The sequence below is a fragment of the Leucoraja erinacea genome, chromosome 6, assembly GCF_028641065.1.
Source record: "Leucoraja erinacea ecotype New England chromosome 6, Leri_hhj_1, whole genome shotgun sequence".
In the NCBI taxonomy this organism is placed as follows: Eukaryota; Metazoa; Chordata; class Chondrichthyes; order Rajiformes; family Rajidae; genus Leucoraja; species Leucoraja erinaceus.
Genome location: NC_073382.1, coordinates 24,200,281 through 24,466,815, shown reverse-complemented (window position 1 = coordinate 24,466,815; position 266,535 = coordinate 24,200,281). Strand labels below are relative to the sequence as shown.

Below are 266,535 nucleotides of genomic sequence, written 5' to 3'. Positions count from 1 at the left end.
TCTCTCAAACACGTGCATCTTTCAGATCGATTGCTGGGATCTATTCTAGAGCTTTGTTCATGATTTAAACTTTATTTCTCATTTAGCCTGCAGTATTTACTTCAGAACACAAGATGGCGATCACGGAGCAAGTTCCAGTGCAGTTTGCAGTTTATCGCCCTTGTTGAGACTATTAAAACTCTCCCATAATGTAAAGTAAATTAATTCATGCTAGTTTATCAGTGGGGAATAAATATAGGTTTTCTTTATTATCAACATCTAAATTGAAAAGATAAAAATAAATGAAATTATTGTAAGATTAACATTGTAACATGAGCCATTTCTAAGCAAATTTGATAACTCAGACTCTCAATACTGCCACAACATTGATTTACAACCAACACCAGGACTCAGAATTGCTTTTATTGTTTGATTGTTTTACTTGAGTCTGGTGACAATAAGTGGAATGTGTTACTCAACATATGGTATCACTAGCACAAGCAGATAGAGAAGAATAAGTAGGCCCCTTGGACCATGCATCACCAAACAATTTGGTCTTAACTCCTCTGCTGTTCCGGTTGCAAAGAGCCCTTAATTCCTTGATCTTTCAAAAAAATCACCTCTTTTAATTATCCCCGATGATCTAGCATGGGATAAAGAATTCATGGAATTCACCACCCTCTCTGATAAGCAATTCCTACACACCTTTGTTTTAACCATATAACAATTACAGCACGGAAACAGGCCATCTCGGCCCTACAAGTCCGTGCCGAACAACTTTTTTCCCTTAGTCCCACCTGCTTGCACTCATACCATAACCCTCCATTCCCTTCTCATCCATATGCCTATCCAATTTATTTTAAATGATACCAATGAACCTGCCGACACCACTTCCACTGGAAGCTCATTCCACACTGCTACCACTCTCTGAGTAAAGAAGTTCCCCCTCATGTTACCCCTAAACTTCTGTCCCTTAATTCTGAAGTCATGTCCTCTTGTTTGAATCTTCCCTATTCTCCAAGGGAAAAGCTTGTCCACATCAACTCTGTCTATCCCTCTCATCATTTTAAAGACCTCTATCAAGTCCCCCTTTAACCTTCTGCGCTCCAGAGAATAAAGACCTAACTTATTCAACCTATCTCTAACTTAGTTGTTGAAACCCAGGCAACATTCTAGTAAATCTCCTCTGTACTCTCTATTTTCTTGACATCCTTCCTATAATTGGGCGACCAAAATTGTACACCATACTCCAGATTTGATCTCACCAATGCCTTGTACAATTTTAACATTACATCCCAGCTTCTATACTCGATGCTCTGATTTATAAAGGCTAGCATACCAAAAGCTTTCTTTACCACCCTATCTATATGAGATTCCACCTTCAAGGAACTATGCACGGTTATTCCCAGATCCCTCTGTTCAACTGTATTCTTCAATTCCCTACCATTTACCATGTACGTCCTATTTTGATTTGTCCTGCCAAGGTGTAGCACCTCACATTTATCAGCATTAAACTCCATCTGCCATCTTTCAGCCCATTTTTCCAAATGGCCTAAATCACTCAGTAGACTTTGGAAATCCTCTTCATTATCCACAACACCCCCTATCTTGGTATCATCTGCATACTTACTAATCCAATTTACCACCCCTTCATCCAGATCATTGATGTACATGACAAACAACAAAGGACCCAACACAGATCCCTGCGGCACCCCACTAGTCACCTGCCTCCAACCCAACAAATAGCCATCCACCATTACCCTCTGGCTTCTCCCATTCAGCCACTGTTGAATCCATCTTGCTATTCCGGCATTTATACCCAACAGTTTAACCTTCTTAACCAACCTTCCATGAGGAACCTTGTCAAAGGCCTTACTAAAGTGCATATAGACAACATGCACTGCTTTACCCTCGTCAATTTCCCTAGTAACCTCTTCAAAAAATTCAAGAAGATTAGTCAAACATGACTTTCCAGGCACAAATCCATGTTGACTGTTCCTAATCAGACCCTGTTTATCCAGATGCTTATATATATTATCTCTAAGTATCTTTTCCATTAATTTGCCCACCACTGAAGTCAAACTAACAGGTCTATAATTGCTAGGTTTACTCTTAGAACCCTTTTTAAACAATGGAACAAAATGCGCAGTACGCCAATCCTCGGGGACTATTCCCGTTTCTAATGACATTTGAAATATTTCTGTCATAGCCCCGGCTATTTCTACACTAACTTCCCTCAATGTCCTAGGGAATATCCTGTCAGGACCTGGAGACTTATCCACCTTTATATTTTAAATGATTTGTCCTTTAGCTTGTAGTTACACTTGCTTGTTCAATGAGTGGTAATCTCTCAACATGTACCTTATCATGTCCCCTTTGGATCTGGCATGGTTCAATAAGATCACCCGTCAGTGTTCTAAAATCCAATGAGTACAGGTTGGATTTTTTTAAGCTGTATGTGATATGACTCTCTTCTCACCCAGAAAGTAAGCTGGGGAATTTCTACTGGACTGCTTCCAATGCTAATGTATATTTTCTTAAATAGAGGAACCAAAACTGTACACAATATCAGTGGGCCTCAGCACAGCCCTTCGCAACGTAATTATGGTTCCCTCCTTTTAATCACACCCCAGTAATAAAGGTCAATATGCACTTTGTTTCCTTATCTACTTATAACACCTGCTTATTTATCTTTAATGATTCATGCACAAGAACAGCTTAATCATGTGTCGGAAAGAACTGCAGATGCTGGTTTAAATCGAAGGTGGACACAAAATGCTGGAGTAACTCAGCGGGTCAGGCAACATCTCTGGAGACAAGGAATGAAGATAGACTGAAGGATATCGACCCGAAATGTCACCCATTCTCTTTCTCTCCAGAGATGCTGCCTGACCCGCTGAGTTACTCCATGTATTTTGTGTCTATCAACACATTAATCACTTTGTATTCTATCCATTTGCATTCTCTTCATTTAGGTAATAATGGCATTAATATTGTCCTATAACCATATAACCATCTAACCATATAACAATTACAGCACGGAAACAGGCCATCTCGGCCCTACAAGTCCGTGCAGAACAAAAATCTACTGAGAAACACATGACAATAATAAACCAATATCAAAACGTTGTTTTGCGTGTTATCCAGTCAAATCAAACTATACATTGAGTACAATCAAACCATAGACAAGAATTGCAGGTGGAGCAAAGAGAAAGAAAATAACTAGTATATAATGTTACAAATGCAGTGAAAATGCCATCTTTTCCTTGTAACTTGCAAGGTGAGCAGCTATGCTTCTACAAACAATGATGGGAAAACAAGCCAACTTCATACAAACCATGTAGGACGGAACTGCAGATGCTGGTTTACACTGAAGATTGACACAAAAAAGCTGGAGTAGCAGCGGGCCAGGCTGTGTCTGGAGAAAAGGAATAGGTGACATTTTGGGTCGACATCCTTCAATCTATTCAACTTTATATGAACACAGGTTACTGTTAAGGAGTAAATGGTTAACAACAACTATCCCAGTATATATAGTTTTCAGTTAGAACATGCCACAGGCAAGGATAGTTAATAGTCTGTGAAGTTCTCTAAGAATACTGAGAGAATTGATAACTGTTTCAATGAAGGAGTGCTCTCCAATACCGATTGATCACAGCATTGTAAATTGGGCGTTGTTGCAAGAAGCTGGCTGTGGTAAGTAAACAGGTATTCACTAAAATCCGACCTTCCTGACATAAGCAAACAGAGTTGCCGAGCAACAATGGCTCGCTCTCCTTGTTCTCAATGGGAGTGTGTAGGAAGGAACTGCATCTGCTGGTTTACACCAAAGATAGACTCAAAATGCTGGAGTAACTCAGTGGGCAGGCAACATCTGTGGAGAGAAGGAATGGGTGTCTGCCTCAAAGTTTCAGTCACTTAAAACATTGAAAACAACACTATGTTGACAATTTGGTTGTGGTATGATAAGAAAGTCCTAAGCATCTCCCACGCTATCAATGGTCACAATAACGGTGGAAGGGTTTGTTGTCGCTACGGTGATAAGAGATAAACAGAAGCCTAGTTTAAAAAGTGAAATATCTAGGTGGGAATTCTTGGACACATGCCAAATGAGAAAACTCAGGAGCAATCTCACCCTGTGTTGAGGTTTAGGAAATATGAAAGATTGGTGTACGCCTCGTTCAGCTATAATACAATAGTGATGTTTCAAGGAAACCCCATGTTAAAAAAAATTGCATTATATGAATAATTGGGTTAGTGAGGAAAAAGAGATTAGGGGCTAGAAAGTTTTAGATCCGCAATACAACGTTTTTTTTCCGTGCAAGATAATTAAAAATAAAGGTTTTAATAGAGATAAGTTTATTCTCAGTCTTCCATAAAATGACCCATCAGTTGCTCCATACCCATCACAAGATGCACATGAAAGCAGAAGCATTAGAAGCAGGAATTCACCATCTGGTCCCTCAAGTCTTTCTCCTATTCAAAACATCATAGCTGAACCCGATGCCTGAAGACAATCTTAGCACCCAATGTTCACATCACATCTTTTGCATTCAAAGCAAAAGGATTTGAGTGTAGGAGCAGGGAGGTTCTACTGCAATTGTACAGGGTCTTGGTGAGACCACACCTGGAGTATTGCGTACAGTTTTGGTCTCCTAATCTGAGGAAAGACATTCTTGCCATAGAGGGAGTACAGAGAAGGTTCACCAGACTGATTCCTGGGATGTCAGGACTTTCATATGAAGGAAGACTGGATAGACTCGGCTTGTACTCGCTAGAATTTAGAAGATTGAGGAGGAATCTTATAGAAACTTACAAAATTCTTAAGGGGTTGGACAGGCTAGATGCAGGAAGATTGTTCCTGATGTTGGGGAAGTCCAGAACAAGGGGTCGCAGTTTAAGGATAAGAGGGAAATCTTTTAGGACCGAGATGAGAAAAACATTTTTCACACAGAGAGTGGTGAATCTGGAATTCTCTGCCACAGAAGGTAGTTGAGGCCAGTTCATTGGCTATATTTAAGAGGGAATTAGATGTGGCCCTTGTGGCTAAAGGGATCAGGGGTTATGGAAAGAAGGCAGGTACAGGATACTGAGTTGTATGATCAGCCATGATCATATTGAATGGCGGTGCAGGCTTGAAGGACCGAATGGCCTACTCCTGCACCTATTTTCTATGTTTCTATGTTTCATTCCTTGCACTCCCTGTAGGGGAAGGAGATGAGAAGAATAAACCTTCGGTGACTCATCTGCAAGTTTAGTCAGGAAGCACATTTAGAGACATGAGCAGCTTTATCCCTTGCTGAATAACACCTGGCTTGGAAGATGCAGAGCAAGCAGAAAAATACAATTGATTCACGTGTGAGGAAAAAAAAGAACATATTCAAGGGTTTCTGCACGGTTCGCTTAAAGATTCACTCTAATTTAATTCTATTCAACTTTTTTCTAATCAGCCTCAACAGATCGCATCAACAAATCTTTTACTTTGGGTCTTGAAAATATGAATGCACTCTAAATGCCCTCAATTTTCATTTGCTGTTCGACTGTTATAATTACCCAATTACCAGCAAACTTGGTTAGTCTCCCTCCGAACTCAGTGCCAGAACTCCCCAAAGTTCTCGAAACAGAAGGAGATTCAGACCTGATTTTCTCACGTTTTTGCCAGCTGAAGTTATAAAATTTGCTTGTTGCAAAAAAAAAACAGTCCTATCTTAAAATAACAAGATGCAACACATTTTTCATCTTTACAATGGTGGACCGAATTAATCTCGATGAGCAATCTTTCTATAGATATGCAGTCATGTTTTGACATTTAAAAGATTTATGGCCTTGTGTTTGGACATGTCTGTTCTTCCTACTTTATTGCATTTTGATTACTGCTAATTTCTTATTTCAACAAGAAACATCATGGAAATTCTGAGTTATATGTTTGATCACGAAAGATGTCCAAATCACGGGACATTCACTGTAAGTGAGGTTGGGTTAGTTGGAAATCTCTAAAGCTACTTTGATTTTTCTTAGGCAAGGGTCTATGATGGCAGGGAGGAGAAATTCCATAGCCAAGATGTGTAGACAATAGAGTTAAGATGCAACAGCTAAGGTCTCTGTGCATCCCTCTGCAACTGGATCCTCAACTTCCTCATCAACAGAACACAATCATTTAAACCTCAGTACCAAGAGCACTATCTGCATATTCCACAATCCCTTTAATGCCTAGAAAGCTATCACTCCGTCCTAAAATTGAACTGAGTGATTGAGCCTCCACAGCCTTTGGGGTACAGAATCCAAAAGGTTCAGCAACCTAAGAGTGAAGACATGTCTCCTCATCTCAGTCCTAAACAACCTGCCTCTTTTTCTGAATGTGCTACCTGAATCCAGATTCTACCACAAGGGGAAACATTCTCCCTACATCTCACATGTCAAGTCCTTTAAGACATCTATAAGTTTCAATTAAATATTTTCTCATTCTTCTAAACACTAGAAAATGCAGTGGTATTCAGTCTCTGCTTATATGGCAACCCCGTCGACTCTGGAACCAGTTGGGTCAATCAATGCAACACTGCCCCGAAGGCAAGTCCATCCTATTTTAGGTAAAGCAACCAAACCTCCAGATGATATCTTACCAAGGCCTTATACAATTATGGTAAGATTCCCTTACTCCTGTATTCAAATCCTTTCATAATACACGCTAACACCAATTGGCTTCCCAATCACTTACTGCTCATTGGTCTTCAATCTCTGAATGGGCTCGCCCCGCCTTACCTCTCTGAGCTGCTCCACCCATACGCTCCTGCCCGGTCCCTCAGGTCAGCTGGTCAGCTGCTCCTGGAGGTACCGAGGTCTAGTCGGAGGCTCAGAGGGGATAGAGCCTTCTCTGTTGCTGCTCCGGCACTCTGGAACACCCTGCCGTTGCACATCAGACAGGCCCCCTCACTGTCCATCTTCAAATCCAGTGTTAAAACACATTTGTACTCCCTGGCTTTTGACCATGCCTGAGGCTTTGCTTCTGTTTTTGGTGTTTTTGATGTTTCTTTATTTTACATGTCTTTTCCTACTATTTCTTTTGATTGTTATTTTTGGTGTGTATTAACTTTTTTGCCAATGATTAGTGATGTACAGCACTTTGTTGCAGCTATGTTTGTTTTTAAAGTGCTCTATAAATAAAATTATTATTATTATTATTATTCAATGACTTGTGTGTAAGCACATCATAGCCACATTTCATTATCAACTCCACTCAAACTATCAGAGTCACAGTCGAACAGCGCGGAAACAGCTATTCGGCCCAATTCATCAATGCCATCATCCATGTAAATCCGAATGGTCTGAATTTAACCCAATTTGCTCAAATAATCTCTCACCATTTAAAGAAACACCCTGCTTTTCTACCATGTGCTTTGGGGTGGATGACCTCAGACCTTCCTGCATTATGCCAAACTTACCATATGTAATATTTTTGTCCACTCACTCAGCTTGTCTATATCCTGTTTGCACCTGTCCCTAAACTCACAATGCCACTTAATTCACAATTGTCAGCTTACTTAGAAATGTGACTTTTGGGTTCCCATGCCAAATCGATGTTGTGAAATGTTGAGTCCAAACCCCAATCCCTGCACCACCCCAGCTTTTGCACCTGGCAACCTGTCACGCTGTCTCTTTTACCCTTCCTGTCAGAAGGAACTGTAGATACTGGTTTACACCAAAGATAGACACAAAATGCTGAGGTAACTCAGCAGGACAGACAGCATCTCTGGACAGGAATGGGTGATGTTTCGGGTCAAGACCCTGCTTCAGACTTCGTCAGGTCTGAAGAAGGATCTCGACCCAAAGCGTCACCCATTCCTTCACTCCAGAGATGCTGCCTGACCCGCTGAGTTAGTCTGGCATTTTGTATCTATCTTTTACCCTTTGTATTGGTCTGATCTCTGAACAATCTCTTCATGTGAAACTCTTCATGTCTCTCTATTTGCCTCGACTAAAGCTATTATTAGTTTAAAGACATCCAGAATTAAAATAAGATGACCTGAATCATGCACAGTTAGGATCGGTGAGGATAGCTTCACACTTCAGCATAGATGAAAACCAAAGTGGCCACAGTGGCACAGCGATAGTTGCTGCCTTGCAGCGCTTGGAACAACAGAGACCCGGGTTCGATCCCGACTACGGGTGCTGTCTGTACGGAGTTTGTACATTCTCCATGTGACTGCGTGGGTTTTCTCCGAGAACATCAGTTTCTTCCCACACTCCAAAGACGTACAGGTATGTAGGTTAATTGGCTTGGTGAATGTGTAAGTTGTCCCTAGTGTGTGTAGAGAGGTGTTAATGTGCGAGGATCACTGGTCGGTGCGGACTTGGGCCGAAGGGCCTGTTTCCATGCTGTATCTCTAAACTAAACTAATCTCTCCCTGCACGGGAGACCCAACCTTTTCTTTGTCGGGTCTCCATTGTCGTTGGGGCTGCAACGAGGAGTGGCCTCCAACAGGAAGACCGGGGGCTCTGGTGCCGACGACTCACCTCACCGTCGCGGAGCTGGCCGAGTCCGGAGCGGTGGTGGAGCGCTGCTGTGGCCCGACCTCCGGAGATTCGGAGGCTGCAACTGCGGGTCTGGCGGACGGCAGCACTGGGAGCCCGCGGGTCCCTGGAGGGAGACCACTTTTCAGGGCTCCTGCAACGGCGACTTTTCCCGCCCGAGTTGTGGGGTCGAAGAGCTCCTGGAGCGGGGCCTCACAGCACCGCCCCGCGCGGCTTGGAATGGCCGCGGGACTCTGCGAGTGCTTGCCGGGGGCTCCAACATCAAGAACCCAGTGTGCGACCTTGCGCCACCTGGCGTGGCTTTAATGGCCGCGGGACAATCGCCATCGCCATCCGGGGGCTTTGACTTTGTCTCTGACATCGGGGGGGGGGGGGGGGGGGGGGAGAGGAGAGTGCAGTGGAGAGATACGTTTTTTTTGGCCTTCCATCACAGCGATGTGATGGATGTTTATGTAAATTATGTTGTGTCTTGGGTCTATTTGTTTGTAATGTATGGCTGCAGAAACGTCATTTCGTTTGGACTTCAAGGGGTCCAAATGACAAATAAATTGAATCTTGAATCTTGAATCCTTGAAACTAGGCTAAACTAAAGGTGAAAGGACAGTAGGTTCACTCACTGTTCCATCTATTCCCCATATCACCAGCAGTCATCAAAATATTGGTCTCCACAAGCTATGAATGTGTAATGGAAAAAATACATTTGCCAATAAAAAAAATATCTCTTAGCTTCCACATTGACACGTGGAAAGCAGTCATTGCTACAAGCTTTTGGCAGTGCTACTCCACGTTGTTACTCTTTGGTCTCTTTCCTGGCAAATGCCAATAACTAGAACAGCTGCCTGCTACGTTGAATAATACACCAGAACTGGAAGTTTAGTTTAGTTTAGTTTAATTTATTGTCATGTGATATAGAAGCTGAGTATAGAAGCTGGGATGTAATGTTAAAATTGTACAAGGCATTGGTGAGACCAAATCTGGACTATGGTGTACAATTTTGGTTGCCCAATTATAGGAAGGATGTCAACAAAATAGAGAGAGTACAGAGGAGATTTACTAGAATGTTGCCTGGGTTTCAACAACTAAGTTACAGAGATAGGTTGAATAAGTTAGGTCTTTATTCTCTGGAGCGCAGAAGGTTAAGGGGGGACCTGATAGAGGTCTTTAAAATGATGAGAGGGATAGACAGAGTTGATGTGGACAAGCTTTTCCCTTTGAGAATAGGGAAGATTCAAACAAGAGGACATGACTTCAGAATTAAGGGACAGATGTTTAGGGGTAATATGAGGGGGAACTTCTTTACGCAGAGAGTGGTGGCGGTGTGGAATGAGCTCCCAGTGGAAGTGGTGGAGGCAGGTTCATTGGTATCATTTAAAAATAAATTGGATAGGCATATGGATGAGAAGGGAATGGAGGGTTATGGTACGAGTGCAGGCAGGTAGGACTAAGGGGAAAAAAATTTGTTTGGCATGGACTTGTAGGGCCGAGATGGCCTGTTTCCGTGCTGTAATTGTTATATATATATATATATATATATTATATATATATGTGCATTGAGGTATAGTGAAATGCTTTTGTTGCGTGCTCACCAGTCAGCGGAAAGACAATACATGATCACATTCGAGCCATCCGCAGTGTACAGATACATGATAAAGGGAATCATGTGAATAACGTTTAGTGCAAGATAAAACCAGTAAAGTCCGATCAAAGGTAGTCCGAGGGTCTCTAATGAGGTGGATAGTAGACACAGTCATCATGAATGAATGAAGGACTGCAAGAAATTGAATTGTAATAATTGAGTGCTAGCTCTAGACTATGGAGAAGCTCTTTGTAAAATAGCAACGGTTTCCCAAGCCTGGAGATTCATATCCCCACTAAACACAAAGCAGGCTAGGTATGTTGCACTGCAGAACTTGTAACATGCCAGTTGGGATTTTAAGGTATCCAGACAGATCCTCATTTTTTTACTGAATATGCAACATTGCACCAGCTTTATTAGCACTTATGAAATTTCCTTGTGGCAGTTTGAGGCTGTCATAAAGGAAATGGTGCAAGACCGAGGGCTTGTCAGAAAAAGATTCTTCTTACTCCATCCCAAACTGTGACAACTGTGATTCTTGCAATCTCACCAATCCAACTGCTGTGAAGTTTTGCTGCTGCAAAAAAGTCTCGATGCAAATTAATGTGGAAAATCAGTTGTTGAGTTGAAACCCGCTTGAAAATAAGATAATCGTTGACAAATATGTCATTTTTTATTAATTATAAATGACACAATGACTGTGCACAAATCTTTCATAAACAAGCACCAGCTCAATAGATTATTTCTGTCAGCAATTTCATTGGGTGCTAAGAGAAATTAAAGTTGGTCTGAACAAAATTTGTATCTTCAGCCAGATGCAGTAGAGCAAAAATTGGACTTTATCTGGTCAAAGACAGAATGAAGGTTAATTCATATAGTAGCGTAGTTTAGTTTAGTTTATTATTGTCACATGTACCGAGATACAGTGAAAAGCTTTTGTTTAACATAGAAACATAGAAAATAGGTGCAGCAGGAGGCCATTCGGCCCTTCGAGCCAGCACCGCCATTCATTGTGATCATGGCTGATCGTCCCCAATCAATAACCCGTGCCTGCCTTCTCCCCATATCCCTTGATTCCATCTAACTCTCTCTTAAAGCCATCCAATGATTTGGCAGCCGTCAGTACTCATCGCCATTCCAAGTTTCCATTGCAAGTCTACAAGCTTAAAGGAAAAGTAAAAAACAATATGTTTATGACTGGAAGCAGTAATGTTGTACAAATGTAATGGATTTTTTGTTGGAACTGCTATATAATGAATGGCTTGATATAATGAAACTTTAAACTTTGAGTCTTTGGCCCAAATTCAAAGGCATTTTGTTCTCATCATCAGCATAACAAATAGTTTTACTTGGACAGGGAGTTCACCATCGGTCAATCAAAACGACAACAGGTTAAGAGTCGCTCAAAGATCAAGCTATCTGGGTTTTTGATTTAGGTTTATTATTGTCACACATACCAAGCTATAGTGAAAAGCTTTGTTTTGCATGCAATCAGCTAAGATAATACAATCAAGTACAATAGGAAGAGCAAAAGGGGAAGATGCAGAGTGCCAAATATATAGTAGTTAGCATTAGCGCCAGTACCGGAGACAAAGTCCAATGTCCGCAAGAGGAAAGATGGATTGGACAGTACTTTTGTATTATATTGGCACGACTGGCCTTTCACAGGATGAAAGATTTAACATCTGTATTGGAAAACTGATGCTTCAGTAAACAACTCCAAACTCATCACTGAGATCAAAATGCGAGTGTACAAATTTTGTGCACATAGTAGTCTAGCTTATTGTCGGTGGAGCATGGACAGCTTACGCATTAAAGTTAAGTAGCTTCTAGCTGTGCTGCTTACCCTCTGCAATACTAAATGGCATGATTGAAAAACCTGTGCAATTGTGGTTCCAAAGGGCAAACTTTACCAAACACGACTGCCTTGCTCACATGGAGACAATTATGTGGAGCAGATGTGGTCAGTGGAACCATCAGATGATACAAGAACAAAAAATGCAACAAGCAGTACTGTAAAGATACAGGGGGGAAGTGCCTGGAATTAATTGGAACAAATGGTGGCATTGTCTTAGAAACATATAAACATAGAAAATAGGTGCAGGAGGAGGCCATTCGGTCCTTCAAGCGAGCACCGCCATTCATTGTGATCATGGCTGTTCGTCCCCTATCAATAACACATGCCTGCCTTCTCCCCATATCCCTTGACTCCACTAGCCCCTAGAGCTCTATCTAATTCTCTCTTAAATCCATCCAGTGATTTTGCCTCCACTGCCCTCTGTGGCAGGGAATTCCATAAATTCACAACTCTCTAGGTGAAAAAGTTTTTTCTCACCTCAGTCTTAAATGACCTCCCCTTTATTCTAAGACTGTGGCCCCTGGTTCTGGACTCGCCCAACATTGGGAACTAATTCCTACATTTTTCCTGCATCTAGCTTGTCCAGTCCTTTTATAATTTTATAATGTTTCTATAAGATGCCCCCTCATCCTTCTAAACTCGTGAATACAAGCCTAGTCTTTTCAATCTTTCCTCATCCCGCCTGACAGTCCCGCCATCCCAGGGATAAATCTCATGAACCTATGCTGCACTGCCTCAATCACAAGGATGTCAAATTAGGAGACCAAAACTGTACACAACACTCCAGATGTGGTCTTACCAGAGCCCTATACAACTGCAGAAGAACCTCTTTACTCCTATACTGAAATCCTCTAGTTATGAAGGCCAACATCCCATTAGCTTTCTTCACTGCCTGCTGTACCTGCACGCCAACTTTCAGTGACTGGGTGTACAAGGACACCCAGGTCTCGCTGTACCTCCCCCTTACCTAACCTAACCCCATTGAGATAATAATCTGCCCCCTTGTTTTTGCCGTCAAAGTGGATAACCTCATATTTTTCTATATTATACTGCATCTGCCACACATCTGCCCACTCATTCAACCTGTCCAGGTGTTTGTGTGCTCTCCAGTCAAAGGAAAGACAATACATGAATACAATTAAGCCATCGACAGTGCATTGATAAAATATAAAGTGTACAGTATTTGGTGCACGATATAACATTGAAGTCCGATAAAGCGATTAAAGATAGTTCAATATTCCAATATCCCAAAGATTTTCCAAATCAATGGAATAGTTTTTAAGTATGGTCAATGCAGTAATGTGGAGAATTTGTCTGATAATTTGTAAGTTGGACAAGGTCAGACAATAGACGATAGACAATAGGTGCAGGTCAGGAGTAGGCCATTCGGCACCCAGCCAGCACCGCCATTCAATATGATCATGGCTGATCATCCATAATCAGTTCCTACCTTTTCGCCATATCCCCTGACTCCGCTATCTTTAAGAGCTCTATCTAACTTGAAAGCATCCAGAGAATTGGCCTCCACTGCCCTCTGAGGCAGAGAATTCCACAGATTCACAACGTTTTTTCTCATCTCCGTTCTAAATGGCTTACCCTTTATTCTTAAACTGTGGCACCTGGTTCTGGACTCCCCCAACATCGGGAACATGTTTCCTGCCTCTAATGTGTCCAAACCCTTAATAATCTTATATGTTTCAATAAGATACCCTCTCATCCTTCTAAGTTCCAGAGTATACAAGCCCAGATGCTTCATTGTGGTGCAGCTCCAGAGGTGCAGCGAGTACAGCCGCTGTCTCACACTGCCAGTGACCCAAGATTAATTTGCCAGTGTAAATTACCAAGTGTGTAGGTGAGGAGAGGAATCTGAGCGAAGTAGATAAGAATGTGAGGAGAATTTTTTTAATTTGGACTATTGTAGTTTTACTATAAATGGGTGGTTGATAGTTGACATGGATTTGGAGGGCTAAAGGGTCTGTTTGCATCTTGTATCTCTCTATGACTCGATGATGCTCACAAGCAGTTACGTACTAATGTCAATGATCCGTGTTGGTGGTTCATGATAAAGATTAGCAGGCATCCTGGGGAGAATTCCCCTTTTTATTAGATGCAAAGTGAGGATAGATAAGACTTCAGTTTTTTTAATATATCTGAAGAGGCAACAACTAAAGCGGCAGTATTTTTTTTTTTTAAACAATATTTTTATTAGAAGTACAATAAAGTACAGTAATACACAGCACATATATCTTATTACATTTGTTGTACCATTACATTTTTTGAGCTTTAAGGAATAAAAGAAGTAAGGAAAGTGAAAAAGAGTCGTGAAGGTGCAGGAAAGTGTTGGGAAAAGAAAGCCCCTTAGAAAAGAAGTTAGAGAAGGAAGTAAAGAAAGGAAATAGACCCTAGAAAAGAAAGAAAACAAAAAAAGAGAAACAATCGCTCTATTATAATACAAAACTCCGCAAAAAAGGATATACCAACCGTATTTTTTACCCCCCGTTACCAGATCCTGGCACCATTTATTTTTTAAATTACTATTGCACCTTATGCTGGCAGTAACATTTTAACTTACAGTAATACTGCAAGGGAGTATTTCACTGGATTATGTGGTTAAAAGTCTAGAGAGAGTTCTGACACCACAACTCCCTATTTCATGAAATGGTTGTAGTCCACACACCCAAAGTTGACTTCAATGGAACATTCTATTGCTTGAAAAATGGCACCATTTATCGGACCATGACACCTTGACTTGAAAGATCAATCATACTATTTGTTTCCAAAGTCATATATTGCAATTTTCTGCCAAAGACACGTAATTAAGTGTAGGATGGACCTGCAGATACTGGTTTATACCGAAGATAGACATAAAATGCTGGAGTGACTCAGCGGGTCAGGCAGCATCTCTGGCGAAAAAGAATAGGTGATGTTTTGGGTTGAGACCCTTCTTCAGGTAATGTCTCTACCGGAAACGTCACCTATTCCTTTTTAACAAAAATGCTGCCTCACCCGCTGAGTCACTCCAGCATTTTGTGTCCCTCTTCGAACTTAATTACGTCATTGTTGTATCTTCACGGATGTATCAGCTTGTGCCATGGCAGACCTCTTCAAACAGTTACCATTCAGAATCATGGTCTTGAATGAACCACCCTTCAAAAGTGTCTACAGTCAGTGCAGCAGAAACATGAAGTAGCAGCATCACCCTTCTCTGACTAATTCTCGATCAGTTATCACACTAGTTTGTAGGGAGCAACTTATTGCCCATTGCTAAATATGTTTCTAAATCTTTCTCCCAGAGAATAATGAGACACAGAAAGTGACTGGTTGACCCATTTTAAGTGTCTTTGGAACTGCCTTCTCATTTGTCCCTTGCCACCACTGCTTGTAAGCCACAGTCATAGTGATGAAGCACTGAAACAGGCCCGACAGCCCATTGAATCTGCACCCACCATCACTGATAATCCAGCAAAATCTCTTTTTTTTAAATTCTCCACGTTGGCAACATGTCTGGCCAGGTTCTATCACTCACTTGCGTACAAGTGCTCAATCAACCTAACAACCCACAACATGTTTGGGTTGTGCAAGGAAACCTGAATACTGGGAGGTCCCATGGTCACATAGTCTCAGTGAGAACATGCAAATGCCACATGGATAGGACACAAAGTTGGCCTTGAACCCAGGTACCTGGCGCTGTGAAGCAGCAGCTCTAGTGGCTACACTACTGTGCTGTCCTGTAAATGTTGCCTTCATGAACAAAAAAAGTAATGCCCTTTAAATGGTTATGATTCATCCTGTCTCCATCAGCCCTTCAGGCAATGCACTTCAGATCATGTTTGTTTAGTTTAAAAAATTGATTAAATTTCTGTGTTCTACCACCTAGCATTCTATTTTTTCTCCCCCCTATCAAACCATGTTGTGATTTTAAAGTCTCCCTTTAACCTGCTTTGTATTATAGAAAATATCCTGTAATAAATGAGGGTAGACAAAAATACTGGAGAAATTCAGCGGGTGATGCAGTATCAGCCACTGTTTCTCCAGCAATATTGTCTACCTTTGATTTTTCCAGCATCTGCAGTTCTTTCTTAAACAACTGTAATAAATGAGTTAGTACTCGGCACACAAGGAATACACATCCATAAGAAGGATTAAGCAATAGCGAAAGACTTTTCCACTGGAAAAGGGAAAATGACGGGGGGAGGGGGTCACTCTGGCCAACTGAGTGACTGAGTTACATCAAACACAACATGTAAGCCCAAGGGAGAGGAAGCAGAAAGGAAAAAGAGAACTGAAAAATCTATACATAAAGATCCCTTTCCAAAATATGGTGTGCTCATGTCAGGACAGATGGGACATTATTAATGTCAACGTTAAATCTTGATTTCTATATTAATAAGTGTGCTTTAATAATTTAGCAGTGTTTGTGTACTTTAGTGGATATACTGATAAATGGCAGTGTTGTTGCACACCTAGTGGTGGCTTGGGGATATGCGAACCCTCGGTATTGGCTGGCGCCATCACGTGATCGATGGTGTTTTTCACGGGCCTTTGCTCCTCAGTCGACAGCGCTCCTCCCATGTAGCAGGAGCTGTTATATATTTGGCTGACCCAGAACGCGGTTTTCGAGTACTGCCTTTTGTTTGTTTATTCCAAATAAGTGCTTTACTCAACCTGCCTGTCTCGCCAAAGTGGTGACCCTGCCAGTCCGACTGTGATTTCGGATCCCGACCATAAACGCCGCCAAAAACCTCGACGCTCAGCCAGCCCAGCAAAACACAGTGGCCCTGAAACTGGGCACTACAGCCTAAAGTGTGGTTCACCCACATTGAGGCCCAATTTGAGCTCCGCAATATAATTGCGGCGCCACTCGCTACTTTTACGTGGTTGGGGCGCTCAGTCAGGAGACTGCCACTCGATTGTTGTCGTACCTGCAGAATCCGCCCGCGTTCGGTAAATACGAGGGGCTCAAGGCGTTGCTGCTCCGCACTTTCAGGCTCAGTCGACGCGATTGCACTGCCCACCTTCTGCATATGGATGGCCTTGGCGATCGCGAGCCGTCTGCCCTGATGAGTAAGATGCTCACACTGAAGGATGGCCATCAGCGCTGCCTGCTGTTTGAACAGGCTTTCCTCGAGCAGATGCCCGACGACATCTGCCTGCTCCTCGCTGGATCGGATTTCGCCGACCCCCTGCAGCTCGCTGAATGGGCTGACGAGCTGTGGCTCGCCAAGCAGCAGGACGGTGGATCCATCAGTTGGATGTCCGCGCCCTTGCACAAGCAGCCTCGCAGGGACACCCAGCCCTCCGCTGCCATCGCCGCACCGCAGCCGCCCGCCGGAGACCGCGGTAAGTGCCAGTGGTGCAACTATCACCAACGCAGGGGTGCAGGGGCCCGTCGATGCCGCTTCCCCTGCTCGTTTCCGGGAAATGCCTCGTCCGATCGCCAGTGGAGGCTATTGCCTTGGGACTCGCACCGGACTTCGCTGCAGCGGACTTATGAAGGTCCTTTCCCGGTGTTGCGCCCCGACGTCGTGACTTTTCTCTAGGATGTTGGTGGTAAGCAGGAGATCGTTTCGGTGGCTCGCCTCAAGTCCGCCCACCTGGATATCAATAGCCCAGTGTTGGTGGCTCAACCCCGTCGTAGGGGTCGTCTGCTGGTCGTTCCAGTTGCACCTGTTGTGCCTGTTTCCTCTGTGACTTTGCCGATTGCTGGCTGTTTCGTCTGAACCGCCGGTTGCGCCTGTTCCTCTCGTTTCCACTCGGTCCGGTCGCCTCATTCGGCCTCCCGCTCGGTTCCTTACCTCGGGTTCTGGGGAGGGGGGTCTTGTAGCGGCACCTAGTGGTGGCTTTGGGAAATGCGAACCCTCGCTATTGTCTGGCACCATCACGTGATCGCGGGTGTGTTTTACGTGGGCTTTTGCTCCTCAGTCAACAGCAATTATATATTTGGCTGTCCCAGCACGCGGTTTTCGAGTACTGCCTTTTGTTTGTTTACTCCAAATAACAATTTGTTTTACTCAACCTGGCTGTCTCGTCAAAGTGTAATGTTAAACTTTTGTACACCATCATTGTAGAACTGTGTTGGTTGATGGGAATTAACCAGCATATGCTTTACTGTAACACTGATTAACTGGCAGGAAACAAATTTGGGATAAATAGGTCAATGGTGATTAAGGAGAAGGGTAATGGGACTGATAATTTGACTGGTTAAAACATAGAACATAGAACACTAATGGGAGATCTAGGACCAGAGGTCATAGAATTCAGGACCAGGACCAGAGGTCAGAATTAAAGTACGTTCCTTTAAGAAAGAGATGAGGAGGAATTTCTTTACTCAGAGGGTGGTGAATCTCTGGAATTCATTGCCACAGAAGGCTGTGGAGGCCAAGTCAATGGATATTTTTAAGGCAGAGATAGATAGATTCTTGATTAGTATGTGTGTCAGGGATTATGGGGAGAAGTCAGGCGAATGGAGTTTGGAGGGAGAGATACATCAGCCTTGATTGAACGGCAGAATAGACTTCATGGGCCAAATGGTCTAATTCTGCTCCTATCACATGAACTTATGGACATAGAACGTAGAACAATAGCCCATAGGAACAGGCACTTTGGTTCACGATGTCCATGTCAAATTAAACTAATCTCCTCTACCTTTGCATGATCCATAAACCACCATTGCCTATAAATTTGTGTCTGAAAGCCTCTTAAATGCCACTATCAAAGCTGCCTCCACCATCACCCTAGACAATGCATTCCTAGCACCCACCATTGTGTATAAACTAGCCTTGCACATCTTCTTTCAACTTTGCCACTCTCGCCTGAAAGCTATGCCTCTTGTATTTGACATTTCCACCGTGAGAAAAAGGATTTGACTGTCTACCCTATCAATGCCTCACATAATTTTATATATTTCTATCAAGACTCCTCTCAACCTCTGATGTTCCAGAGAAATCATATTGGACCAACTCTCCTTATAGCTAATACCCTCTAATCCAGCCATCGTTCTGGACCCTCTTTAATGCCTCCATGTTGCTTTCCTGCAATGGGACAATCAGAACTGCACACAATATTCCAAATGTGGCCCAACTAAAGTCCCATAAAGTTGCCACTTGACTTGGATAGAGTGGGTGTGGAGTGTGGACTTTCCATTAGTGGGAGAATCTAGCACTAGAGGCCACAGCCTCAGAATTAGACATTCTTTTAGGAAAGAGATGAGGAGAAATTTCTTTGGTCAGAGGATGGTTATTACACTGATGAGGCAAGCATACCAAACACTTTCATTATTATTTTAGCATTGGACCCAATGGGCTAAATATCATCCTTCTGTATTGCAATGATTAAGGCTCCAAAGGTAAGCCCAATGGTCAATTCTCTTTGATAAAGGAAAATTGTTACAATGGCAGATTTTTAATATTTTTTTTTGTTTGTAATTAATATTTTTAATAAGTTACTAGACCAAGTGGGATCGGGATCACCAGCGAGGAAAATGAGTCACGATTCCCCGAGTCCCTGCGATCGACGGAGGAATCTCAGGTCTCCGTAGATGGCCTCTCCCAGAGCAAGTAATGGCCACCTTCCCATCGCGCTGCCCCACGCCCGCGCGGCGATAACGACTGCCACTGCCACGTTCTGGAACTTCAAGGAGCCCAGCAGAGCACGCAGCACGACCTGAGTAGCAGTTTAAAAAAGCTAAGTGATGGATTGAAAGAAGTAAAAGTTAAGAAGCCAAGAAGTACAGAAGACAGAACAGGGGTGACATCACTCGCAGAGCGAGCAGCGGCAGGCAGTCAGATCATCAGCGAAACCATCTCGTTTATTTTCTAAGTTATTTGAATTTTTTGAACATTTTCATAAATAACTCGAGAAATAATGCATGAAGTTTTCAGATAAGGCAATATTTGACATCATGGCGTAAATCTCTATCGGAATATGTAAACATTTCACCGTTAGCGCGTCGTGTTTTCGAAGAGATGTGAAATGCACATGAATGTCACACAAATAAATACACATCCAAGATCAGAGTTTTATAAGTATAGAGATAATTCAACAATTAGTTCTAATGTAATTTGCAGTATAACCTGTAATGGCATATTTTAAGGTAAATAAGTTTAAAACACAGAATTATCAGGAATATCTGATTTTGTTTCTTCACAGTTTTTTTCCATTACTGTCTGTGGGCCCTTTAATGTTGCTGACAAAAGAGCACAATACAGGCACAGCTGGCAATGTACGTCATTTATTAAAGCAGTCTGTTTAACAATAGTGACTGATGCAAACACGTATCAAATGTCATACCACAATTTACCCTCATGCTAAACCAACAGCTCTTCCCACGTGGTTTTTGCCTCGCTTTGTGAAGCACTTGCTTCAGTCCGCAGGGGCAACGCTGAGTTTCTGGTTATTTGTACTTTAATTCCCCATCCCATTCCCACTCTGACCAATCTGTCTGTGACCTCTTGTGGCATTATAACAAAACCCAATGAAAGTTTGCGAAACAACAACTCAACTTCCATCGGGTCAAGTTGAACCATCCCTTCTCAATATGGAATCCTCCAACTATAGATAGGTCGCTGGTTTCATTTACTGTTGATAACCATTTACATCTTGATTAGAATTTTTAAACCAATTCAAAGGATTGAAACGCTCTGTACTCAAATATACACACTGGGCGTGTACTCGCTGAAGTTTAGAAGAATGAGGGGGGACCTCATTGAAACACACAGAATAGTGAACGGCTTGGATAGAATGGATGTGGAGAGGATATTTCCACTAGTGGGAGAGTCGAAGAATAGAGGTCATAGCCTCAGAATTAAAGGATGTTCTTTTAGGAAGGAGATGAGGAGAAATTTATTTAGTCAGAGGGTGGTGAATCTGTGGAATTATTTGCCACAGAAGGTTGTGGAGGCCAAGTCAGTGGATATTTTTAAGGCAGAGATAGATAGGTTCCCGATTAGTACCGGTTATGGGGAGAAGGCAGGAGAATGCGTTCAGAGGGAGAGATAGATCAGCCGTGATTGAATGGTGGAGTAGACTTGATGGGCTGAGTGGCCTAATTCTACATCTATCACATGACCTTATGAACTAATTGGGCAGACAATGGTACCTTATTACAAATACCCAAATTGGCCAAAGACGTGATTAGGAAGAGATATCCACTAGTTACCTTGCTGCAAATATCCCATAAAAATGTAACCATTCGTTTAATTTCCCAATGAACTTAAATTGAAAAAGTTGGGAGAAAGGGAGATTTTAAGGATTGGGAGGGGGGTGAACAATTGGAAAGCTAGGCAGGGAAGATGATGGGAGATCACAAGGAAAGATAGAGGGAGTTCGGAAGCCGTCTAGGAGAGGAAGTGGAGGAAGACTGAAATTGGTTTGGGGGATCATTGGGGGAGAGAACGGGTCTGAGTTGGAAAGAGTAAACGTTTAAAAACTTAAATTGAAAACGTTAAAGGGATGGGGTGGGAGGGGGGTGAAAAATTGGGCTAGGGATTAGAATGGGAGTCAAAAGGGATAGAGGGAGTTCAGAAGCCGTATAGGAGAGGAAGTGGAGGAAGACTGAAAGGATCGGAGAGATGAGTTGGAAAGAGAACAAAACAGTTAAAGAGATGGGGTGGAGGGAGATTAGAAGGGTCAGGGAAAGGAGATCGAAAGGGCTGGAGAATGGAGGTGGAGAAAGATTGAAAGGGTTGGGGAGAGGAGCAGGGGGTAAATTAGAAAGGTCAGGGAAAAGAGATGGGGACAGGAAGTCAGAGAGAGGAGGGGAAATATAGACATGAGGGAATGAGATAAATATTGCATCCACCATGTGCATTAGAACTTTGTGAAACCTTATCTGTATTGTTTGTGTTGACCCGGGGTCAAATCACCCGGCGCAGGGGAGCTAAGATTCCCCCTCCCGAGGCAGGTGCTTGATCGCCTTGATGCGAGGGCCCAAACGCCACCGACTACAGGAGCCAAGATCGCCCCGTCATTGGAAGGCTCGTGGCCCCCAACCGAGAACAAAGAAGGGAAGAGATTTAACTTTTTTTCGCCTTCCATCACATTGAGGAATGTGGAGGAGTGACTGTGGTGGATGTTTATGTTAAAATATATTTTGTGTGTTCTGTTGCTTTTTATTGGTATGACTGTATGGCAAATGAAATTTCTCCTATGTTGCAAAACATACTTGGCTAATAAAGTATGTTTATGATTATGATTATTGTCTTCTAATGATTCACCAAGGGCAATAAAAGATCAATATGAATGAAATAGTAGAACGTTGATTGGTTTTCCCTGTTAACATATATAATGGTGAAAATATTTGTTGAAATGTGAAAATAGTAATGAATTAGTGGCTCGACCAGCTCCCTTTTATTTATTTAAAAATGCTTATCTTATTATTCCAGTGAGTTGTGTATGTGTTTCCAATTCTTTATCCCTACTACAATAGAGAGCCTGTGATCACATTAAATGTAGCTAAAACCTGACAATCCCATGTATATTGTGTAGTAATTATTTTGCCATCAGGTAATGTTGGCTTAGATGTTGCACACTCACAATTCAGATTTTTCTTTTGCAAATTGTTATGTAACAACTACCTACTCAACTTTCCAATTTGAGATTTAACAAATTTACTGCACCTGTAATTTATGTTCATTATCTAGGCTAGCCTTGGCTGCCACTCACGCCTAGGGTTGCCAACTTTCCCACTCCCACATAAGGGACAAAAGATTAAAATAAGGGACAAATTCCCAACAGCAATCCGTTGACCGACTCGGCCATGGCTGGGTGAATGATGAGTTGGCCCGGGTGCTGGACTGCACACAAAGCCCAGCCAACTGGCCAGCTGAGGAGTTTGGCCCAGGCGCCGGACTTTGAGCGCAATGTCGCGCGAAGTCCTGCACCCCATCCAACTCATGAACCGATGATCGGTCATGAGAAAGAGGGGTGGTGGTATCGGCGGTAAGCGAAGATCCTAAGGCCGGACAGTTGGCTGGGCTACCGACCGATGGGGCCACGGTCGAGGCACTGCTGCTGCACTCTATGGGCTGCACTACGTCGGGATGGGCGAGGCTGGGCTGGATGCAGAGCTCAGACCCGACAGTCCCCTCGACCAGAGTAGTAGCAGTCAAATATGGGACAAGGGCGGTCCTGTATGGGACAAACCAATTTAGCCCAATATACGGGATGTCCCGGCTAACACGGGATAGTTGGCAACCCTGCTCACGCCCGAGTCAGAAGTTTGCAGACCTAAGTCCAATTCAAGATATTAGAGACTTGACCCACAAAAAGGTGGGCTAGATTGCACTTCATTGAGGGATTGATGGAGTCAGGACATGAACCTGAGGTCCTGTCTGCCCTCTTAAAGAACTAATAGATCCTATGATTCTTTTCGCATTGGAGCAAGGAATTCAACCTCAGGTAGTAGACAATTTCTATCCCTTGTCGAAGAACATTAAAGCAGACTGGGGTTGAAATGTGGCCTTTGGGGCATGCTTAAAATGTACTGGATGCAATCTCTCAATTGACAAACATTTTAGCTCCCCTTCCATTCACATACTTCATCCCTCAGTCTGAAGAAAGGCCTCAACCCAAAACATCCCCTATTCCTTTTATCCAGAAATGCTGAGTTACTCCAGCATTTTGAATCTATTTTCCCACATTGACCTTTCTGTCCTGGACATCCTCCACTGTCAGGGTGAGCCCACACGTAAATTGGAGGAACACCACCTCACATTTCGCTTTGGCAGCTTAAGCCACTGTCCCACTTTCCCGAGTTACTCACAAATTCTCCCGAGTTTTCCCTTTGATTCAAGCTCGGAGAATGTCCGTAGCGAGTCCGTAGGGAGTCCGTAGGAGGCCGTAGATATTTCGTAGCAGCTTGTAATGCCAGCCGTAAGTACTCGGGGCATCAGGTAAGTCGGGACGTATTTTCAGCATGTTGAAAAATGTCCACGAGTAAATAAAATAGCCCCGAGTACCTACAGCTGGCATCTCTGAGTTGTGTGCTGAAGCAAAGCAAGAATTTCATTGTCCTATCAGGGACACATGACAATAAACTCACTTGAACTTGAACTTGAATCAAGGGGAAAACTCGGGAGAATTCGTAACTCGGGAAAGTGGGACAGAGCTTTACTACCCAGCGGTATGAATATTGATTTCTTTCATTTCAAATAATGCCTCCATCTCCTCTCCCCACCCTAATCATCCTACCAATTCCACTCTTCCTATCATTGTAGTCCTCTCATTATCACCTTTTCCCCAGCCAACAATGGGCCATTATTGGCTCCACCATTCCTTGGTCATCAGTTGATTTGTTTCCCTGATTTGTTCTGGCCTTTCCTACTTCCAGTTCCCCCTCTCTACTTTCAGACTGAAGCAGGGTACCAACCCGAAATGTTACCCCTTTTTCTCCAGAGATGCTGCCTGGCCCCCTGAGTTGCTCCAGCACTTTGTGTCTATCTTCGAAGAACACAATTGACTCCAATTGACTCCATTTATGAAATTCAGTCCCATCAAGGCAGTCAAAGTTTGCAAAGCAGAAAGCATTTGCTGCAACATCAAGAACAAATTCTAGTCTATGATACAGTCATTACCACATGGCTGTGCAAGTGCTCTGTGCAAATCAGCTGCCATATTTCTTACAGTGCCAAACCAACTATTCTTCACTGGCTGTAAACTTCTTTGCAACAGTATATGTCGACAAAAAATGTGATTTAAACTTCTTCATACTGATCAGTCTGAAGAAGGTTCTCGACCCAAAACGTCACCTATTCCTTCACTCCATAGATGCTGCCTTACCCGCTGAGTTTCTCCAGCATTTTTGTCTACCACTGATTTTTCCAGCATCTGCAGTTTTTTTCTTAAACAGGGTAATAATGATACGTTGCATCTTTAGTGTAGGAGGAAGGACATCATTTGTATTTCAGTGAAGTATAATGGCATAAAGAGTGATGGAGAGGCAGGGAAGGGGGTGTTGGGACAGATGAAGGGGCAGGTGTTCAGTCAAATTACCACAGGGGAAAAAGTTGTGGAGATGGAGGTGGCACAGTTGGTTGAGCTGCTGCCGCAACAGCTCCGGTGACCTGAGTTCAATCCTGGCCTTTGGCGCTCACTGTGTGAACATTGCATGTTCTCCCTGTGACCACGTGGTGCCCTGATTTCCTTCTACACCCCACATCCCAAAGAGATGCAGCCAAGTTGATTAATTAACCAATGTAGAATTATGTATTGTGTGGTAAAATAGATGGTAAAATTGATGGGCATGTGGGGAAAATAAATTAAGGAGAGAATGTGGAGCCCATAAAAACAGCAAAGACAATAACAAGAATATAATTACATAAATGAACCATGGGAAAATGTAATGGTTATGTCAAAGATAACGTACATATTGTGCAGAGTTACCTAATCTGTTTGGATCCATTTACTTCCATCCAGGATGTACTGAGATGGACGTAAATATATTGATTAGCCTCATTAATAAGTAATATCCAACCTACAACCAGGCAGCCCGGGGTGAATGAGGAGAGAGACTCCAGATACAGACTTTGGTTTGTATTAAGTATCAGCCTCTTGTTTAAAATGACTGCAGGGTGTTTAAAGAAGAAGAAGATAAATGTTGGAAAGATCCTGAGATTGTGGGCTATGGGAAGGAGACGAGGGCAAGACATCAGCCATGATCACACTGAATTGCGAGGCAGGCTTAAGAGGCTGGTCCAATTTTTCTTATGTTAAGGGCAGATCATTCTTCAATGAACTCTCGCTGCTTACTCACCTGCCTTTGCTCTGCCCTCACGTCATGCCACAGACTGAATGTGAGGGCAAATTACATCCATGTTGGCACAACCATACCACTGTGCCACTGTGTGCACCAGACTGGAACAGTTGGTCATCTCATGTTCATAGGTTCATAACTGACAGGAGCAGAAAAATGCCATTTGGCCCATCAAGTCTATTCCATAGAAACATAGAAACATAGAAATTAGGTGCAGGAGTAGGCCATTCGGCCCTTCGAGCCTGCACCGCCATTCAATATGATCATGGCTGATCATTCAACTCAGTATCCCGTACCTACCTTCTCTCCATACCCCCCGATCCCCTTAGCCACAAGGGCCACATCTAACTCCCTCTTAAATATAGCCAATGAACTGGCCTCAACTACCCTCTGTGGCAGAGAGTTCCAGAGATTCACCACTCTCTGTGTGAAAAAGCAATAATGTTCAATATTTCAGTTTTTAGATTCAGAGATACAGAGTGGGAACAAACCCGAGTCCACGCCGACCAACGATCCCCGCACATTAACACTGTCCAAAGCAAGCGCTGTCTGCGGAGGGCGCTCAGCATCGCCAAGGACTGCTCTCACCCCAACCATGGACTGTTTACCCTCCTACCATCCGGGAGGCGCTACAGGTCTCTCCGTTGCCGAACCAGCAGGTCGAGGAACAGCTTCTTTCCGGCCGCTGTCACTCTACTAAACAACGTACCTCGGTGACTGCCAATCACCCCCCCCCCCCCCCCGGACACTTATTATTATTTTTTTTAATTCAAATCGTTTGCTATGTCGCTCTTCAAGGGAGATGCTAAATGCATTTCGTTGTCTCTGTACTGTACACGTCTTTGGAGTGTGGGAGGAAACCGAAGGTCTCGGAGAAAGCCCACACAGGTCACGGGGAGAACGTACAAACTCCGTAAAGACAGCACCCGTAGTCAGGATCGAACCCAGGTCTCCAGCGCTGCAAACGCTGTAAGGCAGCAACTCTACCACTGCGCCACCGTGCCGCACATTCCACCATTCATTCATGCCCGGTCAATCCTTCCTTCTCAACTCCATTCTCCTGCCTTCTCCCCATAACCCCTGACCCCCGTACTAATCAAGAATCGATCAATCTCTGCCTTAAAAATATCCACAACCTTCTGGGGCAATGAATTCCACACATTCATCACTCTCTGACTAACGAAATTCCTCCTCATCTCCTTCCTATTATTCCGAGGCTTTGGCCTCTGGTCCGAGACTCTCCCACTATGGGAAACCTTTAAGAGACAAACAAACAATGTGCGCGAGAGGAGTTTTTTTCCCATCAGATAATGATCAAAATAAAGTAAATCATAACTAGACGACTCATAACAGTAGTCGCTGGATAGGATATTTATCCAACAAATATAATGAACTGTAAAAACATTTAGCCAACTAAGTCACAAGATCACGACAATGCAGGAGATTGCCATGGTACACAAACATGCTGGAGAAACTCAGCGGTGCAGCAGCAAGAGATTGCCATATTTGTTCCCCAATCTGCCGTGTTAACAGTTCCCGACCACAGGGTGGTAATGCTAGCCACAGAACTGCAAGATTAAGGAACAGGCTTCCCTTTCTGTGTATCTAACAATCCTCAGGGGATGACACTTCGTTATGTGCTGGAATAGTAGTGCAGGCATTTGATGGAGATTCGAGTGGGATTTGACAGTGGGGCAGTGGTACAGTTGCTGTTTTACGGTGAAATGAATGGGTAAGCAAATGGGAGATAAACTATAAAGTGGAAACATATGATGTAATTGATCCTGACTATGGGTGATGTCTGTACAGAGCTTGTACATTGTCCCTATGACCGCATGGGTTTTCTTCTTGGTGGTCCGGTTTCCTCCCACGTCCCAAAGCTATACAGGTATGTAGGTTAATTGGCTTCTGTATATTGTCCCTAGTCTGTGGGATAGAACTAGGGTATGGGTGATTGCTGACCTGCGCAGACTCGGTGAGCCGAAGAGCCTGTTTCCATGCTGTATCTCTAATCAAAACTAAACTAATATTTCCCATTACTGGTGACAGATGGCCTACCAATATAATATACAGTTTTAATTTCTTCCATTTTGCGCACACTGCTCTCACAGCAAGGAACAAGAAACAACGATAGGGGCCTCCTTGTCATCTTCTTCCATTCGATGTTCAATGGATCATCCTGTCTGCTTTCTGCTACTTTTGCCATAATGCCACCTTCAGAAACATTATCCTCACCCATTTCCTTTCATCATTCAGAAGCACAAAGGTTATTTTCTACTTATCACCACTCGCCTAAATGTTGTTTAGGTCTTTCTGCAGATGGGCATGTGAGGAATTGTGGACAGAATCATGCATTCATGAACAAAGATCCCCATTTCTGAATGTATGCTGTAAAGTAGATCCTTAATGAAAGTACTGAAGGTGGTGAGGCTCAGGCAAATGCCCTCAGCAGCTCCAACAGTAATGTTCTGTGACTGAGATAACTGACATCCATCATTCGCACCCACTGTCTCGCATTATCAGTTGCAACCAGTCACATTACATTTTGTTAACAATGTTGGCAATTCAAACCGAAACTGAACATTGGCCAGTTTGTTTACATTATATTGCATATGCTCATCATTGAAATTGTTAACTTTGACACATCTTGGAAAATAATTTTGCAAAGACCTTTATCAGATGTTTGATGAGTTTTTTGGAGAATAACTAAATTATATTATTTATTTCCATAAAATGTGTAGTACTTTACGGATGCCATTTATCACTATCAGGACTGCAGCTTACAGGAGGGATAACACAGCATGGAACCATTTAACCTGTTCAGTGCCACCCCCGAGTATACTCGGGTCATGGCCAATAGTGAAATGAAAATTTGGCAGTGAACAGGTTAAATACAGCACTTGGCAGTTCACTTGCAAATGTAAACAGAAACATGCGGCTCAACTGGACCATAGTATTTTGTGATTTACTTTTTTTAATCCTGTGGTTTATCTTTTTCATGTCCCTCCATACATTTCCACATTTCCACACTAAATAATTCATGTTTTATATCTTTATCAATTAAGGTGCTACAGGGAGCAGTGCTAGGTCTTGGGGTAAAGTACAATCGGTACCAAAGATTTTGATAAGGGATCAAGTGTAATGTGATCAAGTTTCCTGATGATACCAAGCTGGATGGTAATGAGTGGAGAGGAGGATACTAAATTTAAGGGATATTGATTGGTTAAATGAATGGGTAAGCAAATGGGAGATAAACTATAAAGTGGAAACATATGATGTAATTGATATTAGTACTGGTTGACCAGCGATCCCCACACATTAACACTATCCTACATACACTAAGGATCATTTACATTTATACCAAGCCAATTTAACCTACAAACCTGCACGTCTTTGGAGTGTGGGAGGAAAACGAAGATCTCGGAGAAAACCTACGCAGGTCACGGGGAGAACGTGCAGCCAGCACCCGTAGTCTGGATCGAACCCGGGTCTCTGGCACTGTAAGGCAGCAACTCTACCACTGTGCCACCATGCCGTCCAAGAGTCGGAACCTTTTTGAATCGGGACCTATCTTCAGTCTGGTGAAGAAGCTATTCTTGAATCTTAGGTCGTGTGGTTTCAAGTTTTTGTATCGTCATCCATTCTGAGTGAAAAAAATGTGCAAATCTGAGTGTTTTCTCATAGGTGTGAGATCAAAGAGTGTTGATGTCCAGACGGACATGTGTCCTTACGTACAGTAACTGATAATTATCATGCAGGTCCATCAAGTAATTCAGAATGCCAGCAATATATTGGCTTTAGTTGTAAGAAAATGTGAGTATCATGGCAGAGAAGTCGTTCTCCAGTGCCTTTCTCTGAGGTTGGAGAATGTTGGGGCCAGTGAATGAATATTCTGTGCTCAAGTGAGTGCAAAAAGCTGGATATGTGTGGAAACTAAATGTGTGTCTAGCAGTTACAACAAAGTCCATTAAAGAACAAGGTTATTGGAAAAGTTTGCGAAATCCATCAACATTCTTGCATTGTACAAACGTTGATGCAGATTATTTTCTAAACTATGAACTGAATGATCTTGTGAAGGGTGTGTAGAACAATAGAATTACCTTTACTGTGCTTGGTCAGGTGAGTAACTTGGTGATAAAAACACAAGCAAAGTCAAGGGCGAGGAAAGGTCCTTCTTTGCAGAGGCTTTCCCTTCATTTTGACAGCTTTGGGATAGAAAGGGTTAAATTTGCTATCTTGTTGGTCCTGATTTGATTTCACGTGACCGGGAATGAAGTTAGTATGGACAGATAAGATAGTGAAAAACAGCACCAGGCCTCCCCTTTGTGGTGGAATAGACATCCTATGCAAAATATCTGGATTCACCCAGGTTTATCTAGATTGGACCAGAAACTGTTACCTGGGCAGCAATATCCCTCGGGGCTATTTCACAAGAAGATGCACAATAGGGAGAACATTTTTAAAAATCCAAAGAATAATAACCATGTTTATTTTTTTAAATTGCCAATTGAACCCGCCCTGTGATAAGCCATTTCTCCTTTGATTATCTGTTGCCTTCATTTAATAATGACATTGATTGTTTGAGTTGCAATGTTTTATGTGGAACATATTAAAAAACACAACAGTTGTCAAAAATCCATCTTTATCACTTGGGCAGGTGGGCTGAGGAATGGTTGATGGAATTTAATACAGAGAAATGTGAAGTGCTGCATTTTGGGAAGTATAACATAGGCAGTACCTACATAGTGAGCGGTAGGGCTCTGGGGAGTTTTGTAGAGCAGAGAGATCTAGGAGTGTAGGTACATAGTTCCTTGAAAATGGCATCATAGGGTGGTCAAAACGGCTTTCGGCACATTGGTCTGTACTAGTCAGTGTATTGAGAATAGAAGTTGGGAGCTGATGTTGCAGTTATATAAGACATTAGCGAGGCCACATTTAGAGTTTTGCGTTTAGCTTTGGCCACCATGTTATAGGAAAGATGTTGTCAGGCTGGAAAGGGTGCAGAGAAGATTTACGAAGATGTTGCCAGGACCCGAGGGCCTGAGCTACGGGGAGAGATTGAGGAGGCTCGGACTATATTCCTTGGAGTGCAGGAGGATGAGGGGTGATCTTATAGAGGTGTACAAAATCATGAAAGGAATAGATTGGGTAAATACACAGTCTCTTGCCCAGAGTAGGGTAAAATGAAAATCAGAGGACATAGCTTTATGGTGAGAGGGGAAAGATTTAATAAGAACCTAAGTGGTAACTTTTCTACACAAAGGGCTGTAGGTATATGGAATAAGCTGTCAGAGGAGGTAATTGAGGCAGGTTCAATTGCAACGTTTAAGAAACATTTAGACAGGCACATGGATAGGATAGGTTTAGAGGGACATTTTGGTTGGTATGGGCAAGTTGGGCCAAATGGCCTGTTTCCACGTTGTGTGACTATGACAAGCTAATTTTCACTTTTAGAGGCCTCTAGTTGGCTGTTTTATGTGATCCTCCAAATATTAGGTTAACAAATTAATGAATTCAGCTGTGACGCATCAAGAATCAGACTTGCAAATGGGTCTGAATCGTGTAGATTTAAATTCCACTGGTGGGATGAACCAAAATCTCAGTTCTCATAAAAAAATGTTAACCCTGTTTCGCTCTCCACAGATATGGCCTGATCATCAGTTCCTATTTTTTACCCCCAAAATCTAATTTACTGCTCATGGGTTCATAGGTTAATAAGTCACTGCAAATTGTTCCTTGTGTGTAGTGAGTTGATGAAAAAGTGGAATAATATAGAACTAGTGAGAATGGACATGGAAGTTGGCATGGACTCGGTGGGTCAAAGAACCTATTTCCATGTTATACCTTAAAGACTAAAAATAATGGTCAGATGAGATCACAAGTAAAGGTCTTCCTTGTCTCTCAGATAAAAAATCCCATGTAATTGAAATTGTAGAATGGCCACAGCAGAGAAAAAGACTATACCTGACCCTCCAATCTGTCATCACAACTGTAGTGCTTTATCCTTCTCATCAATCTTTTCTGGCCCATTTTAATCATTTCATACCCTCATTTCCCCAATATACTAACTAACCTGTCCAATATCAAGCAAGAATATGTCTGATGAAGCTGCTGTTGAGGTCCATATCCATTTAGAAACATAGAAACATAGAAAATAGGTACAGGAGTAGGCCATTTGGCCCTTCGAGCCTGCACCACCATTCGAATATGATCATGGCTGATCATCCAACTCAGTATCCTGTACCTGCCTTCTCTCCATATCCCCTGATCCCTTTAGCCACATCTAACTCCCTCTTAAATATGGCCAATGAATTGGCCTCAACTACCTTCTGTGGCAGAGAGTTCCACAGATTTACCACTCTCTGTGTGAAAAATGTTTTTCTCATCTCGGTCCTTATCCTTAAACTGTGACCAACATCGGGAACAATCTTCCTGCATCTAGCCTGTCCAACCCCTTAAGAATTTTGTAAGTTTCTATAAGACTCAATCTTCTAAATTCTAGCGAATTGTCTGTCAGTCATTATTTGTCTGTCATCCAGTGTTTAGTCGACCTTTGACTTTGGTGCCTGTGTGCTGCCAAGCAGAAATCAGAAACACTTTAAAGACAAGGGCCTGTCCTCCCACTCTCCTGCTGGACCCACTGCCAAACCTAATGGCTAATCTGAAGGGCACTGAGCTAGAGGGGTGGAGTTCTCCATTGGTCCCTTAACTTTATATCAGTCATGGTTAGTGTTAGATTGATGGCCCTCTCACTTAAATGAGATTGCCAACCTTCTTTAAAAAGATAAAAGCAAGATAGGTTTTTCATTTGATTTTCTTTATTTCACTTTGCATTTAGGTTTTAATTAATCCACAGTAATTTAATGTATTTTCTAGAGCAATATCAATACATAATATGATACAATAGCATTTTATTTATCCCAGGAGGGAAATTGGTCTGCCAACAGTCATAAAACACAAAATACATGAAACATTGTATTGTATTGTATTTTAATGACCACACAGCCAGGCTGGTGGAATTTGTTATCAGTACAGCTCGGTACAGGTTCCAACATTTCATCAACATTAAACATATAACATAGATATACATACAGACAGACACATTACATAATACATAAGGGCCATGCTTATTCTTATTCCTCACCGTACAGAGTTTAAAATGTTAATTGCAGTGGGAATGAAACTGTTTTTGAAGCGGTTTGTTTTAGAGGCAATTGTCCTGTAACACCTCCCAGAGGGCAGTAGCTGAAAGGCATAGTGTGCAGGGTGAGTAGGATCAGAGATGATCTTGCGGGCTCTGTGTAATGTCCGTTTGTGGTAAAGTGATTCAAGGGATGGTAGGGGTAAGCCAATAATTTTTGATGCTCTGTTGATGATGCGCTGTAATTTCTTCCGGGAGAGTGAGTCGAGACTGCCGAACCAGACTGTGATGGATGAAGTGAGGATGCTTTCGATGATGGCTGTATAGAAGCGGAGCATGAGATGAGACCTTACTCTGAACTTCCTGAGCTGTCGGAGATGGAAAAGTCTTTGCTGGGCTTTTCCATAGATGTGGTCTGCGTTTGTCCTCCATTTGAGGTTGTTGCTGATGTGGGTTCCAAGGAGTTTGAATGTGTCAGTGATGGAGATGGATTCACCTTTAATGAGCACAGGAGTTTAAAGTGATGAGTGGAAAGTCCAGGATTGGGGTTGTGCAAAGATTAGGGAAGGGGGAGGGGAAGGGGAAAGGAAGTCAGTCTACCCAATGACAGAAAGGGGAGGAGTTGTACAGTTTAATAGCCACAGGGTAAAATGATCGCCTGTGATGTTCTGTGCTGCAATCAAACAAATAAACAAATGAAGAGGGGGATGAAGAGATGATCTGATCATTGTTGCATGGCTATCGATGGGAGTTTGCTCTCTGCAAATTGCAACAGTGAATGCACTTCAAAAGCCAATAGGGCCTTATTGGTTGAAAAGCATAATCAAAATCCTAAGAGCACCCAAGGCACTACACACATAGTAAGAACTACAGATGGTGGAACTCTGATATTAAAAGTAATCTGAATGTTAGAATTATTTAGCAGGTTAAACGTTATATGTGAAGGAGAGCTGATATTTCCTGCTGCTGATTCTCATCTGAACTGCCCATGCAGTAACTGTATCGTTCTCCTTCAATGCTCTCTGACCTGCTGTGCTTTTTAAGCAATTTCTATTTTTATTGACACATGACAAGCCCCCTTGAACTATTCTGATGAAGTCAATTGCTTATTTAGTATTTCACTGAGAGCAAGTCATCAAATGGGTCAACATTCCAAAGGATATTTATGGGTCATTTGAGATCCTCACATCCGAAAGATGGGTTGGGAGGTTAATGGATTCCAATAAATTATACTTTAATCTTAATAGGTATTCAAGAGACTGCAATTTGCTGGAGTGCAAGAAAATAAGGAGGGTAGGAACCTCTAATGTGGTGAGAGTCGGTATAGATTCAATGGGATATAAGCCCTCTTTCGATGTTGTAACTTGCTTGTAAGTTGTTGTGGACACAAAAATGCAGCATTTTCAGACTGCTGTTGGAAATTGCGTTAGGGAAGCCCCAGCCATCTTGACGTTTGTCTTAGGTAGACACAAAATGCTGGAGTAACTCAGCGGGTCAGGCAGCATGTCATGAGAAAAGGAAATGGTGACGTTTTCACCCAAAACGTGGGCCCCCAATGGTCCATGGTTGGTTGTGGAGAAGGTGATCATGGTTGGTTGTGGAGAAGGTGATAGTGAATAGATACAAACAATGAAACTAAGCAGGACGACAGTTAAACTAGTAGGCCGACTAGGGTGGGGGACAGAGAGAGAGAGAATGCCAGGGTTGAAATTGGAGAGATCAATATATTAATACATTATTTCCGACACTTCCCTACCATTCCTTGACCTCACCATCTCCATCGCAGGGGATAGACTTCTGACCGAGATACACTACAAACCCACTGACTCACATGGCTATCTGGACTACACGTCTTCCCACCCTGCCCCCTGTAAGGACCCCATCCCCTACTCCCAATTCCTCCGCCTACGCTGCATCTGCTCTCAGGATGAGACGTTCCACACCAGGGCATCGGAAATGTCCTCGCTCTTCAGGGAACGGGGATTCCCCTCCTCCACCATAGATGAGGCTCGCACCAGGGTCTCTACCATACCCCACAACACTGCTCTCTCTCCCCATCCCCGCACTCGCAACAAGGGCAGAGTCCCCCTAGTCCTCACCTTTCACCCCACCAGCCGGCAAATACAACAAATCATCCTCCGCCATTTTCGCCACCTCCAACGTGACCCCACCACTCGCCACATCTTCCCATCTCCCCCCATGTCTGCCTTCCGCAAAGACCGCTCCCTCCGCAACTCCCTTGTCAATTCTTTCCTTCCCTCCCATACCACCCCCTCCCCGGGCACTTTCCGTTGAGACCGCAAGAAATGCAACACCTGTCCCTTTACCTCCCCCCTCGACTCCATTCAAGGACCCAAGCAGTCGTTCCAGGTGCGACAAAGGTTCACCTGTATTTCCTCCAACCTCATCTACTGCATCTGCTGCTCTAGATGCCAGCTGATTTACATTGGTGCGACTAAGCGGAGGTTGGGCGATCGTTACGCCGAACACCTCCGCTCAGTCCGCAAGAACCTACCTGAACTCCCGGTGGCTCAGCACTTCAACTCCCCCTCCCATTCCCAATCCGACCTCTCTGTCCTGGGTCTCCTCCATTGCCAGAGTGAGCAACACCGGAAATTGGAGGAACAGCACCTCATATTCCGCCTGGGTAGCCTGCGTCCGGCGGGCATGAACATTGAATTCTCCCAATTTTGCTAGCCCTTGCTGTCTCCTCCCGTTCCTTAACCCTCGAGCTGTCTCCTCCCATCCCCCTGCCTTGGGGCTCCTCCCCCCCCCTTATTCCTCCCTTCTTCCCCCCCCCACCCCCTATCAGCCTGAAGAAGGGTTTCGGCCCAAAACGTCACCGATTTCCTTCGCTCCATAGATGCTGCTGCACCCGCTGAGTTTCTTCAGCATTTTTATGTACCTTCGATTTTCCAGCATCTGCAGTTCCTTCTTGAACAATATATTAATACCGCTGGGTTGTAAGCTTCCCAAGCGAAATATGAGGTGTTGTTCCTCCAATTTGCGTTTGGCCTCACTTGGACAGTGGAGGAGGCCAGAGGAAGGGAAAGGTCAGTTTGAGAATGGGCCTTAGTGTTTGGCAACCGGGAGATGGCGTTGGCCAATGTGGACTGAGCAAAGCTTGTCAACTGAAGTTCTACTTTCCATCCGAAGGAGAAGGAGAAGGAGAAAGTGGGGAGCCTGTGGCAGGAATGCAAGGATGTCATGTTTCAAGCAACTCCCGGCTGCCAGTCAAACGCCATCTGCTCCATCCCTTCCACAGTGCTATGTTTAAAGAGGATAACACTATTGAAATATGGCATTCTAAGAATGATCTTGTTGGATTTTGTGTGTGTTTTGTTATTACAAATTAAGTTTATTTTTGGAAAATAGAAGAAATGCACCAGGACCTGTCAGTCGTTGCAGAGTGAGACTGAAAACTGCAGGCGGCCTGAAACGTTTGGAATTTATAACCGAGGATTCAGAGCAACCTCTTCCTTCCCTGTTCGGCCTCAATATCCCCCCCGCCCCCCGTTTGGGCTCAGTGAACGCTGGTGGGAAAAGGTTCTGGTTTTCTCACCACTTGAGTTACGTTAAATATTATGTGTGCGGATCCAGGCTCTGGTACTTAAAAGCAGAAAGGGCTCGGAACACTCACAAGGTCACTCAGCATTTGAGACTTCGGGTCTCTAATCTGAAACGTGAATTCTTTTTCTACTGCCTGTCTGATTGAAAGCTTCAAATATTGCCTGCGTTTATTTCAGGTATCCAATATCTACAGTTTATTTAATTTTAAATTTTCACTCGCATTTGTATTATCTTGCAGCCGAATACAGTGACGGCGGTTCGGGTTTGGCTTTGGGAAGTTACCTTGCCTTCTGCACGGTAACACGGTTGCTTGTCACATTCCTCCTCGCTCCTCCCCTCGCCTCACACAGCCAGTCCGGCGGCTTTCCCAGCCAACGCTGAGGCAAACCAGCCCTCCTTATCCCCTCCTCCTTCCCACTTGTGGCCGAGCCCAAGCGCTCAAGCAGAGGCAGCTCCCAGGGACACGGCAGCGAGGCAGCAGCCTGCAACCAGCTCTCAAACGGCAGCGTTGGAAATCGACAAGGAAAGACGCAGGGGAAACCCTGCAATTGACAGGGAATTCCCCTCTCCTCCCGTTCCTCTCCGGGGCTGGATTTACCACCTCCCCGGGATAGGGGGACGGGCTGACTCTCCTCGTTCACCAGGAGAGAGAATCTATTTGTGTTTTGAACTCTACAAAGACGGCCACGTTTTCAGTGCATGCTCTTTCAATTTGCAAACAAAAAGTTGACATCTTTTTTTCTTGCCTTTTTTTTTGATGCGGAAGAGGATTAAGCCCACCATCTGGCTTTAGATGTTAAAATGAGCGAGCTGGAAGCAAGATTTACCACCTCCTGTTCAAAACACTCCTCTCATTAATCTAATCCGCATTTTCACCCTGGATGGACAAGGGTGGTTGGTTCGAGATCCATGCATTTGACTTTATTTTGAATATATGAAATAGTGATTGGGTCAAAATTCGCAAGGATATTGGCGTTTGTGGATCGTTATGTAAACGGAAGCGATAAATGCACGAAGTGGCTGTCTGAAGAGATAGCAAACATTGACAATAAAACGCCCCGTGTTCATTCTGAGAAGGAAGGGGGCGTTTCAGGATATTGACTAGCGAACAGAAATCACGGGAAAAAGTTGGCTTCCAATGTTGTGACAGTGATCCTGCTTTCCTGAATTTGGAAATTGGTCCGGTGCACTGGGAGGATTTTTAGTGACGCGATCCTCCCACGTATCAATCCTCAATCGCCGCAACTAGGGTTCAATCTACTGCAAGGATAAGAAATAAATAAGCTGCCCCTTTTCCAGATCTGATTCTGTCAGGATGGAGCAAGAAAATAGCAACCAGCCAGGTCAGGAAGACAAAAGCAGGCCCGAGAAGAGGTTTTCCCTGTGGTACATGGGCTGGTCCACACTGGACAGAAGGACCACCATGCCAATGTTACCCTGGCTGATGGCTGAGATCCGCAGGCGCTGTGAGAAGCAGGAGCCAGGATCGTCCTTGGCTGCAAGGGAGGTCCACCTCATTCTCAGCCCACCTCTCATCAGGTGTGTGCCCCAGACCACCAGCAGTATCTCATCCGTCTTCATCTTCGAGCACAAGGCGCAGCATATCATCAGGTTCATCCACAACAGTCATGACCTCACCTACTTTGCCTATCTCATCAGGACCCAGCCTGACAATCCTGAGGCCGAGATGGCCTGCCATGTTTTCAGAGGCACCGACCCAAATCAGGTAGGTGACTGGTTAACAGAGCAAGCGTGTTAATGACTATTATACAGATACCATAGAGATGTCATAAAGTTAGGCTCGTCCTTGCTAACCAAGATGCCCCATCTCATCCATTAGCCGCCTTTAGCCAATGTCCCTCTAAATCTTTCCTATCCACGTATCTGCCAAAATGTGTTTTAAATGTTGTTATTGTACTTGCCTTAACTACTTCCTTTGGCAGCTCATTTCTATTACCCACCATCCTCTGTGTGAATACGTTGCCCCTCCAGTTCCTATGAAGTCTTTTCCCTCTGACCTAAAAATTATTTCCTGCAGTTCTTGATTCCCCTACTCTGGGGAAAAAAGACTGTGCATTCACACTTTCTATTCCCCTCTTGATTGCATACACCTTGATAAGAGGACCCCTTAGAGCCCAGCACTTCAAGGAATAATGTCTTAGCCTGCACAAGCACCTCCTGTAGCTCAAGATGTTGAGTCCAGGCAACATCCTTGTAAATCTTCTGTGCATTCTTTTCATAGGATCTTTCTCCTTGCATGGTGACCAAAACTGATTCCAATACTCCGTGCTGCCTCACCAACATGTTGTACAGCTGTAACATAAAGTCTCAAATTCTATACTCAATTCCCTGACAGATGTTGTTGCAAAAGTCGTGTTCACCACCATATCACTGTGCACTTGATGTTTGCTTGCTGTTAGAATGAATATTCTACTGAAAAACTACACTGTTCAAGGTTTTGAACTTGCAGTTGATATGACATGTTTCTGAGTGGAAATGTTTCAATGTAACTTATTTTAACTCAGCCGTAAGTGGAAATCAAATACTTAATTGCCATGGGAGGATAATAAAGGACAAGTGAACTTTAAAGTTTCAGTGATATAGTATATCTGAAGTGGAGCACTTTCAGTGTGAAAAGTCTTGTCTATAAAAGTGTAACAAAATCAATACATTGTAACTGTTTCCCTGGTTATTTCACCAAAGGCAAACAAAAATAGCCAAATTCTCAATGGTATAGAAATGAAGCTTCGTTCCTTAGTACGTTGGATCAAAACATGTTTGATAATTTTTTTTGGATAACATTTAATTTTGCCAAGTATTTGCCAAACAAATATATTCCAAAACAATATCTAAAACTCTTCTGTATAACACAATATTTTTTGTCAGATTTACAATGTTTATATGTATGTTTATCTCTTGTGTCAAGATATGAATATGTATGTATATTTAAAATGCACGTACAGTGCCCTCCATAATGTTTGGGACAAAGACACATCATTTATTTATTTACCTCTGTACTCCATAATTTGAGATTTGTAATAGAAAAAAAAATCACATGTGGTTAAAGTGCACATTGTCAGATTTTAATAAAGGCCATTTTTTTAAATACATTTTGGTTTCACCATGTAGAAATTACAGCTGTGTTTATACATAGCCCCCCCCCCCCACTCCCCATTTCAGGGCACCATAATGTTTGGGACACATGGCTTCACAGGTGTTTGTAATTGCTCAGATGCGTAATAATTGCCTCCTTAATGCAGGTATAAGAGAGCTCTCAGCCGAGTCTTTCCTCCAGTCTCTCCATCACCTTTGGAAACCTTTATTACTGTTTATCAACATGAGGACCAAAGTTGTGCCTATGAAAGTCAAAGAAGCCATTATGAAACTGAGAAACAAGAATAAAACTGTTAGAGACATCAGCCAAACCTTAGGCTTATGAAAATTAACTGTTTGGAAAATCAATAAGAAGAAAGAGAGCACTGGTGAGCTCACTAATCGCAAAGGGGCTGGCAGGCCAAGGAAGACCTCCACAGCTGATGACAGAAGAATTCTCTCTATAATGAAGAAAAATCCCCAAACACCTGTCCAACAGATCAGAAACATTCTTCAGGAGTCAGGTGTGGATTTGTCAATGACCACTTTCCGCAGAAGATGTCATGAACAGAAATACAGAGACTACACTGCAAGATGCAAACCACTGGTTAGCTGCAAAAATAGGATGGTCAGGTTACAGTTTGCCAAGAAGTACTTAAAAGAGCAACCACAGTTCTGGAAAAAGGTCTTGTGGACAAATGAGACAAGGATTAACTTATATCAGAGCAAAGTATTGAGGAGAGAAGGTACTGCCCAAGATCCCAAGCGTACCACCACATCTGTGAAACACGGTGATGGGTGTGTTTTGGCCTGGGCATGTATGGCTGCTGAAGGTACTGGCCCACTTATCTTCATTGATGTCCCAAACACTAGGGTGCCCTGAAATGGGGGGGGGGGGGGAGGGGAAACACAAGACATAAACACTGCTGTAACTTCTACATGGTGAAGCCAAAATGTATAAAAATGGCCTTCATTAAAATCTGACAATGTGCACTTTAACCACATGTGATTTTTTTCTATTACAAATCTCAAATTGTGGAGTACAGAGGCAAATAATTCAATAGAGGGTTTTTGTCCCAAACATTATGGAGGGCACGGTATATATACTCTTTAGGGATAATGAACAAAATAACTCTCCAGCTGGTATTTTATCACTTTATGACAAATGACTGGTGACATATAGTGCTTTTTCAGTGAAAAACTAAAACATACAGATTCAGCTTTTTTGTGAACGTTGGAGAAATTAGAAACGGCTAGAGTTCTATGAAATGTCAAGCAAAAGCCAGATATAAAGATAAATTGCTTTGAATAATGTAGTTTTATGTTTGCTGAGGTTCAGTTTTGATAATCACAATTTTTTCACACCAGAAATATTTAACAAAGATCAAATGTACCATGCCTGATTGCAAAACTTCTGTAAAGTTCTGGTATTTTGCACTGAGTTCTCAATTGGGTTTTTTTGCATTGAAATTATTTCCAGCAAATGTCTCAGCTTAGAATGATTATATTGTTCAGGAGTTTGCCGTACACTTGGGTTTTAAGCCCATAGCTCAAAATGTGTTTACAGGTGAAAGGTACAGTATATAGTTGGCTTTCTGTATGTAAGGGCATGATAATGGAGTACAGAGGAATAAGTCTCCATTGCAAGCAGCCAGTGTGAATGGCTGTACTGTGGCTGGATGTGTGAAACTAAATTGAGACAGAGTGTGCTTGTGTGGAAGGTATACCAAGGTTGTATCCCAGTTCAATTTGATACTGCTGAATGTAAAATTAAGATGCTAAGAGGTTAGCATAGTTTTCTTTGTCAATTGGCAGCATTTATTGCAATAGCCAAAGTCCCCACTATGTAACCCATTAGAATTATCCAAAGTGAAGGGGATCAAGGATCATAGAATAGCAGGGGTAGCACAGTGAAGCATTTTGAGTCCAGCTCTGCAACTGATTCTCACATTGTATCTAAAATTAGGATCCATCAGTGGCAGCAATATCAGAATGGAATTCTATGATATTAGACTAAATTTGGAATTGGGATTGCACTAACACTGCCTATGAAACAATCGAAAGACAGTGGATATTTTTAAGGCAGAGATAGATAGATTCTTGATTAGTACAGGTGTCAGAGGTTATGGGGAGAAGGCAGAAGAATAGGGTTAGGAGGAAGAAATAGATAGCCATGATTGAATGGTGTAGGCTTGATGGGCCGAATGGCCTAATTCTACTCCTATTCCTTATGACAAGAATAAGGAATAGGCCATTTGGACTGAAATGAGGAAAAAAATGTCACCCAGAGAGTTGTGAATCTGTGGAATTCTCTGCACAGAAGGCAGTGGAGGCCAATTCACTGGATGGTTCCAAGAGAGTTAGATTTAGCTCTTAGGACTAAAGGAATCAAGGGATTTGGGGAAAAAGCAGGAAATCATTGATTTTAGATGATCAGCTATGATCATATTGAACTCGAAGGGCCGAATGGCCTACTCCTGAACCTATTTTTCTATGTTTCTATGAAACATTATTTGTACTTTTTCATTAAAATATGTATACATTTTAGCTCTGCACGCGTTCTGTTGGTGGCTAGACTTCAAACTCTGCAATGATAAAATGTGGCCTTCTATGTCTTGTACATTTTACATGCAATATTACAAACATTTCTCTTTTTATATGTCAAGCACTTTATATGTCACCAGTTTTGGTGGGATTCAGCAGTGCCATCCAGGTGAAGAGTGCTTGGTCAATAACCACACCTGGATTTCAGTACTATTTGAATGAAGTTATCAAAGATTTGAAATGATCTCTGATCCACAGACCAGGTCAGCATCATCCAGTGGCTTTGTTAGTTGGCCAATCCATTGTAAGTGTGAAGATGGTTCCTGACCCGAAGCACTATCTGCCCATTACCCTCCACAGATACAACAATACAATACAATACCGTTTATTTGTAATTTGAACCTCACATGAAGTTGAAACGAAATTTGGTTTCTGCAGCCATACAAGAAAAGAACCAAGACACACACCAACACAATTTACACAAACATCCATCACAGTGAATCTCCTCCTCACTGTGATGGAAGGCAAAGTCTTGTCTCTCCCCTGCTCTCCATTCCTCTCCCGAAGTCAAAGTCAAAGCCCCCAACGGGCGCTAGCAAGTCCACAGCATTTAAAGCCGCGCCGGGCGATGTATGGCCCCGCTCCAGGTCACTCTCAACCCCGCAATTCGAGTGGGAGAAGTCGCCGTTGCCGGTGCCCTGCAAAGCGGTCTCCCACCGGGGACCCGCGAGCTCCCCGTGTCACCATCCACCGGAGTCGGGTCGCAGCAGCGCACCACCGCAGCTCCCCATGCTCCGAAGCCGGCTAGCTCCACGATGGTAGGTCCGCAGCTCCGCAGGCTCCGTGACCTGAGCTGTCATTCCGGTTGGAGGCCGCTCCATGGTGCTAGGCCCCAACAGCAAAGGAGACCCGACAGGGAAAAGGTCGGGTCCCTGTGCAGGGAAGAGATCTAAAAGTTTCCCCCACCCACCCCCCGGCCCCACACATACACAGTCAAAAACCCACCACAAACTTTACACTCAACAGGACAATAAAATAAAAAAAGACAGACGGACTGCAGAGGCCGCTGCGACGTCAGTCGCGCCACCAACTTGCTGAGTTGAGCAAGCCACTGCTCAACTTGCTGAGTTTCTCCAGCAGTTTGTGCTCAAGATTCCAGTATTTGCTCATAATTTTCACAACATATATTTAAATTGGAATGCATTGTGATCGTATTGAATCCACTGATACACAGGATGGAGACGCAAGACATTGCAGATCTCTTGTGAATCCATCCTGTGTTTCAATGGGTTCAATATGATCACAATGCATTCCTGTTTAAATGTATCTGTTGGGAACGTTTTGCAAAGTATATTGAAGATTGGGCAGCTTTATAAGATGCTATATAAGTTGCCAGGACTCGAGGGCCTGAGCTACAGGGAGAGGTTGAGTAGGCTAGGACGTTATTCCTTGGAGCACAGGAGGATGAGGGGTGATCGTATAAGATCATGAAAGGAATAGATAGGGTAAATACACTGGGTCTTTTACCCAAAGTATAGGAGTCAAGAACCAGAGGAAAGATTTAATAGGATCCTCAGGGTCAACTTTTTTACACAAAGTGTGGTGGGTGTATGGAATGAGCTGCCAGAGGTAGATGAGGCAGGTACTGTCACAATATTTAAAAACCATTTAGATAGGTACATGGATAGGATAGGTTTTTAGAGGTATATAAGCAAAATGCAGGCAGATGGGGCGTGTTGGTCGGCATAGGCAAGTTGGGCCAAAGGGCCTGTTAACACGCTGAATGACTCTACAATTTAATCAGAAAAAGTAATATTTATAAATACTACATTTCAGCTATTACAATTTCAGTAGCACTTTCTATAACAAATGAATGAGTCACACATTTGACTCGACTGAATGTAAGGCGATTTATAGCTTTCGACATATATGCTGTTTAGAGGACAGATTAATAGTTTACAGTCAAACCAAGTATGGAGTGGAGCATCTGTCCTGACTTTTGTGTTTAAAATCTCTGGAATGAGACTTGTATCTACAGCCTTCTCCATGAGGGGACAAGAGAATGACACTGACAGCCACGACTGACACTGGGTGAGAACTAATATGAACTAATACACAAGGGTAGAAACTCTGAATAGTTAATACACATTATGAAAAGCATAGAATGCTGGAAAAACTCAGCATATCAGGCAGCATCTATGGAGACAGAATAAATGCTTGAGATTGCAATGACTGATCATCAGTAACAGAATTATAAGACTTATCCCTCCTGGAAACAAGAACCTCAAAGCAATCTAGGTTTATTGGAATTTTCCCAGCACAATACAGGGATTGGTCCTGTTTAATATATATCACCATCGGCATTTATTTTGCTTCTCAGTTGCTGTACAGAGTCAGGATTTTCCAAAATAGATTATGTTTACCTCTTGCCTTAGCTCCATTGAATCTGTGAACAAGCACACAGTTGTTTTTGGATAAGATCACTTGAAAGATAAATCTTTGTCACTGAAGCACATCCCTGAGGTGTCAATAAGTGATATTGAAGGATCTCGATCCAAAATGTCACATATTCCTTTTCTCCAGAGATGCTGCCTGACCCTCTGACTTACTCCACCATGTTGTGGATTGATAAAAATGCTGGAGAAACTCAGCAGGTGTGGCAGCATCTATGAAGGAAAAGGTGACAATTTGGGTTGTGACCCTTCTGCAGACCGATGTGGGGGTGGTGGGGGCGGGAAGAAGAAAGGAAAAGACGGAGACACTGGGCTGTGGGAGAGCTGGGAATGGGAGGGGAAAGAGGGAGAAAGCAAGGACTACCTGAAATTGGATAAGTCAATGTTCATACTGCTGGGATGTAAACTACCCAAGCGAAATATGAGATGCTGCTCCTCCAATTTACAGTGGGACTCACTCTGGCCATGGAAGAGGCCCGGGACAGAAAGGTCGGATTTGGGAGGGGAAGTTGAAGTGCTGAGCCACTGGGAGATCAGGTTGGTTATTGCGATCTGAGCGAACTAAACAATTCGTATAGCCTCCGAAAATCTCGGATGAATTTTTTGCACAGTTCATATATTGTATATATTTATTACCTGAATAAAGTCTATTTTGAAATTAAAAAAGAGAACTGAGCGAAGGTGTTGGGCGAAGCGATCACCAAGCCTGCGCTTGGTCTCACCGATGTAGAGCAGCTGACACCTAGAGCAGCGGATGCAATAGATGAGTTTGGAGGAGGTGCAGGTGAACCTCTGCCGCACCTAGAAAGACTGCTTAGGTCCTTGGATGGAGTCAAGGGGGGAGGTAAAGCGACAAGTGTAGCATTTCCTGCGGTTGCAAGGGAAAGTACCAGGGGAGGGGGTGGTTTGGGTGGGAAGGGACAAATTGACCAGGGGGTTACGGAGGGAGTGGCCTCTGCGGAAAGCCGAAAGGGGAGGAGATGGGAAGATGTAGCCAGTGGTGGGATCCTGATAGAGGTGGCGAAAATGTTGGAGGATTATCTGTTGTATGTGGTGGCTAGTAGGGTGGAAGGTGAGGACAAGGGGGAATCTGCCCTTGCTATGAGTGGGGGGGTCGGGAGAGAGAGCAGTGTTACGGGGTATAGAAGAGACCCTGGTGAGAGCCTCATCTATAGTCAAAGAGGGGAACCCCCGTGCCCTAAAGAATGAGAACACTAGGACCCATCACAGTCAGACCTCGTGGTGTGAGTGTCTGCAGCGTGGAGACTTCAGGCCCGGTGCTGAGCCTAGGACTCGGGTAAAGCGACAGCTGCGGCCTGCTGGTGGGCGGTGGAGTGGCGAGGGTCGGCTGAGTCAATGGTGGAGGCCCGCTTTGTTCCTGATTTAACAAGGTTTGGGCTGTGCTGGAATTGACCCAATCGGGGTTTGATTGCTACAATGCACTTTGAGATCTTTTTTGTTCATTATAGAAACATAGAAAATAGGTGCAGGAGTAGGCCATTCGGCCCTTCGAGCCTGCACCGCCATTCAATATGATCATGGCTGATCATCCAACTCAGTATCCTGTACCTGCCTTCTCGCCATACCCCCTGATCCCTTTAGCCACAAGGGCCACATCTAACTCCCTCTTAAATATAGCCAACGAACTGGCCTCATTATGCCAGTTCGTTGGCTATATTTAATAGGGTTAGATTATGGACCATGATCAGAATTCCATTACTTGTCCAACATGTATATGAACACTTGTTAAACAAAATACATGCCTGTTGCTCTTGTATAATGACAGGACTGAACATGACTGGGATGCTTTTAACAAGAACCTGCTCTGTTGACACGCTTGGCCTCCAAGAGCCCTGTTCCAACGAGGCTTTGTGAGCAATGCAAGGCTGTCTACTCAAAAAGCATAACGATGCGTGGCATTTGCAATTAAGATTCTGACATTTAGAAAACACGGCTAGATTTCTCGGTGGAGTAATGTTTACTGACCATGACATTTATTGTCCAATGCTTTTCTGTATTCAACCAAACAATAGGTGCTAATGCTATTGCCAGCGATAGTTTTTTCCTTACTTCTTCGCCCACTTCTGTAGACTGGCTATTTCCCCTGGAACAGAGCAGTACAGCTGAGGAACACGCCCTTTCAGCCGAACAGGAGGCCAGGTTAATCTAATCTCCTCTGCCTACACGTGATCCAAACCCCTCCATCCCCTACATATTCACGTGCCTATCTAAAACCCTGTTGAATGCCACTTTAGTATCTGTTTCCACCACAACTCGTGTTAAAAATCCTCTATTGCTGAAATGTTGACAATCCATTTCCTTCTACTTACAGTATGATGCCCGACCTGTTCAGTTTCTCCAGCAGCTCTCCTTTATTTGCTCTAGATTCTCGCATCCGCAGTCTCTTGTGCCTCCTTGCATAAGTACTCAGCATGGGCTTGATGGGCTGGGTGGCCTCCTTTCAAGCTGTAACAATTCCACAATTCTAATTACAGTAGGCATGACCATCAGTGAGGCAGATACTATAACATCATTCAAAATATACTTGGGTAGGTACATGGAACGGTTTAGAGGGAAATGGACCAAACGTGGGCAAGTGGGACTGGCCTAGATCGGGCATGTTTGTCGAGTTGGGCTGAAGGGTACTGTTTCCGTTCCGTATGATTCTACTTAGAATGCATGTCCAGGAAAAATATTTGATTTGATTAAGAATAGGTTTAATGAATTGACTGGAATGAGATGGGAGTTAGATGGGTGGGTTGGTGAATAAATTGATGTGATCGGCTGCATGACCATCTTTGTTTATTTATCTTGTATTTTAGATTGTGTATATTAAGAAATAAATGTGAGCATCTCTGCAATTTTCTGCATCAACTTATAAACAAGTACCTTTGTGCAATCTTGTGCTGCGGCCAATTGTTACAAATGCTGTGTCAGGTTGAGGACAAAATCTACTATCTCACCATGTCTTCATGTTCCCTGCATCACCACTTCCGACTGCCTTGCTGCGCAAGTTTTTTTGGATATTTTCCCTTTCCTTTGACATTGTCTCAGAAATAAATCTCTGTTAGCTTCTCTCAGGGTTATTTCATTGGCTTAGCAATCCACTGCGTGAGAGTTGGCAGCGTTGTGTTTCCACACTGTATAACTATGACTATAACTCTAAACCCAGCAAGGATGATCAAGGAAAGGTGGAGCCCACAATGGTCCTTTGATGGCTGTGGAGAAGATGTTAATGAGTGGATACGAATAGTGAAACTAAGCAGGGCGACAGTGAAACTAGTCGGATGACTAGGGTGGGTGGAGGGGCAGAGAGAGAGAGGGGATGTAAAGACTAGTTAGACCATTCAGCCCATTGATTCTGCTCTGCCATACAATCATGGGTTTAATGGATATGCAGGAAATGGAGCGATATGGATCACGTGCAGGGAGAGGAGATTAGTTTAACGGCATCATAATCAGCATGAACATTGATTCACACCAATTCACCCTGGTCACTCCCTCTTCTTCCCACTTCCATCAGGGCAAAAGGTATAGAAGTGTGAAAACGCACATATCTAGATTCTGGGACAGTTTCTTCCCAGCAGTTATCAGGCAACTGAACCATCCTACCACAACCAGAGAGGAGTGCTGAACTACTATCTACCTCATTGGTGACCTTCGGATTATGTTTGATCAAACTTTGCTGGCTTTGCCTTGCACTAAACGTTATTCCCTTAACGTATCAATACACTGTAAATGGCCAGATTGCAATCGTGTATTGTCTTTCCGCTGGCTGGTTAGCACGCAACAAAAGCTTTTCACTGTACATCAGTACACATGACAATAAACTATACCGAACTGAACTGAACTTGCACTTTATGGGGTTTCTTTTCAGCTGACGGATTGACTACATCTTCGGCGTAAGGTGCGTTCGGCCAGTTTTATTCGGTGCAACTTGTCATATATATAATTCCCAAATTTGGTCAGTTAGGATTTATGGGTCGTCTGAACTAACTTCAGGCAGCCCCGACATTCCCTCTCTTTCTATCTCTCGGTTTAAACCAGCCTCTGCAGTTACTTCCTATATATATATATATATATATATATATATAGGAAGTAATATATATATATATATATATACACACACACTGAACATTTTTTTCTTGTTTATTATATTATGGACAGTGCTGTGTTTACTCAGTACTACTGCAAGTAGGAATTTCAGGATAGTGTTAGTGTGCAGGTATTGCTCACTTCAGGTAACCCCGGCATTCCCTCTCTTGCACCAGCTCGTTCTCACACAACAATGGCCTTTGTAATCATTGTTACTTTTTTGCATATCTTTTATTCCTTGTTCTTTACATCATCATCCGTATCTCTCCCGTGACAGTCTGAAGAAGTGTCTCGACCCGAATCTGTACTAATCAGAGATTATTATTATCAGAACTAAAATAATATTATCTAATTTATATTTTGGGTGATCATCTTCTAAATGGTGAAATAGGGAAGGGCACCTGTAAGTGGGATTTAGAGGAGGGCACCTGCAAATGGTGAATTAGAGGAGGGCACCTATAAATGGGATTTAGAGGAGGGCACCTATAAATGTGGGGGTTTAGGGGAGGGCACCTATAAATGTGGGGGTTTAGGGGAGGGCACCTATAAATGGGATTTAGAGGAGGGCACCTGTAAATGTGGGGATTTAGGGGAGGGCACCTGTAAATGTGGGGGTTTAGGGGAGGGGAACTATAAAAGGGGGGGTTTAGGGGAGGGCACCTATAAATGGGATTTAGAGGAGGGCACCTGTAAATGTGGGGGTTTCGGGGAGGGCACCTATAAATGTGGGGATTTAGGGGAGGGCACCTATAAATGGGATTTAGGGGAGGGCACCTATAAATGGGATTTAGAGGAGGGCACCTGTAAATGTGGGGGTTTAGGGGAGGGCACCTATAAATGTGGGGGTTTAGGGGAGGGCACCTATAAATGTGGGGGTTTAGGGGAGGGCACCTGTAAATGTGGGGGTTTAGGGGAGGGCACCTATAAATGTGGGGGTTTAGGGGAGGGCACCTGTAAATGGGGATCCAACCACAGGCCTCCTCGTGCATCATTTGTATGCTATATTTTGCCCATTTCGTCCAGTCCCCCCGTCCCCCTTTAATGTCCCTTCACCCCCAATCCCCTCTTCAATGTTCCCTCCCCAGTCCCCTCCCCTTCACCCTTCCCCCCAATGTCACCCCTCTCCCTCAATGTCTCGTCCCCCTCAATGTTCCCTCCCCTCCCCTTCAATGTCCCCTCCCCATCCATCTGTAACCCTCTCCCTGTCCCGTCCAGTCCCCCTCCCCACCCCTCCCCCTCAATGTCCTCTCCCCTTGGGAGGGGTGGAAGGGGTGCTGAACGGCGTTGCCCCATCTTGCTGCACCCAGGGGGAGTTTGTGGAGGCACTGGCGGGGAGCCTGGTGCATGGAGCCTAGCTGCGGGTGCCGGCTGCATTGGTGCAGGCTGCACTGTGGCCAGAGCGGGCATTGTCGCTGCTGCAGGGCCAGTGGGTGGAACCTCGCCGTACACTGGACAGCAGCTACCGGTACCGATTCACCCGGCTGAACACCCCTGGTCCCAGCTTTGACTTCACATCTAGTGCTATTCCAGACCTTGACTCGGGATGCACACTTTGTCTTGCTCCTAGCCCCTCTGCACTGACAGTATATCTGGCCCACACATAAAGCCCCATATCTGACCCCCTAGACTTAACCTATTACGTTCAAGTCCACAGGTGCTTATCTAATTCGGTAATCTTTTATGGGGCACTTACGGACCAAGTTTTTTGTCACAAAATTTGCTGCATCCATTGGCTTCCGTGTTATCTAACATGCTAGTTATTTTGTCAAAGAAGTCATCAATTGGTTGAACACAATTTCTCATCCATAAAATTATACTCAATTCAAATTAGCTGTATAAGTATTCTGTTACCATATCCTTTATTTTCCTAACTAACTGTCCTGGTCATTTTCACCCCTAATATTTTCAGTATTTTGCTGTCTTAAAGATATTATTATTATTATTATTATTATTATTATTATTATGCTATAGACTGGTAATATTTCCTCTACCCTTTCAACCGGTATTTGACCAGTTCCAGCAACGCAGCAGACTTTTGCTACCGTCTGAATTGTTCTGAGAAGTTATTTAGTTCTGGGGCCAATTAGGGATGGAGAATAAATGTTAGCCTGATCTGTGATATCTGGATTCCATTAATAAGTTACCATATAAATCAGACTGTATCTCTTGAGATTGAAACAAGAGTTAAACATAGCATCCTTCAGCATTAAAGGTTAACCCAGTTTATTTCTTGGAGGCACAAGAACCTGCAGATGCTGGAACTGTGAGCAAAAACACAAAAGGCTGGAAGAACTCAGCGGGCCAGGCATCATTTGTGGAGGGAAAGGGCAGACAATGTTTTGGGTTTGGAAACATCATCCATCCATTCCCTCCACGGATGATCAGTGAAAAGCTTTTTGTTGCATGCAGTCAGCAGAAAGACAATACATGATTAGAATTGATCCATTTACAGCGTATGATAATGGAAGAGCCACAAAGACTGTGTTCCTTCAGAGTTTTGTATCTAGCTCCAGTTTCCTTCTTCGTGGCTGCTGTCAAATTAATAGTTTCTTGGAATATTTTAATACTGTGACCAAAACATCCTCTACTTATCCTGTGGGAATGTAATAGGAAGGCGAAGAATCCAGAAAAAAATGTCACGTGTTTTCTTTATTTTTAATACTTTTGTCATCTTGAAAAGGAGGCGCAGTCCTCTTTCTTACAGTTTGGCTTTATTCCCAACCAATTGTTCAAGTGCTTTTGATTGCAACATGCGCCTTAATTTAGTTCAACAAAGAAACTGACAAGTTACTAAAGAACTTTGTCTGAAGAATGAACTGTAATTATCAATTGTGTTTGTAGGTCGAGTCATTTATTCAAGCAAGTTACTTGGACCAAGTTCTTAACAATCTAACTGATTTCCAGCTAGCTCTGCCTGTGTAATTATTTGATTGATCCACCCATTTAATTTAATAACACATTGATATTGATTAATGTTTGGCAATGCCAGAATTCATCTGTGATAAGATAGAAAAAATGATTTAGAAACATAGAAAAATAGGTGCAGGTGTAGGCCATTCGGCGCTTCAAGCCAGCACCGCCATTCAATATGATCATGGCTGATCATCTAAAATATGTACCCTGTTGCTACTTTTCCCCCATAGCCCTAGGAACTAAATCTAAAGGGCCTGTCCCACTTAGGAGACCTAAACAGCAACCTCGGGTGACCTTGCCCGCCACCCAAAAAAAAACAAGGTCGATGTGACCTGTAAACTCCCACCTCCCACGCATATGTTGGAAACCTTCCTCGACTATGAAGAAAACCGGCTTCGACTAGACCTGCGACAAAAAAATTATCGATTTTTAATACGCCAACCTATTTTTAGTCGAGGCCGGTTTTAATCATGAAAAAATAGCAGCAACCTAGATGAAGCCTCGACCACGCGGAAACCACTTTCGACCATTAGGGAGAGCGACCAAAACCTCCTGTGACCTCATGGAAACCGTGGGTGGCAGGCAAGGTCACCAGAGGTTGCTGTTTAGGTCTCCTAAGTGGGACAGTCCTTAACTCTCTCTTGAAAACATCCAGTAAATTGGCCTCCACTGCCTTCTGTGGCAGAGAATTCCACAGATTCACAACTCTCTGGGTGAAAAAGTTTTTCCTCATTTCAGTCCTAAATGGCCTATCCCCTATTCTTAAACTGTTCTGGACTACCCCAACATCGGGAACCTACGCTGCACTCCCTCAATAGCAATAATGTCCTTCCTCAAATTAGGAGATCAAAATTGCACACAATACTCCAGGTGCAGTCTCACCAGGGCCCTGTACAACTCCAGTAGGACCTCCTTGCTCCTAAACTCAAATCCTCCAACAATGAAGGCCGACATGCCATTAGCTTTCTTCACTGTCTGCTGCACCTGCATGCTTACTCTCAATGACTGATGTACAAGCACACACAGGTCTCATTGCACCTCCTCTTTTCCTAATCTGACACCATTCAGATAATAATCTGCCTTCCTGTTCTTGCCACCAAAGTGGATAACCTCACATTTATCCACATTATACTGCATCTGCCATGTATCTGCCCACCTACCCAACCTATCCGTCACCCTGCAGCCTCATAGCCTCCTCCTCGCAGCTCACACTGCCACCCAGCTTTGTGTCATCCACAAACTTGGAGATGTCACATTTAATTCCCTCGTCTAATTCGTTAATATATTGCAAATAATTGGGGTCCCAGCATCGAGCCTAGCGGCACCCCACTAGTCATTTCCTGCCATTCTAAAAAAGACCCGTTAATTCCTACTCTTTGCTTCCTGTCTACCAACCAGTACTCTATCCATTTCAATACCCCACCCCCAATATCATGTGTTCTAATTTTGCACGCTAATCTCTTGTGTGGGACTGTCGGTCTTTTTGAAATGCTTTTTGAAAGGCTTTTTGAAAGGCTTTTAGAGATTCCACTGGCTCTCCCTTATCCATTCTACTTGTTACATCCTCAAAAAATGCCAAAAGATTAGTCGAGCATGATTTCCTCTTCATAAATCCATACTGACTTTGACTGATTCTGTCACTGCTTTCCAAATGTGCTGCTATAACACCCTTATAATCGACTCAAGCACCTTCCCTACTACCGATGTAAGTCAAACTGGTCTATAATTCAACCATTTTCTCTCTCCCTCCCTCCTTTCTTAAAAATTGTCTACCCTCCAGTCCACAGGAACTGATCCAGAGTCGAGAGAACATTATGAGGATTATGAGAATGATCCCAGGGATGATTGGGTTAATGCATGAGGAGCATTTGATAGCTCTGTGTCTATGCTCACTGGAGTTTAGACGAATGAGGGGAGGTCTCATTGAAACCTACTGGATAATGAAAGGCCTAGATAGAGTGGATGTGGAAAGGATGTTTCCAGTAGTGGCAGAGTCTAGAACCAGAGGGCATAGCCTCAGAATAAACGGATCTGCCTTTAGAATTGAAATGAGGAGAAATTTATTTAGCCAGTGGTGAAGTCATTGGGTATTTTAAAAGCAGAAATTGATATGTTCTTGATTAGTAAAAATGTCAAAGGTTACAGGGGATGGAAGAATAATGGGGTTGAGATGGAAACATAGATAAGCCATCACATTTTAGAGGAGACTTGATGGGCCAAATGGCTTAATTCTGCTCCTATGTCATATGGTCCTATGTGGTCTTATATATAATGATTATATGTAAGGAACATAAGTAGCTAGCTTCTCTGGAGGAGCATACAGGTCCATAGAGGCTAGTGTTAAATGGCTCTGAGCAAATCTAGTGGTGAAGTTAATGGATTTGGTCATTTCAGCCAACTTTACACGTCAGAATGGTATTGCTGGAATAAACTTGGCAGCATGTTTGTAGTTCACAGCTAGGCTTCACAAGCAGAGAGCTGGATTAATCAATTCATGGTGGGATCTTAGTGCTGCAGTTGACACAGATGACCTGAACAAAAGTGTGCATTTTCTTGAAAGAAACGGACCTTTTGCTCTCTAAGGAGAGTTTGTGGTTGTTAGCACTTTTTACACCCTAGGATTCTCCAAAGTGCTTAATAGTCAATGCTGTAATTTGCAGCTCGTTGTTGTAATTTGGGGATTAACGGTGGCTTGTTTCCACTGCGGTTTTGTGGGATCTGAGTTACTTCATAGGTGACTGTGAGCATCGATGTGGGATCTGCTGATTCTGTGACACGTGAGGCAGATGGTACATGATGGTGCAGGTGAGTGGGTGAGTAATATGGAAGGTTTATATATGTAGGTAGATGAGTGGCAGGCTTTGGGGGGAATTGATGTGATGTGGATTGGTGGTATAACATGGGATAGGTGTAGGCTTACTGTAAATTGGGAATTGATGATCATTATAGAGTCAGTAGGCCAAAGGGCCATCCACCATTTCCACTAAGCTTTTGCTTGCTCCTATCGCAGTAGCTTCATGGATGCTCTATTTTGAGCTGTCATAGGCCAGGGATTTTCATGTGTTGTTGATGATGTTATAGTTTTTCCGAGGAAGCTTTGACAACTTATTTGAATCAACTTCTCTATTCTCCTGCTCCTTTCTTGCCATGATAGAGCTCAAAGTCAGGTACTTGGTGTCAGGCCTGATGCTAAATTAATATCATGCTCCACCTCTCATGCTTTCTTCAATGATTTGCATACTCAGGGATACATCCAACAGAACTGTGGCCTCAAGGCTCCAAAGACCTTGGTTCATTCCCGACTTCAGGTGCTCTCTGGGTTTGCATGTCCCTCCTGTGGCTATGGTAATTTCCTCATGGTTCTCCTTTTCCCTTCCACATATCAAGGATATGCAGGTTGGTAGGTTAATTGGCCACTGTAAATATCCCTGATCATCTAGCTGGGTGGCGGAATTTAGGGGGGGATTAATGTAAATTTTGGTCGAATAAAATGGGATTAGTATAGGATTAATGTAAATGGGTGATGGATGGTCATTACAGACTCAGTGGGCCAACACCGTGCTTTAAGCCGCTTGTCTGACTTCCCAAATTTAGCCGTACAATTATTCTACGTGTTTTAGTACGGTATCGCTGACTTTATAAATAGAGCGTCAGAATATAGAAAGTATGCTAAACACTTGTAGATGAATGGTGAAAATGCAACTCTATGCTAGAGGCAAGTGTCCACACTTTACCTGAGCAGTGATGTTCTCCTTTATGTGGGGAGGACTTTAGAAATGCAGATTCTCGCAATTATGTAAATTAATGTGAACTCACGGCAGCCAAATTAATTTTTTTCTTGCAACATTGCCAAACAAGTTTTAGATGAGATGCATAGATAAGGAAGTGTAAGGTGTAAGAGCAGCACAAAGGGAATGAAGATCAAGGAAAATGTTGAATAGATCTTTGTTAGCGAGGAGATGGTAAAAACAAAGCAAACAGAGATTTTAAAAACTAGATGATACATCAAAACTAAGAATAATCCTTGGCGAAGGAAATACGGCACATCTTGGTGCACAATACGTAACAGCATGCCATAACCTGAGAGACGGTGAATGACCAACATGCACATATGTACGCACACACTAATCGACATTAACTAACACTAAGAAATTAATATTGAATTGCTGAACTTGCTATTGTGTTGTACTGCTTACAGCTACAAGAACGTGTAGCAATCAATAAAGGGCTATCGGCCTATTGCAAGTTTATGTACAGGGACATATGTATCCATGCACTATATACTTGTATTTATACTTATGCATTTCAAATATGTATGTCATGTTTTATACTTTGGCAATATAACAATGTTTTTTTTATCATGCCAATAAAGTTTTTTTTAAATTGAAAATTAAAAATTGATAAAATGTAGTTAGAGGCAGTAAAACTGGTTGGAGAACTGGGAAGGGGGGGGTGATGTAGAGAGAGGGAAAGCAAGGGTTACTTGAAGTTAGAGAAGTCGATGTTCATACCTCTGGGGCGTAAGCTGCCCAAGAGAAATGTGAGGTGCACTTCCTAATCTCTGTATCTCCCTCTCCCCTGACATCAGTCTGAAGATGGGTCTTGACCCGAAACATCGCCCATTTCTTCGCCCCAGAAATGCTGCCTGTCCCGCTGAGTTACTACAGCATTCTGTGCCTATCTTCGGTTTAAACCAGCATCTGTAGTTATTTTCCTACACATCCCTCAGCACAATGGTGATTACACTGCAACAGTGGTTCATTGGCTGTAAAGTGCTTTAGAGCGTCCTGATATGGTGAATTGCGCTATAGAGGTGCTAATTTCTCTTTTCTTTCACACTCGGCTTTCCTGGGTTGTTTTGTAAATCTGTCGTGGCAATAACTTGATTTCTGTTCATTGCACCAATTATACAAGGAAGGGGAAATTGGATTCTTGTTGTCAGAGCTCTCCGTTCTCAGCAGGGTCCCTTGTTCCCTGAGTTGGTTTTGTGATCATTGAGGTTTAGATTTAGGTTTATTATTGTCATGTACTGAGATCATAATCCTAATCATAATAAACATAATTGTAATTTATTAGCCAAGTATGCTTTGCAACATACGAGGAATTTGATTTTGCCATACAGTCATAGCAAAAAAAAACCCAACCTATCCAATCAAATACTATATATAATACTATATATAAATTCAAACAAGCCCAACTCAAGTGCAATAGGCACTGCAATGGAAAAGGTATAGAGTGAAGAATATATCAGCATGGCAGGACAACAGTTTGAGACACAAAGTCCAATGTTCCTAAAGAGGTGGAGGGGAATAGAACTGTATCCTAGTTTATGGAAGGACCATTCAGAAGCCTGATAACAGAGGAAGAAGCTGTTCCTGAGTCTGGTGGTGCGTGCTTTCAAGCTTCTGTATCTTCGCCCCAACTGGAGCAGGGAGAAGAAGGAATGACCGGGTGGAATTGGACTATGATTGTGTTAATTACTTATCTGAAGCGGCAGGAAGTGTAAATGATGTCAGTGGTGGGGAGTCTAGTCTGTCTATGTGATGGACTATGTCCTACAATGGCACAATGATGCAACTGATAGAACCGCTGCCGCACAGCGCCAGAGACCCGGGTTTGCTCCTAACCTCGGGTGGTGTAGCCGTGGTTTGTACGTTTTCCCTTCAAATGCGAGTGTTTCCTCCTGGTGCTCCGGTTTCCTCCTACATCGCAAAGATGTGCAGGTTTGTAAATTAATTGGCCTCTGTAAATTGCCCCAAGTGTAGGGTGTGGAGGCGAAAGTGGAATAACAGAGAGGTAGTGTGAACGGCTGATCAATAGTTAGCGTGGACTCAATGGGCTGAAGGGGCTGTTTCCATGCTGTATCTCTAAATTAAACTAAACTCTGCAATTTCTTGCAGTTGCAGGCAGAGCTGCTCCCAAACCAAACTGATGCAACCCAGCATGCTGTCTATAGCGCATTCGTAGAAGTTTGTAAGAATCATTCAAGTCCAGATCCTTTTTGTCATCAAGCATATCTCCACTATCAAATGTTCCCTGTGACAATGTCAGTAGGAAAGCAAATTTTATTTTTTAACACCGTCTGTTTTATAATAAAGTAGTTTCACACAAGAATCGTCCTTCTTTGCAGTAACAATAAATATATTTTATGCTGTCTGGTAATCAAGCATATTGAAGCTCGGAACTAGTTGTAGACCAATACAATACAATACAATACAATTTATTTGTCATTTGAACCTCATTGAGGTTCAAACGAAATGTTGTTTCTGCAGTCATACACACAAGAAAAAGAAACAAGACACAACACAATTTACACAAACAACCATCACAGCGCATCTCCTCCTCGCTGTGATGGAAGGCAAAGACTTATCTCTCCCCTGCACTCCCCATTCCCCTCCCGATATCAGAGTTAAAGCCCCCGGCGGGCGATGGCAAGTGTCCCGCGGTCATTAAAGCTGCGCCGGGCGATGATGTAAGGCCCTGCTCCAGGCACTCTTCAACCCCGCAACTCGGGCAGGAGAAGTCGCCGTTGCGGAAGCCCCAAAAAGCGGTCTCCCAGCAGGGACCCGCGGGCTCCCGGTGTTACTGTCCACCAGAACTGCGGTAAGCCTCCGAATTTCCAGGGTCGGATCGCAGCAGCGCGCCACCACAGCTCCTCCTGCTCCGAACTCGGCCAGCTCCACGATGGTGAGTAGGTCCGCAGCTACCTGACTGGAGCCCCAGGTTGTTCTGGTTGGAGGCCGCTCCACGTTGCCCGGCCCCAATGACAACAGAGACCCGACAGAGAAAAGGTCGGGTTCTCCTTACAGGGAAAAGATTTTAAAAGTTTCCCCCACCCCCCGTCCTCCCACACACATACACAGAAAAATAATAATAAAAACTACATTCAAACGAGACAAAAAAATAATAAAAAGACAGACGGACTGCAGAAGCCGCTGCGACATGAGTCGCGCTGCCCACCGGGACCAGGACACAAATTTGTTTACATGTGACAAATAAAGTAGCATTATAAACCATTGTAATGAAGAAGAAAGGAAGAATAATAGCTATTGACTAACATGAGGCTGGGAAGTGACCTTTAATTTTGCTTTCACCTAGTCCCTTTAAATGGCCTATATTTTATGTATCAAGATCCTCAACCCATGCATGATGTTCACTAGTGATATGTGTTGTTCGTTCTGGTAACCATAGGAGCACTGCTGATGTATCTGTATCATAGAGACTCACAGGAGTCCTTTTCCCAAATAAACCAGGTTCGAAGTTTATTCCTGCCTGCATGCGCTAAATAGTGTGATCGTATCCCCCAGTTCTGATGGTAAGGCTGTTGGCCTGAAACGCTAAGTCTGTTCCTTTCACCATGGATGTTGACTGTATTTCCAGTCTGCTCAGTTATTATTAGCAATATTCATTTCACTCTTTCACTATTTTTCTTGTTCTTAAAATTGCCCTTGCTCCAGTGCATTTATATTTTATCTTCTCATCAAATTTATTTACGAGATGCAAGATTTAGTTGGCTAACTTTTATGATGACGTCAGAGTTTCCTCAAGCAAATAAATGCATATTATCAAGCATATAAATGCTGGGCACAAGTGGGAAAATAAATCAAATAGTATTGAGTGCTTGTGGAACTGCAGATGCTGGCTTAAACCAAAGATAAATGCAAAATGCTGGAGTAACTCAGCGGGACAGGAAGCATCTCTGGGGAGCATCATTGGGCAGCTTACACCCCAGCGTTCCTTCTCTATCCATCCCTCCCCCTTCCCAGTTCTCCGACCAGTCTGACTGTCCCTGATTACATTTTATCTCTGTTTGCTTTGTTGTTACCTTCTCCCAGCTAACGATGATCTATTCTCCATTTTCCTTGATCTCTGCCCCCTTTGATCTCATTCTCACACCTTACACTTCCTTATCTCTGTATCTCCCCCTCCCCCCTCCCCTGACTCTCAATCTGAAGAAGGGACTCAACCCGAAACATCACCCATTCCTTCTCTCCAGATATGCTGCATGTCCTGCTGAGTTACTCCAGCATTTTGTGTCTATCTTCAGTATTGAGTACTTGGCAGGTTGGGCATTGAACACATTATGAAGGCAGTTTGTTCACTGAGATAGCTGACATGTTTATTTTAATTCTGCACTCTTATCTCTCCCTTTGCTCTTCTTCTTGTACTTGAGTTTGACCTGATTGTATTCAGGATAGTATTATCTGCCTTGATAGGTAGGATAGCATACAAAACAAAGTCTTCCACTGTCCCCCGGTACAAATGGCAATAATAAAACCTAAAACTAAATCTAATTCCTGTTGGAGTGGTTGGTTGCTGCCTTAAACAAATGCAGCTTCATAAACCTAAGCTCATGAGCAGGATCTTTGATGGAATTGTCAGCTGGGATATCATGTGGCTCATGTTCTCAGTTCAATCAGACAGCCTCTTGATTTTAGAGTTTTGTTAGTGAAAGCTCTCCTTGTTACATTTTGTCTTCAGGATGTCTTCCTCCAGTCAGATTATATTTCTCATAATGAGCCATGAATACCTTCGAAGGCCATCAAGCAGAAATAGCATCTTAATCTATAGAGGCAATTTGAAGTTTCATAAAATCCAATCTTTCTCAATTATCACCTGTGTGTTTACCTGTACATGGTTTTGGAATATAACTCTTCCTTTTTATTGAAGGTCTCTAAATACTGTGCACAACACATCCTCTTACACCTTGCATGGACTTTGCCCTGATTGTATCTATCCCACGTTCTTGAACTGGGATTTGGGGTGTGTGAGTTGTTTTTTATTTTAACGCGAGTGCTTGTGCATTTATTTGTACGCTGCTTTCTCTTGGGTTAGTTTATTTAGAGTTGTGTATAGTCAGAGTTGCGATGAGTGAAGCAGCAGGTTCAACTTTGAATGGCATAATCGATGCTATCCAAGGCCACAGCTGTTGGCTTTCTCCCTGTGTTGCTGTTGTACTGCATTTGCCGATATCAGGTTAAGTGCCTTTCTTTGCGGACTAGGAATAAAGAAGTTAAAGGAGTAAAAGAAAGCATAAAACATATTCCAACAATTTGTAAAACCATGTAAAACAATCGCTGATACAGAAGTAAGATGGGTGTAGGTCAAGAAGAAAATTACAATTTTTTTTGTCCCACTGTATGACTTTGGTTTGGAGGCATTTTTTTCCAAGCTGTATGACTCTGACTCTATGATGGAACAAGTGCAAGGCGTCATACGACTGACTAGCTCTACATCATGCATAAATATCTTCTACAACTTTGGGCTATACAATACAATTTATTTGTCATTTGAACCCCTTGAGGTTCAAACGAAATGTTGTTTCTGCAGTCATACACACAAAAAAGACCCAAGACACAACACAATTTACACAAACATCCATCACAGCGCATCTCCTCCTCGCTGTGATGGAAGGCAAAGACTTATCCCTCCCCTGCACTCCCCATTCCCCTCCCGATGTCAAAGTCAAAGTCAAAGCCCCCGGCGGGCGATGGTAATTGTCCCGCGGCCATTAAAGCTGCGCCGGGTGATGCAAGGCCACGCTCCGGGTCTTGGTGTTGGAGCCCCCGGCGGGCGCTAGCAAAGTCCCGCAGCCATTCCAAGCCGCGCGGGGCGGTTATGTAAGGCCCCGCTCCAGGTACTCTTCAACCCCGCAACTCGGGCGGGTGAAGTCGCCGTTGCGGAAGCCCCGAAAAGCGGTCTCCCAGCAGGGACCCGCGGGCTCCCGGTGTTCCTGTCTGCCAGACCTGCGGTAAGCCTCTGAATCCCCGGGGTCGGGTCGCAGCCGAGCGCCACCACCGCTCCTCCCGCTCCGGACTCGGCCAGCTCCGCGATGGTGAGTAGGTCCGCAGTTCCGTGGGTGTGGGTATGTGTGTGCCCCCCCACACACATACCCACACCCATATACAAAAAATAAAATAAAAACTACATTCAAACGAGACAAAAAATAATAAAAAGACAGATGGACTGCAGAGGCCGCTGCGACGTGAGTCGTGCCGCCCACCGGATTCCCACCGGACATTAGGTGGATTTATATTTTTAAGTGATTTTCTTTATCAGAGCATCTCAAGGGTGCTTTAGTGGGACAGTAATATAAAATCCTTTTGATTTCAGCTTTACTAAACCTTTCTACAGTACATGGGTACATATTTGTAGTTTTTGGCTTATTCTTAAAGATTGGCTTTACAGAGGACACGGACCAACTGAAATACATTAAAGAACTGGAACCGGATAAGATGCTGATTATTATTTGACTAGTAATCCATTGGTGTGAACAGGTGATCTAAATTAATATCTCACCAGGACAATAACATTTATTTAGTTTAATAAACCTGGAATAAAAAATATGTCAGTAATCTGTGTCAGTGACTGGATAGTAATCTGTTTCATTACCAGCCATCTAACCATATAACCATATAACAATTACAGCACGGAAACAGGCCATCTCGGCCCTACAAGTCCATGCCATGTCTAGAATGGAATAGTTCTATATTTGACTCCTCTCCCACCGCAATGATTTCTTCTTGATGCTTTCAAGAGATAATTGGATATAGCTTAAGGCATATGGGGAGAAAGCAGGTACAGGGTGCTGCTTCTGGATGATCAGCCATGATCATATTGAATGGCGGTGCTGGATCAAAAGGCCGAATGGTCTACTCCTGTACCTATTTTCTATGTTTCTATGTCTACTGATTTCAGCCACGCCCTTTATGCAAGCAATGACTCCAACTATTGAAATGTTTTCCCTCAAAATGTACGGAAAGAAAAAGACATTGCCTGTGCGCAAGAGGAAATGTACAGTGACCAATTATCCTACCAATTAGCCCCCTGAGTTCTCTGGTTTCTTTCCACATCGTTGGAACATGGGAGGAAACCAAAGCCCTCAAGGGGTAACTCAAGGAGTCACAGAGAGAACATGCAAAATCTGCACCCGAGGTCAGGATTGAACCCGGATTTTTGGTGTCAAGGAGCAGCAGTTCTCCGAATTGCGCCACTGCACCACCAATCCTTTGCAGAGTTTGCATCTAGCACTCTTTGGCAGTACTTTGTGTCAACAATGATCCATATTAAAGTGTAATTGCAATGCTAGATTTTCCACATGGGTCCTGTGGTGCAGAGCAACTGACAAAAACTGAGAGAGACCCACACAAGAGGGCTTGAAGTCAGGTAACCAATATCTATCTGCTCACCCTCCATTGACCCATACAAGTTTCTAACAAATGAATTTTAAACCTCTCATCTGTGTTTCAAATCCTTACCCGGTGACACTTATTCTCCACTTTGGTAATCTCCAACAGTCCTGCAAACCTTTGAGATATTTGATCATCATTGGTCCTGGATGTTCTGCCACCTTCAACCTGCATTCTGAAATTCTATCCCTAAATCTTTTTTGCCTCTGGAACTCTTAGAACAGTTGTTAAAATCGATCTCTTTGACCACTTTGTCTCAATATATCAGTCCTAGATAAAGTGGGACCCGTTGGGTCCCATGTTCACACGGGAGGGCTGGTCCTCCAAAGCAATATTCCACCTCTCCACCAATTCCAATATTGGTGCTTTCTGGAGCGCTAGTATGGGTGTTGTGGGACTGGTTTCCAGAGGGCTAGTATGGACATTGTGGGCAAAATGGATTCTTGGGATGGCAGCTCAGTCACTGAAGCCTGATGTGCTGGCAGCTCACTCATGGCTGGTGGGCTGGCAGTTGACTCACAGCTATTCCTTGAAATTCCGTTTCAAGCAGGGTGCAAGGCCATCAAATTCAGGTGCAGTTTCCTACCACGTCAAGCAAGGTGCAAGGCCACCAAATTCAAGTGCAGTTTCCTACCACTTCAAGTAGGGTGCAAGGCCACCGAATTCAAGTGCAGTTTCATACCACTTCAAGCAGAGTGCAAGGCCACCAAATTAAAGTGCAGTTTCATACCATTTCAAGCAGCGCAGGGTGCAAGGCTACCATATTCAAGTGCAGTTTCATACCACTTCAAGCAGGGTGCAAAGACACCAAATTCAAGTGCAGTTTCATTCCACTTCAAGCAGGGTCCAAGGCCACCAAACTCAAGTGCAGTTTCATACCACTTCAAGCAGAGTGCAAGGCCACCGAATTCAAGTGCAGTTTCCCACCACTTCAAGCTGGGTGCAAGGCCACCGAATTCGTGCAGTTTCATACTACTTCAAGCAGGGTGCAAGGCTACCATATTCAAGTGCAGTTTCATACCACTTCAAGCAGGGTGCAGGGCCACCAAACTCAAGTGCAGTTCCCTACCACTTTAAGCAGGGTGCAAGGTCACCAAACTCAAGTGCAGTTTCATACCACCAAGCAGGATGCAAAGCCACCAAATTCAAGTGCAGTTTCATACCATTTAATGTAGGGTGGAAGGCCACCACATTCAAATGCAGTCTCATACTATTTCATTAATGGGAACAATCCTCTTGTCCTGAGCAGTGGAGGGGGACTCTGAATAAGATGGCCAAAAATCACAGCCATAAGTGGCAGTGTTTTTTCTAAAATCAATATACAGAACAACAGGAAGTGGTCAAGATCAGACTTTTAGTAATATAAATAGATGTGACTCCATGTGAAATTCTGTCTGCTGCTCTGCTAGGAGATGCCTTGGTACAGATATTTCAGTTTTGAGGGTGCTTTATCAATGCAATTTTTTAAAATCAATGTTTCCTGCTATTTTTTATCTAATCTTTTATCTAGGGATGGTGGTTCAATGGAAAAGGTAACTAAAAACATATTGAAATGTACAGGTAGCAAGTGCAGAATCTATGGAAAGGGACAATATAAAAGCAAAAATTGCCTGGCTACATCACTTTAACTTTAAGTAAATATTTACGAAGCAAAAAAAATGTTATTGTCGGCTATTTAAACAGTTGCCATGGTATCATACAGTGATTTGTGAAAGGATCAAGTGAAGGAGATGGGTTTACCACAAACACACAAGCTTAGCGCTTGTCTGAATGATCAGTTAGGAAGCAAGTAGTTTCAGCCTGTTATTTAGGCCTCAAAGTCAGGAGTTAAAGGCCATTTGACTACATAATCAGCAAGTTGTAAAACATCCGCTGACACATGCTTTCACCTCTGGTCAAAACACATCACTGCATAAAAGAACTGCTTTTTCTTAATTAGTTTCTAAAAGCTATGGGACAAATTACAACACAGATATCTACCCCAAAAAAATCGCCCAAGTTTGTCCTGTGCACAAATACAAGGCAAATCCAATCCTGCTAATTGTCGCCCAATCATTATACTCCCCAGAACAACTTGGCTCCAGACCCCATGACAAGTTGCCAAACATGGACTAAAGAGTTGAAGCACACTTGCCTTGCTACTTGAGTTGTAGCACAGCTTATTCTTCAAAAGTACATCTCTTTATTTAATTTTTGTTGGATATCAAAGAGTTGCAAGAGTCTTAATTTAGAGGGAATGCTGAAGAAGAAGGAGAAGAATTGCTAATGTTGTTAGCTAAACACATTGAAAGTTTGACTGAAATAAATTTTGAATCTAATACAACTGATTTGTTGGCATTTGCAAGCTAAATCGAAGCCATGGAGCTGTATTAGCTGTTCAAGAAGGAACGGCAGATGCTGTAAGATCGAAGGTACACAAAATTGCTGGAGAAACTCAGCGGGTGCAGCAGCATCTATGGAGCGAAGGAAATGGGCGACGTTTCGGGCCGAAACCCTTCTTCAGACTGATGAGGGGTGGGGGGGGAGAAGGAAGGAAAAGGGGAGGAGGAGGAGCCCGAGGGCGGGCGGATAGGAGGGTGGGAGGAGACAGCTAGAGGGTTAAGGAAGGGGAGGAGACAGCAAGGGCTAGCAAAATTGGGAGAATTCAATGTTAATGCCATCCGGACGCAAGGTCCCCAGGCGGAATATGAGGTGCTGTTCCTCCAATTTCCGCTGTTGCTCACTCTGGCAATGGAGGAGACCCAGGACAGAGAGGTCGGATTGGGAATGGGAGGGGGAGTTGAAATGCTGAGCCACCGGGAGGTCAGGTTGGTTATTGCGGACTGAGCGGAGGTGTTCGGTGAAACGATCGCCCAACCTACGCTTAGTCTCCCCGATGTAAATCAGCTGACACCTAGAGCAGAGGATGCAGTAGATGAGTTTAGAGGAGATGCAGGTGAACCTTTGTCGCACCTGGAACGATTGCTTGGGTCCTTGAATGGAGTCGAGGGGGGAGGTGAAGGGACAGGTGTTGCATTTCTTACGGTTGCAATGGAAAGTACCCGGGGAGGGGGTGGTGCGGGAGGGAAGGGAAGAATTGACAAGGGAGTTGCGGAGGGAGCGGTCTTTGCGGAAGGCAGACATGGGGGGAGATGGGAAGATGTGGCGAGTGGTGGGGTCACGTTGGAGGTGGCGGAAATGGCGGAGGATTATGTGTTGTATTTGCCGGCTGGTGGGGTGAAAGGTGAGGACCAGGGGGACTCTGCCCTTGTTGCGAGTGCGGGGATGGGGAGAGAGAGCAATGTTACGGGGTATGGATGAGACCCTGTTGTGAGCTTCATCTATGGTGGCAGAGGGGAATCCCCGTTCCCTGAAGAACGAGGACATTTCTGATGCCCTGGTATGGAATCCCATCCTGGGAACAGATGCGGCGTAGGCGGAGGAATTGGGAGTAGGGGATGGAGTCTTTACAGGGGGCAGGGTGGGAAGACGTGTAGTCCAGATAGCCATGTGAGTCAGTGGGTTTGTAATGTATGTCGGTCAGGAGTCTGTCCCCTGCGATGGAGATGGTGAGGTCAAGGAATGGTAGGGAAGTGTCGGAAATGGTCCAGGTGTATTGGAGTGCCAGGTGGAAGTTGGTGGTGCAGTGGATGAAGCCAGTCAGTTGTGTGTAGGTGCTGTATTAGCTAATGTGGTTTGAGATGATGCGCTTATTGATTAAGTTAAGATCCATGATTTCATTTCTGTTGGTTTTCCACTTTGCACCAGGCGATCCATGGCTCACGGTACAGTGGATGACATTGCTCAGCATCATTTAACATGGAAAGAATTAAGTGAAATATTCTTTTAAGATGAATTTACAGAGAAGCAGACGCAAATTTTTCTTTGCATTGGGGTGTTTCTGTAAATAAGGGTACCAACCTGTGACATGTGGCCAAATTTGAGTTATTAAATTATAACTAGAGCCAGGATTTTGCCATAAATGCCATGTGCCTTTTAATGCCTTTTTTGATGATTTCACCGGGATATTGCCTTTTTCATGATTGCCTAAATCAACATTTTTTTGCCAATTTGCTAAAAGGTTGTGCTATTTTCTCTAATTGTACCATGATTACAATGACGTTTTCTATGTTAACACGTTAATATTAATGTTATTATTAACGTGTTAACATAGTATAACTTACAAGAAAATTTCCACCACCGGGGCAAAACCGGGGGCGCTACTCTCGGTCGTCTATTCATTCCTGCCACTGCCCACTGGTTCAGCCTTCTCCAAGATCTATTTAAGAAGGATGAGAGGGATTCTTATACAAACATATAAAAATACTAGACTAAGTTATATTGGTGGCCAGTTTTGGGGGGGAGGGGGGGCTTTCTGGCGCACTAGTATGGGTGTTGTGGGCTGAAGGGACTGGTTTCCAGAGGGCTAGTATGTAAATTGTGCGCCAAATGGATTCTTGGGCTGGCTCTCAGTCAATCAAGCCTGTTGTGCTGGCAACTCACTCGCTTACGGCTGATGGACTGGTAGTTGACTCACGGCTAATCCTTGAAATTCTATTTCAAGCAGGGTATAATGTCCTACTCCTGCACCTAATTTCTATGTTTCTATGTTTCCATAAGGTCACCAAAATCGTGCAGTTTCATACCATTTGAAGTTGGGTGCAAAGCCACTAAAGACAGCGAGTCGTGACCTCTCCCTTCTCCATCTTGCAGAGACTGAGCCACATTTCCGGGTTTTATAACCACTTCCCCCCCATCGGAATATGTGTGGTTTTCATGGCGTGATTGACAGGAGAGAGATTCTCAACATTTTTTTAAAACTAATAACACTTTTATTTTTCATTGATGGGAAGTATTCTCTGCATCTGCTCAGCGGAGGGAGGACTGAGTAAAATGGCCAAAAATAACAGCCGTAAGTGGTAGCATTTTATCTAAAATCAATATACAGTGCAAACAGGAAGTAAGTGCATTTACAGTAGTGCCTTTCAACTTCAAGCCAATGCACCCAAGCCACCATTTGCAGTAAGTAGTGCCTTTTAACTTCAAGCCATTATCCAAGCCGCCATTTGCAGTAAGTAGTGGCTTTTAACTTCAAACCACAACCAAGTCACACCCAAACCACCATTAGCAGTAAGAGGTGCCTTTCAACTTCAAGCCAAAGCAACCAAGCCACCATTTGCAGTAATAGTGCCTTTCAACTTCAAGCCAATGCTCCCAAGCCACCATTTGCAGTAAGTAGTGCCTTTCAACTTCATGCCACCATTTGCAGTAAGTGATGTCTTTCAACTTCAAGCCACACCCAAGCCATTATTTGCAATGTGGTGACTTTCAACTTCAAAGCTCCCAAGCCATCATTTGCAGTAAGTAGTGCCTTTCAACTTCATGCCACCATTTGCAGTAAGTGGTGTTTTTCAACTTCAAGCCACACCCAAGCCACCATTTGCAGTAAGTAATGCCTTTCAACTTCAAGCCAAAGCAACCAAGCCACAATTTGCAGTAAGTAGTGCCTTTCAACTTCATGCCACCATTTGCAGTAAGAGGTGCCTTTCAACTTCAAGCCAAAGCACCCAAGCCACCATCTGCAGGAAGTAGTGCCTTTCAACTTCAAGCCAATGCACCCACGCCCCCATTTGCAGTAAGTAATGCATTTTAACTTCAAGCCAAAGCTCCCAAGCTACCATTTGCAGTAAGTAGTGCCTTTCAACTTCATGCCACCATTTGCAGTAAGTGGTGTCTTTCAACTTCAAGCCACACCCAAGCCACCATTTGCAGTAAGTAGTGCCTTTCAACTTCAAGCCAAAGCAACCAAGCCACCATTTGCAGTAAGTAGTGCCTTTCAACTTCAAGCCAAAGCAACCTAGCCACCATTTGCAGTAATAGTGCTTTTCAACTTCAAGCCAAAACTCCCAAGCCACCATTTGCAGTAAGTAGTGCCTTTCAACTTCGAGCCACACCCAAGCTTCAGAACCAATAGTCATTTTTTGCAAGCTTTAGAACCAATAGAAGACACTTTTTTTGCAAGCTTTAGAACCAATAGACATTTTTTTTGGCAAGCTTTAGAACCAATATACTTTTTTTTGCAAGCTTTAGTACTAATAGACATTTTTTGCAAGCTTTAAAACCAATAGACATTTTTTTTGCAAGCTTTAGAACCAATAGACATTTTTTTGCAAGCTTTAGAACCAATAGACATATTTTTGCAAGCTTTAGAACCAATAGACATATTCTGCAAGCATTGTAGAACCAAAAGAGACACTTTTTGGAAACATTTTAGAACCAATAGACCCATTCTGCAAGCATTTTAGAACCACTAAGGACACTTACATTTGAGTAGACATGTGTTCAGTGTTATTCACAACTCAGAGAAACATGACCCTCTGCCTTCCTCCATCTTGAAGAGTGAATGAGGCACACCACTTCCTGGTTTTATAGTCCCTCCCCCCTGCCGCCAGCAGGGGCAGCACAGAGAATGGGGAATTTTGTAAAAACATTAATATCTCTGTCATTTTTAATCGACGGGAAAAATCCTCGGCACACATGTGGCTGAGAGGGGCTCAGAGCAAGGTGGCCAAAAATGACGGCCGTAGGTGGCAGCTTTCTTGGAAATCGCAGCACAGTTGGCCAAAACCGGTCTAGAACAGACTTTTAGTAATATAGATAAAAGGGGTGGACAAGCTAGATGCAGGAAAAATGTTCCCAATGTTGGGGGAGTCCAGAACCAGGGGCCACAGTCTAAGAATAAAGTGGAGGCCATTTAAAACTGAGACGAGAAAAAACTTTTTACCCAGAGAGTTATGAATTTGTGGAATTCTCTGCCACAGAAAGCAGTGGAGGCCAATTCACCGGATGAATTTAAAAGAGAGTTAGATAGTGCTCTAGGGCTTACTAATTGTGGATGATCAGCCATGATCACAATGAATGGCGGTGCTGGCTCGAAGGGTTCCTCCAATACTTCAAAGATATACAGGTTTTTTAGGTTAATTTCTTTGCGAGAAAAGAATGAAAAAATGCAAAATGATTTTTACTAACCAATGATTTAGAGCAAAAAAAAAGTGAACACAGTTTTATTCAGAGCACAGCGGGCCCCCAACATGACCATTGGGACACTGTCTCTTATACTGATTTCTAAGCTCCAATACAAAATGTCGGCATGTACGATAACGCACCAAGCGGCCCGTAGTTCACGTCAGGGTCATTACTACCACATTGTATGAATTAAAATAATATTGTGACAAGTGCAAAAATAAACCGTTGGTACATTGACAATGTCAAAAAATGGGAGGGACTACAGAATGAGACAAAATAGGTGAGCAAACTAGACTTTTATTTCATGATTTTAAGTTCTATTCATTATTATTTCAATGGAAAGAAACACAAAATATAAATAATAAAAAAAGAGTCAATAAATATAAAAACGGTTACTCTGCTTTTAATTCACACTTTTCACACGACCAAATGGGCACTGCTACTCACGTTGTGTTGCAAAAACTTGGGGCATCAGAAAACCAAATCTAATCAGGTGACATATGTTAAAAATCAAAAACAGTGTCAGAATTTGGTTTATATAGTTATTTAATTGCGAAATTAATGTAATATTTCTGGTATAAATTAGCCTAATTTGATGAAATCTTGCTTGAAGAATGTCACAGAAAAAAGCAAGAAAACACAGGGACATATCTGATATTTTTCTTTGTAAAAGATTTATTTGTTTTTGCGTCATATTAATTTGGCTATACACCATGATCCATACTACTTAAAATACAGGATACGAAACAATGGGAATATTACGTAAAAAACAGGAAAATAACCCGGAAGTTTGGAGATCTTCAGTTCCCTACTAAGTGCTGTATTTACGGAAACACCCATTGCTCTATGTTTATTTTGGGGTGGCACTGTGGCGCAGCAGTGGAGTTGCTGCCTTACAGCGCCAGAGACCCGGATTCGATGCTAACTACAGCGTTAGGAGGAGCCATCCTGGGGAACGGCTGCTAACCAGTAGCTGTCCGTTCAATTCACTTTTTTATTAGTTTTTAGTGAATTTTGTCCTATGTTTGTTGGGGAATTTAACTTTTTTATGTGGGGGGGAAGGGGGAAACTATTTTCTAGGTCCCTACCTGGTCGGTGAGGCAGCTTTTTCCCCAGGCTGCACTGTCGACCCGTCCTTGTGGTCTACCAGCGGGAGTGGAGCGACGTTTTCCTGGCGGGGACTACCCAGCACCTTCAGCTTCGGTGGCGGCACAAGGCTGGAGCGCTATCGCGGTGCGGAGTGGGCGATGCCTTGCCTGGGTCGCCGTGCTGGAGCTCCGGTATGCTGAGAGCACCGTGATCAACAACGTCGAGCTGCGGGATTATGGAGCGGTCAGCCGCGGGCGGCAGCGCCGACTTTAACATCGGGAGCCTCGGAGCACCAACCGACGCAGCCCTGTCGGCTTCGGAAACCACGGACTCCGGTAGGGAATCGGCCGTTCCAGCTGTCCCAGCCGCTGTGAGGACTCTCCCGACGCCAGAGCAACACCACCCGGCGAGAACGGCCAGGAACATTGGGCCTCCATAGAGGCAACCGTGGAGGCCTCAATAGGCCTGACTATGGGAGAACTGGGAATGGGGACTGGACATTGTGCCTTCCCCCACAGTGGTAACCATTGTGGGGGATGTTTTTTTGTGTGTAAATGATTGGCTGCCGGAAGGGAGAGTGTACGCTGGCGCGCTTTAGCTGCCGCTGCTCTCTCTTCATATTGTGTTTTTGATTTTTGTCTTTGGATTGAATTCTGTCTTTAATTTGTGTACTGGTGATGTCTTTACTATTTATTTCATTCCGCTTACATGTTTTTACTCTATTTGCTAAATTTTGTAAGGTGTCCTTGAGACTCTTGAAAGGCACCCATAAATAAAATTTATTATTATTATTATTACAGCTGCTTGCCTGTACGAATGTTGTATGTTCTCCCTGTGACATGTATGTGTTTTTTCTGGGATCTCCAATTTCCTCCAATACTTCAAAGACGTATAAGTTTGTAGGTTAATTGGCTTGGTATAGTTGTAAATTGTCCCTAGTGTGTGCAGGAAAGTGTAAGTATGCGGGGCTCGCTGGTTTGTGCGTACTCAGTGGGCTGAAGGGTCTGTTTCCGCATTATATCTCTAAACTAGACTGAACTAAATGCAGTTTGAAGGAAATTTACATGTCACTGGTCCCAATCAAAATAATGTTACATCTATTGCTTCCATGTCATCTCCAAAGAAAAATCATTTTGACAGCATAATGATGTCATTGTCATTTATATTTAATTCAATTCAAAGTCCATCTGAAAGTCCCCATTTTTTCTTCCCTTTTCATTATTGATTTGGATTGCTGACAGCTTCTCCAGTTTGTGTTCAGCTGACATGTGCCCAGTTTTACTGACTGACCCAGTTAAATGTAAGTGCATGTTACACAGAGCCGAGTCACACTCACCAAACATTAACAGGATTTGATTACGGTTAATAGGGAAAGTGACCTTCTGCGGTATAAGGTCTCTCTCCTTTGCTGAGAAATAAAATATCTAAACATGAGGCTTCCATTTGCACCCCCAGTAGCTCCATTGTAACTGCTTTGCCCAATTTGGAATCTCGCAGAGGGTGCCACAATGTCTTAATCCAGATAGAAAGATAGAGATATGGAAAAAATGGGAGGGGGAGAGAGAGAAGGAACCAGCTCAGATAAAGGCCATTCTGCATGAGGTGCAATTGCTGACCATCAAGCACTCATTTTTGCACCAATCCTATCCTAACCTATTTTATTCTCCATGTATCACCAGTAATTCCTCCATAATTTCTATCACTCACGAAGGGAAGTTTACAGTGAGCGATCAACCTACAAATCACGCATCTTTTGGATGTGGGAGTAAACCGTTGCACCTGAAGGAAATCTACACAGTCACTGGACTCGCATTTTGCTGCTACCATGGGGGATAAAAGCACAGGGGTCTGAAAACCATAATCTCCAGGTTCAAGAAAAGTTTATTTCACGTCTTGATCCTTGCACAACAATAATCATTACCTCAGCAGTGGTAGAGTACGAGTATTCACTATACTTTGCTCTTCCCTATTTTTTTTTTAAATTTTACTGTTTAAGATAGTGAAATTCCAAATGTTCTTGTGGTAGCCATAATGAATCAAAACCCCTAGCGGTTCCCAGTTTTAAGTATTCGTTTTGAATCTTATAAATTAATAATGAAACCGTTTTTTGGCTTTTCTCAAGAAATGTTATGGGATGAATCAATATAAATGATAAAAAACATGAATGGTTGGTGGAGACAGGGAAAGTTCCTTTTTGTGAAAGGAGTCAAAGGATGCAGGGTGAAGATCTTTAGTGACGTGGGCCACAAGGTCAAAAGACTTTGAGTTAATGCAGTGAGTTGTTATGATGTTGCCAAGCAAGCGGTGAACGATGATTTAATATAAATTTTCCCATAATAAGTACTTAAAGGGGCCAAGATAGCAGGACCAGAGGGAAAGAGTAGGGGAATGAGATGAAGTGTATTCAGGATAGCCTGAATCCATATTGGTCAACCAAAAGAAAGCCTATCAATAAATTGACTTTCTTCATCCTTCTCAAATGCGTTTGCATTGGTAAACTAGCCTTATTATTACCATGTTCAAGGACTAGATTTGGTAAGAGGCATTTGAGACATCATGGCCGAGGCCATGTTTAAAGGCATTAAAAAAAAGACACCATATTTCCACGCCCACCCGATAATCCATGATGCCTTTTGTATTGAGAAATGAATACATACTACCTCCTTAAATATGTTCAGCAACTTGGCCTCCCCTCTTCATAGTGAGGAATTACACAGATTTACCATACTCTGAGAATTAAGAAATACTAAGAAAATTCTTCTCAATTCAGTCTCAGCCTCTTTACCCCATAACCTGAGACTGTGACCCCCCTCATTCCAGACACCAGTCAAGGGAAACACCCTCCTCCTCTCCAATCTCCCAAACCCTGTGAACATGTTGTAGGCTTGGATCTTTGTTTTTCTTCTAAAAAAAACTATTGAAGATGAAAGGGGCAAGATTAAGATGAGAGGGGCAAGATTAAGGTAAGAGGGGCAAGATTAAGGTTAAAGGGAGAGAATTTCCTCTCAGAAGTCTGTGGAGGCCAAGTCAGTGGATATTTTTAAGGCAGAGATAGATAGATTCTTGAATAGTCAGGTTATGGGGAGAAGGCAGGAGAATGTGATGAGGAGGGAGAGATAGCCAAACTTAATGGGCCGAATGGCCTAATTCTACTCCTATCCCTTATGACATGACTTTATGACCTCATGATTTAATAGGAAGCTGAATACAACTATTTCACACAGAGAGTGGCTTTATAGAACTGTCAGAAGTGTGTTAGAAAATTGCAGATGCTGGTTTAAATCAAAGTTAGATACAAAATGCTGGAGTAACTCAGCGGGTGAGGCAACATCTCTGGAGAGAAGGAATGGGCGACGTTTCGGTCTGACCGAGCTGTCAGAAGTGGCAGTTGAGGCAGATACTATAATTGCATTTTAAAGACGCTTGGACAGGCCCGATGTGATTGCGGAAAGATATCATAACAGTGTTCTGTGCCAAAACAATTTATCTCGGTCTGCCTTGTCAGAATTTGAATCTCTGTTTCTGAGCAGTGTGCTAATGGAAACAGCTTATCTAAACCTGTCGGGAACTTGTACATGTACGTCAAATTATGTTTCAGTTTTCCTTGATCATAGGAGAACAATCACAGCTTCTCAAGTCTTCATTTTATTTCAAAAATAAATTTTAATTATATGAACAAATATACAAAAAATCCAGTGCATGGCTCTGCTTTCATTCACAGTGCCATTTGTAATGTATATTTACATTGTATTGTTACCAAGCCTTGGTAGTGCTTCTACATTTTGTGTGTAGAGCACCATTGTCACTCGTGTGGTTTCTGGGATGATACAAACTTTAGGTGTTTGAGAGACTTTGACCACAGACTCCCCCCCCCCCCCCCCCATATATATCTGGTGGCAGAAGGAGGTTAGATTGCCATCTTTCCTTTCAAAGAGCCTTTGTATTGGCTGCACCAAGCTTCACTCCATCCCTCAGCCTGGAACGTGAAGTCTTGTCTCCACCTCGCTTCCAACTTCTCCCCCTCCCCACAACCACAATCAGTCTGAAGAAGGTACCTGACTCGAAAAATCACTATCCATATTCTCCAAAGATGCTGCCTGACCCGCTTAGTTACTCCAGAATTCTGCTTTTTTTTGCTGCTTTAAAACTTTTCTTTTACCAAGAGTTTTGATCACCAGAGAGACAACCACAGGTTTTTCCCACTACAGTAGAGAGTGCACTTCCAAAGTGTCACAATGTTTTAAGAAGCCTTGGGACATCCAGAGATGGTGAAGAGTATTGTTCACTTTTGGTCTTTGTACGTCGCATATGGATTGCTTGGAGAAACAACGTGGAAACAGGCTACTTCGGCCCACCGTGTCCGGACTGACCAACTATCACCCATACACTAGTTCTATCCTATATACTAGGGACAATTTACTGAATCCAATTAACCTATATACTTTGTGGTGTGGGAAGAAACTGGAGCTCCTGGAGAAAACCCATGCGGTCACAGGGAGAACATACAAACTCCGCACAGACAGCACCCATAGTCAAGATCGAACCCGGGTCTCTGGAGCTGTAAGGCAGCAACTCTACCGCTGTACCACTGTACTGTCCGATTGTGTATTATTGGAATAATTAACAGATGAATCTAAGCAAATATTTAATATGAATAACAATCGGTGATATAAGAAGATAGTTCTTATTGGAAAATATTTCAAATTATTTGTTGAAAGAATGTGACCAATTAGAAAGGACCTTCAGCGAGTTGAAAAATTTGATGTAAGGTTTGATGATTTTATGAATTACAATATCTCATACCCACAAGAGGCACTTGGAAGAGCAAATTCTGGTGTGCAATTCTGCTGGTTCTTGCAGTCAAATTATTATTTTACAGGAACATAATTTGATAAAGATTTGGGAACCAGTAATTTAGCATGGCCAGCTGTCGAAGAGAAAGGTTAAACAATCTGATAACGCCTTTCAAACAAATAAATCTTTGTATTGATTATTTATATAGTGTGAGGCCATTCAATTTACTTGTTGATTAAATGGTTATGGAGGGAGATTAAGCAAATATACAATGAATCATTGATAGCTGGACTAGGGTTATTGCAGCTGTGGCATATCCTGTAACTCAAAGCATCCCAGTAATTTTTCCAAGTGCTTCTGCTTTTCTAAGAACTGCTCAGGTCAAATACTGTGGACCCTGCAGATTTTCTATGCAGTTATCCGAAGACAAGTTAATGTCCAGCTACATTTTTAGGGAGAGCAACTACAATATAAATCTAATAATCCACTCCCCATTGTTCAGAAATCTGGGTGGTTTGACATCTGGCTCATTGCATGCAGTTTCCTACGCTCCCTATAAATGCACTGAGGCCCAATTTCCTGTGTCTCCTTTAAATACAGCAAGGGTTCTGCTTCCTGTGCTCCTTTTAAACCCTTTGGGTTCATAGGAAGAATGCAATATCAAACTACAGCCATGCAATATCAAAAAATACTAAGCAAATTAAAACGCATTTAAGTAAAATCCAATAATATAGAAAATCTTCAGTCCGGCACCATCAAGTTTATGTGGGTGTCGGATTGCAGTAAACCCTTGTTATAAAGGACCATGGGGGGGGGGGGGGGGGGGGGTAATGTTGTCTATTATTACTGATTGTCCATTATAACCGAGTCAGGTATTATCATTGCATGTAGTTGAAACAAAGAACTGCAGGTGATGGTTAATACACAAAAGAGGAGCTGCAGGAACTGAAGGGATTAGGCAAGAACATGGATAAGTGACGTCGGGACCCTTCTTCAGTTTGCTGAGTTAATCCAGCACTATGTGGTGTTTCCCATTAAAACGAGGCCCCGATGCCGCTGGTCTGCACCAGTGTTCCCTTCTCCACCGGTTCACGTGCCTGTTGTTGCGGCTGTTTTTTTACATTGACAGCAACAAACAGCAGCAGGTGAGAGGGGATGAAGCCCCAGGGTGACCGAGTACGTCCTGTTGGCGGTGGCAGCCTAAGGAAGGCGCTGTCTCCAGGGACTACAATGTGAGTTGCAACAGCCAATTTACAGGACCATGTGGTGGGTGAAGAAAGGCTCACTGGTGTACCTAGCAAGTTGGGGTTGGGTCGGAAGCTGGGGCTCTAAACAGCCGGGGAGATGGTGGGACAGGGGGGTGGCTTCAGCAGGTCCGTCCGCTCTATCCAAAATCCGTTATTAAAGGAGTCCTTTAATACGAGGGTTTACTGTATTACTCTTTCACTGCACCGAAACTCTGTGGTCAATGCAAAACACGTGCGATGTGGGACTGAAATACCTTGCATCTAACGGTTTGTCAGTGTTTTAGGAACGTCATCTGTTTTGTTTTAATTGTCACACTTGACACTGGCAAGTTTTATAGATGCGCACTTTTGCAAGATTTGCAAAGAAAACAAGATCTTGATTTGGAACTTCAGTGATTGCACGGTGAAAGGAAAAAATGTGTTGCTGCAACACTTTACTTTTGGACAGTTCTGGTTCTCTCATATTGAATGGCCATGATCATATTGAATGGCGGCACTGGCTTGAAGGGACAAATGCCTACTCCTGCACCTATTTTTCTATGTTTCTATGTATCTAGCACTTTTAGTTTTTATGACTCACTTAGACTTACTGTATCATTAAATCAAAATGAAACAAGTCTCCCATGCAACATTTTCATATTGTTTAGCTCTTTGTACATATGACTTTAATGTAGTTTAGAGATACAGCGCAGAAACAGGCCCGTCTGTCCATCAAGTCAACCAAGTCTGCGCCGACCAGCAAGCCTGCACTATCCAACACACTAGGACAAATTTACAATTTTTTTAATTGCAGTTAATTAAACTACAAACCAGTACTGCTTTGGAGTGTGGCAGTAAACCTGGGAACCCAGAGAAAACCCACGGGGTCACGGGAAGAATGTACAAATTTCGTACAGACAGCACCCGTGGTTAGGATCGAACCGGGGTCTCTGGCGCTGCAAGGCAGCAACTCTGTCCCTGAGCCACCATGTTGCCGACTTGCAAGGATGTAGCCACTATTTTTGTTTTGCATTGAAACAATCAATGGGCAAAGATGCCACACCAACAGCATTGCAGCATGACTGGCAATCAATTGGCAATGGGACCGTGAGTGAAAAATTGTATACGAGTGCTGACCCAATGGAGAGATTGTGTGTCATTATGCTTGTAGTGTCCAGCTGTGTTCTTTCACATATAAACAAATTCAATTCTGTTGATTTAGCTGGTAAACATTGGTTTTCCATCTTCAGAATTGTTTGGAGAATGTAGTTTGGCATCTTTATATTCCCCAAAAGTAATTAACTGTGATGGAGGGGAACAGGGGTTCTAACATTACTGTAAATTGGCCAGATTGTGCTTGCTCTGATCTGCCACTTTCCCCAGCTTTTCCTTGCTTTTCCTGGAGTAAGCCCTGGCTGTTGTGACGTTGCCACAAGGTGGAATGGGCTGCGAGCTGCAGCGAGGCCTTGGGCCGTGCATCCAGAAGCCTTGCCACAAGCGGTCTTTTGACAGCTTGCTGTTGTCAAGTCGTCAAATTAATTGCCATAGGTACAGGTACAATGGAAATCACATGCATATGGAATCAGTCAACACTCAAAAATACCTCCATAAATGATACATCAATTACACGTTCTTAATGCAAGACATGAAAAATAGAAATAAAAGGTCAATGGGGAAAAAAAAAGACAAAGGGTAAAGCTCAATTAGAAAAACAAACAAGTGCACAGTGGTGCAAGAGAAGGACCATAGTATTCCACTGCTGAATTGTGCACATTGGGTCAAGAAACTGATAGTTGTAGGAAAGTTGCTGTTCGTGAACCTGGTGGAGGCATCTCCTGCCTGCTGGTAGCAGTGAGAAGCAGACATGGCTCAGATGGTGGAGCCTTGATGATTCATGTTGCTTTCTTAAGGCAATGTCTCATGCAGATGCTTAGGATGGAAGCGAGCGCTGTGTTGTGAAAGACTGGGCCGAGTCCTCGACTTGGTGCTGCAGTCTCTTACTTTCCTGTGCATTGGAATTGGTGTACCAGGCCTGTCAGGATACTTTCCACTGTACATCTATAGAGGTATTTGGTGCCAAATCATCTAAGACTGTTTGAACTGTTACCAAAAGTCTTTTAACAAAATGTTAAATTGTGTATGTTGTCCTTCCAATTGATGGCTTCCAAGGAGAGTGGCAGTGGAGCTCAGAAAATATTTTTATCTCTCAGGAAGACAGCCTTCATTCGGCCAAAACCTCTCATCCACCAGAGACCTTTCCCTAGCCCTGTCCCGGTTGGTACCACTCATCATGTTCAGCTTGTGTGGTCCACAGAGCAGTTTGAGTTTTATCCACTAAAGCCATCCGTTGCTTCCATCGAGGATCATCAGCTTTGCCCCTGCCCTATTTCAGCCACTGGGGAAGCACTGGTTGAGGCACCTCTCATAGCTACAAAAGGTATGCACTCGGGTGAAAAAAAATGACCTGCTAGAAATCTCAAGATTCAAGATTCAATTTAATTTAAGCCGTCTAGTCGGGATGATCGAAACTCTGGCGTCGGGACGGATCGGAAAACTCCGCGGCATGGAGCTCCCGAGTCGGCCGCTTCTTACCGGAGGCGGCTGCTTCACGGTGTTAAAGTCCACAGGCCCCGCAGTCGGAGCTCCAACACTGGCGAGCCTCTGCAAAAGATCCTAGGCTCCGCAATGTTAAGTTCGCGCCACACCCGTGGCTTGAAGGTCCGGGACGGTTACCACTCCACGTTATAGTCCGCGTAGGGGAGACGGAGATGTGACACAGAGAGAAATCGCATCTCCGTCAAGGTAAGTGACTGTAAAATATTTCCCCAGATTTCCCCCGCACTACATCAAACATCCCAAGAAACATTAAAACAAACATACAAGACACACTTAAAATAATAAAAACAGAGAAGGGACAAGACAGACTGCTGGAAAGGCGGGCCATTACGGGCACCACCCGGTGGTGATGTCTGAGATAAACAGAAAATGCTGGGGATTTCATATTAGAACAGGCTGCATCTGTGGAGAGAAAGAGAGAGAATAAAGGGGCTGTCCCACTGCAGCGACCTAATTGGCGAGTTTAGAAGAGTTTGCCCTCGACACATACTCGCAGCATGGTTGACACAAAGTCTTTGTAACTCTCCTTCATGCTCGAGAGTAGTCCCCGCGTACTCGAGGCCTCAGCTAGGTCGCGGCGTATTTTTCAACATGCTGAAAAATGCCCGCGAGTAAAAAAAGGTCGCCATGGAAAAATCAATATTTTTTTTTACTTGTAGGTTTAGTCTAAGTTAGTCGTAGTAGGTCGGCATGTTATTCGTAGGTAATCGAGGGTAGTCGAAGGTAGTCGAAGGTAGTCGTAGATAGTCTTCAACATAGTTGAAGGGAGGTCGAAGGAGATCATCTTCACTCTCCACTATTCGGTGTCCAATTTTCCCGAAGCTAGTCAAAGCTAGTTGAAGCTAGTCTTCAACACAGTCGAAGGATGTTAAAGGAGGTCTGCTACATAGTTGAAGGAGGGCTTCAACATTACATTTTTTCAAACTCTCCTAAACTCGCCAATTAGGTCGCTGCAGTTGCTCAGCCCCTTTAACCTTTCTTCAGGAAAAAGACCCTTTATCAGAAATGGGATGGGGGGAAAATGTTTGTTTTCAGTTGAAGAGAGAGTGGGGTTTGGATGTAAAGAAAAAATATTTCTAATAGGTGTTGTTCAGGGTTGCCATAGCAATAAGATGTTGATAAAGCATTTTAGTTGATAGGCTAATGGAGGCAGTTAGAGAAAACCAACATATATATAAAAACTGAAATGCAGATCGTGGCTGAAGGAGCTGTTCGGTAGATGAGACTGTGTTAGTACAGAAAGTAAAGCTGACTTAGTAATTCCAGACAAATATATGAGGTTGGCTAGTTCACTCCTGCGTACAATATGGTATTATTTCATTTGTAACTTTGGTTCAGTGTGTTCACTTAATTTATATGTTGATTTCTGCATTGTGACCATGGTGCTAATCAATGATGTATGGGAGGGCAGGGCTTGGTGATCATGGAAATAGAGGTGGCTATGAAACAATGCATTTGGATGAGACCTAAACTGACAGACATGCAAAAAACTCTCTTGCTCTTCCAATTCTTCTTCACCTTCACTACACATGGGCTGGGTTTGCTTTTATTTATTAGTTCACAATATGTGTATACCTTTGTGTATACTATACCATGTGTATACTATAATGCCTCAGCATTATTTACACATCTCTAAATGTCGCTCAATTGAGTGATTTTTCTGGGCAATTTTAGAGGGAAATTAAGGATCATATTCTATGTGTCCCAATAGAGCAGACCAAGTGTGGATGGCAGCTTTCCTTCCCAAAAGAGGCACAAGTGAACCCATTGTTTTGTTGAAAACTAACAACCCAGGAATTCTGCATCTCCATTACCGAACCCAGGTTTTTAATCCAGACGGATTTAATTTAACTATTTTCAATTACGTTCCTCAACTCTCAGTCGTCCAGGTTCTCCAGATACCAGTCCAATGACTTCATTACTGCACCACCATATTAAACACTAATAACTACATCTGCTATAGATGCCATTTTGAAGAGCTGGAGCATTGTTGGCACCGAAATATTGCTGATACAATCCTAATATATTTCCAGGAATAGGACTGTGGAACTGATTGTGGAATTTGGTAGGGGAAGGATAAGGACTCACAATCCTGTTCATATCAATGGGACGAGGGTCAATAACTTCAAATTCCTGGGCGTGCATATTTCCGAAGATCTTTCCTGGACCCAGCACACCGATGCAATTATAAAGACTCTATCAGCGACTCTACTACCTGAGAAGATTACGGAGTTGCAGCATGTCAAAGAGGGTTATCTTAAACTTTTACAGGTGCACGGTAGGGAGCATTCTGAATGGTTGCACCGTGGCCTGGTTCGGCAACTTGAACATCCAGGAGCGAAAAAAAGTTGTGACCATTGCCCAGTCCATCACCGGCTTTGACCACCCAACCGTCGAAGGGATTTATCATATTCGCTGCCTTAAAAAGGCAGCCAAAATCATCAAGGACCATACCATCCTGGCCACACACTCATCTCACCATTGCCATCAGGAACAAAGTACAGGAGCCTGAAAACTGTAACGTCTAGGTTCAGGAACAGCTTCTTCCCTACAGCCATCAGGCTATTAAACACAACAACGAATAAGCTCTGATCTCTAGACTGCAAAAGACTGTATTATTATTGCATTATCTATGTTATTTATTGAACGTTTTCTTTTTTTTCCCCTTCCCCTGTTATGTACTATGTTTACATATTCACATATTCTGTTGTGCTGCAGCAAATAAGAATTTCATTGTCCCATCTGGGATATATGACAATAAAACACTCTTGACTCTTGACTGCCCATTGCCATGTAATTTGTTGCTGATCCCTCTATCTGAGAATTTGAAGGTAGAGCACTGGTGGAACCTATAGGGGCGGCATGGTGGCGCAGCGGTAGAGTTGCTGCCATACAGCGCCAAAGACCCGTGTTTGATCCTGACTATGGGTGCAGTCTGTACGGATTTGTACATTCTCCCCCTGACCTGGGTGGGTTTTGCCCAGGTGCTCTGATTTCCTCCCACACTCCAAAGACGTATAGATTTGTAGGTTAATTGGCTTTGGGAAAATTGTATATTGCCCATAGTGATTCAAGAACGTTTATTGTCATGTACCAGATAGGACAATGAAATTCTTGCTTTGCTTCAGCACAACAGGATATAGAAGGCATAATATATAATATAATATAGAATAATATAGTGTGTCTAGGATAATGCAGGTGTGGGGGGGGGGGGGGGGGGGGGGGGGGGGGGGGGGGGGGGGGGGGGGGTCGCTGGTTGGTACAAACTCAGGAAGCTGAAAGGCCTGCTTCTGCACTGTATCTCTAACTAAACTAAACTAAACTACAGCAATTTGCCATTCATATCGATTCCTGACAGGATTGAGTACAGTTCACAAATTTGTGTACGCTATTCCCATTTTGCTGATAAGCAGGTCACTGATTTCACTGCAAACCTGGAAGATTTGTAGAGCTGTATTGAGGGAATTAATAATGGTCTAAAAGCTGTTGGATAGAAAACAGGCCAAGTGTTGTGCTGCTACCAACATTTTATAGACGAGTTTGTAATCTGCATGTGATCAGAATCTGTCAGCAGTCCTTGATTTGTTGCTAATGTACTCTGTGGTAGGTAACTAACGTAGAGGTGACCTTCCTAAATCTCTTCCAAGATTCAAAATCTTCACAATAATTATGACATTGCTGCCTTTAAAGGGAAATCTCAAAATATTTCTGGCAGCGAGCAGATGCCCAGATTTCTGGTTGAATTCTTCTTGGAGATGAATTTGATTTGTATTAATATTATCACGGGTCTCTGTTGGAATATGGCTTTCAACACTCTGATTGGAGGTGATTCTAGACAAATATATTCTGCTTGCCTTTATAAAGTCAGGCTGTCATTAACTAAGTCAATTGTTGAGAGCAGTGAGTTTGCATTTGCGATAAATGGCTATCGTCATTTGGACATTTCAATGTGATTATGTAATGTATTATTGGCTCAATAGCCTCAGCACAGTGAATAATATACATGGCTCATATAAAACTAGATATCTACCCTTTTAGGAATTGTACTTGTTCTCTTAATACTGCTACAAATATTTCTGTGTAGAACTGAGCAGAACCAATTTGCCTGTGTGGGTGTAAACACACAGTAGAAAGGTTGTTTGCGTCTGTCTGCTCTTTTGTCCACTAAAGCACTTTGTTGGTTTTCCATCGCCTCTCACTAAGTGAATGGGTATAAAAGATACTGAGGTCCAGTTGTACACTGAGGCACAGTTGTACACTGAGGCACAGTGTCATGGGTAAGTGAGGGGATAGAGTCAGGATAAAGGCATTTGTTGTGTAGGAAGGAACTGCAGATGCTGGTTTAAACTGAAGATAGAGACAAAAGATAGAGACAAAAGCTGGAGTAACTCAGCGGGTCAGACAGCATCTCTGGATGAAGGGAATAGGTGACCTTTTGGGTTGAGACCCTTTTTCAGACAGAGTCAGGGCAAAGACTTCATTCTCTCAGTCTGAAGAAGGGTCTAACGTTCTCACTCCCAAATAAGGGACAAAAGGTCAAAATACGGGACAAATTCCCAACGGAAATTCGTTGACCGACTCGGCCGTGGCTGGGTGAATGATGAGTTGGCCCGGGTGCTGGACTGCACACAAAGCCCAGCCGGCAGGCCAGCTGACGAGTTTTGGCCCGCGCGACATTGCGCGCAAAGTCCGACAGCCCATCCAACTCATGAACCGATGATCGGCCATGAGAAGGAGGGGTGGCGGTGTCGGCGGTAAGTGAAGGTCTGAAGGTTGGATAGCTGGCCGGGCTGCTGACCGACGGGGCCACGGGCGAAGTGCTGCTGCTGCACTCCATTGCTGCACTCGGTCAGGACGGGTGAGGCGCTCTGACCCAACAATCCCCTCGACCCGAGTAGTAGCAGTCAAATACAGGACAAGGGCGATCCCATATGGGACAAACCAATTTAGCCCAAAATATGGGATGTCCCGGCTAATACGGGACAGTTGGTAACACTATCCATAACGTCACCTATCGTTTTCTCCATGGATACTGCCTGACCAGCTGAGTTACTCCAGCTTTTTGTGTCTACCTAAAGGCACTTGGTGTGCTATTGGTAAAGCCCAAAACGGCCATCAGTTACACCATATTTATGGAGGGCACCTATAAATAAAGAGAATGGCTTCAAAAGTTAAGGGAACAAATATAGGTAAAAATAAATAAATTATGTAAAGGACAACATTTCTACATTTTCAATGGATTTAGATATAAATGCTTTTGCCTTAATCAGGGCAGAGACATTTAATTGCTTTAGAGATATGCTTCAGGCTGACTGGAAGTGTTGCTCTGTTGGAAGATGTCTTTATCAAGTCCTCACTTGGATCATTGTATACCTGTAGGCTAAACAGTCTATCAAACTTGTTTCATCATGGGGAGTAAAAGATTCCATTATTTCTCTGAAGTAATTCATCGGGAGCTTTTCCATCGTCCTGCTCAATAGTTTTCCTTCAACCAACACCAATAAAATGAATGGATCTAGAAGTTGTGTGAGAACTGTCAATTCTATCTCAACAGCGTAAAACTACGGTCTGCTTCTTGCACTACCATGGACTTGCTTTTTGTTCTGATTGTCTGCTTGCGCTAATATCTTGTCTTCTTCAAGACATTTTATGTGTAATTCATATATAATATATATATAATTTGTTTTTGTGTATTTGTCCGAGTCTATGCGCTTGTGATGTTGCTGTTAGCATTAATTTTCATTGTACCTGTACCTCAACAATAGACATTAAACTCGCTTGACATATTGTTAAATGCCTGATCAATAAGGTGTGTGATCAGATATTTAATGCACGTGTTACATTGGGTACACTTTACAAGTGACATGGAGATGTCCAGGCACACGTATGGGGTGATAAACATGTTCAATACAATTCCCACTCCACTTTGTCAGAATAACTGCACATATGTGTGGCGTCCACGTGCTTGGGGCACCTAGGCAATTTCATTGTATCTGTACTCACTTCTAAATTTGTCAAAAGCCTGGTCATTAAATGCAATTAGATACTTAATGTGCATATTACATTGCACAATGCTTTGATTCTTGATACACTGTACGAGTGACTTGCTTATACATGGGGATGTGTAGGAAAATTTGAAGTCTGCTAATTGTAATTTAAAGGGACCGGTCAGACCATGGTGGACTGGATATAATAATAGAAAATACAAGAAACATTCAGCAGATCAGGCAGCACCTGAGGAAAGCAAAAAGCACACGGTTACCTTGTAAGGTTGGAGACCCTTGGTCAGAATTCCACTGCATTTAGTGTTAAGACATGTATCAGTGGTTCAGGTCTGAGAACTTGGCAAGAAGTGGGGGGGGGGGGGGGAACAAGTGGTGATAAAGAGCCTCAGACTCTGATGCTGCAAGACTTGCTAAATGTTAACAGCATTTTCTGTTTATGATTCTCTTATTAGATGTTCTAGGTGAAAGCATCCTAGGTTAAGATCTGTTTATTGCAGTGCAGTGTGATTCATACATTACCTGGCTAAAATGCAGTGAAAACTGCTGGAAATGTTTGGAAGATTTTCTAAGCAAAGATAGTAAATGTTTGGTGAACACCTGCAGTACTATGAACCCAATATAAGATCTTCCTTTGGAGGGACCTGAACAGGCACTCACAGTGGGGAAAGCTATTTACGTGTGCTGGCATCTTATTGAACAAGAATGCAGCAGACCTTTCTTTTTGGAATGGGAGGAATGGAGGATTAATACCTAGACAAAGGGAAACAAGAGAATCCCATCTGCTGAATTCCCCACTCCCTGCCCCCACTGCCCTATATTCCATCCTCTCGTTTCAGACTGTGCCGACGCTTCGTGTAAAAGTACACATGACCAGAGCAGATTGAGTGCAAGAAGGCATTTGCAGACTGGGGAATGAGTCAGAGCTAAATAAATTATTAATTGATTGAAAAGGGTATACATTTTATGTACTGCCTTATCTTGGCCCCGGGACAGAGTGAGATTTTCAGTCCACCTGCCATTCAAGAAAAGACTTGCTTCAGCCAAGTTTAATAATGCGTCCTTGTGCTGATGATTTAATTCCTATTTATAGCGTTTTCTAGCCTCGCATGGGAGTTAATCACTGCTCTGGTTTCCCCGGCTTTAGAGAGTGCAATGACTTTTTGCAAAATCGCAGTGTCCTGGGAGCCAGAGGGACCAATTGACAATGTGCTCAAACAGCACAAATCGACCTGGTGTATGTGCATTAAAACCATCGCAGGATGGGGGTTGATGAAGCTGATTTGATCTGTATCATTCAGCACATACACTTTCACATCTATGTGTTTATTAACTGTGGGCAAATGCAATAATTAGTTCCACCTCCGATTCTGGGGTCTTGATAGGGTCTGTAGTGGCTTACTTTTATAAAAAAAGAACACAAAGTGCTGGAGTAACTCAGCAGCTCAGGCACCATCTCTGGAGATCATTGATAGGTGAAGTTTTGGGTCAGGACCCTTCTTCAGACTGATTGGAGGCAGAGGGAAAGAAAGTTGGTAGAGAGGAGAGGAGAGGAGAGGCAAAGTGTGGCAGGTAATTGGTGGACACAGGCAAGGGGGTGGGGTGGGGGGGTGGGGGTGGTAGGATTTGATAGGCATCCAGGTGGGGCACTAGGGACAAAAGGGGGAGAGAAAAGAGATGAGAGGTGTGGGAGAGAACTTGCATCTAAAATTGGAGAATTCTATCTTCATACCATTGGGATGCAAGCTACCCAGGCGGATATGCTTGGGAAGCTTGCTATCCAATTATCTGTCCAAATGTTTTTTAAATGTTGTTATAGAACCTGCCTCAATTAACTTATCTGGCAGTTAATTCCATAAACCCACCACCTTTTGTGTGAAAACGTTGTCTCTCAGGTTCCTATTAATTCTGTCCCCTTAAACCAATGTCCTCTAGTTCTTGATTCCTCCACTATTGGTAAAAGTCTCAGGGCAGTCACCCTCTCTACTCCCCTCATGATTTTATGTACCTCAATAAGATCACACCTCAGCCTCTTGCACTCCAAGAAATGAAGTCCTAGCATACCTAACTGCTGTCTTTAGCTGAGGCCCTTGAGTCCTGGCAATATCCTCGTAAATCTTCTCTGCACTCTTTCCAGCTTGCAGCCTGTGTGTTGTATAACTGTAACATAATGTCTCAACTTCTTTTGTGAGAACCCTGGCTGATGAAGACCAATGCAATACAAACCTTCTTGAATATCCTATCTCCTGTGATGCCACTTTCAGGTGTACTTGTCCTTGATCCCTCGGCTCTACAACACTCCCCAGGGCCCTGCCATTCACTGTGAAGGTATGTGGCACATTAGCCACCCTCCAGTCTTCTGGCATCTCGGCTGTGTTTAATGATGAGTCATAAAACTCTGCCAGGGCTCCTGCAATTTCTTCCCACATTGAACCAGAGCAAATTTCGAAGACATGGACACCATTCATTGATACATTACAAGCATAGTATGGTGCAACACAATTTTGGAATTCAATCGAATTACGAGTTGGGTGATGGGTGGGGAGAGATACGAAGCAGGTATATCATCACCGTTTGTTTTTCTTTCGGTTTTTGTCTTTTTATTTTTCTACGCCTTTCTTATTTCTTTTACTTACTCACTCATAGGCTACACTAATTTGTTAATCTACGGTTTCTGTTCTTGCACATTCACTTTCTCTCTCTTGCTTTTTCTCTATTCTTCTTTCTCATCTTTAGCTAAAATTTAAAATTGAAGCTGTACAATAACTGTATTATGTCATATGCCGCTGTTTATGTTTTCGCACACAGCTTCTCACAAACAAATAAATAAATAAATAAATAAATAAATAAATAAATACATTTCTTCTCTGAGAAGCTGCTTGGAGGAGAAGCTGCTGGTGTCCTTCTACCGCTGCTCCATCGAGAGTGTGCTGGCGTACTGTATAACCACATGGTATGCCAGCTGCTCTGCAGCGGACAGGAGAGCCCTTCAAAGGGTCATCTACACCGCACAAAAAATCACTGGCTGCCCACTGCCCTCCCTGAAGGACATCTTCAGCTCTCGCTGCCTTGGTAGGGCAGCCAACATCCTGAAGGACCCTTCCCACCCTGGACACAACCTGTTCCACCTGCTGCCCTCTGGCAGACAGTATAGGTCTTTCAAAACTCGCACAAACAGACTCAGAGACAGCTTCTACCCCATAGCCATACGTGAACTTAACAATGCAAAATAAGAAATAACACTCACATTCAACTGAATGGTTCTACCTCAGCTGGTATTGTTATTTATCTGTAATTTTTTTTGATATGTATATATTTTTACCTTTCCTTATATATTTAAAATTGCTCTTGTGAATCGCACCGTGGGATTGACTTTTAAATTTCGTTGTACCATGTGCAATGACAATAAAGAGATTCATTCACATTGTCTTTGGATATATCTGAGCAGGCCCGGGATCTTTATCAACCTTCATACAATAGACAATAGGTGCAGGAGTAGGCCATTCGGCCCTTTGAGCCAGCACTGCCATTCACTGTGATCATGGCTGATCATCCACAATCAGTACCCCGTTCCTGCCTTCTCCCCATGTCCGTTGACTCCAATATCTTTAAGAGCTCTATCTAACTATCTCTTGAAAGCATCCAGAGAATTGCCCTCCACTGCCCTCTGAGGCAGGGAATTCCCCAGATTCACAACTTTCTGGGTGAAAATGTTTTTTCTCATCTCCATTCTAAATGGCCTACCCCTTATTCTTAAACTGTGGCCCCTGGTTCTGGACTCCCCCAACATCAGGAACATGTTTTCTGCCTCTAGCATGTCTAATCCCTTAATAATCATATTTGTTTCAATAAGATTCCCTCTCATCCTACTAAATTCCAGTGTACACAAGCCCAGTTGCTCCATTCTTTCAACATATGACAGACCATGTGAACCTTGTGAACCTACGCTACACTCCCTCAATTGCAAGAATGTCCTTCCTCAAACTACGCCTTAGGACATCAAGCACCTCTTCGACTATAATACCTACTGTCCTCAAGATATCTCCATTAACGGTCCCAAGTTTCCCATTCTTCATGTTGGCATCCATCTCACTACTATCCCTCTCTGTCATGTAATGGCGAATCTAGCTCTCTGGGTCGACGTTATTTGTGAGCCAAATTATGTGAAATGATTTTGATGCAAATACATGATTTGTGGAGTCTAAATATATCTAATATTGTCATTACAATGTCTATCTGGCAACATTGGCATGGTCAGGACTTGCATATAGATGGTTCCCACAACATGGAAAATCACGGTGAGCCACCTAATTGCAGCAAAGTAAAGTTCATCTGGTTCTTTTCCAAGTCTTTCTCCTTCACTGGATTCATGACTTTTCCAGGTTTAAGAGAATGACCTTTAATCTATAGAGATCTAAAAGCACCAATAATAATTTGACTATTTTCAACGCCTTTAAAGGGATGACAGTATAATCATTACTTTATCCTGAGACTTAATCTATTGATTTACAGTTCACATCCACATTGGATGAGTTCAAAATCCACCGAGTGAATTTAAATTGAATATATCCGGCATTTAACTAAAGCTGGTGCTATTAACACTGGGTGTGAAACTGCTAGGTTGTCCTAAAAATAACCTGGTTACCTAAAGCACTTTATGAACAAAAACCTGCCAAGTTGAATGGAGCTCCAATGATACTCAACAATCATCTGAAATTTCCTCCTGGTTTATCATATTTTGTCTCTAAGTTTCCATTTAATTAGTATTTTCTGTATTTATGTGTGGATGACATACATCCCAACAGCAGTGCACTTTAGAAATCCTAAAAATGTAAATGACACTAGAGCAATGCAAATTGATTCCTTTCTCTTGTTTCTGCCGCTTGGAGCTCCTTGATAGTGTCATAGAGTTATCTAGCACAGAAATGGGCCAACACATCCATGCCAACTGTGAAACCTAATTAACACTAATCCCATCCCTGCATTAGGCATGTGTCCCTCTACATCTTACCTAGCTAAGTACTTGTCCAAATTTATTTTAAACAAAATAATTGTGTCTACCTTTACTTTCTTTGACAGCTCTTTTCATATAAACCCCCTTAATCTATCTGGTAAAACTTGCCCCTCTGGTAAATCTTCTTACCTCTAACTTTAAACCTATGCCATCTATTTTTAGACTTCCACTAGACCAAGTGCAGACCGTTGGGTCTGTTCCCCCAACCTGCGGTTGGGGGGGGGGGAGGCGGCATGCAGCATCACACACTAACTACCCCCCCCCCCACCCCCGCACTCACGCTAATAGAAGGGGAGGAGGGGGGGGGAGAGAGAGGGGGGGGGAGGGGGGGGAGAGAGAGGGGGGGGGGGAGAGAGAGAGGGGGCGAGAGAGAGAGAGGGGAGGAGAGAGGGGGGAGGGAGAGGGGGGGGGGGAGAGAGAGAGGGGGAGAGAGAGAGGGGGAGAGAGAGAGGGAGAGAGAGGGGGGGAGGGAGAGAGAGAGAGGAGGGGGGGAGAGAGGGGGGGAGGAGAGGAGGGGGGGGAGAGAGGGGGTAGGGGGGGGGGGAGGAGGAGAGAGAGGGGGGGGGAGAGAGAGAGGGGGGTGAGATGAGAGGGGGGGTGAGATGAGGGGAGCAGGGGGAGGGGGGTAGGGGTGTGTGGAGGGGAGGGGGGTTTAGGGGAGGGACGGTGGGGGAGAGGAGATGGGGGAGGGGGGGGGGGAGGAGAGGGGGGGCAGGAGAGGGGGGGAGGAGAGGGGGGGAGGAGAGAGAGGGGGGGGGGAGGAGAGGTGGGGAGAGGAGAGGGGGGTGGAGGGAGGGGGGGGGGGGGACGGTGGGGGGGGGGGGAGGGGGGGGGGGGGGGGGGGAGGGGGAGGGGGAGAGGGGGGGGGGGGGGGGAGGGGGGGAGGAGGGGGGGGAGAGGGAGGGGGGGAGGGGGGGGGAGGGGGGGAGAGAGGAGAGGGGGAGAGGGGGGGAGAGGAGAGGTGGAGTTATGAGAGGGGAGAGTAGGGGGGCGGAGCGAGAGGGAGAGTAGGAGAGGGGGTTGGGAGGAGAGGGGGGGAGAGGAGAGGGGGGGGGGAGTGAGGGGGGGAGAGGGAGAGAGGGGAGAGGGGAGGGGGGGGGGGGGGGGGGAGGCGGAGGGTAGAGAGGGAAGAGAGAGTGCCTTTTTACTTCAACCCAAACCCACACAACCATTTGCAGGCAGTGCTTTTTTACCTCTAACCGTATTTTCATTTTCAAACCAAATTAAGGGTACTCACAGTGCTGTAGACATTTGTCAGTGTCATTCAAAGCTCTGATTGAGGCACACCACTTGCAGAGACTGATTGAGGCACACCACTTGCAGAGACTGATTGAGGCACACCACTTCCTGGTTTTATAGTCCCTCCACCTCCCTCCAGCAGGGGCAGCGGAGAGAATGGGGATTGTTGTAAAAACATTAATATCTCTGTCAATCTTCATCGATGGGAAAAATCCTCGGCACACGTGCGGTGGAGGGAGGCTCTGAGCGAGGTGGCCAAAAATGACGGCCGTAGGTGGTGGCGTTCTCTCGGAAACCGCAGCACAGAGAGCCAAAACCGGTTAAGAACAGAGTTTTAGTAATATAGATATCCCAGGAAAAATACACTATCTATGCCTCTTATTATGTTGTAAACCTCTGTAGGGTCACTCCTCAGCCTCCTCCATTCCCGTGAGAATAAACCATCCAATCTCTATAAGCAAAGCCATTCATTCCAGACAACACCCTGGTCAATCTCTTCTGCACTCTTTCACTGTAATGTGGTGACTAGGACTGGTCATTCCTGTAGTGTGGTGACCAGATCTGTACACAGCTCTCCAAGTGCAACCTGACCAAATGTTTTGTACAGTTGTAACATGATATCAAACTCTTATACTCAGTGCCTCAATCAATGACGGCAAGCTGCCAAACGCATTCTTCACTAGGTACACAAAAATGCTGGAGAAACTCAGAGGGTGCAGCAGCATCTATGGAGCGAAGGAGATAGGCAACGTTTCGAGCTGAAACCCTTCTTCAGACTTCACTACCCTAGCTACATTCGGCATCATTTTTGGGGAGCTATGAATTGGACCCCGAGGTCCCACTGTATATCAAGACTCCCAAATCCCCTGCCATTTACTGCTTATGTCCTGATGGTATTTGATCTCACAAAATGCACTATCTCACACTTGTCTAGAATAAATTCCATCTGCCAACACTCCCCCAACATTCCAACTGATCTCTGTTCCTCCACATCACTTCGTAATCTTCTTCACTGTTTACTAAACCATATATTTCTGTGTCGTCAACAAACTTACTGATCTGACAAGCAACAATGTTCCCAGAATCAATCCCTGTAGTACACCGCTGTTTACTGACTTCTCGACAGAAAAGTGGCTCTTGATCAATATACCCTCTGCCTCCTATCAGCAGAGCAATTTGGGATCTAGTTTGCCAACACATCTTGAATCCCATTGCTCTAAACTTCTGGGTATAGATCTTTATGAAAAACCATGCTGAACTCCATGTTAGACACCTGTATTAGTCAAAAATCCATGTGTATGGGCGATTCTCTTGATGTGCTCTGGCTGAGGTGAGAGTGAAAACTCACCCTGCCCATTAACATTCACTATGACACCAACCCAATGGATGCCACTTACCTAAAGCACTGCAGTTACTGAGTATATCTAACAAACTCACTACCTGTACCTGCTTTGAGGATAAGAGCACAGTGGTAGCCACCATCTGCAACTTCCTCTCCAAGCCTCGCTTTCCTGAATTAGAAATGTACCCATCTCTTCTTCAACGTTGGGTTCAAGCTCTGGAACATCCTTCCCAACAACATTGGGAGAGCACCTTCACCAGAATGTCAGCAGCCATTCACAGAGACCTGTGACCTTCCCAAGGGCCTATGAGGAGATCTTTACCTGTGATGCCAACATCTTGAAAAATGAGTAAATATGATGGAAAATGTTATGATGTTTTATTGTTAAGCCTCTGGGCTCTGCACTGTGACTTACTCTCTTATTGAAGCAATTTGTTGAAACAGATTCAATTGTTCTGAGCAAAGTGCTCTCATTCATTTGATTGTTTTGGACCCAGATGGACTCTGCAGTTATTGAATAAGAAGTCACAGGACTCTACTTATAATGATTACCACATTTATATCAATCATTATGCAACACAACCCCTCAATTCACTGATCCCTGCATATTATACATTTTGCTTTAGCTTGTGGAAAAATACTTAAGTGCTCAGAAGTGTTTAGAGTGCAGACAGCACTGTGAGCTTCTTGAAACTGTGGTTCAGAAATGTCTCCCCATCTCTGCACCGGAAACACTGCATTAATTGCATCTCTGCTGCCCTTCTTTCTCCTCAGACTGTCCGCTTTCCTCTTGCAGTTTCTGTACAATGCAGACACTCTATGTTTGGCATGCAATACTCATGCTCAGGACCTGCAGCAGCACAGCATAAATTCAGCCTCCACGTAGCTGGTTATTTTCACTTGCCTCTGCAGCTGGCTTTAAAAGTGCTGAAGAGGCGTGCCAGTCAGCCTTGCCTGTTGTCTTCAGGCAAAGTGTCCAACTCCTGCGTCACTTGGCAGCAGTTGGAAAAGATTGCGATCTCCAAAATAACATTTCACAACAAGTACAACTCAAAATATTGCTGCCAGCGAGAATGCACCAAGCCCTCATGGTGCTCACTGTCTCTGAAGGTCTGAAGCATATCACCAGGCTCCCTCTAGACACAGCAGGGGGAGAACATTTGTCTTGACTAACAGATGTAGTGGGGGAACTGTCGGTGAGCAGAACAACTGCATCAAAGAAATTGCACAGAATTGTGGACGCAGCCCCAGACCATCACACAAACCAACCTCCCTTCCTTTGACTCCATTTATACCTCACGCTGCCTAGGCAAGGCCAGCAGCATAATCAAGGAAGAGTCGCACCCTGGCCACTCCATCTTCTCCCCTCTCTCATCAGGCAAAATAAGGTCATAAGGTCACACGTGATAGGAGCAGAATTGGGGGCCATTCGGCCCATCATGGCTAATCCATCTCTCCTTCCTAACCCCATTCTCCTGCCTTCTCCCCATAACCCCTGACACCTGCATTAATTAGGAATCTATGTATCTCTGATTTAGAAATATCCATTGACTTGGCCTCCACAGCCTTCTGTGGCAAATAATTCCACAGATTCATCACACTCTGACTGGGTGGTGAAGAGATTCCTTTTCATCTCCTTCCTAAAGGAACGTCCTTTAATTCTGAGGCGGTGACTGTTCTCTGATTGGACTTTACTGACTTTACCTTGCACTAAACGTTATCTCCTTATCATGTATCTGTACACTGTAAATGGCTCGATTGGCATCATGTATTGTCTTTCTGCTGACTGGTTAGCACGCAACAAATGCTTTTCACTGTACCTCGGTACATGTGACAATAAACTAAATTAAACTGAGCTGAGCCTTTCCGTGGCTGAGATGGAGACACCCCAGAATGATGTGATGCTTCCCAGGGTGAGGGATATCTCAGATCAGGTACAGAACATTCTGAAGTGTCAGGGAGAAGAGCCAAAGCTTGTGGTACACATTGATATTAACAACATAGGTAGAATGGGGTGTAGTCCTGCAAAGTGAGTTTTGGGAAATAGAAGGTTTAGGGGCAGCATAATAGCACAGCAGTAGAATTGCTGCATTACTGTGCCAGAGATCCGGATTCAATCCTGACAACAGGGGTTGTCTGTACAGAGTCTGTACTTTCTCCTTGTGCCCATGTTGGTTTTCTCCAGATGCTCCGGTTTCCTTCCACATTTCAAAGATGTGCAAGTTTGTAGGTTAATTGGTTTTGGTTAAATTGTCCTCAGTGTGTTGGATTATGCGGGGTGATTGCTGGTCGGCATGGACTCGGTGGGCCGAAGGGGCCTGTTTCCATGCTGTATCTCTAAAGTAAAAAGTCCTAAAGTTTAAAAGCTTAAGATTATTCCCTGTGTCATATGCAAGTGCGAGTAGAAATGGAACAATACGACAATGAACGCTTGGCTAAAGAATTGACGCAGGAAGGTTAGCTTTAAGTGCTTGATCATTGGGAACGCTTCTAGGGTAGATGAAATCTATACAAGGAAAATGTGTTGCACTGAAACTGGTGGGGATCAAATGTGTAGGAAGAAATTGCAGATGCTGGTTTAAGCCGAAGTTAGACACAAAATGCTGGAGTAACTCAGCGGGTTTGAAGAAGGGTCTCAACCCAAAATGTCACCCGTTCCTTCTCTTCAGAGATGCCGCCTGTCCCGCATAGGTTGCCGTTTTAAAAATCGGTAAGACCTTCCACTACCTGCAACCTCCAGCAATCACCTTCAACTAGCATCGCAACCGGCTTCGACTAAAATATTACCGATTTTTAAAACGGCAACCTATTTTTAGTCGCAGCCGTTTTGAATTTTTTGAAATAATCGCCGGAACATAGAAGAAGCGGAAACCACTTTCGACCATTAGGGAGACTGACAAAAACCTCCGGGAACCGCACGGAAACCTTGGGTGGGGCGCAAAGTCTCCAGACGTTTCCGTTCAGGTTTCCTAAGTGGGCCAGGGGCATTAAGCTCTTGTCCTTTACGTTGGACTTGTCAAAGGGTTCTATACAGCGCCGAGATAAGGCAGGGGAGACTGGGCAAACCTGCTTGACTCCAGACTTGATGGGGAAGCTATCTGGTTCGCACTCATTGATTTGCACTGCACTACGGATATCTGTGTAGAGCAGTTGAATTCAATTTGTGATTCCCTCCCCAAAGCCCATTTTCCTTCACGTACATGTGCAATATCTTGTTCTCCTGGTCCATGCTGATCTCCTGGTCCATGCTGATCTCCTGGTCCACTATATGTCTTGCACATAGGCGATGTTGGCCCTGAGCAGTGCGATGCTGCCGAACAGTTTCCTGCTTGGTACAGCACAAATTTACACTTTACTTTAGATTTTAGAGATACTGTGCGGAGATAAGTCCTTTGGCCCATCGAGTCCGCGCCGACCAGCCATCACCGCGCACACTAGCATTAACCTACATTCGGTGAACCACTTACAATTTTACTGAAGCAAATTAACCTACAAACCTGTTCTTCTTTGGAGTGTGGGAGGAAACCGGAGTGCCCAAAGAAAAGCCATGCAGTCACAGGGAGAACGTACAAAACTCCATACAGACAACACCGTGCAGTAAGGATCGAACTCTGGTCTCTGGCGCTGTAAAGCAGCAATTCTACCACTGCAACCTGTGCTGCCCAAAGGCCCAAGTGGTGCAACCTTCCTATAGATATAGAGATATGGATGATGAATTCCTTCCGGCTGTAGAAATTGCAGGTAACGAAAGAGTCTGTGAGCTTTCAGTGCTGGGTGCTGTGAATCTGTAATATTGACATTTTTTCATGACAAAGGATGTTGAAGAGAGTTACTTCAAGCAAAGTATATACAGTTTTTTTTAAAATCATTTAAATAAAGATATGAAGACTGAGCAAATAGAGGTCACTCCCCACCCTGTCTCTGGCAGGGAGATAAACATTATGTTAGTATTCCTCACTCATCCTAAACCCATTGTATTTGAAAGCCATTGATCCCCTGATGACCTTTAAGATGAAGTGATCTTTTGTGCCTACTGTTTTGAGATTATTAAATGGCAACTACCCTAGGTTCCATCCATTTTTGAACTTGCTTACCTTGTCGATAGACACAAAATGCTGGAATTTCTCAGAATTTTGAAGAAGGGCCTCAACCTGAAATGTCACCCATTCCTTCTATCAGATATGCTGCCTGTCCCTCGGTGAATTCATTTCACTTGCACTTTACGTGCAATGTGACAAATAAAACTGATTGTATTGCTGTTGATTGGAGTTACTCCTGCATTTTGTGCCTACTGTCGGTGTAATCCAACATCTGCAGTCCCTTCCTACACTTTGCATTCCTGGTCAATGAAACTACAAACATTGGAATTTTGGCTGAAAGTTTAGTAAAGGTGAGGGAGAGTTGTGATACTGAACTATACTGGTTCAGGCTTGCTGTAGTCAGGTTGCTTAGACTGGAGCAAGCATTCATGTTTACTTCTGAAAAAAGTCTTGGTTTGCACAGGCATACCTGTGGGCTGCTTTGTTTAAAAGATAATGCAGTCACTGTCCAGCTCCGGAACATCTATGGAGACACAAGAAACTGCAGATGCTGGAATTTTGAGAAAATACACAATGTGCTGGAGAAACCTGTAGTTCTGCTCTCGCTCCTCCTCCCCCCAGACAGAAAAAGGATAAGAGTTCCCCTGGTCCTTGCCTTTCACCCCACCAGCCTCCGCATCCAACACATCATTTCCTGGCATTTCTACCACCTTCAACATGATCCCACCACCAGTCATATTGTCCCATCCCCACCCTTTTCCGTATTCCGCAGAGACCGCTTCCTCAGCATACCCTCGATTTACTAAACATCAGGAACTTTCCCCTGCAACCTCAGGTGAGTAACACCTGCCCCTAGACCTTCTCCCTCATATCCATTCAGGGACCACAGTGGCCCTTCCAAGTGAGACCGAGGTCCAAATGTATTTCCTCTGATCTCATCTACTGCATTTGTTCGATGCTCCCGATGCGGCCTCCATTTACATCAGCATGACCAACGTAGCCGAGGTGATCGTTTCAACAGACACTTGTGCTCAGACTGCCAAGGCATGCTGGATCACACAGTTGCTAACCATTAACCATTAACTCCCCTTCCCATCTCATACTGACCTTACTGTCCTGGGCCTCCACCATTGCCAGAGTGATGTCACACACAAATGGGGTGGGGGGGGTGAAACAGCACCATATATTCCGAGTAACTTACAACCCAACGTATGAACATTAAATTCTTCAGCTATATGGAACTAACCAACAACCCCTTACATCTTTTTTTTTCTCCCCCTCTCTTCCCATGTGATGCACTCCCATTTTTCCCACTATCCCAACCCCCTTTCTCCTCCTCCCACCTACATCACTTTTTCTGGCTTCTGAATTCACGCCTCTTATCTCAGTCTTGTGTCTCCTTTTCATCTCTGACCTTTGTCCACCCATCTGCCCTTCGCCTGCGTCCACCTATCACTTGCCTGGAGTTGTTCCTCTTACACCTCTTTTCCAGCTTTATTCCCCCAACTACAATCAGTCTGAAGAAAGGTCCTGACTCTAAACCTCACCTATCCATGTTCTCCAGGAATGCTGCCTGATCACTGAGTTATTGCAGCACTTTGTAATTTTTGCTGGAGAAACTCAGTGCCTCAGGCAGCAGAGTGGTGAATCTCTGGAACTCTCTGCCGCAGAGGGTAGTTGAGGCCAGTTCATTGGCTATATTTAAGAGGGAGTTAGATGTAGCCCTTGTGGCTAAGGGGATCAGAGGGTATGGAGAGAAGGCAGGTACGGGATACTGAGTTGGATGATCAGCCATGATCATATTGAATGGCGGTGCAGGCTCGAAGGGCCGAATGGCCTACTCCTGCACCTAATTTCTATGTTTCTATCCATGGAGATCCCAACCTATAATGGCATCTGTCCATTCCCTCTGCAGGTGCTGCCTGATCCGTTGAGTTCCTCTAACACTTTCTGTTTGCTCTGGGAATTCTCTTGTTGGAAAGGGTTAACAGCATTCTATTCCAAGTTTGATATAAATAGTTAGAAATGTTTGGTACAGAAGCCAGAACTGCCAAAGTGATTTGTATTTTATTTCATACAGAGTAGAAGCCACTTAAAACCATAGAAAAATAGGTGCGGGAGTAGGCTATTCGGCCTTTCAAGCCCAGCACCGCCATTCAATATGATCATGGCTGATCATTTAAAATCAGTAACCCGTTCCTGCTTTTTTCCCCATATCCCTTTATTCCTTTAATCCTAAGAGTTTAATCAAACTCTCTTGAAAACATATTTGATACATGCACATTGTACCTTGCTGCAGCAGATATTAAACAGTACACCATGGAGCAGGCACAGATTGCCACAGTCATGAACCAGAGTTTCATTTGTACTGAAGGACCCTTGGGGAAAAAAAGGGGGACAATGTACTTATTATTGTCCTTATGAGGGTCACCATCTCTGTTTCTTTTTATGCATCAACTTGGTCTTTAATGTCTTCTGTCTTTGTAAAATACTACAACTACATTTATCAAATGTCGGTTGAAATTTTTGAGTATTAGGTGTAATAGAGGTGGGGCAGCAGTTGGAAGGAGGTGAGGGGAGGAGGGGAGAGAGTGAAAATGTTATGAAATTTCCTGGAATGTGACAGAACCTGTCCAGAAAATGGTTTAATTCCTTAAAAGGCTTGCTGACTTTACACCCGCTGACCCATAGTGATGATCATCCCTCACTTACGTCAGACGCACACAATAAAGATATTTACAAAATCACAAAACTATTGCAGTGCAGTTGGCGGGAGGCTTTCCGACCCATTGACTACATACTGCCTCCACGTAAGAAGAATCCCACCAGGTGCCCCGATTCTCCTTCTCTCCGCAGCCCAGGAGACCCTTTCCTTTCACATAGTTCCAGTCAAAATCTACTGCGAAGTGGAATGTGAATCTTTAGCGTATTACATCATGGAGTTGCATAGAAACATAGAAGCATAGAAAATAGGTGCAGGAGGAGGCCATTCGGCCCTTTGAGCCAGCACCGCCATTCATTGTGATCATGGCTGATAGTCCCCTATCAATAACCCGTGCCTGCCTTCTCCCCATATCCCTTGACTCCACTAGCCCCTAGAGCTCTATCTAACTCTCTCTTAAATCCATCCAGTGATTTAGCCTCCACTACCCTTTATGGCGGGGAATTCCATAAATTCACAACTCTCTGGGAGAAAAAGTTTTTCTCACCTCAGTCTTAAATGACCTCCCCTTTATTCTAAAACTGTGGCCTCTGATTCTGGACTCGCCCAACATAGGGAACATTTTTCCTGCACCTAGCTTGTCCAGTCCATTTATAATTTTATATGTTTCTATAAGATCCCCCTCATCCTTCTAAACTCCAGTGAATACAAGCCTAGTCTTTTCAATCTTTGCTCATATGACAGTCCCGCCATCCCAGGGATCAATCTCGTGAACCTACGCTGCACTGCCTCAATCACAAGGTTGTCCTTCCTCAAATTTGGAGACCAAAACTGTACATAATACTCCAGATGTGGTCTCATCAGAGCCCTATACAACTGCAGAAGAACCTCTCTACTCCTATGTACAGAAATCCTCTTGTTATGAAGGCCAACATTCCGTTAGCTTTCTTCACTGCCTGATGTACCTGCACGCCAACTTTCAGTGACTGGGTGTACAAGGACACCCAGGTCTCGCTGTACCTCCCCCTTACCCAACCTAACCCCGTTGAGATAATAATCTGTCCCCTTGTTTTTGCCGCCAAAGTGGATAACCTCACATTTATCTATATTATACTGCATCTGCCAGGCATCTGCCCACTCACTCAACCTGTCCAGGTCACTCTGCAACCTCTTAACATCCTCTTCACAGTTCACACTTCCACCCAGCTTTGTGTCATCCGCAAACTTGCTAGTGTTGCTCCTAATTCCCTTTTCCAAATCATTAATATATATGGTAAACAGTTGCGCCCCAACACCGAGCCTTGCGGCACTCCACTCGTCACTGCCTGCCTTTCTGAAAAGGACCCGTTCACTCCTACTCTTTGCTTCCAGTCTGCCAACCAATTTTCTATCCATGCCAACACCCTACCCCCAATACCATGTGCTCTAATTTTAGTCACCAGTCCCCAGTGCGGGACCTTATCAAATACTTTCTGAAAGATACACTACATCCACTGGCACCCCTTCATCCATTTTATTGTCACATCCTCAAAAAATTCAAGAAGATTTTGTGGGGCCATGGGGACATACAATGTTCAAATAAGGATCCTCTGCCAACAACCTCCATGGCACCATTGCAATCGCCTATATGCATTCTATTCACCCATAACCATCTACGCTTTGGTGCTAGAGATTTTGGAATCATGTTCTTAAGGTTAAATCTAACTTAAACCCAGTCTTTGTTGGGTGTGGAGAGTAAGCTAGGATGCAGCGATTTGCTGGAATTAAGTACAACATTAGTGGAGGCCTTGAGGAGAAGAATAATGGCATCTCTTGTCTAAGAAGGAGCAGCAGATGCTGGAAGACAAACACAAAGTGCTGGAGTAACTCAGCGGGTCAAGCAGCATCTTTGGAGAAAAGGAATAGATGACATTTCGGGTGTGCACTATCTAAGAAGGTGGAAGTATGTTCAATCCCAATCTTCACAAGATCAAACAGAGTAAATACCTGGCTTGATGGGATCTACCCCAGGTTATTGAGAGGGGCAAGAGAAGAGATTGCCGGGGTCTTTATAGAGATCTTTGTATCCATTTAAGCCCCACCTGAAGTCTCACAGAATTGGAGAAAAGCCAATGGTGTATCTCTGTTCAAGAAAGGAAGTTGAGACAACTCACAAGCCTTAGATCTATGATAGGGAGATGATTCTTACAGATAGGATCTACTCAAGGAGGCTTGGAGAGATGGAAGGATGTTATTCTGACTGGAGGTCTATGTATACAGAGATTTTCAATTGTTTAAAGTGCTTTCCTTGGTTGATCTTGCATTGTACATCATAATATGCCACTCAGCCATGGGTTGATAGTTTGCACAGAGCTTCTCTTTGGACCCAAGTTATTCTTGGAGTGGATTGCACTGCTGCTGAACAGGCATGTGCCATCGTTTACTGCATATTTGAAAGGCAGACCCTCACACTGATGGTTTGTGAAGAAGCCTTCTATTTCCCCTTTGGCTCGAACGTAGTCTTTTAAAAAGGCACAAAGAGCTGCAGATGCTGGTTTCGGAAGAAATGAACATCTGTTTCCCAATTGAAATAAAGAAGGACAAAACTGCAAATGATTTGCAGCCCAAGTAATGTTTGACTTCTAAACAGCCCGAACCACTTACTGCATATAACAGTATAATTGCAAATCAAAAATAAAACTGCAAATGCTTGAAATCGTGACTATTTATATTTTCACGCATTTTCTGCTTTTACCTCTTTATAAGCATAAAATGGTCTATTTTCATCGGTGTTTTGATAAATGGGTGATCTAATTAAAGCTGCCAGGTTTAATTAGATCACTGGAAAGATAGCTCCTCTTTAGATAAGGAGAGAAGATGTCATTGAAGCTTGCAAGAGTCAGGATTTTGGGGGGAATGGGATGGGATTGATAGTAATTATAAGAATGATTGTAAGAATGCCTTTCCTGGAGGGGCAATCTAGAATTCTGGACATTTTCTCAGGTTATGGGGTCGACTAATTGAGATTATTTTTTTTTTCCTTTCCTTGTGTTGCTTTGGACTTTTCTATCCAGGGAGTGATGGATTCCGAGTCATTAAATATATTGATGACCGAGAATAACAGATTTTTGGATTAAAGGAATGATTGGGTGGGGAAATGGATTTGAGGCCAAAGTTTGATTAGACATGATCTCATTCAATGGTGAAGCAGGGGTGATGTGGTGTATGATCTATCCTGCCAGTATTTCTTATAGTTCTGTGAATTTTACTCCCGTTGTATTAGGCAGAAAGAAAACAAAAGCTTATACTACTTAAGAAAAAAAAACTGATTAAGATGAATGACCATCTCATGTGTCTCAAGGGCTCCATCTTCACTGGTGTTATAAATTTCAGTTCTATTGGATGAAGGTGCCAAAGCCTTCCTTTCCAAGCCTACTTGAAGGTCCATCGGGTAAGGCGTGTGCCTAATGCAGTTCAGCTGGTGACGGTTCCAATCACAGGAGCACGCACAAAAACATCGGTCACGGCAGAGCAGCACAGTTAAATGATAAGAAAGAAAATTATTCCAGTTCTCGTTAAAATAAATCACGTAATAGTGGTGCTTCGGGTATGAATAACTGTGTTATTAGCCCATGATTTTGGCTACTCTTCCGACTATTTTCAGAAGTTTGGTGCCTTATTTCTGTCTGAAAATGCACCAGCTTAGCATTCCAGGGTATTGCTGTACGTTACAAATGCTGCACAAATAAAACTTGTTATTAACCCATCTTAAGGTCTGTCCTTTTTTGCTTCACAGAGTCTACCTGTCCTGTTGAGTTTCTCGATTCGACTGTTTTGTTCTTAACATCTCGCTCATTTTTGATGTTTTTGGTTATCAAATTATCAAATTTTAAATACATTTCTGGAAGAAAATCTGTAGTGATCGAAAGGAGGATTGCGAATGGTTGGCTATTGTTTTTATTTATTTACTCACTGCCAGGTCCAGAGACCCTAGAAAGCATTTTATTAGGATGCATCACAGCTTGGTTTGGGAACAGCTCCATCCAAGACCGCAAGAAATTGCAGCAAATTGTGGATGCAGCCCAGACCATCACACAAACCAACCTCCCTTCTATTGTGTTCAAGAAGGAACTGCAGTTGTGTACCTCCCTTCTATTCACTCCATCAGGACGAGTCATACCCTGGCCACTACCTCTTCTCCCCTCTCCCGTCAGGTAAAAAGATATAGAAGTGTGAAAACACACGTCTCCAGATTCAGGAACAATTTCTTCCCACCTGTTATCAGGCAACTCAATTATCCCACCATAACCAGAGGGCAGTGCTGAACTACCTAGATCAGTCTGAAGAAGGGTTTCGGCCCGAAATGTTGCCTATTTCCTTCGCTCCATAGATGCGGACGCACCCCCTGAATTTCTCCAGCATTTTTGTCTGCCTAAATCCTTGGTGACCCTCGGACTATCATTGATCGGACTTTGCTGGCTTTACCTTGCACTAAATGTTATTCCCATAACAAGCATCTGTACACTGTAAATAGCTCGATTGTAACCATGTATTCTCATTCTGCTGACTGGATAGCAACAACACAAGCTTTTCACTGTACCTCGGTACAGGTGACATTAAACTAAACTGTAACTAAGAATCATTACAGTGCCCTCCATAATGTTTGGAGCAAAGACCCATCATTTATTCATTTGCCTCTGTACGCCACAATTTGTGATTTATAATAGAAAAATAAATCACATGGTTAAAGTGCACATTGTCAGATTTTATTAAAGGGTATTTTTATACATTTTGGTTTCACCGTGTAAAAATTACAGCTGTGTTTATACATAGTCAATCCTATTTCAGGACATCATAATGTTTGAGACACATGCTTCACAGGTGTTTGTAATTGCTCAGGTGTGTTTAAATGTCCTGAATGCAGGTATAAGAGAGCTCTCAGCACCTAGTCTTTTCTCCAGTCTTCCCATCACCTTTGGAAACTTGTATTGCGCAGGTAGAACAGACCACTTCCAAAATACGTAGTCTACGTTTTTGGAACTATTACAAGCATGAGGTGCAATAGTAACTTAAAAAATAAATAAATAAATAAATAAATAAATGGTATTAGGATCTGGCAACAGGGGGTAAAACAACAAAAACAGACTTGGTTGGTAGTCCTCTTTCTGCGGAGTTTAATGTTATAATAGAGCGATTGTTTCTACTTTCTTTTTCCTTCTTTTCTAGGGTCTACTTTCTTTCTTTACTTCCTTCTCTAACTTCTTTTCTAAGGGGCTTTCTTTTCCCAACACTCTCCTGCACCGTCACGACTCTTGCGCAATTTCCTTACTTCCTTTACTTCTATCTTTTTCTTAAAACTCAAAAAATGAAGCGGTACAAAAAATTTATTAAGACATATGTGTTGTGTAGTATTGTAATTTACCGTACTTCTAATAAAAATAAATTAAAAAAAAAAAGAAAAAAGGAACGTATTGCTGTTTATCAACATGAGGACCAAAGTTGTGCCAATGAAAGTCAAGGAAGCCATTATGAGACTGAGAAACAAGAATAAAACGGTTAGAGACATCAGCTAAACCTAAGGCTTACCAAAATTAACTGTTTGGAACATCATTAAGAAGAAAGAGAGCACTGGTGAGCTTACTAATCGCAAAGGGACTGGCAGGCCAAGGAAGACCTCCACAGCTGACGACAGAAGAATTCTCTCTATAATAAAGAAACATCCCCAAACACCTGTCCAACAGATCAGAATCACTCTTCAGGAGTCAGGTGTGGATTTGTCAATGACCACTGTCCGCAGAAGATGTCATGAACAGAATGAATTAATGAATTAATGAAAAAGTTTATGAATCAATAAGTTTATTGGCCAAATATTCACATACAAGGAATTTGTAAGACTTCATGAACAGAAATACAGAGGCTACACTGCAAGAAGTAAACCACTGGTTAGCTGCAAAAATAGGATGGCCAGGTTACAGTTTGCCAAGTACTTACAGTGCCCTCCATAATGTTTGGGACCAGTTGCTGGGTGTTTTCTCTGGTGATGCTCTGCCAGGCCTGTATTGCAGCCATCTTTAGCTTATGCTTGTTTTGGGGGCTAGTCCACTTCAGTTTTCTCTTCAGCGTATAAAAGGCATGCTCAATTGGGTTTAGATCAGGTGATTGACTTGGCCACTCAAGAATTGTCCAGTTTTTAGCTTTGAAAAACTCCTTTATTGCTTTAGCAGTATGTTTGGGATCATTGGTACACATAAATGCTTGAGAAACTCAGCGGGTGAAGCAGCAGCATCTATGGAGCGAAGGAAATAGGCGACGTTTTGGGCCGAAACCCTTCTTCAGACTGATGGGGGGTGGGGGTGGGGGTGAGAAGGAAGGAAAAAGGGAGGAGGAGGAGCCCGAGGGCGGGGGGATGGGAGGAGACAGCTCGAGTGTTAAGGAAGGGGAGGAGACAGCAAGGGCTAGCAAAACTGGGAGAATTCAACGTTCATGCCATCTGGACGCAAGCTACCCAGGCGGAATATGAGGTGCTGTTCCTCCAATTCCAATGTTTGGGATCATTGTCTTGCTGTGGAATGAACCGCTAACCAATGAGTTTTAAGGCATTTGTTTGAACTTGAGCAGATAGGATGAGCAGATACACTTCAGAATTCATTATGTTACTATCATCAGCAGTTGTATCATCAATGAAGATAAGTGAGCCAGTACCTTCAGCAGGCATACATGTCAAGGCCATAAGACCCCCACCACCGTGTTTCTCAGATGAGGTGGTATGCTTTAGATCTTGGGCAGTTCCTTCTCTCCTCCATACTTTGCTCGTTGGGCCAAAGGACCTGCTTCCGCGCTGTATCTCTAAACTAAACTAAACTAGTGCGAAGGGTGATCATTGGGTGTTAACTCGGTGAAGGGTCTGATTCCATACTTTGTCTCCAAACTGAAATGACGTGGTTAATGTGTGCTTTCACTTTGAAAATCTCATGTTTTTAATTTAGTTCACAGTCCCACAACATTGCTCTCTCAGTCATCTGCCTTAATTACTTGTTATGTAACTCTTTGCCAATTTCAACGATAATATCTCTTTGAAGCCTCTTGAAAACATTATTCATGGTACAAAAATTAGGTTGTTTTCTAGATTAACATTTGTAGGGGGTTTATTCTGACTGGAGGTCTGTGACCAGTGATGTTCTGCAATGATCGGTGCTGGGAACTCTGTTGTTTGTGATATACATAAATAATTTGGACAAAACTGTGGGTGGGCTGATTAGTAAAGCTGCGGATCCCATGAAAATTGGCAGAGTTGTGGATCGTAAGGAAGGTTGTTAAAGGATAGAGTAGGATATAGATTAATTGGAACCTCCTGCTGACCCACCTACGGTTCGAAAATTCTCGCTACTCTGCACGGCGGCTTCATTCTAGTGGCCGCTAATTTTCAACAAGTTGAAAAATTCACAGCGACCATAATGAGGCCGCGACTAGTTCCCAGAATGCGGGAGCTCCTCACGACCATGAAGGCGACTCCCCGGCAATCACCGGTGAACATGTGGCGACTGCATATTCTCCTGCAGTCGCCTAAGTGGGACAGGCCCATAACTCTCCATTAAAAACATCCAGTGAATTGGCCTCCACTGCCTTCTGTGGCAGAGAATTCCACAGATTTACAACTCTCTGGGTGAAAAAGGTTTTCCTCATCTCAGTCCTAAATGGCCTACCCCTTATTCATAAAGAAAGTGTATGGCATACTTGCCTTCTTTGGTTGGGGTATTGATTATAAAAGTCGGGAAGTCATGTTGTAGCTGTGTAAAACTTTGGTTAGGCCACCTTTGGAGTATTGTGTGCATTTCTGGCCACCGTATCACAGAGGAATATGGAGGCTTTGGAGAGGGCGGAGAAGAACTTTACTAGGATGTTACCTGGATTGGAGAGTATTAGCTATAATGAGAGGTTGGACAATCGTGGATTGTTTTCTTTGGAACATTTGAGACTGAGGGGCGACCAGATAGAAGTATATACAATTGTGAGAAGCATTGAAAGGGAAGATAGTCAGAATCTTTTCCAAGATGGACGTCGAATACAAGCGTGCTTAGCTTCATGGGATGATGGGAAAACTTTAAAGGAGATCTGGTGGGAATTTGTTTTACACTGAGAATGCTGGGGGCCTGGAATGCACTGCCAGGGAAGGTAGGGGAAGCAAATATGACAGCAACATTTAAGAGGTGTTTAGACAGGTACATGAACAGGCAGGGGATGGAAGGATTGAGATCACGTGCAGGCAGAACATTGGCGTCGGTCACACATCATGGGGTGAAGAGCCTGTTCCTGTGTTGTACAGTTGTATGGTCTATGTAACAATTGAAAATATCAAAACCCACCCATTATTAATTATCAGGGCATTTTCTGATATAGTATTGCTTTTGTTATTGGACTGGTGTGAGACATATTCCACAGTTTTCAAGTCTATCCACCATGTTTCACAACTATCAAGAGAGAGTGAAATTAATAGCAAACGTTCTAGTTCATTTCCAGTTCACATGTGTACATGAGTGTTTTTAAATCACATAGTGATGTTAAGCTGCTTTTGTAAAACTTTCATTCCCTCCAGTCAAATTTCATGCATTAAGAGTCTACTAAGAGTCGACAAATATCCCAGATTGTGAGGCGGGAGTTAGTTTTGGAGACAGGGATAGGCACAGGAGTGGTGGGGGGGATCGATGGAGATTGGGGAATGGATGTTGGGAAGGGAACTGATAATGTGGAAGTGGGGCCCTGCAGGAAAAGATGGAGAATAGGTGCGGAGAGAGAGGTGGAGAAGTGCATTGCGTATCAGAGGAACAACAGAAGATTGGGAAATTATGATTAGAGGGAAAGAGGGGGAATTAAGGCTTAGAGGGAGAATTGAAGTTTGGAAGATTGAGTTGGGAAAATGGATCTTCAGAGGGAGAGGTGGAGACTGCTGATGGAGTATTGGAAAGACATGGGAGCTAGGGAATTAGTGGGAAAAGCTGCTGAAAAAGATTTCCCCTGCCCATGAAGAATTTTTCTTGGTTCTTGAATTTTACTGCACACCAGTTGCAATCAAATAAAGATTCTGAAGTGCACGAGACCCAGCTATGAACAGGTAAAGCCAATATCAAGTTTAGAAGTTAATTTGCCCAACGTGAAGCAGTTTGATCATGTGATCAGCCCTCCTGGAATGCTCACCTTCAGAGTTGGTAATCTGAAGCCCAAACTTTAACGTTACAACATTCACTGTCTCTGTTTAACTTTTTACTGAATGAGTGGCCTTGCGTTTGGTGACATTGATGAGCAGCTATTTCAGCACTGTGGGCTGTGGGGCCTTTTCATTCTGAGGAGTAAAGGGCAAGGTTAGCCGGGACAATAACGCATACAACATCCATTGATGATCAGTCTTGTGAAAGTGAAGCTTGCAGCACATTCACAACAGCTGTTACACTCATTCTTCGAGCATATTCCCCCCTGAATACAATTTGAAGAAAATGAAGCTGTCCCTGAATGCTGGACAAGCAAACAGCAGCCATTGTCAGAAGCAGCATAATAACTGAAGGTTGAACTGATCCATGTGTGCTGAGGCTGGGCAATTTTAATTAATCTGTAAAAAAAATCTGTTGGAGGTGAGGATGAGGAAGGAATAAAAAGTCTGTGTTGAATTCAAGTTATTTGTTTCTAAAAGCGTACCAGGCATTTCATTCTGAAGGTCACATAATTAATGTTTAAATGTGCTTGGCATTTTGTGGATCGTCCCTGCCCTGTTTCATGCAAGCAAAGACAAATACTGTAATAGACTTGCTCAAGCACTTGCATAATGTTTCCTGTCCTTTTCAGCTGGTACCAGATATCTTTACAGGCAATTAAGTATTTTTGAAATGCAGTCAGTGTTGTCGACCTGGCTGCAACTTGCCCACCGCAAGCTCCCACAAAGAGCAATGTGTTGAGAACTGTATTTTATTCAGTATTGAAAAGCGAGGGATAAATAGTGAGCAGGAGATACAGTCTTCACTATAGTGTCCGCGTGAGACAATAGACTGAACACTGAATTAATGTTTTATGATTGCGGTTTTCCCCAGCCAGTACCGTCTAAGTGTTTCACTGTAGTGTGAGCTTAAATTATTTCACTCAAGTCTCCAGAGTGGGACAAAAGCAGAATCGAATGAAGTAACAAAATAAATAACAAAGCAGCGAGTGCTGTTGTTAGCACAGAGAAACACCGATCCACCTGCAGTTGGGGCAAAATGAATTTCAATAGACACGAATCTACCTTTTTTATTGCTTTGAATTAATGCACATCACTACTTAGGGTTAAAAACACGCTCCTCCAGTGCACGTATGCTGGGGCATATACCTGCACACAGAGTTACTGAGCAGCCCTTATTGTTTGTACACTCGTGACAACTGAAATGTTGCCCAGTCTTCAATTATTTAGCCCTCCAGCATAATGTGTAATTCCCTCAAAACATTTGACAACAAGCCAAGAATACAAAATGAGATGCATTTGCACAGTGCAGTTATGACTACATTTTATTACTATATCCTTGAACGAAAGTAATAACAACAGCATTACAACCCACAGAGGGCCTTTAATACAGCATAAACATCCCAAGAGTTTCATTGCACTGTTATCAAAGGAAAGTTGGCAATAGGCACTTCAAAGAGGTGATCAAACAAAGAGGTAGGTTTGAAGGAATATCTTAAAGGAGAAGGTGAGACTGGAGATTGAGATTGGAAGGTGCAGTTGGAGCAATTTCATAGTCAGAGGTAAGCCCAAAGGAGGTGGCAGAAACATAGGGAAAGAGGATGATATTTGTAAAATAGAGTTGTTTCCTCATAAGATTGAATGGCAGTGAACTGATGTGATGTAGAAGAGAGGTGCAAGTTGGATGATTGGAACGTTAAAAAAATAGTTTTCAAAAGTTTTAAAAAGCCGTAGAAAGAAGGTGGATGAGTGGTTCTTGCAAAGAGCAAGTATGAGCTTGATGGGATAACTAGCCTTCTTTGTTGCTGTAATCATTCTGTGATTCTGCATTGAGATGAGGAGCCAGAAACGCTGGAACGCGCTGAAATGGGTGAATGGGTGAGATGGAGGGTGAGAAAAGAATATAGGAACAAGAAGCGGTTAGCGTTGAAGAATCAGAGAAACCTATGGAACTGAAGGAGACTTCGGTCCACAGTGTCAGCAGCAGCTTTTTGTACAAATGAGTGTAAATAGTTTGCTTTTTGTTTATAACGCTGTACGTTCTTCATCCATTTCTGAACCATTAGAATAGGGAAGATTCAAACAAGAGGACATGACTTCAGAATTAAGGGACAGAAGTTTAGGGGTAATATGAAGGGGAACTTCTTTACGCAGAGAGTGGTAGCGGTGTGGAATGAGCTCCCAGTGGAAGTGGTGGAGGCAGGTTCATTGGTATCATTTAAAAATAAATTGGATAGGCATATGGATGAGAAGGGAATGGAGGGTTATGGTATGAGTGCAGGCAGGTGGGACTAAGGGGAAAAAAAAATTGTTCGGCATGGACTTGTAGGGCCGAGATGGCCTGTTTCCGTGCTGTAATTGTTATATGGTTATATGGTTATTACTTACAGAATAAGCTTGTGCCACATGTCTAGTTCCAGATCCAGATCCCAACAACTCCAGCAGTGATGAGTTGTAGAGAATAACTCATTTGAAGTATTTAAAGTAGATACTTCGCGGCACAGTGACGCAGCAGAAGAGTTGCTGCCTTACAGTGCCAGACACCCAGGTTTGATCCTGACTGCAGGTGTTGTCTGTACGGAGGTTGTACATTCTCCCTGTGACCGCGTAGGGGATCCTGTGGATAGGCATATGGGGATCCTGTGGATAGGGTGAACGGTTTTAAATATCTGGGAGTCCACATCTCTGAGGATATGACATGGTCCTCACACGCCTCAGCACTGGTGAGTAAGGCAAGGCAGCGCCTTTACCACCTCAGGCAATTGAGGAAATTCAGAGTGTCTCCGAGGATCCTCCAGTGCTTCTACGCAGCGGCGGTGGAAAGCATCTTGTCCGGGAACATTACCATCTGGTTCAGGAATTGCTCTGCCAAGGACAAGAAGGCTCTGCAGAGAGTAGTGCGTTCGGCTGAACGCACTATGGGAACTTCACTCACACCCCTGCAGGAACTATACAACAGGAGGTGCAACTCCAGAGCAAACAAAATCATGAGAGACCTCTTCCACCCCTGCAACGGACTGTTCCAGCCGCTACGGTCAGGCAAACGCCTCCGTTGCCATGCAGTGAGAACGGAGAGGTTGAGAAGGAGTTTCTTCCCAGAGGCAATTCGGACTGTAAACGCCTTTCTCACCAGGGACTAACTGTACAGAACGTTTTTTTTCCTTCTATTATTTATTATGTAAAATAATATGTGTGTTATGATTGTGTTTATAATTTGTTTGGTTGTTTTGTTGTTCCGCCAGCATTGCCACTTTCATTTCACTGCACATCTCGTATGTGTATGTGACAAATAAACTTGACTTAACTTGAGGATTTCTCCGTGTGCTCTGGTTTCCTTCCACACTCCAAAGTTGTGCGGGTTTGTAGGTTTAATTGGCTTAGAAAAATTGTTCCTAGTATTTAAGATAGTGTTAATGTATGGGGTGGTTGCTGGTCAGTGTGCACTCTGTACCTCTAAAGCCTGAATATAGATACACTTTTGAAAGTCTGAGGATTGAGGGCTACAGGGATCTAATACAGAACATGCGTTGAGACCTGGTGTAAATCAGCCATGATCGTATTGAATAGTGGGCCAGGTTTGAGGGATTAAGTGGCCTAATCACACTCCAATGTTCTTGTACATAGATGAGACTACAGATGAAGTAGTCTTGAGTAAAAATAAACTGCTGGAGGAACTAAGTTGGCCAGACTGCATCTCTGGAGGGAGTAGAGGACATTTCATGTTGGGACCTATGTCTGGAGAAGGGGTCTGACTTGAAATGTTGTCTGTCCATTTGAAATACTGCCTGGCCTGCTGAGTTCCTTCAGTGGTATGTTTTTTATTTCTATTTTCTCGTATTCTCATGAATGAGAAACCCGCTAATATCTCACCTGAGTATTTTTTCTGCTCCAAGAAGAACAGTAGAGATATTTCCAATGTCTCCTTGTAACACAAACACCCACTCCAAGTAATACCTTGATAAACCTTGTGTGAACTCTCTCAAAGGCCTTCCTGACAAATGGTGCCCCGAAATGTCCACAGCACTTGAGCTGAGGTCCAGCCAATGATTAGAAACAGGTCCGAAACACAGAGTGCCGGAGGAACTCAGTGAGTCAGGAAGCACCAGGGGAGGGAATGGACAGGTGACGTTTCAGATCAGGATGTAAATATGCTCCTCTAAGCTTCCCCCTGGTCTAGTTCAGTCAATAAAACACTGATTCAAGCACTGGAACAACTAATCTTTATTTTTGGATAGAACAACAAATTACCCTATACGATACCTAACCACCACAGGTTCGATTCTTGTATTTGCCTGGCCAAGCCCTTCAGCCTCGTTCAAGCAGAGACAGTCCAGGTCACGCAGTCCCAAGCGCTTTTCCAGAATATCGACAAAGGACCTCATGGGGGCTGCCTTTTATAGGTCCCGGACCTTCAGGGGCCGAACTACAGAGGGGTGGTATCTTTATAATCCAATCAAGCATATTAATTACAACAATACATTATTGACAGTTACCCAAACCAATAACAGAATCTCCCTTACATTGTTGCAGGAGAAGCTTCTAGAGGAAGCTAACTTAACTTGAATAATGCAACATTTACCTTGGAATTCAAAACAACCCTGCGGGGCTTAACACTTTGGCCCATCAACAAACAGCAGGGTAACTGTCTGGCAAAAATGTGATCTTTGATAGACAAAGGTAGCTTCATTTATTCTCCTCATTTGTGAAAAGTATCATACAGCATGGAAACAAGCCCTTCAGCCCAGCTTGTCCATGCTGACCTAGATGCCCCATCTACATTAGTCCCACCTGCTTGCGTTTGGCTTGTATCCCTCTGAACCTTTCCTGTTGTGTACTTTTTTTTAGAAAGAGATACAGCATGGAAACAGGCCCCTTCGGCCCACCGAGTCCGCACCGACCAGCAAACCCCATACACTAGTTCTATCCTACAGATTAGGGACAATTTACAGAAGTCAACTAACCTACAAACCTGCACGTCTTTGGAGTGTGGGAGGAAACTGGAGCACCCAGAGAAAACCCACGCAGTCACAGGGAAATGTACAAACTTCGTCCAGACAAGCACCCTTAGTCAGGATCGAACCTGGGTCTCTGGCGCTGTAAGGCAGCAACTCTGCTGCTGTGCGACTGTGCCACCCCAGATGTCATGTAAATGTTGTTATAGAACTTAGAATGGGAACTGCTTAATGCTGTTTCACTGCCTTCGTGCCTTTGCAGCTGCTGCTGTTTATGATTCCTGTGCCAAGGTTGCCTCTTGTAGCTATTGAGAAACTTCCTCTTCACCTTTCTTCTATCTGGATGGTGCGTGCGTTAGCAGATTCTCATTAACCTTCAGGTGACATTGTGTCAACAGACGCAGCCTCCACGTCCTCTGGTTGAACATTTTACACTTTGAACATGTTCTCATTCAAGATGTCAGTGAGAATATGTTGCTCTTCTATTCCAAAGTCCGTTTTTCTCACGAACCTTAACAGAGAAGTGGTAGCTGCAAACTTTGCTTTTTATCCTCCTTCACCCATTAACACTCGAGCCTGTCATTCTGTCCAACTTTAGACGAAACTCTCCATGTTTCCTTGGCTGTGGAAGTCGACTCCAAGGAATGTGGATTGTACTTCAGTGCCAGACCTGCTTGTCCCAACTCACCGTGGCTCGCACCCGTCCAAGGTTCTTTACTTTCTTGCAAGTTAATGGAACTAGTTCCAACACTCTTGAAACCTGGTTAGGATACAAAAGAATCTTTGTTTGTGCAGGCTGAATCTTTTCTTATCCCTTCCTGTTTGCAAACACTTCTCATTCAGCCACACTTTATCAAATTTGCGGTGAATACTGCTTTCGTTTCTACAATGGTAAAATTAAATGAAAAAGTAGAGATTCATGATATCTGAATCAGTGAAACAATTAATTTCATGTTTCATTGGGTATCCATTATTATAATTTCATTTTTCAGGGACACCAATGGCTAGGAAGATTTTTTAAGTATATTATGGGAAAGAGGGTAACTTCAGAGGGACTAAGAACCCTCAGAAACCAAAGTGGTCATCAATGTTTGGAGCCACGGAAGATTGTTGAGATCCTCAATGAATATTTCTCTTTTTCCCTGTGGAGGTTGGGATGAAGGCAAGGGAATTGGGAAAGTTAATTGGGAAGTCTTGGTTGGCATGGATGAGTTGACCTGAATGGCCTATTTCTATGCTATATAACTCTACATCCCTATAGATTTAGGATAAGTGGTAGTTGTTTAAAGGGGGTACTAAACGTAATATTATAGGGTCAGGAGTGGGCCATTTACATTTTGAGCAAAAACTATCTCTTTCAGTACAAGGTGAAGATTTGGAATTCATGGGCTAAAAAGGTGATGGGGTGGAAAAATGACATTTAGAAGGTATTTGGATGAGTGTTTGATGTGGCCAGACCCACTTACAGAGATGTGAAGATGGGATATTCTTCTTTAGCTGGCATAGAGACATCGAGCAAAGTGGCTTGTGCTGCACCGTTTGATGATTCTATTAAAGCTGAACATCTGAAGACATAGTTTCATCCTAATTTGCTAATAAGATCCTAATTGCCACAGGATTCAGCAAGTGTTGGTGAGTGAAAGGGTTTGGCCTGGTACTTGCTAATTAAATGAAAGCGATAAACTAATAACTGGGTAAGAGAATCATCAGAGTTACTATTAAAGCATTAAACTCACCATATTAACATGTTAAAACATAGAACCATTCAGCTCAGTCATAAGAATAATGTAAGAGAGAGAGAGAGGGAGATATGCTTGGCTCTACATGAATGAGTTGCCACAATTTTTACAACAACCTAACGTAAATCATCTGGAAAGGTGGCCTTACAGCCCGTCGAGTCTTCACCTGCTCCCAAAAGCAATCTCATCCTTCTCGTTCCCGTTCTTATTTCCCATATTCCTGAAATCCAAGCAAATCAGAGGTTAATACTTTAGAATATAATATGCATTACAACATCAAATTAAGATCAGTTATTTTTTTTATTATGTTGTAACTTGTTTGTGTGCTTAAAAATGTGTGCAATGCTATATCAGGATGTAGAACATTTCTTATTTTGTGATCTTAGTGTGTGCATGAAGCAAGCCTAAAGGATTTAGAAATCAAGTAAAGCAACTTTTGCTGTACCCCAGCCTTATGTTTCTGGATTAGCTCAAGAGGACACCTTTCACTACATCCGTGTTGCTTTTTATAAATGTTGACATGTTATTTAGTTACAACAGTGGCGCAGGCGATAAAGCTATTGTCTCACTGTTTGGGTCCTGAGTTTTTGGGCAATATGATAATCCACTGTTTAGTGTAGCTTAGTTTAGTTTAGGCATACAGTGCGGAAACAAATCCTTCGGCCCACTGAGTCCGCACCGACCAGTGATCTCCGCACACCAACACTACCCTCCACACACTAGGGACAATTTTACATTTATACCAAGCCAATCAACCTACAAACCTGTATGTCTTTGGAGTGTGGGAAGAACCAAAGATCTCGAAGAAAACTCACGTGGTCATGGGGAGAACGTACAAACTCCGTATAGACTGCACTTGTAGTCGGGATCGAACTTCGGTCTTTGGTGCTGTAAATGCTGATAGGCAGCAACTCTACCGCTGGGCCATCGCGATGCCCCGAAACATTCAATACTCAGGAACGTCTGCCATTGTGGCACCAACAATGTCCCTCGCATGCCGAATTATTGGAATTTTACAATTTAAGCCAGAGCTGCCATTAAACTGGGATAGAGGTGTGATGTCTGTAATTCCACTGAACAAAACACAATACTCCGTGCCACCTCACCAATGTCTTGTATAACAATAGCATAACGACCCAACTTCTGTACTCAATTCCCTGACTGATGATGGCCAGCGTACGGACAGCCTTCTTAACCACCCTATCTACCTGCCACGCCACTTTTAGTCAACTATGTACTCTACAAGACTTTCAGGGTCCTGCCCTGGTTTAACTTGCCAAAGTACAACAGGTCCCACTTATCTGAATCTAATGAATTAATCATTCCTCAGCTCACTTGCACAGATGATCAAGATCTTGATAACCATCTTCTCCATCCCCACCCTCTGGGCCATGGCTTCGAACACTGCAATCATTGAGCAGGAGTTATAGAAACCTGAAATACCACAGTTCAGGACCAGCGTCTTTCCTATGTCTATCAGGTTTTTGAGCTAACCTACACAACCCTATTCCTACCTTCGAGGAAACGTTGTTGCTAGTTTGCACTGATTGAGGTTGCCAATTAGGAAGTCAAGGAACCAGTTGACCAGGGACTAGCAGAGACACAGTTCCTAAAGTTTGATGTTAGGTTATGAATATAGACTATGGGTGCTATCTGTACGGAGTTTGTACGTTCTCCTTGTGACTGCATGGGTTTTCTCTGGGTGCTTCGGTTTTCTCCCACACTCCAAAGACGTACAGGTTTGTAGGTTAATAGGCGTCTGTAAATTGTACATTGTACCTAGCATGTAGGATAGTGCCAGTGTACGGAATGATCGCTGTTTGGCGTGAACTCGGTGGGCTGAAGGGCCTGTTCCCACGCTGTAAGTCTAAAGTCTAAAGGTCTAATGCTATGAATATGTTAAACGCTGAGCTGTAATCGATGAGCACGGCTTGACATAAGTGTTTGTATAGTCCAAGTGGTTCACCGCATAGCAGAGACCTAGTGATATCTCATCTGCTGTCATTCTGTTGTGGAAATAGGTGAATTGATGTGGGTCCAGCTCATTACTAAGGCAGGAGTTGATATGCATCATAACTAACCTCTAAAAGCACTTCTGGCAAATGGATCTGAATGCAACTAGTCACTAATTGTTGAGGCATGCCAACTTGGGCACCAGTATTATGGATTTCTTTTAAAGCAGATGAGGACCTTGGACCATAGTAGTGAGAGGCTGAGGATGTTGGAAAACGCTCCAATCAATTGGCCAGGTACACCATCAGGGCCCCAGTCAGCAAAGGAATATTAAAACGAAGGTAGTAACTCAAAATGCTGGAGTAACTCAGCGGGACAGGCAGCATCTCTGGAGAGAAGGAATGGGTGACTTTTTAGGTCAAGACCCTTCTTCAGACTGATGTCAGGGCAGTGGGCGGGACAGAGATAGAATGTAGTCAGAGACAGTGACATTGGTGGGAGAACTGGGAAGGGGGAGGGGATGGACAGAGAAGGAAAGCAAGGGGTATTTGAAGTTAGAGGTCAATGTTCATACCACTGGGGTGTAAGCAACCCAAGCAAAATATGAGGTGCTGTTCCTCCAATTCGCGCTGGGCCTCACTCTGACAATAGAGGAGACCCAGGACAGAAAGGTCAGATTGGGAATGGGAGGGGTAGTTAAAGTGCTGAACAAACGATGGCTGTGCCTGCACTTGGTCTCGCCGATGTACATAAGTTGACACCTGGAACAACGGATACTGTAGATGAGGTTGGAGGGGGTGCAACTGAACCTCTGCCTCACCTGCAAAGACTGTCAGGGTCCTTGGATATAGTCAAGGGGGGAGGTAAAGAGACAGGTGTTGCAAATCCTGCTGTTGCAGGGGACAGTACCTGGGGAGGGGGTGGTTTGGGTGGGAAGGGATGAGTTGACCAGGGAGTTGCGGAGGGAACGGTCTCTGCGGAAAGCAGAAAGTGGTGGATATTAAAATATTAAAATGTTTATATTAAGATTTAAAATATTAAAATTTGACAGTTTGTCTACAGTTCATGAATAAAGAATGTCAGTTGCTCCCATTTTGTGTGCATGTGGAGTGTGTTCATATATGGAATAGGATTAGGAATAGGACATGACACAAGCTTGCTCCCACGTTCAGTAAGATCATGAGCTTGGCCTCAGTTGCACTTTCCTCTGTTATGCTTGGAACCCTTGGATCCCTCCCACCCTGTAGACCAAAAATATAGCCTAATCTAGAATATATTTTAATGGCTCGCCATTCACAGGTATTTGCGGTCGAGCATCCATGACCTCTGAGAGAAGAAAGTCCTAATAATCTTCATCCTCAGACAGTGTATGCTCATTCCATACTTCCTTTCCAGGGGGATTACATCCTTACTGCATCACCCCTTGCAACTCACCCACGGAACGTTTCCCTTGCAAGGAAAATATAATTTCAAGTTAGAAACCAAACAGTATTGAAAACAATATGTTAAAAAGCAATAATTTTGAAAACTGAATATTTACTTCTCATCAAATAAATGAATTGTTATGTGGAGCACCCTCCTACAATTGTCCAATACTTGAATGTATTCCTGTTTGGCTTCAGAAACATGCAAATTCAAATGTCCCTGTGACATAATCATCGTTTTTTGTAGAATATCAGAGCTTTAGCCTCTTGCCTTATCTCAGCTAAGATATATACGCTGAGATCAACAAATAATTGGGAGCTGATGGAATTTCCTCAGAATTTAAATTTGATATGTTCTACACAAAGGGATTGCAATCCAGAATGATGACAACACCTGTCTTTCAGCAGCTAACCCATTAAAATTCATTAGAAAACATTTCTGTTGGAGAATTAATTTTCTCTAAAAGCATCTATAGTGCACTCAACATCTGTTTGGGCTTTACTGCAAGTAGTTAAAGCCAGCATTAATATTTCAATAATCTCTAGGCAGGAAATGTGTAGAGCCTGATCCAACTTACCTGGTAAATACCGCGTGCCCTTCAGGAGTAACATTCCAGATTTGTGTCTGACCTGTTTCTAGCAAGTGGTTAAAATGATGGTGTGTCTTTTGAAATAATTACTGCAGTTCCACGAGATGGTGGAATTAAATCAGTTTAGTTTAGTGATGCAGTGTGGAAACTGGTCCTTTGGCCCATTGAGTCCGCACCGACCAGCGATCTCCACGCACATTAACACTATCCTACACACACTAGGGACAATTTTACATTTATGCCAAGCCAATTAACCGACAAACCTGTACGTCTTAGGAGTGTGGAAGGAAACCAAAGATCTTGGGGGAAACGAACGCCAGTCACGGGGACAACGTGCAAACTCCGTAAAGACAGCATCCATAGTCGGGATCGAACCTGGGTCACTGCCGCTGTCAGGCAGCAACTCTACCGCTGCGCCACCGTGCCGCCCACAACTGTTCTTTATTTCCTGATTTCAGTAAAATAACCTGCTGCCAAGTGGGGTGCTAACTTAAAACCACTGCCCAGTAGTTACCAAGTTTGGGGCAAGGCCAGAATGCATGAGCTAGATTGGCTGGAGAGAAGGAGCACCTGTCACAGCCAGTGTCTGACCCCGGGTATATGTCAGGAAGCCTACCTTGCTTAAATGAACCCTGTGTAAAACTTTGAATTGTATGAGCCCCAATCTAGCACATGATGATGAGGAATGAACTATTTTCAGTGCTTCTGTCCAGCATTCCTCAGACAGATCATCCTCCCACCTAGTTTTAACTTTGTTCAGGTTTTGATCTCCTAAAGACACCAGTTGAGAATATACTACAGAGAACAGTCCTTTATTTGCAAAGATAAGAGTGATTTTATCCAACACTGCGACAGGCGGGAGATCAGGAAAAGAGGGAATTTTTTTTCATGGCAAAGTGGCGGACCTGAAGATATTTAAAGAAATGATTATGTGGGAGGCCATATATTCTGTGTAGGTTATCAAAACGATCAAATATGTTGTTAGTGTATAAATCCTTAATGCACATAAGACCATTCAAACCCCAATGTCTAAAGGTTGAGTCAAATGTGGAGGGGGGGAATAAATGGTTACTGTGAATGGGACCCAGAATTGAAGCTGATGTGAACTTATAATGGCAAAGAAATCGATTACAATTTTTGAAAGTGGATAGTACAACAGGGTTGGATGTAAATCGAGAGGTTTTGTATTGTATTGTATTGTATTGTATTCAATTTATTGTCATTGTCTCAATTAGAGACAACAAAATGAATTTCCCTTTACAGTCAGTATCATAAAAATAAATAAATAATAAATAATAAAACATATTAAAAATGAAATAGAATTTAAAAAAAAGCACAAACACAGAAAGTCCACGACACAACATAACACAATGGCACCAAGGTGAGGAAGGCACCATAGTCCAGCCAGCCTCCCCTCCGATCTTCCCAGATGTTCACCCGTGGTCGGGACCTTCCGAGCACCCGCAGTCGCCACCCCGAGCGGCCCGATGCTCAGGCCCTCTCGCCGGGCTGATGGAACGCCGACGCCGAACCCCGACGGTGAAAATCCTCCTCAGCGGCCTGGACCTCCCGATCAGCCGCCTCCCACCGGAGTCCGCAGCTCCCGAGTCCGCAGGCCGAGCCGGGCAGAGTCGCAGGACCCCACGATGTTTGTCAGCGCCGCCCGCGTTGGGAGCTCCGCGAACCACAGCTCCAGGATGTCGGTGCAGCAGGTCCAGCACTCCGGGCTCCAGACGGCGATCCCCGATAAGGCATCGCCAGCCCCGCGATGTATCAGCGCTGTCCCGCCGCTGCTGGAGCTCCGGTCGATCCCGGCAGGAAAGGCCGCGCCAATCCAGTAGATAGGCCGCTGGGGGGGAGGGGGGGGCGAGGACGCAACTCAAATAATAGTCGCATCCTCTCCAGGAAGCTACTGAAGGACGGTATCCCCCTTACCGTTCCCTTTCCCCACATTAAAACATTAAAAAAACCATAAAAAACACACACTTCAACATAACAAAAAAGCGAAAAAACAAAAAGATACCGGGCTGAAGGTGGAGGCAGCTGGCACCAGCGCCACTGGAAGTACAATACAAGGCAATATTTCAATGGCAGAGAGGAATATACTAAAGCTGGGAGAGACGAGGAATAACAAGACTGTGACTCAAGCAAACATCAGTCTGTATCTGGTCGGTGGAGCCAGAATAATATCTTTTGGATATTGGATGCCCAGTAATAATGAATACAGCTAGGAAGGCCCAGTCCACCTCCTTCACGACCTCTTTGGAGAGTGCACTTATTGATCCTTGGAAACTTGTTACCACATATAAAGGAGGTTATAGATTGGTTAACTGAGTTAAAAAATGACTTGGATATGAAGACCGGCAAACATTGGAACAAGTAAAGAAATCCAGGAAGTACAGTCCTCTTCACCGACTGCATTGTCCCAGCCATCGTGAGAGGTAGACTACGCCATCTCTCAAAGTCAGCGTTCATTTGGCTAACTTGAGGCGTATAGTTAGCTTCAAACAGGGAAGTGAAAGAGCAAGTAATGCATATTCCTAGATATACAAAACCTTCTTGGTGAGAGGCAGGACATTCAAGCAACTGCTCTTGAAACGATGACGCCAGCTCTCTTTTCTCAAAGGCAGAACTCCAGGCAGAGCTAATATTCCCAACCTCAGGGGCCAAGTATGGATGTCCGTGTGAGGTTAATGGTCTGATGACCAAACATGTCAGTTGATATATTGCCTTGTCCCACACAACAAGACAAACAATTCACCCGACCTGCAACCATTAATATGCAGGAGACGATCCCTGCCATAGAGATATGTCCAAGCTGAAATAGACACTTCATTAATTCCAGTCTAGGAATCTGAGCTCCTTTTAGGAGGCTCAGTCAATAAGATTATGAGTGTAACATGAGCTGAAACCTTGATGTGACATCTTGAGGGGGGAGACCTGGTGAGGATATCCTATTCCGAGTTCCATCGCGTTGGCAATCCAGGCTACAGGTTGAGGTCGGGATTTTTGGGTGGATGAAGTGATCTAATCAATCTCTATAACAATGCAGCTGAGCTGGAGCATGGTAGAACAAGGGATATCTGTAAAGAAACATCCCTACCAAACCAACTGAAAGATTTAGAAACAAGGAACTGCAGTCACTGGTTTATATGAAAGGATATAAAGTGCTGGGTGCTGGAGTAACAAAGCGGGTCAAGCAACATCTCTGGAGAATGTGGATAGGTGACATTTCAGGTTGAGACCCATCTTGAGATTGATTGACTCATCTGCAGGATTTGATTATTTTTCTGTATTAAAGCCACTCTTACAAGTACTGTGTCTGTGTCTGGTTATGAAGACCATATGCTAGTTATCAGCCAGTTGATTTTAGTGGTATTAGAAAATTGATTTCTTGGATTCATGTGGTGCAACAGTATCGTAAAAACTGCTTCAGGTCTGGGTGAAAGATGATCAACAATATAAAAACTCATCTCCTATCACAATATAAAAATTCATCTCCTATCGTCTATTTGCTAATCTCTCTCTCTCTTCTTTCTTATTTCTCTTCCTCACTATCTCTGTCTTTTTTTATACACACTACACGTTTTTCTACTCTCTACTATCTCTTTCTTTCTTATTTCTCTCTTTAAAAAAAAAAATGAAGTTGTACAGAGAATGTATCATGTTAACATATATTTGGCACCTGAAAAAAGGTACCACTATATCGTATTTACTTCTAATAAATAAATAAATAAAATAAAATAAAAAATTAAAAAAATAAAATTGGTAATGTTGCCCAGTGGAGCTTCAGGTAGACACAACCGAAGATACTAGTATCTTTGGACACAACTCCCTATTGAGTATAACCAGCAAGCTCATTGGCTTCTGGTTATCAGACCACACAGGGGACTCTGCCGCGGAACTAAAGCATAAACAAAAAGATGATAGACACAAAAAACTGGAAACTCAGTGGGACAGGCAGCATCAAAGATCCTATAGCAAAGCTATAGGATCTTTGGGCAGCATCTCTAGAGAGAAGGAATGGGTGACGTTTTTGTGTTGAGACCCTTCTTCAGACTGATTAGGGATAAGGGAAACGAGAGATTATAGACGACGATGATGTAGAGAGATAAAGAACAATGAATAAAATATATGCAAAAAAGTAACGATGATAAAGGAAACAGGCCATTGTTAGCTGTTTGTTGGGTAAAGACGAGAAGCTGGTGGGACTTGGGTGAGGAAGGGATAGAGAGAGAGAGGGAATGCTGGGGTTACTTGAAGGGAAAAATTAATATTCATACCACTGGGCTGTCAGCTGCCCAAGCGAATTATGAGATGCTGTTCCTCCAATTTGCATTTAGCTTCACTCTGACAATGGAGGAGACCTAGGGCAGAAACGTCTGTGTGGTGCATAAACAAGGTCCCCACTCCAAAAGAATCACACGTGGCACTCGTCCGCTCTTCAATACCGCTCAACCAACAGTTGAAGCTCCCCTTTATCTCTTGATCCCATTAAGAAAACAATTGCTATTTCACAGGCAGAACTTCAAGCAGAGCTAATATTCTGAGCAGCTTTACTGCCCTGTGCAGCTTTCTGTGCATAACTGAAAGGGTCAAAAGCAAGTCAAATGCAAAACATTAACTTATTGTGAAACTTATGTTTTGTATCTGATTTGTTGCCAAGGTTACAGTTATGGTGGGAGGAGCCTTTCTGAGATCTAGGACTGTGACCTTGGATAGAGCATTGATGTTTACTGAACAGGTGCCGTGAGAAAGAAGACTATTGTTTAAGACAGATGAGCTGAAGGGGAGCTTTGAATGAGTTGACTGAGTGGCATTGATGAGTGGATTGTAACAGTTTTGTTTCCATTGTTAGGATGGTTGGCAGATAGAGCTCACAGATTTGGGAAAATGTCAAAATGTAAAATTATGAGAGGAATAAATAGGACAGATGCACGAATCTCTTGCCCAGAGTGGGGGAATCGAGGTCCAGAGGACCTGGGTTCAAGGTGAAGGGGAAAAGATTTAATAGCAATCTGAGGGGTAATCTTTTCACACAAAGGGTGGTGGGTGTATGGAACAAGCTGCCAGAGGAGGTAGTTGAGGCTGAGACTATCCCAACGTTTAAGAAAAGTTAGACAGGTACATGGATAGGACAAGTTTGGATGGATATGGACTAAATGTAGGCAGGCGGGACTAGTGTACCTGGGACATGTTGGCCGGTGTGGGAAAGTTGGGCCGAAGGACCTGTTCCCTCACTGTATCATTCTATGACTCCAAATCAGTGAGAGGATTGGAATTTACTCCAAATTGTATTGTCTTTCAAATTTTGCTGTAACTATCCAAAGACATTTAGATATCTGATTGACATGGAAAAACGTGGGGATATGGATGTATCAGGTATGTTGGACTAATTGGAGAATTCTAGCAGAGAATTGGCCCAACATGAACAGCCATTCCCGATGCATTGTTCTGTGGCTCCTGACTGAGGAACAGTACAGAAAATGTGACTGTAACAGTTATGAGAAGTCTGTATTTTAATGTTGATTATGTCAGCATCCTGCATGGCAGATGATTTCACTGAAATAGGAAAAATAAAACATTGGTACAATTTAATTCTAACTACCTTCTAGTTCCCAGTTGGTTGTGCTGTCCCGGACTCTGTAGCCATTTACAATTACATTAACCTTGCAAGGGGCGAGTAAATGGATGGTGGTGATTTACTTGCAAGGAACGAGGAGGGACATGGAAGAGAGGGAACCAATTTCTGCTCCTCAACTGAATAACTATATTTCAGATTAATCTCCCGAACACCCAGTGAAAAAGTATTCCATTCTCAGTTTCCCTCAATGTAATGGACACACAATTAAAAGCAGCTGTGAAAGTTTGCATCTTAGCTTTGGCAGAACTTTGCAAACTAAGAACTTCCACAATATTTTCCCGTTATCCAGGTGCTGTTTGACATTCTCAATAGTAATACAGTATCCCATCAGCTGATACACGCACCAAAGTTACTAGAATTGTACCCGGACACAGCGCCGACAGACAAGAGGCAAAAGCATAGAAGCCGAAGCCAAAGAACCGAATAGAAACGAGGCCGAAACGCCAATGAACTGAAAGAATCCGAAGACGAAATGCCTACTAGCCGAAAGGATGGGACACCTAAATGCAAACTATCTGAAAGGGCGGGACGCCTAAATGCCTACGAACCGAAAGGCTGCGTTGCCTAAAAGCAAACTTACTGAATGGCTTCTTTGCTTTGGCTTATTGTCGGTCGGTGCCACGTCCGCACACATCTAGAATAGCAAGGACGTTAATTGCATTGTTGTTATCAATGAACAACGCCCTGGCCAATATTTATCCCTCACCTAAAAGTTTGTTCAGTAACACAGCCAATGTGACCTCCACAACATCGTCAATATATTTTGTTTCCCTTATCCCTAACCAGTCTGAAGAAGGGTCTCGACCCAAAACGTCACCCATTCCTTCTCTCCAGAGGTACTGCCTGTCCAGCTGAGTTACTCCAGCTTTTTGTGTCTATCTTCTTATTGCCTTGCCCTTTGTTGGAGCTTACTATGCATAATGTTCCCTACTTTGTAGCAGTGATATTACTTAAGTAGGATTTTGTTGGCTGCAAAGTGTTGATGATGCAAGACTTCATGTTTCAGCAACATATCGCCAACTCCCCTTGCTGATAACTTGCTATTGGAAGCATGCCAACGAAACAAGACCAGAAAAACATACAACGGGAATACTAGGTGGAACATACCTCGGAAAAATAACTTACCATTTTTTTAAATTGCTTTTGCTGTTGTTTTGCAGCCAAACAGGAAAGTGTTGCTTACGGCATGATTTCCCCTTTTTGCACTTTAAATTAGCTCCTTGAATCCAATGGGTAGAAATTTGTGCTTGAGATCTTTGTGCAAATATTATTTTGTATCTCTGGCTGCCATCGGATTGAATGGAACTGAATGTGAAGCCAAAACTTGTCTGTTCCGCTGAACAGCAATTACTGGAGTAACTTTTAGTTTTTAGTTGGGGGACTATTGATCATCAATCTATCCACCATCAGATCCGTTGCTCACCAGTAAGGCTTACCATCACCAGGCCACTCTGACATTGGATCACCCGGCCTCTATGTTGGCTGGCAGCCCATACCAATCAATGGTTTGACTCTAGCAACATTTACAGGACAATAGTGAGAAGTCTACTCCAGGGCTACTGGCCATGTTAGGACTTCTGGACTATGGGGACCAAGATGGAGTGGAGGTAAGTGTTGGGAGAAGTGAATTCAGTAAATACTGCCCATACAATTGTTGCCCAAGATGTCAGTCTATGGGAATTTTGGGTAATCCAGTAAATGAAGACACAGCTGAGTCCATCACCTGCAAAACACGGGTAGTGACATCATCAGAGAATGCTGGGAAAATCACGTGACCTTCCACACACACCGTGATCATTGAGTGGTGGGGAGAGCGCTCCAGGATGGGTCTGCTAAACACAGTTAGCAGAATCTGCTGGACACAAAAAATGGCACAGCAGTGTGAGTGTTTACACAAAAAGAGTGCTTACAATTCATTGCACAAAAAGCTGGAATAACTCGGCGGGTCAGACAGCATCTCTGGAGAAAAGAAATAGGTGACGTTTCGGGTCGAGACCATTCTTCAGACTGAGATTCTCATTCTGGGGATAAGGAAACGAGTGAAATGAAAAGGTACAAATAAACAAATTAATGAAAGGTATGCAAAAGGCCAAATCAAAGCCAGCAACGATGATCAAGGAAAGGTGGAGCCCACAATGGCCCATTGTTGGCTGTGGAGAAGGTGATAACGTGTGGATACAAACAGTGAAACTCAGCAGGACCACAGTGAAATTATGTCTAGGACGGGGGAAGGATGGAGAGGGAGAGAATGCAACCTGATGTTAGTTGTGATTGCTGAATAACATAAGGTGCACAACTAATGTTACGGACATGTACTGATTGCACAATGCTGCTTTGGTTGTTTGAGAGGTGGAGTGCCCATCCCCACAATCATTCTCAAATCTGTCGCAATATAGTCTCCATGCTTACAAGAACTGTATCTTTAGAAGCTACTGTTATGTCACGAGATGTCGAGAAAATATCTCACCTGATTAACGGTCAGTTTCTGCAAGGGCCAGGAAGCGAGCGGGCAAGATCATCTCTGACCCCTCTCACCTTGGCCACAAACTCTTTGAATCACTTCCCTCTGGAAGGCGACTCCGGACTGTCAATGCTGCCACAGCCAGACATAAAAATAGTTTTTATCCACAAGTCGTTGCTCTACTCAACAGCCAAAAATCTGTAGCCTCCCTTTGATCTGGTATTGTGTTGGTTCACATGCTTGATCAATGGTGTTTTAGCATTAATGTTTTATTATTATTAATGATTAGTGTTTTCTGAGTCATTCGTAACTGTCACTGTATGTCATGTTGTTACTTGTGGGTAGAGCACCAAGACAAATTCCTTGTATGTGAATACTTGGCCAATAAACTTACTTACTTACTTACTTACTTACTTCAGTGGCATTTTAGAGGGACGGGAAATAGCCCTGGAACTTGTATAACGAGAAATCAGGCTCATTGTATTTTCATAGTAGTACACTTTATTTATAAGAATTGTGGAAGGAAGGCTTTAGATTTTAGCCTTTTAAGGGCCTGTCCCACTTGGAAGTCATTTGCGCTTCATTTACGCGTCATGACGCATGCATGGCGCGTTGTGAGGCGTGGTGGTGTAGGAAGTGACGGGCGGTAGCGCGTGGTGCCCCAGGATTTTGGGATTCTCAAAATCCTGCGTGACGCGCAAATGGCGCCCAAGTGGGCCGGCCCATAAGATATTAGACTTTAGAGATACAGTGTGGAAACAGGTCCTTCAGCGCAGTGAGTGGTAGAATCTTGGGGGGAGTTGATGGGAATATTGTTGTGTAAGATCAGTGTAATGAGTGTTTGAAGATTGCTATATACATAGGCTGTCGATCCTGTGATGCAGGCTTTATGGTACCTGGAAATACGCTGAGCAATGAATACATTAACAGAAGTGCACTGATGGGGATTCTTTATGTTGAGTTGGAATTTGCATTACTTGGTTTCTTAAAAGTGGCAGTAATTAGCTTACCAGTCCCTGCCTTCTGTTAATGGCACAGCAGTGTGAGTGTTTACAAAGCTCTTTGCTGCATTGCACCATGTGCCTGGAGACCTGCAGTGACCGCACCATAGGATTGCTGCTTGCCTGTTTGTCACAGCTGAATAAACACCATGATTACACACCCCAGTGTGCGCAATTGATAGAAAGAGAGAAAAAAAAAGGCAAACAGGGTCTGGGAATAAAGTGATTGAGGAGAAGGAATTAAAAACATCACTGAAAGTGGCGATTCAGATTGTTAAGGGCATGAATGCAACAAAGCGGTGCAGTTCTGATTTATATTTCTTATTCATGACTGGATGTGGGCATCACTTGCAAGACCGTCCGTTCGAATTGCAGCAGTCTGTTTGTTGGTGGATCAGGATGATATTTCCAAGTCTGGAAATTTATGTGAGTTAGAGGAGAAGATAATGTTGTAGAAGATGACGGGTTTGAGATGTACGCTGAAGTTGTGACAAATTGCCACAATGGATTTTATAGAACATTTGAGAAGGGAGTAAATGTTTGAATGCCAAGCAAGTGGTCTGCTTAAACTAGGAAAGCATTAAAAAGCTTCTTGAGTGAGAGAAACACTTATCCAGGAGAGTGGAGTGTGTTCTGTTGTAATCCTGACATGTGCCTTGACGATCTGCAAAATCTTTGGGGAGTCGCATAACATATGTTACACATAATAGAAAACCCAGCCCGATTGGGCTGGTTTATATACTAAAAGTCACAGAATCAAAGGGTCAAAGCACGGAAACAGCTCCTTCGGCACAATTCATCCATGCCGACCGTGATGCCCCTTCTAATTTAGCCCTATTTTCCTGCTTTTGTTCCAGATCCCTAAAAAAACTTTCCTATCCTGTCCTGTCCAAATATCTTTTAAATGTTGTTAAGGACCTGTTCCACTTGGCATTTTTTTCGGCGACTGCCGGCGTCATATCAGTGTCGCCAAAACGATTTTGAACATTTCAAAATCCAGCTGCGACAAAAGAAATGTTGCGACACTTGAAAAAACACCGCTCGTCAAACGTCATCACGCCGTATCACGCCACGGATTCTTCGGTGACTCGATACGTCAGTCAATGATGCCAGCAGTCGCCAAGTGGGCCAGGCCCTTTATTCAACCTGCATTTGTACTTGTATCCATCAACTACTTCCTCTACAGCTTGTTCGAATACCTACCACCTTCTCTGTAAAGAAGTTGCCTTTCGGGTTTCTATTAAATCTTTCATCTTTCGCCTTAACCATATGTCCCCTGGTTCTTGATTCCCCAACACTGGGAAAAAGACTGATCATTCACCCAATCTATTCCCTTCAAGCCTTCGTATACCTTGATAAGATCACCCCTCAGCCTCCTGTGCGGCAAGGAATTAAGTCCTAACCACTTAACTTCTCCCTGTAGCTCAGGCCTTCGAGTCTTTGTAACATCCTCATAAATCTTCTCTGCACTCTTTCCAGCTTAATGTCTCTTTCCTATACCAGGGGGGGGGGGGTCTAAAACTAAACACAATACTCTTAAAATGTGGCCTTACCAAATTCTTGTACAACTGTAACATAATGTGCTAACATCAGTCTGAAGAACGGTTTCAGACTGAAACGTTGCCTATTTCCTTCGCTCCATTGATGATGCTGCACCCGCTGAGTTTCTCTAGCACTTTTGTCTACCATGTGCTGACATTACATATCTTCAACTAAAAAAGACCAGCAGGCAGAAAGCCTACTTTGCCACCCTATCTATCTGCCTCGTCAACCTGAGGTATCTGTGAAGTTATATTCCTCGATTCCTCTTATCCAGGATTCTTGAACCTGGGGGTAACAGTTCTAGGGGCTCCATTTGCCATCTCTTAATCCATTAGTTTTTTTTCTCACAATTATTTGAGAAGATGGTAAACCTTCATCTAAAATCTTTATTCCTTCCTGATTTCAAAGGGGAATGGTTCAGCTTGTTACCAGCGTTCACCAATTCAATGATTCCGTGACTGTTAAAGGAAGGAAAAGATATTTAGCGAGCGAATTCCGCAGCTTGGGGACCTGGCAGCAAAAGCTATGGTCACCATTTGCAGAGTGATTTAACACTGGAGGACAGATTTAGGGACCACAGGGAATTGCGAGCAGATGTGATTATAGAGATTTGCTTCAAGGAGGCATGTTTATAGTCCGGGGAATCTTTCGAAAACTTGAGAGAAACTTGTTATTTCTCGCTTTGGTCTTTTGTAGAAAAAAAATGATCCTCCATTAATAAAACTATTTATCTGCACAAGAAATAAAAGGATTGGTAGTTCTATAAGATCCACATAATGATGTGTTCCCAATTAACTTCCACTGTCACATAGGAGAGTTACAGCGATATAGTCGCTGAACCTTGGTGGCTTGTTTAGGAATTGTGAAATACAGTATACAGGATACAAATAGTTCACCAGCTTTTTTGTGTAGCTATTTGCTCCGCATTGTAGTGATACAGACCACTGTGACTTGACCCACATATTTCACAGGTCAGCTGAAGGGATACGTGAGGGACATGGGGAGCTCTAATGGTCATTTGGTCTGACGTTGGTTAAAGGCTGGGAAAAATCACTCGGGATCCATCTTTACATAAACGATCTTCATTTTCACAAGAGCTATTTTAAGATCATTGCAAATTGCATGCATGATAGTTGCACAGTAATTGAAAACTTGGCACAAATTCTATGAGATCAATTTGCACTAACCTAAATTGATCCGCTGCATTTTATTCTGTCTAAAATCAACCTTTCCCTTCCCTCCATTTCCTCTCGCCTCTGGCTATGTGCCCCGACTATTCACCTCTGCTCGCAATAATGAAATAAAGTGATCTGAATTTATGTGTGGTCCTATTGGAGAAAGCCCTCTAAGCTATAGTTTCACTGACTTGTTGCTATCACAAGGTTACGTCTGCTAGTAGTTCAGATCGATTTCAACACTGAATGAGTTTGTGTCATTGTCACCCTACATTGTAAATTGTTGGTCTCAATCAGGTTTAGAGTCATAGTCGTGGAGTTATACAGCATGGAATGCAGCCTTTCAACCTACATTGTCCACTAATCAATGGGCACCCATCCACATAAATCCCATCTCCGAGCATTTGGCCCATTTCTTCCTATGCCGAAGCGATTCAAGTACTTATTTAGTTATTTCCTACATGGTGCAACATATTTAGCAAAGTTTTAAGCTTGAGTCAAGGTACATCCTAACAGGTAATGAAAATCCGAAAAATACTGCAGGGGGCTGAAATCTGAAAAGCCCCCACTAAATACAGGAAATAGCAAGTCAGGCACATCAATGTTTACTAATGATAGACACAAAATGCTGGAGTAACTCAACAGGTCAGGCAGCATCTCTGGAGATAAGGAATAGATGTTTCGGGTCGGTACCCTTCTTCAGACTGAAGAAGTTTCTCAACCAGAAATGTTACCAATCCTTGATTGGTCACGTCACTCCAGAGATGCCACCTGAGCCGCTGAGTTACTCCAGCATTTTGTGTCAAACGTCGCTGTAAACTAGCATCTGCATTTCCTTCCTAAACATTTATTGAAGTCTCGCCAAGAAACAAATAATTGGGACAAATCTTCTGCTGAACGGAGATATCAGTTGTTTATTTTTCCCCTCCACAATGCTCCAGAGTATAGTCTTCCCAACGAGGAAGTCTCCCATGTCATTGCCAAGGCTTCGGGCTACGTGAGATTTCTCCCTCTGACCGGCGTCCACTGTGCTGACAGAACAGCTTTGACAGCGACTGCTGCTGAGTCCTTCCTTCTCCCAGTACTGCATGTCCATAGTTCACCAACGGTCCAATCTGACTCTCAATCTGAAAACATTCAAAATCACTCTGGAACAGCCAAAAATTAGAAAAAAGAATGCTAAAAAAAATAATTCAGTAAAGTTTTAAGAGTTAAGAGTAAAGACAATCTGCACACACATGAAAGCAATTAAGTACGAAGGAACTGCAGATGTTTAAGAAGGAACTACAGATGCTGGAAAATCAAAGATAGACAGAAATGCTGGAGAAACTCAGGGGGTGAGGCAGCATCTATGGAGCTAAGGAAATAGGCAACGTTTCTGGCTGAAACCCTTCAGGACTGCAGATCAAAGATAGGCACAATATGCTGGAGTAACACAGCAAGACATGCAGCATCTCTGGAGAGAAGGAATGGGTGATGTTTCGGGTCAAGACCCTTCTTCAGACTGTTTGAGAACCTTCTTCAGTCCGAAGAAGGATGCCGACCCGAAACGTCACCCATTCCTTCTATTCAGAGATGCTGCCTGTCCCGTTTAGTAATACTCTCGCATTTTGTGTCTATCTTTTTAAAGCAATGAAGACATTTCAAGTAGCTTAATTAAATCACATTAAAACTTTAACTGTTTATGACCTTTAATTTCAATGGATCAGCTGTACACATGCTGCAGATTAATCTGATATGGGCTACTGGGACAGATTGCCTAATTTGCAAGATGTTGCAAGATTTTTAATTGCATTTTCTCTGAAGCTGTAACACTAAGACTGCAATAAAATATTCTGCACTACCTATTCTACTCATGTAAGGCTTAATTGTACTCAAGTAAAATATGGTTTGACGGGATAACACACAATGTTTTTCACTATCTTGGTCATGTGATAATAATAAAGCAATACTAATACCACTGGCTTGGGGATAGAAATTCAACCTTTGATATCACATTGTATTCTGCTTCAGAAGTTTGATTTCATTCACTTGAATGGATCTTATTTTCACTTTATACCTGTTCTTATATTGCTGGTGTTTTGCAACTGGAGGGGACCTTTCCTACCAGATAGCCATGTGACACTAAAACAAATGGCTTCTCGGATCCACGGACATTAAATCCACAGGTCACTGTTCAGCTACTCTGCTGTACACATCCAGGGAAAAGCCTATAACTTTGAAATTGGGTAACTTTGTGATAAGAGCAGAAAATGATGGAATTACTCGGCAGGTCAGGCAGCATCTATGACTTAAAACACAAGCTATCTCAAGATGAAAGGTTATCAATCTGAAATGTTAACTCGCTTAACTCGCAGAAAGCGAGTTAAGATTACTGCCTGACCTGTTTAGCATTTCTCGCATTTTCAATGTGTATTTCGGGTTGCTATCATCTGCAGCATTTTAGTTTCAGCTACTTTATTTATAGTTCCAAAGTTGTAGTTTGGATCCTCCATACATAAGCTGCATGTTAAGCGCAGAATCTGCTGGGTGTGCGCCGAGAATGTTGATGTCCCTTGTGCAAAATTTGTCTGTGCAAAGGAGGCTCACAAAATGATTTGGGTCTTGAAGGCGGAAACAGGTCTTAAGAAGAAGGTCGACTTATGCTCTGGCATTAGTTGAAAAGTCCAACATCATCTACGAGGGAAGATGAATCAGGTTCTTAAGTAACTTCTCCTTGTCTCGCCCTGCCACACTGTGTCCTCAATTATGATGATCCAATTGCCCCTCACATCTCTCCATGACTATCAACACCCCTCAATGTCTCCTCAACCTCCTTAGTCAACTTCATTACCACCTCAACTATTTCCTCATATTGCTCCACCCCTCCCACCTCCACCCCACCCAGATCTCTGACGATCAACCCAATTCACAAAATCCACTTGAAATCCTCTCCCCACATTTCAACCCAGTCATTTACCCACCAACCTCTCTCAGTACCGATACGGTTAGCCCCCTACCTCACTCCTTTGGGTCTTCCCCACCCATCAAATTGCTACCCCCAGTCTGCTATCCAATAGATTTCCTTTGCAATCTCTATCCTCTGAGTTCATTAAGAAAACATATTTTAGGTGATTGTATGCATGCTATCAATTTGACTTTAGAAGAGACTCAGCAGAAATCAAACAAATCTGACTGACTTCTTTCTCAGTTCTGTATTTTTGGTTTGCTGTCCTTTTGCATAATCACATTATAACTGCAGCCTTCCAATCCAGTGGAATAATTCTGGAGAATTACAAAAGAACACTACCAAGACACCCTTTACTCTTGATACATGGATGATTAGGTACCAGAGTCATGGAGTCAAACAACATGGAGTCAACCCCTTTGGCCCAATTTGTACATATTGACCAATTGTCCGTCTAAGCTGCTGCCATTTTTTGACCCATATCTTTCTGAACCTTTCCTTTCCATGCACCAGTCCAAATGTTATTTTAGGTGCCGTTACTGTATCTGCCTGGCAGTACATTCTGTGTGGGGTACCGCAAGGCTCAGTGCTGGGACCCCAGCTATTTACAATCAATATTAATGATCTGGATGAGGGAATTGAAGGCAATATCTCCAAGTTTGCAGATGACACTAAGCTGGGGGGCAGTGTTAGCTGTGAGGAGGATGCTAGGAGACTGTAAGGTGACTTGGATAGGCTGGGTGAGTGGGCAAATGTTTGGCAGATGCAGTATAATGTGGATAAATGTGAGGTTATCCATTTTGGTGGCAAAAACGGGAAAGCAGACTATTATCTAAATGGTGGCCGATTGGGAAATGGGGAGATGCAGCGAGACCTGGGTGTCATGGTACACCAGTCATTGAAGGTAGGCATGCAGGTGCAGCAGGCAGTAAAGAAAGCAAATGGTATGTTAGCTTTCATTGCAAAACGATTTGAGTATAGGAGCAGGGAAGTTCTACTGCAGTTGCACAGGGTCTTGGTGAGACCACACCTGGAGTATTGCGTACAGTTTTTGTCTCCAAATCTGAGGAAGGACATTATTGCCATAGAGGGAGTGCAGAGACGGTTCACCAGACTGATTCATGGGATGTCAGGACTTACTTATGAAGAAAGACTGGATAGACTTGGTTTATACTCTCTAGAATTTAGGAGATTGAGAGGGGATCTTATAGAGTCACTTTAAGAGGGAGTTAGATGTGGCCCTTTTGTACTAAGGGGATCAGGGGGTATGGAGAGAAGGCAGGTGCGGGATGAAAATTGAATTGGATGATCACCATGATCATATTTCTGGCGGTGCAGACATCGAAGGTCCAAATGTTATTTTAGGTGCCCTACTCCTATCACCTAATTTCAGTACATTCTATGTTCTAAAAGGCTTCCTCTGAGGTTAAATCTTCTCCTTTTGAGGATTAGAGGATTTCTCCTTTTGAGGTACTGAGATGACTTTCAGAACAGTTTAGATTCCTCGTACCCTTTCTTCATTGAATAACCATTCCTCCTTAAGGGAAGTAGATTAGGTTAAACTGTTTTTCTTGGACATTCAGAGAGGAAGGAATGCCAGCTCAGACACAGTTAAGACTCACTATTGCACTTGCAATAGAATATCTAGACTATTATGGATCCAACAGAAATTTGGGAACTGGCTGCCTGCCTTTCTTTCAGGAATGTAGCACAATTTGAGCAGGAAGGATGGGCTTTGATTTCAAGAGGAATAATAAAAAAAATAATTTAACATTTGTGACTACCATTTTTTAATTCAGTTACATGATGTGGAAAGGACACAACATATTTGGCCCTTCCCTATTTGTTCTTGAAAAGGTTGTGTTGAGTGACTTTATCGAAGAGTTCTGTTGAATGTACTCCCACAAAGATGTTGGGACAGGGAGTTCCAGAATTTGGACCCAGTGCCAATAACAGAGTGAAGATTTATTTTGGAGTCTAAATAGTGCATGGCTTAACCTGTTCAGTGCTATCTTCGAGGATACTCAGGTCATAGCCAATAGTGGAAAAAAAAAGACTTGGCAGTGAACAGGTTAATAGAGGGGCTTTCAGGCAGTGGCAGTCTCAATGTCTGGGGGTTCTTGACTTTCTGGATAGCAAAAGCCACAGGTCTCAGAGATGCTGCTAAAAAAAGCTGGGTAAGATGTTACATGGGGGAGAATGTGAATGCTGGAGTGGGTGGTTGCCAGCCTATTTTTTGGCATGATATACAATCAATATGCAATGATATATAAAATCTCTCTCAGTATTCCTCTTCCATAGCTCAGTTAGCCTGTTGAGGAATGCTATTATAACCATATAACAATTACAGCACGGAAACAGGCCACCTCGGCCCTACAAGTCCGGGACAGGAAGCATCTCTATTGTTTTTTTAGTTCTTGGAATCTGCCTGTCTTTTTAATTTAATGAATCACAATGAAGATACTGCTTTTGAAAGCTGTTACAAGCTTGGAGGTGTAGGAAGGAACTGCAGATGCTGTTTGAAACCGAAGATAGACACAAACTGCTGGAGTAACTCAGCGGGACAGTAAGCATCTCTTTAGAGAAGGAATGGGTGATGTTTCAGTCTGAAGAAGGGTCTCTCTCTCCAGAAATGCTGCCTGTCCCGCTGAGTTACTCCAGCATTTTGTGTCTACCAGCTTGTCGGTGCACAGTTTCTGACAATATGAAGAAGGCTGGTACCAGGCTAGCTGTCTCACTGTGTACGTGTCAGAATGCGCAATATGCTTCTTAATAGCTCAGTGTTCATACATCTTCCTACTGAATTAAAAGGAATTAAAATAGCTTCTCCCACAACTGAAATGTAATATTTGTAAGTGATACTAAGCATTCATGAGTCAATTCCTGCCAAAAGACTTGTTCCAAGAGCACATGTAGATTTATTTACTCACGCTATAATCTTGTGCAACTAAAGGTGTACATCTTTGTGGCTTGGGTGGAGATTCTTGGGAACTAAGAAATTAATGTGGACGGTAGATAGCACAGAAAGTGAAGGTTTGGAAGGATGCCCTTTATTATAAAGCTGTTTGCATAGCAAAGCACCACTTCAGATTTTTTCCCTGTTACAAAGAATGCAGCAGAGCAGCAAAGATTGGCACAAAACTTAATTCAATAATGACCCTAATAATGTGCCCATAGAGTACCATTCGACTCTAGTGGATAGATAAACTAAAACATAAATCATTTGAGTAGTGTGAATGTTGAAATAAATGATCAAACTGACTATTGTTAATCTTAGGTAGACACAGAATGCTGGCATAACTCTGCGGGTCAGGCAGCATTTCTGGAGAAATTGGATAGGTGATGTTTCGGTTCAGGACCCTCTTCACACCATTTTCTCCAGGAATGTTGCCTGACCTGCTGAGTTACTCCAACATTTTGTGTCTATCTTTGGTAGAAACTAGCATCTGCAGTTCATTTATATTACATTTTGTTAATCTTAACTTTTTTTCCCCATTTGACAATTTGTGAATATTTTGGGTTAACATTTACATAAAAACATGGAAAAATCCATTTTGTTGCCAATATTTTGCTTGAAAATCACTATCTTGTTGAATTTCCCTCATCTTCAAAGGAGAAAAGCTTTTAACTGAATAAATATGCAATCCAAATTGTGTAAAGATGTCATTGAAATCATTCATCAGTGAAATTACTTGGTTTATTTCTACAGATTTTGCTGTTCCTTGTTGATAAAGATGAAAACAGATATTTCCCTTCCTAAGATATAATTGCATCATGCATTTTTACAATGTCTTTTTACATAAATGTTCCAAGGTACTTTACAGGAATAATTACTTTTAAAAAATGACAATGAGACACATTGGGATATGTGCCAACCATTGTTCTTTATTCCAGCATGATTGCATCTAGAAATACTTTCTTTTTTTTAAGTTGGAACATGTTAGTGAGCATTTTAGGTTGAATTGTGTCAATACAGAAATTTAATCATGGGTCTTCGAGTCATGATACGCCCTTGAGGATCTGAGCCAACTTCTGCATCAGGTATATATCAAAGAGTTCCACTCGTTAGGCATCGGTAATTGGGAGGGTTGCTGGGCAGGTTACTCCATGTTAGAGTGTTAGAGTGATACAGTGTGGAAACTGGCGGTCGGCCCAACGTGTCCACACACGCCAACATGTCCCAGCTACACTGGTCCCATCTGCCAGCATTTGGTCCATATCATTCCAAACTTATCCTATCCATGTGCCAACTGTCTGACTGCTTCTTAAATGTTAGAATAGTCCCTGCCTCAACTACCTCCTGTGGCAGCTTGTTCCATACATCCGCCACCCTTTGGGTGAAAAAGTTACCCCTCAGATTCCTATTAAATCTTTTCTCCTTAAACCCATACCTCTAATCCCTAACCCCACACTTGATATCCTAATTGGCTCAATAACCCCCTCTATCACTACTATTCTACACCCTGATTACCTCTGTTCCCAACCTAATTGAATTCCATGATCGGCTTACTCATTAAACCCCCAGCTTTGCATTATTCTGAGCGATGCAGATACTAACATCCTGAATCCCACAACTCTCTGTTTAAGGCCCTGATCTTACCCATCCTATCAATTGATCTTGGAGGGTAAGTCGACAATTACAGTTCAGTCGGCCTGAAGTTTGCAGTGATAGGTACATGAAGGACATGTTTTTTTAGTTTTAGTTTTCGGGATACAGCATGGAAACAGGCCCCTCGGCCTACCAAGTCCATGCTGACCATTGATCAACCATTAACTAAATCTATGTGATGCCACTTTCTCACCCACTCCCTGCACCCTAGGGGCAATTTATAGAGACCAATTAACCTACCAACCCACACATCTTTAGGATGTAGGAGGAATCCAAAGCACCCAGAAGAAACCCACGCGATCACAAGGAATGCGTGCAAACTCCACACAGACAGCACCCAAGGGCAGGATCGAACCTGTGTCTCTGGTACTGTGAGGCCGTATCTTTACCAGCTGTGCTATTGTGCCACCTGAGATCAATCTCCATTTATTGGCACAGTGCTGCTTAGAGGGCACAATCTCTCCTGGCCAATCCTTGACCAAAGAGGTGGGTTTTAAGAAGTATTTCAAATTTGTGGAAGAGGCTTAAGTATTCTATAACTTAAGGCCACATCTGATGAAGAACCAACTACCAAATCGAAGCATGTAGCTGACTATAGATAAAGCTTTCAAGGCATTTGGCTTATGTTTTCAGTGGAAGCCGGTTCAGCAGTAACGTTTAATTGGGAATTGGATCAATCCTTCAAGAGATGAAGTGCAGAGATATCAGGAAGGGAGATTAATGAGATTAATTGACAGCTCCTTTCAAGGTCATATGTATAGGAGCAGAATTAGGCCATTCGGCCCATCATGTCTACTCCGCCATTGGACCCATCATGTCCCCTCCACCATTCAATCAAGACTGATCTATCTTCCCCTCTCAACCTCATTCTCCTGACTTCTCCCCATAACTCCTGACACCTGTACTAATCTGGCACAGCCATGATGGACTGAATATTTTGCTGTGCTGTGCTTTAAAAATGTGTAAGCACAATTACAAATAAAAAGCAGGGTACAGCTGATGAGGGAAATCTGAATTTCAAGCAATGTCATTGCTCATGTGTCTGTTCTTTGTGTGGATGTTGACTGGCCAGCTGTGTGATCCAAGCATCTGCTGATTTTATTTCAACAGGGTTTTAAGACTGACTTCAAAGTTTATAATATTTAGTTAACAAAGCACTGGAGTAGCTCAGCAGCATCACTGGAGAAAAGGTATGGGTGACGTTTTCTCCAGAAATGCTGCCTCAACCGCTGAGTTACTCCAGCACTTTGTGCCTATCTTTGGTATGAACCAGCATCTGCAGCCCCTTGTTTCTACGTATCATATTGAGTGATGGACTTGGCTTTTTTGCCAGTTGTGCAGAGGGCAGTATTTGGCACAAAGTAATTTTTATGCCTTTGGAAAGATTCCTGATCCTCGTTCAGGGTCCTTCTTGGAATATGCACGGCCTCGTTGCAGCCCACTGGCAAGCTACAGCATTATATAACCTTCTCCATCCCTCCCCATAAAAAAGCACCATTTATCAATCTCACTAGAGCAGATGGCGCAATTGCCTGGCACAACATCTTTTGCACTGTGCCTAAGCTGAGCTTTGCTGACCTTACAGATAACTGAAGCAATCAATTGGTGCCAAGAAATAGGGAACATTCCATTCCAACCACTGATGTTTCTTGTTTGCAGCCCAAAATGTTAGTAATTCCACTTAAAAATTAAAATGACGTGCTTCCCCTGGGCAAGCAATGGGCCAGGTGGGCATTAATAACCTTAAATGGATCAGAGTGCAATGAACATGTGTAAGGTCAAGAATTAAAGGGGCATATATCCTTGTATTTTATATCTGAGTGACACAAATTGTGCAACATGAGCCTTTCAGAAACTTGGAACAGGAGTAGTAGCAATCTATTCAGGCTTTTGTGCATGGCCCTCCATTCATAATGATCATATCCGATCACTTATCTATGTTCCCATACCCTGGGATGTGTCCCATAAATTGACACTTTTTCTCCCACCTACCCCTTCATACCTTTTGTGCTTAGCAATCTATCTACCTTCTTCTTAAATATATTCTGTAATTTGACCTTCTGAAATAGAGAATTTCCCAGGTTCACTGCCCTCCATGTGAAATTATGTTGTATCATTTCAATTCTAATTGTTTCCTCCATTATCTGAGATGGTGACCACTTGTACTCAACTCCCCAGGCTAGGGAAGCATCCCAAACACATCCAGTCATAGTCGGCTAGTATGGAAACAGGCCTTCTGACTCAACATCCATAGCAACCAAGATCCCAATCGAAGCTAGTCCCATTTGCCAGCATTTATTACATATCCTTCTAAACCTTTCCAATCCATGCAATTGTCCAAAAGTCTTTTAAATCATGTTATTGTACCTGACTCAATGATTTCTTCTTGCAGCTCGTTCCATATACTCCCTACGCTATGTGTGAAAAAGTTCCCCTCTCACTTTCAATCTATTTTCTTCTTCTCTTCTTCTTTAGCCCTTTGCTCCTCTAGGGAGCATTGGCCATTGACAAATGTCCTCCACCTCACTCGGTTGTTGGCAGTTCATTCGAGATCACTTCAGTTGAGCCCACTCTCAGAATTTCTGTCAGGACAGTTATTCTCCAGCTGTTCCTGGGGCGACCTCTTTTCAATCTATGTCCTGGGAAAAAGACTGTGCACTCACCCTATCTATGCCCCTCATAATTTTATACACCTCCATAAAATCACCCCTCAGAATCTCATGCTCCAAGGAATAAAATTCTAGCCTCCCAACCTCTCTATAAGTCCCTTGAGTCTTGGCAATATCCTCATGTCTTTTAGTTTAGTTTAGTTTAGTTTAGCTTCGAGATACAGCGCAGAAACAGGCCCTTTGGCACACCGGGTCCATGCCGACCAGCAATCCCCGCATATTAACACTCGCCTACATACACCAAGGACAATTTTTATATTTACCAAGCCAATTTACCTACATACCTGTATGTCTTTGGAGTGTGGGAGGAAACCGAAATACTTGGAGAAAACCCACGCGGTCATAGAAACATAGAAAATAGGTGCAGGAGTAGGCCATGCGGTCCTTCGAGCCAACACCACCATTCAATACGATCACGGCTGATCATCCAAAATCAGTACCCCGTTCCTGCTTTTTCCCCATATCCCTTGATTCTGCTAGCGCTAAGAGTTAAATCTAACACTCTCTCATGGGGAGAATGTACAAACTCTGTGCAGCCAGCACCCGCAGTCAAGATCAAACCCGGGTCCCTGGCGCTGCAAGCGCAGTAAGGCAGCAACTCTACTGCTGCCCCACCGTGCAACCCTCTCTTTCCAGTTTTATTGCATCTTTCCTAGAGCAGGAAGACCAGCATTGAACATGATACCAAGTGTGGCCTCACCAACACCTTATGCAACTGTAACATATGAACTGCATACTCAATGCCCTTACACTCTATCAAGCACTTTCGTTTTTTGTATGTTTCAATTAGATCTCCTCATGTTCTACTACACTTTGGCAAATACAGGCCATTCAATCATTGATGTGTATTATGAGTATCTGGGCTCAAGCATGGATCCCTACTGTGACCCTGTGTCATGGAGTCACTGTTGACGCCTCTGAGAATACCCCATCTATTCTTATTAATATTTCCTGTTTGTCATCCAATCCATATCTATCAATATTTGGCTTTTCATTCTCTATCAAATGTTCTTACTATATAAATAAATATTATTATATTAAATAAATTTGGGATTAATGTAAAGGGTGCTTGACGGCCAGCAGGGACCTAGTGGTCCGAAGGGCCTGTTTATGAGCTGTGTGACCTATGACCGCAAACGCTGGTTTACATCGAAGATAGACACAAAATGCTGGAGTAACTCAGCAGGTCAGGCAGCATCTCTGGGGAAAAGGAATAAGTGACGTTTCGGGTCGATACCTCTCATCAGATAGCTGTTTGCACAGTTGTAAATAGGCAATCATATGGTAGGATGCGTGCTCAAAATAATTCCAGCATTGTTCATTGAGAAAGAGCAAACTAGTGTTAAGTCGTGTTAAGCAGCATTCTGGAGGAATAGCAGGTCAAATTCTGCTTAGACAACTTACAACCCAATGGTATGAAATTTTAAAGCTCCAATTTTAGGTAATTAACCAACAAACACACCCGCCCCTTTCTTCCCCCACCCCTTCCCCTCTCTTTCCTGTTGCCACCTGGATGTACACCCATTTCTCCCAAAATTCTGCCCCTCATTTTCCCCTTCCCCCACCCCCATCAATTTCCATCCCATCCCCTTCCACCTATATCCCTATTTGTATTTTGTAACTAACTTTCTGTATACTATTATACTATTTAAAATAAAGTTAATTATAGATAGTTAGATAATTAGAGAAAGTTGGGCATAAGCCTTTAAAGTTGTTGCGTATTATGTGGTATACATTTGCGGTATACAATGTTGTATCTGCCACTGATGCCGGTGAATTGCTGTTTGTTCCCTGGAATGAATGCTTGGATAGAAGTTCTTCCCTGGTCACATGTCCTACCGATAATAGTATGGAAGAAGCTTACGTGCAGCACACTGCAGACTTCTGCTTTCTTGAAAAATTTCCAGGATAATTTATCCTGCTGTCAGATGTTCTCAGCTGCTGATCTCACAGATACATAAAACATTCTTATGGGGGCTGACAGGGCAGATGAAGTTTCCTCTAGCTGGGTGTCCAGGACCAGGGTCACGGTCTGAAAATATGGGACCAGGCATTTCAGTTAGAGACCCAGAGGATAGGGAATTCTTCATGCTGGAATGCTGTGGGGGCACATGGTAATCAAGGGAATCAAGGGATATGGGATTAATGCAGGAGAGTTGTTGTCAGGTAAAAAAAAAACATCAGCCCCAATCTTGTTGAATACTAGCGCAATAACAAGGTGCTGAACCTATTAGCATTGCTGTTATGAATGGAGAAGGAGGAATATTAAGTCATAAAGCATCTGAGTATAAATATGTCCCTTCTCTTGCAGGAAACTAGAACCCTGGCAGAGGAAGTGATGCAATGAAAATGGCTGCACTTCCTCAACACTAACCAATCTTGTTAGAAATATAATTCAAGAGACTATTTTAATTTCTCAGAAACCTGAACTTCCACACCTAACTTTGCAATGACATTAACAGCATAGGTTTGTACTGAGACAGTTTTCTGTGAAACTCAACTGGTGGCACAAGTATTTGCTGTAGCTTAGTGCTGAGTCAAGTTGCCTGAGAAGGTTGTGGGTTTAAGTCTTATTTAAGACTATGAACATCTGTGGTATTGGTACGTAGAGGTACTGAAGGAGAACAACATTGTTGGAGGTGATGTCAGCTGGATGAGAGTCATGTACTGGGCAATGATTAACCTTCAGTCAGTATGACCAAAGCAGATTATCTATTATTAGCACACTGCTATTTGTGGGAGCTTGCTATGTTCAGGTTGCCTGCTGCATTATCTATATTAGTACAGTGATTATATTTCAATGGCATTTTATTGGTTTCAGGACACCCTGAAAGGAATGAGGGGTGATTATATAAATGTTTTTTTTATCTAAAAAAATGGCTTTTTGTTAGCCTTTACCACAAAGTTTTAAAGAGTATATTCAAATCCTATCATAAGAATTGTCCTAGTGGTGATGAGAATGCAAGTCCTTGTATCATTTTTTGCTGTAAATTATTTTGAGATTACTTGAAATGTTTTATGATAGGCAGGAGGTGTAGCGTGGCCTTTGTAAATTATCGAAATAAATCCCTAACCTCTGGGTCTCTAACTGGAATGGCTTGCCCCATATTTTCAGACTGTGACCCTGATCAGAAGATTTCATCTGTTCAGTCAGCCCCCATTTTACAGGCCAGCCATGCCAGACCCCCAGCATTTTATTGCAATACCATCAGAAGATCATGCTAACTGTGGGATAGGTTTGGACCAGGGGGTTGCGGGATCCTTACATTACTGATAAATTAAATAATATGTATTCAAGAGAGAGTTAGATATAGCTCTTAGGGCTAATAGAATCAAGGGATATGGGGAAAAGCAGGAACAGGGTGTTGACTCTGGATGAAAAACCATGATCATATTGAATGGCAGTGCTGGCTTGAAGGGCCGAATGGCCTACTCCTGCACCTACTTTCCATGTTTCTAATGGGCTGGATTGAACTGACTCCATACAGATGACTGGCCAAGCCAAACCTCCAGTACTTGAGAGGTTGCCCGATAAAATGGAATGGGCCAAGGGTGGAGACTAGACCTCAGTTTGTGGGTGCTGTAGTCTTGCCTTGCAAGGATACACCAACTCCCCTTTGATTGCTTGCACTGTGTTGGGATTGACAGAAAGAAGTATTGTTGTGTGAAAAAAGGGGACATTAGCTTGCAAGCTGGGATGTGATTTTACTTCACATCTAGAGGGCTCAATAATGCCAGCAAAAAGATGTATTTAATTTGTGTAGGAAGGAACTGCAGATGCTGGTTTACACCGAAGATAGACACAGAATGCTAGAGTAACTCAGCAGGACAGGCAGCATCTCTAGAGAGAAGGAATGGGTGAAATTTCAGGTTGAGACCCTTCTTCAGACAGTATTTAATTGCTGTCCTAAAATAAAATCAGAAAAGGTTGGAAACAATCAGCATGTCGATTAACTATTTCCCATTTTAAATAAAGGAACGTTGCAAAATAGCTTGGATTGTGGTGAATTATCATATATTCTCAAAGTCTTCTTGGCCTCAATCGGATGGCAAATGTTTAGTCTCACAGACTATGCTCTTAACTTGCCAAGCTCACAGGCGAAGCTTGATTGAACTCTTGGCCCAGAACAGTTTGTTCGGTAACAGATTAAAAACCTGGCTTCACCAGCCACAAAGAAACTGCTGACCAGGTGTGTGCCCTTGTCTGCATCTTACAGGTTGGAATGTTTAGTAAGATTTTGTTTATTGAGTTGCATTTACAGGTTTTGTGTTGCAGGTTAATCTGTTCAACTCTGGGCATGTCCAGCAAGGATTGACGTTAGTCACTCAGTCACACTTTATTTAAAGCAGGGTGTTTGATACAGATCATTTTTTTCTCTGCACAAATCTGAAAGAGGGAAGAGGGCTAATTAAAATATTTCTGACCATTAGTTATCTGCATTATAAAAACTACCACTGTGTGAATACAGTTATTTTCCTTTCATCTAAAGCTGTTAATTAGGCTGCTGTGTATTGTGTGATAATTAAGCTGTAAAATATCATTGCAAAATCGCTGGCCACCAGCCTATTAGAACAGAGTACAGAACAGTACAGCAAAGGAACAGGGCCGTTGTCCACGGTGTCTGTGCTATGCATCATGCCAATCAAAAATAACTCCATCTGCCTGCACATGATCCATGTATCTCCATTCACAGCCTGTACATGCGTCTGCCTAAATTCCTCTTAAACATTGCTATTGTATCTGCTCCTGCCACTTCCCCTGGCAGGGTGTTCTACGCATGTATCACTCTCTGTGCAAAAGAAAACTTGCCCTATAAATTTCCTTTACATTTTCCCATTTCGGCCTTAAAGCTAAGGGATCCAATATGGGGCTCAAGGTAGGTGACTCTTTGGGTGCTAGTCATAGAAGTGGATCTGCAATCATGCATTACAATCGCTTCATTGTTTTAAATCTCTAGTCTGACAACAGATTCACATTGTTTAAGAAGGAACTGCAGATGCTGGAGAATCGAAGGTACACAAAAAATCTGGAGAAACTCAGCGGGTGCAGCAGCATCTATTGAGCGAAGGAAATAGGCAATGTTTCGGGCCGAAACGTCTGAAGAAGGGTTTCGGCCCGAAACGTTGCCTATTTCCTTCGCTCCATAGATGCTGCTGCACCCGCTGAGTTTCTCCAGCTTTTTTGTGTACCAACAGATTCACATTATTCCCTTTATCATGTATCCGTACACTGTGGACGGCTCGATTGCAATCAGTCTTTCTGCTGACTGGTTAGCACGCAACAAAAGTTTTTGAGGCAGTGCAGCGTAGCTTCACGAGATTGATCCCTGGGATGGGGGGACTGTCATATGAGGAAAGATTGAAAAGACTAGGCTTGTATTCACTGGAGTTTAGAAGGATGGTGGGGAATCTTATAAAAACATATAAAATTATAAAAGGACTGGACAAGCTAGATGCAGGAAAAATGTTCCCAATGTTGGGCGAGTCCAGAACCAGGGGCCACAGTCTTAGAATAAAGGGGAGGTCATTTAAGACTGAGGTGAGAACAAACTTTTTCATCCAGAGAGTTGTGAATTTATGGAATTCCCTGCCACAGAGGGCAGGAGGCCAAATCACTGGATGGATTTAAGAGAGAGTTAGATAGAGCTCTAGGGGCTAGTGGAGTCAAGGGATATGGGGAGAAGGCAGGCACGGTTTATTGATAGGGGATGATCAGCCATGATCACAATGAATGGCAGTGCAGGCTCAAAGGGCCAAATGGCCTCCTCCTGCACCTATTTTCTATGTTTCTATTTTTTCACTGAACCTCGGTGCACTTGACAATAAACTCTCAAACTCAAAGCTATGTCCGTTTGTATTAGACATTTCCACCCCTAAAGAAAGTTCTAGATACCCTATTTGTGCCTCACATAATTTTGTATACGTCTACGGATCACCTGCAGCCTCCGACGCTCCAGAGAAAACAACCGGTTTGTCCAACCTCTTCTTATGATTAATATTCTCTCGGCAAAATCATGGCAAACTGTTTCTCCAAAACCTCCACATCCTTCCCATAATTGGGCGATCAAAACACAATACTCCAAAGTGGCTTCACTGAGGTTGAATGCAACTGTAAGTTTATGACTTCCCAAATTCTGTGCTCAATCCCCTAATCAACGAAGGCAAGTATACCATGTTCCTTCTTCATACGTTTATAATATGTTCATGTCATAGGAGCAGAATTAGGCAATTTAGCCCATCAAGCCTATTCAATCATGGCTGATATATTTTTCCATCTCAACCCCATTTTCCTGCCTTCTCCCCATTATCTTTGACACCCTTACAAATCAAGAATCTCTCAATCTTCGCTTTAAAAATACCAAAAAACTTGGCCTCCACAGTCGTCAGTGGCAATGAATTCCACAACCACCTTCTGCTTTCAAATCATCAAATTAAGACCCTCTTCACCACCATCCCATCAATGAAGAACATCCCATCAAATAAACATCTTTATTTGTATTGCTTTTCTTAAAGGTGCTTAATATTTTATTCAGGTCTAATGGATGTCTGGCACAAACTCGACATTATCTGTTCATCCGGTATAGAATGTCCCCTGTTTGTATTCCATTCCAGAGAACTGCTCGTAACAGCTCAGTGTTCCCAGCTCTGCTTGGTTTAAACCAACCACCATTTGTTGTGGCTCGGGGTGGGGGATGGGGAGAGGAGGAAAGCGTAAATGGCTCATTCTCAGCCGGCAGAAGATGCCTGCAGCCCCGCAACTGCCAAGAGTCAAAAGTGTTTCATTGTCATTTGTCCTGAAAAGAACAATGAAATTCTTGCTTGCAGCACCACCACAGATATGTAAACATTGTACTTTGTAAACACCATAATAAACAACAAAAAAGTTCAGTACCTATATAAAAAAACCCCCAATAATAGTGCAAAGACAAAAAATATGCTCCCCAGATCTATATCATTTGGAGCTAATTTGGAGTTTGTAGTGTTTAATAACCTGATGGTTGTCAGACAGAAGCTGCTCCTAATCCTGGACGTTACTGTTTTCAGGCTCCTATGCCTCTTCCCGATGGCAGGAATGAAATGCGAGTGTGGCCAGGGTTGTGTGGGTCTCTTATGATGCTGGATGCCTTTTTGAGGCAGCGACTCTTGTAGGTAATTTGGTTGGTGGGGTGGTCAGTACCCATGATGGACTGGGCAATATTGGATCACTTTTTGCAATCTTCTTTGCTCCTGGAACCAGGCCGTGATGCAATCAGTCAGAATGCTCTCTACTGTCCATCTGTAGAAGTTCAAGAGAGTATTTGATATGTTGGGTTCAGGACAGAACTTCTGAGATATGCACGCCCAGAAATTTGAATCTTTAAGATTGTCTTCACCACCGTTCCATCAATGAAGAACAGCTGACAAATCCATCCAAGTTCAAGAAGTTGCTACTGGATAAACTGTGAGTGCATTAGAAGGGATTTTAAAACGTATAGAGTGAATGAGCTCAATGCAGTGAATCCCCCTTAAGTCTATCCTGCCTTGCACTATAGTCAGCAAAGGTAACAAGTGCCAGTAACTGTTTAGGGTGGCACAGTGGAGCATCGGTAGAGTTGCTGCCTCACAGTGTCAGAGATCCGGGTTTATTCCTGATAACAGGTGCTGTTTGGACAGAGTTTGAACATTCTCCCTGTGACTGTGTGGGTTTTCTCCAGTGCTCCAGTTTCCTCCCACATTTCAAAGACATGCGAGTTTGTAGGTTAATTGGCTTATGTAAATTGTCCCGAGTGTGTAGAACAGATCTAGTGTGAACGAGTGATCGATGGTCAGTGCAGACTCTGTGGGCCGAAGGGCCTGTTTCCGCACTGCATTTCTAAAAAAAACAAAAAAACAGCTGTTGGTTCAACATTTGGTATCCTTTATTATTCTGGAAAAATTCAGTAAATTTTTTTAAAGGCTATGTTGGCTGGTATACCTTGTCCTGCACAGCTAAACCTGGTGTTATCTGAACGTCTGCTGCCCATGTCCTAACTTGAAACAGATCCCATCTGCCCATCCTGTGCTTGCACCACTTTGGTATCTTATTGAGCAATGTCTTGACTCTAAAATTACCCTCCTTGTTATCAGATCCCAAATGACCTTCCTCTCCTATGTCTCTGCAGTCTCCTCGAGTCCTGTTACCTATTAAATGGCTGAACACCTGCAGTTCTGGCAACCTGAGAATCTCAGAATTTAGTTCCTCCACCTGTAGAGATAATGCTTTCAGCTGGCAGGGCTCCAATTGCATGAGGGGGAGCTTTCCTCTCTAATGTCTCTGTACAACATTACATAGAAACATAGAAACATAGAAATTAGGTGCAGGAGTAGGCCATTCGGCCCTTCGAGCCTGCACCGCCATTCAATATGATCATGGCTGATCATCCAACTCAGTATCCCGTACCTGCCTTCTCTCCATACCCCCTGATCCCCTTAGCCACAAGGGCCACATCTAACTCCCTCTTAAATATAGCCAATGAACTGGCCTCAACTACCCTCTGTGGCAGAGAATTCCAGAGATTCACCACTCTCTGTGTGAAAAAAGTTCTTCTCATCTCGGTTTTAAAGGATTTCCCCTTTATCCTTAAGCTGTGACCCCTTGTCCTGGACTTCCCCAACATCGGGAACAATCTTCCTGCATCTAGCCTGTCCAACCCCTTAAGAATTTTGTAAGTTTCTATAAGATCCCCTCTCAATCTTCTAAATTCTAGAGAGTATAAACCAAGTCTATCCAGTCTTTCTTCATAAGACAGTCCTGACATCCCAGGAATCAGTCTGGTGAACCGTTTCTGCACTCCCTCTATGGCAATAATGTCCTTCCTCAGATTTGGAGACCAAAACTGTACGCAATACTCCAGGTGTGGTCTCACCAAGACCCTGTACAACTGCAGTAGAACCTCTCTGCTCCTATACTCAAATCCTTTTGCAATGAAAGCTAACATACCATTCGCTTTCTTTACTGCCTGCTGCACCTGCATGCCTACCTTCAATGACTGGTGTACCATGACACCCAGGTCTCGCTGCATCTCCCCCTTTCCCAATCGGCCACCATTTAGATAATAGTCTGCTTTCCTGTTTTTGCCATTACGTGGGTACTGATGGTTGGTATGAACAAAATTACATGAAGTGCCTGTTTCTGTGCTGGTGAGTCTATGACCTACACTTATGGTACAAACATGCCACTTTAATCCGGCTTTTGGCCACAAAGATATTGGAGATATTTAATAATATATCCTCCTGCAGCTTAGTATCAGTATTATTTTGTCCAAGTGGGGTGTGAAGGAATGCAAATTGTTATGTTAATGCATTATATGCGAGTTCCGAGTGGTGGCGCCATTGAGTGTGGCAGCCTCGCCTGCAGCTGTTCGTCCTTTCATCCTTTAAAAAAAAATTTAGTCTGTTAAAATGTTTTGTTTTGGAGGTCTTTCAGTCTTTTTATGTGGGGTATGGGGGGGAGGGAAGGGGGAAACTGTTTTTCACAGTCGCTATCTGGTCGAGGATACGTCTTTCCTCCGAGCCGCATCTTCGCCCCCTCCTTGCGGCCTACCATCTGGATTGGCGTGGCCTTTCCTGCTGGGACCGGCCAGAGCCTCAGCTTCAGCAGCAGCGCAGCTCTGAAGTATCATCGCGGAACGGGCGATGCCTTACTTGGGTAGCCATGTTGGAAGCTCCGGAGTGCTGGGACTGCCAACTTAAACACTGTGGAACTGTGGTCTGTGAAGCTTCCAGCCACGGGTGAACAAGAGGAAAAGGACTGAACTTCATTGCCTTCTCTCACAGTGGGAAACTTTGATTCCACTGTGGGGGGATGTTTTTATGTTTAATGTTAAATTCTATAGTGTTGTGTTTATCTTATTTGTGTGCTGCATGGTAACTCAAATTTCACTGCACCAATTGGTGTATGTGACAATAAATGCCCTTTGCCCTTATATGAATGGAAATGTAGATTAGCAACTGCATTCTGTTCGATTTCCCCCCCAACCACTACCAGTTATCTCCAGGACAGGACTGGTTCTTTGCAGCATTCACAAAGAAGTCTGGTTTACCAAGAAAAATCTCTTTGTAAATGCTGCAAAGAACCAGGCTTGGGTCTGGGCAATATTTGAATAAAGGCGTCAACATTTCTGATGTTGACAGAAAAGAGGGCTAAACCTGCAAGTATGGGCATAAAGAGAATGGAAATAGGCAGAAAGCATCTTAGAGGATCCGAGAGTTCATTGGCCTGGCCCAACGTCAAATCGTATCAAAAGACATGAAACACATTTTTGTGTTTTCTCCAAAGATAGATACAAAAAGCTGGAGTAGAATCAGCGGGTCAGACAGCATCTATGGAGTAAAGGAATAGGTGATATTTCAGTTTTCTCAATAATCTTTTTTAATTAATTCAAGGAATTTGTAGGCTGAGCCCGCATGTGATTGCTAATTCCTAATTGCCCATGAGAAGGTGATGGTGAGATGTCTTCTGGAAGTACTGCAGTCCAGGATGTTTGAGGAAAAACCATAATGCCCTGATGGAGGGTGTTCAAGGATTTTGACCCAGCAACAGATTTTGACCTGCAGGTGTATTTCCCCGTCAGGATGGTGTGTGGCATGGAGGGCAATTTCCAGGTGGTGGTTTTTGATGCTTTTGATGTCCTTGTTCTCTATCTGATAGAGGTCATTAGTTTGCAAGGTTCTGTCAAAGGAGTCTTAGCAAGTTGCTGCTGGTCAACTTGTTTATGCTGCAGTTCAACCTGTTTATGGTACAAACTGCTGCTATTAGTTTTTCTAGTTTTATTGGTACAACGGGTTTAAGAGGCCCACCAAGTCCGCACCGATCAGTGATCCCTGCACACAAACACTATCCTACGCACACTAGGGACAATTTACACATACACCTAGCCAATTAAACTACAAACCTGTCCGTCTTTGGAGTGTGGGAGGAAACCGAAGATCTCCGAGAAAATCTATGCGGTCACGGGGGGAACGTACAAACTGCGTACAGAATGCACGTGGTCGGGATCGAACCCGGGTCGTCGGAGCTGCAAATGCTACAAGGCAGCAACTCTACCGCTGCATCACCCTGCCACCCATTGGGTGCCAGTGGTGGAATGTATAAATGACTTTTAATAGTTTAATGATAAAAGTGCTGAGGATGTTATGAAAACTGACAGGGAAAATCAGTAATTACCTTTCCATGTTATCAAGTTTGCTGATTTAGTATGATACAGCAATTGTCAGCAACACAAAGAAAGAATATATTTGGGACTTTGACAATGGACCCAGGATTGGATGTGAAAAGTCTGTAGTCAACCGTGACATTTCAGGTCAGGGTCCTTTTTCAGACATATTGGTTCTAGAAGATAGACACAAAATGCTGGAATAACTCAGCGGGCCAGGCAGCATCTCTGGAAAAAAGGAATAGGCGAAGTTTCGGGTCGGAACTCTTCTTCAGACTGACCAACCCGAAACCTCACCTATTAATTCTCCCCAGAGATGCTGCCCGACCCGCTGTGTTACTCCAGCATTTAGTGCATATCTTCCAGCATCTGCAGTTCTTCCTACTCATATTGGTTCCAGGCCGGTTTGTGATCAGTTAGCGAAGCAACACTGCCCCTAGGTGGTCAGGGACATAAATGCAGGAGCCTCAGGTCACAATATAAAACCATTTATTTGTAATTTGAACCTCACATGAGGTTCAAACGAAATTTGGTTTCTGCAGTCATACAAGAAAAGAACCAAGACACACACCAACACAATTTACACAAACATCCATCACAGTGAATCTCCTCCTCACTGTCTTGTCTCTCCCATGCTCTCCATTCTTCTCCCGATGTCAAAGTCAAAGCCCCCGGCTGGCGCTAGCAAGTTTGCGGCCATTTAAAGCCGCGCCGGGCGATGTAAGGCCCTGCCCTGGGTCTTGAAGTTGGAGCCCCCGGCGGGCGCTAGCAAAGTCCGCGGCCATTTAAAGCCGCGCCGGGTGATGTAAGGCCTCGCTCAAGGTCACTTTCAACCCCGCAATTCAAGCGGGAGAAGTCGCCGTTACCGGTGCCCCGCAAAGCAGTCTCCCACCGGGGACCCGCGAGCTCCCGGTGTCACCATCCACCGGAGTCGGGTCGCAGCCGCGCGCCACCGCAGCTCTCCACGCTCCGAACTCTCCACGCTCTAAAGCTGGCCAGCTCCACGATGGTAGGTCCGCAGCTTCGCAGGCTCCATGACTTGAGCCCCTAGGTCGTTCCAGTTGGAGGCCACTCCACGGTGCTAGGCCCCAACGACAACGGAGACCCGACAGGGAAAAGGTCGGGTCCCCGTGCAGGGAAGAGATGTAAAGGTTTCCCCCACCCACCCCCTGCCCCCCACACATACACATTTAAAAACCCACTACAAACTATACCCTCAACGGGACAAAAAAAAAAAAAAAGACAGACAGACTGCAGAGGCCGCTGATTGACAATGTTGATCAGAAATTGGGTTTATGGAAGCAGTGCTCCCTCTCGCGAACCCAGAATAATTTGGTCATCATTTGTGAGGTGCTCTACAGTGGTGGGACTCATCTCCGGGGGGGACGAGTACGCCTACCGGGATGAGGTGGAGCAGCTGACAGTGTGGTGTGAAGAAAATAACCTGTTCCGCAACAACTTAAAGACAAAGGAAGTAATAATAGACTTCAGGAAGAACAAAACGGACATGGTACCATTGACTATCAGAGGGGACTGTGTAGAGAGGGTGGCGGATTTCCGCTTCCTGGGAATCCATATTGAGGAGGACCTGACGTGGAGCGTGAACACCACTGCGCTGCTGAAAAAGGTCCAGCAGAGACTGCACTTCCTGAGGGTGCTCAGGAAGAATAACATCACTCAGAGACTGCTGCTGTCCTTTTATCGGTGCTCCATTGAGAGCATACTAACATACTGTGTATGCGTGTGGTACACCAGCTGCACAGCGGCTCAGAGGAAAGCGCTCCAGAGGGCCATTGACAACGCCCAGAGGATTGTCGGCTGCCCTCTCCTTATCTTGGAGGACTTACACAGTTCCTGCTGCACCAAAAAATCCCAGAATATCATAAAGGACATTTCCCACCCCGGACACTCCCTGTTTGAACTGTTGCCGTCAGGCAGACGGTACAGATCTACAAGGACAAGGACAAATAGACTAAAAAACAGTTTTTACCCCACTGCTATAAAAGCACTAAATGTAGCCGCCAAGGAACGCAGGGGCGATACAGACTAAGGGACTGTGGTAACTGTGGAATCGACAGAAGGATGGAGGGTTGGGTGTGTATGCGTGCTTTGTCCATGATATTTATTTAGTTGTTTATCTTTAATATTTTACCTTGTATGTATCGTTAGCTTTTAGAAATGTTTGAATGCTGCACTGACTGGCTGACATTTTAAATTTCGTTGTACATGGTTCATGTTACAATGACAATAAAGAAACTATTCTATTCTATTCTATTCTCTCACTGGGCTACTCTACTTGATGCATGTATGTCCCCGCCCCACCACCACCCCCCCCCCCCCCCTCCCTTCCCCCCTCCTCTCCCTCGGTGATCAACCGGGCCATCTTCCAGTTCATCTGGGAACAAAGATGGAACAGATCCGATGGGTCGTGGTGTTCAACTCCACAGCCAAAGGGGGAAAAAGCATACTCATTCTCATTCTGTTGGCCACCTTCGTGTGTGGCTGAATTGAACTGTGCGTGGAGCACCAACGGCACCAGTTGGCATTACGTGCTCACGTTCTACCTTGGTGTTGCAAACGATGGGTCTGGCACCGATGTTGCACGATGTGCCATCAGCTGGTCATTTTCACCCTGTCTGTCCTTTGTGGGAAAAGTTCCTCCAGATCAACATCTTTGTTCGCAAGTCCATTGGACAGGCTTCAGCACAGAACATCCTGCAAGCACTGCAAGACAAGGTCTTGATGGATCATGTGACACGGTTCCCTGACTGAACTGCTCAGTTTGTCTGGCGAAATGCCTCATCGCCAGAACTGACTATCAAGCACCAAGACCTCGCTTGGCTGGCAATGATAGGGGCTCTCCAAATCAGATCCTTCCTGCACCATTGGAATCTCACTACCGATGCATGTTTCCCTCGGGATGGTTGCTGCAGCGAGTCGACGGTTGCCTACTTCATCGCAGAGTGTGGATTTGTGAACATTGTCTTGAGAATGATACAAGGGTCCCTGTCATGGTTCATCCGGGACAGCTCCATAATAGAGGGCACTCTGATTTACGGGCGGTACCCTGGGACACATTCGGAGAGGAAGATCATCAACTTGGTGAAAGGCGCTCTTTGGTTTGCCTGAAACGTGTTGATCAAACAAAATGTCTGTCAGGGAATGTTGCCTACTGGCTCATTCCAACCTGCAGGAGCACGTGCTGAGGGACTAGCTGATGTTTGGTGCAGCCAACGCCAAGGCACTGTGGGGGGGAGGACCACAGTGTAGGGTCCTTCTGCTGCTGGACATTGAGGGGCAGGGTACACTACTCAAACAAGGGAAGGGAAATCACCACAGGGGGGTCACATGAGTGGCAAGGTTGTTTGGCTTAAAGAAAGTCGTGAACACTACGAAGTATGATATGATACGCTAGGTACTTTGAACAGGTACTTTGGATCTGTCTTCACTAAGGAGGACACAAACAATCTTCCTGATATAGTAGTGGCCAGAGGATCTGGGGTGACGGAGGAACTGAAGAAAATCCACATTAGGCAGGAAATGTGTTGGGTAGACTGATGGGACTGAAGGCTGATAAATCCCCAGGGCCTGATGGTCTGCATCCCAGGGTACTTAAGGAAGTGGCTCTAGAAATTGTGGATACATTGGTGATTAATTTCCAATGTTCTATAGACTCAGGATCAGTTCCTGTGGGTTGGAGGGTAGCTAATGTTATCCCACTTTTTTTAGAGAGGCAGGAGAGAGAAAACCGGGAATTATAGACCAGTTAGCCCGACATCGGTGGTGGGGAAGGTGCTGGAGTCAATTATAAAAGATGAAATAGCCGCACATTTCGATAGCAGTAACAGGATCGGTCCGAGTTAGCATAGATGTATGAAGTGGAAATCATGCTTGACTAATCTTTTGGAATTTTTTGAGGATGTAACTAGGAAAATGGACAAGGGAGAGCCAGTGGGTGTAGTGTACCTGGACTTTCAGAAAGCATTTGACAAGGTCCCACATAGGAGATTAGTGGGCAAAATTAGTGCACATGGTATTGGGGGTAGAGTGCTGACATGGATAGAGAAGTGGTTGGCAGACAGGAAACAAAGAGTAGGGATTAACGGGTCCCTTTCAGAATGGCAGGCAGTGACTAGTGGGGTACCGCAAAGCTCGGTGCTGGGACCGCAGCTATTTACAATTTACATCAATGATTTGGATGAAGGGATTCAAAGTAAGATTAGCAAATTTGCAGATGACACAAAGCTGGGTGGTAGTGAGAACCCAGCTGAGGATGCTATGAGAATGCAGGGTGACTTGGGACAGGTTAGGGGAGTGGGGAGATGCATTGCAGATGAAGTTTCATGTGGATAAATGTGAGGTTATCCACTTTGGTATCAAAAACAGGAAGGCAGATTACTATCTAAATGGCGTCAAGTTGGGAAAAGGGGAGTACAACGGGATCTGGGGGTCCTTGATCATCAGTCAATGAAAGTAAGCATGCAGGTACAGCAGGCAGTGAAGAAAGTGAATGGCATGTTGGGCTTTATAACAAGAGGAGTATAGGAGCAAAGAGGTCCTTCTGCAGTTGTACAAGGCCCTAGTGAGACCACACCTGGAGTATTGTGTGCAGTTTTGGTTCCCTAATTTGAGGAAGGACTTTCTTGCTATTGAGGGAGTTCACCGTAGGTTTACAAGGTTAATTCTCGGGATGGAGGGACTGTCATATGCTGAGAGAATGGAGCTGCTGAGCTTGTACACTCTGGAGTTTAAAAGGATGAGAGGGAATCTTAATGAAACATATAAGATTGTTAAGGGTTTGGACACGCTAAAGACAGGAAACATGTTCCCTGATGTTGGGGGAGTCCAGAACCAGGAGCCACAGTTTAAGAATAAGGAGTACGCCATTTAGAACGGAGACGAGGAAACACTTTTTCTCACAGAGAGTTGTGAATCTGTGGAATTCTCTGCCTCAGAGGGCAGTGGATGCCGGTTCCCTGGATACTTTCAAGAGAGAGCTAGACAGGGCTCTTAAAAATAGCGGAGTCAGGGGATATGGGGAGAAGGCAGGAACGGGGTACTGATTGGGCATGATCAGCCATGATCACATTGAATGGCGGTGTTGGTTCGAAGGGCCGAATGGCCTACTCCTGCACCTATTGTCTATTGTCTAATGTCTAATGATAGAATGTTATTCATCCCAGGAGGGAAATTGATCTGCCAACACATAAAACGCGAGATGCATGAAATTAAAGTGACAAGTGGAATGGATTGGGGATGTGCAAAGTTTGGGGAGGGGAGGGGAGGGGAGGAGTGGGGGTGGTTCAGTCTATCCCATGACAGAAGGGGGAGAAGTTGTACAATTTGATAGCTACAGGGAAAAAGGATCTACTGTGGTGTTCTGTCCTGCATCTTGGTGGAACCAGTCTGTTGCTGCAGGTACTTCTCAGGTTGACCAGTGTGACATGGAGGGGGTGAACTGTATTGTCCAAGATGCTCTGCAGTTTGAGGAGCAACCTCCCCTCCAAGACCACCTCCCATGAATATTAATGATACTAATTAATGTATAAAATGCTATGAATGTCTGATGAGTTTATGCACAGCTTTAGTTTGGTACATATTTTTTATTCTGAATAAAATTTATTTTTGAATATTAACAAGTAAATGGTAGTAGCATTGAAGCAAATATGAGCAGGTGTTTTATTTGTCAAGTGAGTGGGTGCAATGTGGATTTACTGCTTGAATGGATGATGGTGACCATCTGCCAGTATATTAGTTTAGCCTCCCTTGAATCCGTTATGTTGTATTCTTTCTGTACCCGGATAATCGGACCATCACCTTCTAACATTCACCTGAATGGATGCCTGTTTTAAAGAGAGATCTGTTTTACTTTTCAAATTAAAACAAAAACCCAGAGGATTCAGTTAAACCCTGGCCTGTCTAGACTGAAATATAGTTGGTGGAAATTGAGACTGAGGAAGCTATTATAGCAAGGTATCCTGGTAACACAGGAAGAATAGACACTGCCATCTGAGGCAGTGTGGCTTAAATTGAGCTGAGATAATGTGGTTTCAGTCGAGCTTTGGGCTTTCAGAGGAGTCAGATAGTGCTATCTATAATAGCATTACTTTGGATAAATGGAAATACAATTGTAGTGCGATAGAATGTATTTTATTTGCAGACGCTGGAGCTTCTGGATATGTCTGTACCATTGGAATAAGTGCACTGGCTGACTAACAGAACTGTTAAGCTTGGCTGTAGATAATAGCCTGGAGCAAAAGCCGATGTGATAATTGAATGCTCCAATGTGACTGCTTTCCTTTTGAAATGAATTAGCATCAAAATAATTAGCAATTAATGTTTCCTGTTGTTGATTCTCTCCCATTTTCTGCCTAAACTGCTGAGTGAAATTAGCATTTTTGTCTGATTGTAAATTTCTGTCATTTTTTTAATTGTATTTATATTTTAGAGCATGGTTGAACTGGGAAAGCCATGATTTGTTGTGTATCTTTAATTGCCGTTGGGAAAGTGGTGATGAATCACCCTCTTGAATTGTTGCACTCCTTCTGGTGAAGGTGCTCCTGCTGAAAAGCTCTCAGAAGGGATGTTTTGGGATATATGTTGGGTGATGATGATATTGGCAGGTTGGTGCACCCTGTCCCACTTAGGAAACCCGAACGGAAACCTCTGGAAACTTTGCGTCCCACCCAAGGTTTCCGTGCGGTTCCCGGAGGTCTTTGTCAGTTTCCCTAATGGTCGAAAGTGGTTTTCGCTTATTCTATGTTCCAGCGATTATTTCAAAAAATTAGAAACCGGCCGCGACTAAAATAGGTTGCCGTTTTAATAGTCGAAACCGGTTGCGATGCTAGTTGAAGGTGGTTGCCGGAGGTTGCAGGTAGTGGAAGGTAAGACCATCCACTACCTGCAAAGAGTACACCTGCAAATCACTACATCCACTGGCACTCCCTTGTCCATTTTCCTAGTTACATCTTCAAAAAATTCCAGAAGATTAGTCAAGCATGATTTCCCTTCGTAAATCCATGCTGACTCGGACCGATCCTGTTACTGCTATCTAAATGCTCGGCTATCTCATCTTTTATAATTGACTCCCGATGTTGGGGAAGTCGGGACAAGGGGTCACAGCTTAAGGATAAGGGGGAAATCCTTTAAAACCGAGATGAGAAGAACTTTTTTCACACAGAGAGTGGTGAATCTCTGGAACTCTCTGCCACAGAGGGTAGTTGAGGCCAGTTCATTGGCTATATTTAAGAGGGAGTTAGATGTGGCCCTTGTGGCTAAGGGGATCAGGGGGTATGGAGAGAAGGCAGGTACGGGATACTGAGTTGGATGATCAGCCATGATCATATTGAATGGCGGTGCAGGCTCGAAGGGCCGAATGGCCTACTCCTGCACCTAATTTCTATGTTTCTATGACTCCAGCAACTGCCCCACCACCGATGTCAGGCTAACTGGTCTATAATTCCCTGTTTTCTCAAAAAGTGTGATAACATTAGCTACCCTCCAATCCACAGGAACTGATCCTGACTCTATAGAACATTGGAAAATTATCACCAATGCATCCACAATTTCTAGTGCCACTTCCTTAAGTACCCTGGGATGGAGACCATCAGGCCCTGGGGATTTATCAGCCTTCAGTCCCATCAATCTATCCAACATCATTTCCTGCCTAATGTGGATTTCCTTCAGTTCGTCTGTCACCCCAGATCCTCTGGCCATTACTATATCAGGAATATTGTTTGTGTCCTCCTTAGTGAAGACGGATCCAAAGTACCTGTTCAACTCATCTGCCATTTTCTTGTTCCCCATAATAAATTCACCTTTTTCGGTCTTCAAGGGTCCAACGTTGGTCTTAATTTATTTTTTCCTCTTCACATACCTAAATAAGCTTTTACTATCCTGCTTTATATTCTTGGCTAGCTTACCTTTGTACCTCATCTTTTCTCCCCGTATTGTCTTTTTGGTTATCTTCTGTTGTTCCTTAAACATTACCCGCTCATTTCCCGCTCATCTTTGCTACATTGTACTTCTTCACTTTAATTTTTATATTGTAGGCGAAGCTGCCATCGCTGATGGTGCCACCCGCTGATCAGTCATATATTTGCCCTCTGGTGATTGTGCAGTGGTAGAATGATTAAAGCAGAGGCTAAACAAGTTGGGTGGAAGCACATGTGTCCATGCCATATACAGTAGCTATATAGTAACGGGAAATTAATTTTCTGAGGAGATTTTGCATTTTTGTAAAAGGCATGGGACAATTGCGGATAGCTTAGGGCAGAGATCTGCTGTGATTTTAATGGATAACAAAAAAATCTCATGGGGCTAAATAATCAAATCTTATCCCTTAGTTTCTTATTTTCAGAGCATGTTCCAGAAAAGAACAACATAATAACAACCAAATCCCCTTCCTTTAATGGTATTTGTCAAAAGTTAAATGTAGGCTGACAAACTAGAATGATTTTCCTTCCCCCTTTTCCATATAATGCCATGGAATTTTACGTCCATGTCAGAAAGGAAGCAAAACGAGGCACCTACATGGTGCAGAACTCCATCAGTAGTGCATTGGATAATGCGGAAATCAATGCCATCACCAATCAATGCTATCACCAATGCTAACTGAATCAATGCTATCACCAAAAAAATGCCAACTCAAGAGACTGCAGTTGCTGGAATCTGGAGGCAATAAACAACCTGTTGGAGGTAGTCAGTGGTTCAAACAGCATCCATAGATAGAGAGAAATGGTTTGACCTTTCGGATCAAAACCCTATATCAGTCATGATGCTGTGTTTCGGCCAAATGTTGACCATTCCTTTCCATGTAGATTCTGTGCAATTTGTTGAGCACCTCCAATAGATTTAATATTTTTTGCATCAGAAAGATGCTACCTTAACCAGTCAATATCCTGAGAGGAACATTAGTGTGCTGGTTGCATCTCTGGCCCTGTGTTTTGACAGGGACCATAAGGCTGAAGCCTGAAAATCAAACCTTTCTGTCCAGGAATGCATGGCACGCTGTCATCTAATGAATTTGTATATTGCAGCCAATAATTCAGGCACATTTCAGTCAATCATTTAATATATTTATTCTATAATATATTTAAGTATTTTTTTTATTTTGGTAGATTTTTTAGTATATTTACATATGCTAACTCATTTGGCTTAAATGTGCAAATTTACTCTCTTCTTACCTGTAAATGAGCTGCATGCAGTGTGCAGAGATAAGAACACTTGCACGTGAAATGTTTAAGATCCAAAAATGTATTGGTCAAAAGCTTATAAATACCTACAGCAGACTAAGTCAGGCTGGGAACTTTTTGGATGAAAGGGTTAGCTGAAGTGTGTGGGGATGTGAAACAACCAATAAATAAAACCTAAGCAATATATTTTCTCTGTTGCTCAGTGCATGAAGGAACAACACACTACGCTTGTGACTTCTCAATCAGCTCTTAACCCATGATGCCAATGATCACGAGCACATTAATGTATTTTACTCTCTCAGCCAGAACAATGCATAGCCTGTCAAGGCTCACTAGTCCATGCTCTGCCAAGTTTGGTTATAAACTTAGAATGTATAAACAAAGAACTGCTGGTTTATACAGTGCTGGGGTAATTCAGTGGGTCAGGCAGCATCTGGAGAAAAGGGATGGGTGAGGTTTCGGGTTGGGAAGTGGGGGGGGGGGGGGGGTTGATTGATACAAATACATCGATAGATGCTCCTGAACACATCATCAGTGATGTAACCTGGGGTCATTGGGTGTTTTGGGTCTTTCACCATCACACACCCTCACCCAGGCGACCCAGCCGTGGCTGATCAGACCACGACTTGTGTTCAGGTGGCATTCGCTCCTCCCCATGGACCTCCTCTCCTGATCCAGAGCCATCTCAAGGCCTTCTATGCTGTCTCTGTGGTGTACTTGATGGCAAGCCAGAACAAATGGCCGAGCAAAGATGGAGCCCATAATGGCCCATTGTTGGCTGGGGTAGTGGTGATGATAAAGAGATACAAGGATGCAAACAGTGGAACTAGTAGGACAACTAGGGTAGGGGTGGGGTGAGTGGAGGGAGGAAATGGAGGGGTTGCTTGATCATCATCCAATAACTCCTGAATTGTGGCTTACTAGAAATTAGAGAAATCATTGTTCATACCGCTGGGTTGTAAGCTGCCCAAATGATATATATTAGGTGCTGTTCCTCCAATTTGCATGTGGCTTCAATCTGACAGTGGAGGAGGCCCAGGACAGATAGGTCAGTATCGGAATGGGAAGAGGAGTTAAAATGTTTCACTCCACTTGTGGGCTTATTAGACCCCCAGTGTCCCATGGTTTTATAATTCTCTGAGGCTCCCTGTGTCCTCTCATGTGGATGTAACAAACGGCGAACTCTTAACTATCCTGACCGAAAATTAGCCGTGAATCAACACCACTAAGCCATATTGTGGGACGTTGCTGTGCAGAAGACGACCAAGGCACTTTGGTTTATAGGTAGTGTCCACACTTTGGAAGTAAGTTAATGGATGATGAAGTGCCTAGTATTTCGCGGAGGCTGTGAAACGTGGCTGGTGAAAATGCTTTCTTTTGAGACACTGGCTGCAACATTTAGTCACCGATGTGAATGTAGCCTTTACACAGTGAGTGGCAATCTCTCTATAAATACAGGCAGACAGAAATGTGGATTGACTTTGTTGAACGGCAAACAGCGCAGGGACCAGGCTTCATTCCTGAGGCTGTGCAGATTTATGTTATTCATTGTAATCGCTTGGAAGTGGAAGCTGAATGACATCATAATTAAGCAGATAACATCTGGAATGTTGCTTTCTTTCCCTTTTCAAATTTGCAACTGCCAAAATACCCTTCCCTGCATTCCCAGCCAGCGAGCCCGCAGAACTGAATCAATCCTGTTCACAGAGAAGTATTTGAACGCAAGATTACCCGTGCATAGTGCTTCATATAACTTCTCCTCTCTGGGTGTTCTCAATGGCTCCACTCTCATATTGGATTAAAAAGGTATCAACTATTTTGTCAATTAGAGCAAACGTGTTTAGCATGTGTTAATGATGTGGTTATTGTTAAGTAATTTGTTTCATTTTTCAGATGATGTGCGGAGGTTAGTGTAATATAGGCCCTTCTTCCCCTCCCCACAAACCCCCACCCCCAGGTCCCTGTTGTCCCAGAGCTGTGAGTTCACAAGAGGGACAAAGGGATATATATTTTCAGAGTCCTTGCATGGTGACAGTATGTCCCAAAGCAATTCATTGGCCATTAATTGAATCTGAAGTGTCTTTTAATTCAGCAATAAAGCCGTTTTCACAGTGCGGTCCTCCCTCAGTGCAGAGTCACAGTGTAGATGGGAGCAAAGGCTGTAAGTCTCTGGTGCACATGGCCTTGAGGGTGAGTGTTTCCATGCTGGGAACTATTGCGTATTACTAAAGTGCTGCAGAGGTGGACCAGTTTGCTTTCTGAATGCTTTAATTTAACTTAATTCACCTTGTCCAGTTTCCAGAATGTTCTATTTTGCGCCTGATTCTAAATGCTTGCAAAAGAGGGAAATATCAATAAAAAGTTCTGTAAACACTCAGCGGGTCCGGCAGCATCCACGGAGAGGAAAACAATGTTTCAGATCAGACTTGAAACAGCTGAACAGAATTTTTAAGGTGCAGGGAAAAGGGGAGAGGGGGAGGATCAGGAGATGGAGGAAACGAGAAATGAGAGAGTGTGGTAGTGGAACAAAGAAATAAGCTAAATATAGGTTGCAAGGACATGCAATCAAGTGTCTGTTGAATTTGAGTTTGAATTTGGAAGTTTGTAATATGCCTGATGGAAAGATGAAGTGTAATTATTGACCTTGGCATCAATAGCACATGAAGCCGAAGTCAGACTGGGAATGGGATGGAGAAGGAAAGTGGCAAGTACTCAGGACGTGACTTGGTATTCTGCAAGGCAGTTTGGCTAATTTACATTTGGACTCCATTTAACATTGGGGATTTCTAACGGCTTTTTTTATTTCTGTTTCTCCAGGTTCCTGATGTCATCAGCAGCATCCGGCAGGTGTCCAAGGCCTCCCTAAAAGGGGACACAAAGTCACGGCAAGTCGGCGACGATGCCTTTTACAACTCGCAGAAGTACGAGGTGCTGTACTGCGGTAAAGTGTTGGTGACGCACAAGAAGGCCCCTTCCACCCTCATCGACGACTGCATCGAGAAGTTTGCCCTGCACCAGCGGGAGAGGGAGCAGCTGAAGCTGCTGAACGAGGACCCCCCCATCGACGACCCTTCCGCTGGGCAGGAAGAGGGAGACGGTGGAGGGGAGGGCGAGCTCCTTTGCGACGTCGCCGATGAGGAGGAGACGGTCAACACCAACCTGGGTTTCACAAATCTGCCGTCGGGCGGCGGCAGCCTGGGCGAGCTGTCGAGCCCGTGCTCGGTGCTGACTGAGCCGGGCCTGGCAGACATGCCATTCGAGGACGAGCAGGCCGAGTTCCGCTCTCGGTGCAACAGCGTCGCCAGTATCCGGCCCAGGAAGGTGCCCGACCTCGCTGCTAAAGCACCATCCAGGCGCCGTCACGCCAGTGCCCCGAGTCCCGTTCAACCCTCTGACACAGAGAAAAATAGGACAATGTTATTTCAGGTACGTTGGTGTGTTCATTAGTTCTACATGCCCTACGCATTAAATACTGAAAGAGTTTGCATGTTCTCCCTGTGACCGCATGGGTTTCCTCCAGTTTCCTCCCACATCCCAAAAAACGTGCAATTTGTATGTTTATTGGACTGTAAAAGTTGCCCATGAGTGTGTAGGGAGTGGATGAGAAAGTGGGACAACACAGGATTGGTGTCAGCGGCTGGTCGATGGTCAGCGTGGATTTGGTCTGCTGAAGGGTCCGTTTCCATGCTGTATCTCTAAACTAAACTAAAGATAACAAAATAGTTAACTTTGGCAATGTGGAAGTAAGGTTTGTTAACTCTACTGCTAGAGAGGCTGGGGTTCAGCAGGAGATGGTAGCTGCATTGATAGTTATTGTGTTCATTGGCATTCCTCTTTGCTGAAGCTGGAGGAAGGACTGTAAAAATCTACTTCTGGTGAGGTTGAGACTCAATGAGAGATGGCAGCTGTGTTGACAATGTTCATTGGCATTTAACTTCATTCACAATGAACCCACACGCTGACTCGCTGATTGTTTTTTGTTTGTCCTGTCTCTGACTTTTGGAGCATTTGCGTTGTCACTCAGATTAGCCTGGGAGCAAATTGCACGTTTGGGTCGCTGCTAGAGGGAGGAGAGATGATTTTGGTCAGCCAGTTGTTACCGTTAGAATGCACTTCCTGAAATGGACTTAAGAACGGAAATTTGTTATTTATTTAGAAAGGAAATATTTTCTGAGATTTGGGGAAATTGAAGTTTTCTTCTTCAAAGAAGTACACTGATCTGTCTTGGGTTGTATGACTAATATTACTGGATGTGTTTAGATTTAACACGTTGTTTAACTATCAAATGCTAACATCCTCTATAATCATAGAGGCTTGATATGCAGTGTCTGTGGGTTATCTTTGTGATATATGTGCATCAATGGTAAGAGGAGGCTATTTTGTTTGAACAACCATGTTTTTATGGTCCAGAATGCTTTATCTGAAAGGGTGAAGGGAATAGTTTAATCAGTTGGTTTCAAATAGATTTTGAAGAATGCATCTGCTATGCCAGCACAGAACAGAGAAGTTGGTGATAAATACAAGGATTGTGTCTTTGTGATGAAGCCCTTACATTGGCAATCAAGGTAATTGAAAGCTGCTCATTGAACGGTTGTTAGGTAGTTCATCCAAATCCCACTCTTTTACCAGCATAATCAATAACTCATAATGACAATTACTAGTAACAAATAATTAGTCTTGAAAATCTCCATTACCAAAAGGCTGCACTTCCCTTAAAGAAGGAATGACCTCTGGTGCAAAGATTATACTGTATAGTGCTGAAATAATTTGAACTGCCTATTTGCTTGAACCCACTAGTTTGAACTCACTATTGTTTAAACTCTTCATTCCCTTTTTCTCTCCTTCAACGGTCTTGTTTTTTTTCATGTCTCAACCTCTCTCTTTGGAAGTGAGCCCCGCATTCTGAGTTAATAAGTTTCCTGTGAATTTCCAATTGGATTTCCTGGTATATGGCAAATTGTTTTGTTTTTTAAAAGATCCTGTTATACTGTGAACTTTTATTTCTTTTGCGTCACTTTCTTAAATTTTGCCTAGAGGGTTTCAATACAATACTTTTCTTCATTGCTTTCGGTTAGTAGGGTGAAGCTTGTTGCCTCCCGTGTCTTGTCACCTTTTAGATTTCCCGGGTCAGATTCGTGGAGAAGGGCTGCCAATAACAGGTAAACCTCAGAGCCTCTCCCCCTCAATGGTTGGAGCTGTGCTTAAAGCACTGTGAAATATCTCAAACTGGTCTGGTCCAGTCAGCAATGCTCGTCCCTTGAAAAAGCCTCCAGCTATTGAACACATTGCTGGCTTTACTCAGCTCTTAATATAGGCAGCACCAAGTTAGTGAGCTGCCTGCATTAATGAATGGACATGACTTAATCAGACCTCACAGTCCGGGAGATCATCCATTGCCGGTCCCGTTTTGTTCTGGCCATTTCTTACCTCCCCTCCCCTCCCCTCCCCTCCACTTTCAGTCTGAAGAAGGGTCCCGTCCCGAAGCATTACCTATCCTTTTTTTCCCAGAGATGCTGCTGATCCACTGAGTTACTTCTGCACTTTGTGTCTATCTCACAGTCCTGATACTGTTTTGGGGAAACATTTAACAGCTAATTTAGACATCCATAAAGCAATAATTAATACAAATAAAAATAACAACATTTATATATTATGTTATTGTAGCTAGAATGTAGGAATCTGTGGAGTTTGCATGTTCTCACCGTGGGCATGTCTGTTACCTCCAGATATCCCAGGGTTCTTTCTCCTACATCCTAATGATATACAGGTTGGTAATTCAATTAGCCACTTTTAATTTGAATCTGAGGGAAGTTGATTAAAATGTGGCTAGAGAAAATGGGATATGTGTCAATCTGAATGGGTGTTTGATAGCTCAGACTCAGTGTGCCGGAGCGCCTCTCCCCACTATCTCCCATTGAAGGGGAACTGAGGGCGGAAACTTTCACATGAAGAGTGGAGGAGGGGGGTTACTGGAAGCAAGAAAAGACCAGGACAGATTATTGTTTTGTTTACAGTTCAGTGATAATTGGGAATACCTGTGTGCTCTCGTTAATCCTCTATTGCAAGAACATATTTCCCTCATCACATATATTTTAGTCACAGAGCATATTTACTTGCACCTTACTGCAGGATACTGCATTCATCGTGTTAGGATTCTTAACAGTGTATGAAAAACAGACTGTTTGTCTTGCTTTCAATGAAATAATCCCCATCTTCTCTCTTGAAGGTTGGTAGGTTTGAAGTTAACCTCATCAGTCCTGACACCAAATCAGTTGTACTTGAAAAGAATTTCAAGACAATTTCATCCTGTTCTCAGGTTTGTGGTTACTTAGCTTTTCCAATGTTTTACATTGCTTTTGATTTAGATACTGCTTAAGTAGAGTTTTGATGCTGTTGTTACTACCTTTTAAGGAACTGTGATATTAAAGACAGAGAATGCTGTAAATCCACAATAGATCATACAGTGACCATGGAGAGAGAAGCTGAGTTGACGTCGAAAATGGGAAAAACTAGTTAATCAAAGAATTGGGGTACACAAAATGTGCGGGACGAGGAGAGAACAAAACGATAGGTCTGTGATGACTGCAGGTTGGAAACCAGAAGAAAGAAAGCCATGAGTTCATAATTCAGAGAAACAGAATTAGTTCACTCAGTCCATCAAGTCTACTCCACAATTCAATTTTGGCAGGTCTATATTTTCCTTTCAATCCAATAGTCTTTGCTAATCAAGAATCTATCAAACTCCACTTTAAAAATACCCAAAGATTTAACCTCCACAGTCGTTTGTGGCAATGAATGTCACAGATTCACCACTATCTGCCTAAAGAAATTCCTCCTAATTTCTATTCTAAACATAGAAACATAGAAACATAGAAATTAGGTGCAGGAATAGGCCATTCGGCCCTTCGAGCCTGCACCGCCATTCAATATGATCGTGGCTGATCATCCAACTCAGTATCCCGTACCTGCCTTCTCTCCATACCCCCTGATCCCCTTAGCCACAAGGGCCACATCTAACTCCCTCTTAAATATAGCCAATGAACTGGCCTCAACTACCCTCTGTGGCAGAGAGTTCCAGAGATTCACCACTCTCTGTGTGAAAAAAGTTCTTCTCATCTCGGTTTTAAAGGATTTCCCCCTTATCCTTAAGCTGTGACCCCTTGTCCTGGACTTCCCCAACATCGGGAACAATCTTCCTGCATCTAGCCTGTCCAACCCCTTAAGAATTTTGTAAGTTTCTATAAGATCCCCTCTCAATCTTCTAAATTCTAGAGAGTATAAACCAAGTCTATCCAGTCTTTCTTCATAAGACAGTCCTGACATCCCAGGAATCAGTCTGGTGAACCGTCTCTGCACTCCCTCTATGGCAATAATGTCCTTCCTCAGATTTGGAGACCAAAACTGTACGCAATACTCCAGGTGTGGTCTCACCAAGACCCTGTACAACTGCAGTAGAACCTCCCTGCTCCTATACTCAAATCCTTTTGCAATGAAAGCTAACATACCATTCGCTTTCTTTACTGCCTGCTGCACCTGCATGCCTACCTTCAATGACTGGTGTACCATGACACCCAGGTCTCGCTGCACCTCCCCCTTTAACAATCGGCCACCATTTAGATAATAAAGTATCTAACACTGTTAAGTATGTCCTTTAGATAAATTAACATTGTAAGATCTTGTGTAAGGGTTCAGTCAGACATTATGGTTAAAAGCACAGTTTCCAAGTACTCTAGTTACTTCTTAAAAGTTGTGAGAGTTCCTGTTTCCATTACCCCCTCAGCCTCCTCGTGCCTAAACCAAATTGTATTGTATTGTATTCAATTTATTCTGGTCAAGGCTGCAGTGTGAGTGGAAGGCATTCTCTATTTTTCATAGAGAAATGTATGGAGCAGAGATAGACCAAATGGTTTATCTCCCTCTTGTCCCATCTACACTAGTCCCACCTGCCTGTGTTTGGCTCATATCCTGCTAAACCTATGTACCTGTCCAAATGTTTATTAAAACGTTATGATGATCCCTGCCTCAACTACCTTATCTGGCAGTTCATTCCATATCCACCTCTCTTTGTGTAAAAAAGTTGCCTCTCAAGTTCCTATTAAATCTTTCCCTCTCACCTTAAACCGATGTTGTTGTGTTCTCGGCTTCCCCACTCTGGGTAAATGTTCTATACATTTATCCTATCTATTCCCTTTATTATCTTATGCACTATAAGATCACCCCTCATCTTCCGGTGCTCCAACGAAGAAAGTCCTAGCCTGCTCAACCTCTCCCGATAGCTCAGGCCCTCAAGTCCTGACAACATCCTTGTAAATCTTCTTTGCACCCTTTCCAGCTCTGAACATCTTTCCTATAACAGAGTGACCAAAATTGAACACAACACTCGAAATGTGCCCTCGTCAATGCCTTGTACAACTGTAACATAGCCTGCTAACTCAATACTCTGACTGATGAAGGCCAATATGTTGAAAGTCTTCTTGACCACCCTATCAACCTGTGATGCCACTGTTTGCTATTTGCTTGAAAAATGCTGGTTAAGTATTGGAATCATCCCTCAGCACAGTGGCTGTATGGTAAATTGAGTAGCCTCTTTATTTTTTCCGCATAAGGCCTTCTGATAAATCTTACTCGTATTGTGCAGTTGCAAACCTTCCAGTATGATCTGGAGACCCTGAAGATTAAAGAATTTCATTTAGTTTATTGTCATGTGTACCGAGGTACAGTGAAAAGCTTGTAGATAGACACAAAATGCTGGTATAAATCAGCGGGAAAGGCAGCATCTCTGGAGAGAAGGAATGGGTGACATTTTTGGTCGAGACCCTTCTTCAGAGATGCAGAGAGAAAGCTTGTGTTGTGTGCTAACCAGTCAGCAGTAAGACAATACATAACTAAACAAATAAATGAGCCATCCACAGTGTACAGACACATGATAAAGGGAATAACATTTAGTGTAAGATAAAGTTCAATAGTCTTATTAAAAATAGTCAGAGGGTCTCCAATGATGTCGCAAAAACATAATTTCATTGTTTCTTTTTTAAAACATTTTTAATTTAATTATGAATTTCAGTCACAAAAATGGAGTAAAGGATGTTAGACTCATTCCACGAGATAAAGAAATCTGAGACAATTTGCCAGTCATTAGGAAATAAAAGTATGCCTTGTGATGATGGAGATGTACGATGCACAATGGTAGGAGTATGGAAGTCTGTCACCAGTGGTGTGCCAAAGGGACCTTATGACTTATGACCTTATGTCCAGTGTTGGGTTTGAAAGTTTGCAGATTACCCCAAAATTGGCTGTACAGTGCACAATGAGGAGGGCAATCTAAGTTTATAAAAGGATCTGGATCAACTAGGGAAGTGGGCCAAGGAACAGCAGACTGATGTTAACTCTGACAAGTGTGAGGTGGTGCTTTTTGATGTCAAAGCAGAACAGGTTTTCCAAAGTGAATAACAACTATTGTAGAGCAGGGAGAACCTCGGATTACAGGTACAAAGATATCTGAAAGATACGACACAGATGGACAGGTGGTGAAGCAGGCATTTGCTATGTGGACCTTCATCGTTAAGGGTTTTGAGCACACGAGTTGGAACGTCTTGGCACAGCTAAACAGGGTGTTGGTGAGGCCACATTTGGTCATCCTGCTATAGAAATTATGCTGGAAAGGGTGCAGAAAAATTCACCGGGAAGTATTGGGAGTCATGGGTTTGAGCTATAAAGGGGATTTAGTTCCCTGGGGTATAGGAAACTGAGGGGTGACTTTATAGAGGTATACAAAATCATGAGCCGCATTATCTATCACAGTGATCACAGTCTTTCTCCATGGGTAGGGGAGTTCAGAACAAGACGGCATGGGTGAAAGCAAATAGGGGAAAGATTTAAAAAAGACCCGCGGGCAGTTTCCTCGTGGACAGGATGATGCATTTATGGAACAAGCTGCCAGAAAAAACTTGTTGAAATGGCTGCAATGTTGATGTTTAATAAAAATTAGGAGAGGTAGATAGGAAAGCTTTCAAGGGATATGGATCAAATGTAAGCAAATGGGACTAGCTCAGCTCTCAAACTTGGATGGCATGAATAATTTAGGCCAAAATTCCAGTTTCTGTGCTGTACGGCTTGATAAAATTATTTGAACGCTTGAAAGAATTGACAGTTTGAAATGTTATAAATGAAGGTGTCAGCAATTTAACATGCATTAACTGGGTTATTCGTAACCTAATTTGAATTAACAGTTAAATAAGAGAATAGTTTTTAGCTTAGAATGGAGCTAGTTCCAAGCCCAGGTACCTTATCAATAACATTGACCAATAGTCTGTAAGTGATTAAGAAGGAACTGCAGATGCTGGAGAATCGAAGGTACACAAAAAAGCTGGAGAAACTCAGCGGGTGCAGCAGCATCTATGGAGCTCCATAGATGCTGCTGCACCCGCTGAGTCTGTAAGTGATGTTCAGTTGTACAGTGTCCGAGTTTATCCAGAGATGGGTGACAAACGAAGGTGCTACCAACCAGAAATTTTCATTCTCCACATTTGCTGCTTGGCCAGCTGTGTATTTCCAAAACGTTCTGTTTTATTGTTATAGATTTCCATCATTACAATGTTTTGCTTTTGGGGAGGATCTAATTTCCTAGTTTTGCCTGACAAATCAATGATTACACAGTTGTATGTAATCACTCTCTTTTAACTGTCTCCTTACAGGGTATAAAGCACGTCGACCATTTTGGGTTCATCTGTCGGGAGAGTGTTGAACCTGGTCTGAGTCAATACGTATGTTACGTGTTTCAGTGTGCCAATGAGTCACTGGTAAGTTCCTGCTGTACAGAGTAATTGTAGGTCCTCTTCACTGCAGATTGGACCAACAACCACTTGCTGTTTTAGTCCATCTGTGGCCATTAGCACAGCGTACCAGGATTAATTTGACGAGGTTACTGTGCTCTTCATGACTACTTAAAGAATGTAAGGCACTGTTATGTTCAATGTTACGAGGGCGTTTCAGTTATGCTAAATGGATAGAATGTATTTATTTATTTTAAAGGATAGGGCAGACTTGAAAATGGTTTTCGATGGAATTTCACCCTAGTCTTTGTCTAAACTAACATTGAAATAATGAATACGTTGTACTCCACGTCTGCCATTCAGTTCGATTGAAAGTTGTAAGTGACTACTTGTGGCTGCAACCTCAATTGCTTCTCCAGATTCCCGAGCACAACAGATGCACCAATGCAACATTTAAGTTGTGTTGCTTTGCCGAAGGTGCCAGAGACCTGTGCCCAATTCTAACCTCAGTTGCTGTGTTTTGAAAGCAATAATAAAATAAGGATGGGTGTAGTACTTCAGTGGGAAGCGGGGTCATTCCTGCTAGGCTGGCCAACCTTTATCTCTCAGTCAACATCACTAAAAGGGATTCATCTGAACAGTAAAGGGCCTGTCCCACTTGGCCGTCATTTGCGCGGCATTTACGCAACCTACAAAAATGTGGTTGTTGCGTTGTGACGCACGGGTAGCATGTGGGGAGGGCGGGACGGGCGCATGGAGAGGCGTGGAGGAGTGTGGAGATGGGCGCGGTATCGCACGGCACTCCAGGATTTTGTGCTGCATGAAATTCTCGCGCGCCACCTGCATGATGTATCGCGTACGCACGCTGTCGCACCTGCGTGATGTATCACGTACGCACGCTGTCGCATTGGGTACGCCCGCTGACGCATTGTTATTCTAATGAAGTCACACGCACCACACGGCATGATGACGTGTGATTTGAGCACGACGTCGCGCGTAATGACGCATCGACCTATTTTACATATGACGCGTAAGTGTGGCAAAAATGACGGCCAAGTGGGACAGGCCCTTAACACATCGTGCTTTGTATAAATTGGCTGCCACAAATCCCAGTGTTGTAATGCAATTGCACTTCAAGAAGGTAATTGGCTTTCATGTGTTTTATGACATCCTGAAAGGAATATGAACACGTCTACACAAATGCAAGGCTTACTCTCTGAATTACTACCTCCAAGTTGTTATTATGTAATTGATTTTGCTCATTCCTTTTGGAAATGTATTTTCATACGTCTTCTCACCATTAACACCTGACCCATTTCCTCTGATGTTGCTAGCAGTAATATGAAAATCTTCATGATGGAGTCCCTGTATGGGTTTTGAAATTATGCATCAATTAACTGGCCACAGTTTTCATGGATATCTTTAACCTGTCACTTTAATTTTCCCATCCCCATCTGTTTTAAGAAAACTTCCATTATTCCACTCCCAAAGAAAAGTAAAGAGACCTATCTCAATGACTACTGCCCAATAGTTTTATCATCGACCATACTAAAGTGGAGTAAAATAATGATAATAATGATAATAGTCCAGATATGCAATCAGCCTTATGGGGAATCTAGACCTCTTGCAATTTACATAAAGGAAAGATATAATGCACCATATGAGCCCTGGTTCACCTTGACAACAAGAACATCTATGTCAGAATGCTATTCATTCACTACACCTAAGCCTTCAATACCATAATACCAAATAAGCTCAACTCAGAACTTCTGGACTTTGGCCTTGGCGTCTCCATCTGCAACTGTTTCCAAATTTCTAACCGGCAGACATCAATTGGATAGAATTGGTCAATGACATTTCCTCCACCCTGACCCTCAGCTCTGGTGCCCCTCAAGATTGTGTGCTCAGTCCCTTGCAATATTCCCTGTACAACCATGACAGTCTGGCCAACCTAATCTTTCAGTTTGCCAATGATACCACTGTTGGTGGCTGAATCAATAACAACAATGAAACAGGGTATAGGAAAGAGATTGGGAACCTGTGTCATGATGTCAGAACCATAACCTAGCCCTTAATATCAGCAAGATGAAAGTGTTAATTGTAAATCTAAGCGAGTGGATCGGAGGGGGTGGTGCAGGTTAGAGTGGAAGATGGAGGAGAGGTGATCTCACATCTGTCCCCCATCAATAATGCCGCTGTAAGATTGCTGACAGCTTCACGTTCCTGGGCATCCACGTGACCAGCAACCTAACACACTAATGCAGCGATCACGAAAGCACAGCAGCATGTGTACTTGCTTTCGTAGGCAACTGAGATGTCCCAGCATGTCATCAAGGATCCACTCTAACCTTTAGTTTAGATGCTCTATAGAAAGGGTTCTGATGGATTGCATCTGAGCCTGGTATGGCAAGTACAATAAACCATAGTTTTAACAGAACCCTTTAAAACAGATTTTGGTTATAGCGGACTGACCTGCCAATGCCAATCCGGCTCGTACTGCCTCCCCAGCCCCGGCTTCCAATGCCACCCCTGGTTTGCAAGGTGGGCCAGTGAGTCCTTCTTCACCCACCGCATGGTCCAGTTAAGGATTCTAAAGGGGCTATTACTGTAGCCACTGGGCACAGCGCTTTCTTTAGGCCATTGCCACCATCGGGACGTGCTCGGTCACCTTGGGGTTCCCTCCCCTCTCACCAGCTACTGCTTCTTTCTGTTGCCCATCGCTTCGTCCATTTGGCCTATCCTTTTGTATATTAACCATCATCTGCAGTTCTGTGTTTCAACTACATACTATGACAATATTTACTCAGCAGACAATCGGCAATAATGGTCAGCATCTATGAGGGTTTAATGTACTTTGCTCTCCAACACCTGAACCTGCGGAGAATAAACACAGCCCATTCCATCATAGGCATGTCACTTTCCTTTCATCCACTCCATTTTCACAGACGTGGCTTCAAAAATGACTATCCTGGCCATTCCCTTTTCTCTCTTCTTGTAGAAGATACAGGAACTTGAAAGCCCAGCCATCCAGACTTAAGCACAACTTCTTCCCCACTGCTATCAGACTCCTGAACCCCCTTCACAGAGGTGCAGCAATGTCCCACTTGGCCATCATTCGCGCGCCATTTACGGGACCTGTTAGCGTGTGAGTAGCGTGTGGGTAGCGCGTGGGTAGTGCAGGACGGGCGCATGGAGTGCTGTGGAGGAGTGTGGAGTTTCGACTTGAATGAAATCTTCGCGCGCCACTGGCCTGTCATGTAACTGACGGCCAAAGTGGGACAGACCCAAGACTCTAGAGCGGCGCAACGTCTCACCTCCAACAGCAGCAGAAGCAGGCAAACAATCGCCGAGCTCGGCCTGGTGCTCACGGCCGTTACGGATCCGGATTCGCACCCAGAGTGGGGCCAAGACGATTGGTGATAAGACACAAAATGCAGGAGCAACTCAGCGGGACCGGCAGCATCTCTGGAGAGAAGCAATGTGTGACGTTTCAGGTCGAGACCCTTCTTCAGACTGAAGAAGAGACTCGACCCGAAACATCACCCATTACTTCTCTCCAGAGATGCTGCCGGGCCCGCTGAGTTACTCCTGCATTTTGTGTCTATCTTCAAATGACGTCACGTGTTCCAGACGGCTGTGCGGGCGCATGATGACGCGCGTGACCGTCGCGTTTCACTGACTACCGGCCTGTCGCGTAAATGACGACCAAGTGGGACAGGCCCTTTACTCTTAACTCTACCTCATTAGGATGTGGCGTTATTGCACCTCATGCATTTTATTGCATTACTTTGAATTGCACTGCATTATTTGCACCATTCTGCTGCTTGTAAACCTATGTAAACAGGTTGCTGTTATCAGTATAATTATATTCAATTATTGGATTTCTTTCTCGAACGGTTGGATTTGTGAAATGATACATTTGAACTTTGCCCTTTGACAGGTGGATGAAGTCATGCTGACCTTGAAGCAGGCGTTCAGCACTGCTGCTGCACTGCAGAATGCCAAGACTCAGATTAAACTGTGTGAGGCCTGCCCTATGCATTACCTGCATAAACTCTGTGAGCGGATTGAAGGTAAATACAAGCCGCAGGCCAGTTACATCTTAATTCCAACTGATTCTACAAGGATTTAGAACATAATCCAATACTCGCATCAAATGGCTCTGAATTGTAAAGATTGTGATTCTTTCATTTAAGGCCCCTTTTTCTGACACTTCCAAAATTAGGGAATAACCAGGTGGCACAGTGGCACAGCTGGTAGAGCTATTGTCTCGCCGTGCCAGAGGCACAGGTTCAATCCTGACCTTGTGCACTATCTGTATAGAATTTACAAGTTCTCATTGTGACCATATGGGCTCATTCTGGATGCTCTGATTTCTTCCCACATCCCAAAGAAATGTGGGCTATTTAACCATTGTAAATTGCTCTGAGTGTATGTGAATGAAAAATCTGGAAGGTTGATGACAATTATTGGTGATTATTGGCGATTATTTTAAAAAAGATCAATGTAGGATAAGTGTAAATGGGTGGTTGATGCTTGACATGGTGTCAGTGGGTCAAAGGGCCAGTATCCATGCTGTATGGTCCTCTGACACTGTGATGCTACACCATTCAGTTGGTTCACACCACTGCTGGGATTTCCAACCTGGCACTGTGTATTAGCAATCTCCAGACACATGTGGTGGGGTTCAGAGGTGAATTTAATGTGCCCAAGCCATACAAAACCATCCTCCAGCATTTATGGCACGGTGCGTACTGAACAGGTTACTTTGTTTTGGACCTTTCCTCCCCAGGATTGCAAAAGGAAGCTGCTGGGTGTGCCTTGGTGTGATTGGAGTGTATTGTCTCAGATGTGATCGGCTGAGGTGGGCATTAGGGGTCCTGTGAAACTCTTGGGCAAAAGCTCCAGGGAATTACGCTAGAGCCCGTGAGAATTTCACTCCATTCTCAAATTTGCTGTGTTGAAATTGACTATTTGTCGAATAAACACACAAAAAAAATCCAAAAACGAAGGGGTTTATGAAGGTCTGAATGTGTTGAGTGTTTTATTAATACGAACTCTTTTTGGGAGGAAGCAATTTTTAGTACTCATTTGCCATAGATGATGAGCTATTAAATGTGAGTTTGAACTGGCACAGGTCTGCACGAAATTCAATCTCGGAGAAACGAATCTCCTGTTTTGATTGGTTGTCCATCCACTATCTTAAACTTCTACTTCCTCCACCACGAAAGAACAAATACCTGTAGTGGGATTTCCACCGTGGTTTAATTTTGTTGCGAATGGGCAGATTTTATTGATCAAATGCAAGCAGAGATGTAGGTCAGCTGTCTAATTTAATGACAGAAGAGCCCAGAGGATTTGAATTCACCGAATGCATTCCTAGAAGGCACAGTGCAGAGGGGAAGGAACCTGGACCAGAAAACTAGCAGTGTCCACAAGATTTACTGAGCCACTAGATTACTAAATATTTACAATATTAAGCACATGATAGCATACTGGAAATAAAAATTTCCAGCATTTCATTCTGAGCAGTGAGTGGGAAAATCATATAAAACTTTTTGTTGTGATAAATTATATTTTGTGGATTACATTTCAATATTTACACTGCCTGTGGGCAATGAAATGGTTTCACAGCATGTCATTGTTGACTCAATGGCCTTGCCAGCATTTATTGCTGACTCCTGGTTGCCCAGGGGGATGGCTTCTTCTTGAATTATCTGAACGACTGCAACCCGTTCATAGAAAAGGATTTGAGTATAGGAGCAGGGAGGTTCTACTGCAGTTGTACAGAGTCTTGGTGAGACCACACCTGGAGTATTGCATACAATTTTGGTCTCCTAATGTGAGGAAAGACATTGTTGCCATAGAGGGAGTACAGAGAAGGTTCACCAGACTGATTCCTGGGATGTCAGGACTTTCATATGAAGAAAGACTGGATAGACTCGGTTTTTCCTCGCTAGAATTTAGAAGATTGAGGGGGGATCTTATTGAAACATAAAATTCTTAAGGGGTTGGACAGGCTAGATGCAGGAAGATTGTTCCCGATGTTAGGGAAGTCTAGAACAAGGGGTCACAGTTTAAGGATAAGGGGGAAATCTTTTAGGACTGAGATGAGGAAAACATTTTTCAGAGTGGTGAATCTCTGGAATTCTCTGCCACAGAAGGTAGTTGAGGCCAGTTCATTGGCTATATTTAAGAGGGAGTTAGATGTGGCCCTTGTGGCTAAAGGGATCAGGGGGTATGGAGAGAAGGCAGGTATAGGATACCGAGTTGGATGATCAGCCATGATCATATTGAATGGCGGTGCAGGCTCGAAGGGCCGAATGGCATACTCCTGTACCTATTTTCTATGTTTCTATGTAACCCATGTGTTGAAAGGAATTCCACTGTGCTTATAATTCAGGAGTTCCAAGCTGTTAGCCCAGCAACAGTTAAGTAATTGCAATATATTGCCCTAGTATTATGGTTGGAAAGGAACTTGGGTGCAGAGGTACTTTTCGTGACATGACAGCCTATCTCCCGGCTGCGAGACCATCATGAGTTTGCGAGGTGCTGTTAAATAAGTCTTGGTGATTTGGAGTCCATCTTGTAGATGGTACTGCAGCAGCTTCAGGCACTTGTACCAAGCAGAGATGTTGCAGAGTAGTTTTAATACCATAGTATGACTCTCAGTCAAAAGCAGATGTCGGTCAATACGTTAGTCAAAAACACCAGCACAAATTGTGGCATGTTATGGCAATTAATAGGAGAATTGATCAATGTTCCTCTGTTTCTCTAGGTCTCTATCCACCAAGAGCCAAGCTTGCGATTCAGAGGCATGTGTCTCTTCTGAGTGACAATGAGCAGGCTGATATTTTTGAACGTGTGCAGGTAACAATACATAGTCTCCCCTGCCTGCAACACAATCTTATAAAATCAAAAATTGATTAAAGGAAATGCTGATAAATGTGAATCATAAACGATCAATTAAAATTTTGGAAGGATTAAACGGAAATGTCTAATAAGAGTTTGAAGTAATCTAAATTAATTATGAGGATGTTTGCCTATTTTGAAAAGTCATTGCTTGCATTCAAGAGTCATTGAGGGCTCTCAGGTAAATATGCTTAATGCAAATATCCTTAACATGGGTGACCTGTCCTTCTTCAATGATGGCTCCAAGCTTTTCCCAGTACAATAATTGGTGGAGATTTTATACTGGTCCCATTTGCCTCAATTAAGCATTGGGGTTGCTTGAAGTGAGATGACAAAGATATTAAAGAAAGAAGCCAATAAGAACTTGGTTGTTGTTTTGTGGAATCCAGAAGGATATGACTTCACATTGTAATTCAATCCACACAGATCCTATTCCACAAGTGATCAACTCTAAATGGGGGCTGTCACTAATGCAGGTCAACACCCTGATTTGAACTGTAAACTGCGAGAGAGAGAGAGCCTCCCAACATAAACTGGCAACTGAACGCCACTCTCTTCAGGGTCCCAGGTTTCTTCTCTACGTCTTTGAGAAGCAGGCATACGCAGACATTGCAGTCAATTGTTCAGTGCCATAGGGTGCATGACGCCAACCCTAACTGAGTTTGTCGATTCAGAGATGTAAAAAGCTCCCATAATTAATTTACAGGGTGACTGGACAGGTTGGGTGAGTGGGCAGATGCATGGCAGATGCAGTTTAATGTGGATAAATGTGAGGTTATCCACTTTGGTAGCAAAAACAGGAAGGAAGATTTGTATCTAAATGGTGTAGTTGGGAAAAGAGGAAGTACAACGGGGTCTGGGGTTCCTTGTTCATCAGTCAATGAAAGTAAGCATGCAGGTACAGCAGGCAGTGAAGAAAGTGAACGGCAGGTTGGCCTTCATAACAAGAGGAGTTGAGTATAGGAGCAAAGAGGTCCTTTTTGCAGTTGTCCAGGGCCCTAGTGAGACCACACCTGGAGTATTGTGTGCAGTTTTGGTCCCCTAATTTGAGGAAGGACGTTTTTACTATTAAGGGAGTGCATGGAGGTTTACAAGGTTAATTCCTGGGATGGTGGGACTGTCATATGCTGAGATAATGGAGCGGCTGGGCTTGTTTGGTCTGGAATTTAGAAAAATGAGAGGGGATCTCATTGAAACATATAAGATTATTAAGGGTTTGGACACGCTAGAGGCAGGAAACATGTTCCTGATATTGGGGGAGTCCAGAACCAGGAGCCACAGTTTAAGACTAAGGGGTAAGCCATTTAGAAAGGAGATGAGGAAACAATTTTTCACACGGAGAGTTGTGAGTCAGTGGAATTCCCTGCCTCAGAGGGCGATGGAGGCCGGTTCTCTGAACACTTTCAAGAGAGAGCTAGATAGGGCTCTCAAAGATAGCGGAGTCAGGGGATATGGGGAGAAGGCAGGAACGGGGTACTGATTGGGGATGTTCAGCCATGATCACATTGAATGGTGGTGCTGGCTCGAAGGGCCGAATGGTCTACTCCTGCACCTATTGTGTATTGTCTATAATTGAAGACAAGGTCAGAAAATAATTGGTCTTACTTCTCGTGGGTACTACAAACCCCATATCCTGCATTACATTGCGGTACGATCTGACAGCTCAAAGTTTAAGGAGGAATGATTAGTGAACTAGCTGCAGTATAATAACTTGTTAACCTCTGGATATACCATAGAACCTTTGATATTCTTATTTGTAATCTTAAAATAATCTCTGTTTTAACAGAAAATGAAGCCAGGTGACGACCAAGATGAGAACGAACTGGTGATTCTCATTCTGAGGCAGATGTGTGAGACCAAACAAAAGAACCATGCTCACCTTGGAGAGACCCCTATGGTACAGTGCTTGTTGATATTCACCTTGATTTTGTGGTTGTGAGGTTGCTACTTGTAAGCCGTATGATGATGATCTTATTGGAAAGCTTGCTTCAAACGATAAGATGTCTTATCTGCAGATTGCAGATACAATCGAGAAAGAACTCTGCTCCAGAATTTCTGACCTTTATAACTTTCGGTGCCACAAAGCAATTTTGATTATATGGTGAGAAATACAACAAGGCTGCAAATAATTAATGGAGGCTGCCTCTTCCTTCTTGCCTGCCATGCATTAGGCGGCAAGGGCAACTTCCTGCAATTACACCCACATTTTTGGGCATCACTTTTCAAATTTATTTGGTTGCATGCTACAGTGGAATTGCTTGTGGGGCTTGCAAATGTGTAAACCTCTGTTTTCTCTCCAAAGCCTTTGCCAAACAACGTGATCCCAGAACAATCTGCAAGCATGGGCAGGTTCAAGCTCGACATTCTGAAAAACAAGGCAAAGAAATCCTTAACGAGCTCCCTGGAGAATATCTTCGCCAGGGTAAGGGGCAAGAAATTTTGTTCTGACTATTAGTGTGATTTGTTGGCTAGTTTTATAGCTGGTTCTTGGTTGCATCAATTTGTTGGACCTGTTTAACCATTAATGGCGGTTGTTTAGAAATCTAAGTGCACCCTAATTAGGTGAGCCAAATGATTTCAGTTATTGGCACCATTGCATCTTCAGCTGTGTTCCTGGTCTAAAGCCTTTGTGTAGCTGACCAGCCATTGCCCATTTTCAAAATCAAAAATGTACCTTTTAGTATAGGTAGTTCTGCTATAGCACGATAGTTGTCGTCCTAGGAAAACTTGCCGTATGGAAAATTGGGTGATAAAAACAATTGTGTAAATAGGAGAAAAGGGTGTAGAGAATTTCAAACAAGCCACAACAAAATTATTTTTTTCCACAGGATTAAAAAAAATATAGGTATTTTAAATAGGTGCATGCTTATTTCTTTTGATACTTGCTATGAGTACCAAAGGTAGGATTTGACGGTTTAATAGAAAAGTGTCAATAGAATGTCAAGAGAAGTGATTGCTTGTCAATTTCAATGGCTACTTGTGGTGAAAGTGACAGACTGTATTCTTAATTGACAGTGGTGCCTGATTACTGCAGGGAAGTTACACAGAATATAGTTTTTTTTTCCTTGGACTGATTCCCTCCCAAGACAACTTTTTTTCTCCTTGCAATTTCCAACGTGATTTTTAAGTGGTTCTCTACTTCTTGATCAAAATCTCGTTATAACCAATTTGGTCCTTGTATTACAAATAACATTCTATAATTCATCAATTGTGTTATATCCAATTCACATAATGAAAGCACACGTTAGAGCTGCTTCATGTGAAGGCTGGTTTTGGGGAACCTAGGTTGTGGCTGGTGTTATAGGAATGGTTGAGTTGGTGTGGACATAAGCACTAAATAATAATGGAATGAGATGATGGGTGTTCATGATCGGGTCACAGGTACTGATAGTTGGTGATGGGGGTGATGTGCAATTGGGATAAGCTGTTAAATGGTAGTTGTTGCAGAAAGGGTTGGAAATTGATGATGGTCATCATCGTTTCATTCTGGAGTAAATTGATTTTCAATTCCGTTGCTAAATAAAACGGATGTTTCAGGATGACGTGTTCCAATCTAATGCTTGCTCCTCTGTATTCTGTCACAGAATATACTGTTTACAGTAGGCACACTGAACTTTATACTGATCTTATAAACAGTAATGTTCACAACTTGCTCCCAAGTCCATAATCTCTAAGCACACACTCCAAATCCATCAGCTACAGGAATAGATTTTTAACTTGCACCCCAGACATTGCAGATTGTCAGATAACGAGATGAATAGAAATGGAGCTAATTTGAAATTCTGGACTTGCAGACTGTAACAAGTTAACCATTCACTCTATGGGGCCCCTTAGACACCACCAGTGTTGCTAAGGTTCATACCCTACTGAAAAAGTTCACTAAACCGTGTGATCGACTTGCACCCAGACATGAATCTTTATTTAATATTTGGGACTACTCAATATTTCCGCAAATGTGATGCGATGTCGGTTTTACACCGGGTCAAGCAGCACTGGGGAACATGATCGGTGATATCACCTTGGAAGTTTGTCCTGCCAGTTTTATTACGTCTGTGGTCTTGATGTCAACCTTCAACACTTTTAATGTCAAAATCAAATGGACTAATTTTAGCACCAAGAGAAAAACAAATACAGGTGCACAACCTTTTATCCGGAGTTCCAGAAACCGAAAAGCTCCGAAAACCGGCCATTTTTTCCAGATGTCGTATGCGCACCAAAGCTCGCGTTTGGCGCCAAACTTGACCCAAAACGACCCACGGTCAACCCAGGTCTGTACTACTGTAGCGGCTGCCTCCTCTCTGGAGACCGGGAGACGCTTAAACATCTGTAAATCATTGCTTAAATGTTAGAGTTAGTTTCAGTATGTGAAACTTTAATTCTTAGTTTAAAAACAAATGATGTGCAGTAACAAGTGAACGGTGCCGCGGGATGTCGGTTTTGTTTACAAACCCCTGGTAACTCCAACGGGTCCAAACAGCATCTCTGCGGAACATGGATCGGTGACGTTTTGGTCCAGATCTCAAAATATCACCTATTCATGTGGAAGTTTGTCCTGCCAGTTTCGTCTGTGGTCTTGATGTCAACCTTCAACACTTTTAATGTCAAAATCAAATGGACTAATTTTAGCACCAAGAGAAAAACAAATCGCTGGATTTGCCGTCGCACCGCGCCGCCCGGGGTTGCCGGGGTCGGAGCCCCAAGCCGGCCCGCGGGCTTCCAAATCCAACGCTCCGTTTAGTTCTTACTAATAAACAGCTTGTTCACGGCATCCTGCCTGCTTGTATGCGACCTCGATAAAATCCCATCTGGAGCGCCTAAGTTGCCGGGGTCGGAGCTACAATGGTAGCTTGTAGGATGAATTTGCAGATGATCCCTCCAAAACTGACTAACATGATGCAATGATTCTCCCCGGTCTCCGGGGAAGGAGCTGCTCCAGACTTTTCAAGCCGTGGCTACCTAAAAGGATTATAATTGATGTGCACGACAAGTGTTGTAGGCTTTCGGCATGCACACTTTGCGTTCACTATTGTATGCAGATAAAATCCCATCTGAATAAATGGTATTGAGGATGAATTCTTACTGGGTGAACTTGCCAGAAATCAGCTTGCGTTCACTGATCTGGTGCAGAAAAATCAATCAAATCAAGATCTTGAAAGAACTTGAGTTGAAATGAGATGCTTCCTTGGAGCGTGACCTGAATGAATGGGACATGAATGGCTGGCAAAGTTAAATTGTAGCATTGTTCTATGGGCATGTTGGCACTTGCCTTTTACACCAGAGGGTTATGTTCCTACGGTCCATCAATGAAGATTCTTCCACACTTCAGCAAAAGAATCGGATGTTGTGGTATTTCTTTCAATTTTTAAGCTGACTGGGTGAAGCTCCAGGGCTAAGTAGAACAGTAACTATTTTTGATCATGTATCACATAAAAGGTTCATCACAACGTTTAAGTACACACCACAATATTAGTCAAGAGGCTGACGTGAGCACCATTTGCAAGGATATTTAAGAGACATTCACTTTGCTTTGTGACAAAGTCACATAAAGGGCAGACCGAGCCAGGATGTCAGATTTTCTTTCTTGACTTGGACGTACTTTGTTGATCATTCTCCTGCCCTGCTTCTGTTTTCGTGCCGTTAACTTTGCCATGTGGACTATAGTAGTTCAAGAACAGTACTCACCCAATACTTTCACATAGGTAGGTGGGGAGGTGCTGCATAAAATGAATCAGAACAGAAGAGAGAAATGCCATTCAAGGAATTGAGATCAAGTTGGGCCAAGACCCTTTGTAATGTTAAGCCTTAGCTTGGTATAACGGTTGCCATTTGCTTGTGTGTGATGGCGGAGAATTTGGGGGGAACATATGAAGGGAGCACATCTACCCTTTGATCCACATTTCTCTGCAGTCCAGAAATTTGTGGACCTTAGCAAATCTCTCACTGTAATGAAAGGTTTCAAAGTAATGAGTTTTGGCTACAATCATATGTGAATATCATCATACTTTCCATGGAAATTCACGATAGAAATAGAGAGACTGAAAGAACTTACTGATATTCAGTGTTACAAACAGAATGCACAATACCTTCATTGTTGTACTAATTGTTTTTCTGCCTTTGGTTCACAAAATAGAACAAAGCAACCATGTCAACACCTCTCAGTTTGCTGGGAGCAGAACCAGCAGTTTAACGGTCTACAATCACATGGGGAAAGTGCAGAAGAGAGATGTAGAAAGAGTGGGGGCACAGAAGGGGGAAGATAAGCAACAGGAAACCCAAGGGGTGCTACTGTGATAATGAAAGGAAAGCGATAGCTGAGGAAAAGATAGGAGAGAAGTTCAGAAAACTCTGTTAAAGATAATGAGCAACAGACCTAGTTTGTAGTCTTTATCACAGTGATGGGAAAGGTGGTGGGAGTGGAAGGGACAGTATTCCATGTGTTTTTTTTGTGTGCATGAATATTTCCAGGACAACTCAATCTAAAGTACAACATATTTGAATCGGAATATTTGACACCCATAATTCAGGAGGTGCCAGTGGCAGTTGTAAAACTAGCCCCATTGCAAAGGAAGGTTTATCTCTATCGATATTGGTCCGCTGTAGATATTCAGCTGTGCAGAGTGTACTGTAGGTAGGCAATTTGTACAAAACACAAAGTGGTGGAATAACTCAGCGGGTCACGCATCATCTGTGTCGAGATGACCCGTCTTCTGACTGATGGTAGTGGGGAAAATGGGGGGGGGGGGGGGGGGATTCAAGATAACGCCTAGCAAATAACAGGTGGAGGTATATGATGGGGAGTTTTATTGTCAGCAAATAACAGGTGGATGTATATGAAAGGGGGTTTGATTGTCAGATGAATGGAGTAAGTGAAGAAAGGCTAGAGATTAAAAGGAGACAAAAGGGAGTCAGAAAAGTGGAGAAGAGGAAGAGTGAAAGTAAAGCAAGAGGGATTGATACAGGTGGAAGGAGCAGTGGTGTGAGGATGGCGCAAGAGGGGTGAGATAGTGGGATAAAGGGGTGTGCATCAGGGGTGGGCACAGAACAGGGAGAGGGGGTAGGGGGGTATTATATAAAATTGGAGAATTCAAATCTCACCATATTTCTCTTCTCTGGGCACTGCATTTATTTCAATCGTGGTCAGTTATTCTCTGATAAATTGCCTGATTAATAAGACATTCAGTCTCAGTAGGCATGAATGGGGCCATCGTTTTTGTGCCTAAGAGGAAGAGGAGTGCACCATACGGCCCACATCAGAGGATGGGTCTGTCCTGTGATCTAATTCCTTTTCATGTTTGTTATATGGTAATTCCTTTTCATATACACTTGGCTTCCCTTTTTGTACATTTCCCAACCTTGATTGTCATGGAGTCATAGAATTGTTATGATATAGAATGGGTGTATTTGTGTAGGAAAGAACTGCAGTTGCTGGTTTACATCGAAGATAGACACAAAATGCTGGAGTAACTCAGCGGGACAGACAGCACCTCTGGAGAGAAGGAATGGGTGACGTTTCGGGTCGAGAGCCTTCTTCAGATCTGTGGCTTTGCAGCACTGAGGTTGTTGATATCTGCCTAATGAGCAGGGGCTGTGCACAGCGATCTCACCACACCACGACAGTGAACGTTTAACACTTTTGTCTCATCTGAATCCAGTTCCACACTGACCAAAAGATTCAGCAGGAGATCTTTGCTTCGAGGTTTAAGAGAGATTCATTGTCTAGATTTTGTCAGGTGCTGGGAAAGATGTGTGAAACTGGCAATGTTTGCACTGTCAGCAGAAGAAAAGTATTATCTGGTGTATGCGCACCAGCAATAAAATAGTGGGGAGAGACCTCAAGGGAGGGTTGTGGCTTCTGTTTTGGGGAGTCAGGTGTTTGGGAGGACCCCGAGACTTAAATTAGCAGACAAGATTTGGGGAGTGATTCAAATTAAAACCAGGGTGTGCAGGGTCTGCTCCAGAATGGGGTTGAGGTCCAACTGTGAGGGGAACAGAGGAGGCTTTGCCGTCTCGTTAGAAGGTCTGTTTGTGAAGAAAAATTCAGCAATTGTTTGGGGACATTGCCTGCCATCTGGTGCCATAGCTGTGTATTGCAATGTTTGAGCTTTATTCCACGGGCCTGAGAAATAATGCAACAATTGTCACTTGGACTTTTTGCACAATAACAGCTAAAACTCTGGAATGGCGTTGCCTTGGAAGATAACAACCCGGGTCACAGGATCAGAGTAATATCCTGATCAGTCTTGGCCTTAAAAGACTTCAACAAACTGTTTGACTCCTGTAATAAGGGAAAAATACTCATATATGACAAGAACCCATAGTTCAAATCCCAAAGAGCTACCAAATGAATCTTGAAGATGAAGATGCAAGATGGCCTTTAGACTTTACTTTAGACTTTAAAGTACGGACACAGGCCTTTCTGCCCATCGCGTCTACGCCGACTAGCGATCACCCTGTACACTAGTAATATTCTACACACTAGGGACAATTTACAATTTTGCATAAGCCAATTAATCTACAAAACTGCATTTGTTTGGAGTGTGGGAGATAACCGGAGCACCTGGAGAAAACCCACGTGGTCACTGGGATACCATACATATTCCATACAGACAGCACCCGTGGTCAGGGTTGAACCTGGTCTCAGTGCTGTAAGGCAACAACTCTACCGATAGGCCACTGTACCACCCTGCTGTGCCTCTGTACCTCTTCTGCCCCAATTTCAAACAACATTGTGTGGTTTAAATTATGTCTTCAAGACATGAGTATGACTTGTATCAGCCTCAACAGTCTCTCTTACACTCTCCCTGAGGCTTAGGCTGAACTGTAACAAACTGGGTCTTCGTAATAATGAATTAGTGGCAGAACACCTCTGTTTTGCCCTGAATTTCCAGTCACTGGTCAGTTTAATTCACAATTATATTCCCACTCTGATCTCACAGTCTTCAGCCTTCTACATTGTTCCAGTGATACCCAACAAAAGTTTAAGGAACAACATCTTGTCTTCCATCTGCACTCATTGCAGCTCTTTGCTCAATACTAAACTTATTACTTGGAACGTAAATCATCGAACACTACAGCACAGGAACAGCCCCTTCAGACCACAATGTCTGTGTCAAACATGATGTCAAGTTGAACAAATCTCATCTGCCTGCAGGTGATCCACATCCCTCCATTCCCTGCATATCCATGAGCCTATCTGACAGCCTCTTAAATGCTACAATCATATTTGCTTTCACCACCAACCTGGCCCCCATCCTTCCCCCCTCAACATCTCTGTTGCAAGTCCCTGGAACCCACCATGCTCTGTGTAATGAAAATTGCCCTGTGCATCATCTCGAAACTTTCCCCCTCTCGCCTTAAAGCTATGCCTTCTAGTCTTTAGCATTTACACCCTAGGAATTGTTGTGCCACTCATAACTTTACATAGTTCTGTCAGGTCTCCCCTCAACATCCAATGCCCCAGAGAAAATAATTCAAGTTTCTTCAACCTCTCCTGGTAGCTAATGTCTTCTAATCCACGATGCAGTCTCTTCAAATCGCCCACAGGTTCCTGTAAGGGGTCGATCACAACGGCACACAATATTCCAAATGCAGCCTAACCAATGTTTTATAAAGCTGCAACATGATTTCATGACACTAAAACCCAATGCCCTGACCGATGAAAACAAGCATACCATATGCCTTCTTTATCACCCTATCTACTTGTGTTGCTACTTTCTGGGAGCTATGGACTTGGGGCCCCAATCTATGTACAGTGCACCAATGCTGTTAAGGATCTTGCCACGGACTGTATACTTTCCCCATACATTCAACCTCCCAAAATGCAACATCTCACATTTGCTCAGATTGCAGGTAACCATACCTTCTTTACTCGCTCTCCAAAACTGTGTCAACTGTGGCTGTTCCTGCCTTTTTCAATTTGTTTATTTTTTATTGTCACTTCTGTCTAACAAACTGCTTTAAAGTAAATTCTGATCCTGACAACATTGTTGAATACCCTATTCTCTGCCCACTCCTTTCCCTCCTGTTTCTGCAACTTAAAACATACCTATTCCCTTGTTTTACCAGTTCTAAGCAAGGAATTGAAATCCAAAATGATAACACTGCTTCCCTCTCCACTGATACTGCCTGACCCGCTTATTGCTTCAAGTGTTTTGATTTTCGTGTTTCTGTTTTGGTTTTGCATCTGCAGTTTTTGTAATTCGGGTGAATGTATTAACATTCTGCAATTTAGTTGAAAGTGTAAGCAAAGTTTAATTGTTAAAGTTGATGATCCATGTAATAATTGACAAATCGTTGACACATTTTGAATGGCCTCTCTAGTCTACCATTTGGCATTAAATTATACAGTATTTACTTCATAATGAGCTAAGTAGAAATGAATCAAAGAGACTACCATTAGTGGATAACACCATTAAGGTCATCAATGGTTACAGGGAGAAGGCAGGCCAATGGGGTTGAGAGGGAAAAATAGATCAGCTATAATCAAATGGCAGAGTAGACGGTGGGCTGAGTGACCTAATTCTGCTACTGTGTCTTACGATCTTATGAAGATGGGTTACTCCTGTTAAGATAGCACACTTGTCTACAGATCGATGATCTTTATCTCAATTGGGCCAATTAACACAACTTTTGTCAACTGCCTTCATGCTCACAACACCAGCATGAAATAATTTAAAATGTGTCATCCCATTCCTCTTGGCATCAAAACACTTTGTCTCCATTTAACAGATCTTACATCTTTAGAAAGGTGCAGTCCCATGTTTTCCATTAGGCACTTGTCTGATTTAGGATTTTATGCATTGGGAGGATTTTGTGCACTTGTATCAGAACAACGTCCTTTTTTAAATCTTCTTTGCTAACTGCTTTACTGTAAGCAGAAAACCATCTTTGAATATTTTTGTTGTAAAGACTATACTTACCATCTCAAATGAATTCTCATGGGGCAGTCTTGTCAACACATTTGCAATAGCATATTGCTTCGAGCTTCTGTACTCAATCATATAATGATTGTGAGAGAAGAAAACAATCTGCCTTGGTATTCTCAATATTACCATTATTAGTATTAACAATTTCGGACACAAATATAACAATGGCTTATCAATTGTAATGGAGGCAAAGTGTCTGCCCAATGGAAATTGATTATACTTTTCCACTCCAAAGACAATTTTTACTTCTTTCTCCTCTCCATTCAAGCACAGTTTATTTCACTCTTCATCAATGTATGTGAACCAAATGCAATTGTTTTTCTTACCATTTTTCATTATGCAGCCAATAACAACGCCTGCCGATGATTCCAAGTTCTGCAACACTGAGATTTCATTGCCTGCACATTTGTGTTTACTTTTTCCGTATCTGATTGAAAACACTTTTTATTTAATTTGATCACCAAAGAAACTACAGTAAACTCTCGGGGAGGGAGTGGTGTCCGTTATTGCCGATTGGACACTATAACCGAGTAAGGTATGGAGAGTTGAAACAAAGGATAGTGTATTTACTGCAGATGACAATTAATACACTAAAGGACACAAAGTGTTGCAGTTATGCCCCTGTCCCACTTAGGAAACCTGAACGGAAACCTCTGGAGACTTTGTGCCCCACCCACGGTTTCCATGTGGTTCCCGGAGGTTGCAGGTGGTTGCCGGAGGTTGCAGGTAGTGGAAGCGGGCAAGGAGACTGACAAAAACCTCCAGGAACCTCTGGGGAACCTCCGGGAACCGCACGGTCTCCAGAAGTTTCCGTTCAGGTTTCCTAAGTGGGACAGGGGCATAATTGAACAGGTCAGTCAGCATCTCTGGAGAAAATTGAAAGGTGATGTCGGGACACTTCTCCTGACTGATTCAGTCTGCTGAGTTACTCCAGCACTTTGTGTTGTTTCATCTTAAAACTAGGTGCCGATGCCGCTGGTCTGCACTAGTGAGCTCCTCCCCATCATCGTCCTCCTCCTATCATCGGGCCTTTCTGGGCAGTGACTCTCTGACTCCAGCTGGACCATAAACAGGACCCATATGGAGCCCTGAAATCCGGGATCAGCTGTTAACACATGCAGGAAAAATGTTCCCAATGTTGAGGGAGTCCAGAAACAGGGGCCACAGTCTAAGAATAAAGGGAAGGCCATTTAAAACTGAGATGAGAAAAAAACGTTTTCACCCAGAGAGTTGTGGATTTGTTGAATTCTCTGCCGCAGAAGGCAGTCGAGGCCAATTCAATGGATTAATTTAAAAGAGAGTTAGTTAGAGCTCTATGGGCTAGCGGAATCAAGGGATATGGGGAGAAGGCAGGCATGATTGTGGATGATCAGCCATGATCACCATGAATGGCCGTGCTGGCTCAAAGGGCCAAATGGCTTCCTCCTGCACCTATTTTCTGTTTCTATGCCCATGATCAAGTGTGTACATACAGGTCTGAGATTTTGTGCACAAATACAGGCCGTATGTGGAGTGTGTGTAGTTATAGGCCTGCATTGATTGTGCAGGCATAGACATTAGCATTTCTGAACACTTCTCAAAGCCTTGACACTTCGCAGTTTCCAGTATTTTCTAGTTTTATTTCAAATTTTGCAGTTTCTTGTTTGTTTATTCTGTGTCAGGTTTCGAGGAATGGAAAATGTGACCACAATGACAGACAACAGAAAGCCACTTCTTTCAAATTCCCACAGTAGATGGAATGAAAGGTGGTTTCTCAGTTTTAATATTTAAATCTTGTGCAGCTTAAAAACAACTGCAATGAAAGAAATTAACAAAATGCACAGGGACCCAGGGCTTGACCCTGACTACAGGTGCTGTTTGTACAGAGTTTGTACGCTTCTCCCTGTAACCGCGTAAGTTTTCTCTGGGTGCAACGGTTTCCTCCCACATTCCAAAGTCATGCAGGTTTGTAGGTTAATTGACCTGAAAATTGTTCCTAGTGTGTAGGATAGAACAAGTAGAGGTGAAGAAGAAGAAGGGTTTCGGCCCGAAACGTTACCTATTTCCTTCGCTCCATAGATGCTGCCGCACCCGCTGAGTTTCTTCAGCATTTTTGTGTACCTAAGTAGAGGTGACCGTTGGGCAGTGTGGACTTGGTGGGCCAAAGGGCTTGTTTCCAGGCTGTTGGGGAAGTCCAGAACAAGGGGTCACAGTTTAAGGATAAGGGGGAAATCTTTTAGGACAGAGATTAGAAAAAAACATTTTTCACACAGAGTGGTGAATCTCTGGAATTCTCTGCCACAGAAGGTAGTTGAGGCCAGTTCATTGGCTATATTTAAGAGGGAGTTAGATGTGGCCCTTGTAGCTAAAGGGATCAGGGGGTATGGAGAGACGGCAGATACAGGATACTGAGTTGGATGATCAGCCATGATAATTTTGAATGGCGGTGCAGGCTTGAAGGACCGAATGGCCTACTCCTGCACCTATTTTCTATGTTTCTATGTATCTATGTATCTCTAAACTAAACTAAACTAAACTAGACTCCTACATTCATCGTACATGTGTCTGAGGAATGGGCCCGATCAGACCTCTGCTGAAGGCCACTATTGGAGCTTGTCCGCAGACATTGCAAATGTGCCCACACTAAACACAGGGCCACTGCTGAGTTGTATGTTTATCTTTGTTGTTGTTTTAGAGGTACTGGTGAGTTCCCTTGTTTGCTGTATCGCCGCAAAGGGAAGCACTGTGACCTGCTTCTCAATCTAGCTTCCTGTTTTCTTCTTACTTCCCAGTCCCATCTTTGTTTTAGATGTTTAATGAAACCACCCGCAGATCACATTAACATATAACCATATAACAATTACAGCACGGAAACAGGCCATCTCGGCCCTACAAGTCCGTGCCGAACAACTTTTTTTCCCTTAGTCCCACCTGCCTGCACTCATACCATAACCCTCCATTCTCTTCTCATCCATATGCCTATCCAATTTATTTTTAAATGATACCAACGAACCTGCCTCCACCACTTCCACTGGAAGCTCATTCCACACCGCTACCACTCTCTGAGTAAAGAAGTTCCCCCTCATGTTACCCTTAAACTTCTGTCCCTTAATTCTGAAGTCATGTCCTCTTGTTTGAATCTTCCCTATTCTCAAAGGGAAAAGCTTGTCCACATCAACTCTGTCTATCCCTCTCATCATTTTAAAGACCTCTATCAAGTCCCCCCTTAACCTTCTGCGCTCCAGAGAATAAAGACCTAACTTATTCAACCTATCTCTGTAACTTAGTTGTTGAAACCCAGGCAACATTCTAGTAAACATTGTGCTCAGCATGTGGCAAACCTGGTGATAGAGTGTGCTTCATGTGAAAAGAGTGTGGATGGCAGAGGTCACTGCACACAACATGGGGCCCAGTACCAGGATTATACTGGCAGAGACCCAACCCAATCCGAGCCAACTGAATGGGTGCTTTTGACCTGCAGAATAGCAAAGATGAGTCGATAGTCTATGGGTCATATGTCCCAGACAGAACAATGAAATTCTTACTTGCAGCAGTACAGCAGAATATGTAAACATAGTACTCTGTAAACAATATAACAAAAGAAAATAAGTTTTTTTTTCAGCGTTAAAAAATATTTAAATATTAAAAAATTATTAAAAAATAGGGGTCATCCATTTAATCTTATTGAATGGTGGAATAAATCGAGGGGCCAAGTGACCTAATCTGTAAAAAAATTATTCTGAGAAAAAAAAATATATGAAACTTTTTTCAGTATATATATATATATTCTTTTTTACAGACTAGTAGGCCACTTAGCACCCTTGATTTATTCCACCATTCAATAAGATTAAATGGATGACCCCTATTTTGTAAGGAGTGATCCTGAAAAAAAATTAAAAAAGTAATTTTAACAGTCCAAGTCTCCTCATGTTATAAACAGTCCCAGTAGTTGAAGGAGATTGGGAAAGGAAGAAAAGGTGCTATGAGGAAAACCTTTATAATAATGTTCTGTAGACCTCCACAGCTTCCTCGGCCGCATCCAGGCCGCACTTGCCGTTGCCGAATTTTATCTATACTCCAGTTGCCCACGTGCCGCGACCAATGACTCCAATAATCCTCGTCACTCCCCGGCACCCAGCAGGCTATGGCCTTCAACTCACCTCGATTCCAGGCCCAGTTTCAGACCAAGAGTCTGAAGAAGTGTCTTGTCCCGAAACCTCAACTGTCCATGCTCTCCAGAGAAGCTGCCTGACCTGCTGATTTACTCCATCACTTTGTGTCCTTTTGTGTAATAACCAGCATGTGCAGTTGTTTGTTTCGCTACATACAATAATAATCCCTTACGTGGTTATAGTGGACACACTGGTATATGGACACACTGATCTGTTTTGTAGTAAATGCCTACTATGTTCTGTGTGTTGAAGAATGTCATTGTCCTATCAGGGACACATGACAATAAACTCACTTGAACTTGAACTTGAACTTGAACTTGAAAACCCCTCCCGCATGATCCGTTATAATGAGGGTTTGTTGTATTCCATTGTAGAGGTAGGATTAGGGTTGTGCTGGTTGGTTGAAGAACCTGATTGTTTCTGAACCTGCTGATACAATGTGGGACTTCTGTGCCTACTGCCTGATGGTAGCAGTGAGAAGAGGGCATGGCCAGGATGGTCCACTTTTAAGTTACCAGAATGGCAGCTTCATTGGACAATTATAGGGAAACTGTGTAATGGAGAAAGAGCTGAGTGATATGTTGAAATACAAGATGAAGTTAGGTGGAGAAGTTTCAGGTGAAGCATTAGCACTTCCAAAAACTGGTACAGTGGTGCAGCTAGTAGACCTGTCGTCACGTACTTCCAATGAGCTGGGTTTAACTATGACCTCTGGTGCTGTCTTTATGGAGCTTACATAGTCTCCCTGTAACCATGTGGGTTTCCCCAGGTATCTAGGTTTTTTCCCACATCTCAAATATGTGCAAAAATTAGTAGATTAGTTAGCCACTATAAATTCTTTCTAGTATATAGGTAATAGGTAGACTCTGAGAGTTGATGAGAATATGGGAAGAATATAATGGCATTAGTTTCAATGGGCGCTTGTTGATCAGTGTGGACTCAGTAGGCTGTAACAGCCCGTTTCAGGTATTTCCCACATCTCAAATATGTGCAAATTAGTAAATTAGTTAGCCACTATAAATTCTTTCTAGTATATAGGTAATAGGTAGACTCTGAGAGTTGATGAGAATATGGGGAGAATATAATGGCATTAGTTTCAATGGGCACTTGTTGATCAGAGTGGACTCGGTAGGCTGAACAGCCCGTTCACATGGTATGTTTGTGCAAACATTAATGTGTTCAAATCTACATTGTACCTTGGACCTAACTTTGGGTTACTTGTGTATGCAAGTGAGAAAACATAATTGAATGCTTTGATTCATTTTAAAATAGCGAGCTTGCAATACCTTTGATAGTAAAACCTCCCAGGTACATCAGCTGTGTTGCATTTGAGTAAGTTTAATGCACTGAGGGAGGGCTATGTTTAAGAACACTATACCAGTCTTTTTCGTTAATGAAGGAATGATGTAGGATTGGAGACTAACCTTTGCATGAAAGTGTTGCTTTCTGAACTGTCCAAAATAATTGATTTAATCTCATTGCAGCCCCTCGGCCCAAAGAAATTCACTCATTTGAACAGCTTCCTTTTCTTCCTCTTGCACCCATTTAAGAAATTGGGAAGTTAAATATTGACAGCATGGTAGCATCATGAGTGAGCTAATGGTTTCATTTCTCACCCTGCCCCCCACCCCCTCCCTGGCTAATCATTTCCTACTGGGCAAAGTTTCTGACTGTTTACATATGTTGTGATTGTTTATTGCGTTTCGTTTGATTAAAATGTAACCATATCTCTTGCTCAGTGGTGGATAAGCTGCTCAGCGCTCTTGCCCCAGTGTTTGTGGCCGTTACATTTTCATCATATGACCCTGCATTCCATTCGACCTCCGTTTGATAATGCTCCTGCAGACAATTTAGCAAACAGGCCAATTATTGCAACAGTGTCAAAATTATTTAAAGATTAGCCTTCGATAAATGGTCTGCAAATTTAAACCGTTTGGTGCTTTTCTTCCTGCTATTGGCACAAGTAACCTTGCAATCAGTTCCTTCCTTTCCCGTTTTGCACATTGTCCCCTTTCGAAATGACCTTGCTGGTCTGGATGGCTTTTGATGACGGCCTTGACAAAAGAACACAGAGCGGCTGCTGCTGACTTGCAAACGACTGCAAGATCGCTGCCAACCGCTGGCGCAGTCAGGCGTCTACAAAGCGGTTTGTTCTTTCTCGACTGTGTCCCCTCGATTGTGCAGTTTCCTTATCACTCTCCAACGCTGCTCCCCGCTGGGTCGTTCAAGAGAGCTGCTGAAGAGCTCAGCGTACCGGCGCCATTGCAGCCTTCAACCTTGCCCCCATGTGTGACGTGTGTGAAAGGGAGCTCAGGAATGGTTTTGGTGTGCATTGAGTTGATTAAAATGAGGGCTGTTAAAGGTAAGAAACAGAACCAGCTGAAGGTAATGCATGCGCTGTTGGGTCTAGTGACCCAGGTGTATTGTGAAGGATGATCATGTTGCGACTTGTAGTGCAGGGCAGTGTGGACAGTCCAACTGGATCCTATCAATACTGATGTCCACCAAGAGCCTCTCTCCACTGAATCTCTCTCTCTCCCTCTCCCTCTCTCTCTCTGTGGAGCCAATGCAAGAGCAAACTCACACACTGGTGGTCTTGGCAGACCAGTAACCAAGTGGATGCACAGAGTCTCTTGCCCAGAGTAGGCGAAACGAGGACCAGAGGACATAGGCTTAAGTTGAAGGGAAAAGATTTAATAGGAATCTGAGGGGTAACATTTTCACACAATGGGTGGGTGTATGGAACAAGCTGCCAGAGGAGGTAGCTGAGGCAGGGACTATCCCTACAATTAAGAAACAGTTGGACATGTACATGGATAGGACAGGTTTGGATGGATATAGACCAAATGCGGGCAGGTGGGACTAGTGTAGCTGGGACGTTTTTGACCAGTGTGGGCAAGTTGGGCCGCAGTGCCTGTTTCCACACTGTATCACCCTATGACTGCTGAATCTATATCTGCGGAAGTCCCTTGCCACTGAGAGTGCTCTCGGTGCTTCTGGTTTGATGATGTGAAGGTTGGGATAACAGGTGCTAACATCATGGTATATGAAGAGCTTGCAGTCCTGGAAGATCACAAGAGACAGATGATGTAGGTATCTGGAGCAACAAACAACCTGCTGGAGATTCTAGTCGAGATGATGCATCCCGACTTGAAGCATCGACTGTCGATTTCACTCCACAGATGCAGCCTGCCCGCAGAGTTCCTCCAGCAGTTTGATTGTCTATCCTGGGACTAATTCATTTACCATCCTGGCAAATGCACGCTATTTTGTAGTTATAGCCCTGGTCCCACTTGTGTTCTGTCTCGCTAACCCTTCAACCCCTTCTATGCTCGTGTTCTATTCAACTTTCAACTTTCAACATAATTTTCAACTTTCAAAGATACTCACAAAATTCTGGAGCAAGCAGCAACTCTGGAGAGAAGGGATGGGTGACGTTTCTGGTACCGAAATTCTCTAGAGATGCTGCCTGACCTGCTGAGTTACTCCAGCATTTTGTATCTATAGTGTGAGTTTTGCCCTGTACGGAACTAAATGCATGGAAGATGAACATAGGTGTTTAACATTGATGTCAAGTAACAAGCTCCTTGCCCCAGTCATGCCTTTCATTCCCAGGTATCACTGGTATTGTTGCAAATACATGCAGATTCCTGCTGCCAGGAATGTTGTATCATTGCAGCCACATTGACATCAATATCATGTAGTTACCTTCCTCAACAAAGCCCATATGGGTAGAAGCCATCAACCTCCCTAGCAGCAACCTGACTGATTTTCTTCGTAATGTTTTATCCATTTTAGGGAGCCAAGATGCGTGGCCGATTAGGGAGCATGGACAGTTTTGAACGTTGCAACAGCCTGGCTTCCGATGCATCCAGGGTGAGTCTTGGTGCAAGTACATTTTTGTGTTGCTTTTGCACCCTATCCACCGCTCCCTCCCCATTCCTTTTACCATCTCTCTCTGTTCCTTCTCTTCTCTTCTCTTCATTCCCTCTCTTCTTTCCCTTATCTCTCTCCCTCTCTCCCTCTCTCCCTCACCTCCCCCTCCTGCTCCTCTCTCTCTGTCCCTCACATTCTCCCTGCCTCCTCTCTCCCCCTCCCTTCTCTCTCCCCCTCTTTCACCTCTTGCATTCTCACTCTACCCCCCAACCTCTTTCACCTCTCTCGCATTCTCTCTCTCGCTTTCTTTCTCTCTCTCCCTCGCATTCTCCCTCCCTCCTCTCTCTCCCTCTCTCCGCACTCTCTCATTTCTCTCTCTCGCTCCCTCGTCTCCCCCTCTTTCACCTCTCACATTCTTTCTCTCTCCTCCCCCCACCCTTTCACCTCTCTCTCTCTCTCTCTCTCTCTCCACCTCTCTCTCTATCTTTCTATCTATCTATCTATCTATTTCTCTATCTATCTCTCTCTCTCTCTCTCTCTCTCTCTCCCTCTCTCTCTTTTTTTTTATCTCTCGCGGTCCCTCTTTCTTTCCCACTCTCTTTCTCTCTCTCTCTCTCTCTCTCTTTCTCTCTTTTTCTTTCTTCTCTCTCTCGCTCTCCTCTCTCTCTCTCTCTCTCTCTCTCTCTCTCTCCCCCTCTCTCTCTATCTATCTATCTTTCTGTCTGCCTCCCCCCTCTGTCTGCCTCTCCCTCCCTCTCACCCACACCCTCTCTCTCTCTCTCTCTCTCTATCAACGCCACTGATCGGGGTGAACTGCTGACGCTTTCAAGTGACAGACTCATTTGGTTGGGATACTTTCCTTGAAGCAGGAAGTTAACTGCTGATATCCAGGGGAAGTGCTGTCGAAAGCAGTTCCAGCTTCAAAGATCGCTTTCAAAACACTGTGCAATTCCTTATCAGCAAAAGAGAAGGGTGGAAAGCTTGTTCCCCGGCACATTTTGTGCAGAATACTTGAAATTTAAAGTTACTTATCAGTAGTGTGCAGCAATATTTGTAAATCTTCTCTGGATTTAGAGCAGCAGGATACACGGCTGGTAATATAGCAGTAATTAGCATACAATGGGTGCTGGAGAATCTGTTGACAGATTTACAGAGTTTGTACTAGCTGTCTGTTCCTGGAGCAGACACTATCGTTAATCTCTCTCTCTCTCCCTCCCTCTCCCTCTCTCTCTCTCTCTCTCTCTCTCTGACTCACTGTGGTGCTTCTGCCCAGGACGGTTCCCCCGGGGAGTCTCCTCCTGGATCTCCGCCAGTCAGTCCTCGGGCATCCCCTCTCTCGTCGCTGGGCCAGCCCTTCGGGGAACAAGACTCCGACTCGCCGCTATTCCGGAGACGGGCGCACACCTTCAGCCACCCGCCCTCGAGCAGCAAGCGGAGGATCAGCTTTCCCAATGAGAAGCCGCACCAGGCCAAGTCGCCCATCACCCGCCAGCAATCGGAGATATTACATAGCAGGTAGGATGCTTGCACGTGACGAGGCAGCGGCAGGGGAACCCTGCATCCAGGATGTAAGGAGCGAGCTGTGGAATATTAAGAGTAGGAACTGCAGTTGCTGGTTTATACCGAAAATAAGACACAAAATGCTGGAGTAACACTGTTTCAGTTTAGTTTATTGTCACGTGTACCGAGGTACATTGAGAAGCTTTTTGTTGCGTGCTAACCAGTCAGCAGAAAGATAATACATGATCACAATCGATCCATTTACAGTGTACAGATATATACATGATAAGGGAATAACCTGAGTTTAGTGCAAGGTAAAGCCAGCAAGGATAGTCCGAGGGTTATCGAAGAGGTAGATCGTAGTTCAGCACTGCTCTCTAGTTGTGGTAGGATGGTTCCGTTGCCTGATAACAGCAGGTAGGATACTGTTTCTGGGACAGGGAAGAAACTCACCGGGTTCTCGAACCAAAACATCACCCATTCATTCTCTCCAGAGATGCTGCCTGTCCCGCTCCCACTGAGTTACTCCAGCGTTTTGTGTCTTTCTCCTGTGGGATATTAATTCAAAACAGGATAGTAGATTCACAGAATCATTGCAGCATATGACTCCCTTTGGCCCTTGAAGTCCGCGTGGTGCAATCTAACCATTCTCTTTTACCCTGAACCCTGCAAATTATTTCCCCGTAAAGTCTCTGTTGAAATCTCTGGTGAAATCTCAGCTTCAACCATCGTCAGGAGAAGTGCGTTGTGGACCATCATCAGGCTCCGTTTAAAATTTCAATACCTCTTTAAATATGTCTGTAAATCACAAGGTGCAGCGACAATGGTCTTTCTTAAACTCACGTGGGTTCCTTGGCGATTCAAATCAATCCCCTGTTTACAATAAGCTGCCATGACAAAAAATCCCCAGCAATTGTTAAATAAGAAAGACGAGGAATTAAAATTTCATGGTAATTGGTGTAGCTGTACACAAACTATACAAAGACTTGTCAATTGGTGACTGCTGAACCTCTTGTATGTTGCACTGTTCGCGATTCAGGGCCTCCTTGTAGACACCCTTGCGGAGCTCCAGCTCATTCATTTGTTCCTTCCCACTGGCACTGTCTTGTGCATCTCAAAATATTCACCAAATCCTTCTTTGCACTCGTTTAATACAATACAAATTTATTGTCATTTGAACCTCAAAAGAAGGTCAAACGAAATTTGATTTCTGCAGTCATACAACAAGAAAAGAACCAAGACACACAAACAACACACTTTACACAAACATCCATCACAGTGAATCTCCTTCTCACTGTGATGGAAGGCAAAGTCTTGTCTCTCCCCTGTGTTGCATTCTTCTCCCGATGTTAAAGCCCCCGGCGAGCGATGGCAAATCCCGCGGCTGTTAAAACTGCGCCGGGTGATGTAAAGCCCCGCTCTGGGTCTTAATGTTGGAGCCCCCGGCGGGCGATGGCAAGTCCCGCGGCTGTTAAAACCGCGCGGGGTGATGTAAAGCCCCGCTCTGGGTCTTAATGTTGGAGCCCCCGGCGGGCGATGGCAAGTCCCCGGCTGTTAAAGCCGTGTCGTGCGATGTAAGGCCCCGCTCCGGGTCACCCTCAATCCCGCAACTCGGGCGGGAGAAGTTGCCATTGCGGGAGCTCCGAAACGTGGTCTCCCACCAGGGACCGGTGAGCACCCGATGTCACCGTCCACCGGACCTGTGGCTGGAACCTCCGAGCTCCGGAGTCGGGCCGCAGCAGCATGTCGCCACAGCTCTCCACGCTCCGAAGCCAGCCAGCCCTACGATGGTAAGTCCGCAGACTCCGCGACTGGAGCCCCCAGGTTGTTCCGGTTGGAGGCTGCTCCACGGTGCTAGGCCCCAAGGACAGCAGAGACCCGACAGGGAAAAGGTCGGGTCACCCGTACAGGGAAGAGATTTAAAAGTTCCCCCCATATATACACGGTTAAAAACAATATAACAAACTATACATTCAACCAGACTAAAAACTAAAAAAAGACAAGACGACCTACAGAGGTCACTGCAATGTCGTTCGTGCCACCTGGACACGTTTGTAGGAATTGGAAGTATATTCAGCCACACTTGCAATTATTGATAATGTTAATAAGTGTACAAAAGACATGCATATCATAGACCTCACATGTTCAAAGCCAGTCTTTGCAATTGAATTTTGGAACCTAGCCAATTGGTGGCATGGAGGCTCAAACTTACTTACAATGCCAACTATTCTCTGACCTCAGCGATTTTGTAAAACCTTACCTGGCTAGACCAGCTTGCGGTGGGATGACTTTAAAAGGACTGATTAGGTGAATGTCATGTGCCGTGCATTAGATCTGAGATGCATCAACAGATTAGATAATAGTTAGAGTTGTTGTTCTAAGCGATAAATATTAACCCAGGTGACCAACAAGACTAAAAGAAAATCTCAAATGTGCAATTATGGCACACAAGCCAGAACTCAAATCAGTTCCATGGGTTGATTGTGCAGAATTCCAGAAGTGATTTCTGATCCAAGCCTAATAACAATAAAATGAAAACGGGTGGTCAATTCATTGTCTCCCCAACTGATTAGGAAAGGTTTTCCTCTCACTCAGCCACAGACGGCTGTGGAGGCCAGGTCAATGCATATTTGTAAGGCAGAGATTGACAGATTCTTGATTAGTAATGCCCCTGTCCCACTTAGGAAACCTGAACGGAAACCTCCGGAGACTTTGTGCCCCACCCAAGGCTTCCGTGCGGTTCCCGGAGGTTCCGGAGGTTTTTGTCAGTCTCCCTACCTGCTTCCACTACCTGCAACCTCCGGCAACCACCTGCAACCTCCGGGAACCGCACAGAAACCTTGGGTGGGGCGCAAAGTCTCCAGAGGTTTCCGTTCAGGTTTCCTAAGTGGGACAGGGGTTAAAGGGTGTCAGGGGATTATCAGGAGAAGACGGGAGAATGCGGTTCAGTGGGAAGATAGGACAGCCATGATTGAATGGCGCAGTAGACTCGAATGGCCTAATTCTGCTCCTTTAAATTTTATGAACTTGTAAACTCTTTCCAATGAAGCTAGCTGTAAGCATGCTTTTAATATTAGTTATGGTTTAGATGAAAGAACGTATTGCCTTTTCCTTGGTGATTGTTAAATAAGATCACTTTTTAAACGGACCATGGCATGTTGAAGATATCTAGTCAGTGCAGGAAACTGTCCACTAGTCATGCAGCTGGGCAGTAGAACTGCTTTCTCTACGGACAAGACTAAAGTTTACTCCTGAATGACTCCTTGGAAACTGAATAATGTTTATCAATTTATTTACGAATCTTTTTGAAAAATTATTTATTTTGCATGGCTTTCATGATTTTATTTTAATTTTACTCCCATATTTATTTTGCTAAGTGTGTTGCTCATCAAACTAAAATTGAATCAATGAATGGCAGATAAAACAAAACAATGACTTTGATGTGTTAAATTTAATTTAAATACATGTTAGTGGTCCCTTCTATAATAATGTTTTCCATTGATCTACAATGCTCTGTATTTTGTATCAATCGTTTTTCTCCAATGTGGTGTTTGTGTCTCATGCTGAAGTCTGGTTGCTGGATCAAGATAGGAAAGTGGATCTTTCCTTAATCTCAGTGAGCGCTACACAGTGATACTGGGTCCAGTCTCCTGAGATTTGCCCATAATGTCATTTTTGCTCTCCAGTAAGAGTTTGGCGAGTTACCTTTGCGGGATTATATGACTGATTACTTAGTCATGCATTCAGAGCAAGGTATTCTATTTACCATCTTGTGCATTCTTCACTCTGCTTTCTGAAGCGAAATCCAGAAAATATCTCCGAACCCACATTGAAAAATACACATGAGCTATAAAGGATAACTTTTAAATAGGCTATCTTGATCCTCTTTGAACTTTATGCACTAAAGGTGACTGTGAATGTGTGACACTGTGAACTAGATGTTGCTTTCAGCCCAATTATTCTCCAGCTAACTATGGCAAGGATGAGGAGAGAGAAAATAAGAAAGCAGGTACCTTCTCTAATTGAGGAAGCTTCAGAGTATGTGTAGGAAAGAACTGCAGATGCTGGTTTACACTGAAGATAGATACAAAATCCTGGAGTAACTCAGCGGGTCAGGCAGCATCTCTGGAGAAAAGGAATGGGTGACGTTTCGGGTCAGTTTAGGCCTGAAGAAGGCTCATTTATTCCTCTTCTCCAAAGATGTTGCCTGACCCCGCTGAGTTTCTCCAGCATTTTGTGCTAAGGTTCAGAGTATGACATCCCAGGGCAGAATCGACAAAGATCTGATAACAGCCTTTCTCCCGATGCTTCCAGCCAGAAAATCATTTAGGGGGACCCAGAAGAGAAGAGAAAATGATAGAAAGGGTTATTCTTTATCATCTTTAGCAATCGCAGTACAATGGCTAATGTGCCAGTGTTACAGACTGGCAGTGCATCACATGTATCCACACTCCAGATGTGTATTCCCAACTTGAGAGTGCTAGAATACATGGGATTCCCCTGGAGAGGAAAGTCAGAAATAATATATCGGACGGAGCGTCCACGTAAAATAAAAAAATAATAATAATAATAATTTTATTTATAGAGCACTTTAAAAACAAACATAGCTGCAACAAAGTGCTGTACATCACTAATCATTGACAAAAAAGTTAATACACACCAAAAATAACAATCAAAAGAAATAGTAGGAAAAGACATGTAAAATAAAGAAACATCAAAAACACCACAAACAGAAGCAAAGCCTCAGGCATGGTCAAAAGCCAGGGAGTACAAATGCGTTTTAACACTGGATTTGAAGATGGACAGTGAGGGGGCCTGTCTGATGTGCAGCGGCAGGGTGTTCCAGAGTGCCGGAGCAGCAACAGAGAAGGCTCTATCCCCTCTGAGCCTCCGACTAGACCTCGGTACCTCCAGGAGCAGCTGACCAGCTGACCTGAGGGACCGGGCAGGAGTGTATGGGTGGAGCAGCTCAGAGAGGTAAGGCGGGGCGAGCCCATTCAGAGATTTAAAAACAAATAACAGTAACTTAAAAAAGCAGGATTTCTTGAGCTTGTCCTTAGAGTGACTATAATCTGTTTCTTAATTATTTCCAACTAAAGTTGCAAAATCTGAATTTTAACATTGGAAGTTGAAATCAAAATCACGAAAAATGCACTGAATGAATATAAAAATATACTGAATAAATGATTCAGCAGAACATATAATTTAAAAAGTTTAACATCTTAAAAAATAAAAGCCAGGTATTCAGGCAAATTTCACAAAATTGGCACCATAAATCAATTGATGGCAGCCTGTGATGTTACCTTGAATTGATTTCCAGATGCTCAATGATCTAACAGACAGGCTGCTGAGAGTTACGACATGCCATTAGTTATGCACAACACTTGTGCAACAAAATGACCCTTGCCTCCTTATGGCAGAAATGATATGTTATCAGTCAAGATGCAGCTGATTTCAGTGTGAAGACCTGTGTGCATCTCAACTGTAGAGAGAGGACTTCGCTTGACACTGCCATTCAGACTTCCCAAGAGGAATAATTGGAAGATGCTCATGAATAAGAAACTAGAGTGATTTTTTTTCACTCTCGGCCAAAACAATGTTCAAACCAACTGGAGCATCCCCTTCATCATAGTTTAACTGAATTCAGATAGCAAAGATCAGGCTTCCAATCATAGGGAGATTTTAAAAGCAGGAAATGTGATTTCTCTGAGGATATTCTATGTTTCTCCAACTGAGGAATAACTAGGCCCTGTGTATAAGCGGCAATTTAACACCAGAGACAGGATCAAGTCCCAGTGATGCTTTTGGAGATATTTTTGTGTCAAGTGCCCCCAAGTTAGATCAATATTATCTGTTACTCACACATTTGCCCACTGCAGATACTTGGGCACATAATGTAGTCTGCTGGCCCACTGCAGTGCCAATTGAGTGCTTCAGTGTCAAAAGTGCCTTCCTTTGAAAGTGGTAGTAAGCCAAGGTCCTGGAGGCATGGAAAACTTTAAAGACAAGTAGAAGAATGATTATTTCCCCCTTAATATTTACCACTTAATGAACAGATGGGATGGATTGTGTGATCATTATTACATCCATTGCTTTTGTTTTACACCCAATAAAGTGAACAGTTGTGACTTGACTAAATATCTGATCTGAAAAGCGGCATTACAGATAGTGCAGAACTTCTAGCTGTAAGGAACACTTCCAGAGTGAGGAAGAAAGAGAGAGGGGAAGAGAACAGAGAGATATAAATGTGGAGAGAGAAAGTAAAGATAGGAGACAGTGGAGGGGGGAGATATTTATAAAAGTAATAAAAAGTGATCTGATCTTTTTGAGTTAACCCACTGGTCATGACATCTTTTCTTTCCAATATAAAAAATTGTCATACTGAATTTTAAAGGCTGTTGAGAAAAGGCAGATAAATGTTCTGGATGGGTTACCTGTTAGAACTCAGACTATTAACACAAATTCATTGTTTCATTGTTAGGCAAATGCTAACAGGTCTGTTGTTTATTTCTATTTTTCTCCCAATCTCTCTTTTGGGGATCTCGTGCCGTTTCCTCTTCCTGGGGTGGATCCATTTTATTCGCTGAACCGTTGTTCCTCACCTCTCCACAGTGACTATTGACTATTTTCCTTCCTGTCTCCTGTGTTCTCCCAACTTCTCTGTTTTGCCCTCGCGCAGCCCCATCAACATCGTGAGACGTGGCCATTGTAACACGGAGAGCGAAAGCACGTCCAGCAGCCTTCCCACCTCCCTGTCCGCCCCTTCTTTCCTGAAGTCCTTTTACACCAGCCCGAGCAGGCTGCGGCACCTGCAGTCTGACACTGGGAGCCCCAAGAGGTGAGAGCGGCCTGCAACCTGCTTGCAAAGTCTGCCCTTAACACCCCATCTGTCCCTGATCCGCCTGACTAATTGGCATGCTTGTGGCTGTAGCTGATGTCTGACACTGTCTCTTTGATGCTCTAACATTTGTGGTCTGCAATGAATTAATGTTTCTGAGTGTCGTAGCAGGCTTACACCTTGTAATCGGCTTTTGCTTCAGTGTAAACTGCACAGGGAGTAATTCAGCTTGAGTTATATGCCCCACATGTATAGTACAGCACTGGCTGAATGTGAGGCCCCCTGTTTTGAATTGATTGATTGAAAGATGCAGCTTGGATACTAGCCATTCAGCCCGCCGTGCTGACCATCGATCACCTGTTCACACCAGTTCTATGTTATCCCACTTTTGCATCCAACCTCAAGAGTCAATTCAAGAGAGTTTATTGTCATGTGTCCCAGATAGGACAATTAAATTCTTGCTTGCTGCAGCACAACAGAATATTGTAGGCATAAATACAGAGCAGATCAGTGTGTCCGTATACCATAGAATACACACACATATATATATATATATATATATATATATATATATATATGTAATATATAAACACACACACACACACACACACACACACACACACACACACACACACACACACACACACACACACACACACATAAACAGATGAAGTACAATAGGCTGTTATAGTTCAGAGTTTGTTTGATGTTGTGTTTAATAGTCTGATGGCTGTGGGGAAAGTAGCTATTCCTGAACCTGGATGTTGCAGATTTCAGGCTCCTTTACCTTCTACCTGAAGGCAGCGGAGAGATGAGTGGGTGGCCAGGATGGTGTGGGTCCTTGATAATGTTGGTAGCCTTTTTGAGGCAGCGACTGCAATAGATCCCCTCGATGGTAGGGAGGTCAGAGCCAATGATGGACTGGGCAGTGTTTACAACCTTTTGCAGCCTTTTCCGCTCCTGGACGCTCAAGTTGCCGAACCAAGCCACGATGCAACTGGTCAACATGCTCTCTACTGTGCACCTGTAGAAGAATTTTGAGAGAGTCCTCCTTGACATACCGACTGTCCGTAATCTTCTCAGGAAGTAGAGGCGCTGATGTGCTTTCTTTATAATTGCGTTCTTTATATTCTTTATAATCAGTGTTCTGGGACCAGGAGAGATCTTCGGAAATATGCACACCCAGGAATTTGAAGTTCTTGACCCTCTCCACCATTGACCCGTTGATATAAATGGGACTGTGGGTCCCCATCCTACCCCTTCCAAAGTCCACAATCAGTTCCTTGGTTTTGCTGGTGTTGAGAGCCAGGTTATTGTGCTGGCACCATATGGTCAATTGGTCGATCTCTCTTCTATACTCTGACTCGGCCCCATCAGTGATACATCCTACAACAGCGGTGTCGTCGGCGAACTTGATGATGGAGTTCGGGCTACGCATTCATAAGTATAGAGTGAGTACAACAGGGGGCTGAGCATGCAGCCTAGAGATGCTCCCGTGCTGATTGTTATTGAGGATGACACATTTCCACCAATATGGCCAGACTGTGGTCTGTGAATGAGGAAGTCGAGGATCGAATTGCAGAAGGATGCGCAGAGACCCAGATCTGAGAGCTTGGTAACCAGCTTGGAGGGGATGATGGTATTAAATGCCGAGCTGTAGTCAATGAATAACAGCCTGACATATGAGTTTTTGTTGTCCAAGTGGTCCAGAGCGGAACTCGCATCCACCGTTGATCTGTTGTGGCGGTAAGCGAACTGCAGTGGGTCAAGGTTTTTGTCGAGGTATGGGTTGATTTGCGCCATGATCAGCCTCTCAAAGCACTTCATCACCACAGACGTTAGTGCCACTGGTCGATAGTCATTGAGGCACGTCACCTTGCTCATCTTGGGCACCGGTATTATTGATGCCCTTTTAAAGCAGGTGGGAACCTCCGACCTCAGAAGTGAGAGGTTGAAAATGTCCGTAAAAACTCCAGCCAGTTGGTCCGCACACACTAGGGGCATTTTACCGAGGACAATTAACCAACAAACCTGCATTTCTTGGGGATGTGGGAGGAAACTGGAGCACTCGGTGGGAACACTCCAGAGTCACATGGAGAACGTGCCACCTCCACACAGACAGTGCTCGAGATTGAAACCAGGTCTGGTACTGTGAGGCAGCAGCTTGACCAGGTGCGTCACTGTGCAAATCCGAACCCATGGAACCAAATTTTAGAAGCAGTGTACAACCACACAGCAGCCCGACCTGGACATTATTTTTACATACAAATCAGGTTTAGTATGAGGAAGAATCTCACCAGTTAACACCTAATAATGACTTGCAAAAGTAATTACTTTGCAAAAGTAATTATTACTTGCAAAAGATTATACCTGGACATGATGGATTTTTGATAAGGAAAAGCTATTGAGGGTTGTGAAAAGTGAGGTTGGAAGGTGAGCCATGATCTAGTGTAATTTATTGATATGGAAAGACAGAAATATCTTTCAAAAACTAGGGTCACCATACCTAGCATACCAATGTGTTAATATTGCCAGTTTAAAATAATTGTTTCAGTTAATAATGTCCTTGACCGTATCTCTAGCTATTTATAATAACATTGTTGGTTTGCTCAACATTTATGATTTTAATGCAAATGGCACCCAGTCAAAACCTTGGTGCACAGAAAAATAAATGTATTGACGTGGGTTTGAGCAAGGCAGTAATTTATTCATAAATCTTTAACATAAAAATAATTTAATTATTTAGTATCTGTTGAGGCAGGTGAAAATTTTGCTTTGATTTGCATGGTTTTTCAAGTGCCGTTGGTATTTTCTCATCTGATTTGAAACTACGTGTGCGACATAGTCAGGAACAAGAGTTCATGTTGCAACAAGCTTGTTCCTGGTTAAAAGGTGTAAGCCTTGGGGTGCAGCATACCAGTGGGAGATGGCCACTTGTAGTAAATTTCTGGTCTCCTCCATAAGAAGACACAGAGCGGAGGTACACATCTACAGGGAGAAGGTAAGTTGATTGGGTCTGAACCAAGAGACCCTGTAAACTTATACAGGGAGAAGTTAAGTTGAATGGGTCTGGACAACCAGGCCTCGTAAACCTCCAAAGGAGAATGTAAGTTGATTGGGGCTAAGCCAACACATCTTCACATCTACAGGGAGAACTTGAGCCGATTGGGTCTGAGTGTACACTGGCATTTGGTAAAGGTTGCAATTAGGCTATCCCTCTGTCAAGGGAATAGTTTATTGATTTCCTTAATATGACAAGGCAAATTGTATTGTATTGTATTGTATATCTTTATTGTCATTTCCTGAGTATTCGCATACCCAGAGGAAACAAAAAAACATTGCTCAACCAGTATCCATTCAGTGTGCATGAAAAATAAATCGAAATAAAAAAAATACATGTATCATGAACAAATTTAACACTCTACTAAACATTCAACAGGCGTTCCGACCGGCAGCGGCACAACAGTGGCTCTGCTGCAGTGTGGGGGTTTGTGCGCGATACTTGGCAGGGGGCAAAGTCCATTTAGCAGTCTTATAGCCTGTGGGAAGAAGCTGAGGAGCATCCTGCTGGTTTTGCAGCTAATGCTCCTGTACCTCTTCCCAGATGGCAGGATGGAGAAAATGTCATGCGATGGGTGGTAAGGGTCTTTGATGATGGAGATGGTACATCTCTTCCTGTATATGTCCAGCAGGAAGGGGAGTGGAGCACCATTTCACCAAATGATTGTCTTTTTATTAAATACTAAACCCAGAGAAAACTAAGTGTAAAATGTAACATGCACAGAAATCCAGTTACCTCTCCATTTGGAGAATAATTCTCTGGATGTTGGTTTGGAGTGGGCAATGCTGGAAAAGAAGATCAAGCTGCCTTCTTGGCAGCGATAGCGAGAGCAAAGGGAGTTCAAGGGAGGAAAGCAACTCAAATAGGAGGAATTTTCATCCTGATTAAAAAGATAGGAATGAAAGGAATGTGCGACTGATGGCCAGTAAATGAGAAAATGGAAACGTAGACAGTTTTGTTTGGATCGTTGAGCAAGTGCATCCCATGACTTGTTACGTGAGCTGGAAGGATGTGCTTAGGTCATCTGTGCTGGTTTTAAGCTTTTGTTTATATTTATTAATCCGCACTGTCATCTGCAAAAAACGAATTGTGCAATAAATTCCTTCAAGCAATTTACAACTTGGGTCCTGGTAAAGCACATTTAGCAGTGGGGGAATCACTGACCGACTTGATTAGAGATGAAGCATTTGGGAGAAGGAACTGGGGCTTGCTTTCTGGCTGCAATGCTGTCTGGAGACGTCCATCCAATTCGGACTCTTTAGCACCACGCCGCCTGTATTTAAGCTTGAGTAGCCCAGGCAATTGGTGGCAACTCTCCAAGAACCTCATTTGGCTTATTTTAGGAAGTGGCAAAACATGACACCATGATTGGAGGCAGGCTGTTTTTCTGTGGTTGGGATTAAAAGTACTTGACCTTGAGAAAAGAATAAACACCATTGAACTGTACTGTTACACAGACGAGGTGGGGGTAGCGGTTCACGGAACTGATGGGGATTATTTGTGTGAGTCCTGTTATTTGTGTGAACAGAGTGGCAAGGGAATCTCTCGTTTGGAGTGTCATTTGGCCCCTCTAAAGGTGAACTGGTGGGACAACTACATTCCAAGCAGACATAAGAGCCCTGATTTTGTGCTTTCAGCTGAAATGGGGTATTTTCTGGAGCAAAGCATTGTCCAAAACTCTTCAGCCATGGCCCAGGGGTTAGGGGTTGGGAAAGCACTGAGAAGGATGGGGGGCGAGAGCTGATGCAGGCAGTTGCACCGACTGGTCATGTATGTCGTACTCACACTAATGGCAGCAGGCACGGTGCAGCTTTTTCAAAGAGGACATGACAGAAGTAGACGAAGGAGTAGGTCCCCAGACACCCTCTGCCATTCATGAAGATCATGGCTCGGCTATCAATGTGGTGCCATTTTCTTGCACTGAACCCTTATCCCTAGATTGGGGGTACGGCTGACTGTGCACAAGGCTGGGGATCCAGTGCCTTGTAAACCAGCAAGGAGGGGGAATGTCGTGGTGATAAAGATACAAGCCAGATATGCACCCTCACATAATGGGTAGAACCCCCTGCCTTTAGGGCTAAGACTACATTGCCATCCTTCAGGAGGAGTTGACTAAATAGATGGAGCATCTCAACCACAAATCCCGACCGCAACGGAGGAATGAGTACGTTTTTTATCAGAAGTAAGGCAAAGCCATATCCCATACTTGCACTCTTGGGCTCACCAAGCTCGGGACTTGAGTCTGAAGAAAGGTTCTGACCCAAAACATCACTCATCCTTTTTTTCCAGAGATGCTCCAGGGGCTGTTACTGTTACTCCAGTACTTTGTGTCTATCTGCAGTATAAACCAGCATCTGCAGTTCCTTCCCACACATTGGGGCAAGATCTGCTGGGATCTAACTCTCTCCTTCCATGGGGGGGGGGGGGGGGGGGGGGGGGGGGGGGGGGGGAGGTGCCACCTGAAGAGTTGGGTGTGTCTGTGGCAGGAAGAGCAAAGCATAGCTTTTCTGTGATACTCTCACTCTTTACTCATGGGTCCAGCTGTCCCAGATACAAAGGAGACCCTGGATCCTTGAGGAACCAATTCAATTATGGTTGCACAATGTTGCAGCTGGTGGACCTGCTGCCTCACAGCGTCAGAGACCCGGTTTTGATCCTTCCCTGAGGGGACTATCTGTGTGGAGTTTGTTCATTCTCTTTGTGGTCATGTGCATTTCCTCTGGGTGCTCCAGTTTCCTCCCATAACCCAAAGAAGTGTGGGTTTTGTAGGTTAATAGGCCACTGTGAGTACTCATAATTGAGTGTGGGGATTGGATGCGAAAGTGGGTTAACATAGAACTAGTAGTCGGTGTAGACTTGGTTTGCCGAAGGGCCTGTTTTGATGCTGTATCTCTAAACTAAAACTATTCTAAACCCTTTGTGTGTCTCTCGGTTGAATCATGCAGTCGGTACAGGAAGTAATAGTGAGGAACATCATTGCAGCACATTAGGCGGCATATCTGTCATTTGAATTAGGCTAGTTACATTAAGGCCCATGTATCTTTCTTCATCCCTAGTATGGCAGCCTCAGTATCACTGGTGCAGTGATGATACTCCTGAAATACTCTTTATTGAAACAGGATATCACAGCTCCTTTTTATGGCATTGACTTGTAAAAAGTGACTACTTTGAAGCGTAAGACTGGGATTACCAATGTTGGGCACCATGGTTAGCTTGGCAAGTGGCCACACTTGTGCTGCATGATCCATTACATTAGCCAGGGTAATATGTTCTACCTACCCCATGCTCAAATCCTGCCAGTTTAGTAAGAGTCTGATTTTTTAATTGTGCAATACATAGGTATGGAAGATCATGCCATTTGATTCAACCAAGGTTTAATGATTTCAGATAGACTGGCAGCATAGCGACTCTGGTAATGTTGTGTGCTAAGGTGCTGGTATTTGCACAGCATTGTGCTGTTGACTTTACCTTCCTTCTGAAAGTTCCCATTGCCAAGACAAGCATTGACACGTCCAAAATCCGTGCCAATTCCTCCCTTATGCATTTATTGTCACTGTTGATCGTTCATTACATGCTTGCTCAACAAATTGCTATTTCTTTACTACCAGAGCAATCTTATCCTGTCCTGGCAATGGGTGGTTGGAGGTGGAGGAAAAATCTACATATCTTAGAGCATAATTGTGGGAACGTGCTGTATTGTACGAGTATTATGCCAATGCATAAGAACACAAGACACCAAATCTGTAGTGGGCCACATGGCCACCAAGCCTGCTCTGTCATTCAGCTAATCCCGTACCTCTGTCCCCTTGTGTTTAGGAATTCCTCCTTCTCTTACTCTTAAATTGTTGTTGTTGGCTCAACAATAACTCCTTAATTTATTAGTGTTTGATTTACAAATTTTTGCAAGAATACCATTGACTCTTCAGGGTAACACAAAGTACAAAACTAATTCGATGGGTCAGGCAGTATATCCGGAGGACATGGATATGTGACGTTTCGGGTCAGGCTTTTCTGCAGTCTGAAGAAAGATCCCAAAATGAAACGTTGCCTATCCATGTCCACCAGAGATGGCGCCTGACCCACCGAGTTACTCCAGCACTTTGAGTTCTACGCAAAATTCCAGCATCTGTAGTTCCTTGTGCCTCTTCAGCATGTGTCTTCAGTTTATGAAGCTACATTTCATTATTCATGCACAGGAACCTACTATGCAGATGTACACTCAATGCATTTTGCCCAGCCTTCTCAATTTATGAAATTTTCCTTCACAAAATGTTTTCCATGAACAACACAGTTCCTTACTAAATTGGGGAATGTCTGCAGTCCAATAGTCATATCCCATATTTGTTTGGTGTCAGCCGATAACAATGGCCTGCACAATGCATAGAAACATAGAAATTAGGTGCAGGAGTAGGCCATTCGGCCCTTCGAGCCTGCACCGCCATTCAATATGATCATGGCTGCTCATCCAACTCAGTATCCTGTACCTGCCTTCTCTCCATACCCCCTGATCCCCTTAGCCACAAGGGCCACATCTAACTCCCTCTTAAATATAGCCAATGAACTGGCCTCAACTACATTCTGTGGCAGAGAATTCCAGAGATTCACCACTCACTGTGTGAAAAAAAAGTTCTTCTCATCTCGGTTTTAAAGGATTTCCCCCTTATCCTTAAGCTGTGACTCCTTGTCCTGGACTTCCCCAACATGCAGGGATGGCACAGCGGCTGAGTTGTTGCCTCATGGTGCCAGAGACCTGGGTTCATTCCTGACTACAGCTGCTGGCTGTACGGAGTTAGTATGTTGTCCCCTTGACCTGCATGGTTTTCTCCGGGTGCTCTGGTTTCCTCCAACACTCAGATTCAGATTCAGATTCAGATTCAATTTAATTGTCATTGTCAGTGTACAGTCACTCCAGAGGCGTACAGGTTTTTAGGCTACTTAGCTTGGCAAAATTGTAAATTGTTCCTGGTGTGTAGGATAATGTTAGTGTGCAGGGATCGCCTGTTCCCAAGCTGTATCTCTAAACTAAAAATGAAAAGGTTTTGGAGAGGTGATGATCTAGGCCAGCGGTCTGATCCGGTTCGTCGGTGATACACAACGTAAATTCACCCCTGCACATCCTACTGCTCATAGACATCAGCTCTCTGCATACCACCCCCCTTTAACTCCACCTCATCTGAGGTGGCGCAGCGGTAGAATTGCTGCTTTAGAATGCCGGAGATCCACATTCAACCCTGACTATGGGTGCAGTCTGTGCAGATTTTGCAAGTTCTCCCTGTGACCGCGTGGGATTTCTCCAGTTTCCAACCATATTTCAAAGATGTGCAGGTTTGTAAGTTAATTGGGTTCCATAAATTAAAATTGTCCTCATCATGTAGGGTAGAACTAGTGAACAGATGATTGCTGGTCAGCGTGGACTCAATGGGCCAAAGGACCTGTTTTCACACCTTATCTCTAAACTAAACTAAATCTAGCTCCCACTATGTGAAATCTCACAGAATCATTAACCTCTCAAGAAGAATACACCTGGATAATGCACCATTTTATTGCTATACCATTAAGTTTGCCTACCATCTTGCGCAGATTGTAGGTAAAGAGCGTCAGAGCAATGTACATCCTTTTAAAGTAAAACTGAGGGTTAACCTTTTCACGCAAAGAGTGGTAGGTGGAACAAGCTGCCGGAGGAGGTAGGTACCATCGCAATGTTAGACAAAAAATTAGACAGCTACATGGATAGGATAGGCTTAGAGGGATATGGGCCAAATGCAGGCTGGTGGAACTAGTGTAGATGGGACATGTTGGCCGATGTGGGCAAGTTGGGCTGAAGGGCCTGTTTCCATGCCGTAAGACTCTATGACTAATTAAATTATTTCAATAATAAAAACGTTATTACTGGAACGTTAACTAATATTTTACAAAGGCCTACAGAGTTCATATACTGACCTTTAATCATTACTTTAAACCCTCTCATGAAACAACAATTTAAAAAATGGTGAAATAAAGTAGTTAAATATTTGTCATGCAACTTTGCAGGATATTATTTCCAGGCCTCTGCCCGAGGCATTTATAAGTCATAGCTTTTTTATTTTAACATGATTAATCTAGCTTTACTCAAATTAAACTGGGTTCAAAGTTGAATTTGCTAAGAATGCTAAATAAACAAACCAAAATTCTTCCACAAGCCCTGAGGTCATGTGGGATTTTCGCAAAGGACTTGCTCTTAACTATCCAAAGAATACAAATATCCTAAAGAGACCCGGTGGTCTTACGAGATACTTCTTGATTCAGATTTTACACTAATTTCCCCAACACTTGAATAACCGAAGAACAGCTTGTCCATGTCCAGTGAAAAGGAGAAGACAAAACATGGCAATAATGTAGATATGCAATGAAAATCAAAAAAATATTAATTGTCCAGATAACCTTGTTTCCAGCTTATCCCTACGCTCACCCTGGTTTTACCCTATCAGAGCCCTCTCCCTCCCCAATATTCTCTGCAGTTTTACAAACGTTATGGACCAAAGGGTGTGTATCTGTGTTTTATGAACCTACGGGCTTGACATTGTGCCTGTCATTGGAAATATCTACAAATGTGGTGGATAGACAGGAGAGGAAGGTAGGCTGAATGGCCTTTTATGTCTCTATGCCTCTTGAGGTAAAGACTGTGGCTGTGCAGTTGTGATTGGAATTCTCACCAGAAACTCAAAAAGAGAGAAAATTGGGTGTGTCTGTTTTGCAAAAATATACTTTATTCATGATGTACGTTATATACAAATTCTGAAGAAGGGTCTTGACCCGAAACATCACCCATTCCTTCTCTCCAGAGATGCTGCCTGTCCCGCTGAGTTACTCCAGCATTTTGTGTCTAACTTCGGTTTAAACCAATATCAGCGGTTCCTTCCTACACATTATATACAATTGGAACATGCTTTTCCCCATGCTCATTGTACTATCAATTCAATACATTCTCTTACAATGTGTGAACACCTTTCACATTTGTCCTTTGAACAGTATATCCTGAAAGTGCTTGAGAGGATGTTCTACTGGGTCCAGCTACCATAACCCGTGGTGGCAGAACAGTGACAATAATATTGTCCTTCCCCACAGAGCGTTTACAATCACTGCCTCAAGCTTCAATGTGTTCCTCAACACCCTTGAAGGTGCAAGAGGGCAGTGTTCACTTGTGGATTTTTTACACTGGAAGACCGATGAGTTTCATCAGTGAGCTGGTGACCTTTCATGAGCAATTGACGTTTGTATCAGTATGTGTCCTTGGAAACACCCTGTAGATCACAGGGTCTTCTGTTGCACAGCTGCTTGGGGTGAACCTCGACAAGAACCACTGCATTCCATTCCAGACTTTCTTGGCAAACATTGTTATTTCAAAAGGATATGGAGGAAACTCAGTGCAATCAGTACACATCCTATTTTACATTCTGGTGCAGTCAAACCTATACAAAGCATCAAGGTTACTCATGTTTCCTCTTTAAACAATGAACCTGTGAAGTGTTTATGAGGCTGTTACTCAGGGCAATCGACTGACATCAACTACAGTCCTACCGACTCCCACAGTTATCTGGACTACACTGCCTCTTGCAAAGACACTATTCCATACGCTTAATTCCTCCGTCTATATCATACTCCAAGTAGAGTATTATTTTCAATGGTATAAACTGTCTAAACGGGTGGCGCCGCAAGCTGGCAGCTGTTCGTCCTTTCCACTTTATTTTGTTTTTAGTATGTTTAAAAGTGTGTTTTAGTGTGCTTGTGTTAGTGTGGGGGGCGGGGGTGGGAATGGGGGAAACTTTTTTAGTCACTTACCTCGGTGAAATGCGACTTTTCTCCTACTTGCATTTCGCCCTCCCTCACGGCCTAACAGCTTGGATTGGTGCGGCTTTTCCCGGAGTCAGGTCCAGAGCTTTAGCAGCGGGTGCAGCGTGGACTTTCCATCGCGGAGCCGGGCGATCCCTTGCCGGGGGTCGCTAGAATAAGTGCTCCGATCGCTGGCCCGCGGACTATGACATCCCGAAGCCGTGGTATGCGGAGCTTCTAGCCGTGGGCACGGCGTGGACCTTCCATCGCGGAGCGGGCGAGCCCTTGGCGTGGGTCGTTAGAAGAAGTGTTCCGACCACCGGCCTGTGGCCCATAACATCCTGAAGCCCCGGTCTGCGGAGCTTCTTGCCGCGGGCGCGGTGTGGACTTTAAGATCTCCGACCGCCGGCCTGCGGCCTATAACATCGTGAAGCCCCGGTCTCCAGTAGGAATCGGCCGATTCAGGACGTCCAAGCTGCGGAGTCTCCGATTACCAGACTGGTGCTGGGGTTGAGAGTATTAGCTACGGGGAGAGATTGGACAGACTGGGGTTGTTTTCACTACAACACCGGAGATTGTGGGGAGACCAGGGAGAGGAGGATATAAAATGATGAGTCAGAGGTAGGGCAGACAGCTTGAAACTATTTCCCAGGATGGAAATATGAAGTACTGGGGGCAGAGGTGGACTGGGTCTAAAAATATTGGTTACCAGGAGACAAAGGGGGCCCACTTCATCAGGGGCCCACTTGATATAGGGGCCCACTTCATCAGGGGCCCACTTGTCATCGGGCAAGCTGACACCCTGGCCAGACCGCCACTGACTGGAGGGCATAGCTTTAAGGTGAGACACGCAAAGTTTAAAGGAGATATTAGTAGATTTTCATTTCAAAAGAATGGAATGCGTTGTCAGGGGTGGTAGTGGAGACAGATGCAGTGGTGGCATTTAAGAGACTTTTGGATAGGTGTGAGGGTATGTGATGAATGGAGGGATATGGATTATGTGCAGGCAGATCAGGGTTGGTCTTGCACAGACATTGTGTGACAAAGGGCCTTTTCCTGTGCTGTACTGTTCTATGTTCTATAAGTTATATGTATTGCAAGGCATCTGCTGTGAAGTCGCACCAAAGGCTAAGAAATTGAGATTAGGAGCAGTGCTGGGCTTGCATTGTGTGGAGATACAGATTTCACTGCATATTATTCCTGCAAATATACAATTCTGTACAATTGTTTGATATAATTAAATAAACAAGATACAAGATACAAGATACATTTAATTGTCATTTGGACCCCTTGAGGTCCAAACGAAATGCCGTTTCTGCAGCCATACATTACAAACACATAGACCCAAGACACAACATAATTTACATAAACATCCATCACATTGCTGTGATGGAAGGCCAAATAAGCTTATCTCTCCACTGCACTCTCCCCCCCCCCCCCCCGATGTCAAAGTCAAAGCCCCCGGCTGGCGATGGCGATCGTCCCGTGGCCATTAAAGCCACGCCGGGTGGTGCGAGGTCGCACACCGGGTCTTGATGTTAGAGCCCCCGGCGTGCGCTCGCAGAGTCCCGCTGCCATTCCAAGCCGCGCGGGGCAGTGGTGCTAGGCCCCGCTCCAGGAGCTCTTCAACCCCGCAACTCGGGCGGGGGAAGTCGCCGTTGCGAGAGCCCCGAAAAGCAGTCTCCCTCCAGGGACCCGCGGGCTCCCGGTGCCGCCGTCCACAGACCTGCTGTTGAAGCCTCCGACTCTCCGGTCGGGCCGCAGCAGCAGCAGCAGCAGCGCTCCTCCACCGCTCCACCCGCTCCGGACTCGGTTTGCCCCGCGACGGCGACGGTGAGTCGTCGGCACCAGAGTCCCCGGTCTCTTCCTGTTGGAGGCCGCTCCTCGTTGCAGCCCCAACGATAACGGAAACCCAACGAGAAAAGGTCGGGTCTCTCGTGCAGGGAGAGATTTAAAAATTTTCCCCCTCCCACCCCCCCACACACACACACACCCCAACAAAAAATAACAAAAACTACATTAAAACACAGACAGAAAATAATAAAACGCGAACAGACTGCAGAGGCCGCTGCTGACGAGAGTCGCGCCGCCCACCGGATTGCCCACAAAATAAAGTGCTCAAGGAATTCAGTGGGTCCGGCAGAATCTGTGGAGCAAATGGACAGACAATATTTCGGGTCGGGACCCTTCTTCGGACCCTCTGGCCCTATATCAGTTAGGTGACTGGACAGTTAAACATAAAGAACATAGGAGCCACATAAGATTTGAATCACCAATGACAGGACAAATTGAAATGCACAACATATATTGACAGTTCAGTATTTCATGACAATTCTGTTCTGTGAAAATCCACCAGTGTTATTGGAAAAATGAAATAAAAGAAGAGAAAGTTAGAAACACTCAGCAGCTCAGGATTCCTAACTCTTTGAGTGATCCCAGCATTTCCTGTTATCTTTTCAGTTCCTTACTCCCAACTGCTTGATGTTGGACTCCTATAGTAGTTGTGGTGGAGGGTGCGTTATTGGGGAAACATGGGGCCAGAGTGGGAAAAACATGGAACATATAAGGGGCTCCAGAGCTGGCAGTGCCTCATGTCAGGGTAGCCATGCCCGTGATATCCCCAGGCAGAGGAGCCTTGTTTCCATCTGGTGATAGCCAGGAGTCTTTATCCACCAATAGTCATACAACGTAAAGACAAGCCATTTGGCACACCCTGTCTATACAGACCAGTGGAACCCATCCTTATTAATCCAATCTTCCAGTACTTGGTCTATAATCTTCAATGGCCAGGCAATTCAAGTGCTCTCCCCATATTTAAACGCTATCGGTGACTCTGCTTTCACCATTCTCTCAAGCTGTGTATTCCAGGTACTACCAGTCTCCAGGTAAAATATGTTCCCCTCTGTAGGTAAAAGATGTTCCCCCCAGAGCCCCTGTAAATCTCTTCCTCCTTGGCTTAAATCATTGTCCTCAAATTGTATTGACCTAAGATGAACTTTCTTGCAGTCTATCCTGTCTACACCCCTCAGAATTGTATGTACCTCAATCATCTCCTCTCTTAATCTCCTCTGCTTCAGTTCATTCGTTCGCTCGTGTGTCAGACGATGTAGCTCGCTGTTGGCTTCTGTCATCGTCCAACATGTTGACAGAATTGCAGATGTCACAGAGTGACTCGCGTTGTCACTTCCAGGGGTCGCTACGAGGAGGCTTCTGTCATGATCCCCTCTGCTTCAGTTTTTTTTTCTTCTTCAGTAAAAACGGAACAAACCTCTGCAGTTTCTCCTCATAAATGAAGTGCTAAATCTCTAGCACATCCTAATGAATCTCCTCCACACCCTCTCCAGCACCATTGCATCTTCCCCACACTGTTGCGACCACAACTGCTCCACAACCTTGCATCATTCTGCTGTTTGGCAGTCAAAGTTGTACTTATTATTATATTAAGCATTGTTGCATGTACACTGTACACTAAGCTTCATGTGAATAAGGAATATCGATGTTCCCTGGTGCATATGAGAATAAACTAATCGGTAATCTGTACCCCAGTGGAAGTCTGACCAATGCTTTATGAAACTGGAGCATAGCTTCTCTGCTCTTGCATTAAATGATCTGACATATAGAGGGCAGTATCCTCTATATCTAGACATGATCTATTTGTGTTGCTAATTTCCAGAATCTTTAGACTTGTACATCTATCTAAGCATGAGTGGGAGAGTCTAGAACTGGGGGTCATAGCCTCAGAATTAAAGGACGTACCTTTAGGAAGGAGATGATGAGAAATTCCTTTAGTCAGAGGGTGGTAAATCTGGAATTCTTTGCCACAGAAGGCTGTAGAGGCCGTCAGTGGATATTTTTAAGGCAGAGATAAAAATATTATTGATTAGTACGTGGCAGAGGTTATGGGGAGAAGGAAGGGGAATGGGGTTAGGAGAGAGAGATAGATCAGTCATGATTGAATGGCGGAGTAGACTTGATGGGGACGAATGGCCTAATTCAACTCCCATCCTTTTGACTTTATGATCACATGCAAAATCTACTGATTCAGTTGCAACTGGTCTGCTAATGTGAGTGTGCTGGCTGATTGTTTTCTCTACGTTTGTATATTGTCAGGGCAGAACTCCCAGTGACCAGCCTGAGCTTGTCCTTGTTTGCTTCTACTCCCATCCGCATGCTTCTTACAGGCACCCAGCCCTTAGGGAATCTGGCAGGCGAATGCGGTGTCCCTCCCCTGAATGGTGATCGGGGAAAGCTGTCTCGGATCACCAGTATTTAATACATATGTAAATAGTGTTGATTATATCCTCATCGACCCACCCTAAACTCAGACTGTGGCCTCAGGTCTGTAATAACAGCCCGTGAGCATTGTTAGTCTGTTATGATGTTTTCACTATTTGCAAGCCATCCTCCTAGTTTTAAACCAAGGTGTCTCTACTGCAGCATGGAGCATTTAAAGAATCATTAAAAATAAGTACTAATTTTTGATTGCGCTCATCTCCCAATTAGTTTACCTGATAGGTCTACTTCTTTGTATACAATCCTGATGTACGCCATTGCTGTGCGGTGTCGTGAGTTGTCCTTGCAATGGGCTCCAGGCCAGATCCCTACTACTACACAGCATGCAAGGTGACTTGAATTGGGTGTTGGGAGTTTTTTAGCCTGCACAAGCAAGCTGAGCACAAAGGAGGGATAGGAGACAAGTCAGAAAGAGGAAGGCAGGTACCTAATCATATTTGCCTAACGCCTGTTATGAAAAGCCAATAAGTGCCGGCAGTTAAGGGTGTAACCATGGTTGGATATTACAAAATAACTCCTATTATATCAAAAAGTACAACAATTAGGTGAATTGGGGTAAACTACTTGAGAGAGGGGCGCTCTCAAAAATTGGTATTTGTTTTCAATGATTCTTTCAAGGCTTGGTGTTGCAGTCAATTGACTTGTTCAAAAAAAAGAGAATGATTCGTAAATAGTGAAAACACCTATTGTTGTGAGGCAGCGATCCTGATGATTCACCTTGGTGACCCAGGAGAAGAGTTTTGCTCTTCGCTGTCTGTAGGCAAGTTTTAAGGTTGCATAATTACAATTACTCTGCAAGGAACAAGCAGTGGAAAACTTCTTGCCAGCTATTCGATGTACACTCACCTCTTGGTAGAAGCAAGTCATTAAGTATGTGCGTCTCTTACCCACTTGGATGATTTCTGAAGGTGGATCAGTTTGCAGAGGAAGGGCTGCAAGTCACAGTAATCTGACATCAAGCTGGTAAGAATAGATTCATGGGGCAAGCCCATCGCCTGCCCCTTAACCTGTACTGCACGTCATCCTAACAAAAGCCCACATTGGTTGTTAAATGTCCTGTAGTTCACCCTATGCCACACTAATTTCTGTGTTCACATAACTTCCTTCCTCTCAGGACTGTGTGGTTAAATGCGTGTTGTCACCCAGTACTTAATATCACATGGCACGGCCACTTACTACTAAACCATCTAATGCGGCGCACTGTGTTACTTCTGTATCCAGTAATGGAGAGGCTAACAGCTCGACAACCTTGAGCCGTGTGCACGCATGTTTCTGAGCGTGCTTTCCCTTTTATGCTTCAGCGATGGTGAAGGAAGGAGAAGGGCCTTCTCTGGATACAGCACGGAGTCATTGAGCGGGGTGGGGACCTTGCTCACTCCGCGCCGTATCTCCTGGCGCCAGCGGATCTTCCTGCGCGTGGCCTCGCCCATGAACAAGTCGCCAGCCGCCATGCAGCAGAAAGGAACGTTGACAGGTACAGTGCTTGCAAAGGCAGGATAGCATGTTAAACCTAGTCACGGAGGGATACAGCACACCACTAAGCCTTTCAGCTCACCAAATCCATTGGGTTGCTGACCATAACCAGGGTAAATAAAACTAACTTCACTAGTTTTTTTAATCTCACCCATATGTTTATGTAAGGAGGGTAGATTCCCATGAAGGACTGAACAAATAGGAGATATTGGTACCACATATAATTATCTGCCATTGACGCGCACCTTTAGGATGTAGGGAGTAAACAGGAGCACCTGTGATTGAAACCGATTGGATTGTTTCACTTGGTGAAGATGAAATCGCGCAAACTGGATACACCGAATGAAGCGAGATTGAGATCAGGATCGAATGTTATGGGGTCTCAGGCGCTGTGAGCAGCAGCTCTGCTCCTGCATTTTAGTAATCCTAACATTCATGTTTCCTTTTTTCCAAATGAGATAGAAAGCAAAATCTAAGACTCAACCGTGTAGAGATGGGCGCAGAGTGTCCAATGTAAAGGAGACAAGAGGTAGAAAGGCTGGGAGAGGGAATTTGGATGCTGGGAGCTGAAGGCGTGGTTGGCAATGATGGAACAAATAAACTTTGCTAAAAAAAAACAGATTTTCCAGAGGGATAAAGATAGAGAGGAGGGAAATCATGGAGGCATTTGAAAGCAAGGGTGCAAATTTGAAGATTTCCCTCAACTTGGGAAATTAGTGTTTTATATGAGCTCAGAACTTTCCAGAAGAAACCCGCCTCATGTATTCATTTGTCAGGATCTAGGCATCACTGGCAAGGCCAGCATTAAGGCTCATCCTTATTTGAACGAACTCATTGGGTTGCTGGCCGTTTCAGAGGGTAAATAAAAGTCAACTTCACTAGTTGGATTGGAATCTCATTTAGACTGTTAGACTGTGTAAGGAGGGCAGATTCCCTATGAAGGACATGAGCAAACCAGATAGATATTGGTAGCAAGCTGAGATGATCTGCATTGACAAACAGGTATAATCTGTAGGACCATTAATTCAGGATGTATTATACCTGTGATTGAAACTCATTGGATTGTTTCACTTGGTGAAGATGAAATCCATTATCACAATGGATATAGTGGAAATGAAGCAATTGAGATTGAAGAGTCATCATTGAATGTTATGGCATGGAAGGTCGTTCAACCTGTGTCAGCTCCTGGTTGAGTAATCCTATCAGTCCTATTTCCTGCTCATTCACTATAGCCTGGCAAGGTATTCTCTCTAGGTAGACACAAAATGCTGGATTAATTAAACGGGACAGGCAGCATCTCTGGAGAGAAGGAATAGGTGAAGTTCTGGGTGTCTCTATCCATATTTTCTTTGTAGGACCATATCAATTCCATTTCCACCAGTCTGAAAAAGACCATGAATTATAATTGCTAACTATTTCTGAAATGTTTTTCCTTTGACACACTTTGTATCTTTTGCCCCAAAATTAAAATCTCCAATTCTTCAGTATTTGGAAGAATTTATCAATTCTTGTCCAATCATTTGAACAATCATTTTCCAAATTCCAGGTAGCCCAGAAGCCCTGTGATCTCCACGCGCACACTCTCAGCTGTTCACTTAGGTTGCTTCTTCCTTTTCACGTTTCCCAACGCCTCTTATCTCTCCCCCCAACCCCCCCACCCCCTCCTTGACGAACCTGCTTCCATCTACCCAACATTCAATCACCTATAAACGTGTGGGGCAATTTAGAGTGGACAATTAGCCTACCACCCCTTCCCTCTGGTTTCCATGCAGTCACAGAGAGAATGTGCAAATTGGAGCTGTGAGTCAGCGGTTGTACCAACCGCATCATTGTGGACTGTACTCCTTTGAGGATAAGAAGGACATTTGTGGCATCTTACGTAGAAATCCACTTCCCATGCTGATCTTTCTGCCCTCGGCCTCATCAATTACCAGAGTGAGGCCTCACACAAACTGTGGGGACAGCACCTACAGTCCAACAGTATGAACATTGAATTATCCAATTTCAAGTAATGCTGCCACCACCCCAGTTTGCACCCACTTTTCCCACCATCTCCCAAATCCTCTTCCCTCCAATCACCATACCCCCTTCCTCTTCTTCAAACACTCATTATCCCTGAATCCCCATCTCCCTTTTATTCTCTCATCTGTCCCCTCCTCCCTTTCCTCTCCCCATCCCATTCAATCCATATTCCTCCCTCCAGCTTTACATTTCACTTCTCCTCTCATTATCTTACAATCCTTTGTCTTCTTTTCACCTTTAGCCTTTGCCACTCAACCAACTGTCAATCAAAAACCCACCTCATCTGTTACTTGCCGCTAGGCTTTGTCCTGCCCTCATCTCTCTTTTCCAGCTTTCTGGCCCCTGGCCTGATCCAAAACATTGTACCCTCTACAGATGCTGCCTGACCTGCTGAGTACCTCTAGCACTTTGTACATCCATAGTTTCTTGTGCCTTTGGGACTGAATAGGTTGGAACAGAAATCCACACTGGGGCAAATCCCTCTCGGGTTAAGCAAGCTTGATGAATGACTTCTTACATTTGCTCATTTCCTGCATTTGACTCAATACTTGAGATACGACTTCTCTGCTGTTATTTCCACAATCAGGATGCTTGGCTTAAGGTTGGGTTTTCTTTCTCCCAGATCACATTGAAGGCATCGAGTTGCCGCCGCTTTCTCCGCTTGCACCTGCTGTAGAGGAGGACCCCTTGGCCTCTCTGCTGGCGATCGATGACATGCCTGAAGGGGAGAAGAGGAAGCATTCCTCAGAGGAGCTCCGGAACATGTGGCGAAAAGCCATCAACCAGCAAATCCTGTTGCTCCGGATGGAGAAAGAAAATCAAAGGCTGGAAGGTTTGTACTATCATAAGTTTAAATATATTCTTTTCCAGGTGCTTTAAAACACCCGTCGTGGACATAATTAGTTCACTTGAGTTCCAGAATTTAGTCAGAGAAAGCTTTGTTCCTCATACGATGAAGAAACAGAGGTGTCGGAAGTGGAGAAACAACAGCTCATATCATGCTTGGGTAGCTGACAACCCAGTGATATGAACATTGAATTCTCCAATTTTCCAGTTTCAATTAATACATCCCACCCCCTCTATCCCCACTCGCTCTCCTATGCCCCTCACCAACCTAGGTGTGCATTTATAAGTGGTCTGATGCTGGAATCTAGAGCAAAAACAAACTGCTAGAGGAAGAACGTGGGTCGAGCAACATCTGTGGAGGCAAAGCAATGATCGACATATTGTGTTGTGACCGATTGTCTATATTCTGGTAAAATTGGTGAGCAGGTTTGAGAGAAAACCGGGTGAGGCATTTGGAGCAACAGGTTATTGTTGAAACTTCCAAGGATAATTACAGTAAAGTTAGCAAACTTATGCAACCCCCCTCCCTAATTGAGTAATTTCAGTTAGCTGGAGTGAGCCCCCCTGGTCTTAATATTGCACTGCTGCATGGCGTCTGAATTACCAACTGAGAGATTTTGTTTCAAATGTATCTTGCAGCGAGCAGAGATGAACTTCAGGCCAGGAAAGTGAAACTGGACTACGAGGAATTTGTGCTTTGCCAGAAAGAGGTCTCTGCAGTCTGGGATAAAATGCTGAGCACCCCCGGAAGGGCAAAGGTCAAGGTTGACATGGAGAAGGTTCACACGGCACTTAGTCAAGGTCAGTGCTTGATTGCCAACTGCAATTTTCATCCTAACCAACTGGTCTCTCCTCAGCTGTCACCAATCATTGTTTGTATGCAGGTATTCCTAGCCTCATAATGAGAATTGGTGAAAAATAAAATAATAAAATAAATACCCCTTGGACTAACCTGATTTAAAATGTCAGTTCATTAGGCCCAATCCATGAACTTTGACCTTGTGCACTGACTTCTTAGCTGATACAAAAGCATGAAGATGCAAATACACCACATCTACTCCCTCACCCGTTGCTATTCTCCCAGTTACATCATAGAAACATAGAAAATAAGTGCAGGAGTAGGCCATTCGGCCCTTCGAGCCTGCACCGCCATTCAATATGATCATGGCTGATTATCCAACTCAGTATCCTGTACCTACCTTCTCTCCATACCCCCTGATCCCTTTAGCCACAAGGGCCACATCTAACTCCATCTTAAATATAGCCAATGAACTGGCCTCAACTACCTTCTGTGGCAGAGAGTTCCAGAGATTCACCACTCTTTGTGTGAAAAATGTTTTTCTCATCTCGGTCCTAAAGGATTTCCCCTTTATCTTTAAACTGTGACCCCTTGTCCTCGACTTCCCCAACATCGGGAACAATCTTCCTGCATCTAGCCTGTCCAACCCCCTAAGAATTTTGTAAGTTTCTATAAGATCCCCTCTCAATCTTCTAAATTCTAGTGAGTACATCCTCAGAAGTTGTTTTTTGTCACAAATATTTTATTTTCATGACTCCATGTTGATTTTGTCAAGTCCTGTCAATATTTTTAAAGCACCCGAGTAGCATATTCTTAATAGATTCTAATATTTTGCTTACATCAGATGTCAGGTTAACCACTGTAGTTTCCTGTTTTCTTTCTCCCTACTCTACACATGCAAATAATACTGTTACATGTGCCACATCTGATCTCCATTTTGATTCCATATACAATAACATTTTGGAAGATGATCACCAAAGCAATCACTATTTTCATGGGTTCCTCTATTAATACTCTGGGCTACAGATTATCAGGTCCTGGGGTACAACAACATTCAGTCTGTTGTTGTCAGTTTCCTTTAATTCCTCATTTTCATTTAATACTTGGTTCTCTACAATTTCTGGGAAGTTATTTGTCTCCTCTTCTGTGAAGGCAGAACCAAATCATTTGTTGAATTACTCTGCCGTTTAGTTGTTCCTTATTATAAATTCTCCAATTTCTGACAATTAGAGCATAATTATTGCATTAATCTTTTTTTTTTCTTACTTACTTGAAGAAGCTGTATTCTTAAGGGCCTGTCCCACTTACGTGTCCTTGGCACACAAATTACGCGACCTCGTGGTCGCCTTGAGCCGCGATGGTCCGGCGAAGGTCGGGCGCGATTACATGCCTACACACAGCCGCCTGGAGCGCGTGATGTCATTTGAAGATGTACACAAAGCTGGAGCAACTCAGCGGGACTGACAGCATCTCTGGAGAGAAGCAATTGGTGATGTTTTGTGTCGAAAAGAAGGGTTTTGACCCGAAACATCACCCATTGCTTCTCTCCAGAGATGCTGCCGGACCCGCTGAGTTACTCCAGCATTTTGTGTCTATCTTCAATTTTCTTGGGCCCGCTCTGGGAGTAGAAGTGAGGGCGGAACCGGACCGCAATGGCCGTGAGCCCCAGGCCGAGTTCGGCGATCGTTTGCCTACTTCTGCTACTGTTGAAGGCGGGACATTGCATCGCGCCAGGGTCTTGGGCCTGTCCCACTTTGGCCGTCAGTTCCGCGACAGGCCGTTGGCGCGCAAAGATTTTGTTCACTACAAAGATTTTGGAGCCCCGCGAGATGTCGCACACAACTACATACCCCTCCGCGCTTCTAAGTGGGACCGACTCCGCGCGGCCATATGATGCCCGTACGCCTCAACGCGACCACGAGGTCGCGTAATTTACGTGCCAAGGACACGTAAGTGGGACAAGCCCTTAACATTTCATTTTTGCTCTCTTAATCTCATAGTCCAAATTTTTTGCTAAATTCGAAACTCTTATTCAGACGCGCAACTTTCTATGACTCAATTTTGAATGTAATTTGTCCTTAACTTATTTCATTCTTGATGGTCTTTGTTTATGGTTTTAATTTTTGTGCCAGAAAAGAATGCACAATTATGACAGTGCCTACATTTTGTCATTAAATGTCGGCCTTCCCTTTCCAGTGTCATGTCTTTCGATGAAACTCCCCAGTCGATCAACCCATCTTATATCTCATACTATTGTACTTCGATTTTCTTAGATTTAAGACTTTAGATTAAATGACTTCATTTTCACTCTTCCTAAAGAATACTAACATGTTATGGTCATTCTTCCTAAAGAAGACTGCACAACAAGATAGTTAACTAAACCCCTTCTTATTGTAGAATGTCCAATTCTAGGACATCCTATTGCTAGTTAGCTCCTCAACATACTGGTGTGAAAATAAATCCCAGACACAATCCAGGAATTCATCCTCCATGGTCGTATTGCTTATTTGGTTTTGCCAGTCCATGGGTAGATTATACTCTAGTACCCTTGTTACATGTATCCATTTACTATTTGGTTCCATTCCGTGTATTGCTACTACTATTTAGAAATTTATAAACAACTCCCATCCATACATTCTGCTTCGTAAGTACAAGACTGATTTTATATCTTGATTTTGCAAACCAATATCTTTGTTCTAATTTCATACTTCACTAAGAATCCTCTTCCTTTTTGTCTGTTATTCCTAGACAATGAATCCCAACAGTGTTCACCCTGGTCATGTCTCCGTAATTAACATTAAATTTTATGTCTATTTATGCTGTTAATTTGGCGATAGCATCTTTATATTTATTATTATTAATATATTTGGACATTGTATCGTTTTTTTATTTCATGGCATCATTGCCATTCTCTTAAAAAAATATTTAAAAATGGAAATAACTGCTTAGGACGATGCCATATTGGGTCTCCCAAGACTACAAGCTCCACACAAGCCATTTGTTCATCCAACATGTGTTAACATTTCCCGTTCCTTTCTCTGTGAAATTAAAATTGGCGAATTCAGCTCACTGAGCCCATGCCACAGCACCTGGGTCAGCAGTTCCATTAATTAAATTCTCTCTCACTCTCCATGAGGCCCTGTAGAAATTATTTCTCAAGTATCTGCACCATTCCCTTAAGAAAGCACAAATTGAATCTGCTTTAATTTCACTGTTAGATCCAGATACCATTTATTTTAAAAGTACATCAGCACTTCTAATTACAAGACGAATGAAAATCGGCATGTCTCCGATAACTCTTGCCAAATTCTAGGGGATCGATCGCTGCCCAAGACTACAAGAAATTGCAGAGAGTTTGGACGCAGCCAATCCATCAGGAAATCTGTAACTCGGCACACATAATACTTTTGCAAACTTTTCCCAGCATTTAAAGTCCGTGTCCGTTCATCTGTGCACCACTTGCTAATGGGAGCAGCAACCTTCCACCCCATCCTACGTCAGTCATACTCCTGTGCACAACTGAAGACCAAAGCAGAGTACAAGTTTGGAAGGTAATTTCTACAGCAAATTTGTGAGCATTTAGAACATAGAACAGTGCAGCGTAGGAAAAGTCCCTCAGCCCACTATGTCTGTGCCATTCATGGTGCCGATTTTAACTAATCCCAAATGCCTGCAAATGGTTTATATCCCTTCATTCCCTAACTGTTCATGTGCATGTCTAAACATTGCAGTTGCTTGTCAACTATTTAGTTATCATGCAAAATTAACATTGCATGCTTATAGTTTTGATTGATTAATTAACGATGAATTGTTACTGGTGTTGCGAGGTAACTGAACAACTTATACCGGGGTGCTACATTCTGATCTTAAGGAGGGTGTCCTTGTGTGACCAGGTGTTTCAAAGTGTCGGAGAGGAGAGATTTGGCAGTTCTTAGCCGAGCAGTATCGATTAAGACATCGGTTGGCGGAGAAGCAGCAACCTGGAGATATCTCGTACAAGGAGCTCCTGAAACAGCTGACCACCCAGCAACACGCGATTCTAGTAGACCTCGGTAAGAGAAATTACGACTGATTGTAAGGCAACACAGTGAACTACTTCATCTGTACCAAGGTAGAATTTGAAGGCCCATCATGTGACAAGTTAGCTGAATGAAATAGATAATAAATGTATTGCCTGACTCATTGAACTATCTTACTCTTTCAAGAAAAGTACTTCAAACCATAGCAGACTTTATTCAATGCAGTACCATTTTGAGGCCAGTAGGTGGTCTGCTTAGATATTATATTCTTAATTTTGGAATTTATGTGATTAAGCTACACCTTTTCTTCTTTGCCTCTTCCACCCCAATTGCTTGCATTTTGCCTATAATTATTGTATCTTTCTTTTCTAGTACATATATTCTGAACATTTTTCTTCTTCAGTTATTTTTTTCTTCCAGTTTCATTTGCACTGACTGCTGTGCGCTAATTAACATGTCTTTTTTATTAGTTTTCTGAATTTATGTTGGCGTATCTGCACCCCATTGGGTCTCAGATCTGGAAAGCCGTCATTCTATATCCTGCCGAGCCTGTTGGATATGTTCGTTGCATCATCTTTGATTTCAGTTGTAGGACATTTAACATCCCCGCTGCTGCACTTAAAAAAAAAAAGGGTTTATTTTCGCTCAGCTTATTTCAAGACCTCAGGAGTTCCCAGAGCAACTTATAACCATCTAAAAGCTTTCAACTCGCATTTGCTGTGGTAGCAGGCTGAGTAGCTATTTCAATCACTTTGACCTGACCCTGAAATCTAAACTGATACCTTAGTGCACTACTGGGGGTGTGCTGCACTATTGGAGGTGGTGCCCTTTGCATTGTGCAGTCTAACAAAATTTAGCAAATTAAAATAGAAAATGCTAAAAAAAAAAAATTCTTAATAAGTCTAGAGCATCTGCAGTGAGAGAAATTTAATTATTGTTTCAGATCTATTACTTTTCAGTAGACGTTGGCTGTCTCTGGCTTCTTACTGATCCAGGCAGCTCATTCCTGACCACACGGTGGTGCTGGTGTCCTTGGATTTGCCCCAATGGCTCAGTCTACCTTGAACCTGTGACAGGGGAACACGGCCAGCAGGGAGGCCCCATCCAAGCTAATCCCACTTGCCTGACCCATATCACTCTAAACCTTTTCTCTTCATGTACCTGTACCTTTTAAATGTTGTTACTGTACCCAACACAAATTTTGGTTCATTTATCGTGGCAGTGGATTTACTAGGGACAACATTGGAGGGGTTTCCCCCTTGCCTTGAGGTGCTTGCTCTGGGTGGTGTATGGCACAGAAGCATAAAGGAGGGCTGGGAATCCCTGCTGCCTGTCGGACTATAAGCTTTGGATGTGCAACCTTGATCTTCCAATATTCTTTTCCTTTGACAGTCAAAGGCCATGCTGGTTTACTGAAGGTAGCAGTGAACTCCACTATCAGCATGTACCTTCATTGAAATGGTTAGCAGCCCTCACTTTCTAGGATCTCATTGTGGAGCTTTGTGGTGGGGAGCAGTGACAGGTTGGACAGGTTGGGGAAGTGGGTTGATGCGTGGCAGATGCAGTTTAATGTGGATAAATGTGAGGTTATCCACTTTGGTAGCAAAAACAGGAAGGCAGATTATTATCTAAATGGTGTCAAGTTGGAAAAGGAGAAGTACAATGGGATCTGGGGGTCCTTGTTCATCAGTCAATGAAAGTAAGCATGCAGGTACAGCAGGCAGTGAAGAAAGCGAATGGCTTGTTGGCCTTCATAACAAGAGGAGTTGAGTATAGGAGCAAAGAGGTCCTTCTGCAGTTGTATAGGACCCTAGTGAGATCACATCTGGAGTATTGTGTGCAGTTTTGGTCCCCTAATTTGAGGACGGACATTCTTGCTATTGAGGGAGTGCAGCATAGGTTTACAAGGTTAATTCCCAGGATGGCGGGACTGTAATATGCTGAGAGAATGCAGCGGCTGGGCTTGTGTACTCTGGAGTTTAGATGGATGAGAGGGATCTTATTGAAACATATAAGATTATTAAGGGTTTGCACACACAAGAGGCAGGAAACATGTTCCTGATGTTGGGGGAGTCCAGAAAACAGGGGATACAGTTTTAAGAGTAAGGGGTAAGCTATTTAGAACAGAGAAGAGGAAACACTTTTTCACACAGAGAGTTATGAGTCTGTGGAATTCTCTGTCTTTGAGGGCGGTGGAGGCCGGTTCTCTGGATAAGAACTAGATAGGGCTCTTAAAGATAGCGGAGTCAGGGGAAATGGGGAGAAGGCAGGAACGGAGTACTGATTAGGGATGATCAGCCATGATCACATTGAATGGCGGTGCTGGCTCGAAGGGCTGAATGGCCTACTCCTGCACCTATTGTCTACTGTTGATCAAGGACCTCTATTTTGTGGACGTTAAATGTAAGGCCCATTCACTTGTATACTTATGTGAACATGTCAACAATGATTTGGAGCGTAGCCTGAAAATATATGTTTGCAGAAGTGTTGACTACAAACTGCAGCTTGATGATGGAGGTTGGAGTAAGTTTGGTGGAGGTGGCATAGGTTGAGCAGTTTTCCATCTGCTCAGTACATTAACTCCACTCCAATGGGAAGTCTATTGGAGTGAGGTGCAGTGTTACAGCAAAAAAGATTGAGAAAACTGTGGAGGCGATAAAGTAGCCTTGTTTAACACCAGTCAGCCCCTCATCTCTCATGTATGGGGAAAGAAGGAAGTGCAGTGGACATCAGAGGCAGAAAGTGGAAACATTCAAATGCAATAACTTTGGACAGGTCTTTTTGCTATTTGCCTGAGGCAAGGCCATCACCAGTGTCCTCCTCAACCACCTCCCACCTGTGGATCCCCAAATGAAGAGTGGATTTTGTCCATTTGACGGCACAGTGTTCATGACCTTTCCATATGTCCCCAATGGAACAGTGCCATCACTATTCATGGCCTTTTTTAACCTCACAAAAGTCTCTTGATTCAATTAGGTTAGTATATGAAGCATCATTCCCAAAGTTAGCTGCTACAGATATTCATCCCAACCCTACATGTGACTTGTACTCACATCCAGCTGACAAGAGAACAACAGGCCAACCCATGGCTGCTTACAAGATAGCCGGCTATGATTAGCACCATGATTAGTGTTGTGCCACACTGCCGTACCCTGTACCCAAATCATTGTTGACTTGTTCACATAAGCATTTGGTCTTTGCACCAGAATTTGGCATGCCCACTGGAATGCTCATAGTAGACCCAAAGGTGTTTGTTTCTCTTAATCTAGATCTGAAAATGTTCATGAACTGTTAAAAGGATTGGATAGCATGGAAATAGTTTCCATGCTGGAGAAAGCAGAGACCTGGAGGCATTATCTTAAACTTAGCCAGATAGCTTAAGTTCCTGAACCAGTATCCAAGGCCCAGAAAATGAATCGTTCATTTCTCTCCATAGAATAAAAAGCTATCGTAGGGAATGGTAACCATGAAATCATCAGTTGTTAAAAGTATATCTGCGTCACTAATGTTTTGAAGGAAGGAACTCTGCCATCTTTGCTCTGACTGGCCTGTATGTGACTACAGATTCACAGCCATGAGGCTGATGTTTAGCTGCCACCTGAAACAGCCCAGCACACGAGTGATTGGAAATTGGTGGTAAATGCTGGTTTAGCTTGTGACGTCCAAATAACTAAATGAGAACTTCATATTATGTGCCAACAAGTACTTCCTCAGTGTGAAAAGAATAAAATAGAAACAGAAAACTTTGGAAGCATGTAAAGAAACCTCTCTTCAGTTTCCATTGTGTGTTTTTACAGGGCGAACATTTCCCACCCATGCGTATTTCTCGGCTCAGCTTGGAGCGGGCCAACTCTCGCTGTTTAATCTCCTCAAGGCCTACTCGTTGCTGGACAAGGAGGTGGGCTACTGCCAGGGCATCAGCTTTGTTGCTGGCGTACTTCTTCTGCACACAAGTGAGGAGCAGGCCTTCGAAATGTTGAAGTTCCTGATGTACGACCTAGGCTTCCGTAAGCAGTACAGGCCCGACATGATGTCATTGCAGGTACAGAGCTATAATTGCTCAACTTTGCAAAGGAACAGCTTTGGATAATCAACCTATTTTTTAAAATACGCAATTATGATTTGTAACAATGGAGTTTTCTCAGATTGCTTATTTGTGTTGCATATGGAAAATGCACTCCATTTGATGCAAGATTGCCATGTTTCATTAAACATCCTTGCACAGATCAGTTAATTTCTGAATAGGAAAGGAATCAAGGGATCTGGAGGATGTACTAGAAAATGGTGCTGTGATCTTAATGCATAGCAAAGGTGCTCGAAGAGACTGTAGCCTACACATGCTCCTAGTTCTTATGTATTTTTATGTACTCATATTTGGAAGCTAGTCATCTCATATCTTTTAACATCCATTGAGAATCAACATTTATATTTTCCATGGGCAATTTCAACAACTAAATGCATTCATTGTTTATTTTTATGTTGAAGAGGCGTGAATGTGGAGGGAATACCGATAGTGGATTTTCAAGGGGTTTTAGATAGGTACATGGATATGAAGGGAATGGAGGGATATGGAGCATGGGCTGGCAGAGAAGATTAGTTTAACCTGGCATCATATTTGGCACAAACATTGTGGGCCAAAGTGCATGTCTCTGGTACTCTACTGTTCCATGAAAAGTAATTTATGTAATTCAATATAATAATGCAATTGTGTTGTGTGTATGTACATGGTTATGTGTGTGCATGGGTGAGTGTATGAGACAGTAGAGTAAAACTTATTGACCACCACGGTGACCTTTGTTCAGATCCAGATGTACCAGCTATCGAGGTTGCTACATGACTACCACCGGGAGCTCTACATACACCTGGAGGAAAACGAGGTCAGCCCCAGCCTCTACGCAGCCCCATGGTTTCTCACTTTCTTCGCCTCGCAGTTCCCACTAGGATTTGTTGCCAGAGTCTTTGGTAAGTAATGGCTTTAAGTTCTGATCTCCAAAGCTGATGAGGTAGCCTGCTGTAGGAAGCATGGGAAACCTATTTGAAATCGAGCAGACTTGGATGAAAAGGATAGCCAATCATTTATTTTCCCCAGAAGCCGCCATTTTATGGAAGTTTGATTTTGGTTCTGAAGTATGTTAGCTGTGTTAGCTGGTACATTACATTCTTTACTCAAAAAGAGACAGTAAGTGCTGGAGTAACTCAGTGGGTCAGGCAGAATCTCTGGAGAACATGGATAGGTGACATTTCAGGTCAGGACTCTTCTTCAGTCCTGAACACTGAAAAATAATTCCAATAATCAAAACGTGAAATTTAAGTTTAGGTTTATTATTGTCACATGTACCGAGGTACAGAGAAAAGCGTGGTATCCAGTCAAATCAAATAATACTAATAATAATACTAATCCAATCAGTTAATGTTATACATAAACACAATCAAGTCAAACTCAAGTACAATAGGCAGAGCATAAGGCCAGATAGAATAGAGAATATAGTTAACATTGCAGTACACCAGTTCCAGATGTAATGGGGTAGATGTGCATTGGAGAGTATCCTAGCTTAGGGATGCCTGATAACAGAGAGGAAGAAGATGTTCCCGAGTCTGTGGAGAATGCTTTCAAGCTTCTGTATCTTCTTCCTGCTGGGACCTGGGAGAAGAAGGAATAACTGGTATGGGAGAGGTATTTGATTATGTTGGCTGCCTTACCAAGGCAGTGTGAAGTGTAGATGGAATCAGTGGATGGTGCGGGCTACATCTACATCTCTTCTGCAATTTCTTGTGGTCTTGGGCAGAGCTGTTCCTGAACTAAGCTGTGATCAACTCATTCCTCAACATTCACAGCATGTAGATAAAGGATAAAGAACACTATATTTATCTTACAGTTTATCTTACACATTTAGTGCAAGTCCAATTAAAGATAGTTCAAAGGTCTGCTATGGAGGTAGATGAGAGGTCAGAGTTGCACTCTAGCTGATGGTTAGAAGAGATAGGGATGCTTTCTATTTACTATGGCATACTATTTAAGACTATGCTAGCATTGGTTAAGTGTCAGCTTGAACAGCATATAGTCAAATGTTCACATTTCAAAAAAGATGGCACTGCAGTGGAATGGAGATTTTTGAGGATGTTGGCAGGACTGGGAATTTTTAGCCAGGATAGAATGGGATGAGATTCATTTTTTTCCATTTGAATGGCAGAGGCTAAAGGGAGATTTAATTGAGTTGCATAAAGTAATGAGTGGTCTTGGATAAAAGTAGGAAATAACTATTTCTCTTGGCTGAGGGGTTCAAAACCAGGGAAGCGTAGGTTGAAAGTAATTGGTAGAAGGGATAGATGGGTGATGAGGAAAAAGTTTTAGATTTTACCAAATGGCCTTTAATCATAAATTTCCCATGATTCCATGACCTAAGAAAACAAATCTATATTAAGGCTGAAAAGATATAAGAGAAACCTTATGTTTCCCTGTTGCTGTTAAACAGTATTTCCACATGGAGGCACCATTGAATCATTTCAGTTCAATTTTAAATAACTATGAGAAACTAGTACATCTATGGTATCTATCAGTCAACTGCTCTGCAATGGCAACATTGACATTGATGCAAAGTTGTAAATAATAATTGGAACCTTTTGCAGAGTGACTCCCCATCCACTCTTACCTATTACTGGTCACTGCCCACCACACTCACCACCTGGTTCCAAGCTGATTTGTACAGGGCCTTCTGACCATTTGTTTTTAAACAAACTTGCCCTTGGTTGCCCTTGGCGGCAATCAGTTGTCAAAGAATGGCCAACAAATAACAGAAAATACTGGCCAAATATTCAGCAGGTCACCCAGAGATTTGTGAATCTGTGGAATTCCCTGCCACAGAATGGTGTGAGGCCAATTCACTGGAAGTTTTCAAGAGAGAGTTGGATATGGCTCCGAGCTAATGGAATTAAGGGATATGGGAAGAAAGCAGGAACAGGGTACCGTATTTGGATGATCAGCCATGATCATATTGAATGGCCATGCTGGCTTGAAGGGTCAAGGCCTACTCCTGTACCTGTTTTCTATGTTTCTATGTCAGGAAGATTGGAAATACTAACTCTGTTTCTCTCTCTGCTGAGGCTGAGTTTTAGTATTTCCAATTTTTGTTTAAGATTTTCTACATGCATAGTTTTTTGAATTTCAAAACCTGTTCAAGTGCTTCCATAGTTGTTAAAATTTAAAACATTAAAAATATATAAAATATTAAACATACTATTAAGAAATTGCATTAAATAAAATTAAAACATAAAATACAAATGGAATTACATGCATTTAACTTAACTTAACGAGAACAAAATAAATATATATTTACCCTTTACCCTTCATCCCTACAACCATTCCACTCCATTGAAATGGATGGAATTAGTGTTCCGCAGTTAAGAGGCAGATTTTCAAGCTGAACTACCCTTATACTGGACAGTTTGCATTGTACCCTCAGAGGGTAGAATGCAACATATCAGTTCTGTTGAGGGGTGGGATTTTTATATTCATACATGCTTTCATTGGACTTCTGAATTTTCGCACCCAGGAGGCCAAATGCAGACATTTCTATGCAGATTCACTGAGTTTATTAGCAGAAGATTGACAGGTGACAGAATGTTGAAAGGATTAAGTCATCCTTTTCTGGTGTTTTGATTGTGGTGGACAAGTAATTACCCCGTAAGTCTAAGTATCTTGAGCAAAGCTATCTGCACATTGGTTGACAGCCTCCGATCCATAATGGACAATTAAAGAGCAAGTGTTTAAGAAGGAACTGCAGATGCTGGAAAATCGTAGGTACACAAAAATGCTGGAGAAACTCAGCGGGTGCAGCAGCATCTATGGAGCGAAGGAAACAGGCAACGTTTCGGGTGATCTCTTCTTATTTGATACAATTGCTCTTCTCTTTTAAAACTCTTTTCTACTTGTATGTCCAGCATTATTTCTTGTTGTTATTCTGTACTCCTATCTCTCTCTTTGCTCAACTTATTACACTTGAGTTTGGCTTGATTGCATTTACAGTGCCCTCCATTATGTTTATGACAAAGACCCATAATTTATTTATTTGCCTCTGTACTCCATAATTTGAGATTTGTAATAGAAAAAAAATCACATGTGGTTAAAAAGTGCACAGTCAGATTTTAATAAAGGCCATTTTTATACATTTTGGTTTCACCATGTAGAAATTACAGCAGTGTTTATACATTGTCCCCCCATTCCAAGGCACCATAATGATTGGGCCAAAGTAATGTTGTGTAAATGAAAGTAGGCATATTTAGTAATTTGTTGCTTATCCTTTACATGCAATGACTGCTTGAAGTCTGATGGACATCACCAGTTGCTGGATGTCTTCTCTGATGATACTCTGCCAGGCCTGTATTGCAGCCATCTTTAACTTATGCTTGTGTTGGGGGCTAGTCCTATTCAGATTTCTCTTCAGCATAGAAAAGGCATGCTCAATTGGGTTCAGATCGGGTGATTGACATGGCCACCCAAACATTGACCATTTTCTAACTTTGAAAAACTCTTTTGTTGCTTTAGCAGTATGTTTGGTATCATTGTCTTGCTGTAGAATGAACCGCCAGCAAATGAGTTTTGAGGCATTTGTTTGTACTTGAGCAGATAGGATGTGTCTATACACTTCAGAATTCATTATGCTACTATCATTAGCAGTTGTATCATCAATGAAGATAAGTGAGCCAGTACCTTCAGCAGCCATACATGCCCAGACCATAACACCCCCATCACGGTGTTTCACAGATGAGGAGGTATGCTTTGGATCTTGGGCAGTTCCTACTGTCCTCCATATTTTGCTCTTGCCATCACTCTGCTATGTTAATCTTCGTCTCATCTGTCCACAAGACCTTTTTCCAGAACTGTTGTTGCTCTTTTAAGTACTTCTTGGCAAACTGTAACCTGGCCATCCTATTTTTGCGGCTAACCAGTGGTTTGCATTTTGCAGTGTAGCCTCTGTATTTCTCTTCATGAAGTCAATAGACAATAGGTGCAGGAGTAGGCCATTTGACCCTCCGAGCCAGCACTGCCATTCAATGTAAGCATCGCTGATCATCCCCAATCAGTACCCTATTCCTGCCTTCTCCCCATGTCCCCTGACTCCACTATCTTTAAGAGGCCTATCTTGCTCTCTCTTGAAAGTATCTAGAGAACCGGCCTCCAGCAAATTCCACAGATTCACAACTCTCTGTGAGAAAAAGTGTTTCCTCATTTCCGTTCTAAATGACTTGCCCCTTATTCTTAAACTGTAGACCCTGGTTCTGGACTCCCCCTACATCGGGAACATGTTTCCTGCCTCTAGCATGTCCATACCCTTAATAATCTTATATGTTTCAATAAGATACCCTCTCATCCTTCTAAACTCCAGAGTATACAAGCCCAGCTGCTCCATTCTCTCAGCATATGACAGTTCCGCCATCCTGGGAATGAACCTTGTAAACCTACTCTGCACTCCCTCTATAGCAAGAATGTCCTTCCTCAAATTAGGGGACCAAAGCTGCACACAATACTCCAGGTGTGGCTTCACTAGGGCCCTCTACAATTGCAGAAGGACCTCTTTGCTCCTATACTCAACTCCTCTTGTTATGAAGGCTAACATGCCATTTGCTTTCTTCACTGCCCGCTGTACCTGCATGCTTACTTTCATTGATCGATGAACAAGGACCCCCACGTCCCGTTGTACTTCCCCTTTTCCCCAACTTGACAACATTTAGATAAAAATCTGCCTCACATTTATCCACATTAAACTGCATCCGCCGTGCATCTGCCTACTCACCCAACCTGTCCAAGTCACCCTGTATTCTTATAGCATCTTCCTCACAGTTCACACTGCCACCCAGCTTTGTGTCATCTGAAAATTTGATGTTACTTTGAATCCCTTCATCTAAATCATTAATGTATATTGTAAATAGCTGCGGTCCCAGCACTGAGCCTTGCGGAACCCCACTTGCCACTACCTGCCATTCTGAAAGGGACCCGTTAATCCCTACACTTGGTTTCCTGTCTGCCAACCAATTTTCTATCCATGTCAGCACTCTACCCCCGATACCATGTGCCCTAATTTTGCCCACTGATCTCCTATGTGGGACCTTATCAAATGCTTTCTGAAAGTCCAGGTATACTACATCCACTGGCTCTCCCTTGTCCATTTTCCAAGTTACATCCTCAAAATATTCCAGAAGATTAGACCGATCCTGTTACTGCTATCCAAATATGCCGCTATTTCATCTTTTATAATTGACTCCAGAATCTTCCCCACCACGGATGTCAGGCTAACTGGTCTATAATTCCCTGTTTTCTCTCTCCCGCCTTTCTTAAAAAGTGGGATAACATTAGCTATCCTGCAATCCACAGGAATTGATCCTGAATCTATAGAACATTGGAAAATTATCACCAATGCATTCACAATTTCTAGAGCCACTTCCATAAGTACCCTGGGAAGCAGATCATCAGGCCCTGGGGAATTTATCAGCCTTCAGTCCCATCAGTCTACCCAATACAATTTCCTGCCTAATGTGGATTTCCTTCAGTTCCTCCGTCACCCCAGGTCCTCTGGCCACTACTATAACAGGAAGTATATCAGTGAAGACAGTTCCAAAGTACCTGTTCAACTCATCTGCCATTTCCTTGTCCCCGTAATAAATTCACCTTTTTCAGTCTTCAAGGGTCCAACTTTGGTCTTCTGCGGACAGTAGTCATTGACAAATCCACACCTGACACCTGAAGTGTTTCTGATCTGTCGGACAGGTGTTTGGGGATTTTTCTTTATTATAGAGAGAATTCTTCTGTCATCAGCTGTGGAGGTCTTCCTTGGCCTGCCAGCCCCTTTGCGATTAGTCAGCTCACCAGTGCTCTCTTTCTTCTTAATGATGTTCCAAACAGTTGATTTTGGTAAGCCTAAGGTTTGGCTGATGACTCTAACAGCTTTATTCTTGTATCTTAGTCTCCTAATGGTTTATTTGACTTTCATTGGCACAACTTCGGTCCTCATGTTGCTAACAGCAATAAAAGTTTCCAAAGGTGATGGAAAGACTGGGGAAAAGACTTCTTCTTTGGAGTTTTACGGCAGCCGGCATCCACAATGTTGCATTGCTGCCACGGGGAAAAAGACTAGATGCTGAGAGCCCTCTTATACCGACCAGCATTAAGGAGGCAATTAAACACACCTGAGTAATTACAAACACCTGTGAAGCCATGTGACCCAAACATTATGGTGCCCTGAAATTGGGGGGGGACTATGTATAAATACAGCTGAATTTCTACATGGTGAAACCAAAATGTATAAAAATGGCCTTTATTAAAATCTGACAATGTGCGCTGTAGCCCACGTGATTTTTTCTTTTTTTTTTTTTTTCTATTACAAATCTCAAATTGTGGAGTACAGAGGCAAATAAATGATTTTTTTTTTAGGTCTTTGTCCCAAACATTATGGAGGGCACTGTATATAGTATTATTTGATTGGATAGCATACAGGCAAATCTTTTCACTGTACCTTACTACAGGTGACAATTTTAAACCTAATCTAGAGGTGAAAGTGTTTCTGATTGAATCGGTGTGAAGAAGGGTTCTGACCCAAAATGTCACCAATTACTTTTCTTTAGAGATGCTGCCTGACTTGTTGAGTTACTCCAGCATTCTGTGTCTATCTTCTGACTGAACTACGGCCATTGAGATGCACCCGCTATGCATTCTTATTGCGAATGTGGCTCGATTCACCTTGTGGCTGAGTCAATGAGTAGGATTAGTCCCTATTGATTAAAACCTGATTGTGTGAGCTTAAACTATCCCCATTTCTTGATAATTATCTTTTATCTTTCTCGCCTTGGCAAGTATGCAAAGAGGAAAGTTGGAGATTAAGTACGTTTAAATGTTAATGGTGGATTTAATTTGATATTTTTATTTTTTATTTATTTATTAGTTATTTATTTCGGACAGAATAAAAGAATAAAAAGCAAATGTGAAACAGCATACAAAAAACAAAACACAAATATTTATAAAGTGTCATAAACAATATCTATAAATAAATGAAATCATATGTGTCTGAAAAGGAGCAGGAAGAAGCCAAAGCTTATTAATTCCCACCCCCTATTCAACTGCTTGTAATTATCTCATACAGATTTAGTAGTTATATGTACAGCATATGTACACCAGCCACTATATGTACACCAAATTATTTACATTTGAACACTAATCAAATATTTACAAAGCCATACAAAAAAGAAAAAAAGAAAAAGAAAAGAAAAAACCCGCAAATACTATACAGTATCTTAGTCATATTGGAGAATAAGTTAAGTACTTGGTGCTATAATGCACAGCTTAAATATTGTTTTGAACCAATCTTGGTTTGCTCACTTGCACCTGATCTGTGATGAGAAATTGGAATGGGATAGTAAAAGCTGTGGTGCAGAATGTGTAGGAAGGAACTGCAAATCCTGGTTTAAACCGAAGATAGAAGGGTCTCAACCCAAAACATCACCCATTCCTTCTCTCCAGAGATGCTGCTGGTCCCGCTGAGTTACTCCAGCTTTTTGTGTCTATCTGTGTTGCAGAGGCCTTGCTCCTCCACAGGAGTGTTGCTGATGTCTGTTGTTCCCTTGCTGTTATGTGGTGGATTTCAGTGCATGCACACTCACACGGAGCTCTGGAGTATCTGTGCTTCCGATACAACTGTGTGTGCATTCACGACAGGCTGCAAGAGAACTTGTGGGAATGTGCCTTAACTCAATGGGGTAATTGCCCAGGGTGGCAGTCTAATATTCACGATCTTAGCTCTGGGGCAACTGCAAGTCCTCTCCTCGACTGACTAGGTTACAGGATGGCTTTGGAGAATTCTTCAGAATGGTGCCTGAGCGACTTGTGGATTGTGGTGTCTGACAGTGTTGATGAATAATACTCTCGGAAAGCCAGTGTAGCAAAACGGCATGCAGTTTTTTCCCCACAAGTAAGCTGCTTTAGTAAAAGGCTCCTGTGGGATCTCCTTGCAGGAACTGGCTTGTCCTATGATTTTGCAGCAATGTCATGTCATATTTAAAATAAAGACATTTAAAAAACTCTAGTTCTATGTTTCTTTAAAAGTTTCCACTTGCGAGCAAATGTATAAGTATTTTAACGATATGAAATGTTCTGACTAACATGAAACCTGTGGGTCTCTGTTCTCTCTTCCAAAAAAAACAGATATAATGTTTCTTCAAGGAACAGACGTGATATTTAAGGTGGCCCTCAGCCTGCTCAGCAGTCATGAAGCATTAATTCTGCAGTGTGACAGCTTTGAGGCCATTGTCGAATTTGTGAAGTCCACCATTCCAAATCTGAGTCACTCACAGATGGAGAAGACTATTATCCAGGTACCGGCGACATTCGTTAGCACCAAAACCAGTGACAGGATTTGCATTGATGAGACCTATCTGACGATTTACAGAGAGAGGATGTAGCGAGTCTGCACAAAACCCTATTATCTCTGGGACTGTGATCCTAATTATCTGCACCCCCATCCTCAACTCCCCCACATGGAAACAACTCTAATTAAAATAAACTTTTTTTATCTTTGCTCTTCCTGCATTTGATCTGTCACTGAAAATTAATTGCCAATCAATAGTGTTTAGATTGATTCTAAGGGCTTTCTTTAAAACAGAAGGCATAGATAACATGTTGTAGGAAGGATGCTGTTGGAAATCGAAGATAGACACAACATGCTGAGTAACTCAGTGGGACAGGCAGCATCTCGGGATAAATGGAATGGGTGATGTTTCGGGTCGAGACTCTTCCCCAGTCTGAAGAAGGGTCTCGACCAGAAACGTCACCCATTCCTTCTACACAGAGATGCTACCTGTTCTGCTGAGTTACTCCAGCATTTTGTGTCTAGCATAGGTAACATGTTCAGGATGGAAATATGAAAATTTAGCATTTTTGCACATTTTGCATAGACTTCAACTGGAATATATCCTCATGAGATACTGGTTTTAAACTGAGCACTCTTCCTGATACAGCATTTCAGAATTTTTATTGCCCAAGTGCCTGCTTCTGATCTAATAAAGAAACTGTGGCCATAAATACAGCCTGACCTGTTGTGTGCTGTTCCATAAATCCCGCTGTAGCACACTGTAAGGCCATTAATAGTCAAGCATTACTCAAAAGGGTGCAATAAAGGTAATGCTGCTTGCAATTTACAGACTAGTCTTGAAGTATTTGACCTTGATAAAGAAAGCGACGAAGGTTTATGACACTCTTGATCACTTAAGTACTGCTGTTAGCACAGTTCTGTGCAACACAGTCGATATTTGTTCAGTGTGGTTTATTGCTTGTTTAACACAGCATTATACAATATATTTATGTAGCACAGTTGTGCAGTGCTTTAGGGACTCTTCTCGCTGAACCTTGTTTAGCCTTCTATTCATGTGAAGTAGGCATAGCTTTCAAGGCCAGCATTCATTACCCATCTGGTTAAGATAGTCCCACAGTGCTGTTGGGCAAGGCGTATTTAATTGTCGATCTATTTCCAAATGTAGATGTTTTATGATATGTAGTTGGTGTCCCAGGCACCTACTGTTTTTGCCCTTCTTTCTGGTTCGAGTCATAGGTTTGGGAAGTGCTATGGGAATAGTCCAGATAGGTAACTACAGTGCATCTTGTACATGCTAACGTTACAGTACACCAGCAGAGGGGGAGTGACTCTTTAGGGTAGTTGACGAGATTCCATTTGGTTTGCCAACTTTATTGTTGATGAGTTTAACTTCCTTAAATGTTGTTGGAACTACCTTCACCCAGGCAAGCGGACAGCGTTTGTCCACAGTCCTGACTTGGGTATAGACAGACTAGAGGAAGTCGGGAGCTGAGTCGCATGTCATTGATTATCCGATCCCAAACATTTCTAGTATGCTGAGGATTTATGTGGTGTGACCAGTTACCTTCATGGTAACCTCAGTCATGTTGGGGATCCATTGATATTTCTGCTGTTGAATTTCATGGGTAGGTCATTGCGTGTAGGTGGTGGATGTGGTCTAGATATCAGTTCAGTTCAGTTTAATTTATGGTCATGTGTACTGAGGTACAGTGAAAAGCTTTTGTTGCATGCTGTCCAGTCAGCAGAAAGACTGATTATAAATGATTACAATCGAGCCATTAGCAGTGTGCAGATACATACGTAAGTGGAATAACGTTTAGTGTAAGTTAAAGCCAGCAGCCAAATATCATGCAGTACAAATGTTATTTGTCATTTATCAATCCAAACGTGAATATTAGGCCCGAACTTTCATTTTAGGAATTGCGTGTAGGATTGAATATTGTTCATTCGTAAGTGACAATCCCTTTCACTGTCCTCATGATGGAAACATATGTCCAGGTCAAAGACTATCCTGATAAAAGTCCAACTGTAGTTGGACACAAAAAGCTGGAGTAACACAGTAGGTTAGGCAGCATCTCTGGAGGAAAGGAATAGGTGACCTTTTGGGTCGATATCCTTCTTCAAACATCACCTTTTCCTATTCTCCAGAGGTGCTGCATGAGCCGCTAAATTACTCCAGCTTTTTCTGTCTGTCTTCGGTGTAAACCAGCACCTGCAGTTCCTTCCTACCCAAAGGTACAACTGTAATGGGGATCCTCCCCTGTTATGGCCAGTCATATCTTGTCACGTCGGTCTGCAGAAGCACCTCGCCCATCTTGTTGTGGCCCCACCTCTTGCATTTCTTTCCCAGCACTGTTTCCATCAAAGTTCTCAACAAAGGTTATTTAAAATGTTTCTTCCACCTCTATTTTTGAACAACATTGGCTCTAGATCCAACAATGCTTTCATTTAAAAATGATTGTCTTTATTTAATGTTCCCTCCTTGACCCTAGCCTACCCCATTTCTAACTCCTCCATAATCCCCTGATTTAGGCCACTGGTGTGTCCCTGATGGTTTTTTAAATTAACCACTTCACCATTGATGGCCATGCCTACTGCAAACAAGATTCTCACCATAAAATCTTTTCATCTCTCTACCCCTTTCTCCTTTAAGGCACAGCCAAAAGCCTACTGTCTTGCACAAGCTTGATTGAAGGCTGGATTTTATGTTGGGACCACAAATTGCGTCATTACCGGATTCCTGAGTCATAGGAATTCTAGGTTTAAATTCCAGTAATTCAATTGCATTCACATTTCGAAACCAGTAATCTCAAAACTGACACGGAAGCTGGAGATGAACTGTTGTTTATGTGAGGGTGATTCCTGAACAGTGAACCATCCAGGTATATTTAAGGCCAGATGATCTAAGGTTTGTGTCAGGCTAACATCTGACGATACTATGAACTTGTTATTGCTCTTTCAGCCATTAATATAATTTTGTCATTGACGGAACACAGAATTTACCATGAATTCATGTTTCTTAATAACTTTTATTTATATATTGCTGCCAAGGCCACACTTCAGTTTCAGTCATAAACTAAACCAGCAAATGAGATCTTCAAACCATGATGATTTAAAAAAAAAAGAGAGAGTATTGGTAACAGCTTTTGGTGAAATCATTTCCGGTTGCTTTGCAGGTGTGTGAGATGGATATCTCCAAACAGCTCCATGCATATGAGGTGGAATACCATGTCCTGCAAGATGAGATGGCGGAGGGTGTGTCGCCTTGTGATGATGGGGATCGCTTGGAGAAGCTGGAGAGAGCAAACAGTCAGCTCAAGAGGCAGAACATGGAGTTACTGGAGAAACTCCAGGTAACAGCAGGAGCATTTTCAATTTAATTGAGCTTGTTGCTATTAAGTTGTGGTGTTAAACTCCTAGGCAATGCTTTCAAATTGGCTGACTTCCATTTTTTTATAACAAGCAAAATTAATACCACGCTGATGACATGTGGTGACCATTACTGTCTACCTTGAAGCTCTCCACAGTTCCCTATTAATCTGTCATGTCAAAATTTCTGCCATTCAGACTAATCTCTTGGATATGATGCTGTTTTTCTTTTCTGACAGACAATAGACAATAGGTGCAGGAGTAGGCCATTTGGCCCTTCGAGCCAGCACCGCCATTCAATTAGATCATGGCTGATCATCCCCGATCAGTAACCGGTTCCTGCCTTCTCTCCATATCCCCTGACTCCGCTATTTTTAAAAGCCCTATCTAGCTCGCTGTTGAAAGCATCCAGAGAACCTGCCTCCACCGCCCTCTGAGGCAGGGAATTCCACAGACTCACCACTCTCTGTGAGAAAAAGTGTTTCCTTGACTCCTTATTCTTAAACTGTGGCCCCTGGTTCTGGACTCCCCAACACCGGGAACATGTTTCTTGCCTCCAGTATGTCCAAGCCCTTAACAATCTTACATGTTTCAATGAGATATCCTCTCATCCTTCTAAAGTCCAGAGTGTACAAGCCCAGCTGCTCCATTCTCTCAGCATATGACAGTCCCGCCATCCCGGGAATTAACCTTGTAAACCTACGCTGCACTCCCTCAATAGCAAAAATGTCCTTCCTCAAATTAGGGGACCAAAACTGCACACAATACTCCAGGTGTGGTCTCACTAGGGCTCTGTACAACTGCAGAAGGACCTCTTTGCTCCTATATTCGATTCCTCTTGTTATAAAGGCCAACATGCCATTTGCTTTCTTCACTGCCTGCTGTACCTGCATGCTTACTTTCATATACTGATGCACATGGACCCCCAGATCCCGTTGTACTTCCCCTTCTCCCAACTTGACGCCATTTAGATAGTAATCTGCCTTCCTGTTTTTGCTACCAAAGTGGATAACCTCACATTTATCCGCATTAAACTTAATCTGCCATGCATCTGCCCACTCCCCCAACCTGTCCAAGTCACCCTGCATTCTCATAGCATCCTCCTCACAGTTCACACTGCCACCCAGCTTTGTGTCATCTGCAAATTTGCTAATCTTACTTTGAATCCCTTCATCCAAATCATTGTAAATATTGTAAATAGCTCCGGTCCCAGCACTGAGCTTTGCGGTACCCCACTTGTCATTGCCTGCCATTCTGAAAGTGACCCGTTAATCCCTACTCTTTGTTTCCTGTCTGCCAACCACTTCTCTATCCATGTCAGCACTACCCCCAATACATTGTGCCCTAATTTTGCCCACTAATCTCCTATGTGGGACCTTATCAAATGCTTTCTGAAAGTCCAGGTACACTACATCCACTGGCTCTCCCTTGTCCATTATCCTAGTTACATCTTCAAAAAATTCCAGAAGATTAGTCAAGCATGATTTCCCCTTTGTAATTCCATGCTGACTCGGACCGATCCTGTTACTGCTATCCAAATGTTCGGCTATCTCATCTTTTATAATTGACTCCAGCATCTTCCCCACCACCGATGTCAGGCTAACTGGTCTATAATTCCCTGTTTTCTCTCTCCCGCCTTTCTTAAAAAGTGGGATAACATTAGCTACCCTCCAATCCACAGGAACTGATCCTGAGTATAGAACATTGGAAAATTATCACCAATACATCCACGATTTCTAGAGGCACTTCCTTAAGTACCCTGGGATGCAGACCATCAGGCCCTGGGGATTTATCAGCCTTCAGTCTACCAGACAGCATGAAGGAAAGAAAATTAGTGAATCAATTAATTAATTAATTTGCAGGTGACTAATGTTTTAATGTTCTCGGGAATCCCAAAGGTCTCAGTGACAGGTCTTGTGACATGTAGTGTTCTGGCAAATGTATAAACTTGCATTTGGCAAGATACCATAAAATAGCAATCGACAGTTCTAGAGTTTACTTGTTCACAATGGCACAGGGTATGGTTTGCCAATGGGATCCTTAATCTCCTGAGAGAAGTACCTTGGGAACCTTTGATGATGCTGCCCTCTTGTGGCACAACACTGTGGTGACAGCCTAAATCACATGCTGAAGATGTGGATTAGGATTGAATGTCCTTCTTCCCAGAGGCAATGTTGCTGCTGAGCAGTCATAGCTCAAAATGGTTGTTAACCAATCACAGCTCAGGATGGAATCTGGTGTTTGCTGCAAAAGCAAAGGCAGAAACATGCAGGCTAATCTTTCGAGTTGACATCAATTGCAACCTCAAATGGCTAGAACGTCAGAGGTGATTCTCCATCTGGTGGCCATGGACAAAATGCATCCACCAGCAAGTCAGGATATTACCTTCAAGCTGTGGAGAAGAGTTCACTCCAGTGGCATTAAAATTTAAAGCCAATGAGGTGACATGCCTCTGTTTTGGGACAAATTGAAATTAATCTCTCACATATCAACTTGCCTATAATAATTCCACTGATGGGAGATTTATTGTCTGAACTTAAGGACGCTAGTGACCTTGAGGGATAGAAATCAGTGGTTGCCAGCTGACCTGCTCTCAATGTAAAGGAGGATCCACAGCCATCTTCCTTTACTCATATCATCAGTCTTCCTGTCAATGCCTTCCTGACAGCAGGACGTTCAGCTGGACGAACTCCCAGAATGTGAAATGGAAGCCTCTATTGGGACCCTCTCACAGCAATTGGCTCTTGACCATCTTTTGAAACTGCCAAGCAAGTGCTGCGGTTGTGGAGAAAATAGAGGTGGGCAAACGATGCCTGGTCTTGCTCAGGAATGCACATATCCTGTGAATGAATTAATGAATTGACTATTTCCAAGCATTTTGGAACTCGGTGTGTGTTACTTGAGAGCCTGTACAGCTCTCTGATCGAGCTTTGTGAGCTGCTAGTTGATCACAGCCTGGTTGAAAGAGGCCCTTCGACCCATCAAATCCACACCGATCATCCGTTCACATTAGTTCTACGTTATCCTACTTTCCCATCTGCTCTGTACACCCCAGGGGCAACTAACAGTGGCCATTTAACCTACAAACTGACGCATGTTTGTGATCTGAAAGGAAACCGAAGAACCCAGAGGAAACCCACGTGGTCACAGGGAGAATATGCAAAATCCACACTGACAACGCTGAGTTCAGGATCAAACCCAGGACTTTGTTGCTGTGAGGCAGCAACTCTACCAGCTGCACCATTGTGGTGTCCTTTGATTATGAGGTTGTGGGTGTAAGAGAAGATAGTAAACTTGAGACAGGATCCTATTTCTTGGTTACCATTCAGTGCCAAGTGGTTTAAGGTGTGGTGGCGCCATCGTGTGTGGCAGCTTCGCCAGCATTTGTCCGTCCTTTCACTTTTTAAAACATTTATTAGTGTGTCACAAAGTATGTTTTGGTTTCTTAGTCTTTTTTATGTGGGGGGGTGGGGCGGTAAAGGGGGAAACTGTTTCCCAGTCACTACCTGATCATGGATGCGTCTTTTCTCTGAGTCGCATCTTCGCCCCCCACCCCCCTCGCAGCCTACCAACTGGATTGGCGCGGCCTTTCCTACCGGAGACCAGCCGGAGCTTCAGCAGCGGCGCAGCACTGAATTCCATCGCGGAGCGGGACGATGCCTTACTGGGAATCGCCGTGTTGAAGCTCCGGAGTGTTGGGCCTGCTGCTTTAACATTGTGGAGCTGTGGTCTGCGGAGCTTCCAGCTGCGGGCGGTGCTGTCTTTAACATCGCGGAGCCTGGGATCTTTTGCCGGGTATCGCCAATGTTGAATCTCCGCCGGCTCGGCCTGTGGACTTTGGAAGCCGTGGTCTCCGGTAAGAAGCAGCCGATTCGGAAACTACAAACCGCTGAGTGTGTTCTTCCGTTCCGACGCCAGAGCTCCGATCATCCTGGCGAGAGGGCCTGAAAATCAGGCCGCCATAGCGGAGACTGCGGTGGTCTCAAAGACCCCGACCACGGGTGAATAAAGAGGAAGATGACTGAATTTTATTGCCTTCCCTCACAGTGGGAAACATTGATTCTGCTGTGTGGGGATGTTCATGTTAAATCCTATCGTGTATTGTGTATTTATTCGTATGGCTGTATGGTAACTCAAATCTCACTGTACCAATTGGCGCACGTGACAATAAATGTAACCTGAAGTTGAACTTGAGGTACAATGGATCTGTGGAAATTTGGTGAAGACTGGGTGTTATTCCCATCCCGACCAAGGTCAAAAAACTTGAGGTGAAACTCACGGTGAAATAGCAAGTGGAACGAAGAAGAGATGCTGAGAGGGATCCTGAGGTAGCTGGGCATCGGCGCTTGGGCAGGGGGAGAAAACAGTAGATTTATAGGAGAGGGTGGGAATATGGGGACAGGAGCAAGAACAATGAGGGATTTGCCAGCCACTGTTAATTGGACTACTGACATTCTGCCTCATTCATTAAACACTCTCTGACTTCCTTCCACAGGCCACACGCTTCAAGATACAGAACCTGGAGTCCAGCATTGAGAGCATTCTGAGCCGAGAGAATAAAATGAAGTTTCAGATCCGTTCGATGGAGCAGGAGAAGCAGGCCCACCTAAAGACGATAGAACACATGCGCAAGTACCTGCCCCCGGATGTCCTCTCTGATGGGGATCACCAGCCTAGGAAGAACTCTGTGATTTTCATGTCAAGAAAGCCAGAATCGATGGACGAAGAGGACGACAGTTGCAGAGTCAAAATAGGAAACAATAAGCCATGAGGAAGGGAATGCGACAAGTAGAATCCCTGTAGCCATCATCAGGAGGAAAGTGTACGCTCTACCAGGCCTTTGAGCCGCTGCTTCACTTGGCAAGTGGCTGAGAAGATATAATCAAAGGCCTTTGTAAGAATGGGGAATGTAGAGAGCTTGGTATCTAAAGTCCCTTTTTGCAACAAAAAAAAGCAACATAACTTTAAAACTCCCATTGCCAGACTATTCGATGTTTTTTTGCAAGGAAAGCATTACAGTGGGACACTGAAAAATTTAACCCCGCGGTGACTGCAGCTGCCGTGGTATAGATGTTCTCTAGTCCTGAAACGGGCATAGAGATGCATGATCCTAAGACGAAAGGACAGAGTGGTGGTTCTGTGACGACTATTCTTTTCCTGCCGTATTTAGTCACTGGGTTGAGGGGGTGCGAGTCAACTCTTAGAGAAATCATGTTGGGGAGAAATTAATGCATTTCCTCTGCAAAGAAACAGAGTGCTTTCCATCTGATCTGCAGTGGATACAAATAATCGGAACAATTAACTTCTTCGCGACTGCAAATGGTCGGCAGCTGTCAAAGAATAGTGAGGGAGCGCAGTTTAATCAGCTCCTCCTTGAATGCCAGAACTTGAACAAGTGCCAAATCCCACGGCTTTCACATCAGTTGATGCTTCAGACTGCCATTAAATTGGAATCCCTTCCTGAAGCCACATACCAGCTAAAGTCTGAAGAAGGACAATATTAAGCAAGGAAGTAAACAAAAAAAAATCAGAACTGTGCTAATGTTTCATCCAACCAATGAGTTCTATAGTGTTTAATCCTCCACTGTTTATGTGTTTGTTATAAATATAACCAAATCATATAAAATGTCTATACACTATGTAACGGTGCAGTTTATGTAAAACAAAGTCTATTTTCTCCTTAACAGTGTCTGATAGTGTTTGAAACATCTTCCAGTAAGCCAACTTCATGAAATTCAAATAAAAAGAGGAAAATAACTTTAAACGGCTGGTTCATTGAATTAAAGGACACAGAATTGATTATGTTTTGGTCTAGTGTATAACAAAACACAATGAATAATCATGCATTGTGCCATGTGTGTTTTCACCAATCCAAGGCTTGTGGGCACAATGAAGTACAAACCGTACATTGGGGCAAAGTTTCACGTGTAATCTTCGTGTATGGCTTGCACCTTTTAACCAGTCGGTCCCCTTAGGGACATATTTCCCTCAAGTGGAGGTAATGTGAGGGCACCACAGCACTGACATTATGCTATTGAAAATGGACCCCGATGTGAGGATCATGATGGCCTGGTACACTGGTGGCTCAATCTAATAGGAGGCTTGCCTTGCAGAAAGACGACCCCTGAATCAGGAAGGAAGAAAGTGGCATTGTCAGTCGTGCAGTTCTTGACACTGTCCCAGGCAAGAGTTCAGCTTCACCTTCCACATATTTGGGGCAAAAAATCAAAAGAGTGGTTAATCCTGAGTTGCTGCAGATCATTCAGATCCATGCAACATCTTCTGTATATTTTCATTCCTTATTGTCAGTCTGGTCAACCTTTCCCTAAATGTTGGCGGTACCAAATTAAGTTCACTATGTAAATGAAAGCTGTTAATTTTTCTACAACTGTTGGCGATAAATAACATTTGTGCCTAATAATTATTCAAATTCAATCCATTCTCAGACAAAAAAATTGATCTGAAAATCTTGTAATGTAATGAAAATGAAGGAAACCAATGTTTCAAAGCGATGGGTCAGATTGCCCGCTCCTACTTTTTCTTATGTTCCTATTCCACTGCAACTAAGAAGAGTTTTCTGCACTGCTTATAATTACCATTAAATTAGTTCATTCAAATTTTTAACGTATATATGGGGTGTAGTTGAATTGCCCTTTATTGGCTAGACCACTTGTGGCTCAATTTCTGATGTGACCACTGGGTGAATGCAAGGAGGGAATGTAACTCAACAAGCCTGATTCACAAGAGTCCAAGTTTCCTATCAACGTACATAATTCATGCTAATCTCTTTATGCCCACTGTTCTAGTCGGTGAGGTTGTTAAATGAGATTACCTGCACGTACCTTGAAAAATGTATGCAGAATGTCTCCAACTTCAGGGCAGCGCGTTGGCACAGCTAGTAGAGCTGCTGCCTCACAGTGTCAGAGATCCAGGTTCAATTCTGATGTGCGGAGTTAGCACTTTCTCCCTATGACCACACGGGTTTCCTCTGGGTACTGTGATTTCATCCCACATCCAAAGACTTGCAGGTTAAGTGGCCTCTGGAGATTGCCCCAAGTGTGTAGGGAGCAGATGTTAAAGCGGGATAACCTAGAACTATCGTGAATGGGTGATTGATGGTCATTGTGGCCTGATGGACCTGTTTGCATGCTGTATCTCTAAACTAAGCATTTGACAAACATGCTAGAATCCAGGATTCCGAAAGAAGAATTATAATAGAGAAATTAAAACTTGCAGAAGTCTTTTTTTTTTTTCTGGCAATGACACTGATTGCTAATTAAGTTTGGCTTCATCATGATGATGAATTATGTTTGGGAGTTAGAGACTCCCTTGCTTGATTATGAGCCGGCATTATTAACCACAAAATGCTAGGTTTTGATGTATTAATTAAATAATTCCTGAAGGATAAACTGTGCCTCTTCCTACCGTTCCCACTATAGTGGATGTTTAAGTGCTCTTTTTACAGCATTTAATGTATTATGAATCAGTTATATTATTCTCTCCAAATCTGTCACATCCATTAGGCTGCTCTGACAGCATTTGTTCACGTCCCACCTTTCAGTGCTGAAATACTATCTGCTGCTATGCCTGCAATTCCGTGTCAGTGGAATTCTTTATTTCAATTAAAATTTTCTATTGATTTTTGTTATTGCAAGCTGTACCACAAAACTTAACAGCTGGGATATTACCTTGGAGGCAAATTTACTGATTCCACGAGGGCTCTTGGCATAAGTCTTCACATAAAAGTAAATCAAATATAATGGAAATGTGATCCATTGCTCTAAGCAACTCTGGTTATCGGTTGCCAAAGAACATAACCAACAGTGGAGATTTGACACATGCCTCTAATTATGGGGCACATCATTATATCTCATCATATGGTCACTGGCTCCTAGTTATAATGTTAATTTTTGCTTTAAACAGATTAAGAAGCTCACTCTATTTGCAAAGGCTCAGAGACTAGATTTATCTATTTCTTAGATGATAGAATTCCTTTTTGCAAAAATCAAGCAATTCCAACCTTTATCTTTTCAAACAGTGCATTTTCCGTAACTAGAGTGGTCTTATTTTCTTATCGCACAGAAGGAGGCCATTAGGCCCATTGAAATTCTGCCAGCTCTCAGGGCTTGCTGCCCATTCCCATTCCCTCACTTATAATCATGTAACCTGCTGCCTATCACATGCTCATGATCTCATCCCATTCTGCTAGCATACACTGCAGTCAATGTACAGTAGCTAGTTATCCTTTAACTTGTTCCTGCAATGTGAGGAAACTAGAGCACCCTGGGGAAAACCATATAGTTCTAGGGAGAATGTGCAAACCCCTCAAACCTAGCAGCAGAGGTCAGGATTTTATCCAGGTCACTGGGGCAGTGAGCAAGCAACACTACTAGTTGAGCAGCCCTTATCAAACGAGAAAACATCATCCATCCAGCAATCCCATATTTGCTATGTAAGATTTTTGAACAATATTGAAGAAACCAGAAAAAAAGATCTTCCAAAAACATAGAAACATTGAAAATAGGTGCAGGAGTAGGCCATTCGGCCCTTCGAGCCTGCACCGCGATTTGATATGATCATGGCTGATCATCTAACTCAGGATCCTGCACCTGCCTTCTCTCCATACCCCCTGATCCCTTTAGCCACAAGGGCCACATCTAACTCCTTCTTAAATATAGCCAATGAACTGGCCTCAACTACCTTCTGTGGCAGAGAATTCCACAGATTCACCACTCTCTGTGTAAAAAATTATTTTCTCATCTCGGTCCTAAAAAACTTCCCTCTTATTCTTAAACTGTGACCCCTAGTTCTGGACTTCCCCAACATCGGGAATAATCTTCCTGCATCTAGCCTGTCCAACCCCTTAAGAATTTTGTAAGTTTCTATAAGACCCCCCCTCAATCTTCTAAATTCTAGCGAGTACAAGCCGAGTCTATCCAGTCCTTCGTCATATGAAAGCCCTGCCATCCCAGGAATCAGTCTGGTGAGCCTTCTCTGTACTCCCTCTATGGCAAGAATGTTTTTCCTCAGATTAGGGGACCAAAACTGTACCAAAACATTTGATTGGACCGGTTCCTCTTGAATTGGAGTGGCTTCTTATTATTCTCATGACAGGAATAAGGACCATTTATATAGCTGACAGATCAGTGCAAATCATTTCCATGAGCTGCACAGGCACACGATCTTTGTAAAAGAGACACCAAATCTCCAAGAGAAATATTAAATAAAATTGCAGACGAGGGCCAATTGATGGCTTTAAGGAGCATCGTAAAAGAGATGGAGAGTCACAAATATGTTACGCAGGAGCTCCAGTTCTTGTTTTTTGGCAGATGAAGACATGACAAACAACAATAGAATGATTACATTTAGAGATTATCTGAACAATAGAATTAGATAATAGCGACATCTTGGAAGGGTTGCAGGGCTGTACTGTTTAGGGACTAAGACAAGAATTCTAAAATTCAGTTTTGAACCAATGACTTCTACAGATCAATGAGCAAAGAGGTAAGTTCTCACCATTAGCTTTGTGTTAGCCCTCAATTTTGATGTGTTAGTTAAATAATTCCTGAAGGATAGACTCTGCCTCTTACAACCATTCCCACCATTGTGGATGTTTAAGTGTTATTTTTACAGCATAAGTCTTTTGAATCAGTTATATTAGTCTCTCCTCAAAATCTGTTCAAGCAGTGAAATGGAACGGAGGAAATTGCAAATGCTGGAAGCTTGAGCAAAAATAGGTTTAAAGAAGGGTCTCGACTGGAAACGTCATTTGACCATTTCTCTCGGGGGTGGGGGCACCGAGAACAAAGGAGGACCCAGTGGGAGAGGGGCACTGAGAACAAAGAGGGAACCCGGCGGACTGGTGGGAGCTGCTGCCACGTGACTGCTACCACAGCGGCAGGGAGGAGATAGGACTGTTTGGTGAACTTTAAGATGCCTGTGACAAATGGTGTTCCTCAAAGATTGATGATGGGACCTTTGCTATTTTGAAGGTAGTGTTAGTCTTGGGCTGTGAAGAGAGTGATGTGTTAGTCAGGTCCTGTTCCAGTTCTTGACCTCAGATGTCACCTTACACCTTTTATCTCCATGGATGCTGCTTGACCTGCTGAGTTCTTTAAGCTTTCTGTTTTTGTTCAATTCCAGGTTCCCACACCTGCAGTCCCTTTTGTTTGCTCGTACTCAAAACTCAATTTGAAGAAGTGCTTTATAATAGTAAGATTAAACGAGAACTTACCTGTTCGAAGTTTGATCTGTATTTTATGAGGAGTTACGATGAGGGATTACGTGAAGAACCCGCCTCAGCACGCATGCGCGGCATACTTCAAAGCAGCGGTGTGGAATCACAGATAGACACAGTTATTTGAAGTAAACATAGTAAGACAAGGAGACATCAGTTTGCTAGTTTGATCTATATAATGAGGGTGGGAGCAGAGGGCACGTAATCCCTCATCGTAACTCCTCATAAAATACAGATCAAACTTCGAACTGGTAAGTTCTCGTTTAATCTTACTATTTTACTTCGGAGTCACGTGAGTGACTACGTGAAGACTTCAAAGCTCTGTGATTTCAAACCGTGTAACAGTTCATACTTCACTCGCTGCCGAAGTCATTCGAGGGAGGAAGTATGTTATCGTAATCAACCATGAATCTGTTTGTAAAACAATAATGGTGTTATTAACAACAACAAGATCAATTGCTCCCCCGGGCTTAAATTATATATTTTTTGCAGATTATTTTTCTGCAAACGATACAGGTTCTGTCAGTGGTTTGTTAAAAAACGTTTGGAACGTATACTCCCTGGACCAACCTGCAGTAGCCAGGATGAGGTCCATAGGATCTTCCATTCTCTTAGTCACTGACGTGGGAGCCGTCCTGGTGGAATAAGACTTATACACGTCAGTATTTTCTCCAGCAACTCCCAGTACCTGCTTGAGCCATTAGAGATAGTTTAGCTCGTCACCCGACCAAGAGGTTTATTGTGGCTGACCCATAAGGCTTTTTCCTCGGTATTCCTTATTGTGTCGATGTAGATCTCTGAGTGGTTCATGACACATAAAACGTGGTTCAGGTGTGTATGCCCGGATTTCATGACTGGACCTGATGTTCCTGGTCTGTTCTGTTTGGCCAACCCTTGAATGGGAATGTGACACTATCTGGTGTCATAACCATGTTGTCCCATCGCAGTAGATGGGAGAACTGGCTCTTTGTGTTGATGTAACATAGAAACATAGAAACATAGAAATTAGGGCAGGAGTAGGCCATTCGGCCCTTCGAGCCTGCACCGCCATTCAATATGATCATGGCTGATCATCCAACTCAGTATCCCGTACCTGCCTTCTCTCCATACCCCCTGATCCCCTTAGCCACAAGGGCCACATCTAACTCCCTCTTAAATATAGCCAATGAACTGGCCTCAACTACCCTCTGTGGCAGAGAGTTCCAGAGATTCACCACTCTCTGCGTGAAAAAAGTTCTTCTCATCTCGGTTTTAAAGGATTTCCCCTTTATCCTTAAGCTGTGACCCCTTGTCCTGGACTTCCCCAACATCGGGAACAATCTTCCTGCATCTAGCCTGTCCAACCCCTTAAGAATTTTGTAAGTTTCTATAAGATCCCCTCTCAATCTTCTAAATTCTAGAGAGTATAAACCAAGTCTATCCAGTCTTTTTCTTCATAAGACAGTCCTGACATCCCAGGAATCAGTCTGGTGAACCGTCTCTGCACTCCCTCTATGGCAATAATGTCCTTCCTCAGATTTGGAGACCAAAACTGTACGCAATACTCCAGGTGTGGTCTCACCAAGACCCTGTACAACTGCAGTAGAACCTCTCTGCTCCTATACTCAAATCCTTTTGCAATGAAAGCTAACATACCATTCGCTTTCTTTACTGCCTGCTGCACCTGCATGCCTACCTTCAATGACTGGTGTACCATGACACCCAGGTCTCGCTGCATCTCCCCCTTTCCCAATCGGCCACCATTTAGATAATAGTCTGCTTTCCTGTTTTTGCCACCAAAATGGATAACCTCACATTTATCCACATTATACTGCATCTGCCAAACATTTGCCCACTCACCCAGCCTATCCAAGTCACCCTGCAGTCTCCTAGCATCCTCCTCACAGCTTGGGTGTACCTATTTCTGGGAAATGGACTGAATATACCTCTCCTGTATCTGATCATCAGTGAGCGGTACCCAAGTTGAGTAGGCTGACAGAACATTTCCTTCATTGTGGTGAAGACCTGCCAGGAGCTCCAGTACAGTTTTGTTGTAGTTGAATGTGTAATTCCTGTTTTGGAAAAAACAGTGTCCCATTTCTTGATGCTCCTCAGGTATGTTCCTTAAGATATGCGACGGAATGCTGTCATCAGGTTGATAGCGCTGCTGATCCAAACACAGCAGTGGTCTTCCCAATTTTGCAATTCTTTTAATGACCATATCGAGGATCACTGGGAAGCATGCCTGTGGACTTGGTCCACTGTAATTTGCGTAGTACCCGACTGATGAAGCCGTAGTACCTATTGAAGAGGTAGAAGGAAAGGAGAATTTAGAGATTAGATTTCCCCCACCCTTCAATACGTGGGAATGTCTCCATAGCCGCTGCCTTGAAATTAGTTTCATGTGACGCAAGTTAATACGTGGTGATTTGATTGGATATAAGGAATCGATATCTGGTGTCCATATTGCTTAGTAATTTCAGCAAATATTTTTGGTTTAAATGTTTGTTTACAGTATTTAGCTCACCTGATAGGTGAGGTTACTGATGGTCAAATATGTTTGACGACATACGGTTACCAATTGTTAATAAATTGTCACCAAATATCGATGTTCCCTGCCCAAGTGGTTTGGTATATGCCACCACTGTGATGTTGTTAACTTATAAATGAACATGCAAATTTTGTGGGTTACTGAGCAATGCTTCACTAGAATTAAGTAAGTTAATATATAACACGTTTAAGTCAATTTTGCTTAGGCACTAAGTATTACAAGCTCAGTAACACATCAGGACACATAAGATGTTACTCAAAACAGGTGGAAGAGTACAACCATAATCCTTCCTGCCGATAATTCCATGATAACACTCCAGATTAATCCATATGCCCCCATATCACAGGTATGGATATAGATTTGAACACTAGTATCTCAGCTCATAGGAAAGGTACAATGTTCAGTAGCTGGTAATGCTGCTACTATCCCAATACTTTGCCACGTAGTTGATTGGTGGTTAATGTTACCATAACTGATAGTCTTAATGAATACCAGATGACAAAGTTGTGGATGGTCACGTAATATCTGGATATATGGCAATGCCCGCTAAATAAGTCAGTATCTAATGCAGCTAACGCTGTATCACAGGATAGTGTGTCGTTAATATATAGACATGCCATGACGGATGTTTCTTAAGTGTCAGGGCTGGTTGATACAGGATAGCTTAGACTTAAATGCTGCAATGCTCATCATGGTTACCTCATCCAGGTAATTGCGGTATCCGAAACTTATATGAGAAGGTACTGAATAGTATGCATCTTCAAGGTTGATGTCTACCATAAAGTATCTTGGTCCCATGGTAGTAGTTACAAATCCCATGAATGGGTATACCTGGTGAATACTCAAGTGGTTTATCAATGATGGTGCGACATTCACCATCGCGGGAGGGTAGACCCCTTGGGGTGCTTGCTAAATTGGTGGCAAGATATAGTATATAACTACCAAAGTGATAGCTTCCTAACCAGGTGTGATTCACCCACCCCTTGTTAGTACAACCCTTCACCTTTATGTGGTGGTAGGAACCATACTTATCTGTCTTTATTGCTGTTTTCTTTGGTTTCTGGTTCCTTATTCTTGTAGGGATGATGTTTGTTGGGGGTGGCACATTTTCCCTGGGGCCTGCTCTGGGCCGTGGCCTAAAAACCTACGGGTTTGGCATGCAGGCCCCGAGCTTTCACCAGTACCTTGGGGTAGACGCCGCTGGTGGACGCGGAGAGGTACTGCTGTCTGGTATTCTGTGTGGTGCTCATTCCAGACTCTGCCCTCTTGTGCCGAATAGTTTGAACACTTCGTCCAGTTTTTTAGGACTGGTTTGGTAAATGCCAGGTAGCAGGTTCTGTGCTTGTGAGTCGGCATTCTCATGATCCTGTTAATTTTTTAGATTGAGGGCAGGTTTGTGACTTCACTAGAGAAGTTATGGGGTATACCGTTGAACATTTGGGTCAGGTGTTTTGCCATACTACCCTGCCCTTCTGAAATGAGCAGGTGGACATGATAGCCGACGTCAGGTATCAAATGCATTTTTAAAAAACATTTAGGTTAAATGCGCTGCTCAATGTATCCCCCAATAATGGCGGGCACTTTGAGTAAATGCAATTTAGGGGTGGCGTGATAAATCCAACGCCTCATGGCTACCTGTCTTGGAGAGGTTTTTTGGAAAAGACAGGTAGTAGGCTGGCCATCAGTTGAAACTGAAGCCATTTCGCTCGTAGTGAAACCACATAGCGGCCACACCCAGCAGCTCTTCCTGTTCCTGTACCTCATGCGTACTCCTGATGTTGTTCAGCCAGTGCCCATTCTTGACCAGCCCAGCCCTGGTCGCCAAAGCTGTCCTTATATAAGGAAGGAGCAATGGCCAGTGCATGAGGCACTGTGGAGGGAGTGCCTGAACTCCCTCTGCGAAACTGCTCCCCATAAGCAAGTCTCGCTGGAGCTTATGCTCCACGAGCCGCTCCATGTGGCTCAGGCGGCTGTCTCTGCCCTAAACGGGCGGTGAGACGTCCCCGTCCAACGAATCGGAACCACCGGCCGGATTGTTGACATCCAGTCTGCTGCTCAGGCGCTAGTGGAACTGGGCTCGGCTCGGTGTCGGGGATGGCGGAGCGCCGGGTTGGCGGTCCTACCGCCCTCTGTCCCCCTGTGATGAGACGCCTGTCTGCTGGAACCGAGCTGGGGACAGGTTTCTTGGAGAGACTTGTTCTGTTCTTTCTTCTTGGGTGTTGGAACAAGCAAAGAACTCTCCTTTGCCAGTTAAACCGACCTCAGAGTAGACTTACCTGATGGTCCATTCTTTAGCGGGAGCGCCTGACTCCCGTGTTTTTTGGACTGGAGCCCGGCACAGCTCCCTGTCTGTGGACCGCAGCGTGTGCGGTCCTGGTGGCACCTTTCCCCCCATCCGCGAACGGAACACTCCTTCCCCGGAGACCAACGGGGGTCGCTTGCGTCCGGACTGGCGGCTCGTGGAGCATAAGCTCCAGCGACACTTGCGTCCGGACTGGCACTGGTCCAGCTCCCTGTCCGTGGACCGCAGCGTGTGCGGTCCTGGTGGCGTCTCTCCCCCTTCTGTGGAACGGAACACTCCTTCCCCGGAGTCCAACGGGGGCCGCTTCTTCTGCTGCTTTGCTCCTCCTGGAGCAACAAACAGACGCGAGTCGCTGTTGACCTGAAGGTAAGACTTACCTGGCTTCCTTTCAGGGTTGTAGCGGGAGGGCTGGGAAGGAAACTGCAAATGCTGGTTTTTTCCCAGCCTAGCTCCCGCCTGCCGCTGTTGCCTGCTGAAACGTAATGCCGCGCATGCGTGCTGAGGCGGGTTCTTCAAGTAGTCACTCACGTGACTCCGAAGTAAAATTGTGTGGTAGAACTCCTGTCCTTTTAGACTTTACCGTGAAGAGAAATTAGCCCTTGGTCATTTCTGGTGTGTACACAACAGTACGTTGTTTCCAAAATTTGGTTCCATTCACTTGATAGTCATTGAGTCACACGGTACAGAAATAAGGCCTTTTGGTCCGCCATATGCATGTGACCATCAATCACCCATGAATCAAAATGAATGTAATGAATTTCTGCTGCAGTGACTCAATTTATTAATAAAAAACATCCCATGCATCTTTTAAACATTTTCAGCCTGTCTGTCAATTTTGAAGCCCAGTAGTCATACATCTTTCCTTATCCCAAACATAAAACTTATTTATTCCCGTCCTCTCTTAAAAATGCTATTTAGTTTGTGTTGTCTATTCTCAATGTAACTTGTGCTTTGCTCAAGGGAGCTGCGATCATTGTTGGTTTTGGATGATATACTGTACTCATTTATGTATAGCAAGTTGTTGGATATAATTACCTGTCCACTGATATAGTTTTGCCTACTTAGAAAGTGATTAATCCATTTTAAGAATTATGTTAGCTGTAGTCTGAAGTAAAGACTTACTTCAAGGGACTGTCCCACTGCGGGGACCTAATCCGCAAGTTCAGAAGAGTTTTCCGTTGACTCATACTCGCAGCATGGTCCACACAAGGTCCTAGAAGGTCTTTGTAACTCTCCCACATGCTCGAGATTACTCCCCGCGTACTCGAGGCCTCAGCTAGGTCGCGGCGTATTTTTCAACATGCTGAAAAATGCCTGCGAGTAAAAAAAGGTCGCCATGGAAAAAATTGATATTTTTTTACTCGTAGGTTTAGTCGAGGTAAGTTGTAGTAGGTCGGCATATTATTCATAGGTAATCGAGGGTAGTCAAAGGTAATCTCAACTCGCCAATTAGGTCGCCGCAGTAGGACAGCCCCTTTACAAACTCAAAGGGTGGTTTAGACGAATGAACCCTTGCTACAAACCAAAATCTGGAAATTATTGGTTTCAAACCTGTGCAGATTTATTGCTGCTACACATTTTAATCCTTTCCACATCCTGTGTGGAGAAATAATAAGAAAAATTGCGGCAGTAGAAATTTGAGTTCCACTCTCAGTGTGAAACGTGCAATGTAATTATGAGTGTGTATTGAACTCTGCTTCTGAAACAATTTTTAGAAGTGGAGTCCAATATATATTTGTTAACACATTGAGCAACTGGTGCATGTAACAGTATAAGTATAATATTTCACTACATACTGTAACAGCGTTCCCTCCCTCAGATGCCGCTCTGATCCTGAGGGGGAAAACAGTTGAAAAGGAGAGGCAAAGCACAGGCAGACTTAACTCAGAGCTCCCGTGGATTTTGAAGAAACAGCAACAAAGAGAAGCAGGAGAAAGCACTGATTGGCTCTAGCCCAAGTGGGAGGAGAGTTAGAAGTGAGTCAGAAGGGGAAAACAGTTTAAAACAGAGGAATTTGGTTTGTAAATTTATAAATTGGTAAATTAGGCAATTTATCAGTCAATAACTCTTAGGGAGTGGCAGTGAGGGAAGTGCTTGTGAGTAAAGTGTGAGTCTTTGGCTCGAGAGTCTTCGGCGAGGAGGCTGAGGAGAGGAGGCTACACATAAAGTGTGAGAGGACGGAACGCAGTGTACACATGTCGGGGCAGATGAGACAGTGTGAGGCTTGCAGAATGTGGGAGCCAGGAACACAGATGGAGCCTCTGGCTGCTACAACTGTGGCAAGTGTCTGTGTTGCAGTTGAATAAAGGGGACTATGGGGCCATGAGGGAGGAGTTGGCCAAAGTTGACTAGAAAGATACACTAGCAGGAATGACAGTGGAACAAAAATCCAATGGCAGGTGTTTCTAGGAATAATACAGAAGGTGCAGGATCAGTTCATTCCTAGGAGGAAGAAAGATTCCAAGGGGAGAAAGGGGCGACCATGGCTGACAAGGGATGTCAGGGACAGTATAAAAATTAAAGCGAAGAAGTACAACGTAGCAAAGATGAGCGGGAAGCAAGAGGATTGGGTAATGTTTAAGGAACAACAGAAGATAACCAAAAAGACAATACGGGAAGAAAAGATGCGGTACGAAGGTAAGCTAGCCAAGAATATAAAGCAGGATAGTAAAAGCTTCTTTAGGTATGTGAAGAGGAAAAAATTAGTTAAGACCAAAGTTGGAACCTTGAAGACCGAAAAAGGTGAATTTATTATGGGGAACAAGGAAATGGCAGATGAGTTGAACAGGTTCTTTGGATCTGTCTTCACTAAGGAGGACACAAACAATCTTCTTGATATAGTAGGGGCCAGAGGATCTGGGGTGACAGAGGAACTGAAGGAAATCCACATTAGGCAGGAAATGGTGTTGGATAAACTGATGGGACTGAAGGCTGATAAATCCCCAGGGCCTGATGGTCTGCACCCCAGTGTACTTAAGGAAGTGGCTCTAGAAATCGTGGATGCATTGGTGATAATTTTCCAATGTTCTATAGACTCGGGATCAGTTCCTGTGGATTGGAGTGCAGCTAATGTTATCCCACTTTTTAAGAAAGGCGGGAGAGAGAAAACGGGGAATTATAGACCAGTTAGCCTGACATCATTGGTGGGAAGATCGCTGGTATTAGTTTTTATTATAAAAGATGAGATAGCCGCACACCTCTTGGTTTATAAAGCAAACAAAAAGGATGTACCTATATTTCCGAGTCAGCATGGATTTACGTTTTTAAAGATTTCATAGCGAGTAGACTAATCTTTATATCCCGCAATTTTTTAAGACAAACTAGGAAAATGGAACATTCTAAACCAGCGTGTTCCAGTGCCGATGTAAAGTGACTTTAATTTACCTGGACTAAATTCCTTCAGAAAGCATTTGATGAAGGTAAAAATCACAGAGGAGATTAGTGGGCAGATTATTAGGGACACATGGGCTAT

At 43.4% G+C, this 266,535-nt stretch overlaps 1 protein-coding gene across 4 annotated transcripts; it reads left to right on the top strand.

The window, feature by feature from the left end:
• Positions 1 to 36,901: 36,901 nt before the first annotated feature.
• On the top strand, positions 36,902 to 253,751 carry tbc1d4 (TBC1 domain family, member 4). Of its 4 annotated transcripts, none has more exons than XM_055636726.1 (20): positions 36,902 to 38,129; positions 164,792 to 165,400; positions 168,201 to 168,290; positions 172,669 to 172,773; positions 176,687 to 176,819; positions 179,525 to 179,616; positions 181,445 to 181,555; positions 181,961 to 182,080; positions 198,533 to 198,610; positions 199,884 to 200,125; positions 206,790 to 206,948; positions 223,413 to 223,585; positions 226,229 to 226,438; positions 227,092 to 227,253; positions 231,145 to 231,303; positions 235,068 to 235,312; positions 236,073 to 236,232; positions 244,460 to 244,629; positions 247,802 to 247,978; positions 252,490 to 253,751. In XM_055636726.1, the coding sequence occupies exons 1-20, from the start codon at positions 37,719 to 37,721 to the stop codon at positions 252,763 to 252,765; spliced, it is 3,882 nt and encodes a 1,293-aa protein (XP_055492701.1). In that variant the 5' UTR covers positions 36,902 to 37,718; the 3' UTR covers positions 252,766 to 253,751. The 4 variants fall into 4 exon arrangements, with proteins under 4 accessions (XP_055492701.1, XP_055492702.1, XP_055492703.1 ...); XM_055636728.1 differs by lacking the exon at positions 36,902 to 38,129 and adding an exon at positions 163,651 to 163,780; XM_055636727.1 differs by lacking the exon at positions 206,790 to 206,948 and having other exon boundaries at positions 36,905 to 38,129.
• Positions 253,752 to 266,535: the final 12,784 nt, after the last annotated feature.

What these genes read in the sequence shown, in the direction of transcription:
- tbc1d4 (XM_055636726.1), top strand. Translation starts at nt 37,719, where the DNA reads ATGGAGCAAGAAAATAGCAACCAGCCAGGTCAGGAAGACAAAAGCAGG. An exon ending in AGTGTGCCAATGAGTCACTG is followed by an intron (nt 172,774 to 176,686) that starts GTAAGTTCCTGC and finishes GCCCTTTGACAG; the next exon opens with GTGGATGAAGTCATGCTGAC. An exon ending in ACTCTGTGAGCGGATTGAAG is followed by an intron (nt 176,820 to 179,524) that starts GTAAATACAAGC and finishes CTGTTTCTCTAG; the next exon opens with GTCTCTATCCACCAAGAGCC.